Genomic DNA, 287,576 nt, shown 5'->3' on the forward strand with positions numbered 1-287,576 from the left:
GGCATGACACAAAATATATAGATTATATATATTACTGGTATATAGATGATAGTAGGTATTTTTTTTCCTGAACAGAATCAAATAAATTTCAAAATTAAATTGCTAGGCTGAACTAAAGCACTACAATTAACACAGAATTGTATTTACTCCAAGCATTAAGCAGAACATAGTGTGCAACACTTAAGTTTTGTGACACATCATGGGCCAATCCGACTGGAAGTCTACTGAACCAAAATGTCCATGTTTCATAAGGGTGTTTTTAAAAAGGCTTGCATTGCACACACAGGGACGATAAGCAACCCATGAACTTTGTGTCTTATGAACGTGGCAGAGCACAGATTTGGTGGGGCATGGGGGGTGTTGTGAACCCAACAGCAGGGGTAAAATCCAGGTCATCTTCAGATGTTCCAGGAGGTAGCTGGAATGTGAATCTCTGCAGGAGGCTTGTAAAGAAGAGGAAGAGCTCCATTTTGGCAAGATTCTCACCTAAACATGCTCTCCGACCTGTAAGGAAGCGCAAGCAGGATTGAAACTGGGTTCATGGCTTAATCAATAACATTTTATTGGTTTATCTATAATAGAATGCATCAAACTGCTTACTGTTTGAAATTTCATAATGATACCCTTCTAAAATGCAACAAGAATGAACACTAATCTTGAAGAACTGCATGTTCTCCAAGTGTCCCAATTCTCCAGTCCACCAATGCACGTTCTGCTGCTGAGGTTGGGGAGAAGGGTGAGCCAGCGCTTGCCCCTCCATAGCGGCTGCTGGAGGAGAGGATGTGTCTGTCGAGAACTAGCGTGATGATGCAGTGGCTCTCAGGGGGAGGCAGAGGGCAGAGCAGCCCTGGGTGGGAGGAAGGGGGAGCAGAACGGAGCACACGGAGTCTGGATTTATTAAAAAATGCTTGGGGCAGCCATGTCTAATCTTGCCTCTTTCTGAAATGTGTTTATCGGTGTGTGTTTTTCCTTTTGTAAATCTACCAAAAGAATAAAATCAGATTGGGGCTAAGGGGTTTTCTCAGGACAGTGGAGGGTGCGTGTCCTGAGTCCTGTTGCTTTAGAAATGGCAAGACTCAACCTTCTTCTGAAAGGGGGGACCCACCACAAATGGTCTTTCGCGGAGGGTGAGTTGGATGGGTATGACAAATGTCCTGATTTTCATCTGAAGAATGTTGGCAAGTATGCAAAACAGCCTCCAAACAGCCTGTATCCATTCTCCACCACAGCAAGCAGGTGGCATTATCATGGATCAATGGCACATTCCGGCCAGGCCAAAGCCCACGAGGGGAACACAGAGCAGGTCCACTGAAAGCCAAGGCCTGGGGGACGTTCTGAGGGTGGTTGGAGAGCCTTGAAGAGTCCAATTTGGCCACTGGCCCAGAAGTTGCCCTACTGAAAATGAATAATGTTGCGTATCTTATTGCAGTTCTAAATGACAGTTTGGGGTTGTGTCTTCCATCTAAGTTTTATTTTATGTTAATATACTTAGGATGGCCTGTTCATTTAGCTCACATTGGATATGTATAAATAGACAGAAATTGAGTTACCTGCAGAGAAAGGCATGAATGCATCTCTCTTTATGAACTTTCCTTCAGAGTCAAGAAAGTGCTCAGGATAGAATTGGTATGGTTTTCCCCACTGAGATTCATCATGCAGCACAGAGGTAAGTAGTGGCATGATGTGAGTCCCCTGCAAAGGAAAAGCAAGAGTTATTTAAGAAATGGATATGGCCCATCAAGCAAATCGTTATGGTATAGTCCTCAATGTCTTTTATTTTTAAAGGAAGAAATGATCCGGAATATAAAGCAGAGATTATGTACCATTAGCTCTTTAAACAGACATCATTGGACTGAGAGAATTGTTGACTGAGCCCCTTGCCCAACTTTTCTGGGATGACTCAATAAAGACCTGTATGCAGCGAGGAAGGCAGAAGCAAGTAGGCCCAGATTAGGGAACCGGGGCTCCAACAGGGGCCCCCAGGGGGGCAATGGCCCCCTACTCTACAAGGAGGTCAGTGGGGCCTGCTCCTAGTGGTTCAGAGGGTGGACTCGTAATCTGGTGGACTCGTAATCTTGGCCTAGTGACACTTCTCTGAAGTCTCTCAGCCCCACTCACCTCAGAGTGTTTGTTGTGGGGGAGGAAGGGAAAGGAGAATGTTAGCTGCTTTGAGACTCCTTAGAGTAGTGATAAAGAGGGATATCAAAGCCAAACTCTTCTTCTTCTTAGCCTAAAGTGTAATGTCCTAATTAATGAAGAAATTGATCGCAGTCAACTGAGCAAAGAATGCAGTTTACCAAAGTGATTACCTTTGGAATAAAGTAGCCTTTGAGGGTAACATCCACAGTGGTTGCACGTGGCAGATTTGTTGGAATAATGTCAGCAAATCTCTGGATCTCATGGATCACTGCATCTACATATGGCATTTTCGTTCGGTGCTCAATCCTTGGCTGAGAAGATCCAACAACATTCGCAATTTCTTCTTGCACCTTAACTGGGGGCAATGGAGTAGGAATTTTTTTGTTAAAATAAACTCATTGGTGGCTCAAAAGCATATGTTTGCCATCAACTCATATCTTCAGATTTCCTGGTGTAACTGACAGCTAATTATGCAATGGGACTGCACCATCTCACAACATAAGGCAAAATTGTGGAAGACGCTATTCACCTGGGAATTTTAGTGGAAATACACAATTTGCTTAGAGTTATGTAGGAAGTGAAAGTCAGAAACATGCATGCTTGATTACACCCAACATGGGGGGGGGGCTCACATGTTTGATGTCACACAGTGAAACTAGGCCCAACAAGGCCCACCCAGTTGTGGAATATTGAGGAGGGCCACCCCCCTCATTGTAAATTGTGGGGCTCAGCCTCATTGTAAATTGTGGGGTTACAGACGCTTCAGGTTACAGATGCTTCAGGTTACAGACTCCGCTAACCCAGAAATAGTATCTCAGGTTAAGAACTTTGCTTCAGGATGAGAACAGAAATTGTGCTCCAGCGGCGCGGTGGCAGTGGGAGGCCCCATTAGCTAAAGTGGTGCTTCAGGTTAAGAACAGTTTCAGGCTAAGAACGGACCTCTGAAGGGGGCCGCTAGGGACGCCTTGGAAGATGGCGGATAATACCATCTATCCTGCTTGCACGAGGTAATTTGAGGCTGATTATGGGGAGTAAATCAGTCTCCCTTATCTTCCCAGGGAAGGGGAAGATGCTGTTTTCGCCCGTGGTTGCCATAAATCATCCCCGAGTTCGGAAGAAGGAGAGGGTGCGAGGCACTGGGCGCATAACCCTCGTGCGGGTCTTGGAACTCCTCCGAAGCTGCTTCCAGGAGCGAAACTAGTTGCGTTACTTAAAAGGAAAAAAATTGGAGAAGTAAACGCACATGCTTCAAGAGAGGTCAGGAGTGTTTTTATTTGCTAATAATTTTACCACCGAGATGAAGAAGATTGGGACAGGAGGATTACATCAAAGAATTGCAGACATGCTGGTATGTGGAACGGAACAGAAAGGCGGGGGGAAAGAACTTTTTACTTTTTCAATGTGATTTACTTAACAACCCTCCCCCTTAGAAGAACCGTCGCTACAACCAATTGTAAGTGGGACTAAAAATAAATTGTGTGGGGAAAAATAAATACGAATTGAAGGTTTTATTCTGTAAAAGAATTGGAAAGAAGAGTTGGCTCTTGGTGTGACGCAGTTACAATGTGATCCGACATGGACAGGCAGACCTTTGCTGCATGATATATGGCCTTAGGGAAGGGGAGCCGATTTGTTATCTGGTTGGAATCATAAAGTTGAAAAGGGGTAACCCTCCTGGAGAGGCTAATTTATGATGCAGCGGGTCTGGAAAAGTTTACGAGTGGACATTAAGATTGTATCTCATTGGAATGGAATAAGATGGCGGCGACTGCTCGAATGATTATTGGATCTATGTGATTGTTTTACAAGAGAGCACCACAAAGTCCACACAGAAGAATAAATAAGACTGTTTCTTTCAATCCACTTGTGGAGATAACTCGGAGGGACTGAAAAGGAAAATGAGTAACGACAAGGAGATGAGAAGAGGAGACTGAAAGCATCATTGCAAACAACAAAGCAGCAGAAATATAGATGATTGGCCTCCTGCCGATCTCGGAGCATGGGTACCCCCCACAAAAAAATATAATTTGGAAAATATTTGGATTTTATGATCTGTATTGTTACAATTTGGACTAACTGGTATGATATGTTTGATTTGATAAATGGAAACTTAATAAAAATTATTTTTTATATATAAAAAAGAACGGACCTCCGGAACAAATTAAGTACTTAACCAGAGGTACCACTGTAGATATGTATAACTAGAATCAAGATATGCTAGCTAGAGTAATGGGAGCCGACCCGATGAAAAGCACTCACTCTGAATTTCAGGATATTTCATCATTAGTAACAGTCCCCAGCGCAGTGTGGTTGAAGTGGTCTCCATGCCAGCAGCAAATAAGTTCCCCACAATGGCTTTTAGGTTTTCATTGTGGAAATATCCATCCGGCTTGTCTTTCTCCTGAGGTGTAAAAAGAAAGAACTGGCAATAACCAGGCGAATGAGGAAATTCCATTTGCAGATATAAAAGTAGTTAGCCAAGGGCTGGGAGGGCACTCACTGGAATGGAAAGAGCAGAGAAGCGGTATAGGAAAGTAGAAAAATCATACACAGCAAGCACACTCAAATCTCTTTTCTCCATGAAAGCATGTCACAGGCAGAAGAAAGAAGCGTGGTGCAAGAGAAATACTGGGGGGGGGGGAGCATGACGTGTTGGACTAGTCATGGAATCATGGAATCATATAGTTGGAAGGACCCTGAGGATCATCTGTTCCAAACATCTGCAGTGTAGGACTGCAGCTGTCCCTTGCAGGGATTGAATGTGAAACCTTGGCGTACGCAGCATCGTGTTTCTACCAACTGAGCTACCGTATCCTAAAGGTTGATTTTTTTTCTTTTTCTTTTGAGAAAAAGCCCTGCAAGCAATCAGATCACAGACTCCGGATATTCGCCAAAGCTTTATAGAGCAAAAGTAAAATAAAATGTGCAGAGTACAGTGGTACCTCGGGTTACATACGCTTCAGGTTACAGACTCCGCTAACCCAGAAATAGTGCTTCAGGCTAAGAACTTTGCTTCAGGATGAGAACAGAAATCGTGCGGTGGCGGCGCAGCAGTAGCAGGAGGCCCCATTAGCTTAAGTGGTGCTTCAGGTTAAGAGCAGTTTCAGGTTAAGAACGGACCTCTGGAACGAATTAAGTACTTAACCCAAGGTACCACTGTATATTAGACACCAGCTCACATGGAAATGTATTTCTAAATGTGAAAATTTCAACATTTGAAAGTATAAAAAAAATTGTTGGCAGGCTTAAAAGACTCCATTACCTCTTGCTGTCTCAGAAGAAATGAATCAATTAAGCTCCTTTGGTTGTTTTCATCCAGATCTCTGAGGTGTTGTATGAAGGTGGCATTTATGAAGGCATGCATCTCATCTCTGTTGTGAAGGATAGTCTTACGGGCTCCCAAAAGCGAGCCAAGAGCAGGAAATACATTATACAGCTGTAAGGATAAAATATGACAAAGAGAAAAGCCCAGTGCTTAATTCTCAGGTGGTACGCCAAATATCTCATCTTCCACAGAGGAATAAACAATGACACAGAACAAAAATGTACTTGGGTTGGAGCAACGTTGAGTAAATTTCCCTTAGAGGCCAAGGCTGGAGGCCATTTTCTTATGTGCTGTTGTAGTTATGGAGCCCCCTTGTACTTGTGGATTAGCAGTTTGCTCAGATGTGGACAAGCCCCTAGACAGAGGTGAACCAGAAGTGCCCAGGGGCAGCAAAATGCCCCCCTGGCACTGTCCCCCCACAGGCCCATGGTGTCACTCACAGTGCTGCCACAAAATGGCACTGTAGCAGCAGCCATGGTGGCATGGGCAAAACTGAGACATGGCTGGCAGTGGTGCAACACCAGGGACAGGGAAGCGGTTGAATCTGCCACCTGAGGGAAATTGCTTCACCTCGGCTCATGTCAGCATCAGTCTTGGGCTGGCGGTGGGGCATTTTTAGTTCTACCCTAACATTGCTTGTATTATCCCTGGCCATTAGCCATTCTTGCTGGAGGGCCAAAGGCTTTCAAAGCTTGACTTTCAAAAAAGCTTGCACAACAAAGACTCCTGGGTAAGAAAAGCAGGTGTTGGAATAAGGAGGAGAGGTCCTCTAGTGGGTCAGGAAATGGGGCATAGGAATAGACAGACATTCTCCCAATCAAAGGATGTAGAAGTGGAGTCCCCAAAGGATAGTTATGGGGCCCTGTACATTAAGAAAAACACCTTTATTTTTAAAAAAGGTGAAATTACAAAAGAAATAAAATATTTCAACTATATATAATTTCATAAGATCATGCATACAATATACAGAAATTCAATTATTGTGTGAGTTATCTAACTATTATATTTTAAGAAGAATATCCAATTATATGAATGAAAATAATAAATGGGGTGAATATTGTATTGAATTTTTATATTTGCTTTTTAAAAATAAATTTATTTGGGGCCCTTCTTTCAATATCTCTTTTAGAACTTTTTAGTTGTGTTAACAATGCTGCATCCCATGTGTTTTATGCATATATACATTTATACATAAATTTAGCTTTGACTAGTCTGGCTGTAGTGGTTATAACAGTTGCAAAGTTCAAAATCTCCCTTGCTTGCTATGCCTTTCCAAATCTAATGTATTTGGGTATTAAAATCATATTGGTACCAAGAATTTAATTTATAACTAAAAGCTTTTAATCTTACAACAAGTCCAAAATATATGTGTAAAATAGCTGCTCCTATATTTCTGAATTTCCAACAATTGTCTCTTTGAAAATTATAACCACTTCCATTCATCTTTAGTAACTGAATTAATGTCTCTTTGTCACTTCTGCTCAAAACTGAAGGATGATTGATCTAAACCGAATAATGATTTGTATTATTTGGCCAATATACCTTTACTTTGGAAGGTGAGTATTAATTTCTCTGCTTTCCTTAATACCTGAAGATTGCAATTGCTTTCTACGAATACTTTTCCTTGCAAATATGCAATACCTCTCCCCTCCTAAAAGCTGCACAAAGAAAGCTGAGTGAGGACCTTGGGAAGGAAATGCTGTCCTGGGATCTTACGCAACTCATATTTCTCAAGATGTGTTTTGCAGTGAAGCCCAAACAATATGGAATTGCACCCACGTTGAGTATTCTGTGAATACAACCAACTATTTCTTTTCCATTTGAGAAAGCTTAGATTACCATGACAGAGGGGCTTCCAAAAAGCCGGATATTTTCATTGACCAGCTTCAGAAGTTTTCTAAATGTGGAATCTTCGTATTCAAATCGCTTGTTTAGTAGGATGGACACTATGATATTGGCAACAGCGGCATTCATAATTGTGGAGGTTTCAAATGGTTGTCCTATACATAAATATTAAACAATGCTCAGATAAAATACCAAGTAGAATTGCTCTTCTCTGCCTTAGGTTCCCAGTGTCAGCCTACCGATGTATAGAGCACATTTATCTTAGAGACTGATCCTACGTTCTGGTGTACTTGAAGATATCTGAGTTAAGAAACACTAAAAAGAGTCATGGGCAGTATATACCTAAGCAGAGGTCTTCATCCTTTTTGACACCATGACTCCCTTGACCAGTTACATTCTTTCTGTGGTTTCCTGTGGGGCAAATGCACTCCGAGCCTCAGGAGCCAGTTACCGGTATGTCACCACTTGCCTGCAGAGCCAGTAGCCTCTCACCCTTTTTCAAACACCCTCCCTCATGAAGGGTTCCCTCAGCCACCTCTCCTCTCCACTCTCCTTGGGAGCTTGAAGCCAGGGCTGCTGCAACAAACAGCTGTGCAAGCCTTTGGGAGGCAGAGATGCAAGAGGGGATCATAGGAGGGAGGACAGGAAAGAGGGACAGAGGCCAGCATTATGTCACACTGACCTGAACACTGCAGATTGGTAACTTCTTCACAGGGAATCCTGGTTACTATAGTTCTGAGAGTTAGCAATATGTATATAACACAATATTGTGGGCATCTAATGTAGTGTTGTTTTGCCCTGGAGCAGTAGAGGGAAACACTAACCCACCTTGGTAAGATTCAATTGTCTTAATCAGGACACTGCATTCTTCCACAATTCTGTCCTCTATGGACCTTTTCCCCATGCCATAGTCCCGTAATGTGCTTAGTGCAAACCGCCGCATCACTTTCCAGGTTTCACCATGTGAAAAAAGAACACCTGAAGAACAGAGATCAAGTTTCAAGTTATCATGGCCACAATAATATGTTTGGGCTTATCTCACCCTTCTTCTGTGGAACTGAGGATGCCTCTCAGCTGGTCCCTCTTCCGGTCTCTGATAAGACACTTCAGCAATATCCCTATGGGTTGTACCCTCAGAAGACGATTGCACAGGGGGTTCTCCAGTTTACGGCCCTTCAGATGTAATGGTACATTATCTCAGTGTTTCCCAACCTTGTGCCTCCAGCTGTTTTTGAACTACAACTCCCATCATCCCTGACTAGCAAGACCAGTGGCAAGGGATGATGGGAATTGTAGTCCAAAAACAGCTGGAGGCACAAGGTTGGGAAACACTGCATTATCTTATGACCAGATTCTCCTATTCCCTCAACACTACTCTTTTGCTGGCAGTGACAAAGACATCTGCCATTATCCATGCAATGGCTGCAGCTACACTGGTCGAGTGGTAGGCTGTCCTCCAAGCTATAACTGAAACTAACAATCAGTTCTATGAACCTTTTGGCACAGATTCTATATTGCTATGATAACTAAATTTCACAAACAGCCAAGCTATTTTACAGAAGGAAAGGCCTCACCAAAGCCCCTTGTAAACTCCTCAAAAATTGGGATGGTGGGTCTCTCTGCAAATGCGTCCGCCTGATTCACCAGAGCCTCCTTGACTGTCTCATACCCTGTCAGCACCACCATTTTCTGGAATCCCATTTGGATGCGGAAGATGGGGCCATGTTCTTTTGACAACTGGAGTTCAATGACCAAAAGAGAGAAAGATCAAATAAGAGAAACATCTACTGTCACAGATCTGAAATAAAAACTGATTTCATTTACATGGTTTCATGGTATAATTCATCAACTTTAATTGTCTAAGCATTGTCTATCACATGGGTGCCTTTAGCAAGAGGAGCAACCTCAAATTATTAAGAACAAAGTGCAGTAGGATGGCAAATTCTGCAGCTCTTCTATTTTATTTGGAGCTGTTGTTGTTGTTTAGTCGTTTTGTCATGTCTGACTCTTCGTGACCCCCTGGACCAGAGCACGCCGGGCACTCCTGTCTTCCACTGCCTCCCGCAGTTTGGTCAAACTAATGCTGGTAGCTTCAAGAACACTGTCCAACCATCTCATCCTTTGTCGTCCTTTTCTTTTTGTGCCTTCCATCTTTCCCAACATCAAGGTCTTTTCCAAGGAGTCTTCTCTTCTCATGAGGTGGCCAAAGTATTGGAGCCTCAACTTCATGGATCACTGCCTTGCCATGGTGAAGGGGCTTGAATAACTCAGAGAAGCTACGAGCTATGCCATGCAAGGCCACCCAAGATGGACAGGTCATAGTGGAGAGTTTTGACCAAACATGATCCACCTGGAGCAGGAACTGGCAAGCCACCCCGGTATCCCTGCCAGGAAAACTCCATGGACAAAGACAGCAGGCATATTTGGAGATAATTGTGAGCAAATAAAGTTGAAAACTGATGTGAATTTTCCTTCCTTAAAGTTAGAATCATAGAATTGTAGAACTGGAAGGGACCACAAGAATCATCTGGTCCAACCCCCTGAAATGTAATAATCTTTTTGCCCAACGTGGGATCGAACCCACGACCCTGTGATTAAGAGTCCCCTGCTTGATCAACTGAGCTATCAGTTCTGGCTGCTCAGAATCAGGCTCCTCAGTTTCACCCGAGGAGCGCCAGTGCTTTCCAATATTGCCTTTACCTAAAATTACCCTGGAGACTTAATCTAGATTTAATCTAATAAAATCTTTTACACCTGCCTAAAGAATCCTGGGAACTGGGTGTTGCGAAGAGATGAACATTCTCAATAAGAACATAATTTCAGACATGGGCGCACTTAAAAGCCCACATTCAGCAATATAAATGCTTTGTTTTGTTTCACGTAAGATAATTGTGAAAATTTGAGTGGATTCTAAAATGATGTATTTAGAAGTGCTGGCTTCACACTGAAAAGTTCCATATTTTTGCAGCTAATTTTTGCAGATAAGGCTGGTTAAGGTAAAGGTAAAGGGACCCCTGATTGTTAAGTCTAGTTATCTTGCTTTCAGGCCGAGGGAGCTGGCGTTTGTCTGCAGACAGTTTTCCGGGTCATATGGCCAGCATGACTAAGCCGTTTCTGCTCTTCTAATCAGCAAGCCCTAGGCTCTGTGGTTTAGACCACAGCATCACCTGCGTCCCAGGCTGGTTGTGACATTCCTATTCCCCTCCTCCAGTGACCCAGTCCCTCCACTGCACAGATCAGCCTAAACCATAACAGCAGTCACACACAAAAAGGAAGAAAAACAGGAATAAGCCATACTTGACAGAGTTTTATCATTTTTGCATATCTGCATTTATGAGGTGGAACACTGACATCTACCTGGCCTAAAAACACCCACAGAATCTTTGCCTTGCTGCAGAAAGAACAGAAAAGGTTACCTTTAACATTGTTCTGTAAGGTCTCTTCAGATCCATCATGTGGAGATTCCCAAGAAGTGGTAAAGGTGTCGGACCTGGTGGGAGATTTTTGGAGCTCCTATTCCAGAAACTGCCCCATTTCCAAATGAATATAATTGTAAGGATGAGCAGGAACAATGTTGGAATCTGTTCAGTCCAATCCATTTCTTTTCAGTGAGCAAATTTCTGAAGTGATTACTGTGAAAGTCACAACATCGTTTGATCAAGGACAATGTCCGCTGGCTGAAATGAGCAGCAAATATACTAGGAACTGTCTCTAGTGAATCATTTCATTCAATGAATTGCTTTCCACTCCCCCCCCCCCGACTTTATTGCAATCTAAGCTTGATGATTTAGCTTTCCCTTTATACTTACTTGAGCAGGGGTATTTTCTTCTGGAAATGAAAGCTTCGTTCAGTTGGTTCAACCTCTTTTGAATTCTCGGGAGGTCCAATGTTCAGTTTTAGAACAACATTATAGAATCACAGAAACGGGAGAGTTGGAAGCGACCCAAACAACCGTTAAGAAATCCTCTTGTGTAATTATTGAACTAGTGAGATATTTTTGAAATAGTTTCAGAATCTGCTGAACTTCTTCTTTAAAAATATTCTGCTATTCAGCATTTGTGTGTAACTAGTTTAGTTAATTAATATACTGGTGGCAGCAAAATAGGGAGATGTTCCCTGGGAAATGCTGCACAAATATTTTGTGTGTGTGTGTGTGTGCAATTTTCTGCACTATGCAGCATGGCCCTCTTCTGTCAAGTCATCTCTGGAACTATTTGCTTCATAAACAAACTTGTGTTATATACTTTCTCTTGGCTTATGCAACATTGTGGTTTACCTCATGATGATGTATTTTATTTACAGTTGCTCTTGACTCATAAGGTCCCAGAACAGATTACATCCATTTTAAGCACCTGATGGCAGGAGGCTCAGGTGTTGATAGGTGGATACTACAGTATTAGAGCAGGTACTGGCTTATTTTGTGTCTTAGGACTTATCTGTGTAAGATAACCAGCCTCATACAACCAGCATGCTAATGCATGAATGGGTTAAAGCCATAGAGTATGCTGTCCTGCCAGGTTTAGTTAGGTCACTTCCCCTCACCTTGGAAGATATCCAAGCCTGTTGTTGTACCTCAGTCTGCCTGAGAAGCTCAGTATGTAAAAGAAGTCGGAGCTGGTTGCTCACAAGCCATTCTTGAGTTCCTATACCAATAATTTAAAAACGTTCACCACTTAGATCTTAGCCAGGTTTTACTGCCTGTGTCTTTTCTGACTGATGTATGGAAAAGCACACGAACCTGACCTTTGTAAGTAAACCAGTTTTTAACTTATCAAACTTGTGTTCTTTTCTTATGCAGAGGGAAGAAGAAAGTTTTGGATTTCACAAGGATATATTTTAAAGGTCTAACGGTCTATATTTCCACACTGTACTTTGCTGCATATTTTGTAATTTGAAATGTCTGCTGGAGTTCTCCCATCAAAGAGTACTCGCCCCTAACTCAGATCTTGGTACCCAGGAATTCTAGTGGGTCCAGGGAAGAATATATTTGTTAAGAGTCCAGTGGGGAATACTTTAGTAGACATTTCGGCATTTAAAATGATTTTTTTAAACATGACTTTAAAAACAGAGAAAGATTGTCCTTCCCCATGGTTTCACTCAGCCATGAGACTCCGTTTTGTATTTTTGTTTTTGGTTCTTTTATTATTCTGAGGTTTCCCCCCACACTGTAGAGTTTTGAGAACAATCTCTTATTTTCTGCATTGTTCCTGACATATTTTTAAATTCTTTTGGGTTTTCTCTTTTACGATGGATATCCACAATCTCTCTCTCTTTTTTTTAAAGTGATATTTATTAAGAGTTTAGAGATTACAGAAAAAAGAAAAAGAAAGCAAATAGCAAAAAAATTAACAATGTATACATTACAATATATTAAAAATAGACAGAAAAAAGAAAAACAGTAAAAATAGAAAGAAGAATACAATAATAATAATAAAAAGGAAAAATAAAACATACATCCAGTATTCCATCTCTTTATCTTCCATTTACTTGTTTCATCGACCTCCTCACACCTCCCTTTTTGTATTCTAGTTTAATTATTTGTTTCAGCAAATTCTTTCCATCTTTCTCAATTTTTATTGGATAATTTATCTTAACAGTCTAACCTATCAATTAACTCAGCAATTCCTTTCCCTCTTTCACAATATTCTGTCATTCAATTTACCTTAATTTATTTTAACCTTATCTTACGATAAAATGCCTTAAATCCTGGAACTTAATACTTATTTATACATAACTCCTAATATCATTTCTACTAAAACCAAATGATTTCATTCCACCATTTTCCCTAATTCCCTAAATAAATTTTACCCTAATTCCCAAAATAAATTTTTAAAGCTTTCTTCCAATCTTCATCCAACGTCTCTTCTGCCTGGTCTCGGGTTATGTCAGGCCTTACAGTCCATTCCATCTAGTCCATCAACCTGGTAGTCTTATGTTCGAGGCTCTTAAGTCTTTTCCATGTCCCTTCTGCAGTTCTTCTTGTTTATACCAGCACTTTGCCTTGTCTTTTGTTGGTCTCTTTCTTAATTTCTTTCCTTTCTCATTGAGGAGTAGGTCTCGGGTGAACTCCAACCTAAAAATATCTCCATCTCCCCTCCTCAGATCGGCCCATTCCCCACAGTCCCATTCCCCACAGTCAACCGGGTAGTCCAGAAAATATTTAAATGCATGTTTCAAAGTCCCTCCAAAATTAAGGACCCCCACAACTCCAGACCCCCCCAGGTCCACTCCAGGTTCAATGCTCAAGAACAGCGGCTTATGCTCCTGCAGAGCCTCGGTTCTATCCATTTGTGTTGCTTGAGGTTCAGCAGCAGCCTCCTCCATTGTCTTCTGCATTTGCACTTGCCCTGTCAAAACAGGTTCCTGGGTTGGGTACTGAGTGGTTTCTATATAAGTATTCACTGTTTGTCCAAAATTTTGAACTGCAACAGTCATCAAATTCATCTTCTCATGCATCTGCTCCAACAAAGCGCTTGTCTTGCAAAAAGCAAGCACCAAAACTTCTTCTATATCCATTCTTGTTCAAGGTCAGAGTCTGGTCTCACAATCCTAATCTCCACAGCTGTGAAATCCCCAGATCGACTCCAGCAACAATTTAACAAGCTCCCTCTAGAGGGAACAATTTCCATTTGTATCCATCTTTTAAAGGCAAGTCCAGCAAAAGAAAGTTACTTTCATTTTTCAAATTTTGTTTCTTTTAAATGCAAAAGGTAACTTTGGAATCAATTTGTTTCTCTTCCTTAACTATCTGTCAAAAAACGTTCCATTCACAGTTGATGGGCTTCCCCAAAAGCTTCTGTCTCTGACACCCCGTTCCCAGGTTTGAGACGGTGGAAATTTATCTTTCTTTACTCTCTCTCCGCAGGCTTAAACAATCAAAATTCCCCCTCTTTTCCCCTGCTTCCAAGAGGGGTTTTGATGGTTAAGAATGAAGGAAATGTAGGTCTTTATATACAACTTTCTAGACTTTGGCTTCCACAATTTTTGCTTCAGTCTATATACAAAAAGCGGAAGGCGGACTTCCTTTTTAGACTGTCCCGCTTCAATGCCAAATTAAAGTGTTTCTTAATCCAATTTTCCGTTCTACTCACGGGTACTTGTTTAGAGTCCAATTGTCCACAGGAAGAAGTCAGCGCTCTCCGGCAACAGCTGTGCGGCTTCACTCCGTAAAAATAGCGGTCGATTCAAGACACCGCGCTGCTCACCCCACGTCGCTTCGGATCCCTGAAAAAGGGGTTTCCCTGCGAGTAGGGGAGGCGCTCCTGGTGTCAGCCGAATCCCACGTTCCCAGGCTTCCTCCGCCTGGGATTTTTAAGGGGTCTCCGCCTTCGCCACGGCGGCAAGACCCGATTTTCGCAGAGCGGGTTCCTCTGAGTCAGAGGAATTCCGCCATTGCCGATGGCGCTAACCCGGAAGTCCCTCCCACAATCTCATTGCTTCTCATACTGCTTAGATGCACAGAGAGTAACTTTATCCAATGGAAGTGAAGACTGGATGTCATTCTTAGAATGAGAGGGTCATTTCTTGCATCAAACAAGAGAAACATAGAAATGATGCAGCCTTAATAAACAGATGGGAATAGCAGGATTACTATGGATTACTATGGATTAACAGTGTATTACTATGGATATTCTTTCGGACGCCCAGCTAATTTGCACTAACAATTGTGACACATCCATTCAGATGATTGGCAGTTTACAGAAAGCCATTGGAGTTACAAGCAAGCATGTGCTTTGAGCTTGAATGAGGGAACTATTCAAATTAAAGCTCTTGTTGTGAAGTTGGAATGAGCAAATTTTTAATTACACGATGAACTGAAAGTTTGCTACCCAGCATAATCAATCACATGACATGACACGGCACACACCCACACCATTTGAATGGGAATGCCCATCAGCTGGGGGGGCAGCCCCTTGAAATATTTTATTGGCAGGGCCAAAGGGACCTTGGCCCCTAGGAGTTTGCTTCTATGTTTCCTGGTATCAACATCAAACTGACTGGTCGGTAGTTACCTGGGTAACTACCCACTTTTAAAGATGGAAACAACATTGGCCCTTCTCCAGACTGCAGGGACCTAACCTGTTCTCCAGGAATTCTCAAAGATTATAGACAGAGGCTCTGAGACATCTGTAAGCTCCCTTAGTATCCTTGAGTGCAGCTCAACATGCCCCGGAGATCTGATTTAAAGTAGCTAGGTGTTCCCTTACCACCTCTTTTCCTATCTTGGACTGCAGCTTCCTCTTTGCACTGTTCATTCTGTTATCACCAGGTCTGGCACTGCTTTCATTTCGGGTGAAGACACAGGCATAGTATCGTAGTTGTTGAGCAGTTTCCGCTTCTCTCTGTTACCCTAGCACTTCCCCATTTTCTCCATGCAGAGAACCTATTATTTGCTTGTTCTTCTTACTTCAAACATAGCTGGAAAAACCTCTCTTGAAGTCTGAGTTCATTCTGAGTTTCGGCCCACCTGACCTTCTCCATGCAAATGTTGGCTACTTGTGTATATTCCTCCTTTGTGGTTTTCCCCTTTTTTCATTTCTTATACATGTCCTTCTTAAATCTCAGCTCATCTGTGAACTCCTCATGCAACCACACTAGTTTATTTAGATGCCTCCCACTTTTCTTTCCTGCTGGAATTGCCTGCATTTGGGCCTTCAATATTTCACATTTAAGAAAGGTGGACTCCCTTCTTATTAAGTATTTCTGGCCATGGGATCTCACCCAGTAGTTCCTTAAGCTTTTTGAAACCAGCTTTCTTAAAGTGAATAACTGTGAATGATTGTATGAGTGTACAACTTAGCTACTTGCGTACACAGATTGTAAACTTGCTGAATGTAACGTGAAGATTGCTACTTTCTCAAATAAGAGTGAATGTTTGTGTCTGCCCTTCAAGGCAAAGAACAACATACTACACTTGAGGACACTGCTTCAGGTGTGGGCAGACCTGGATTCCCCACTGACATAAATTGGTAGGGGAGTACAAACCATGGATTTGAGGAGCCTACCCGCTCTGCATGAGGGTGCTTCACAGATAATTTGCTTGTATAAAAAAACTATTTTGGGGTCTCTGCAGCTTGTACAGTTGTATTTCCCAAGCGAAACCATTATTACTAGTTCATATTGTAGCACCCTGCTTGTGGTTAACGCTTAGCTGGAATGAAATATTCAACGCAGCAATAGAGAAATTAAAATAATAATTTATTTGTCAGACAAATAAATGATAGGCACAGTGGTATATGGTTACCAAAAGCTCTGCCCCCTCCAGCCCTGATGGCCAGCACTTATATTTCCTCAGCCCAGCCCCCTTGCTCCTCCTTTGGCTGCCTCTGTCCAATCAGCCTGGTTGAAATTCCTATTGGCTGTTTGCTAGAACCAATAATAAAAGATACACCCATTTCCCATTACCTTTTATGGGAGACAAAGAGCTATATTTCCTTCTATCCATAAATGGCAGACAAGTAGCCATATATCTTACATTTGCCTCAACAGGCACCTTAATTAACATTTCACCTTTTGCCCTATTGCCCTATTACCCTATTGCCCTATTCACTCAAAAACAGATGGCTAAAACAGATGGCGCATGGTTTTAAATTTTATCTTAAACAGAGATCTTGGGTTCACCTTCTCACACACCATCAATGAAATAAGAATCTAACATAAGAATCTAACATTTCTTACTTTCTAAATCCTGTGCATAATTACATTAAGCCAATATATTTCATACATTAACATATATAGCTTTTTAGAAGGAAAGGAACTTAGTAAAAACAGTTTCCAAAAGCAACCCCTTAAATTTACACCCCCCTTTCAAGCCAGCTGCTGTTCCTATTAGCTCTTGCCCTTTAACCTTATGAAAATATGGCTCAAGTCTAATGGGAGTTAGACTTTTAAGAGTTATTTTAACTCTTAATTAGTGTTTTTGCAGCTTGATTGTATTCTGTAATTTGTATGGTCAGTATAACCTTTGCTCCTGTAGCCTGTAATTCCCTTTTACAACTTTGAGAAACGTGTCTCCTGCTACTGCTATAAATCGGGGGGGGGGGGGGGGCTTGAGCAGGAAGATAAACAGCTGCCACCTGGCATGAAACATACAAGCATTTGCAAATATATCTTTTAATCTCATTTTAAATACAGGTCTTGATCAGATGCCTCAATATTTGGACATTTAACTGGGAATATGATGCTTCAAGATATTTGAAGGCATTTGTTAACATGTGACTACAAGAAACCAGTTTCATTGGTTTATCTCTATGCCCAAAGCAGAGGCACCAACTTGCACCCAAGATATGACGTCATGAGTGCATAACATACCATCGTCAGGGGAGACCAAGCATGGAGTCCACAATGGCTTGGATTCAATGGCCGGTGGTTCCTCCCCTCCTGCACTCAGGAGGACCCAATCAGTGGAGCTGCACTGTTCTGCACTGTGCTCAGCTCCCTGGATGGCCTCCCTCGCCCTCTCAACATTGAGGGGGCATGGCCCCTTCAAACAGATATGGGGGGGAGAGAGAGGCTAAGACACCTCAGCCCCATAGAGTTGGTGCCCCGGCCCCAATGTCATAATAATTCAGGTCTAGATGCTTCAACACTAGCTTTATGGGATTCATCAGCATGGCAGGTAAAGGGGAACACTTAAGGTTTGTGACAAAGCACGGACCAATTCCACCCATAGGCTACTCAACCCAAATACCCTTGTTGAACAGGGGTGTTTAAAAAAGGCTCGCATTGCACACACAGGTAGGCTAAGCAATCCAGGAGCTTGTGAGTCTTAGAAACGTGGCAGAGCACAGAGCTGGTGGGGCATGGGAGATGTTGTAAGCCCAACAACAGGAGTAAGGTCCACGTCTTCTTGAGATGTTCCAGGGGGTGGCTGGAAGGTGAATCTCTGCAGGAGACTTGTGAAGAAGAGGAAGAGCTCCATTTTGGCAAGAGACTCACCTACACATGCTCTCCGACCTGTAACAAATCACAGGGGGCAGAGAAACCAGGTTTATCGGTTGCTTAGTATTATGATCAACTATTTGGAGCAATGTGTCATTGCTCCAAATAGTTGATCATAAGAAGAAAATATCCCAAATACTTTAAAGCATACTAAAATGCAGTGATAAAGTAACAGCTAACGGTGCCCATCTTAAAAGAATTACGTACTCCCAATACTATCCCTCCCTGCAGTCCTGAAAACCAGGGGTGGGAAACCTTTTTCAGCCAGAGGGCAACATTCCCGGGTGAGCAACATTCATGGTGGCCAGATCTGGTGGCAGAAATGGCCATAGCAACTGATGTGATCCTTACCTTTGCACAGTATTCTACATTCCAGGCATGTAAAGGTCCCATTGATTAAGCACAAACTATACACAAAAGTAGAAAAAAGTACCTGCAGAGAAAGGCATGAAAGCATCTCTCTTTATGAATTTTCCTTCAGAGTTAAGAAAATGCTCAGGATAGAATTTATGTGGTTTCTCCCACTGAGATTCATCATGCAGCACAGAGGACAGCAATGGTATGATGTGAGTCCCCTGCAAAGGCAAAGCAAGAGTCATTTTAAAATAAAGTGTATGCCTCTGGTACAATAAATATTTAGTGTAGGAGAAATGAGATTTGAGTTCATCTGAGAAATGTCTTTAGTGTGACAAACTTTAACATATAAACCATGATCTCCCACTAGAAATGGTTTCTTTTCCAACCTTGTGCTCCTTTCCACTGAGATCTGTTTAATGGGTTGAAGCTGATGCCTGACAGCTTCTGATGGGTAGATTGCATGCTTACAGTGCAATCCTATACAAGTCTGCTCAGATGTCACCCACCCTGAAGTCCAAGGGGCTTACTCCCAGGAAAGCCTTAAACTATATTGTAACTAGTGGGCAGCAGTTCAATGAAATGGATCACCTTTGGAATGAAGTAGCCATTGAGGGTAACATCTGTAGTCGTGGCATGTGGCAGGTTGGTTGGGACAACATCAGCAAATCTCTGGATCTCATGGACCACGGCATCTGTATAAGGCATTTTTGTTCGGTGTTCAATCCTTGGCTGAGAAGATCCAACAACCTTTGCAATTTCTTCTTGGACCTTTACTGGGGGAAACAAAAAATGGAAAAGCATTCATTTTTCTGCTAAGATTATCTCTTTGACTTTGGCTTTTGTCTCTCAAAATATTAATCTCTCCAGCATAGAACTGGCATAAACTGGTTCTCCAATTCCGTGGGCTCACAAATTTAATCTCTAGAATTATACACAGGTATTTTTAAGCAGGACAAACATTTAAGGCAGTGGTTCTCAGTGAGGGGTTCAGGGACTGCTGTGGGTCTGCAGCACCATCATCTGCTGGGGGACTCACATATTTTGTTAATTGCACAGTGAAAGCCTTTCAGGCATCATCCAGCCTCTGCTCAGGAGCAGCAGGGGAAAAACTTGTGAAAGAGTTCCTGGGTGGGAAGTGACCTGGGATTGAGCAAAAACCTCTGACACAATTTCTTAGGGCTCTTGCGATTTGAGTGGGGAATAGGGAGAGGGAGAGGTAGAGAGAACAACTTGCTCCAAGGGGTGGATTTACATGGGACGTGAGAGGCGCTATGGTGCACAACACTAAGCCTCTTGGGCTTGCTGATCGGAAGGTCGGCAGTTTGAATCCCGGTGACAGGGTTAACTCCCATTGCTTTGTCCCAGTTTCCTCCAACCTAGCAGTTCGAAAGCACACCAGTGAAAGTAGATAAATAGGTACTGCTGCAGTGGGAAGGTAAACAGCATTTCCATGTGCTCTGGTTTCCACCACGGTGTTCTGTTGTGTCAGAAGAGGTTTAGTCATGCTGGCCACATAATCCAGAAAGCTGTCTGTGGACAAACGCTGGCTCCCTCGGCCTGAAAGTGAGATGAGCGCCGCAACCCCATAATCATCTTTGACTGGACTTAACCGTCCAGGGGTCCTTTGCCTTTTACCTTATGTGCTTATCATTTTAAAAAAAGGAAGAGATCCCTTCCCTTAGCTTCATTTTTTAACTGAAAAGAACTTCTAATTGCTTTCAGCACCTCTCAAGTTTATAGGACTCTTCCACTACTTGTAGGTAGGGTTTTCAGTGAATCTTGCCATATGTGTTTGGGATTCATGTGTCATCTTGGAAGTCCAACAGGGGGAATAAGCAAATTGCCACAATGATTAGCACAACAGCTCACCTTCTGATTTAAAATTTTGACAGATTCAAAATTTCCAAGTGATCAGTTAAACAACTTTGCATGGTTCACATACAGTCTCAACATAAGCCTTCAAGGTAGTGATGTGAAATTTTTTTACATTGAAGATAAGATTGAGGTAGTTATTCAAAAATTTGGGCAAGCTGAGTAGAAGGTTGTAGCCTCACTAACATCCCAACAGAGGAGACATTTCTGGAGGCCTCTGAAGAAGAATTGATACCAGAAGTAAAACATTACATCACTGAGCACCTGCATAATTAGCGACTATCTTCTGGGATTACTTTCCACATATCTTTGTGAACAAACATTTTCAACATTTTGTTATATGAAGAAAAAGCATAGAAATTGGCTTGATGTTGGACCAGATTTGAGAATAAAAGTAGGAAATCTTGAACCAGATGTGGAAGGGATTGTTAGACAAAAAGAGGCATGATTTCTCCCATCACATTTAGGTTTAGTGTTTTTTTAACATTTTTTTGGGAGCTGCCCAGAGTGGCTGGGGCAACTCAATCAGATGGGTGGCATGTAAATAAATGAATGAATGAGTAAATTATTATTATTATTATTATTATTATTATTATTATTATTATTATTATTTAGGTTTAGTAGCTGTTGGCATGTCATAATTTGTTCACTTGTACTATATGTTAATAAAATTAAATTTCTCTCTCCCCCAACTAAATCTTTGTCATTTTGTGTGTAAATTTCACAAATGTTATGGTCTATTTAGTATACCTAAAATCCTTTTCTTATTAGAGGCTCCCCCACATTTTTTAAAATGACTTGCACAGGTAACTGCCATAGAGTTATCAAAATTTTCAAAAGTAGGGGTTCTGTGGCTTGGCTTTTGAAAAATAGGGGGTCCTCAGTAATTGGCTAATTGGGAACCACTGATTTAAGCCAATGCCTGATACAGTGGTACCTCGGGTTAAGTACTTAATTCGTTCCGGAGGTCTGTTCTTAACCTGAAACTGTTCTTAACCTGAAGCACCACTTTAGCTAATGGGGCCTCCTGCTGCTGCCGCGCCGCTGGAGCACGATTTCTGTTCTCATCCTGAAGCAAAGTTCTTAACCTGAAGCATTATTTCTGGGTTAGCGGATGTAACCTGAAGCATATGTATGTATGTATGTATGTATGTATGTAGTGTATGTAACCTGAAGCATATGTAACCCGAGGTACCACTGTATACTGATGGAGACAAATGCATCCAGGATGGCTATTTAAATATCACGTGGGAAAATGGCTGTAGCTCTCATAAGGTGGCCACTTCCATGGAGATTCCTGACCAAGCAGGGCTCTACAATATGTGTTTTCAGTGTTTTCATATTCATAATCGCCTCACACAATCCTGCCCCCTGGCTGATTAATTAATTCACGCCAATCTTCACAATAACAGGAAGGGCAATGTTCTCATCCCCTCCTGCTGTTGTTTCAGGTAACATCCAAATCTGCCCCAAGTTTTCTTTCAGCTCTTGCCCTAATAGTTACATAAAATTGGATTTAAGATATCTCAGAATAATGGGAGCCAACCCAATGAAAAGCACTCACTCTGAATTTCAGGATATTTCATCATTAGTAACAGTCCCCAGCGCAGTGTGGTAGAAGTGGTCTCCATGCCAGCAGCAAATAAATTGGCCACAACAGCTTTTAAGTTTTCGTTGTGGAAATGTCCATTCATTTTGTTTTTCTTCTCCTCCTGGGTTGCAAAGAGTTAAAACAAATGGAGTGAGAAAATTTCATGTGCAGAGATAAAAATGAATACCTGACTGGACCCGATGATCCAAAGTATCACTGCACATAACCCCAATCGCTGAGCAGTGAGAGATTCCAGGTTTTCCAGACCATGCCATCATGATGATATAGGATTTATTTACACATATATACAACCCAAGCATAAGACAGAGGGACTCAACACCCCAAAGTGTCTTGCTCATCCATTAGTCACAGCTTTGGAGTCAAGCAAACACCAAGAATGGGTCTGACTCAGCTCTTTCCCTATTGTTCTCTGTTTACCAACTAAGTGAAGAGGTGGTTGTAGCTTGGCAATCCAGTTCCTTCTTCTCTGATGCTAATCGTGGCACTTAACTGCTCAGCCAACAGCCTTGGTTTAGACTAAGGAAATAATGGCATTATGTAGGTGGCAAGTGTGTGGTCCTCATTTTACAAATAAACTTGTCTGACTGGTTCAGCAATAGATTCCTCCATTACAATTTACCAGTGCTTTTCTTCAAGAAAAAAAGAAGATGATTCTAGAACTGCATACCCTATAGAATCCCCAGGGAAAAAAGCACTGGTTAACCCTTACTGGGTGCAAGACCCCATGAGTTAGAACATACTCAGGCATCATGCAGACTTAATATGAATGCATACATGAAAGGCAGCATTTCTGGTGAGCACTTGGTTAGTGGCCATTTTGCATAAAGTGCTATTTTCAGCTGACATCTTTGGTGAATTTACACATAGTCCAAAAGGAAAGCATGACACAGAAAAAGCACATGTGTTATGTACCGAGTTGAATAGGATCCAAACTGCAGCAGTCTGATTGGTCCTAGAACAATAGGATCCAAAATGCAGCAATCTGATTGGTCCTAGAACAATAGGATTCAGAATGCAGCAATCTGATTGGTCCTAGAACAATGCCGCAGTATGATTGGTTGGCAGGAACCACCCAATCATGCTCCAGATAGAAGTGAATCCACAACCTGATTGGCTTACAGTAGAATTCCGGAATTAGCCAATCATGTGCAGCCCATTGTGTAAATAATGTATATAAAGCAGATACTTTGAGGGGACATTCATTCACTCCTCCTCACCACTATGAGCTGAATAAAGAGCATGAAATCACTTTGCGACTCTGAGTATATTTCAACATGTCAGTCTGGAACTATATTTGGTTAACCTTCTTTAAACTGAGGTGAGCAACACGAGGCCCTCTAGACGTTGCAGATCACAGCTCCCACCAGCCCCAGCCAACTTGTGATGGAGGTCACAGTATAGTAGGGACAAGCTTTGTGTCCTTCTTGTTACTGGTTGTAGAAGTGAATGTATGCCTGGCTTTTGCAGTGGAAAAGAGAAATTTAACCCACCATTTGTCCTCAAAAAGGACTCTCAGAGCAGAGTTTCTGTGTAGAGTATGTGTGTGTGAATGTGTTATTGCATCTGACACAATGGCTCATGAAACCTTATACAAAGAGAGATTCCTAATCTCCAGGAGCAGAGTTGAGCACAGTGGTTACTGTTCCAGGCACCCGGTTAGATTTGTATCTGCCCTCATTCAGCTTTAAACAAGCACAAAGCATGAAAATACTTAGGCTGGAATAAATCACAGAACTTAGCTTTGCAAATAAGTGAGTATTTACTCAGAGTTTCCTGCAGTTACATCAAACAAGTCTCCGTCCGCTGGCAGTAAAACAAAGATGAAAGAAGGTTCTAAGCGGATTAAAAAGAAAAGGACTTGGTTTCCTTACAAAATGGATCATGCAATCTTTGGATTAGCAAAAGTGCAGGCTATAAAATCTCCCGTTTGAAGAGATTCAGTTCACTTGTAGGGAGTCAGAAGCTGCCTGGCTCCTTCATTGCGTGTTCCAGGAAGCACGAAGAGCAACAGACTGGGGAACAGAGTCTGCTGAGAGCCACACACACTCAGGTAACTTGAGCAGAGGTTAACCCTTCATATGCACACAGGTGTGAATCAGTAAGTGTATACAGGTGACTCTCAACTTACACAAGAGTTACGTTCCAGGTAAAGCCCGTAAAGCCAAAATTGCTTATAGTCAGAGCACATTGGGTTCAATGGCGAGTAGGATTTCCAAGCCTTTTTGTTGGATGCCCACTGCTTTTTTGATTTTGTAAAAAAAAATGCCAAGTGCATAAGGCAAGTTAAATGTGCCTCTGTTGTGAGTTCCCTGTATTTCAATAGCAGCAGCACGGATAATAGCTGCCTGTCCTGCCAGGAACCAGAGGGGAGTGAGCAGAGGAAGGGAGAAAAGGGAGGAGTCAGAACTGTGGAGGTTAAGTGGAAGGAGGAGAAATGCAAAGAGCAAATCCATTCCTACTCCCCCAAATGGCTATTCCTGCCTGTCCAAATGTGGCTATCCTCAGAACGCAATGAATTTCTAGCAGGACAAACTAGCCACTATTCCCCCTTTGTACTATTAGCAGAAAACCTTGCATAATTGGCAGCCTTGGCAGCTTCAGCCTCTGCTGTGTCTACAAAAAGGAATGTGATAGCAAGAAACAACTGACTAACAATTGCACAACAGATGCCATTTGATTAAGGTAGATTTTCAGAAATGCTGACAAGCATGCAACCTTTGGCCCTGCAGAGACTGCTTCTGTAACACATTAATGATGGTGGAATAGTTAGAAATGGCAGAAAGTGTGCTTCTGAAGTGAGGCTTCCTTATGCAACCACTTGCAAACATACACTTAAAGCATGAATTGAAAATTTCTCCTGGGCCAACTTAAAATGCTCTGTTACCTCTTGCTGTCGAATAAGAAATGAGTCAATAAAGCTCCTCTGGTCATTTTCATCCAGATCTCGGAGGTGTTTTATGAAGGTGGCATTTATGAAGGCAAACAGCTCATCTCTGTTTTGAATGATAGTCTTACGAGCCCCCAGAAGAAAACCAAGAGCAGGAAACATGTTATACAGCTGAAAGGATAAAATGTGAAAAAAGAAAAAGAAAACATTAGGAAAGCCCAGTACTATACGCTCAGATGGGTGTCTCAAAGCGTGGTTGCCCATATGCAATACAAAACAATAATGTATTCAGGTTGATTTAATGTTTAGTAATTACACCTTAAAGACTTCTTAAAGTTACTCTGGCTAAAAGGGTGGTGTAAGTCAAATTGCCCCATAGCAGCCAGCAGTGTCTCCTGGAGGCTCTGAAATGGCGTTTGGAATGGGGGGGTAGGGTACCTCAGGATAGCATAATTTATGTGCAACCCCAGGATAATAGGTTATTGTGATTCTCCTCTGGAGGTTCATCTTCAGGGAAGGAGATCTGCCCTCGGGGGCCCCTTCTGAGCTTTCATGGAAAAAGCTATCACTGGTTCTTCCTTGTCCTTGGAGTCCCAATGGCAATGAGGCCAGAAAGACTTCGTTATAGTTATGGGATAACTGTGCCATCTGTTTGAGTTTTCTAAATATTTCAAATCACCACCAAGTTTCTCAAGATACCAAGATTCTGTGTTTTCTAGTGAATCCTGAACAGTATACAATAAACAGGTTGCCCAGCCCACACTGCATACACTGCTATTACAATCAACTGTTTGTTTGTTTTAATTGGAAAAAATAGATTACCATGACTGAGAAGTTTCCAAGAAGCCGGGCATTTTCATTGACCAACTTCAGAAGTCTTATGTATGCGGGATCTCCATAATCAAATCGCTTGTTTAGTAGTATGGCCACTATAATATTGGCAACAGCTGCATTCATAATTGTGACGGTTTCAAATGGGTTTCCTATACATAAATATGACAGTTAAACAAAAATATTCTGTTGAAATTCCAAGTATGGAAAGGGCATTGTTTTTAAGTCTGCTCTTTGTTGCCTTAAATCCCTACTGGCAGCTTACCTATGTGTAGACCTCATTTATCAAAGAAACTGATCCTAAGTGCTGCTGGATGTGGCCATAGCTGGGCTAAGAAATGCTAAAGAGGGCTTGGAAGTCATAGGAGCTATTGGAATATAATCTACACATTACAGGAACAGACCGATTACGTCTCCACAAGGAACCAACCCTGGAAACTGTAGTTCTGGAGTTAACCATAAGTATGGGCTCATCCACACTTCCACTTCACACACGCTTTCTAAGCATGGTTGAAGCAGTTTTTCCCTTCCCCCACTCCTTTCCAAGGGAAAAACCACTCTTTAGCAGTAGATCAGAACTAATGGCAATCTGGGGAAAACCCAAATTGTTCCAAAGAGTGGCTTTTCCCAAGGGAAAGCAGCGGGAGAAGAGGAAGTGTGGATAAAGCCCATGGAACCCAACACTCCAGGCACTTTTAAACTGCTGTGCTTATGCACTGGTTTGACTTCACCCCTGGAGGCACACTCCATTGTCTCTCAAGGCAGCAGATGCCAACAACAAGATACACCCTGGAGCACCAGAGACAAATACCAACCCACCTTGGTAAGATTCAACTTTCTTAACCAGGACACTGCACTCTTCAACAATTCTGTCCTCTATGGACCTCTTTCCCATGCCGTAATCCCGTAATGTGGTTAGTGCAAACCGTCGCATCACTTTCCAGTATTCACCATGAGAAAAAGCTACACCTGAAGAGAGAACAAAGCGGGGCAGGTTCAAAGTCATTCTGGCCATAGTAATATGTACTTGCTGTTTAACATCTCATCCTTTAACTACAGAATTGAGACAGGCACAGACAAGACCCCCAAATGTCATGGACTGGCTAGATGAGAAGGAGTGGTGGAAACCCCCTGACCAAGGGTCTCCCATGGAAAGTGCAGAGGAAGAAGACTGGGAGTCGGGCTCTTGGTGGTGGACAACCGGACGCACCTCAGAGGAGGGGAAGAGCTGGGGGTTACTGAAGGCTGGGAGCTTAGAGGGTGAGGAAAAGGGGATAACAAGCAGGTGGCTCAGCACAGAGCAAATACAGGAGTCAGACTTAGCAGCTTCACCACAAGCCCCTCACCCCCTTGACAGTGTGTCTGTTGACAGGCTGCCAGCTCTTCCTCCCACTCCCAGAACAAGGCAGTTATTTCACAAAGTAGAACACAGGGCAAAGCAGAGAAGGAGAGGGTCCCTCGGGACTCGCCAGAGACAGAAGGAGGGGCTTGACTCAGAAGGAATAGAATGAAGTGGGAGGTACCAGACAGTCTCAGCAACAGCTCAATATAAGGGAGCATTTCTCACGAGTCTCTGCATGGATCATGCTTCAATTCCTTAATAAAGCTACTAACTTCAAGGTTTTTTTGTGCCACGTGTCAGTGCTCCCATGATAACAACCTTTTAAAGGCTTTTCAGACAATGATTTTCATGATTATGTTATTACTGTGGAATAGAAATTAAACAAATGAGTACATGAGACAGTGCATAGAAATCCTTTATACGCGTATGCAGTATTTTATACAGATATGCAGTCTTTTATTCATTTTTGTTTATTCAAGAGCACCTTACTGAACTCTGGCCTATTTTTTTTAAAAAAACCAAAACTTCATTTGATCCACAGAAATCCGCAGATGACGCTTCGTATGACATTGGGGGCCTGGGGTGTGGAGGGACCCGGGATCAGCCTAATGCCTACAGATCCTGTGCTCCTATCAAAGGAACACAGGTTGGTAGAAAAATTCAAAAGCTATTCTCAAGTTATAGAGCAGTGTTTCCCAAAGTGGGAGATAGCACTCCCTGGGGGATGCTAGTAGCCTTGGGTGCAATTGGGGGGGGGGGCATTGAATAAAAATAAAGGGGCGGTGGAAGCATAAAGGAAGAAGAGAAGAAAAATTTGAAAAATTGTGTTTCATCTTTTGTGTAATGATGTTTATCGCCAGGTTGGGAGCCATTAAGGGATGGCAACAACTCCTGCCCTGGATCGGGCGGTTGTGCTGGAGGTGTGGGGTTTTCCCAGGATGGGGGAACCCTTTTCGGCTTCACCCAGGCCTGGGAAGTGAATTGCAGCTTGCCTGCCTATTTGGCCAATGGCAGGCAGGCTGCAGCGCCGGGCCTGCCTCTGGGGCAGATCAGACTGTTTGTTTGCATAAAGAAGGTAGATTTCCAGGGGGGCATAGAGTATATATTTTTTTCTGGAAAAGGGGTGATATGCCAAATAAGTTTGGGAACTTCTGTTATAGAGTAAGCCACGAGTAAGCCACCAAAATGGTCAAAGGCCTGGAAACGATGCCTTATGAGGAACAGCCAAGGGAGCTGGGCATGTTTAGCCTGGAGAAGAGGAGGTTAAGGGGGATATGATAGCCATGTTCAAATATATAAAAGGATGTCACATAGAGGAGGGAGAAAGGTTGTTTTCTGCTGCTCCAGAGAAGCGGACACGGAGCAATGGATCCCAACTACAAGAAAGAAGATTCCACCTAAACATTAGGAAGAACTTCCTGACAGTAAGAGCTGTTCGACAGTGGAATTTGCTGCCAAGCAGTGTGGTGGAGTCTCCTTCTTTGGAGGTCTTTAAGCAGAGGCTTGACAACCATATGTCAGGAGTGCTCTGATGGTGTTTCCTGCTTGGCAGGGGGTTGGACTCGATGGCCCTTGTGGTCTCTTCCAACTCTATGATTCTATGAATCTACAGAGAGGGGAAAGTATACTTTGCATTTCTCCCACGATAACTTTTGGATTAGACTCTTTTGGCATGGTTACTCTATTTTCAAGCAGTAGCAGATACTACATAAGGAAGGGACTCACCAAAGCCCTTTGTGATCTCTTCCAAAATTGGGACGATGGGCCTCTCGGCAAATGCATTGGCCTGATTCACCAGGGCCTCCTTTACCGTCTCATATCCTGTCAGCACCACAGTTTTCTGGGGTCCCATTTGGATGCTGAAGACAGAGCCATACTCTTTTGACCACTGAAATTCAAGAGAACGAACACATAGTGGCCCTTCTCACTATTCAAGGGTACTCAAATAATATATTAATGTAAAGCAACTCTCATGGATCCAAAACTGCAATGGCTTGTACACTTGCCTCAGAGTAAGGACTATTTTATACATTCTACAGAATCAAGTTTTCACGTAAGATTATTTGCAGTTTTATTCAATAAATGTTACTACAGTCAGTAGAAAGGGTTACGGGTGGTGCTGTGGGTTAAACCACTGAGCCTCTTGTCACCAACGAGAACTTTTATAGACCCTACGCCTAAACCCTTACTGTTGGAGGCAATAACCAAAGAGGGCTCAAAATCTGCTAAACCCGATCCATCAGTGGGTGTTCTACCCCAGGAGAAGAGCTATGTGACCTCCACTCCCCCAGCAAAGAAAAATGACCATCCGGAAAGTGGCCTGACACCACCAGAAGAGATCGAACTCATTGCCTCCTTTGCAGATTTACCAGTGGTGGAACAAAAAGAAATTATTAAAAGACTGGAATCGCTTAAAACCCAACTTATTAGGAAGCTTAGCACCAGAATACCCACGTACAGTGAACATGACTCCCTTGAAGAACCAGACCATATGGATCTCTCAATATCTAATGCTAAATGTATGTCGGTAATGGAGGATAAGATACAACCCCAAGAAGCAACTACCAGTCCTTCCCTCCAAGCAGAACAATCCTCTGTGCTCTTAATAGATTTACATGACCGTCCATTGAAAAACATACCTGAGGAAAGCAGCACACAACAGGAAAAATCCCCTTCTACACATTCATCGATGCCAGACCTGGAACCTTCTTATAGCACTGACCAATCAAGAGAAGAGGTGCCTTTGCCAACCTTCCCAAATAGCCCTCTCGCCCAGTCTGATCCCACTTTGCGGAGTATTATGGATTCAACAGCAAGACCAGTGACGGAACAGGCCCAACAGGCCACATAAATCAAGTAGCCCAAAAGACAAGTAGCAGGCTACAGAGAGACCAAACTTCTGACAAGATAGCTGGTTCTCCCGGGGTGGCCCACCAAACTCTTTTGGAAAAGGGGTCCGCCCCTGTTCAAGGTCCTACTCCTAGTGGATCGAGTGGCCAAGCTCAACAGTCAGATGACCTTGTAAATCCCACTCAGCCTTTACGAGAGGTTTTTCATCAGAGGAAGATAACTGATTTCTTTATTGGCTCCCCTCTTCCCGTATTAAAGTTGAGCCAATTTTCCAAATGACAGTCAATTGGAGGAATGGGAAACCCCAACCTTCAATATTAAGTTGGAACATTGCTGGATGGAAAAGTAAAAAATTAGATCCAGAATTCCAAAAATATATTAATTCCTTTCTTATCATACTATTACAAGAAACTTGGGTGGAGGAGGAAATTGAGTTAAATGGCTTTGAGTTTATATGCCTGCCTGCTAGCCCGTCAACGAATGGTGGCCGCCCTAAAGGTGACCTTACAATTGGTATCTCCCTTAAACTTTGGGCTAAACTTTCACTAGTGCATGCATTTCCGCCTTATGCTATTACCGGACTGATCTCTGGTGGAAACTTCTCTTTATTGGTTACAAATGTCTATTTCCCTCCGGGAGGGTTAGCAGCTGATCTTACTTCTAGATGGGAATCCCTAGAGGATTTTTTTACTTTATTGTTATCTTAAATATCCCAATGTCCCCTCCATTACTGGAGGCGATTTTAACGCTCGGATAGCCTCAAATCAGGAGGCTCTTAAAAAGTCTAAGTGGTGGGTTGACCCCGGCGCTCAATCATACGATCTAGTATACACCCCCACTAGAATATCAAAGGATGTAAAAGTCAATAAGGCAGGAGTGATGCTTTATCAGATGACTCTACGCCTTAATTTAATTATATTAAATGGCAGGTGTCCTCCAGACATACCAGGAGAGTTCACCTACCTGGGGTTAAAATCAAACAGTGTTCTCGACTATGTATTGGTTTCCCGGGATCTATTTTTGAATGTCACCTCTTTTAAAATCGATAATGCCCAATTTAGTGACCATCTTCCCCTGACAACCAAATTATGTGTTGACTGGCAGTTGCTCGACCGCTCCCACCCAATCCTGGTGATTGTGGAGTCGTCCACTAAAACAAAGGGGACTAGATGGTCCCCTGCCCTCGCTCATAGATATACGGATTTTATCCGAGAAAAGTTTTCTGGCGATCAGCTGGATGTAGGAATAGTCCCGCGTGATCCTATTACCTGTATGAATTTTTTTTCTTGCCTGATACAAGTTTTAACTCGCTTTTTTACTTCTCCAACCTATGGAGTTAAAAACGATTATTTTAAATTTGGCGCCCCTTGGTTCAACTCTGCTTGCAAACTAGCCAGACTCCATCTACATACAATATATAATGACTATAAACTTTCAGGCACTCCGGCCTTACCTCCATCTTATTCCCTGGTTAAAAAAGCATACAAACAGGCCCAGAAATCGGCCAAACGGGAATGGCATTTAAATCGTTGGCAGACTATAATTTCTGCCTCAAAATCTCATAACTCCCAGAAATTTTGGTCCTTAATAAAGGGAAGAAACACGAAATATCCCTTAATGGTGATCCCGGCCCCTACATGGGAGCAGTTCCTGAGAAAATATTTCTCAGTGGCAGAAGCTCCGGCCACTCATTGGAGACCTTCTAATCTCCTTCCTGTCTGGCCCAATACCGACCCTGCTGAAATCCTAGAATTGATAGCTGAGCTGAAAACTGGTAAGGCCCCTGGGCCAGATTTGGTCCCTGTTGAGGCTATAAAGCTTCATTCTGCATGGTGGGCAGGGATTTTAGCTAAAATGTTCGACGCAATAAATGCCACGGGCTTAATACCAGGAATGTGGAAGGAGGCCATTATAATTCCTATCTATAAAAAAGGCCCTCCCGGTGACCCAGGGAATTATCGGAATATCAGTCTGCTATCGTCCATTGGGAAAATATACGCCCGTTTTTTGCTGGCAAGGTTGATGAAGTGGTCAGTTGAGGCTGACCTGATTGGACATGAGCAACGTGGATTTAGATTAAACCGATCCACAACAGACCAGGCAATTATTCTTTATCACTTAGCCCGGAAATACTCGACACCTCGACGGGGCCAACTTTGCGCAGCTTTCATAGATTTGAAAGCTGTGTTCGATAGTATTCCAAGGAAATTACTATGGGATAAACTTGCCTGTTGGGGAATAGATAGAAGGCTCCTGTGGCTTATCTCCTAACTTCATGCCGGGTCCATGGCCAGGGTGAGAATATCCCCTGCCGGAGACCTGACTAACCCAGTGCCAGTAAATAAGGGTGTACGCCAGGGTTGTATTTTAGCGCCTCTTCTTTTTAACTTATTTATCAGTGATATGAGGAACCCATTAGTCGTCTCACAAAAATTTATCCACACCCCTCGTATAGCAGATTACCGTTGTCCTTTACTTCTTTACGCAGATGATGCGGTACTACTCTCTTACTCCAGAGTGGGTTTAAGGAGAGCACTAAAGATTTTTGCGACATATTGCCATTCTAATCATCTGTCTATCAACCACACCAAGTCCAAAGTACTGATATTTTCAAGGAGTCAAAAACTTTATTCATGGAAACTGGAGGGCACGAAAATCGAACAAGTACATAAATTTAAATATTTAGGAATTTATTTTCAATATAATTTAGGGTGGAAAGCACACATTGAATATCTTCAAAACAAGACAAAAGCCCTATCACACTCCCTCCTCCATTTTTTCTACTCTGAGGGGGCCTTATTCATCCCTGCGGCCTTGAAAGTGTATAGCATCAAAGTGATGGCCACAATGGCCTATGCTGCACCTTCATGGGCTGCCTTTGCAAACCTCTCACCTTTAGAGTCACTTCAAAGCCAATTCTTACGCCGACTTCTAAAATTACCAACATGCGTAAGTAATGCAGCTATTCGCTTAGAAATGAAGATCCCCTCAGTGGAGTTAGTTATATGGAGGAGAGTTTTGATTTATTGGATATCCCTATGGCATAAACTCCCGAACCACTATCTCATTCAATGCATGTGGCAAGATGACTTCACAAATTTGTGGTCAGGAAAAATCCATGCCAAATTGCTGTCCTATGAGATCTTGCCCACTGAACTGCTCAAACTGGATCTAAATGTGGCAAAAAGGTGTATAAATCAAAGGCTGGATGATGCGGAGCTATACCAAAATCTCGTAGCTGGTGGTGGAGCCTGCTCGCCGTTAAATTTCGGCATAACCCCTATCTACCGTGCTCCATCCTACTTAACATCGCTTATGGCCGCGTCTCACCGATATGCCTTCATTAGAGCTAGGTTCAATGTCTTTCCAACAAACGTGCTGAGACATAGATTCACTAAGGGCCAAGTCTCTTCAATGTGTGCTTGTGAAATGAAAACATCTGAATCTCTACATCATGTTATGTTTATCTGCCCTTTGTACAGTTCAGTCTGTGCTAGTATACTAAACCCCATAATCCAGCCTATGGCCGACAAACCAGTAGACCTCCAGCTCGCCTGGGTTCTTCAAGATGTGGATCCTTATATTACCCTACAGGTTGCCAAATTCCTAACAGCCGTCCTCTCGTACAAGAGACGGAACGGAATGTTAGCTGATTATTGATAGTTATAAGAATTTTCTATAATGACATCAGATATTGATTTTAATGTAATGCCTAAAATTTTTAATCTTAATCTTAAACTTTTCTTATGAATGGCTAATATCTGTCCTTGTGAGTTGTGAATTGTGTTATACTATTTGTGGTTTGTACGAGTCAGCTGTTTTATTTGATTTGTTTTGTTGTGTTGTGTTTCATGATGGGCGTAAAGCTGAATAAACATTTTGATTGATTGATTGATTGAGCCTCTTGGGCTTGCCGATTGGAAGGTCAGCAGTTCAAATCCCTGTGGCAGGGTGAGCTCCTGTTGTTCAGTCCCAGCTTCTGCCAATCTAGCAGTTCGAAAGCATGCCGAAAAGTGCAAGTAGATAAATAGTTACCACTCCAGAGGGAAGGTAAACAGCGTTTCCATGCACTGCTCTGGTTTGGCCAGAAGCGGCTTAGTCATGCTGGCCAGAAAAACTGTCTGCAGAGCGGACAAACGCCGGCTCCCTCGGCCTGTAAAGTGAGATGAGCGCTGCAACCTCAGAGTCATTTGCGACTGGACTTAACTGTCAGGGGTCCCTTTACCTTTACAGTCAGTAGGAATCACTTCCAAGTCATTGTGCCTTGGACTGAGCTGAAAACATGTGATTTAAAAACAGTAATTTTGCAGATGAATTTACTTTTGTATCTTTGCAAATCACTGTGCAAAACAGAATCCAAATGACATACAGTGGAACCTGTACTCATGACCACAATCCGTTCCAGAGGCCTGTCTAGAAGTCGAAATGGGTCACTGGGCGAGGTGCCATTGGGCACAGGCACAGGCAACAGAAGATTGCCCGCTTCTGTGCAGGCGCCAACGGCGATTGCCGCTCCTCCACATGCATGAACGGTGGCAAACTCACTGGTTACTTCCAGGCAAAAAAGGATGTAAGAAGAGGTTTGACTGTAATGATAAAGCTCATTGTCTATCCTCCAGGGTTTGGGGGACGCCGCCTGTCCACGTAAAGACGGTTGCTACTACTAGCTGCAGCAGCAACAACAGTAGACCAGCCCTTTCACCCAGTTTTCCAGGAGCACTCAGAAAACCAGAACAAAAACAGGCAGTTGTAAGGATAAATGTGATTTACCTTTAATAGCACCTCTCTAATCTAGTTTAAAAGTTAGGCTCAAGCAAGAGGGCTGTGCTAGAGGCATTCAAGGAGAGAAGACCTGTTGTTTTACATTTCAAATTAAATTTTACTTTTAAAATGCAGGTTTAGTGGGGCCTGACTGCCCATTAGCCTTAGGCAGCAGGCTGGGAAGACCACTCCCCTTCCCTGGGGGGTGGAATTGCGGAAGGGCATCCAGGACCAGCCTGTGACCCAGCAGTGGGCAGAGGGATGCAGCCCGCGTCATCGGGACTCCCAGCCACGTCACATACCCCGGCGGACCAATCTGGTCAGTCAGGGGGCATGGCCACTGCAGTTTAAATCACAGCGCAGCTGAGGGGGCAGCCTCCTTTTTGCCTCCTTGTTGGATCACCCAGCCCACCTGCCTTCTTTTATGCGTTGCTTGACTTTGGCCTTGCTATAGACTAATGTTGGTTGCCTTATTGTTGGGGCCAGGTAGGCATTTTTCCACTTGGCAAATTGGCACCAGCCATTTGTTTTCGCTTACCTTGTAGCAATCGTCACAACTTTGTAAGGTTAGGCATTGTGTAAGCCTTGTTTATGGGAGGGAAGGTTGTTGCCTCCCCTCCGCCTGCCCCTCCTTGTTAATAATAATAATAATTTATTATTTGTACCCTGCCCATCTGGCTGGGTTTCCCCAGCCACTCTGGGCGGCTTCCAACAAAGATGAAAGATACACTAAAATGCCACATATTAAAAACTTCCCTGAACAGGGCTGCCTTCAGATGTCTTCTGAATGTCAGGTAGATGTTTATCGCTTTGACATCTGATGGGAGGGCGTTCCACAGGGCGGGCGCCACTACCGAGAAGGCCCTCTGCCTGGTTCCCTGTAACTTGGCCTCTCGCAGTGAGGGAACTGCCAGAAGGCCCTCGGAGCTGGACCTCAGTGTCCGGACAGAATGATGGGGGAGGAGACGCTCCTTCAGATATACTGGACCGAGGCCGTTTAGGGCTTTAAAGGTCAGCACCAACACTTTGAATTGTGCTCGGAAACGTACTGGGAGCTAGTACGTTAAAGGGATCCCGTTAAAGGGATCCAGGAGTGTGGATCCTGTCCAAAGCCTGAGCGTGGGCTAGGGCCATGCCAGAACCCCATCAGGGACCCTGGGGGAGCTTTTAATTGATGTATATCATAGGGCTCTCCCTACTGGTGGTTGACCCTTAAGAGACTATCTGTGGACGTGCAGGAATCAGGATATAGTCTGGTTTCACACAATGCCTAAGCCAAACCACTCACATCTGTAAACAATAAAGTTCTGGCCTTATTCATCCCATTAACTAAAAATATTTATGTCCATGTGTTTATTATCTAAGGGGAACTGGGGCCCCCGGGGCCTCGCCACGCAACACAGGAGGGGTGCAGCAGATCCAAGGAGCCTAAACCCACCTACCATGACTCTCCCCCTTTGTGTCTCTGTAGCTTGAAGGCCCCCAAGGGGCATGCTGCTCACGGCCACTTGGGAGTTGGGGCTGCAGCTGCTCTTTTTGCTCCCCCTGCTGCCTTGAGTGCACCAGGGCTTAACCAGGCCACCTCGAGTTGCGTCAGAAGGTGGAGGAGAAGGTGTTGGGAGTCATTTTCAAGCAACATACCAAATAAGAAGGCAGTAATTATGTATGATTTGCAGACTTAAGGCAAACAAAAACACTCTCTGTGAATGAGTGGCTGCATGCCAAGGTGCTGTAAACAGTAAGGCAGAGCCAGAAAAGAAACCTGCCGACATATACCAATCCTTTGCATCACCTCGGCAGCATATTAGAAAATGCTAGAAGTTCACAGGTGGGTCTGGTCTGTGGTATCCTTCCCCTCTCTTTAGTTACCATTTTCCATAAGAAGATAATGGAGAGGGAGAGATTCAATGCAATACCTATTTCAAAACTCAAACTTGGATTTTATTTATTTAGAAGGAGGCCATATCTAAAATAAATATCTTTCTGCAAAGCTTATTTTTCTTTCTCTTTGTTTCATTTGCAGTGCTCTCCTTGGGCTTGAAAGTTTTATTGGTAAAATAAGTACAAGCATCCCAAAATGGCTTTCCATGTTACAAACAGGTGGTGCATGCAAGACTATAACAAGACGGGGATAGACTTAGCCAAGACATTGATCAAATACTTGACACACACCCTTTTATAGGGGGGGGGGCACCTTACTTGCATGGCTTATGTCCTGAGCTTTGTGACTGGGCAAGCAAGGGCTGTCCTCCACAGGTCCTGGCTGCTGGTAAGGTTTGCACTGGCACTTCTGCATTCTTGATAATGGAGGCAGAGTCAGACGTGATTTGACACCAGACACCCCCAGACACCTTGTACAAATTACCAGTTATAAATTGCAGCTTGGTCCTATGACTATTTATTGGGAAAGATAAGAGGAGGTTCTGTAGCACACAAAGGGGAGATGAGATTTATAGGCTCTAAGAGAACAAAATGCAATGTTGTTGTTAGTAGTAGTAGTAGTAGTAGTAGTAGTAATAATAATACTACCCCGCTCATCTGCCTGGGCTGCCCCAATACCCTTCAGCCTTGCCATGGGAAGAACTGGAATCTTTACCTTTAACATGGTTCTGTGAGGCCTCTTGAGATCCATGATGTGGAGATTCCCAATGAGAGGTAAAGGCCTTGGACCTGGTGGAAAGTTTTGGGAGCTCTTTTCCCCAAAAGTGCCCAGTTTCAAAACAAAGTAAACCATAAGGAAAAAGAGGAACAACGCTGGAATCGGCTCCGTCCAATCCATTTTGTTTCAGCAAGCAATTTTTTTGGGGTAGTGGTTATAATGAAAGGGACAGTGCAATTCGGTCAACAACTGTGTCTACCAACTGCAAGGAGCAGGCCATATATAATGTTATGTTATGTCTCTAGCGAATCATTAAACCATCCCTCCGATCTTTTTCTTCTCCACAACTATTCAGAGCTGTACATTGGATGATTTGCCTTTCAGTTTAATGTTTATTCAAGTAAATGGTGCTTACTTGCAGAAACTAATGCTTTCAGAACAGATTCAAGTGCTCTTGAAGGCAGCGAACTCATCACTTAGGATTACCTGTAATCTTAGTTTGTTTGTTACCCTGGGAGTAGAGAGCAGCATTGTGAAATCATTTGCAGATAAAATTATCAACTTGAATTAGGGACAAAAGCATTTAGTTTGAAAGGAAGGATACTAACTAAGCAGTACATCCTCTCATTTTAAAAGGGCTGGAATAAATTTATACAATACAGTAATACCTCTGCAAATTTCTGCCTCGTCTAGCGTCCATTCCAGCGAACATCTGCGGCAAACTCGGAAGTACCGGAATGGTTACTTCCGGGTTTGCACTAAAAAAGAACCACTAAATTGCGCTTCATGCATGCGTAGAAGTGCAGATGTGGGGCTTTGCCCTATGTCCTTTTCGGCTAGCAGCCGGGGCTCTGGAACGGATCCCAGTCACAAAACAAGGTACGACTATATCTGAAAGATTATTGTAAGCAATTATCATCACTAGCACGGGTGTCTGAAGACTTGTAATGAGAAATTTTCTACCTTTCTATATTTCAATTTTGAATTATTTTGTAATGAGTGGAATTAGAATCGGAAAACGTAGAAAATACAATGGTGTAAAGGTTAACTTTGAAAGCCATGAGGCAGGAGGGAAGGAAGTTGATAGGCTATAAAGAGCCAGGGATGTAAAGTGGATTGTAATGATGTGAACGTATATTATTAAATGGGAAATAAATAAAAATTATATATATACAGAAACAAGAGAGAAGAGAGATTCAAAGCGGACATTTTTTTTTCCTATTTCCTGGTGATAACATGGTGATATACATTGACTCCAATGTGAAAGGGATTAGCTCCCTCTTCCCTCCCAGAGCAGTAGCTAGGCAGAGAAGGTTTTGAGTTTTTCATCTTTTGGAGATGTAAATTTTGATTTTGAATTTGACGCATTTCCCCCATTTTTATTTTTGATATAACCAGTCAGAATTCTGTTGATGAGGGAAGCCTTAAGCTACCCAGACTCTCAGAGAAAGTTCATTATAGTGGTATCTTGGTTTAAGAACGGCTTAGTTTATGAACAACTTGGATTAAGAACACTGCAAACCCAGAAGTAGGTGTTTTGGTTTGTGAGCTTTGCCTTGGAAGCAGGACATTTTCCACTTCCTGTTGAATGTAAATTGAGTCCCCCGCTGCTATGGGAAAGCACGCCTTGGTTTAAGAACACTTTGCTTTAAGAATGGACTTCTGGAATGGATTAAGTTCATAAACCAAGGTACCACTGTACTATCTAGGAGTCCAAATACAGAGAAAAGATGGTTGTTTTATTCTAAGCCAGAAGCAGAAAGTCACTGAACTAATTGACAGCATAGAGATGCCAGAAGCAAACCCAGTTGACGCATCTATTATGGCAGAGTTTTTAAAGAACCCAGAGAAAACATAGCCATTGCCTGACATCAACAAATACAGTTCAGAATCCGAATACACTGAAGCCACAGAAGTTAACATACCCAACTTCCTCAACCATTCCTCATAAAGCTTGGTTTCCAGACCCTTTGTCGTCTTGGTCACAATTCCCTGCACATCCACTTGGGAATACCATGCTTCAAGATATTTGAAAGTATATGTTAACATGGGAATACATGCAACCAGCTTTGTTGGTTGATCTCTATGCCCCAAGTGTCATAAGAACTCAGGGCCAGGTTTTAAGTAAGAGATGCTCCAATGCTAGTTTCATGGGATTCGGCAGTATGGCAGGTAAAGGGGAACACTTCATGTTTGTGACAAAGCATGGACCAATTCCATCAGTAGGCTACTCAACCCAAATACCCTTGTTGAACAGGGGTGTTTAAAAAAGGCTTGCATTGCAAAAACAGGTAGGATAAGCATGTTAGAATTCCTGCTCCGTGATTGCAGTCATGGGATTGTTATCTTTCACATGACAGTGTATGTTTTGACTCCACAAAGTGGGAAGTGATGGAGACAGGATGTTTGTGTTACTGTGTTCTGTGAAGTGGGACTATTGTCCTTTGCTCTTTCTCTTTGCTGTCTGATGCTAGAGAGAGAGGGAGCCATGTTGCAGTGCTCCGTGTGTGTTTATATGTAAATAAAGTAGATTAGCCAAAATGCTGAGTTGCTGAGGTCTGTTACGCAAGCTGTGAAGACTGTGGATCCCTAAGTGTGCCAATGTCTGTTGGCATCGATCACTGTAATGTTCAGGCTGAAGAAAGCTTTTGAAGCTCCCGAACGAACAACCAGGAGGGAAAGAATATGCCAGTTAGGCATGTGACTCTACCAGGGTCCTACTCAAGTGTAGGACGAGCTCCTGACAAAGCAATCCAGGAGCTTGTGAGTCTTAGAAACGTGGCAGAGCACAGAGTTGGTAGGGCATGGGAGGTGTTGTAAGCCCAATAGCAGGAGTAAGGTCCAGGTCTTCTTGAGATGTTCCAGGGGGTGGCTGGAAGGTGAATCTCTGCAGCAGAGTTGTGAAGAAGAGGAAGAGCTCCATTTTGGCAAGAGTCTCACCTACACATGCTCTCCGACCTGTAACAAATCAAAAGGGGCAGAGAAACCAGGTTTATCAGTTGCTTTAAAACACCCCAAATACAGTGGTACCTCGGTTTAAGAACAGCCTTGTTTACGAACGATTTGGTTTACGAACTCCACAAAACCAGAAGTAGTGTCCCGGTTTGCAAATGTTACCTCAGTCTAAGAACGGAATCTGAGCGGTGGAAGGGCATCAGCGGCAGGAGGCCTCATTAGTGAAAGCGCACCTCGGTTTAAGAACGGTTTCGGTTTAAGAATGGACTTCTGAAACGGATTAAGTTCATAAACTGAGGTACCACTGTAGTTTAAAGCAGATTAAATTGCAGCAATAAAATAACAGCTAATGGTATCCATCTTAAAAGAATTATGAACTCCCAATACGAGCCATCCTGCAATGCTGAAAACTGGGGGGATGGGGAATCTTTTTCACCCTGAGGGCCACATACCCTGGTGAGCAACATTGCAGGGGCCACACCCCAATGGTGGCCAGATCTGGTGGCAGAAATGGCCATAGCAACTGATGTGATCCTTATCTTTGCACAGTATTCTACATTCCAGGCATGTAAAAATCCCATTGACTAAGCACACACTATGCAGATACACACAAAAGCAAAAAAAAAAAAAAAGTTACCTGCAGAGAAAGGCATGAAAGCATCTCTCTTTATGAATTTTCCATCAGAATTAAGAAAATGCTCAGGATAGAATTTATGTGGTTTCTCCCATTGAGATTCATCGTGCAGCACAGAGGACAGCAATGGCATGATGTATGTCCCCTGCAAAAACAAAGCAAGAGTCATTTTAAAATAAAGCATATGCCTCTGGTACAATAAATACTGACTGCAGGAAAAATGAGATTTTTAGTTCACTTGAGAAATGTCTTTCGTTTGAAAAACTTTAACATATAAACCATGATCTCCCACCAGAAATGGTTTCTTTTCCAACCTTGTGCTCCTTCCCATTGAGATCTGTTTAACGGGTTGAAGATGACACTGAAGAGCTTGCTTACAGTGCAATCCTATACAAGTCTGCACAGATGTCACCCACAATGAAGTCCAAGGGGCTTACTCCCAGGAAAGCCTTAAAATATATTGTAACTAGTGGGCAGCAGATTAGTGAAATGGATCACCTTTGGAATGAAGTAGCCATTGAGGGTAACATCTGTAGTCGTGGCATGTGGCAGGTTGGTTGGGACAATATCAGCAAATCTCTGGATCTCATGGACCACGGCATCCGTATAAGGCATTTTTGTTCGGTGTTCAATCCTTGGCTGAGAAGATCCAACAACCTTTGCAATTTCCTCTTGGACCTTTACTGGGGGAAATTAAAAGAAAAGCATTAATTTTTCTGCCAAAATTATCTCCTTGACCTTGGTCTCTTAAGATATTAATACTTGAAGCATAAAACTGCCATAAACTGGTTCTCCAATTCCCTAGGCTTGCAAATTTAATCTCTAGGCCAAGGTATTTTAAAACAGGACAAACAAACATTTTAGCCAATAACCTGATATACTGATGGAGAGAAATTCATCCAGGATGATTATTGAAATATCACTGCTGGGAATATCTTGAGGTGGTATCTTTTACATATAAAGGCAAGACAATTTTTGGAGAAAATATGGGGAAAAGTTAGTTGGAGAAAGAGCATTTGGACAGAAAGCTGGACAGGAAGAGGACAATTCAACAGAGGTGGAGGTGAAAGAGAAATAAATATGGAACAAGATGGCTTTGAAAATTCTAACTTGGAATGTAAATAGGCTAAATAATAAGACTAAAGGGAATAAAATTGAACATGTTGTTAAGAAGTTGAACTTGGATAAATAAAACTTAAATAAAAGGTTGGGAAAGAACTTTGTACCTTCTGATATAACAAAAAAGAGAGGAGTTGTAATGTGTATAAAACCAGATTTGGACCCAAAACAATTATTCAAAGACGAACAAGGAAGAATATTGATAATGGGAAAATACACCAGATTTTCATTAGGGGCTAGAAGAAATATTATTTGAACATTTGAATGAAAAGGTGATTTTGATGGGTGATATGAATGGTGTAGCCTCCCTAGATTGGGACAGGACTATGAGAAAAAATGAAACAAAAGAAGGCAAGCTACTGAATGCCTTTTTTAGGATGACTGACAATTTAAGTTTAATTGACATTTGGAGAGAAAAACACCCACAGTACATTTTATTCGTCTGCGAATTATTCTGCAAGCTGGAAAAAACCCTGTATGGACTTCTAAAGATTTTTATACTAAGGTAAAGGCAGAAATCAAGAACATTATGAGACTACAACTCTATAACAGTGGAATTAAGAACAGAGACAAGTTTCCCGATGAGATGGAGACTAAATGAAAAATTATTAAATTATAAAATTTATTAAATCAAGAAATATTAGAAAAAGGGGCAAAAAAATTAAAGGATTATTTTGAAATCAATTTAAACCAAGAGATAGATTTAAAGGTGGTATGGGGTGTGAGTAAAGTGGTAATGTAGGGGTGGTTTTTTTTTTACATAGCAAAGCGCATACCAAACAAATATAAGAGAGCAGAAAAAAACAGGAAATTTTACAAGAAATAAAAGGGAAAGGGAAACAATTAATAAATTTCCCTTGAAAAGAGATAGTGAAACAGGATGTCAAGATGTTGCAAATGCAATATTCAATGATAATAAACCAAGAAATAGAGTCGAAAAGTGTTTTAAATATTTAAAACAGAAACACTGAAAACAGAAACCTGTTGGAGGCCAAAACACCACTATGACTTTCACCTTTGGAGAATTTAAAGTAAAATAATTTAAGGTTTTATCAGAGAAGTTAACAACATGGTTACAATATCATCATTTGAATTAAGTATTTAAAAAGCATATGAAGTGGCGGGGTTGGGGAACAAGCATCACAACTGGAAAGAGACCTATTAAACTGTAATGTTAAAGTGATATCTAAAATGTATAAGATGTTATTGGAATGGGAGACAAAGGATGAACAAGTGAAATCTTCAAGGATACACTAGGCAATAGATATTGTTTATAATATAAAAACGGATGTATGGGAAAGTTTATCAAAGGTGGATATAAAATTTGGAGCATTTTATAGTTTAAGAGAAAACTATATGAAAATGTTATATAGATGGTAAAGATAAAGGTAAACCAGAGCTGGCAAACCAGAGCAGCGCACGGAAATGCCGTTTACCTTCCCGCCGGAGCGGTACCTATTTATCTACTTGCAATTTGACGTGCTTTCAAACTGCTAGGTTGGCAGGAGCAGGGACCGAACAACGGGAGTTTACCCCGTTGCGGGGATTCGAACCACCGACTTTCTGATCGGCAATCCCTAGGCTCTGTGGTTTAACCCACAGTACCACCTGCGTCCCATATAGATGGGACCTAACACCTAATAGATTGGCTAAAATGTATAAACCCAAACTGAATATGTGCTGGAAATGTAAAGACAAAGAAGGTAGACTTTTTCATATGTGGTGCTCTACTAATAAAGTTAAAGCTTACTGGGAAATGATATATAATGAACTGAAAAACATGTTTAAGATGTTTAAAAAACCATTAGCTTTTCTTTCGGGAAGTTTGGAATCGGAACTACCTAAAAAGGAATGAAAGGAATGGAAATGGTTTATAGAGTATTTACAAACAAACTGTAAACATACTAAGACATTGGGAGGATTAATGTAAAAACCTTCTGTTTCAATATACATATGGGATATATACGGAAATATATATCTAAATGATGTAGGAAGATGAAATGAAATGTAAAAACCACAGAAAGGGAGAAGGGTGTCCAGATTGAAATGTTAAATTTAGGATTGAATAATTGTTGTGACACACACACACACACACACACACTTTCTAATAGTTACATATAACTGGAATTAAGATATCTCAGATTAATGGGTGCCAAGCCAATGAAAAGCACTCACTCTGAATTTCAGGATATTTCATCATTAGTAACAGTCCCCAGCACAGTGTGGTAGAAGTTGTCTCCGTGCCAGCACCAAATAAGTCGGCCACAACAGTTTTTAAGTTTTCGTTGTGGAAATATGCATTCGTCTTGTTCTTCTCCTCCTCCTGGGTTGCAAAGAGTATGAACTGGTTAAAACGAATGGAGTGAGAAAATTTCAAGTGCAAAGATAAAGATGAAAACCTGACAGGACCCATCATTGCACATCAACACAATCGCTAAGTAGAGAGAGATTCCAGGTCTTCCAGACTATGCCATCATGATAATATAGGGTTTATTTACACATGTATACAACCCGAACCTAAGATGGAGGGGCTCAGCATCAACACCCCAAAACATCTAGTTTCTCCATAGTCACAGCTGTTGTTCTCCATCTACCAGCTAAGAGAGGAGGTTGGGGAAGCTTGGCAATCCAGCTCCTTCTTCTCTGATGCTAATCGTGGTGCTTAACTGCTCAGCCAGTGCTTAACCTGCAAGAGTATAATATGACTGCATACATGGAAGGCAGCATTTCTGGCGAACACTTGTGGAGATCTGAAATCAAAGTTAACATAAAGTGTTGTTTTCTGCTGACATATGGTTCTCAGTTGAACATCTTTAATGTATTTACTCATAGTCTAAAATGGAAAAATAACATTGAAATACCACATATTCATCTGGAAATGTTTCATTAAATTGCGATAGACAATGTGGTGCCCTCCATATTTTGGAGATTGCAACTCACTTCTGCCACACTTTCCAACAGGAAGAGTAACACCAATAGTTCTTAACCCGAGGTACTATTTCTGGGTTGGCAGAGTCTGTAACCTGAGCGTCTGAAACCTGAAGCGTCTGTAACCCAAGGTACCACTGTATAGTTAAAGCTATCACCATTAGTGATGTATGGAAGTGAGAGCTGGACCATAAAAAGGCTGATGGCCGAAGAGTTGATGCTTTTGAATTCTGGTGCTGGAGGAGACTCTTGAGAGTCCCATGGACTTCAAGAAGATCAAACCTATCCATTGTTAAGGAAATCAGCCCTGAGTGCTCACTAGAAGGACAGATAGTGAAGCTGAGTTTCCAATACTTTGGCTGCATCATGAGAAGACTCCCTGGAAAAGACCCTGATTTGGGAAAGAGTGAGGGCACAAGGAGAAGGGGACGACAGAGGACGAGATGGTTGGACAGTGTTCTTGAAACTACGAACATGAGTCTGACCAAACTGCGGGAGGCAGTGGGAGACAGGAGTGCCTGGCGTGCTCTGGTCCAGGGGGTCACAGAGAGTCAGACACGACTAAACGACTAAACACCACCACCACCACCAACAACAAGCGCAGTGCATGGGCCAATGTTTTTTCCTTGCTCCGAGATGCCTCTCCACCCACAAAGTTTCCTATCTCCTCTGGTGTGAAGAATGCCTTCTTCTGAGCACACGAGGCATTTTTCCATCCCCCTTGTATCAAAAGGGAGTCAGGCAACCATTACCTCTCATAAGCCAATGGTCTATCTGCCATAATTCCACCCCTGAAAACTCGTACACCCCAACTGTCATGTTTTCTTGATCAGGGATTTACCCCAGAAATGCTGTTGAGCATGCAACCATTGACCCTGCAGAGGCAACTTCTGTAAGACATTAACAATGGCTGACTATTGGGAAAGGGGAGGAAGTATGCCAGGTTGGTCCCTTCTGAAGTGAGACTTCCTGACTACAACTTATGCATTCACTTGCGAATATGCCCTCAAAAATGAATTTAAAATGTCAATGTTTATTCTGGGCCAACTTAAAAGACTCCATTACCTCTTGCTGTCGGATAAGAAATGAGTCAATAAAGCTCCTCTGGTCATTTTCATCCAGATCTCTGAGGTGTTTTATGAAGGTGGCATTTATGAAGGCAAAAACCTCATCTCTGTTTTGAATGATAGTCTTACGAGCCCCCAAAAGAAAGCCAAGAGCAGGAAACATGTTATACAGCTGAAAGGATAAAAATGTGAAAAAAGAAAAAGAGACATTAGGAAAGCTCAGTACAGTTCTCTCAACTGCGTCTCTCAGAGCATGGTTGCCCAAATACAAACAAAGCTATTGAATGGCATTTGGAATGGGGGGTGGGCTACGTCAGGAAAATGTAATTTATGTGCAACCGCAAAATAGTAGGCTATGGCAGTTTTCCTCTGGAGGTTCGCCTTCAGAGAGGGAGATCTGCCCTTGGAGGCCCCTTCTGAGCCATCATGGAACCAACTATCACTTGTTCTTCCTTGTCCTTGGAGTCCCGATGGCAGTGAGGCCAGAAAGCATGTGTGCAAAGGAGACTTTCTTACAGTTACGGGATGACTGTGCCATGTGAGTTTTCTAAATATTTCGAATCATCACCAGGTTTCTCACAATATCATTCTGTGTTTTGTAGTGAATCCTGAACAATATACAATAAACAGGTTGCCCTGCCCACTTTGCATACAATGTCATTACAATCAACTGTTTGTTTTACTGGAAAAGAATAGATTACCAGGACTGAAGAGCTTCCGAAAAGCCGGACATTTTCATTGACCAACTTCAGAAGTCTTATGTATGTGGGATCTTCATAATCAAATCGCTTGTCTAGTAGTATGGCCACTATAATATTGGCAACAGCTGCATTCATAATTGTGGTAGTCTCAAATGGGTTTCCTAGAAATAATTATGACAGTTAAGAAAAAATATTCTTTTTAAAACACACAGGAGTCGAGTACAACATTCCTAGAATGGACATGCTAGTGGATGCTTTCTACCAGCCAGGAGAAAACTTTGTGTTTCCTCTGCAAACTTCCTCTGCATGTGACTAGATGTGGGTGTGGCCTAGTCTGGGTTGGGGGAGCACACCTCCTTCTTTGCTGCTTCTTCTTCTTCTTCTTCTTCTTCTTCTTCTTCTTCTTCTTCTTCTTCTTCTTCTTCTTCTTCTCCTCCTCCTCCTCCTCCTCCTCCTCCTCCTCCTCCTCCTCCTCCTCCTCCTCCTATCTCCATTTTTCTACATGTTAGTAGAAGTGACTGCCTGTCTGCAGTCACTTGGGACTAACTCCCTTATGGGGTAGTTCCACATGTATATATACTTTTGTAACCTAAGTCTGCCTTGAGGGATCCATCCATCCATGAACTGAATGAATGTGAGTAAACTACTTTTGTATTGACTTTAATAAGATTGTCGTGTCTATTCTTTTTAAGAGGGAAAAGAAGGGATCTTACCAGGAATCTTATATAGAGAGCGAGTCTGCAACAAGCAAACCACTATGTGTTTAAACTCTGATAAGATATAGAACTTGCTAACGCAAGTTAGGGAGGATACAATTAAACAATATATCCCCTCCTGCCTCCCTGAACATCCCCACAGAAATTCAAAGTATGGGAAGAGCATTGTTTTTAAGTCTGTTCATGTTGTCTTAAGTCCCCACTGGCAGCTTACCTATGTGTGGACCTCATTTAACAAATAAACTGATCCTAAGTACTGCTGGATGTGGCCATAGCTGAGCTAAGACCTGCTTGGGAGTCACAGGAGTTATTGCAGTACAATCTGCACATTACAGGAACAGAACAATAGTTAGGAACCCTGGGAGCTGTGCTTCTGGAAGTTAGGAATATGTAACACAATAACCATGGCACCTTTAAACAACGGTTGTGTAACTGTGCACCAGAGGAAAACAGCAACCCACCTTCGTAAGATTCAAATTTCTTTATCAGGACACTGCATTCCTCAAGTATTCTGTCCTCTATGGTCTTCTTTCCCATTCCATAGTCCCGCAATGTGCTTAAAGCAAACCGCCGCATTACTTTCCAGTTTTCACCATTAGACAGAGTTAAACCTGAAGAGACAGGAAGAAAGGTTTCATGTTTGCATGACCATTGAATCAATAAATTATGTTCTGCATTTCTTCCGTGGAACTGACAATGGAGCCCAGATGTTCTCCCATTCAGACTCAGACTTCTGAGCTTTGACAAAGTAGCTGGCAGATGTGTCATCAGACCATGACCTGAGAACACATTGATCAATATTTTCCATTACAAAGTGTAGGATAGAGTAGAGGGTGTTATTTGTATTCCTCCTTCATTTTTCCTCTCTGTATAGGCTGGGCCAGAAAATGGTCAGTTTCCCCTTGCTGTGTGGCATTACTTTTCCATGTGACAATCATTCACAATTCAAATGTGACAACTATTACATTCTCCTGTCCCATTCTCCCCCAGCTCTACAATATGACTGTTGGGAAGAAAGCAGGAATGGGAAAGGTTTGCTTTAACTGGTCTCCATTTTTGTTTCTTCAACAGAGCACCACTTATCCACTGAAAGTCAACACCAAAAAAAGTTGGTCTGGTCTACTCTTTTTAACATTTTAGCTTGATCTGCAAAAATCCACAGGTGACACTTTTTGTGACACATTCTCAGCCTAATGCCTGCAGATACTCTGTCAATATCAAAGGCACTGAGGTGGGTTGAAAAATTGGGAAGGATTTTCCCCACAGGAAACAATGGATGTTGACTTGCTTTGCAAAGCTCATCTTACAAACCATTTATTGGGAACTTATTGTGTTCACCTGGCAGGACCTGTTTGTGTTTGCAAGCATTACCAGTTCCAGTAGAAAGGAAGGTGCCTCACCTAAGCCTTGTCCAAACTCTTGAAACATTGGAATGATGGGCCTGTCTGCAAATGCGTCCGCCTGATTAACCAGAGCCTCCTTTAGTGTCTCATATCCTGTCAACACCACAGTTTTTTGGGGTCCCATTTGGATGCTGAAGATGGGGCCATATTGCTTGGACAACTGGAATTCAACAGAAGAAAAAGTGAGAAAGAGAGTTCTGGCATACCCAAAGAATATATTAATGTAAATCATCTCTGACAGAACCAAGACTGCATTAGCTTGCACATTTACCTAAGAGAAAAGGCCATTCCACAGAATCTAGTAGCAGAGTTTGACCGTTAGACTAGTATCGGTTTTCCCCCAATAACTTCTATTGGGCTAGTCATACTTCTCTGAAGTCTCTCAGCCTTACTCACCTCACAGAGTGTTTGTTGTGGGGAAGGAGGGGAAAGGAGATTGTGAGCATCTTTGAAACTCCTTAGGGTAATGATAAAGCAGGATATCAAATACAAAATCCAAACTACTATAGAAGTTGGTAGAAATTACTTCCATGTCATTGTGCCTTGGGCCGAGCTGAAAACATATGACTTAAGAATAGTAATTTTGTGGAATGAATTCCCTTTTTGTATCTTTGCAAATCACCATGCAAAAACAGAATCCAAATAACATAATGATAAATTAAAAGAGCATTGTCTATGCCTCAATGCTCTTCAAGGCATTTGCTACTAATAGCTGTAGCAGCAACAGTTGCTCGACTCATGATACAGCAGCTCAGCCCTTTCATCCAGTTCAGTAGACTCCACCTTGGGAGCAGGGCCAGGGCGGGAGAGTGCTAGAGTCAAGTTGCATGGGATGTCTAGTCAAGTTGTGTGGGATCAATTCCAAACTGTTACCTCCAAGGATGTGGATAGGCTGCTTGGACAAGTGCAACTGACCACATGTCTCCTTCATCCTTGCCCATTCTGGCTCATAAAAGCTCTGTGGGGTGGTGAATGCTTCCCTCTGTTAAGAAGCCTTCCCAGACCCACTGAAAGTGGTGGTTATAAAACTGCTTATTAAAAAATAAATATTTGAACCCAGCCAATATGGCCAACTATCACTCAGTCTCAAATCTTCCATTCTTGGGCAAGGTGGTTGCTGAACAGCTCCAAGCATGCCTGGAGGATACATACCATTTGGATCCCTTCCAATCGGGATTCTGGCCTTATCATGAGACTGAAAATGCCGTGGTCGTGCTGGTTAATATCTCCGTCAGAGGACAAAGGTGAAAGCTGTTTCCAAGTTGTGGATCTCTCAGCAGCTTTTGATACCATTGACCATAACATCCTTCTGGACGTCTAGAGGGGCTGGGAGCTGTGGGCACTGTTATGCAGTGGTTTTGCTCCTTCCTCCTGGACTGTGTCCTTAAAGTGGTGTTTGGGGATAAGTGTTCAGAACCCTGGGCTCTCACCTCTCACCAAAGGGTTCTGTCCTCTCCCCCATGCTTTTTAACATCTATATGAAGCCTCTGTGAGGGATCTTCAGGGGGTTTGGGCTGGGTGTTCATCAGTATGTGGATGATAACCTGCTCTACCTCTCTTTTAAATCAGGACCAGTGAAAGCGTTGAAGGTCCTGTGTGAATGTTGGGAGGTGGTTGGATGGCAGCTGACAGATTGAGGTTGAGGTTGAATCCTGACAAAACAGAAGTACTGTTTTGGGGAGACAGGGGGCGGGCAGGTGTGGGGGAGTCTCTGGTCCTGAATGGGGCAGCTGTGGCCCTGAAGGACCAGGTGTGCAGCATGGGAGTAATTTTGGACTCACAGCTGTCCATGGGGGCGCAAGTCAATTCTCTGTCCAGGGCAGCTATCTACCAGCTCCATCTGGTACGCAGGCTGAGACCCTACCTGCCGGCAGACTGTCTCACCAGAGTGGTGCATGCTCTGATTATCTTCCGCTTTGACTACTGCAACACGCTGTACGTGGGGCTACTTTTGAAGGTGACCCAGAAACTGCAACTGATCCAGAATGTAGCAGCTATATAACACCAGTTCTGAAAGACCTAGATTGGCTTCCCAGTACGTTTCTGAGCACAATTCAAAGTGTTGGTGCTGACCTGTAAAGCGCTAAACGTCCTCAGCCCAGTATACCTAAAGGAATGTCTCCACCCCCATCATCCAAGGTCCAGGGCCGAGTGACTTCTGGCAGTTCCCTCACTGCGAGAAATGAGGTTACAGGGAAACATACAGAGGGTGTTCTCGGTAGTGGCACCTGCCCTGTGGAACACCCTTCCATCAGATGTCAAGGAAATAAAATACTATCTGACTTTTAGAAGACACACCTGAAGGCAGTCCTTTTTAGGGAAGTTTTCAATGTTTGATGCTTTATCGTGTTTTTAATCTGTTGGGAGCTGCCCACAATGGCCGGGGATACCCAGACAGATGGACGGGGTATAAATAATAAATTATTATTAACTTATTATTGTTATTCATTTGCAGCAGCACAAATATTTCCTAGGAATGCTCAGAAAACCAGAACAGAATAGTCAGTTATAAGGATGAATGTGATTATACCTTTAATGGCACCTCTCAAATCTAGAAAGATAGGCTGAAGGAGGATGTTCGCCTAGGCAAGGTTTGCACCGACACTTTTGCATCCTTGAAAATGGAGGCAGAGTCAAACATGATTCGACACCAAACATCTTGTTCAAATTATAAAATGCAACTTGGTCCTATGACTATTTATTGGGAAAGATAAGATGAGGTTCTGCAACACACAAAGGGGAGATGAGATTTATAGGCTTTAAAAGAACAATTTTTAATATTTTATTATTATTATTATTATTATTATTTTTATTATTATTATTATTATTATTATTACCCTGCTCTGCTGACTGGGCTGCCCCAGTACCCTTCAGCCTTGCCATGGGAAGAACTGGAATCTTTACCTTTAACATGGTTCTGTGAGGCGTCTTCAGATCCATGATGTGGAGATTCCCAATGAGAGGTAAAGGCCTCGGTCCTGGTGGAAAGTTTTGGGAGCTCTTTTTCCAGAAAGCGCCCAGTTTCAAAACAAAGGAAACCATAAGGATAAAGAGGAACAACGCTGGAATCGGCTCCGTCCAATCCATTTCGTTTCAGCAAGAAATTTGTTTTGCAATGGTTTTAATGAAAGCTACAGTGCAGTTTGGTCAAGGATAATGTCTTGCAACTGCAGTGAGCAGCCTATATATTATGCTAGGTACTATCTCAAGCTAATCATTAAACCATCCAGTAAAAAGTGTCCCCCTTTGGCCCTCTGATTTAGTTTTCTTCTCCTCAACTATTCAAAGCTGTACATTGGATTATTTGCCTTTCAGCTTAATGTTTACTCAAGTGAGTGGTGCTTATTTGCAGAAACTAATGCTTTCAGGAGCAAATTCAAACTCTCTTGGACCTGCTTGCAGACCTGTCACCCAGATTATGTGTAAAATTAATCTGTTATAATGGGAGTAAAGGGCAGCATTGTGAAATAATTTGCAGATGAAATTATTCAACTTTAATTAGGAACAACTGCAGTTAGTTTGAAAGTGTCCAGTATTTCCTGAACTTCCTCCCAATGAAACACTCACACATATTTTCTCTTTAGCATAGTTTTTATTCATTTTCATTTTGAAATTGTTTAACATGATGACATTAGGGTATATCTTTGTATACATTAGAGCATATGACATGCAACAATGTGAGCAAGGGAGGACAATAACTAAACCGTACATCCTCTCATAGTGCCTAAATCCATTCCTGCAAAGGTTATGGGGCCCAGTGAAGACAAAATTCAAAGTATTATAGTGGGAGTAGCTGGATTTTCTTAAGATAGAAGAAAGATTCAAAGGGGACATTTTTTTCTATTTCCTGGTGAGACCATGGTGACTTCCACTGACTCCAATGTGAAAGGGATTAGCTCCCTCTTCCCTCTCAGAGCAGAAGCTAGGCAGAGAAGGTTTTGAGTTTTTCCTCTTGTGGAGATTGAAGTTTTGATTTTGAATTTGACACATTTCCACCATTTGCATTTTTCATATGACCAGTCAGAATTCCATTGATTCCAGAATTCCTTAAGCTACCCAGACTCTCAGAGAAAGTTCATTCAGATACAGGGAGAAGATGGAAGATGGTTGTTTAATTCTAAGCCAGAAGCAGAAAGCCACTGAACTAATTCACAGCATGGAGATTCCAGAAGCAAACCCAGTTGCCAGATCTATTATGACAGACTTTTTAAAGAACACGGAGGAAACAAAGCCATTGCCTGACATCAACAAATACAGTTCAGAATCAGAATACACTGCAGCCACAGATGTTAACATACTCAACTTCCTCAACCATTCCTCATAAGGCATGGTTTCCAGACCCTTTTTCGTCTCGGTCACAATACTCTGCATATCTACTTGGGAATATGAAAGGATATGTAAACATGGGAATAAATGAACCAGCTTTGCTGATTGATCTCTATGCCTCAAGTATCATAAGAACTCAGGGCCAGGTTTTAAGTAAGAGATGCTCCAATGCTAGTTTCATGGGATTCGGCAGTATGGCAGGTAAAGGGGAACACTTAAGATTTGTAACAAAGCACGGACCAATTCCACCCATAGGCTACTCAACCCAAATACCCAAGCCAGGAGTTTGTGAGTCTTAGAAACGTGGCAGAGCACAGAGCTGGTGGGGCATGGGCGATGTTGTAAGCCCAACAGCAGGAGTAAGGTCCAGGTCTTCCTGAGATGTTCCAGGGGGTGGCTGGAAGGTGAATTTCTGCAGGAGACTTGTGAAGAAGAGGAAGAGCTCCATTTTGGCAAGAGTCTCACCTATACATGCTCTCCGACCTGTAAGGAAACATAGGCAGCAGAGAAACTGGGTTTAGCAGTTGCTTAATAACATCCCTTTGAAGCAGAAGGAAATGCAGAGATAAAATAACAGCTCATGGTGCCCATCTTAAAAAAATTATGAACTCCCAATACTAGCCATTCTGCAATGCTGAAAACTGGGGGGGGGGGTGTCTTTTCAGCCTGAAGGCCCCATTCCCTGGTGAGCAACATTCCAGGGGCCGCACACCAATGCTGGCCAGATCTAGTGGCAGAAATGGCCACAGCAACAGATGTGATTCTTTCATTTGCACAATAAGCTACATTCCAGACATGTAAAAATCCCATTGACTACGCACACACTGCAGATATACACAAAAGTAGAAAAAAAAATACCTGCAGAGAAAGGCATGAAAGCATCTCTCTTTATGAATTTTCCATCAGAATTAAGAAAATGCTCAGGATAGAATTTACGTGGTTTCTCCCATTGAGATTCATCATGCAGCACAGAGGACAGCAATGGTACGATGTATGTCCCCTGCAAAGGCAAAGCAAGAGTCATTTTAAAATAAAGTGTATTCCTCTACAATAAACATTGAGTGCAAGAGAAATGAGATTTGAGTTCATTTGAGAAATGTCATTAGTCTGACAAACTTAACATATAAACCATGATCCCCCACTAGAAATGGTTTAATTTCCAACCTTGTGCTCCTTTCCACTGAGATCTGTTTAATGGGTTGAAGCTGATGCCTGACAGTTTCCAACGGGTAGATTGCATGCTTACAGTGCAATCCTATACAAGTCTGCTCAGATGTCAGCCACCCTGAAGTCCAAGGGGCTTACTCCCAGGAAAGCCTTAAAATATATTGTAACTAGTGGGCAGCAGATTAGTGAAATGGATCACCTTTGGAATGAAGTAGCCATTGAGGGTAACATCTGTAGCCGTGGCATGTGGCAGGTTGGTTGGGTTAACATTGGCAAATCTCTGGATCTCATGGACCACAGCATCTGTATAAGGCATTTTTGTTCGGTGTTCAATCCTTGGCTGAGAAGATCCAACAACCTTTGCAATTTCTTCTTGGACCTTTACTGGCGGCAACAAAAATAACGTTTATTTTTCTGCTCACCTTATCTCTTTGATTTTGGCTTTTGTCTCTCAAAATATTAATCTCCGCAGCATAGAACTGCCATTAACTAGTTCTCCAATTCCATTGACTCACAAATTTAATCTCTAGAATATGATACAGGTATTTTTTAAAACAGGACAAACATTTTAGCCAATAACCTGATACACTGAGGGAGAGAAATTCATCCAGGATGATTATTAAAATATCACTGCTGGGAATATCCTGAAGTGGTAACTTTTACATATAATGGTCAAAAACAAAGATTTCGTGATCCTACAGAGCCAGACAAATTTCGGAGAAAATGTTGGCAAGAGTTATCTGGAGAAAGAGCAATTGGAAGGGAAGCTGGACAGGAAGAGGACAATTCAACAGAGGTGGAGGTGAAAGAGAAATAAATATGGAACAATATGGTTTTGAAAATTCTAACTTGGAATGTAAATAGGCTAAGTAATAAGACTAAAGGGAATAAAATTGAACATGTTGTAAAGAAGTTAAACTTGGATAAATAAAAGTTAAATAAAAGGGTAGGAAAGGACTTTGTACCTTCTGATACAACAAATAGGAGAGGGGTTGTAATGTGTATAGCTGGGACACGGGTGGCGCTGTGGGTTAAAGCCTCAGTGCCTAGGGCTTGCTGATCAAAAGGTCGGCGGTTCGAATCCCCGCGGCGGGGTGCGCTCCCGTTGCTCGGTCCCAGCGCCTGCCAACCTAGCAGTTCGAAAGCACCCTCGGGTGCAAGTAGATAAATAGGGACCGCTTTCTAGCGGGAAGGTAAACGGCGTTTCCGTGTGCAGCTCTGGCTCGCCAGAGCAGCGATGTCACGCTGGCCACGTGACCCGGAAGTGTCTTCGGACAGCGCTGGCCCCTGGCCTCTTGAGTGAGATGGGCGCACAACCCCAGAGTCTGGCAAGACTGGCCCGTACGGGCAGGGGTACCTTTACCTGTAATGTGTATAAAACCAGGGTTGGACCCAAAGCAATTATTCAAAGATGAACAAGGAAGAATACTGATAACTTAGATACCATCACATAGAGAAAAAGTATTATTAACGCATTAGGTGTGTATGCACCTAATGAGAAAAAAAATACTATTTTTAAAAGAGGCTGGAAAAAATATTATTTGAACATTTGAATGAAAATGTGATTTGGATGGGTGATATGAATGGTGTAGCCTCCCTAGATTGGGACAGGACTATGAGAAAAAATGAAACAAAAGAAGGCAAGCTACTGAATGCCTTTTTTAGGATGACTGACAATTTAAGTTTAATTGACATTTGGAGAGAAAAACACCCAAAGGACAATGTACATTTTATTTGACTGTGAATTATTCTGCAAGCTGAAAAGACTCTGTATGGACTTCTAAAGATTTGTATTCTAAAGTAAAGAGGGCAGAAATTCTATCAAGAACATTATGAGACTACGACTCTATAATAGTGGACTTAAGAACAGGGACAAGTTTCCCGAAGAGATTGAGACTAAATGAAAATTTATTAAATGATCAAGAAATATTAGAAAAAGGGGCAAAAAATTAAAGGGTTATTTTGAAATTAATTTGAACCAAGAGGCAGATTCAAAGGTGGTATGGGATGCCCGTAAAGTGGTAATGTGGGGTGTTTTTTGTTTTATTTTACACAGCAAAGCACATACAGAAGAAATATGAGAGCAGAAAAAAACAAGAAATTTTAGGAGAAATAAAAGGAAAAGGAAAAGAATTAATAAATCCCTCTCAAAAAGAGATAGTGAAACAGGATAACGAGATGTTGCAATTGCAATATTCAATGGTAATAAACAAGGAAATAGAGGGGAAAATTAAATATTTAAAAGAGAAACAATTTGACAAGGTTAACGAGCCAGGGAAACTATTATGTAGGTAAATAAAGAAGAAACAAGAAAAAACCTGCATTTATAGAATAAATGCAGGAGGTACAGTTGTGCAAAAATCCGAAAGAAATAAGAGCATAATTTCTTAATGGACCTGTCACAATGATGGAATTATAGCAAGCTATTTTACACGCAAAATTAGGGAAGGCACCTGGATCTGATGAAGTTTCAGCAATTCATTATAAGAAAAAATACAAGATTACCTAATGCAACCTATAAAAGATATTATGAATATCTCTTTGAATATAGGAGAGTTACCTAAATCCCGGAAGAGTGCATACATAACTTTGATTCATAAGCAAAATAGAGATCCAAAGCTGGTTAAGAGCTATCGACCTATTTCAATGTTGAATAACAATTATAAACTGTTTTCAGACATATTAGCTAATAGGTTGAAAACTATATTAAAAGTGGGAATCCATCAAGATCAGGCTGGATTTTTGCTGGGAAGACAAATGAAAGATAATAATAATAGAAACATAATTGATGTAATAGAATATTTAGTAGTGAGAAATGAAAAACGGGCAGCTTTAATATTTTTAGACTCTGAGAAAGCATTTGACAATGTCTCCTAGGACTTTATATATTTAAAGCTTTGGAATACAGTGGAACCTCTGGTTACGAACTTAATTCATTCTGGAGGTCTGTTCTTAAACTGAAACCGTTCTTAACCTGAGGTTATTTTCAAATTACAGTGGTACTTCAGTTTTCGAACATAATCTATTCAGGAATACTGTTCAAGTTCTGAAACATTCAAAAACTGAGTCACAAATGGCAGTCTGGGAATTTAATAGAGAAAACTGAGAAAAATAACATATACACTAAGTGGAAGCCATTCTAAAACTATAATGTTCCTCAACGAAGAAGTTTGGAAACTGAGGTACCACTGTATTTTAAACCAAGAGACAGATTTAAAGGTGGTATGGGATGCAAGTAAAGTGGTAGTGTGGGGGCGTTTTTTACACTCCAAAGGGCATAGACAAGAAATAAAAGAGAGCAGGAAAAAACAAGATTTTTTTACAAGAAATAAAAGGAAAAGGAAAAGAATTAATAAATTCCCCTTGCAAAGAGATAGTGAAACAGGAAATCAAGATGTTGCAAATGCAATATTCAATGATAATAGATCAAGAAATAGAGTGGAAAATTAAATATTTAAAACAGAAACAATTCCAACAGGCTGACAAGCCAGGGAAACTATTAGCTTGGCAAATAAAGAAGAAACCTGCATTAATAGAATAAATGTAGGAGATAGAATTGTGGAAAATCTGAAAGAAATAAGAAATTGACACTGAGCTTGGTAAAAGCAGAGATTCTGAACAAATCTCTCTCAGACCATAATCCAGTTACTATACACATAAAATTTAAAAAAACATACGAGAGGGAGGTGGAGGATGAATGATGAGGTATGGAGAGATAAGCAAAAGGTGAATAAAATGAGGGAATTGTTGTTGGAATTTTTTGAAATTAATGAAAGGCATGGGACTGACAGGAAAATCATTTGGGATACCAGTAAAGCCTATATGAGAGGAATTGGAATACAACAATACAATACAACAAATGGCAAGAATAAGGAAGGCTAAAGCAAATGATACTATGGAAATCAATAAACAGATAAGGGAGAATGAAAAAGAATTGTTGAAAAATCCAAAACAAGAAAGTATAATCCAAAATATAAAAATTCTACAATCCCAACTAATTAATTTAATAAACAAAGAGGTGGAAAATAAGATCAAATGGACAAAACAAAGGTATTTTGAATCGGCAAATAAACCTGGTAGAATGTTGGATGGTATTAAAGCTGAATGGTATTAAAGCGATTTATGAAAACCAGAAAGCTAAGTTAATAATTAACAATGAAATAACTGAAGAATTCCAAATTGAAAGAGGCACCAGACAAGGATGTCCTCTATCCCCACTTTTGTTCATTGTGTATTTGGGGATCTGGATCACAAATAAAAATACCAGTTTGTACAAGGATAACTAAGTGGAAGGAAATAAAAGGATATTTAAATAAATGGAATATATTCAACTTGTCTTTATGGGGTAGGATATCCTTGATAAAAATGTCAATTCTCCCAAAAATGCTCTTCCTTTTCCAGACGATCCCAATAATTATTGGGATAAAATGTTTTAAAGGCTGGCAAAAATGAATAAAACATATAATAATAAGTGCTGGAGATGTAAGAAACTAAAAGGAACCTTCTACCGTATGTGGTGGACTTGCCCCAAAATTGGGAAATTTTGGAGCATGATCCACGAAGAAATAAAGAAATAAAGAAAATACTAAGAATATCGTATAGTAAAAGGCCAGAGGCATTCCTTTTAGGGATTTTAAATGATGATATTCCAAAAGACAAGTATTGCACTTGGGCAAAAAAAATGAGAGGCACAAATACAAGATGGGTGACACAAAAGAAAGGAATGGAAATGGTTTATTGAATATTTACAAGCAAACTGTAAACATACTAAGACATTGGCAGGATTAATGTAAAAACCTGCAGTTTCAATATATATATTGGATATATATGGGAATATATCTCTAAAAGAATATGTTGAGATAATTTGGAGAACGCAGGAAGATGAAACGAAATGCAAAGAACCACAGAAAGAGGGTGAAGCGAGATCAGATTAAAATGTTAAACTTATGATTGAATATTATAAATATTTTCTCTCTTTGATAGTTACATATAACTGAAATTAAGCTTTCTCTGAATGATGGGAGCCAACCCAATGAAAAACACTCACTCTGAATTTCAGGATATTTCATCATTAGTAACAGTCCCCAGCGCAGTGTGGTAGAAATGGTCTCCATGCCAGCAGCAAATAAGTTAGCCACAATAACTATTAAGTTTCTGTTGTGGAAATAAGCATTCGTCTTGTTTTTCTTCTCCTCCTGGAATGTAAAGATGGTTAAAACAAATGGAGTGAGAAAATTTCATGTGCAAAGATAAGAATGAATAACTGAGTGGACCTGATGATCCAAAGTATCATTTCATATCACCCCAATCACTGAGCAGTGAGAGATTCCAGGTTTTTCAGACTATGCCATCATGGTGGTATAGGGTTTATTTACACACACATATGTTGTTGTTGTTTAGTAGTTTAGTTGTGTCCGACTTTTCGTGACCCCATGGACCAGAGCACGCCACGCATATATATGTGTGTGTAAATACATATACATATATATATAACCCAAGCCTAAGATGGAGGGGCTCAGAATCAATACCCCAAAACGTCTTACTCCTCCATAGTCAGAGCTGATAGTGGAGATCAGGGAAGCTTGCCAATCCAGCTCCTTGATCCAGTTTTCCTGATCAGGGAATTTTTTTCAGAAATGCTGGTGAGCACGCAACCATTGACCCTGCAGAGGCAACTTCTGTAACACATTAACAATGGCTGACTATTGGGAAAGGGGAGGAAGTATGCCAGGTTGGTCCCTTCTGAAGTGAGACTTCCTGACTACAACTTATGCATTCACTTGCAAATATACCCTGAAAACACGAATTGAAAATGTCAACGTTTATTCTGCTCCAACATAAAAGACTCCATTACCTCTTGTTGTCGGATAAGAAATGTGTCAATAAAGCTCCTCTGGTCATTTTCATCCAGATCTCTGAGGTGTTTTATGAAGGTGGCATTGATGAAGGCAAACAGTTCATCTCTGTTTTGCATGACAGTCTTACGAGCCCCCAGAAGAAAACCAAGAGCAGGAAACATGTTATACAGCTGAAAGGATAAACATGTGAAAAAAGAAAAAGAGACATTAGGAAAGCTCAGTACAGTTCTCTCAGCTGGGTCTCTCAAAGCATGATTGCCCAAATACAAACAAAACTATTGAATGGCATTTGGAATGGGGGGTGGGCTACCTCAGGGCAGCGTAATTTATGTGCAACCCCAGAATAATAGGCTGTTTTCCTCTGGAGATTCGCTTTCAGAGAGGGAGATCTGCCCTTGGAGGCCCCTTATGGTACAAACAATCACTTGTTCTTGGAGTCCCGATGGGAGTGAGGTCGGAAAGCGTGTTGTTACGGTTTGGTCTCTCCCAGAAATTCAAGTCGACACTAGCTGTTAATTATTTCAGGCAGAGCTCCTCCTCAGAAGATGGAGTTGCCCAACTGAGCTCCTCCCCCTTCCCCAGTACGGAAGCTCCCACCTTCTCTTCCAGTATCTTTCGCGCAGCTCTGCCACTTTTGAAATCCTACAAGATTTGGCAGAGAGTATTTCCTGCATTCCAATGTCTTGCCCACTATTGGAGTTCTCACACCTCTGTCTGTCCCTTTGGTCAGAGCTCAGATTACAGCTGCTTCCCCCCCTCCTCTCTGCTTTCTTCTGTTAGCTGTCCGCTCCCTGTGCCTGCTTCTTCTCCTCCTGTCAGAATCTGAGCTTCGCTGACACGTGTTTGCAAAAGAGACTTTGTTGTAGTTACGAGATGACTGTGCAGTGTGAGTTTTCTAAATATTTCGAATCACCAGCAGGTTTCTCAAGATATCAATATTCTGTGTTTCGTAGTGAATCCTGAACAATATACAATAAACATGTTGCCCTGCCCACTTTGCACACACTGCCATTACAATGAACTGTTTGTTTGTTTGTTTGTTTTAATTGGAAAAAATAGATTACCGTGACTGAAGGGCTTCCGAAAAGCCGGATATTTTCATTGATCAACTTCAGAAGTCTTATGTATGTGGAATCTTCATAATCAAATCGCTTGTCTAGTAGTATGGACACTATAATATTGGCAACAGCTGCATTCATAATTGAGGTGGTTTCAAATGGGTTACCTAGACATAAACAAGACAGTTACACAAAAATATTCTGTTGAAATTCCAAATATGGAAAGGGCATTGTTTTTAAGTCTGCTCATTGTTGCCTTAAATCCCTACTGGCAGCTTACCTATGTGTAGAAATCCTTTATCAAAGAAACTGAACCTAAGTGCTGCTGGATGTGGCCATAGCTAGGCTAAGAAACGCTTGGAAGTCACAGGAGTGTCCAGAGGAGGGCAACCAAAATGGTCAAAGGCCTGGAAATGATGCCTTATGAGGAACGGCTAAGGGTGCTGGGCATGTTTAGCCTGGAGAAGAGGAGGTTAAGGGGTGATATGATAGCCATGTTCAAATATATAAAAGGATGTCACATAGAGGAGGGAGAAAGGTTGTTTTCTGCTGCTCCAGAGAAGCGGACACGGAGCAATGGATCCAAACTACAAGAAAGAAGATTCCACCTAAACATTAGGAAGAACTTCCTGACAGTAAGAGCTGTTCGACAGTGGAATTTGTTGCCAAGGAGTGTGGTGGAATCTCCTTCTTTGGAGGTCTTTAAGCAGAGGCTTGACAACCATATGTCAGGAGTGCTCTGATGGTGTTTCCTGCTTGGCAAGGGGTTGGACTCGATGGCCATTGTGGTCTCTTCCAACTCTATGATTCTATGATTCTATGCACCCTGGGAGCTGTGCTTCTGGAATTTAGGAATATGTAACACAATAGTCTTGGCACCTTTAAACTATGGTAGTGTAGCTATGCACCAGAGGAAAACAGCAACCCACCTTCGTAAGATTCAAATTTCTTTATCAGGACACTGCATTCCTCAACAATTCTATCTTCTATGGTCCTCTTTCCCATTCCGTAGTCCCGTAATGTGCTTAAAGCAAACCGCCGCATCACTTTCCAGTTCTCACCATTAGACAAAGTTACACCTAAAAATGGGAGGATAGGTTTTATGTCTGCATGGCCATTGCACAAAAATATCAATAAACTGTGTTCTGCGTTTCTTCCATGGAACTGAGAATGGATCCCAGCTATTCTCCCATTCAGACTTCTGAGCTTTGACAAAGTAGCTGGCAGCTGTGCCATCAGGATAGAGTAGAGGGTGGTTTGTACATGTCAGGGATCCCAGCAGAACTTTGTATTCCATGGGCAGATATTATGCCTCCTTCATGTTTCCTCTTTGCATAGGCTGGGCAAGAAAATGGTGTGTGGCATTACTTTTCCATGTAATCTGCAGAAATCCACATTTGACACTTTTTGTGACACATTCTCAGCCTAATGCCTGCAGATACTCTGTCAGTGTCAAAGGCACTGAGGTGGGTTGAAAAATTCACAAGGATTTCCTCCACAGGAAACAATGGATTTCAATGACTTGCTTTGCAAATGCTTATCCTACAAACCATTTCTTGGGAACTGATTGTGTTCACCTGGCAGGACTTGTTTGTGTTTGCAAGCATTACCAGTTCCAGTAGAAAGGGAAGTGCCTCACCTAAGCCTTGTGCAAGCTCTTGAAACATTGGAACGATGGGCCTGTCTGCAAATGCGTCCGCCTGATTAACCAGAGCCTCCTTTACTGTCTCATATCCTGTCAACACCACAGTTTTCCGGGGTCCCATTTGGATGCTGAAGATGGGGCCATATTGCTTGGACAACTGGAATTCAACAGAAGAAAAAGTGAGAAAGAGAGTTCTGGTATACCCAATGAATATATTAATGTAAATCATCTCTGACAGAACCAAGGCTGCATTAGCTTGCACATTTACCTAAGAGTCAAGGTTATTTTGTACATTCGACAGAATCTAGTAGCAAGGTTTGACTGTTAGACTAGTATCAGGTTTTTTTTAATCACTACTATTGAACTTGGTAGAAATTACGTCCATGTCATTGTGCCTTGGACCGAGCTGAAAACATATGACTTAAGAATAGTAATTTTGTGGAATGAATTCCCTTTTTGTATCTTTGCAAATCATCATGCAAAACAGAATCCAAATAACATAATGATAAAGTAAAAGCGCATTGTCTATGCCTCAGTGCTCATCAAGACATTTGCTACTAATAGCTGTAGCAGCAACAGTTGCTGCTACAGCTGCATGATAGCACTCTCCCTCCCTGGCCCTGCTCCCATGGTGGAGTCTCCTAACTGAGCTTAGCCTTTTCACCCAGTTCGGTAGAGTCCACCGTGGGAGGGGGACCAGGGCGGGAGAGTGCCAGATTTCTGGAATTCCAATGTGTTACCTCTGAGGATGTGGACAGGCTGCTTGGACAGTGAAACTGACCACCTGTCTCCTTCATCCTTGCCCATCCTGGCTCATAAAAGTTCTGTGGGCTGGTGAATGCTTCCCTCTGTTAAGGAGCCTTCCCAGCTCCACTGAAAGCGGTGGTTATAAAACCACTTATTAAGAAATAAATCTTTGGACCCAGCTAATATGGTGAACTACCACCCAGTCTCAAATCTTCCATTCTTGGGCAAGGTGATTGAGTGGGTGGTTGCTGAACAACTCCAGGCACGCCTGGGGGATTTATTTTGAAATAAATCTATGTTCATTGTGGTTAACCAAATTCCTAAAGACTTAACTTTTTTGACTACTTCTATACCAATTTCCTCCTGCAATATATCAACCAAGTCTTGTTTCATATTTTTAACTAATATTCTAGTCTTGCTTTTGTTTTATTTAAAACCTGCTACTTGTCCAAATTGTTCTATTTTTTTAATAACTTCTTTGGCATTATTTAATGGTTCTTCTATAGTTAGTACCAAGTCATCTGCAAAGGCTTTCACTTTATGTTCTTTCCAGCCATCTGAAATTCCTTTTATTTTCTCATTTTCTCTTATTGTCCTTAGAAAGACTTACAGTACCGATATGAATAATAGTGGTGAGAGCAGACACCCTTGTCTTGAACCTTTCGTAATTTCAATATTTCCAGTTATTATATTATTTACTATTAATTTTGCTTTTTGACCAGAATATATAGCTTTTATACCTTTTATAAACAATTGTCCAATGTCCATTAAATCAATATTCTTTATCATAAATTCCCAAGATATATTATCAAAGGCCTTTTCTGCATCTACAAACATTAATATCGCTTGTTTATCATTCCTGGCCGTCAGGTATTCAAACGAATTAAGTTCTTAACCCACGGTAAAGGTAAAGAGACCCCTGACCATTAGGTCCAGTCGTGATCAACTCTGGGGTTGCGGCGCTCATCTCGCTTTATTGGCCAAGGAAGCTGGTGTACAACTTCCGGGTCATGTGACCACAGAGCCTAGGACTTGCCGATCAGAAGGTCAGCGGTTCGAATCCCTGCAATGGAGTGAGCTCCCGTTGCTCGGTCCCTGCTCCTGCCAACCTAGGAGTTCAAAAGCACGTCAAAGTGCAAGTAGATAAATAGGTACTGCTCCGGCGGGAAGGGAAATGGCGTTTCCATGAGCTGCTCTGGTTCACCAGAAGTGGCTTAGTCATGCTGGCCACATGACCCGGAAGCTGTATGCCGGCTCCCTTGGCCAATAAAGCGAGATGAGCGTCGCAACCCCAGAGTCGGCCACTACTGGACCTTATGGTCAGGGGTCCCTTTACCTTTAAGGATAAAAGTCCCTTTACCTTTAAGGATAAAAGTGATTATACCTTTAATGGCACCTCTCAAATCTAGTTTAGAAAGATAGGCTCAGGGAGGAGGCTGGGCTAGGCAAGGTTTGTACCAGCACTTTTACATCCTTGAAAATGGAGGCAGAGTCAAACGGGATTCGACACCAGACACCCTCAGACACCTTGTTCAAATTACCCGGTATAAATTACAAGTAGGTCCTATGACTATTTATTGGGAAAGATAAGAGAAGGTTCTGTTGCACACAAAGGAAAGATGAGATTTATAGGCTGTAAAAGAACAAAATGTATTATTATTATTATTATTATTATTATTATTATTATTATTATTACCCCGCTCATCTGACTGGGCTGCCCCAGTACCCTTCAGCCTTGCCTTGCCATGGGAAGAACTGGAATCTTTACCTTTAACATGGTTCTGTGAGGCCTCTTGAGATCCATGATGTGGAGATTCCCAATGAGAGGTAAAGGCCTTGGACCTGGTGGAAGATTTTGGGAGCTCTTGTTCCAGAAAGTGCCCAGTTTCAAAACAAAGGAAACCATAAGGATAAAGAGGAACAACGCTGGAATCGGCTCCGTCCAATCCATTTTGTTTCAGCAAGCAATTTTTTTTTGGGTAGTGGTTGTAATGAAAGCCACAGTGCAATTCGGTCAACAACTGTGTCTACCAACTGCAATGAGCAGCCCATATATAATGCTATGTAATGTCTCTAGCGAATCCTTAAACCATCCCTCCGATTTTTTTTCTTCTCCACAACTATTCAGTGGTTATAATGAAAGCTACAGGGTAGTTTGGTCAAGGACAATGTCTTGCAACTGCAGTGAGCAGCATATATATTATGCTAGGTACTGTCTCGAGCTAATCATTAAACCACCCAGTAAAATGGAAAGTGTCCTGCTTTGTCCCTCTGATTTTTTCTTCTTCTTCTCCACAATTATTCAAAGCTGTATATTGAATGTTTTGCTTTTCAGTTTAATGTTTACTCAGGGGGGAACTGCGCCACTTCCACAAACTAATCCTTTCCAGAACAAATTCAAGCTCTCTTGAATCTGGCTGCAGACCTGTCACTCAGGATTAGCTGTAAAATCAATCTATTATAATGGGAGTAAAGGGCAGCATTGTGAAATTCTTCAGAGTGGTCATTGGACTGCATTCAGGGATGGATGTTACAAAGTGCACCAGTATGGACCGCCAGTGAGGCAAGATAGCAAGCGCCAAAGCAGCACAGAGCTTCTGAGGACCGCAAGCACTAGTGGCGCTGCCTGAATGGTGCCTGCACTGCCAACCCGGCCACTGCTGCCACCATGATTGGGGGGGTAACCAGGGGTGCCCAACATGACAACCGAGGAGGCCGTGAAGAGCCCCAAGCCCCCTCCCAGTGGCCTAGACCCGGCTGGGACTGGGAGCATCCCAACGATAGCTGAGAAGAAGAAGAAGAAGAGTTTGGATTTGATATCCCGCTTTATCAATAGCCGAAGAAGACTCAAAGCGGCTAACAATCTCCTTTCCCTTCCTCCCCCAGAACAAACACTCTGTGAGGTGAGTGGGGCTGAGAGACTTCAAAGAAGTGTGACTGGCCCAAGGTCACCCAGCAACTGCATGTGGAGGAGCGGAGATGCAAACCCGGTTCCCCAGATTGCGAGTCTACTGCTCTTAACCATTACACCAGGCCTGGAGGCCTCTGGAGCCAAACAGAAAAAAAGCAGAAACCTCCAGATAAAAACCTGGCAAGCCAAATGCCGACACGGTCTAAAAGACTTCTACAAAAACAACAAAGCTACAGAGCAGTTTGGTCAACAGCAGTGTCTACCAACTGCAATGGCTATCCATATATTATATTATGTAATGTCTCTAGCGAATCATTAAGCCATCCCTCTGATTTTTTTCTTCTCCACAACTATTCAAAGCTCTACATTGGATGATATGCCTTTCAGTTTAATGTTTACTCAAGTGAGTAGTGCTTACTTCCACAAACGAATGCTTTCAAGAACAGATTACAATGCTCTTGAACATGGTTGTCAGGGGCTCAGGAGCAGAGGCACAGGAGAGGGAGGAAATGGAGAGCGAGGGGGAGGAATCCGAGGGGAGCGTAGGCGATGACAGTGGTCCGAGGAATTCCCTGAGTCTCTCCAGCGAATCGGAAGATTCACAGAAGGGGGCGGCGATGGCCAGGGCAAGGGGGGTGCCAAGGGGGATACCCCAGAAAGAAGGGGCCAGCGGGGACTCCCAGAGCAGCAGTTGGAAATCAGGACCAGCTTCCCCACCAGAGCGCAGTGGGGGGGAGGAGTCCCAGGTATCGGGACCAGTGTGCTCACCACCAGCGAGAGGAGATGAGTCAGGATTGACCACGCCTCCATCGGAGAGCACGGAAACGGTCAAGAGGAAGGTTGCCGGCTGGGCGCACACGCCAAGTTCAAAAGTACAGGCGAGCGGCACAGCAGGTAGCCTGGATAGGGAACCAGGTCCTAAAGCCCGCCTGAAGGAGCGACAAGAGTCAGGGGGGTCAGCGTCAGAAGAGTCCAGAAAGGAGGAAACCCCGGGGGGCAGACGGACCCAGAGGAGGAAAGAACAACGGAAGAGGTGGAGTAAGGCTAGAGTCTTAAACTGGTGTATAGGGGGCGGGGACTCAGACGGAGCTTCGCCGGTCTAGGTTCTAAGACGTAGAGCTGCATGCTGCGGCTTGGAAATGGAAACTGAACTTCAATAAAGACTTTTGTACATTATCACAGACTAGCGTTGGTCCTCTGTGAGCTGGGACCTAGAGGCAGCTCTGACAACGGTGAACTCATAACTCAGGATTATCAGTAGAGAGCAGCATTGTGAAATCATTTGCAGATGAAATTATTCAACTTCAATTAGGGACGACAGCATTAATTTGAAAGTGTCCAGTATTTCCTGAACTTTCACCCATTGAAACACTCACACATATTTTTCTTTTTAGCATAATTTCTATTCATCTTCATCTTGAAACTGTTTAACATGGTGGCATTAGGTTATATCTTTGTATACATTAAAGCATATGACATACAACAATATGAGCAAGGAAGGATAATAACTAAACTGTACATCCTCTCATAGTGCCTAAATCCATTCCTATAAAGGTTATGGGGCCCAGTGAAGACAAAAATCAAAGTATTATAGTGGGTGTGCTGGATTTTCTTAAGAGAGAAGAGAGATTCAAACCAGACATTTTTTCTATTTCCTGGTGAGACCATGGTGACTTCCCTTGTCTCTGTTGTGAAAGGGATTAGCTCCCTCTTCCCTCTCAGAGCAGAAGCTAGGCGGAGAAGGTTTTGAGTCTTTCCTCTTGTGGAGATTGAAGTTTTGATTTTGAATTTGACACATTTCCACTATTTTCATTTTACATATGACCAGTCAGAATTCCATTGATGAGGGAAGCCTTAAGATACCCAGACTCTCAGAGAAAGTTCATTCAGATACAGAGAGAAGATGGAAGATGGTTGTTTAATTCGAAGCCAGAAGCAAAAAGTCACTGAACTAATTGACAGCTTGGAGATGCCAGAAGCAAACCCAGTTACCAGATCTATTATGACAGATTTTTTAAAGAACCCAGAGAAAACATAGCCATTGTCTGACATCAACAAATACATTTCAGAATCAGAATACACTGCAGCCACAGATGTTAACATACCCAACTTCCTCTACCATTCCTCATAAGGCATGGTTTCCAGACACTTTATCGTCTTGGTCACAATTCTCAGCACATCTACCAGGGAATATAATGCTTCAAGATCTTTGAAGGTAAATGCTAACATGGGAATAAATGAACCAGCTTTGTTGGTTGATCTCTATGCCTGAAGTGCCACAAGAACTCAGGGCCAGATTTTAAGTAAGAGATGCTCCAATGCTAGTTTCACGGGATTCGGCATTAAGGCAGGTAAAGGGGAACACTTAAGGTTTGTGACAAAGCACATATCAATTCTACCTGTAGGCTACTCAACCCAAATACCCTTGTTGAACAGGGGTGTTTTAAGAAAGGCTTGCATTGCACACACAGGTAGGCTAAGCAAGCCAGGAGCTTGTGAGCCTTAGAAACGTGGCAGAGCGCAGAGCTGGTGGGGCATGGGAGATGTTGTAAGCCCTATAGCAGGAGTAAGGTCCAGGTCTTCCTGAGATGTTCCAGGAGGTAGCTGGAAGGTGAATTTCTGCAGGAGACTTGTGAAGAAGAGGAAGAGCTCCATTTTGGCAAGAGTCTCACCTAAACATGCTCTCCGACCTGTATGGAAACATAGGCAGCAGAGAAACCGGGTTTAGCAGTTGCTTAATAACATCCCAAGGGATGTGGGTGGCGCTGTGGGTTAAACCACAGAGCCTAGGACTTGCCAATCAGAAGGCTGGCGGTACGAATCCCTGCGACGGGGTGAGCTCCCGTTGCTTGGTCCCTGCTCCTGCCAACCTAGCAGTTTGAAAGCACATCAAAGTGCAAGTAGATAAATAGGTACCACTCCGGCGGGAAGGTAAATGGCATTTCCATGTGCTGCTCTGCTTCACCAGAAGCGGCTTAGTCATGCTGGCCACATGACCCGGAAGCTGTACGCCAGCTCCTGTGGCCAATAAAGCGAGATGAGCGCCGCAACCCCAGAGTCGCTCACGACTGGACCTTTACCTTTAATAACATCCCAAATACTTAAAAGCAGATGGAAATGCAGAGATGAAATAACAGCTCACAGTGCCCATCTTAAAAGAATTAAGAACTCCCAATACGAGCCATCCTGCAATGCTGGAAACTGGGGTGGGGATTTTTCAGCCTGAGGGCCACATTCCCTGGTGAGCAACATTCCAGAGGTGACTCACCAACAGTGGGCAGATCTAGTGGCAGAAATGGCCACTGCAACTGATGTGATTCTTTCCTTTGCACAATAGGTTACATTCGTGGCATGTAAAAATCCCATTGACTAAGCACACACTATGCAGGTGTACACAAAAGTAAAAAAAAAAAGTTACCTGCGGAGAAAGGCATGAAAGCATCTCTCTTTATGAATTCTCCATCAGAATTAAGAAAATGTTCTGGATAGAATTTATGTGGTTTCTCCCATTGAGATTCATCGTGCAGCACAGAGGACAGCAATGGCATGATGTATGTCCCCTGCAAAAACAAAGCAAGAGCTATTTTAAAATAAAGCATATGCCTCTGGTACAATAAATACTGACTGCAGGAGAAATGAGATTTTTAGTTCACTTGAGAAATGTCTTTCATTTGAAAAACTTTAACATATAAACCATGATCTCCCACCAGAAATGGTTTCTTTTCCAACCTTGTGCTCCTTCCCATTGAGATCTGTTTAACGGGTTGAAGATGACGCTGAAGAGCTTGCTTACAGTGCAATCCTATACAAGTCTGCACAGATGTCACCCACAATGAAGTCCAAGGGGCTTACTCCCAGGAAACCTTAAGATATATTGTAAATAGTAGGCAGCAGTTCAATGAAATGGATCACCTTTGGAATGAAGTAGCCATTAAGGGTAACATCTGTAGCCGTGGCATGTGGCAAGTTGGTTGGGACAATATCAGCAAATCTCTGGATCTCATGGACCACAGCATCTGTATAAGGCATTTTTGTTCGGTGTTCAATCCTTGGCTGAGAAGATCCAACAACCCTTGCAATTTCTTCTTGGACCTTTACTGGGAGGAAACAAAAAAAGAAAGCATTCATTTTTCTGCCGAGATAATCTGTTTGACTTTGGCCTCTTAAAATATTAATCTCCGCAGCATAGAACTGCCATAAACTGGTTCTCCAATTTCCCGGACTCACAAATTTAATCTCTAGAATTTGACAAAGGTATTTTTAAATAAGACAAACATTTTAATCAATAACCTGATATACTGAGGGAGAGAAATGCATCCAGGATAATTATTAAAATATCACTGCTGGAAATATCCTGAAGCGGTAGCATTTACAGTGGTATCTCGGGTTAAGAATTTAATTTGTTCTGGAGGTCTGTTCTTAACCTGAAACTGTACTTAACCTGAAGCACCACTTTAGCTAATGGGGCCTCCTGTTGCCGCTGCATCACCACTGCACAATTTCTGTTCTCATCCTGAAGCAAAGTTCTTAACCCGAGGTACTATTTCTGGGTTAGTAGAGTCTGTAACCTGAAGCGTATGAAACTGAAGCATATGCAACCTTGAGGTACCACTGTACATATAAAGGCAGAAAACAAAGATTTCTGGATCCTACAGAGCCAGACAAATTTTGGAGAAAATATGGGCAAGAATTAGCTAGAGAAAGGGCATTTGAACTTGAAGGTGGAAGATTCAACAGAGGTGGAGAAATAAATAAGGAACAAGATGGCTTTGAAAATTCTAACTTGGAATGTTAATAGGCTAAATAATAGGACTAAATGAATAAAATTGAACATGTAAAGAGGTTAAACTTGGATGTTATATGCCTCCAAGAAAATTGAACATGTAAAGAAGTTAAACTGGGATGTTATATGCCTCCAAGAAACACATTGTGAAGAAACAGAAGAATTTTAATAAATAAAAGGCATGGAAAGGAGTTTGTACCTTCTGATATAACAAAGAGGGGAGTTGCAATGTGTATAAAACCTGAGCTGGACCCAAAACAATTACAGTGGTACCTTGGGTTAAGTACTTAATTCGTCTGTAACCTGAAGCGTATGTAACCTGAAGTGTATGTAACCCGAGGTACCACTGTATTAAAAAATGAACAAAAGCAGTTTTAGAAGAAATGGGTAAATATTTAGAAGACAGCATACTACGTAAGATACCAAAATGATGGAATTACAGCAAGCTATTTTACAGGCAAAATTAGGGAAGGCATGTGCACCTGATGGACTTTCAGCAATATGTTATTAAAAAATTACAAGATTACCTGATGCAACCTTTAAAAGATATTATGAATATAACTTTGAATACAGGCCAGTTACCCAAATACTGGAAGAGTACAAACATAACTTTGATTCATAATCAAAATAGGGATCCAAAGCTGGTTAAGAGCTATTAACCAATTTCATTGTTGAATAACAATTATAAACTGTTTGCAGACAGATTAGCTAATAGGTTTAAAACTGTATTATAATAAATCTTCATTGCGGTTCAAAGTCCCATAGAGCAATTTCAGAAAAACATACAGTTAAGACAGTCAACCACACAAGAAAGAGCAACAGAGGGGGTCATTTTGTTTTGTCTCTAGCATGATAATCTTTGTTTCTTATAACTTCCGAAAGAAACTTTGCCACGGCCAGTGTCATATCATTAGACCTGTCATCCAAAAGATATTTAGCATGGGAGGCTTCAGATTTTCCCAGCAGATTTGCCAGTAGGGGTTTGATCAGTTGGTCGTACTGCCACAATGCAGTAAGATATGCGCCATGCAATCGATGTCCTGAGAACATAAACAAAGCCTATTCTGATAAGGGATGCCGCTCAGTCAACCATTTAGCACAGGGGTCAGCAAACATTTTAAGCAGGGGGCCAATCCACTGTCCCTCAGACCTTGTGGGGGGCTGGGCTATGTTTTTATTTGGGGGGGGGGATGAACGAATTCCTATGCCCCACAAATAACCCAGAGGTGCATTTTAAATAAAAAGACACTCATGCAAAAACACGCTGATTGTGGTTCGAGGACCCGACCCCCGCAATGTGGAAAGAATACACAAGGACACGTGATATAAGGTTAATGGGCAAGGAAAGGCCACAACTTTATTGATTACAGCAGTGAAAAGGTATTGGCTTAGGCATTGGATTTCTTGAACAAGGGGGTTTATTCACCAGTAGGTGGAGCCTGTTGATGCCGATCCAACTATAGGCTCACCCCTAATGTCACCGAGGGTCGTGCCATGGCTCCCGCCAAGCAGGCATCGGACAGAATACACGACCGCCAGATTCCTTTAACGGAATACCCCTAAAAATTGAAGGCATAGGCGATGGTCTCACCTAGCTCTTCGACACAGCACAACACATTATTCCAATGCCTAACCTACTCACCAATACCACAAAAAGTTGTGATGATTGCTACGAGGTAGGCGAAAAAACCAAAAAGGCCTAATGCCAAATGGAAAAACTCCTACCAGGCCCCCCAGACAACCAGGGCGACCAACCTAAGGTCCATAGCAAGGCCAGTGACCTAAGCCCTAACTAAAGGGAGTGGAGGGTGGGTGACTCGCGGTGAGAGGACGAAGAATGAGGCCGGGCGAAGGCTGGCGCCGCAGCAAAAGGCTGCTGAACACGCCCCCCCCTCAGGCACCTGGTTGGATGCCTGCTGAGGGGCGTGGGCACCAGCCAGGTGAGGTGAAGGCAGGGGGCTAACGCCCCCTGCTAGGGGCGGAGCTCGGGCTCCCGCCCACAACCACTCCCCTCTCTTGCAGGGAAGAGAGTCTTTCCCGGACTGTCCGTGGGCCGATTTAGAAGGTGATTGGGCCAGATACGGCCCCCGGGCCTTAGTTTGCCTACTCATGATTTAGCACTTCCGATGGAAATACACTTAGTCTGGCTTTTGTAAATAAATGCTGATAGGTTGGTACAGTCAGGTTCCTAAGATATGAGGCTATCTGGATGGTGTACTCATGTTGGATTCCTGCGGCTACTGGGCCACAAATTGCATGAGATCAAGATCACTATGTGAAATGTCCTTTGCCTCAGGGATTCAAGGGCAGTCTCATAGGCCAGATGATACAAGATTACCGAATGCAAGCTTTAAAATATATTTTGAATATAACTTGGAATGTAGGAGAGTTACCCAAATCCTGGAAGAGTGCATACATAACTTTGATTCATAAGCAAAATAGAGATCCAAAGCTGGTTAAGAGCTATCAACCTATTTCGTTGTTGAATAACGATTATAAACTGTTTGCAGACATATTAGCTAATGGGTTGAAAACTGTATTAAGGCTGGATCAGGCTGATTTTTTGCTGGGAAGACAAATGAAAGATAATAATAGAAACATAATTGATGTAATAGAATATTTAGTAGTGAGGAATGAAAAATGGGCAGCTTTAATGTTTTTAGACTGTGAGAAAGCATTTGACAACGTCTCCTGGGAATTTATATCTTTAAGGCTTTGGAATATATAGTTTGTGGAGACACTTTTAAAAAGGAGTTATGGCAATATATACTGATCCATCAGTAAGTAATGTATTGACTGAGAATTGTAAAATAACTAAAGGAAGTAGACATGGTTGCCCACTGTCACCTTCATTGTTTATAACAGTTTTAGAAGTTTTAGCACAAAGAATAAGATGTAACCAAGAAAATAAAGGAATAAAAGTGGGACAGAGACAATATAAATATATTATATATAATATAATAAAAATAAATAATAATATAATATAAATCAAAAGCTTTTGCAGATAACGTGCTGATATTTGTTGAGGAACCTATAGAGTCAACCCTGAAGGCACTGTAGGAGATTTTTTTATTTTATTTTTAGAAATAGCAGGTCTTAAAATTAATAAGATAAAACCAAACTCCTGGTGAAAAATTTGAATGATGAGAGTAAAAATAAATTACAAAGTTTATCCATCTTAAAGAGTGAAAAGAAGATTAAATATTTGGATGTGTGGTTAAGAGCAAAGAATATAAAATTGTATAAGGATAATTATTTAAAAACTTGGGTGGGAGGATATTAAAATAAATTTGCAAATATGGGTGAGAATGAAACTTTCATTACTGGGTAGGGTATCAACCATTAAAATTAATGTATTACTGAGGATATTATTTTAGTTTATGTTTCTTATTATTATTTATTGAATTTATATGCTGCCCTATATCCAGAGGTTCACAGAATAAAATCAAATATAAAACCACAAAATAAAAGCAACAACCCAATAAACGTCCCAAACCACATTTTAAAAGGTCATAGGACATTTAAGTTATTACCAGCAAGAGAGATTGTTTCAATAAATGGCAAAAATATATTTATAAATATATCTGGCAAGAGAAAAAATGAGAATAAAATATAAAATATTGATAGATGTGAAAGAGAGAGGAGGTTTCTTCCCGCCGCATATGAGATTCTATTATGAAGCACCTTGTCTATGCTGTTTGAGGGAATGATTGTTATTGAAGAATCCACATATTTTAGATTTGGAAGGTCATGACAATATTTTTGGTTGGCACGCTTACTTGAGGTATGAAAATGTGAAAGTACATAAAGGTTTTATAAACTATATAATCAGAAAAAAATGTATAGAGTATGGATAAATATAAAAACCTGTTGGAGACCAAAACACCACTATGGCTTTCACTTTGGAGAATTTAAATGAAAATAATTTAAGGATTTATCAGAGATGTTACCAACATGGTTACAATATCATCATTTGAATGAAGTCTTTAAAAGGGATATGAAGCGGGGGGTTGGGGAACAAACATCACAACTGGAAAGAGACCTGTTAAACTGTAATGTTAAAGTGATATCTAAAATGTATAAGATCTTATTGGAATGGGAGAAAAAGGACGAACAAGTGAAATCTTCAAGGATACACTGGACAATAGATATTATTAATAATATAGAAATGGATGCATGGGAACAGATATACAATTTACAGAATGTTATAGTTTAAGAGAAAACTATATGAAAATGTTATATAAATGGTATCTAACACCTAATAGATTGGCTCAAATGTATAAATCCAACTTGAATATGTGCTGGAAACGTAAAGAGAAATAAAGTACCTTTTTGATATGTGGTGGTCTAATAATAAGGTTAAAGCTTACTGGGAAATGATATAAAATGAACTGAAAAAGATGTTTAAGATGTTTAAAAAACCAGAAGTTTTTCTTTTGGAAATTTTGGGATCGGAACTACAATATATAAATTTATTTATGTATGCAACCACAGCTGCAAGAATGTTATTTGCCCATATATTTATACATAATTAAATGGAAGGAAGAAGAGGTCCTGACAAGAGAAAAAAGGATACAGAGGTTAATGGACTACACAGAAATGGCAAAACTTACCATGAGAATAATATATCAAGATAACCTTTTTTTAAAAAAAGAAGAAGAAAGGAATGGAAATGCTTTATTGAATATTAGCAAACAAACTGTAAACATACTAAGACATTGGCAGGATTAATGTAAAAACCTGCAGTTTCAATATATATGGGATATATATGGGACTATATATCTAAAAGAATATGTTGGGATAATTTGGAGTACACAGGAAGATGAAACGAAACGTAAAGAATCACAGAAAGAGGGAGAAGGGAGTTCAGGTTGAAATGCTAAACTTATGATTGAATAATTGTTGTGAGATAGATAGATATGAAAATTATAAATATTTTCTCTCTCTAATAGTTACATATATCTGGAATTAAGCTATCTCAGACTAATCGGAGACAACCCAATGAAAAGCACTCACTCTGAATTTCAGGATGTTTCATCATTAGTAACAGTCCCCAGCGCAGGGTGGTAGCAGTGGTCTCTGTGCCAGCAGCAAATAAGTTGGCCACAATAACTGTTAAGTTTTTGTTGTGGAAATATACATTCGTCTTGTTCTTCTTCTTCTCCTGGGTTGCAAAGAGTATGAACTGGTTAAAACGAATGGAGTGAGAAAATTTCATGTGCAAAGATAAAAATGAATACCTGACTGGACCCGATGATCCAAAGTATCATTGCACATCACCACAGTCGCTGAGCAGTGAGAAATTCCAGGTTTCCAGACTATGCCATCATGATGAAAGAGGGTTTATTTAAACATACAGTGGTACCTCGGGATGTGAACGGGATCTGTTCTGGAGCCCCATTCGCATCCTGAACAGAACATAAGATGCGACTGTGCGTCTTCACATGTGCTGGTCGTGTTTCACTGCTTCTGCGCATGTGTGTGATGTCATTTTGCCCGTCTGCGCATGCTCGAGCGGCAAAACCCGGAAGTAATGCACTCCGTTAGTTCGGGGTTCCCGCGGAGCGCAACCTGAAAATACTTGTCCTGAAGCGTATTTATCCCGAGGTATGACTATATATTCAACCTGAGCATAAGATAGACTATATATTCAACCTCAGCATTAAGACCCCAAAATGTCTTGCTTCTCCATAGTCACAGCTGTTGGTCTCCATCTACCAGCTAAGAGAGGAGGTTGGGGAAGCTTGGCAATCCAGCTCCTTCTTCTCTGATGCGAACCGTGGTGCTTGACTCCTCAGCCAACAGCCTTTGTTTAGACAAAGGAACTAGTGGCAGTATTTAGATGACAAGTATATGGCCCTCATCTCACAAAGAAACTTGTCTGACTGATTCAACAATAGATTCCTCCATTAGAATTAACCCTTACTGGGTACAAGGTCTTCACAAGTTGGAACGTGCTCAGGCATCATGCAGACTGACCCCACAAACCTGCAACAGTATTATGACTGCATACATGGAAGGCAGCATTTCTGGTGAACACTTGTGGAGATCTGAAAGGTTAACATAAAGTGTTGTTTTCTGCTGACATATATGGTTCTCAGTTGAACTTCTTTAATGTACTTACTCATAGTTTTAATGTATTTACTTATAGTCTAAAATGGAAAAAATGACACAGAAAAACCACATATTCATCTAGAACTGTTTCATTAAACTGAGATAGACAATGTGGTGCCCTCCATATTTTCGCCATTGCAACTCCCTTATGCCACACTTTCCAACAGGAAGAGTAACACCGATAGAGTTGCTGGTTGTAATAGCTGTCTGTCCCGCTGGGAGCCAGAGGGGAGTGAAGAGAGGAAGGAGAAAAGGGAAGAATCTTAACTGTGGTGGTTAAGAGGGAGAAGGATAAATGCCTGGCCTATTGCCAAAGAGCAAATGCTTCCCTACTGTGGAGTAACCTGCCTCACATAAGGAGCATACTTAAAATTAATTAAGTCCTAGTCCAACTGCCAACTGAGGACTGCAATACATCATAGACTACCTCTCCCCATATAAATCAACCAAGATCCTGCAGATCCATCTGAGTCTTCTTCCTGTAGCTCCTCTCCAAGAACAACGGAGAGTGGCAACATGAGAATTGGCCTTTTCAGCAGCTCCCCATTATTAACAATTTAATTGTTCATTCAATAGTTGATGCATGGCACCAACAGGCAGTGGGGTGTTTTTCAGTATTTTCACCACACTGAGCACTTTTTTTCATTCTGCTAGATGATATTTTTCAATCTTTACTCCCAGGCCTCTTGGGTTCACCTTAGTCAACTGAGAAAGTCCAAATATAGCTCTTTAATTGTTGTTCTCATCAAGTGTCTAAAACAGCCTTTCTCTGTTTCAATATGATGAGTTGTCAAGGGTTCCAACAAATCTTAACAGTAAAATAGCCCATAAATATTTGCATATTGTATCTTCATTAAATCATACCTAGTGCCACATTCCAATCTCATTTCTAGTTGGTGATGTTTCACTTCGTTGTTTTTTTAAAGGAAAGATTTCTCTCTCTTTTTTGCAATTTCATCCAGTCATTTTACAAACCTATGAGGTGAGGGGTTTTTTCTTCCTTCAATTTGTTAACTAGAATCTCACTTTCTAAATCCAATCTCTGTCACTTCCAGTCATCTTTTAACATAAATCCACCAATCTCTTTGGGCTCCACAACAGCTCTTTTATATACCCCCATTGTCATGTTTTCTTGATCGGGGATTTTTTTCAGAAATGCTGGTGAGCATGCAACCTTTGCTCCTACACAGGCAACATCTGTATCGGTAACACATTAACAATGGCCAAAGATTGGGAAAGGGGAGGAAGTATGCCATGTTGGTCCCTTCTGCAATAAGACTTCCTGACTACAACTTATGCATTCACTTGCGAATATGCCCTTAAAACATGAATTGAAAATGGCAACGCTTATTCTGCGCCAACTTAAAAGACTCCATTACCTCTTGCTGTTGGATAAGAAATGAGTCAATAAAGCTCCTCTGGTCATTTTCATCCAGATCTCTGAGGTGTTGTATGAAGGTGGCATTTATGAAGGCAAACAGCTCATCTCTGTTTTGAATGACAGTCTTATAAGCCCCCAAAAGAAAACCAAGAGCAGGAAACATGTTATATAGCTGAAAGGATAAAATGTGAAAAAAGAAGAAGAAACCATTAGGAAAGCCCAGTGCAGTTCTTTCAGCTGGGTCTCTCAAAGCATGGTTGCCCAAATACAAACAAAACTATTGAATGGCATTTGGAATGGAGGGTGGGCTACCTCAGGGCAGTGTAATTTATGTGCAACCCCAGAATAATAGGCTATGAAGGGTCTCCTCTGGAGGTTCGCCTTCAGAGAGGGAGATCTGCCCTTGGAGGCCCCTTCTGAGCCATCATGGAACCAACTATCACTTGTTCTTCCTTGTCCTTGGAGTCCCGATGGCAGTGAGGCCAGAAAGCGTGTGTGCAAAAGAGACTTTTTAATAGTTACAGGATGACTGTACCGTGTGAGTTTTCTAAATATTTCGAATCACCACCAGGTTTCTCAAGATATCAATATTCTGTGTTTTGTAGTGAATCCTGAACAATATACAATAAAGAGGTTGCCCTGCCCACTTTGCATACACCGTTATTATAATCAACTGTTTGTTTGTTTTAAATGGAAAAAATAGATTACCGTGACTGAAGAGCTTCCGAAAAGCCGGATATTTTCATTGACCAACTTCAGAAGTCTTATGTATTTGGGATCTTCATAATCAAATCGCTTGTCTAGTAGTATGGCCACTATAATATTGGAAACAGCTGCATTCATAATTGTGACGGTCTCAAACGGGTTTCCTATACATAAATATGATAGTTAAACAAAAATATTCTGTTGAAATTCCAAGTATGGAAAGGGCATTGTTTTCAAGTCTGTTCTTTCTTGACATAAATCCCTAGTGGGAGCTTCCCTATGTGTAGACCTCATTTATCAAAGAAACTAAACCTAAGTGGTGCTGGATGTGGCCATAGCTGGGCTAAGAAATGCTTGGAAGTCACAGGAGTTACTGCAGTGCAATCTGCACATTACAGGAATAGACCAATTGCAGGGAACCCTGGGATCTGTGCTTCTGGAAGTTAGGAATATGTAACACAATAGTCTTGGCACCTTTAAACAATGGTAGTGTAGCTATACACCAGAGGAAAACACCAACCCACCTTCGTAAGATTCAAATTTCTTTATCAGGACACTGCATTCCTCAAGAATTCTGTCCTCTATGGTCCTCTTTCCCATTCCGTAGTCCCGTAATGTGCTTAAAGCAAACCGCCGCATCACTTTCCAGTTTTCACCATTAGACAGACTTACACCTGAAAATGGGAGGAAAGGTTTCATGTTTGTATGGCCGTTGAACAAAGAATCAATAAATTATGTTCTGCATTTCTTCCATGGAACTGAGAGTGGATCCCAGCTATTTTCTCAGTCAGACCTCTGAGCTTTGACAAAGTAGCTGGTAGATGTGCCATCACAGCATGACCTGAGAACAAATAGATAGATAGGATATAGTAGAGAGTTGTTTGTACATGACAGTGGTCACAGCAGCACTCAGCTTGTTACTTTGTATTTGATGAGCAGACATTATGCCTTTTTAATTTATCCTCTCTGTGTAGGCTATGCCGGAAAATGGTCAGTCAGTTTCCCCTTGGTGTGTGGCATTACTTTTCCATGTGACTATTATTCACAATTCTCCTGCCCCATTCTCCCCCAGCTCTACAATATGACTGTTGGGAAGAAGGTGGGAATGTGAAAGGTTTCCTTTAACTGGTCTCCATTTTTGTTTCTTCAACAGAGCCCCACTGAGCCACTGAAAGTCAACACCAAAAAAAGTTGGTCTGGTCTACTCTTTTTAACATTTTAGCTTGATCTGCAGAAATTGACAGGCGACACTTTTTGTGACACATTCTCAGCCTAATGCCTACAGATACACTGTCAATTTCAATGGCACTGAGGTGGGTTGAAGAATTCACAAGGATTTCCCCCACAGGAAACAATGGATTTCGTTGACTTGCTTTGCAAACGCTCATGTTACGAACCATTTCTTGGGAACAGATTGTGTTCACCTGGTGAGACCAGTGTGTGTTTGCAGGCATTACCAGTTCCAGTAGAAAGGGAGGTGCCTCACCAAAGCCTTGCGCAAGCTCTTGAAATAATGCAAAGGTAGGCCTGTCTGCAAATGCGTCCGCCTGATTAACCAGAGCCTCCTTTACTGTCTCATATCCTGTCAACACCACAATTTTCCGGGGTCCCATTTGGATGCTGAAGATGGGGCCATATTGCTTGGACAACTGGAATTCAACAGAAGAAAAAGTGAGAAAGAGAGTTTTGGCATACCCAAAGAATATATTAATGTAAATCATCTCTGACAGAACCAAGACTGCATTAGCTTGCACATTTACCTGAGAGTAAAGGCTCTTTTATACAATCCACAGAATCTAGTAGCACAGTTTGACTGTTAGACTGTTATCAGTTTTTTTCAAGAACAGAATCCAAATAACATAATGATAAATTAAAAGAGCATTGTCTATGCCACTATCCTCTTCGATACATTTGCTACTAATAGCTGTAGCAGCAACAGTTGCTCGACTCATGATACAGCAGCTCAGCCTTTTCACCCAGTTCAGTAGACTCCACCTTGGGAGCAGGGCCAGGGCGGGAGAGTGCTAGAGTCAAGTTGCATGGGATGTTTAGTCAAGTTGCATGGGATCAATTCCAAACTGTTACCTCCAAGGATGTGGATAGGCTGCTTGGACAAGTGCAACTGACCACCTGTCTCCTTCATCCTTGCCCATTCTGGCTCATAAAAGCTCTGCGGGGTGGTGCATGCTTCACCCTGTTAAAGAGCCTTCCCAAACCTGCTGAAAGTGAACTATTACCCAGTCTCAAATCTTCCATTCTTTGGCAAGGTGATTGAGCAGGTGGTTGCTGAACAACTCCAGGCACGCCTGGAGGATGCGGACCATTTGGATCCCTTCCAATTTGGATTCAGGCCTCATCATGGGACTGAAACTGTGGGCCAGTGATCTCTGGCCAGCTAAGGACAAAGGTGAAAGCTGTTTCCTATTTCTGCTGGATCTCTCAGTGGCCTGTGATACCATCGACCATTACATCCTTCTGGACCGTCTAGAGGGGCTGGGAGTTGGAAAGACTGCTCTCTCTCTCTATATATATATTTTAATATTTATTAAAGATTTTCTTAGTACAATAAAGAAAAGAAACAAAAGAACAACAAAGAAGAAAAAAAGAAAAAGCACTTACATCTTATACAAAAAGCATACCACAACCAAATCAATTAGACAATAAACATATTTTCTTCGCTTTTTGGACTTCCTCACATCTCTCGTTCCTGCGTTCCTGGTTTATAAAACTTTAACCAGCAAATTATCACCTTATTTCAATTCTTATTTTATAATTTTCCAATATTGTGTCTCTAGCTTTAGATACTTTTATCCAAACCTTAAATACTTACTTTAGACATAATATTTATCCAAAACTTATATTTTCTTAAATTTCACTTATGTTCATAATCTTTTCAACTAGCTTAGTGGTGCCATGTTATTTACAATCTTGCATCTTTCTTAACACTCATACAATTTGCAATGTTTTTGTAAATAGTCCTTAAATTTCTTCCAGTCCTCTTCCACTGCTTCCTCTCCCAGGTCTCGGATTCTGCCAGTCATTTCTGCAAGTTCCATGTAGTCTATCAGTTGCATCTGCCATTCTTCCAGTGTGGGCAAGTCTTGGGTTTTCCAATGTTTGGCTACAAGTATCCTTGCTGCTGTTGTTGCATACATAAAGAATGTTCGGTCCTTCTTTAACACCCTCTGGCCAACAGTCTGGAAAGACTGCTATAGAGTGGTTTTGCTCCTTCCTCCTGGACCGTGTCCAGAAAGTGGTGTTGGGAGATAACTGTTCATGCCCCTGGGCTCTCACTTGTGGGGTGCCTCAGGGTCCCATCCTCTCCTCCATTATTTTCAACATCAACATGAAGCTGCTGGGAGGGATCATCAGGAGGTTTGGGCTACATGTTCATCAGTATGCGGATGATAACCAGCTCTACCTCTCTTAAAACAGAACAGTGAAGGTCCTGTGTGAGTGTCAGGAGGCGGTTGGAGGTAGATGGTGGCTTAATTGAGGCTGAATCCTGACAAGACAGAAGTACTGTTTTGCAGGGACAGGGGGTGGTCAGGTGTGGAGGACTCCCTCATCCTGAATGGGGTAACTGTGCCCTGGAAGGAACAGGTGCGCAGCCTTGGAGTAATTTTGGACTCACAGCTGCCCATGAAGGCACAGGTCAATTATTTGTCCAGGGCCGCTGTCTACCAGAACCATCTGGTACACAGGCTGAGACCCTACCCGCCCGCAGACTGCCCGCAGACTGTCTCGCCAGAGCGGTGCATGCTCTAGTTATCTCCCGCTTGGACTACTGCAATACGCTCTACGTGGGGCTACATTTGAAGGTGACCCAGAAACTGCAACTAATCCAGAATGCAGCAGCTAGACTGGTTACTGGGAGTGGCTGCCGAGACCATATAACACCGGCCCATAAAGACCAATATTGGCTACCAGTACATTTTTAAGCACAGTTCAAAGTGTTGGTGGTGACCTTCAAAGCCCTAAATGGCCTCGGCCCAGTATACCTGAAGGAGCGTCACCACCCCCATCATTGAGCCCGGACACTGAGATCCAGCTCTGAGGGCCTTCTAGCGGTTCCCTCACTGTGAGAAGTGAGGTTACAGGGAACCAGGCAGAGGGCCTTCTTGGTAATGATGCCCGCCCTGTGGAATGCCCTCCCATCAGATGTCAAGGAAATAAACAACTATCTGAATTTTGAAGTAAGTTTTAAAGTTTGGTGTTTGATCATGTTTGATCATGTTCCCAATCTGTTGGGAGCCATCCAGAGTGGCCGGGGAAACCCAGCCAGATGGGTGGGGTATAAATAATAAGTTATTATTAAATTATTATTATTATTATTCAGTTGCGGCAGCACAAATATTTGCTAGGAATAATCAGAAAACCAGAACAAAGTAGGCAGTTGTAAGGATAAATGTGATTATACCTTGAATGGCACCTCTCAAATCTTGTTTAGAAAGATAGGCTGAAGGAGGAGGCTGGGCTGGGCAAGGTTTGCATTGGCACCTTTGCATCCTTGAAAATGGAGGCAGAGTCAAACGGGATTCGATACCAAACACCTTGTTCAAATTACCAATTATAAAATGCAACTAGGTCCTATGATTGGGAAAGATAAGAGGCGGTTCTGTAGCACACAAAGGGGAGATGAGATTTATGTAATGTAATATGTAGTAGTAGTAATAATAATAATTTTCTACCCCGCTCATCTGACTGGGCTGCCCAGTACCCTTTAGCCTTGCCATGAGAAGAACTGGAATCTTTACCTTTAACATGGTTCTGTGAGGCCTCTTGAGATCCATGATGTGGAGATTCCCAATGAGAGGTAAAGGCCTCGGTCCTGGTGGAAGTTTTTGGGAGCTCTTGTTCCAGAAAGTGCCCAGTTTCAAAACAAAGGAAACCATGAGGATAAAGAGGAACAACGCTGGAATCGGCTCTGTCCAATCCATTTCGTTTTTGCAAGCAATTATTTGGGGTAGTGGCTATAATGAAAGCTACAGTGCAATTTGGTCAAGAACAATGTCTTGCAACTGCAGTGAGCAACACATATATTATGCTAGGTACTGTCTCTAGCAAATTATTAAACCATCCAGTAAAATGGAAATGTGTTCTGATTTGCCCCTCTGATTTTTTTATTCTTCTCCACAAAGACTCTCCTCCCTGAAAGAGAGGGGAGTGGTTGTGGGTGGGAGCCTGAACACCGCCCCTAGCAGGGGGCATAGCCCCCTGCCTCCAGCTCACCTGGCTGGCGCTCACGCCCCCCCGGTGGCCGTCCAACCAGGTGCCGTGGGGGGGGCGTGTCCAGCAGCCTTGATGCTGCAGCGTCAGCCTCTCCCCGGCCTCATTTCTCTTCGTCGTCCTGTGCGAGTCACCCACCCTCCACTCCCATTGAGTTAGGGCTTAGGTCATTGGCCTTGCTATGGACCTTAGGTTGGTCGCCCTGTTTGCACGGGGGGCCTGGTAGGAGTTTTTCCATTTGGCATTAGGCTTTTTGGTTTTTCGCCTACCTCGTAGCAATCGTCACAACTTTTGTGGTATTGGTGGGTAGGTTAGGCATTGGAATAATGTGCTGTGGTGTGTCAAAGTGCTAGGTGTGGCCATCGCCTATGCCTTCAATGTTTAGGGGTATTCCGTTAAAGGAATCTGGCGGTCGTGCATTCTGTCCGATGCCTGCTTGGCGGGAGGCCATGGCACGACCCTCGGTGACAGCAGGGGTGAGCCTATAGTTGGATTAGCATCAACAGGTGATGAACCCCTGGTGAATAAACCCACTTGTTTCGCGATCCAATGCCTAAGCCAATACCTTTTCATTGCTGTAATCAATAAAGTTGTGGCCTTTTCTAGCCCATTAACCTTATATCACGTGTCCCTGTGTCTTCTTTTCACGTCGCGGTGGTCGGGTCCTCGAACCACAACTATTAAAATCTGTACATGGGATGATTTACCTTTCAGTTTAATGTTTACTCAAGTGAGTGGTGCTTACTTCCAAAAAACTGTTGCCTCCCAGAACAGATTCAAATTCTCTTGAATCTGGCTGCAGACATGTCACCCAGATTATGTATAAATTAATCTGTTATAAGGGGAGTAAAGGGCAGCATTCTGAAATTCTTTGGAGTAATCATTGAACTGCATTCAGGGATGGATGTTACAAAGTGCACCAGTATGGACTGCCGGTGAGGCAAGATGGCAAGCGCCAAGGTCAGCATGGAGCTTCTGAGGACCACAAGCACCAATGGCATTGTCTGGATGGTACCTGCACCGCCATCAGACCATGATTGGGGGGTAACCAGGGGTGCCCAACGCAACAACTGAGGAGGCCGTGAACAGCCCCAAGACGACTCCCAGTGGCCTCGACCCGCTGGGACTGGGAGCATCCCACCGATAGCTGAGTAGAGCTTCAAGGCCTGGAGGTCTCCGGAGCCAAACAGAAAAAAAGCAAAAACCTCCAGATAAAAACCTGGCAACCCAAAGGTCGACCCGGTCTAAAAGACTTCTACAAAAACAACAAAGCTACAGAGCAGTTTGGTCAACAGCAGTGTCTACCAACTGCAATGAGCTATCCATATATTATGTTATGTAATGTCTCTAGCGAATCATTAAGCCATCCTTCCAATTTTTTTTCTTCTCCACAACTATTCAAAGCTGTACATTGGATGATATGCCTTTCAGTTTAATGTTTACTCAAGTGAGTGGTGCTTACTTCCACAAACGAATGCTTTCAGGAACAGATTACAATGCTCTTGAACATGGCGAACTCATAACTCAGGATTATCAGTAGAGAGCAGCATTGTGAAATCATTTGCAGATGAAATTATTCAACTTAAATCAGGTACGACAGCATTTACTTTGAAATGGTCCTGTATTTCCTGAACATTCTCCCATTGAAACACTCACACATATTTTTCTTTTTAGCATAGTTTTTATTCATTTCCATCTTGAAACTGTTTAACATGGTGGCATTAGGGTATATCTTTGTATACATTAGAGCATATGACATGCAACAATGTGAACAGGGAAGGACAATAACTAAACTTTACATACTCTCTTAGAGCCTAAATCCATTCTTACAAAGTTTATGGGGCCCGCCCATGACTCCCAAGCCTACAGTGAGCCAGGGGAAGGGGGGAACTTTGCCACTTTACCAGTGGCCCCGACAGGCGTAGCCTTGGGAGTCTATTTTTCTTTTTAGAATAGTTTTTTTTTTCATTTCCATCTTGAAACTGTTCAACATGGTGGCATTAGAGCATATGACATGCAACAATATGAGCAAGGAAGGATAATAACTAAGCAGTACATCATCTCATAGTGCCTAAATCTATTCCTACAAAGGTTATGGGGCCCAGTGAAGACAAAAATCAAAGTATTATAGTGGGTGTGGCTGGATTTTCTTAGGAGAGAATTTTTTTCTATTTCCTGGTGATCACGTGGTGACTTCCACTGACTCCAATGTGAATGGGATTGTCTTCCTCTTCCCTCTAAGAGCAGAAGCTAGGCGGAGAAGGTTTTGAGTTTTTCCTCTTGTGGAGATTGAAGTTTTGATTTTGAATTTGACACATTTCCACCATTTTCATTTTTCATATGACCAGTCAGAATTCCATTGATGAGGGAAGCCTTAAGCTAATCCAGACTCTCAGAGAAAGTTCATTCTGATACAGAGAGAAGATGGAAGATGGTTGTTTTATTCCAGGGATAACCAACAGGTTGATCGGGATCGACTGATCGATACTCGGGAGGTTCCGGTCGATCGCTCGCTCCATTTCCTTTCTTTTTGCCTCAGAGCAGCTGGCCCTGCCCCTCTCCCCACCCACCATTTTCAACTGATCGTTGGAACAGAAGATGGAGTTTTTGCTGTAAGGCAAATTGTTTCCATAGTGATCTTTTAATGAATGACTAATTCCCTCTCCCCTTTACTCTAGTCTGACATTTCCCTCTTAATAACAGAGATTTTCTCCATAAAAAAGGCTCAACAAGCTTGGCCTTCACCCCTAAAATGGAACCTCTCTAAAAGAAGCTGAACAACTTTGGCTGCCAGTTTCCCCCCCCCCATGAGTAGATCGTAGTCTCGTTCTAAGCCAGAAGCAGAAAGTCACAGAATTAACTGGCAGCATGGAGATGCCAGAAGCAAACCCAGTTGCCAGATCAATCATTCCTCATAAGGCATGGTTTCCAGACCCTTTTTCGTCTTGATCACAATTCCCTGCACTTCTACATGGGAATATGATGCTTCAAGATCTTTGAAAGTATATGTTAACATGGGAATACATGCAACCAGATTTGTTGATTGATCTCTATGCCACAAGTGCCATAGGAACTCTGGGCCAGGTTTTAAGTAAGAGATGCTCCAATGCTAGTTTCACGGGATTCGGCAGTATGGCAGGTAAAGGGGAACACAAGATTTGTGACAAAGCATGCACCAATTCCACCACTAGGCTACTCAACCCAAACACCCTTGCAGAACAGCGGTGTTTTAAGAAAGGCTCACATTGCACACACAGGTAGGCTAAGCAAGCCAGGAGCTTGTGAGTCTTAGAAACGTGGCAGAGCACAGAGTTGGTGGGGCATGGGTGGTGTTGTAAGCCCAACAGCAGGAGTAAGGTCCAGGTCTTCCTGAGATGTTCCAGCGGGTAGCTGGAAGGTGAATTTCTGCAGGAGACTTGTGAAGAAGAGGAAGAGCTCCGTTTTGGCAAGAGTCTCACCTAAACATGCTCTCCGACCTGTAAGGACACACAGGCAACAGAGAAACTGGGTTTAGCAGTTGCTTAATAACATCCCAAATCCTTTAAAGCAGACTAAAATGCAGAGATAAAATAACAGGTCACAATTCCATCTTAAAAGAATTATTAACTCCCAATACCAGCCATCCTGCAATGCTGAAAACCAGGGGGGGGGGGGATTTTTCAGCCTGAGGGCCACATTCCCTGGTGAGCAACATTCCAGGGGCCGCACACCAATGGTGGCCAGATCTAGTGGCAGAAGTGGCCACAACAAGTGATGTCATTCTTACCTTTTCACAATAGGTTACATTCCTGGCATGTAAAAATCCCATTGACTAAGCACACACCATGCAGATATACACAAAAGTAAAAAAAAAGTACCTGCGGAGAATGGCATGAAAGCATCTCTCTTTACGAATTTTCCTTCAGAGTTAAGAAAATGCTCAGGATAGAATTTATGTGGTTTCTCCCATTGAGATTCATCGTGTAGCACAGAGGACAGCAATGGTATGATGTATGTCCCCTGCAAAGACAAAGCAAGAGTCAGTTTAAAATAAAGCATATGCCTCTGGTACAATAAATATTTAGTGTAGGAGAAATGAGATGTGAGTTCAACTGAGAAATGTCTTTTGTTTGACAAATTTTAATGTATAAACCATGATCTCCCACTAGAAATGGTTTGTTTTCCTACCTTGTGCTCCTTCCCACTGAGATCTGTTTAATAGGTTGAAGCTGATGCCTGACAGCTTCTGATGGGTAGATTGCATGCTTACAGTGCAATCCTATACAAGTCTGCTCAGATGTCAGCCACACTGAAGTCCAAGGGGCTTACTCCTGGGAAAGCCTTAAAATATATTGTAACTAGTGGGCAGCAGTTCAATGATAAGGATCACCTTTGGAATGAAGTAGCCATTGAGGGTAACATCTGTAGCCGTGGCATGTGGCAGGTTGGTTGGGACGATATTGGCAAATCTTTGGATCTCATGGACCACGGCATCTGTATAAGGCATTTTTGTTCTGTGTTCAATCCTTGGCTGAGAAGATCCAACAACCTTTGCAATTTCTTCTTGGACCTTTACTGGGGGAAACAAAAAAAAAATGTTTATTTTTCTGCTCAGATTATCTCTGTGACTTAGGTCTCTTAAAAATTAATCTCTGAAGCATAAAACTGCCACAAACTCGTTCTACGATTCCATAAGCTCACAAATTTAATCTCTAGAATTTAACAAATTTTACAGGCAAAATTAGGGAAGGCACCCGGACCTGATGGAGTTTCAGCAATATATTATTAAAAAATTACAAGATTACCGAATGCAACCTTTAAAAGATATTATGACTATAACTTTGAATATAGGACAGTTACCCAAATCCCGGAAGAGTGTATACATAACTTTGATTCATAAACAAAATAGAGATCCAAAGCTGGTTAAGAGCTATCGACCTATTTCGATATTGGATAAGGATTATAAACTGTTTGTAGACATATTAGCTAATAGGTTGAAAACTGTATTAAAAGAGAAAGCATTTAGACTCTGAGAAAGCATTTGACAATGTCTCCTGGGACTTTATGTGTTTAAGGCTTTGGAATATATGGTATGTGGTGACAGTTTTATAAAAGGAGTTAAGGCAATATATACTGATCCATCAGTAAGTAATGTATTGACTGAGAATTGTAAAATAACTAAAGGAACTAGACAGGGTTGCCCACTGTCACCTTTATTGTTTATAACAGTTTTAGAAGTTTTGGCACAAAGAATAAGATCTAATAAAAAAAAGTGGGAATAAAAGTGGGAGACAATATGAACAATTTAATAATAATAATATAATATAATATAATAATTAATATATAGATCTTGCTGATGATGTGGTGATATTTGTTGAGGATCCAATAGAGTCAACCCCAAAGCCATTGAAATATATATATATATATATATAGAGAGAGAGAGAGAGAGAGAGAGAGAGAGAGAGAGAGAGAGAGAGAATTAGCATGTCTTAAAATTAATAAAGATAGAACCAAACTCCTGGTAAAAAATATGAATGATGAGAGTAAAAATAAATTACAAAGTTTATCCATCTTAAAGAGTGAAAAGAAGATTAAATATTTCTGTGTGTGGTTAGGAGCAAGGATATAAATTTGTATAAGGATAATTATTTAAAAACTAGGGAGGATATTAATATTTTTTTGCAAATATGGATGAGAATGAAACTTTCATTACTTCAACAATTAAAATGAATGTATTACTGACAGTATTCTTTTTGATTTATTATTATTTATATTTATTTATTTATTATTTAGTGAATGTATATACCACCCTATATCCAGATTTTCACAGAATAAAATCAAAATATAAAACCACAAAATACATAATCAAAATAAAAACAACTACCCAATAACCCCCTACAAAAAAAACACATTTTAAAAGGTTATAGAATGTTTTAATCAATACCAGTGATCAGCACGACAAATTATTTCAATAAATGGCAAAAATATATTTCTAAATATATCGGGCAAGGAAAAATAAGAATAAAACATAAAAAATTGACAGATGAAAGAGAAAGGAGTTTTTTCCCCTGCCGTATATGAGATTCTATTACGAAGCACCTTGTCTATGCTGTTTGAGGGAATGGTTGTTATTGAATAATCCACATATTTCAGATTGGGAAGGTCATGATAATATTTTTGGTTGGCATGCTTACTTGAGGTATGAAAATGTGAAAGTACATAAAGGTTTTACAAACCATATAATCAGGGGGGAAATGTATAGAGTATGGGATAAGTATAGAAAACCTTTTGGAGACCAAAACACCACTATGGCTTTCACCTTTGGAGAATTTACCGGTAAATTAAATTTTTTTAAAGATTTATCAGAGATGTTACCAACATGGTTACAATATCATCATTTGAATGAAGTCTTTAAAAGGGATATGAAGCGGGGAGTTAGGGAACGAAAATCACAACTAGAAAGAGACCTGTTAAACTGTAATGTTAAAGTGATATCTAAAATGTATAAGATCTTATTGGAATGGGAGACGAAGGATGAACAAGTGAAATCTTCAATGATACACTGGGCAATAGATATTAGTAATAATATAGAAATGGAGGCATGGGAAAGTTTATCAAATGTGGATATAAAATTTACAGAAAGTTATAGTTTAAGAGACAACTGTATGAAAATGTTAGATAGATGGTACCTGACACCTAGTAAATTGGCTAAAATGTATAAATCTGAACTGACTATGTGCTGGAAACGTAAAAAGAAAGAAGGTACTATTTTTCATATGTGGTGGGCTTGTAATAAGGTTAAAGTTTACTGGGAAATGATATATGATGAGCTGAAAAAGATGTTTAAAAAACCATAAGCTTTTTTTTTTTTGGAAATTATAAGATCAGAACTACCCAGAGATTTATTTAGTATAGAATATTTAGAAATTTATTTATGTATGCAATATATATATAATTAATACAAATTTATTTATTTACGTAACCATAGCTGCAAGATTGTTATTTGCTCAAAAATGAAACGATGAAGAGGTCCCGACAAAAGAAGAATGGATACAGAAATTAATGGACTACGCAGAAATGGCAAAATTTACTTGGAGAACAAGATTATTATTATTTTTAGAAAGCAATGGAAATGGTTTGTTGCGTATTTACAAACAAACTGTAAACATACTAAGACATTGGCAGGGTTAATGAAAAAACCCGCAGTTTCAATATATCTATTGGATATATACAGGGATATAAATCTAAAAGAATACAGTATGTTGAGATAATTTGGAGTATGCAGGAATATGAAATGAAATGTAAAGAACCACAGAAAGAGGGAGTCCAGGTTGAAATGTAAAACTTATGACTGAACAATTGTGTGTGTGTGTGTATGCAAATTATAAATATTTTATCTCTCCAGTAGTTACATATAACTGGAATTAAGATTTCTCAGAATAATGGGAGCCAACCCAATGAAAAGCACTCACTCTGAATTTCAGGATATTTCATCATTAGTAACAGTCCCCAGCACAGTGTGGTAGAAGTGGTCTCCATGCCAGCAGCAAATAAGTTGGCCACAACAGTTTTTAAGTTTTCGTTGTGGAAATATGCATTCGTCTTCTTCTTCTTCTCCTCCTGGGTTGCAAAGAGTATGAACTGATTAAAACGAATGTAGTGAGAAAATTTCATGTGCAAAGATAAAAATGAATACCTGACTGGACCCGATGATCCAAAGTATCATTGCACAGCACCCCAGTCGCTAAGTAGTGAGAGATTCCAGGTTTTCCAGACTATGCCATCATGATGATATAGGGTTCCTGCAGGAGGAGTGCTCGCCTCCAGGCCAGGAGAGGCGAGTCACCAGAGGATCGGGGCCGCCCTATGCCTCGGGGCAGATAAAAGCCGGCTAGTGTGAAGAATTCCTTCTTCTAAGCACATGAGGCATTATCCCATCATCCCTTGTATCAAAAGGGAGTCTGGCAACCAATATTTATGACTTGATTACCTCTCATCACTGCATAATTATCTATAATTACATGTTTTCTAGATCAGGGATTTCCCCCCCCCCCCAGAAATGCTGTTGAGCATGCAGCCTTTGACCTTGCAGAGGCAACTTCCTGTAACACATTAACCACGGCTGACTATTGGGAAAGGGGAGGAAGTATGCCAGGTTGGTCCCTTCTGAAGTGAGACTTCCTGACTACTCCTTATGCATTCGCTTGCGAATATGCCCTTAAAACATGAATTGAAAATGGCAACGCTTATTCTGGGCCAACTTAAAAGACTCCATTACCTCTTGCTGTTGGATAAGAAATGAGTCAATAAAGCTCCTCTGGTCATTTTCATCCAGATCTCTGAGGTGTTGTATGAAGGTGGCATTTATGAAGGCAAACAGTTCATTTCTGTTTTGAATGACAGTCTTACGAGCCCCCAAAAGAAAACCAAGAGCAGGAAACATGTTATACAGCTGAAAGGATAAACATGTGAAAAAGGAAAAAGAGACATTAGAAAAACTCAGTATTGTACTGTCACTTGTTCTTCCTTGTCCTTGGAGTCCCGATGGCAGTGAGGCCAGAAAGGGTGTGTGCAAAAGAGACTTTATTATAGTTACGGGATGACTGTACCGTGTGAGTTTTCTAAATACTTCGAATCACCACCAGGTTTCTCAAGATATCAATATTCTGTGTTTTGTAGCGAATCCTGATCAATATACAATAAACAGGTTGCCCTGCCTACTTTGCATACACTGTTATTATAATCAACTGTTTGTTTGTTTTAAATGGAAAAAATAGATTACCGTGACTGAAGAGCTTCCGAAAAGCCGGACATTTTCATTGACCAACTTCAGAAGTCTTATGTATGTGGGATCTTCATAATCAAATCGCTTGTCTAGTAGTAGGGCCACTATTATATTAGCAACAGCTGCATTCATAATTGTGGTGGTCTCAAATGGTTTTCCTATACATAAATATGACAGTTAAGCAAAAATATTCTGTTTAAAATGTGGGATGTAAAACACATAAGAGACGAGTACAACATTCCTAGAATGGACATGCCATGGGATGGTTTCTACCAGCCAGGAGAAAACTTCCTTTTTCCTCTGCTAAGATATAGAACTTGCTAACGCAAGTTAGGGGGGATATCATTAAACAATATATCCTCTCCTGCCTCCCTGAACATCCCCACAGAAATTCTGTTCATGAAAGTCTGTTCATGTTGCCTTAAATCCCTACTGGCAGCTTCCCTATGTGTAGACCTCATTTAAAAAATAAACTGATCCTAAGTGCTGCTGGATGTGGCCATAGCTGGGCTAATACCTGCTTGGAAGTCACAGGAGTTATTGCAGTACAATCTGCACATTACGGGAACAGACCAATTGCAGGGAACTCTGGGATCTGTGCTTCTGGAAGTTAGGAATATGTAACACAATAGTCTTGGCACCTTTAAACAACTGTAGTGTAGCTATGCACCAGAGGAAAACACCAACCCACCTTCGTAAGATTCAAATTTATTTATCAGGACACTGCATTCCTCAACAATTCTGTCCTCTATGGTCCTCTTTCCCATTCCGTAGTCCCGTAATGTGCTTAAAGCAAACCGCCGCATCACTTTCCAGTTTTCACCATTGGACAGAATTACACCTGACGAGACGGGAGGAAAGGTATCATGTTTGTATGGCCATTGAACAAAGAATCAATAAATTGTGTTCTGCATTTCTTCCATGGAACTGAGAATGGATCCCAGCTATTCTCCCATTCAGACTCTGACTTCTGAGCTTTAACAAAGTAGCTGGCAGCTGTGCCATCAGATCATGACCTGAGAACACACTGATCAATATTTCCCCCTATTAAGTGTAAGATAGAGTAGAGGATGGTTTGTACATGTCAGGCCAAGGATAACTCAGCTTGTTATTTGTATTCTATTATGCCTTCTTAATTTATCCTCTCTGTGTAGGCTGGGGCAGAAAATGGTCAATCAGTTTCCCCTTGGTGTGTGGCATTACTTTGCTGTGCAACTATTATTCACAATCCTCCTGCCTCATTCTCCCCCACCTCTACAATATGACTCCCACCTCTACAATATGGAAGAAGGTGGGAATGGGAAAGGTTTGCTTTAACTGGTCTCCATTTTTGTTTCTTCAACAGAGCACCACTTATCCACTGAAAGTCAAGACCTGGTCCACTCTTTTTAACATTTTAGCTTGATCTGCAGAAATCCACATTTGACATTTTTTTGTGACACATTCTCAGCCTAATGCCTGCAGATATTCTGTCAATGTCAAAGGCACTGAGGTAGGTTGAAAAATTCACAAGGATTTCCCCCACAAGAAACAATGGATTTTGATGACTTGCTTTGCAAACACTCATCTTACAAACCATTTCTTAGGAACAGATTGTGTTCACCTGGTGGGACCAGTGTGTGTCTGCAAGCATTACAAGTTCCAATAGAAAGGGAGGTGCCTCACCAAAGCCTTGTGCAAGCTCTTGAAATAATGGAACGATGGGCCTGTCAGCAAATGCGTCTGCCTGATTAACCAGAGCCTCCTTTACTGTCTCATATCCTGTCAACACCACAGTTTTCTGGGGTCCCATTTGGATGCCCAAGACAGGGCCATACTGCTTTGACAACTGGAATTCAACAGAAGAAAAAGTGAGAACCAGAGTGCTGGCATACCCAAAGAATATATTAATGTACATCATCTCTGACAGAACCAAGACTGCATTAGCTACTACCCAGTCTCAAATCTTCCATTCTTTTGCAAGGTGATTGAGCGGGTGGTTGCTGAACAACTCCAGGAATGTCTAGAGGATGCGGACCATTTGGATCCCTTCCATTTGGGATTCAAGCCTCATCATGAGACTGAAACTGCCTTGGTTGTGCTGCTCGATTATCTCCAGCCGGCTAAGGACAAAGGTGAAAACTGTTTCCTAGTTCTGCTGGATCTCTGTGACCTTTGATACCATCGACCATGACATCCTTCTGGACCGTCTAGAGTGGCTGGGAGCTGGGGGCACTGTTATACAGTGATTTCGCTCCTTCTTCCTGGGCCGTGTCCAGAAAGTGGTGTTGGGGGATGAGTGTTCAGGCCCCTGGGCTCTCACTTGTGGGGTATGCGGATAATAATCAGCTCTACCTCTCTTTTAAATAAAAACCATTGAAGGCGGTGAAGGTCCTGTGTGAGTGTCAGGGGGCTGTTGGAGGATGGATGGTGGCTGACAGATGGAGGTTGAATCCTGACAAGACAGAAATACTGTTTTTGGGGGACAGGAGGCAGGCAGGTGTGGAGGACTCCTGGTCCTGAATGGGGTAACTGTGCCTCTGAAGGACCAGATGTGTAGCTTGGGATTCATTTTGGACTCACAGCTGTTCACGGAGGCGCAGGTCAATTCTGTGTCCAGGGCAGCTGTCTACCAGCTCCATCTGGTACGCAGGCTGAGACCCTATCTGCCAGCAGACTGTCTTGCCAGTTATCTCCTGCTTGTACTACTGCAATGTGCTCTATGTGGGACTACTTTTGAAAGCGACCCGGAAACTGCAACAAATCCAGAATGCAGTAGCTACACTGGTGAGTGGGAGTGGCTGCCGAGACAATATACCGCTGGTTCTGAAAGACCTACGTTGGCTCCCAGTACATTTCCAAGCACGATTCAAATTGTTGATGCTGACCTTTAAAGGTCACCTGTATACCTGAGGGAGCGTCTACACCCCCCACCGTTCAGCCCGGACACTCAGGTCCAGGGCTCAGGGCCTTATGGTGGTTCCCTCACTGCGAGATGTGAGGTTAGAGGGGACCAGACAGAACGCCTTCTCGGTAGTGGCACCTGCCCTGTGGAATGCCATCCCATCAAATGTCAAGGCAATAAACAACTATCTGATTTTTAGAAGACCCCTGAAGACAGTCCTTTTAAGGAAAGTTTATAATGTTTTATGTTTTATCATGTTCTTAGTCTGTTGGGTGGCCGGGGAAACCCAGCCAGATGGGCAGGGTATAAATAATAAATTATTATTATTATTCAGTTGTGGCAGAACAAATATTTGCTAGGAATAATTAGAAAACCAGAACAAAATAGGCAGTTGTAAGGATAAAAGTGATTATACCTTTAATGGCACCTCTCAAACCTAGTTTAGAAAGATAGGCTCAAGAAGGAGGTTGGGCTGGGCAAGGTTTGCACCGGCACTTTTACATCCTTGAAAATGGAGGCAGAGTCAAACGTGATTTGACACCAGACATCTTGTTCAAATTACCAGTTATAAATTGCAACTAGCTCCTATGACTATTTATTGGGAAAGATAAGAGGAGGTTCTATAGCACACAAAGGGGAGATGAGATTTATAGGCTCTAAAAGAACAAAATGTAATGTAATATGTAGTAGTAGTAATAATAATAATTTTCTACCCCGCTCATCTGACTGGGCTGCCCAGTACCCTTTAGCCTTGCCATGGGAAGAACTGGAATCTTTACCTTTAACATGGTTCGGTGAGGCCTCTTGAGATCCATGATGTGGAGATTCCCAATGAGAGGTAAAGGCCTCGGTCCTGGTGGAAGATTTTGGGAGCTCTTGTTCCCAAAAGTGCCCAGTTTCAAAACAAAGTAAACCATAAGGATAAAGAGGAACAACACTGGAATCGGCTCCGTCCAATCCATTTTGTTTCAGCAAGCAATTTTTTTTTGCAGTGGTTATAATGAAAGCTACAGTGCAGTTTGGTCGAGGACAACGGCTTGCAACTGCAGTGAGCAGCCTATATATTATGCTAGGTACTATCTCAAGCTAATCATTAAACCATTATTAAACTCTATTGAACCTGGATGCAGACCTGTCACCCAGATCATGTGTAAAATTAATCTGTTATAAGGGGAGTAAAGGGCAGCATTGTGAAATTCTTTGTAATCGTTGAACTGCATTCAGGGACGGATTTCTGAAAGTGCACCAGTATGGACTTCTGGAGAGACAAGATGGCAAGCACCACAGCAGCATGGAGTTCCTGAGGTCCGCCAGCACCAATGGTGCTGCCTGGCTGGTCCCAGCACTGCCACCACCGCTGCCGCCACAACCATGATTGGGGGGTAACCAAGGTTTCCCAACACGACAACCAAGGAGGCTGCGCAGAGCCCCAGCTCCCCCCAGTGGCCTCGACCCCACTGTGGCTGGGAGCATCTCACTGACATCTCAGCAGAGCCAGAGGAGTAGCAAGCTCTGGTGGTACCTGGTGTGGAATTTTTTTTGTCACCCCCCATGACTCCCAAGCTTACAGCAAGCCAGGGAAAAGGGGGGGGGAGCTTCACCACTTTGCTGGGGCCGCTCGCTGTCAGCTTGGGATTCATGGGTGGGGTGTCATAAGAGAATCAGGGTCAGAGAGGGGAATAAAGGGAAAATGACCCTAATGATATCATCCTACCCCAAAGTCCCACAACAATAAGAAACTGTGCCTTAAGGAATGCATTGTTGGGAATATGCCATCTTACTGTGTCTTTTCACGTATCATTGAATGTAATATAATGTGTGCCTTTTAATACATCATCTTAATGTAACGTGCCTGTTGCCATTCCTGTGTACAGTACCTCTTTCTCCATGAAGCAATCCTTTTAAAATGTATTCGTGGATGTATCTTTAATGAAATGCCTTACTATGCTGTACTTTTCTGAATGTATCCAAAATGTAGCAACAATCTAAATATTTCAAAATGTATATACTGTATTTTTTGCTCTATAAGACTCACTTTCCCCCTCCTAAAAAGTAAGGGGAAATGTGTGTGCGTCTTATGGAGCGAATGCAGGCTGCGCAGCTATCCCAGAAGCCAGAACAGCAAGAGGGATTGCTGCTTTCGCTGCACAGCGATCCCTCTTGCTGTTCTGGCTTCTGAGATACAGAATATTTTTTTCTTGTTTTCCTCCTCCAAAAACTAGGTGCGTCTTGTGGTCTGGTGCGTCTTATAGAGCAAAAAATACGGTACTTGACTCAATATTGTATCCAAAAGGCTGCCAAAACTCAATCCACCACACTGCCTCCTACTGGGTCTGCAAACCATACCATGAATACACACAGATATGAGCTCAAAATAAAGCAGTCCTATTTTCCAAAAAGTATGCAAACATCAGGCTATCACACCCGAATTGATAGCAATGCAGAATAGGATTTCACATTAACATTTAAGTCATTTCCTGAACATCTTCTCAAACATCCAGCCTCACATCTGCATGCTGATTATCAGCAGTTGTGGAGGTTTTCCTGTAGATAAAGGAAAAGCCATTTTAAGCAGATCCAAAATTAAATAACACAAAGATCGACACATACCACCTGAGCCCTTCAGCAAATTGACACCTCTAGAAAGTCTTTCAACATCTTGCTTACCTTATGTTAATCCACTCTTCACACCCCTCATATCGTTTCCCCCCACCTCCTTGCTATTGATCTGAATGAAAATCAAAAGGTATAAGAATCAAGGTAGTCCTTTTTTTTCAGGGTCTCTGACTCCATGTCATTGCGTGAGCGGGGACCCTGTTGCAACAGTTTTTTGTGTTGTTGTTTTTTTTCTGTTCTTTCAATAAAGATCAGGCCTTGCTTTTTCCAAATCCTGGTGTGGTCTCTGTCTTTCCCCGACCGGTACAGAGCCTTCATTTGCGCTCCTTCCAAGGTCCTGGTCCTCCTTCTGAGGCAGGGGCCCCTTGGGGAGGCAATTAAATATTTATTTCAGGGGAGGGTGACAAAAAAAATTTCCACAACCCCCTTGCTCTGCTCCTGGCCCAACGCCCTGCATTGCAAGAGGTTTTAAATCCTTTTTAAAATGTGCATGAAGTAAGAACTTTCTGGTGGTGAGATCTATTCCTCAGTGGAACAGTCTCCCTCGGAAGGGTGCGTACTCTCCTTCCTTGGAGGTTTTTATGGAGAGGTTGGATGGCCATCTGTCCTGGATGTTTTAGCGGAGATTCCTACATTGCAGGGGGTTGGGCTCGCTCAAGTTAGAGGAAAGGTTCCAGCCTTGCATGCTCACTTGGGGTCTTTTTCATTCCCAGAGGCTGGGCTAAGGCAGGGAGCGGCTGGTCATTCATCTGGAATTCCCCTGCAGAAACACCATTGAGCAGCTGAGGAATGGCTTTTAAGGAGCGCCTCTCGCCTGCAGATTATTGTGCAATTATGCAGCGTACTGTTTACATGGATTGGATCGGCAGTAGCCCCCTACCCACTGTACAGGTAGACCGCACATGGCCAGGGGGCTCAGTCAGCTCCGACACTGCACCTAGCCTTGCCTGCCGGCCACAATCCCAAATGGCAGCGCTCGGCCTGAATCACATGCATGTTTGGGGGCAAGGGCACAGCCACGGCTCCTCGCCCCCTCCCTCGGCTCAAGACTTGCAAGGTGCCAACTTCATGTAACTAGCAGCAAAGAGTTCTCTGACAATTATTTTCAAAATAAATGCACATGTGTTGTTGTTGTTGTTTAGTCGTTTAGTCGTGTCCGACTCTTCGTGACCCCATGGACCAGAGAACGCCAGGCACCTCTGTCCTCTACTGCCTCCCGCAGTTTGGTCAAACTCATGCTGGTAGCCTCGAAAACACTATCCAACCATCTCGTCCTCTGTCGCCCCCTTCTCCTTGTGCCCTCCATCTTTCCCAACATCAGGGTCTTCTCCAGGGAGTCTTCTCTTCTCATGAGGTGGCCAAAGTACTGGAGCCTCAGCTTCACAATCTGTCCTTCCAGTGAGCACTCAGGGTTGATTTCCTTCAGTATGGAGAGGTTTGATCTTCTTGCAGTGCATGGGACTCTCAAGAGTCTCCTCCAGCACCATAATTCAAAAGCATCAATTCTTCGGCGATCAGCCTTCTTTATGGTCCAGCTCTCACTTCCATACATCACTACTGGGAAAACCATAGCTTTAACTATACGAACCTTTGTTGGCAAGGTGATGTCTCTACTTCTCAAGATGCTGTCTAGGCCTGTCATTGCCCTTCTCCCAAGAAGCAGGCGTCTTTTAATTTCGTGGCTGCTGTCACCATCTGCAGTGATCATTGAGCCCAAGAAAGTAAAATCTCTCACTACCTCCATTTCTTCCCCTTCTATTTGCCAGGAGGTGATGGGACCAGTGGCCATGATCTTCGTTTTTTTGATGTTGAGCTTCAGACCATATTTTGCGCTCTCCTCTTTCACCCTCATTAAAAGGTTCTTTATTTCCTCCTCACTTTCTGCCATCAAGGTTGTGTCATCTGCATATCTGAGGTTGTTGATATTTCTTCCGGCAATCTTAATTCTGGCTAGGGATTCATCCAGCCCGGCCTTTCGCATGATGAATTCTGCATATAAGTTAAATAAGCAGGGAGACAAAATACAGCCTTGTCGTATTCCTTTCCCAATTTTGAACCAATCAGTTGTTCCATATCCAGTTCTAACTGTAGCTTCTTGTCCCACATAGAGATTTCTCAGGAGACAGATGAGGTGATCTGGCACTCCCATTTCTTTAAGAACTTGCCATAGTTTGCCGTGGTCGACACAGTCAAAGGCTTTTGCATAGTCAATGAAGCAGAAGTAGATGTCTTTCTGGAACTCTCTAGCTTTCTCCATAATCCAGCGCATGTTTGCAATTTGGTCTCTGGTTCCTCTGCCTCTTCTAAATCCAGCTTGCACTTCTGGGAGTTCTCGGTCCACATACTGCTTGAGCCTTCCTTGTAGAATTTTAAGCATAACCTTGCTAGCGTGTGAAATGAGTGCAATTGTGCGGTAGTTGGAGCATTCTTTGGCACTGCCCTTCTTTGGGATTGGGATGTAGACTGATCTTCTCCAATCTTCTGGCCACTGCTGAGTTTTCCAAACTTGCTGGCATATTGAGTGTAGCACCTTAACAGCATCATCTTTTAAAATTTTAAATAGTTCAGCTGGAATACCGTCACTTCCACTGGCCTTGTTATTTGCAGTGCTTTCTAAGGCCCATTTGACTTCACTCTCCAGGATGTCTGGCTCAAGGTCAGCAACCACACTACCTGGGGTATACGGGACATCCATTTCTTTCTGGTATAATTCCTCTGTGTATTCTTGCCACCTCTTCTTGATGTCTTCTGCTTCTGTTAGGTCCTTTCCACTTTTGTCCTTTATTATGGAAATCTTTGTACGAAATGTTCCTTTCATATCTCCAATTTTCTTGAACAGATCTCTGGTTCTTCCCATTCTATTGCTTTCCTCTATTTCTTTGCATTGCTCGTTTAAGAAGGTCTTCTTGTCTCTCCTTGCAATTCTTTGGAAATCTGCATTCAATTTCCTGTATCTTTCACCATCTCCCTCACATTTTGCTTGCCTTCTCTCCCCCGCTATTTGTAAGGCCTCATTGGACAGCCACTTTGCTTTCTTGCATTTCCTTTTCATTGGGATGGTTTTCGTTGCTGCCTCCTGTATAATGTTACGAGCCTCCATCCATAGTTCTTCAGGCACTCTGTCCACCAAATCTAAATCCTTAAACCTGTTCCTCACTTCCACTGTGTATTCATAAGGGATTTGACTTAGATTGTATCTTACCGGCCCAGTGGTTTTTCCTACTTTCTTCAGTTTAAGCTTGAATTTTGCTATAAGAAGCTGATGATCTGAGCCACAGTCAGCTCCAGGTCTTGTTTTTGCTGACTGTATAGAGCTTCTCCATCTTTGGCTGCAGAGAATATAATCAATCTGATTTCGATGCTGCCCATCTGGTGATGTCCATGTGTAGAGTCGTCTCTTGTGTTGTTGGAAAAGCGTGTTTGTGATGACCAGCTTGTTCTCTTGACAGAACTCTATTAGCCTTTGCCCTGCTTCGTTTTGATCTCCAAGGCCAAACTTGCCAGTTGTTCCTTTTATCTCTTGACTCCCTACTTTAGCATTCCAATCCCCTATGATGAGAAGAACATCCTTCTTTGGTGTCACTTCTATAAGGTGTTGTAAGTCTTCATAGAATTGGTCAATTTCAGTTTCTTCAGCACCAGTAGTTGGTGCATAAACTTGGATTACTGTGATGTTAAAAGGTCTGCCTTGGATTCGTATCGAGATCATTCTATCATTTTTGAGATTGCATCCCAGTACAGCCTTCGCCACTCTTTTGTTGACTATGAGGGCCACTCCATTTCTTTTACGGGTTTCTTGCCCACAGTAGTAGATATGATGGTCATCCGAACTGAATTCACCCATTCCCGTCCATTTTAGTTCACTGATGCCCAGGATGTCAATATTTATTCTTGCCATCTCATTTTTGACCACCTCCAACTTACCCAGGTTCATGGTTCTTACATTCCAGGTTCCTATGGAATATTTTTCTTTACAGCATTGGACTTTCCTTTCACTTCCAGGCATATCCGCAACTGAGCGTCCTTTCGGCTTTGGCCCAGCCGCTTCGTCAGCTCTGGATCTACTTGTACTTGCCCTCCGCTCTTCCCCAGTAGCATGTTGGACGCCTTCCGACCTGAGGGGCTCATCTTCCAGCGTCATAACTTTTATATGCCTGTTGTCTTTGTCCATGGAGTTTTCTTGGCAGGGATACTGGAGTGGCTTGCCGGTTCCTCCTCCAGGTGGATCACGTTTGGTCAAAACTCTCCACTATGACCTGTTCATCTTGGGTGCCCTGCTCGGCATAGTTCATAGCTTCTCTGAGTTCTTCAAGCCCCTTCGCCACGGCAAGGCAGTGATCCATGAAGGGGCACATGTGTTATTCATATTTAGATATCTGTTTTGTTGGAGGTTTTTTTTTTTTTCCTTGGGGGTAGAGAATTCTCTGGGGTTTTGTTTTGAAATCGTGGAACACCCAGGCTTAAAAAGTGATAAGTGCATCTGCATTCTTAATCAAAAGATCCAATTCAGATTGATACGGCATTATTTTATTAAAACTGTGAATTATTTTAATGAGAGAGAGAACAATCACAACCCTCTGATAGTTATCCAATTTCCATCTATGTCTGCACAGGATCCCTTCACTGCTCACCAACTATAATAGATATTCACAAAAGGTTCAGTACAAAGCCGGTCCGCTGGCTGCTGCCTTATTCTAAGAAAAGAAGAGAAAAACCGTGGCAGGATCTCCATGAATAAAGTCCCCTACTCTGCAGGAGCAGCAGTGGAAGAGTCATAACGTAGGAACAGAACAAAATTGAGGCCCGCAGATATCAAATCTACCTGGCAATGGGAGAACTACAAAAGAGCAAAGACCTTAGTTGTATTTGCAAAATTGCAGCCAAGCAGCGAATTGCCCTTTGGTTTTATTTCAGAAAACCACTACTATACGTCAACGCAAACGTACCATGGCTGGGAGGGGGGGCATTTCATTAAAGGCGAGGCCACACATCAGAACAAAGCATTGCAAAGGCGTTTTTCTACCCTGCTGGTGCAATCCCCAATGGTTGTAGCCAAAACTATTCGTTGTATCCATAAAAGAGAGGAACTCAAAACAGTGACTTTTCTTTTTGGTTTCTCTGGAATGTTAGAGAGAGCCTGTTTTACAGGCGCGAGGGGCTGGTTCTTGCTCCGTGTGTGCAGAAGAGGCAGGAAAGGGCGAGGGAAGGAGGGAGGCCGGCCACCAGCTTGTGGGTGGATGGGAGAGGGCACTTCTCGTGGCCCACCGACGCCCCTCCCTGGCCCGTCCCTTGCCTCCACTAGCAGCCCGAGTAGGAAGGAAGCGAAGCACCAAGCGGGCAAGCGGGCGATCTGTGGAACAAGGCCTGTCCTGGATGACAGGGCAACCTGCCCATGACTCCCAAGCCTACAGTGAGCCGGGGGAAGGGGGAAGCTTTGCCACTTTGCCAGCGGCCCCGACAGGTGTAGGCTTGGGAGTCGCGGGCAGGGATACGCATGCAGAGTGTCACCCTCCCTCAGGATGTCACCCAGTGTGGCTCGCCCCCAATGCACCCCCTTGCTCCGCCCCTGAGCAGAGCTCCAAGGCCTGGAGGCCTCCAGAGCCAAACAGAGGGAATCCGCTTTACTGCAGACGGGTCTTACCGCGACGGTGAGGCGGGGACCCTTAGAAACCGCAGGCGCAGAAGCCTGCGGACTTGGTGACTCGGTGGGCACCTTAAGCGCCCCCTCCGACCCACGAAGAGCCTTTTTAAAGGCTACAGAGAGGGTACGGAGAGTGGCGCGGTGCTGGGAGTAGACCGCTACTGCAGTGAAGCGAAGCCGCGAGCCATGGCTGGAGAGCTCCAACTTTTTTCCTTGAAATTTGGACTTGAAACAATCCCGTGAGTAGAATGAAATTTGGACTCTAAAAATTCTTTATCCTTGAATTCGGTACGACCGGGGGGATGTGCTAAAGGGAAGTCCGCATCCCCTCTTCTACAGAAAGATTTAACGCAAAGATCGGAGAACTAAGGTGGAGAGATTTCTTTTGTGGTATGAGTTAAAAGATAATAATTCCTCGAATTTGACAGAAGAAGATTTGTGCTGGAGAGTAAGAATTGAGTTTTGGAAGTTTTTGTCTAAACCCCCCCCCCCTGGACCCGGGAGTGCTTTGTGTGTGAGCTGGAGGAAAAGGAACAAGGAGTTTGACAGCTGTCAAAAGAGCTGTCAAACGGGCAGTTAAAGTCAAGAACCTCACTGTTTAACGTCTCTCTGGACTAAATTTGCTAAATTTGAGCTAAACTGTTTGGGAATAAAGAAGTTATATTCAACAAAGTATCAGACTGTTGGGAAAAGGATTACTAAGTAGCTAAAATCCCCCTAGGGGAAACTTTGAAACATTGCAATGGCTGCGGATGGAAAACTACAGGCAGAGATAGAAAGAATGTTCTTTCTTGTGGGAATACTGCAGGAGCAGAGTTTGGCTATGAACAAACAACTGATAACCTTGAACTCTAAACTAAGCAACTCTGCTGAAAGCATAAAGGATTTGACTGAAACAGAAGCCGCAGCTGAACAGGAAGAAACATCTTTGGAACTGGGGGAGAAAGAAGAAGGAGCCATGAAAGTACAGGAGAGTATCAACCCTAAGCCTACACTGTCAGAGCATAAAAAAGATGACTTTGGGAGCACCAACCGGCGAAAGACCCGAAAGAGGAAAGAGGAAGCCCCTGGAACACTTGGAATACTGGAACTGAAAAGAAGCAAGAAATATGATTGGGGCCTACTCTTTGTGTATGGGAAATCAGCGGACATTTTGCAGCAGTTGCTACCAAGTTTTTTGGATGGAAGAAAATTTGATGAGACTGTGTCAGAGCTCCTTCGAGACCTGAGGATCAACAAAGAGGGCTACCAACAAAATCGGCAGAGAGAGACAGACAGAGATTTGAAGGCCTCTGATGTGAGGAATCCAGGCTAAGAACTGTTTTATGGACTTTCAGTTGGGAAGGGACAGAAACCGGGGCAGGGAGGGGAGGGAGAATAGAATAGAACTATAATTTTTTTATGATTTTTTGTTTGTTTATTATGATCTATATTTAGTATATGAAAGGGAATTCGTGGAAGAGAATTTGGGTCGACCTTAGAAAAGAATTTAATAGTTATAAGAAAATTGGTGTGAGATTTGGCCAAGTAATAAGAATTAATTTTTAAAATAACAATAATAGGTGAAAGATGAGAGATAAGAATTTGCGGAGCTAATTGTTGAAATTGGGATGTATGAAGGGAGGGTGGGGGGAAGTCAAGGGGGGGGTTAAGAAAGTTATGAATTTATATGTGTTTTGTTTTTGGATTATCTTGGCGTGTAAAATGTGAAAACCTAATAAAAATTATTTTAAAAAAATAAAAGACTTCTTCAAAAACAACAAAGCTACAGTGCAGTTTTGTCAACAACAGTGTCTACCAACTGCAATGAGCAGCCCATATATTATGTTACATAGCAAATCATTTCTAGCAAATTATTAAACCATCCCTCTGATTTTTCTTCTCCACAACTATTCAAAGCTGTACAATGGATTATTTGCCTTTCAGTTTAATGTTTACTCAAGTGCTTACTTCCACAAACTATTGTCTTCCAGAACAAATTCAAATTCTCTTGAACCTGGCTGCAGACATGTCACCCAGATTATGTATAAATTAATCTGTTATAATGGGAGTAAAGGGCAGCATTCTGAAATTCTTTGGAGTAATCCTTGAACTGCATTCAGGGATGGATATTTCGATGTGCACCAGTATGGACTTCCGGCGAGCGCCAAGGCAGCATGGAGCTTCAGAGGACCACAAGCACAATGGCGCTGCCTGGCTGGTGCCTGCAAGGCCAACCCGGCCACCATCACCACCATGATTTGGGGGTAACCAGGGGTTCCCAATGCGACAACCAATGAGGCCATGAAGAACCCTAAGCTGCCTCCCAGTGGCCTCGACCCCGCTGAGACTGGGAGCATCCCACTGATAGCTGAGTAGAGCTTCGAGGCTTGGAGGCATCCGGAGCCAAACAGAAAAAAAGCAGAAACCTCCAGATAAAAACCTGGCAACCCAAAGGCTGAGACGGTTTAAAAGACTTCTATAAAAACAACAAAGCTACAGAGCAGTTTGGTCAACAACAGTGTCTGCCAACTGCAATGCGCCACCCATATATTATATTATGTAATGTCTCTAGTGAATCATTAAGCCATTCCTCCAATTTTTTTTTCTTCTCCACAACTATTCAAAGCTGTACATTGGATGATATGCCTTTCAGTTTAATGTTTACTCAAGTGAGTGGTGCCCACTTCCACGAACTTATGCTTTCCAGAACAGATTACAATGCTCTTGAACACGGCGAACTCATACCTTAGGATTATCAGTAGAGAGCCGCATTGTGAAATCATTTGCAGATGAAATTATTCAACTTCAATTAGGTACGACAGCATTTAGTTTGAAAGGGTTCAGTATTTCCTGAACTTTCTCCCATTGAAACACTCACACATATTTTTCTTTTTAGAATAGTTTTTTTTCATTTCCATCTTGAAACTGTTCAACATGGTGGCATTAGAGCATATGACATGCAACAATATGAGCAAGGAAGGATAATAACTAAGCAGTACATCCTCTCATAGTGCCTAAATCCATTCCTACAAAGGTTATGGTACCCAGTTAAGACAAAATTCAAAGTATTTTAGTGGGTGTGGCTGGATTTTCTTAAGAGAGGAGAGAAATTCAAACCAGACATTTTTTTTCTATTTCCTGGTGAGACCATGGAGACTTCCACTGACTCCAGTGTGAAAGAGATTAACTCCCTCTTCCCTCTCAGAGCAGTAGCTAGGCAGAGAAGATTTGGAGTTTTTCCTCTTGTGGAGGTGGAAGTTTTGATTTTGAATTTGACACATTTCCACCATTTTCATTTTTCATATGACCAGTCAGAATTCCATTGATGAGGGAAGCCTTAAGCTAATCCAGACTCTCAGAGAAAGTTCATTCAGATACAGAGAGAAGATGGAAGATGGTTGTTTTATTCCAGGGATAACCAACAGGTTGATCGGGATCGACTGATCGATACCCAGGAGGTTCTGGTCGATTCCTGGCTCCTATTCCTTTGTTTTTGCCTCAGAGCACCTGGCCCTTCCCCCTCCCCGCCCACCATATTCAGCTGATCGCTGGAACAGAAGACGGAATTGCCTGACAACAACAAATACAATTCAGAATCAGAATACATTGCAGCCCAACTTCCTCAACCATTCCTCATAAGGCATGGTTTCCAGTCCTTTTTTTTGTCTTCATCACAATTCCCTGCACATCCACCTGGGAATATGATGCTTCAAGATCTTTGAAAGTATATGTTAACATGGGAATACATGCAACCAGATTTGTTGATTGATCTCTATGACTCAAGTGTCATATGAACACAGGGCCAGGTTTTAAGTAAGAGATGCTCCAATGCTCATTTCACGTGATTTGGCAATATGGCAGGTAAAGGGGAACACAAGATTTGTGACAAAGCATGCACCAATTCCACCACTAGGCTACTCAACCCAAATACCCTTGCAGAACAGGGGTGTTTTAAGAAAGCCTCGCATTGCACACACAGGTAGGCTAAGCAAGCCAGGAGCTTGTGAGTCTTAGAAACGTGGCAGAGCACAGAGCTGGTGGGGCATGGGTGGTGTTGTAAGCCCAACAGCAGGAGTAAGGTCCAGGTCTTCTTGAGACGTTCCAGGGGGAGGCTGGAAGGTGAATTTCTGCAGGAGACTTGTGAAGAAGAGGAAGAGCTCCATTTTGGCAAGAGTCTCACCTACACATGCTCTACGACCTGTAAGGACACACAGGCAGCAGAGAAACTGGGTTTAGCAGTTGCTTAATAACATCCCAAATACTTTAAAGCAGACTAAAATGCAGAGATAAAATAACAGGTCACAATTCCATCTTAAAAGAATTATTAACTCCCAATACCAGCCATTCTGCAATGCTGAAAACCAGGGGTGGGAAATCTTTCTCACCCTGAAGGCCCCATTCCGTGGTGAGCAGCATTCCAGGGGCCGCACACCAATGGTGGCCAGATCTAGTGGCACAAATGGCCACAGCAAGTGATGTCATTCTTACCTTTGCACAATAGGGTACATTCCAGGCATGTAAAAAGCCCATTGACTAAGCACACAATATGCAGGTATACACAAAAGTAAAAAAATTACCTGCAGAGAAAGGCATGAAAGCATCTCTCTTTACGAATTTTCCTTCAGAGTTGAGAAAATGCTCAGGATAGAATTTATGTGGTTTCTCCCATTGAGATTCATCGTGCAGCACAGAGGCCAGCAATGGTATGATGTATGTCCCCTGCAAAGGCAAAGCAAGAGTCATTTTAAAATAAAGTGTATGCCTCTGGTACAATAAATATTTAGTGTAGGAGAAATGAGATGTGAGTTCATCTGAGAAATGTCTTTAGTGTGACAAACTTTAATGTATAAACCATGATTTCCCACAAGAAACGGTTTATTTCAAACCTTGTGCTCCTTTCCACTGAGATCTCCTTAATCTCTTTAATGGGTTGAAGCTGATGCCTGACACCTTCCGAAGGGTAGACTGAAAGCTTACAGTGCAATCCTATACAAGTCTGCTCAGATGTCAGCCACACTGAAGTCCAAGGGGCTTACTCCCAGGAAAGCCTTAAAATATATTGTAACTAGTGGGCAGCAGTTCAATGAAAAGGATCACCTTTGGAATGAAGTAGCCATTGAGGGTAACATCTGCAGCCGCGGCATGTGGCATGTTGGTTGGGACGATATTGGAAAACCTCAAGATCTCATGGATCACGGCATCTGTATAAGGCATTTTTGTTCGGTGTTCAATCCTTGGCTGAGAAGATCCAACAACCTTTGCAATTTCTTCTTGGACCTTTACTGGGGAAAACAAAAAGAAAAACATTTATTTTTCTGCTCAGATTATGTCTTTGAAATTAATCTCTGAAGCATAAAACTGCCACAAACTCATTCTACAGTTCCATAGGCTCACAAATTTAATCTCTAGAATTTAACAAATGTATTTTTAAGAAGGACAAACAAACAATTTAGACAATAACCTGATATACTGAGGGAGAGATATGCCTCCAGGATGATTATTAAAATATCACTGCTGGGAATATTCTGAAGTGGTATCTTTTACATATAAAGGTCAAAAACAAAGATCTTGGATCCTCCGGACCCTGACAAATTCTGGACAAAATATGGGAAAGAGTTAGCTGGAGAAAGAGCATTTGAACTGGAAGCTGGACAGGAAGAGGAAGATTCAACAGAGGTGGAGGTGAAAGAGAAATAAATATGGAACAAGATGGCTTTGAGAATTCTATCTGGGAATGTAAATAAGCAAAATAATAAGACTAAATGAATAAAATTGATCATGTTGTAAAGAAGTTAAACTTGGAAGTTATATGCCTCCAAGAAAGGGGGAAACTATTAGCTTGGCAAATAAAGAAGAAAGAATAAAAAACTGCATTGATAGAATAAATGTAGGAGGTAGAGTGTGGAAAATCTGGAAAAAAAAATAGATCAATTCGTGAGTTTTTATGCCGCACCATATTAAGGCAAATGAGTTAAGGTAGAAGAAATGGGTAAATATTTAGAAGACAACAGACTGCTTAAGATACCTGTCAGGGTTTCTGGGAGAGAGGAGGAGATGACAGAGGAGACGGAGAGCGAGTGGGAGGAGGGGCAGAAGGATGAGGAAGAAGATGACGGAATTCTGAGGGAATCCACGAGTCTGAGCAGCGAGTCAGAGGATTCTCAAAAGGGGGTTACCTTAATCAAGCAAAAGGGAGGAGAAGGGAGAAGCGGAGAGGAGCCCAGTGGAAGACAGACGCAGCAAGAGGCGTCTCAGCCGGAACGGAGAAAAGGGGGTGGAGTCGTCAGCCTCTCGGAGGGAGCAGGATTAGGAGAGAACAGAGAAAGGGGGTTGGAGCAAGGTGTTCAGCCGGAAAGGGTGGAGAGCAGAACAAGGGGTGGTGTAGCGGTCGAAAGAAAGGTCAGCAGCAACGTACGCGCGCCAAGTTCAAACGTAGAGGCGCGCGGAAGTGGAGAGAGCTCAGGGGAGGAGCCCGGCCCTAAAGCCAGAAGGAGGGGGGAAGAGGCGGCAGAGGATTCAGCCTCAGGCGAGTCACGGAGAGAGGGAACCCAGGGGGGCAGGAAGACCCTGCGGAAAAGAAAGGAGAGGAAGAGGTGGTCTAGAGCCAGGCTATTAAGTTGGTGTGGAAGAGGGGAGGAGTCAGAGGGGACTTCAGCGGTCTAACGTGACAGACGTACGGCCACGATGCTGAACTGTACGAGAAGCAGAAATCTTCAATAAACTTTTCCTGTAAATAAACTGCAACGGAGTGAGGTCTCTTGTGAGCTGGGACCCGTCCTGGGTGGCCGTGACAGTAAGTCCCCTCTCATAAAGCAAAAATTTTTTTTTGCGAAGCTCACGAACGGGAGCAGCCATGAGCGCTGAGGAGCAGCTGGTTGCACTGCGGGATCAGGTTACCGCTCTCACATCGGCAGTCATTGCTTCGCAGAAGAAGAATGACGACTTGGAGAAGACGTGCCAGGATTTGCAGGCAAGGTGGGAACACGCGGACAGGGCGGGGGCCCCAGGTTCCAGAGCGGAGGGCATTGCGCTTGGACGGAGGGGGGGTGCCCTGGTTCCGCATTTTAATGGCAACTTGCAAGACTATCCCAATTTCAGAGCGGACGTCGTATATGCACTGCATTTACTCCGTCACGATTTTAAAGATGAGGAGGAGAAAGTGGGGTTCATTGTTTCGCACCTGCATGGGGAGGCCAGGGCTTGGCTACGCAATCTGTGGCGCGAAGATGGACCGGCCCGTCGCAATTCAACTGCGTTCATCAAAGCGATGGATTCTTGTTTTCAATCCTCTGTGGATGTGGACATTGCGCGCCGTCAAATGCACGGGCTGAGGCAGGGGAAAGCGACTGTGCGCCAATACCACTCTAAATTTTTTGCATTGCTCACCGCCTTAGATTGGCCAAAGGACAGTAAGCCGGTCAGAGATCTTTTTTGGGAGGGATTGAGCCCCCCCATCAAGGATGAGATCGCTAGGGGGGACAGACCCCAGACCCTAGAAGACGTGGTGCACCGGGCTTTAGCTATTGGAATTCGACATGAGGGACGTCCGTGGCATGAGGAGGACGGGTCCCAAGCGCGTGCGCAAGCGAGGACTCTCCCTTTTGTGCACAGGGATTTCAGCCGTGCGCACCCCTCGCCAATGGGGAAGGACAGCGAGGAGCCAATGGAGATTGGTGGTGCTAGGGCTCAGAAGCCATCCCAGAGCCCTGTCCCTGGTGCAGCCAAAGCGAAGCCTCCTAGAGGAACCAGGAAGTGTTACATCTGTGACAGTGCGCACCATATGGCGAAAGAGTGCCCCCAGAGGCTCCAGAAGCACACTGCAGCACTGGCAACTGTAACAGCAGAGGTGCAACCAGGGGAGCAGCTTCAGGGAAACGACAGTGCCTGGCTGGAAGCAGAGCTACTGGGGCTCAGCCAGGCGGATCTGTAGACAAGCCCCCAGCATCACTGCAGAGCGTGGACCCTTTGCCTCCCAGACCGGCAGTTCTGCTCACAGCAACACTCCAGTTGCCTGATGGGAGACTCCTCGAGGTTCCAATAACGATCGATTCGGGAAGCAACGCCGACTTCGTGGGACTGCAGTTCGTTAAGCAGCACAACATGGCGCTCCTGCCTGCAACGACGCCTCTAAACGTGGTCGCGGTAGACGGCAGGAAGTTGCTGGGGGGGCAAGTGGTGCAGCAAACCCCTCCCATGATGATGCAGATTGGCAACCATCGAGAACTTATTAGTTTCAATGTCACCCACTTATCGGACACACCCATCGTGTTAGGCATGAGTTGGCTGGAGAGGCACAGTCCCGCGGTTGCGTGGTACCAGCGGCAGATCACCTTTTGTTCATCGTATTGTGCTCAGCATTGCTTTCAGACCGATCAGGGAGGAGATGCCGAGCAGCAGTTGCATCTGGATATGGTGCAAACGGTGCCTCACAAGTACCAGGACTTCTTGGAGGTTTTCTGTGAGAAGGAAGCTGACAAGTTGCCGCCTCACAGACCTTACGACTGCGCGATTGATTTAGTGCCAGGGGCGCAACTGCCTGCTGCCAAGCTGTACTCCATGTCGGAAGACGAGATGCAAGAGCTTCGGGAGTTCATAGACCATAACCTCAAGCGAGGTTTCATCCAGGAATCTAAAGCAGCGGGTGGCAGCCCTGTGTTCTTTGTGAAGAAGAAAAACACGCCCCAAAAAAGGCTTATAGTGGATTACAGGTTCATAAACAGCTTGACTAAGCCCAAAGCTTTCCCCATGCCCAAGATTGACGACCTTTTAGCGACCGTCAGGAGGGGCAAGATTTTCACCAAGCTGGACCTACGTGGAGCTTACAATCTCATCCGCATCCGGAAAGGAGATGAGTGGAAGACCGCCATGTTCACCCCTCTGGGCACATACGAATACAGAGTCATGCCTTTCGGTCTCCAAAATGGCAGCCACGTTTTTCAAGCATTTATGCACCACGTGCTAGCAGGTCTCCTCTACAAGAAGTGTGTCTGCTTTCTCGACGATGTCCTGATTTTCTCGGAATCGTCGGAGGATCACGATAAGGACGTGAGGGAGGTCCTGCAGAGGCTGAAGGACCACAGGCTGTACGCCAAGTTGGAAAAATGCCAGTTTGATGTCAGAGAGGTTGATTTCCTTGGCTACAAGTTGTCCGACGAGGGACTGGCCATGGACAGGGCTAAGGTTCAAGCGCTGTTGGACTGGAAAAGCCCTCGAAATCGGAAAGAGGTCCAGAGGTTCATCGGCTTTGCCAATTTTTACCGCAAGTTTATTAAAGGTTTTGCGAACGCGACGGCGGCTATCACTGACACCCTCAGTTCCAAGAAGAAGAAGTTCGTCTGGACCGAACAAGCGGAGCGGTCCTTCCGGACGCTTAAAGGTCTTTTCGCCTCCGAAGAGCAGCTGCTCCACGTGAATCCCGGCAGACCCATGCGGGTAGAGACCGATGCGTCAGACAGAGCGGTTGGGGCCGTTCTTTTGCAAGAGGATTCGCAAGGCAACTGGAGACCGGGTGCGTTCTACTCCCGGAAGCTCAGCAAGACGGAGCGCAATTATACCATATGGGACAGGGAGTTGTTGGCCATTCATGCAGCTTTCAAAGCGTGGCGACACTTCTTAATAGGAGCCAAGCACACGGTGCAAGTCCGCACGGATCACAAGAACTTAGAGTATTGGCGGACGGCTAAGTTACAGACCCAGCGACACATGCGCTGGGCGGAGTTCTTTGCGGATTTCGACTTCAAAATAGAATACATCCCAGGAGACTCCAATGTTATTGCAGACGCGCTGTCCCGAAAGCCGCAATACTTGGAGGAAGCAGCTCCAATCGCAGCAAAGCACATTTTCGCACCGCAGGCGTGGACGTGCACTACCATCGCAGTCGACCTGGACGCGGTGCGACGCGCGTTGCAAAGGGATCAGTTTGCACAGTCCAAGATGGAGGAGCTACGCGGAGGGTCGCGAGACAACGATGAGTTCCAATTGCAAGATGGACTTTTGACTCGTAAGGGTGCCCTTTACGTGCCCACCGACGATCTTCGAGCCAAGGTTCTGCAACAATTGCATGACGCCCCTAGTGCAGGCCATTTCGGCAAAGAGAAGACGATGGAATTGGTGGCTAGAGACTTTTGGTGGCCCCAGATGAGAGGAGAGGTGGCGGACTACGTCGCCAGGTGTGATATCTGCCAGAGGTCCAAACCAGTGCACCAGAAGCAGGCGGGATTGCTAGAACCGCTGGAGACACCGCAGCAACCGTGGGAGAGGGTAGCGTTGGACTTTGTTACGGACCTGCCCAGCTCCAGAGGTAAGACGGCGGTGTTAGTGGTGGTGGACTTGTTCACCAAGATGGCGCATTTCATCCCTTGTGCCAAGGTGGCGACGGCAGAACAGACCGCAAAGCTCTTCATCGATCACGTCTTCAGAGTGCATGGACTTCCGCAGTCCGTCTTGTCCGACAGGGGGCGCCAGTTTGTTTCCACTTTCTGGCGAAAGCTTCTGGGCATATTGCACGTCAAAATCAACCTGACATCGGCGAGACATCCACAAACCAACGGTCAAGCGGAGAGGGTCAACGCGATCATGCAGCAGTACCTGCGGTGCTACGCCAACCAGCGACCTGCGGCGTGGGTGGACTATCTGCCGATGGCTGAATTCGCCTACAACAACACGAAACACGCATCCACCGGGGTGACGCCTTTCTTCGCGAACAATGGCCGTCATCCCAGAACCTTCCCGAGATTTGCGGCACCAGGAGGGGGGGGGGCCTCAAGATGCCGACCAGTTTGCAGCGGAGTTGCAAGAGGTGCACGAGGAGCTGCGGAGACATTTGGAGCTGGCAAAACAGGCGTATAAGGTGCAGGCCGATAAGCACAGGAGGGCGGGAGAGGACATCCAGATTGGGGACTGGGTGTGGTTAGCAGCCCACGCGATGCCGGCCAGGTCATTGGCCAAGAAGAAGTTAGGACACAGGCAGCTAGGGCCATATCAAGTTGAGGCTAAGATCAATCCGGTGGCTTTTCGTCTAGCCCTTCCGGAGGGTTCCAGGGTGCACCCGGTCTTTCATAGGTCGGTGCTCACTCCCTACAAAACCCCACACAGGTTTCAAGAGTCAGGAGCACTCCCAGAGCCACGTAGGAGGGCGCCTGAGGGGGGGGAATCGCCAAGACCAGAACCTCTTAACGAGGTCACAGAGATACTGGACTCGAGATGGGGGGAGGAGGGAGTTGAATATTTTCTAGCCAGGGAAGGCACTCCGGCCTCTGCGAATAGCTGGGTGCCGGGTTACGCGTTGGACGAACCCCTGTTGAAGGAGGAGTTCCATGCACTTTTTCCGCACAAGCCCATGCCCGAGGAGTATTTTGATGATTGGCTTTTCACGCCCACTTTGTCAGACAGCACGTTCGAGGGTTTCTCCTCACCCGAGGGCCATACGCCCGAAACAAGCCCGACCAGGGATCCGAGACTGGGGGGGGAGGAGACAGGCCCTTGTTGGTGGGTGGATCAGCCAAGGGAGGCATGGAGTCAGAGATGGATGGTAGGTCCTTGGCAGGCAGCGCCAGGAGAAGCAGTGATGGAGGAAGAGACTGTGAGGTCTGTGGGTGGGGAACCCGAGTTCGAACACACATATACGGAGATGACAGAGGAGAACGTTGAAGTGGACAACTTGTATCCTGAACCGACCCCGGAAGAACCACGTTTTCCTCAACCTGCACCCGGCGAGCGGGAGGGGGGAAGGGGGGGCTTCGAGGGGGGGATGGATGTCAGGGTTTCTGGGAGAGAGGAGGAGATGACAGAGGAGACGGAGAGCGAGTGGGAGGAGGGGCAGAAGGATGAGGAAGAAGATGACGGAATTCTGAGGGAATCCACGAGTCTGAGCAGCGAGTCAGAGGATTCTCAAAAGGGGGTTACCTTAATCAAGCAAAAGGGAGGAGAAGGGAGAAGCGGAGAGGAGCCCAGTGGAAGACAGACGCAGCAAGAGGCGTCTCAGCCGGAACGGAGAAAAGGGGGTGGAGTCGTCAGCCTCTCGGAGGGAGCAGGATTAGGAGAGAACAGAGAAAGGGGGTTGGAGCAAGGTGTTCAGCCGGAAAGGGTGGAGAGCAGAACAAGGGGTGGTGTAGCGGTCGAAAGAAAGGTCAGCAGCAACGTACGCGCGCCAAGTTCAAACGTAGAGGCGCGCGGAAGTGGAGAGAGCTCAGGGGAGGAGCCCGGCCCTAAAGCCAGAAGGAGGGGGGAAGAGGCGGCAGAGGATTCAGCCTCAGGCGAGTCACGGAGAGAGGGAACCCAGGGGGGCAGGAAGACCCTGCGGAAAAGAAAGGAGAGGAAGAGGTGGTCTAGAGCCAGGCTATTAAGTTGGTGTGGAAGAGGGGAGGAGTCAGAGGGGACTTCAGCGGTCTAACGTGACAGACGTACGGCCACGATGCTGAACTGTACGAGAAGCAGAAATCTTCAATAAACTTTTCCTGTAAATAAACTGCAACGGAGTGAGGTCTCTTGTGAGCTGGGACCCGTCCTGGGTGGCCGTGACAATACCAAAAGTTAAAATGTCATTTCTGAATAGAGCTGTCACAATGATGGTTTTACAGCAAGTAATTTTACAGGCAAAATTAGGGAAGGCACCCAGACCTGATGGAGTTTCAGCAATACATTATTAAAAAATTACAAGATTACCGAATGCAACCTTTAAAAGATATGACTATAACTTTGAATACAGGAGAGTTACCCAAATCCCAGAAGACTGTATACATAACTTTGATTCATAAACAAAATAGAGATCCAAAGCTGGTTAAGAGCTATGGGCCTATTTTGATGTTGGATAAGGATTATAAACTGTTTGCAGACATATTAGCTAATGGGTTGAAAACTGTATTAAAAGAGAAAGCATTTAGACTCCGAGAAAGCATTTGACAATGTCTCCTGGGATTTATATATTTAAGGCTTTGGAATATATGGTTTGTGGACACAGTTTTATAAAGGGAGTCAAGGCAATATATACTAATGCATCAGCAAGTAATGTAGTGCCTGAGAATTGTAAAATAACTAAAGGAAGGTTGCCCACTGTCACCTTCATTGTTTATAATAGTTTTAGAAGTTTTGGCACAAAGAATAAGATGTAATAATAATAAAAAGTGGGGATAAAAGCGGAAAGAGAATATTATAATATAATATAATATAATATAATATAATATAATATAATATAATATAATATAATTATATTATATTATATTATATTATATTATATTATATTATTATAATAATATAATAGCTTTTGCAGATAATGTGGTGATATTTGTTGAGGAACCAATAGAGTCAATCCCAAAGTCATTGGAAAAGATTTTTTATTTTATTTTTAGAAATAGCAGATCTTTAAATTAATAAAGATAAAACTAAACTCCTGGTAAAAAATATGAATGATGAGGGTAAAAATAAATTACAAAGTTTATCTATCTTAAAGAGTGAAAAGAAGATTAAATATTTTGGGTGTGTGGTTAAGAGCAAGAATATAAATTTGTATAAGGATAATTATTTAAAAACTTGGGAGGATATTAAAATAAATTTGCAAATATGGAGGAGAATGAAACTTTCATTACTTCAACAATTAAAATGAATGTATTACTGACAATATTCTTTTTGATTTATTGTTATTTATTTATTGTTATTTATTTTATTATTATTATTATTTAGTGAATGTATATACCACCCTATATCCAGATGTTCACAGAATAAAATCAAAATATAAAACCACAAAATACATAATCAAAATCAAAACAACCACCCAATAGCTCCCCTACAAAAAACCAATACCAGTGATCAATCAATACCAGTGATCAATCAATACCTTTGCGTGGACGCGCGCAGCCCCTGGATCTGGAGTGGCTCCATCAGCACAGGCTTGGCTTCGCCTTCCCCCAGGTGGGATACCTGGAGGGCTCCACCAACCTCAGTCAGTTGTCCAATCCCGCCTGGGGGAAGTGTTGCCAAGGAGACCAGGCCAGGTAGGGGAGGGACTACCTGCCCACATTATTTTAAAAAAGAGAGAGAAAGAGAGCCACATTCTTCACATTCCAGGGGAGCTGATAAAACTGCCGTTCCATGCCAAAGAATTTGTGAGTACTTTTTGAGCTAATTTATGAGCTAGTTAGCTTCAAAGGTAAAGAGAAAAGCAAGCCGGAGTGAAAGCAAGGCTCAGAGGCTGAAAATACCTGTTGGAATTTCAGCGTTTGCTTGCTATCGCACAGACTGTTGGAAGGGACTTTCCAAGCTGAGCTAGCTGCCAGGTGCTAGCAGCTTGTAAACAGCCCAATAGACTTTTGGATTTTTCAGCTCGCTGCTGATAGAATCATAGAGTTGGAAGAGACCACAAGGGCCATCGAGTCCAACCACCTGCCAAGCAGGAAACACCATCAGAGCACTCCTGACATATGGTTGTCAAGCCTCTGCTTAAAGACCTCCAAAGAAGGAGACTCCACCACACTCCTTGGCAGCAAATTCCACTGAAGCTTGGATTCAAGATGGATGCCAAGAAAGGGGCAGGTTTACCTTATCCACCTCCCCTAGCTGCACTGGCTGTTGCTGACAGGGGGAGTGAGGCTCGGAGTTCTAGCGCCCCCCACTGCTATTGCTAGAGAAGAGCAAGCTGTAGTTCTGAACGTTGTCCATTGTTACAATTGTGGCCAGCCTGGGCATATTCAGAGGCACTGTAAAAGGCCACATGAGCAGAAAGGAGCTAAAGGGAGCTCTGCAAAGCCTGGGGCTTCAAGCAAAGGTCGTGCCAAGTCCCAGGTGAAACCTGCTAAGGCTTTGCTGTCGCTAAAAGCCACATCATCGGTGGAAAACGTGTTTGTTTTGGACACGGGAGCGACGCAGCACATGGCATCACGCCAGGAATTGTTTTCTATGTTTGAGAAGCAACAGTTCACTGTGAAACAGGCCAATGGTCAGGAGATCGAAGCGACCGGGTTTGGAACTGTTTACCTGGAAAGCCTGAACTTGACTATAAACAATGTGTATTATGTTCCTGATTTGAAGTTCAATCTGTTGAGTGTTTCTCAGATGACAAAGAAAGGGCTGGTGTTGTCCTATGATAAGGAGAGTTGCAAAATCTTTAAAGATGGAGAGCTGTATCTTTCTGCCAGAGAGAAAGACGGACTGTATCTGTTGACTTTTGATGAAAATGATTACAATAGTTGCACTGCGTGTGAGTCTAAAATGCTGTCTCTTGCAGGTGTGTCGAAAGACGTCAAGGATCAGAAGGCAACGAAAGTTACCAGTGTTTTTCAGTGAGTGTATGCTGATGTGATTGGTCCTCTAGCACCATCTAGAGGCAATGCTAAATACTATCTTGTATGTGTTGATCATCTTTCTCGATATGTCTGGACTTATATATTAGGATCACCCAGAGAAACCTTAGCAAGGTTTAAGGAGTTTTGTGATAAGCGTGACACCAGTCATTCATGATGCTAATATTGATTATCTTTTCACAGATGAAAAGCCAGTTTTTCTTTTACAGGATTTTCAGGATTTCCTGGAGAAACAAGGGATAGAGCATAAGGTTGCTGTTTCTGAAGCTGCATAGAACAACAATGTTTGTGTAAAGGTGAACAAAGAGTTGCAGAATGGCATGAAGGCACAATTGCTGAGTTCACATTTGCCACATGAGTTTTGGCCTGAATCTTTATCTTCTTATTGTTACACTTGGGTGAGAAAGGTTTCAAAAGGTATGGAAAGTTCTCCTTTTGAGAAGCTATTCCGAAGGAAACCTCCTGTAACACATTTTAAGGTTTTTGGATCTCACGTAAATACAGAAACTCCAGATGGAATTAAGAATGCAAAAGGCATTTTTGTGGGTTATGAAAAGGGTCTCTACAGAGTAATTTTGTCTGAATCTGGTAAGGTGATTCTCACAAAGTTCCTAGAGAGCACTCCTGGACAGGAGAGACAGGTTTTTCACACATTTCCCACCGATGACAATTCAGATGATGATTCTGATTTTTCTGGTGACACAGAAAGCTCAGAGAGTTCTGTTGACACAGTCATTGAGAGAGGTTCTCACACAATGTCTAGACCTACACAGGTTAAGGCTGAACCAGAAGTGCCTGAACCATTGTTTACTGTTGGGCGTGGTTCTCCAAAAGGTCCTGAGGATGAACCAGTCAGCAAAGAGGATCAGCACCTCATACGCAGGTCTGAGAAGGTTACAAAGGGCGTACCACCCAAGAGATATTCTTGAGAGTTTGCTAACTCAGCTGTTGCATGTGTTACTATTGTTGACAACTCTAGACAAGGTGTGTCTAAGTCAGAAACAAAGACACAACTGGGAGTTGCAAAGCGTAACACAACCTTCCCTAGCCAAGGTAATGCAGAAGCACTCATTCCTTGGAAAACAGACAACCAGAGAGTTACACTGGTGAAACCAGTGGCGGGTAGTTCCAAAGGTGGAACTGAAACAACAGGGGATTGTTACATGTATAACAACTGTTTGTTTTCTTCTCTGGATCAAGCTTTGTTCGCACCTAACGTTGATTCATATGGGGGAGGATGTTACAATAAGAGAACAACACAGCTGCAAACAGCCAGCTTGTTTACATCATGTGATGTGACTAGCTGTGGGAAAGAATCTTCCCGTAAGTTCACAGGCTACACAAGTCTTTGTTCAGTGTGTAATATGAGACCTTCCTGTTGCGTATGTAAAGGAAGTCTTTGTCTCTCGCTCGGAGAGAAGTCTGAGTGATCGGACATGTTTTCTGTTGAGTTGTACTCTCAGAAATAAACAAGATGTAAAAAGACTTTCTGACTATTCTTCTTTCCCCTGCGAAGGGGGGAGAAGGGGGTGTGCATTTTCCACGCTGGGAAATGTCGCCTATCAAGATCTCCCTGGTCTGTCTGGGATGCCAGCCAGAGGCAGATCACCAGTAAACAAGCTCCGGGAGCAGGGAGAGGGGCCATCCTCTCTCGATGGGGCTAGTTCTCCAACAAGAACAAGATTATTATTATTTTTAGAAAACAATGGAAATGGTTTATTGCGTATGTACAAACAAACTGTAAACATACTAAGACATTGGCAGGATTAATGTAAAAACCCACAGTTTCAATATATCTATTGGATATATACGGGAATATATATCTAAAAGAATATGTTGAGATAATTTGGAGTATGCAGGAATATGAAATGAAATGTAAAGAACCACAGAAAGAGGGAGAAGGGAGTCCAGGTTGAAATGTTAAGCTTATGACTGAACAATTGTGTGTGTGTGTGTCGTGCAAATTATAAATATTTTATCTATCTAACAGTTACATATAACTGGAATTAAGATTTTTCAGAATAATGGAAGCCAACCCAATGAAAAGCACTCACTCTGAATTTCAGGATATTTCATCATTAGTAACAGTCCCCAGCACAGTATGGTAGAAGTGGATTCCATGCCAGCAGCCAATAAGTTGGCCACAACAGTTTTTAAGTTTTCGTTGTGGAAATACGCATTCGTCTTCTTCTTCTTCTCCTCCTGGGTTGCAAAAAGTATGAACTGATTAAAACGAATGTAGTGAGAAAATTTCATGTGCAAAGATAAAAATGAATACCTGACTGGACCCGATGATCCAAAGTATCATTGCACAGCACCCCAGTCGCTAAGTAGTGAGAGATTCCAGGTTTTCCAGACTATGCCATCATGATGATATAGGGTTCCTGCAGGAGGAGTGCTCGCCTCCAGGCCAGGAGAGGCGAGTCACCAGAGGATCGGGGCCGCCCTATGCCTCGGGGCAGATAAAAGCCAGCCAGCCCCAATCCCAACTTGCGGGAGCAACATTGTTGGTTGCTAGCTCCTGCCTAGACCCTGTCCTGCTTTCCTGCCTGAGCTCATGACCTGCCCTGTCTCCCTGCTTGCATGCCTGTTCCTGACTTCACCCAACTCCCTGCCCTGCACCCAGCTTCAGCTACTACGGACTGCCTCCACGTTGCGCCTTTGACCACGGACCGGACTTGGACCTCGCCTCTCAGGTAACCCACGGGACCAGCACATCAGGCCTGTAGATCTGCTTTAACTTTTCAAACTCATCATTAATTAGTTTAAGATTTTAGAAATAATTTCCAGCCTGTTATTGAGAACTTTGTTGCCACCCAACCACCTGTTTCCTTTTCTGGGTGCTAATTAATTGATAAGCGGAAACTCCAATTCATATTCATTTCCAGTCTTAGTAATGGTTAAAAGAACTGAAGCCCTAATTTAAGGCTGATTGGTCAGTGCATGGGCCAATGTTTTCTCCTTGCTCTGAGATGCCTCCCCACCCACAAAGCTTCCTATCTCCTCCAGTGTGAAGAACGCCTTCTTCTGAGCACATGAGGCATTATCCCATCGTCCCTTGTATCAAAAGGGAGTCTGGCAACCAATATTTATGACTTGATTACCTCTCATCACTGCGTAATTATCTATAATTACATGTTTTCTTGATCAGGGATATTTTTTCCAGAAATGCTGTTGAGCATGCAACTATTGACCCTGCAGAGGCAACTTCTGTAACACATTAACAATGGCTGACTATTGGGAAAGGGGAGGAAGTATGCCATGTTGGTCCCTTCTGAAGTGAGACTTCCTGACTACAACTTACGCATTCACTTGCAAATATGCCCTTAAAACATGAATTGAAAATGGCAACGCTTATTCTGGGCCAACTTAAAAGACTCCATTACCTCTTGCTGTTGGATAAGAAATGAGTCAATAAAGCTCCTCTGGTCATTTTCATCCAGATCTCTGAGGTGTTTTATGAAGGTGGCATTTATGAAGGCAAACAGCTCATCTCTGTTTTGAATGATAGTCTTACGAGCCCCCAGAAGAAAACCAAGAGCAGGAAACATGTTATACAGCTGAAAGGATAAAAATGTGAAAAAGGAAAAAGAGGCATTAGAAAAACTCAGTATTGTACTCTCAGCTGGGTCTCTCAGAACATAATTTATGTGCAACCCCAGAATAGTAGGCTATGGCAGTTCTCCTCTGGAGGTTCGCCTTCAGAGAGGGAGATCTGCCCTTGGAGGCCCCTTCTGAGCCATCATGGAACCAACTATCACTTGTTCTTCCTTGTCCTTGGAGTCCCGATGGCAGTGAGGCCAGAAAGGGTGTGTGCAAGAGACTTTATTATAGTTACGGGATGACTGAACCGTGTGAGTTTTCTAAATATTTCGAATCACCACCAGGTTTCTCAAGATACCAATATTCTGTGTTTTGTAGTGAATCCTGAACAATATACAATAAACAGGTCGCCCTGCCCACTTTGCATACACTGTTATCATAATCAACTGTTTGTTTGTTTTAATTGTAAAAGATAGATTACCATGACTGAAAAGCTTCCAACGATCCGGACATTTTCATTGTTCAACTTGAGAAGTCTTATGTATGTGGGATCTTCATAATCAAATCGCTTGTCTAGTAGTATGGCCACTATAATATTAGCAACAGCTGCATTCATAATTGTGGTGGTCTCAAATGGGTTTCCTATACATAAATATGACAGTTAAACAAAAACATTCTTTAAAAATGTGGGATGCACATTCCTAGAATGGACATGCTATGGGATGCTTTCTACCAGCCAGGAGAAAACTTCCTTTTTCCTCGGCTAAGATATAGAACTTGCTAACGCAAGTTAGGGGGGATATCATTAAACAATATATCCTCTCCTGCCTCCCTGAACATTCCCACAGAAATTCAAAGTATGGAAAGGGCATTGTTTTTAAGTCTGTTCATGTTGTCTTAAATCCCTACTGGCAGCTTCCCTATGTGTAGACCTCATTTAACAAATAAACTAAACCTAAGTGTTGCTGGATGTGGCCATAGCTGGGCTAATACCTGCTTGGAAGTCACAGGAGTTATTGCCGCGCAATCTGCACATTACAGGAACAGACCAATTGCAGGGAACCCTGGGATCTGTGCTTCTGGAAGTTAGGAATATGTAACACAATAGTCTTGGCACCTTTAAACAACTGTAGTGTAGCTATGCACCAGAGGAAAACACCAACCCACCTTCGTAAGATTCAAATTTATTTATCAGGACACTGCATTCCTCAACAATTCTGTCCTCTATGGTCCTCTTTCCCATTCCGTAGGCCCGAAATGTGCTTACAACAAACCGCCGCATCACTTTCCAGTTTTCACCATTAGACAGAATTACACCTGAAGAGACGGGAGGAAAGGTTTCATGTCTGCATGGCCATTGTACAAATATATCAATAATTTGTGTTCTGCATTTCTTCCATGGAAGTGAGAATGGATCCCAGCTATTCTCCCATTCAGACTTCAGAGCTGGCAGCTGTGCCATCAGAGCATGACCTGAGAACCCATTGATCAATATTTTCCATTATAAAGTGTAGGCTAGAGTGGAGTGTGGTTTTTACATGTCAGGCGTCCCAGCAGAACTCAGCTTGTTACTTTGTATTCCATTATGCCTCCTTCATTTTTCCTCTATATATAGTCTGGGGCAGAAAATGGTCAGTCAGTTTCCCCTTGGTATGTGGCATTACTTTGCTGTGTGACTATTATTCACAATCCTCCTGTCTCATTCTCCCCCATCTTACAATATGACTGTTGGGAAGAAGGTGGGAATGGGAAAGGTTTGCTTTAAATGGCCTCCATTTTTGTATCTTCAACAGAGCACCACTTATCCACAGAAAGTCAAGACCTGGTCCACTCTTTTTAACATTTTAGCTTGATCTCCAGAAATCCACATTTGACATTTTTTGTGACACATGCTCAGCCTAATGCCTGCAGATATTCTGTCAATGTCAAAGGCACTGAGGTGGGTTGAAAAATTCACAAGGATTTCCCCCACAGGAAACAATGGATTTCGATGACTTGCTTTGCAAACACTCATCTTATAAACCATTTCTTGGGAACAGATTGTGTTCACCTGTTGGGACCAGTGTGTGTCTGCAAGCATTACAAGTTCCAATAGAAAGGGAGGTGCCTCACCAAAGCCTCGTGCAAGCTCTTGAAATAATGGAACGATGGGCCTGTCTGCAAATGCGTCCGCCTGATTAACCAGAGCCTCCTTTACTGTCTCATATCCTGTCAACACCACAGCTTTCTGGGGTCCCAGTTGGATGCTGAAGACAGGCCCATACTGCTTGGACAACTGGAATTCAACAGAAGAAAAATTGAGAAACAGAGTTCTGGCATACCCAAAGAATATATTAATGCAAATCCTCTCTGACAGAACCAAGACTGCATTAGCTACTACCCAGTCTCAAATCTTCCATTCTTTTGCAAGGTGATTGCTGGGGTGGTTGCTGAACAACTCCAGGAATGTCTAGAGGATGTGGACTATTTTGATGCCTTCCAATTGGGATTCAAGCCTCATCATGGGACTGAAACTGCCTTGGTTGTGCTGCTCGATTATCTCCGGCCGGCTAAGGACAAAGGTGAAAACTGTTTCCTAGTTCTGCTGGATCTCTGTGACCTTTGATACCATCGACCATGACATCCTTCTGGACCGTCTAGAGTGGCTGGGAGCTGGGGGCACTGTTATACAGTGATTTCGCTCCTTCTTCCTGGGCCGTGTCCAGAAAGTGGTGTTGGGGGATGAGTGTTCAGGCCCCTGGGCTCTCACTTGTGGGGTATGCGGATAATAATCAGCTCTACCTCTCTTTTAAATAAAAACCATTGAAGGCGGTGAAGGTCCTGTGTGAGTGTCAGGGGGCTGTTGGAGGATGGATGGTGGCTGACAGATGGAGGTTGAATCCTGACAAGACAGAAATACTGTTTTTGGGGGACAGGAGGCAGGCAGGTGTGGAGGACTCCTGGTCCTGAATGGGGTAACTGTGCCTCTGAAGGACCAGATGTGTAGCTTGGGATTCATTTTGGACTCACAGCTGTTCACGGAGGCGCAGGTCAATTCTGTGTCCAGGGCAGCTGTCTACCAGCTCCATCTGGTACGCAGGCTGAGACCCTATCTGCCAGCAGACTGTCTTGCCAGTTATCTCCTGCTTGTACTACTGCAATGTGCTCTATGTGGGACTACTTTTGAAAGCGACCCGGAAACTGCAACAAATCCAGAATGCAGTAGCTACACTGGTGAGTGGGAGTGGCTGCCGAGACAATATACCGCTGGTTCTGAAAGACCTACGTTGGCTCCCAGTACATTTCCAAGCACGATTCAAATTGTTGATGCTGACCTTTAAAGGTCACCTGTATACCTGAGGGAGCGTCTACACCCCCCACCGTTCAGCCCGGACACTCAGGTCCAGGGCTCAGGGCCTTATGGTGGTTCCCTCACTGCGAGATGTGAGGTTAGAGGGGACCAGACAGAACGCCTTCTTGGTAGTGGCACCTGCCCTGTGGAATGCCATCCCATCAAATGTCAAGGCAATAAACAACTATCTGATTTTTAGAAGACCCCTGAAGACAGTCCTTTTAAGGAAAGTTTATAATGTTTTATGTTTTATCATGTTCTTAGTCTGTTGGGTGGCCGGGGAAACCCAGCCAGATGGGCAGGGTATAAATAATAAATTATTATTATTATTCAGTTGTGGCAGAACAAATATTTGCTAGGAATAATTAGAAAACCAGAACAAAATAGGCAGTTGTAAGGATAAAAGTGATTATACCTTTAATGGCACCTCTCAAACCTAGTTTAGAAAGATAGGCTCAAGAAGGAGGTTGGGCTGGGCAAGGTTTGCACCGGCACTTTTACATCCTTGAAAATGGAGGCAGAGTCAAACGTGATTTGACACCAGACATCTTGTTCAAATTACCAGTTATAAATTGCAACTAGCTCCTATGACTATTTATTGGGAAAGATAAGAGGAGGTTCTATAGCACACAAAGGGGAGATGAGATTTATAGGCTCTAAAAGAACAAAATGTAATGTAATATGTAGTAGTAGTAATAATAATAATTTTCTACCCCGCTCATCTGACTGGGCTGCCCAGTACCCTTTAGCCTTGCCATGGGAAGAACTGGAATCTTTACCTTTAACATGGTTCGGTGAGGCCTCTTGAGATCCATGATGTGGAGATTCCCAATGAGAGGTAAAGGCCTCGGTCCTGGTGGAAGATTTTGGGAGCTCTTGTTCCCAAAAGTGCCCAGTTTCAAAACAAAGTAAACCATAAGGATAAAGAGGAACAACACTGGAATCGGCTCCGTCCAATCCATTTTGTTTCAGCAAGCAATTTTTTTTTGCAGTGGTTATAATGAAAGCTACAGTGCAGTTTGGTCGAGGACAACGGCTTGCAACTGCAGTGAGCAGCCTATATATTATGCTAGGTACTATCTCAAGCTAATCATTAAACCATTATTAAACTCTATTGAACCTGGATGCAGACCTGTCACCCAGATCATGTGTAAAATTAATCTGTTATAAGGGGAGTAAAGGGCAGCATTGTGAAATTCTTTGTAATCATTGAACTGCATTCAGGGACGGATTTCTGAAAGTGCACCAGTATGGACTTCTGGAGAGACAAGATGGCAAGCACCACAGCAGCATGGAGTTCCTGAGGTCCGCCAGCACCAATGGTGCTGCCTGGCTGGTCCCAGCACTGCCACCACCGCTGCCGCCACAACCATGATTGGGGGGTAACCAAGGTTTCCCAACACGACAACCAAGGAGGCTGCGCAGAGCCCCAGCTCCCCCCAGTGGCCTCGACCCCACTGTGGCTGGGAGCATCTCACTGACATCTCAGCAGAGCCAGAGGAGTAGCAAGCTCTGGTGGTACCTGGTGTGGAATTTTTTTTGTCACCCCCCATGACTCCCAAGCTTACAGCAAGCCAGGGAAAAGGGGGGGGGGGAGCTTCACCACTTTGCTGGGGCCGCTCGCTGTCAGCTTGGGATTCATGGGTGGGGTGTCATAAGAGAATCAGGGTCAGAGAGGGGAATAAAGGGAAAATGACCCTAATGATATCATCCTACCCCAAAGTCCCACAACAATAAGAAACTGTGCCTTAAGGAATGCATTGTTGGGAATATGCCATCTTACTGTGTCTTTTCACGTATCATTGAATGTAATATAATGTGTGCCTTTTAATACATCATCTTAATGTAACGTGCCTGTTGCCATTCCTGTGTACAGTACCTCTTTCTCCATGAAGCAATCCTTTTAAAATGTATTCGTGGATGTATCTTTAATGAAATGCCTTACTATGCTGTACTTTTCTGAATGTATCCAAAATGTAGCAACAATCTAAATATTTCAAAATGTATATACTGTATTTTTTGCTCTATAAGACTCACTTTCCCCCTCCTAAAAAGTAAGGGGAAATGTGTGTGCGTCTTATGGAGCGAATGCAGGCTGCGCAGCTATCCCAGAAGCCAGAACAGCAAGAGGGATTGCTGCTTTCGCTGCACAGCGATCCCTCTTGCTGTTCTGGCTTCTGAGATACAGAATATTTTTTTCTTGTTTTCCTCCTCCAAAAACTAGGTGCGTCTTGTGGTCTGGTGCGTCTTATAGAGCAAAAAATACGGTACTTGACTCAATATTGTATCCAAAAGGCTGCCAAAACTCAATCCACCACACTGCCTCCTACTGGGTCTGCAAACCATACCATGAATACACACAGATATGAGCTCAAAATAAAGCAGTCCTATTTTCCAAAAAGTATGCAAACATCAGGCTATCACACCCGAATTGATAGCAATGCAGAATAGGATTTCACATTAACATTTAAGTCATTTCCTGAACATCTTCTCAAACATCCAGCCTCACATCTGCATGCTGATTATCAGCAGTTGTGGAGGTTTTCCTGTAGATAAAGGAAAAGCCATTTTAAGCAGATCCAAAATTAAATAACACAAAGATCGACACATACCACCTGAGCCCTTCAGCAAATTGACACCTCTAGAAAGTCTTTCAACATCCTGCTTACCTTATGTTAATCCACTCTTCACACCCCTCATATCGTTTCCCCCCACCTCCTTGCTATTGATCTGAATGAAAATCAAAAGGTATAAGAATCAAGGTAGTCCTTTTTTTTCAGGGTCTCTGACTCCATGTCATTGCGTGAGCGGGGACCCTGTTGCAACAGTTTTTTGTGTTGTTGTTTTTTTTCTGTTCTTTCAATAAAGATCAGGCCTTGCTTTTTCCAAATCCTGGTGTGGTCTCTGTCTTTCCCCGACCGGTACAGAGCCTTCATTTGCGCTCCTTCCAAGGTCCTGGTCCTCCTTCTGAGGCAGGGGCCCCTTGGGGAGGCAATTAAATATTTATTTCAGGGGAGGGTGACAAAAAAAATTTCCACAACCCCCTTGCTCTGCTCCTGGCCCAACGCCCTGCATTGCAAGAGGTTTTAAATCCTTTTTAAAATGTGCATGAAGTAAGAACTTTCTGGTGGTGAGATCTATTCCTCAGTGGAACAGTCTCCCTCGGAAGGGTGCGTACTCTCCTTCCTTGGAGGTTTTTATGGAGAGGTTGGATGGCCATCTGTCCTGGATGTTTTAGCGGAGATTCCTACATTGCAGGGGGTTGGGCTCGCTCAAGTTAGAGGAAAGGTTCCAGCCTTGCATGCTCACTTGGGGTCTTTTTCATTCCCAGAGGCTGGGCTAAGGCAGGGAGCGGCTGGTCATTCATCTGGAATTCCCCTGCAGAAACACCATTGAGCAGCTGAGGAATGGCTTTTAAGGAGCGCCTCTCGCCTGCAGATTATTGTGCAATTATGCAGCGTACTGTTTACATGGATTGGATCGGCAGTAGCCCCCTACCCACTGTACAGGTAGACCGCACATGGCCAGGGGGCTCAGTCAGCTCCGACACTGCACCTAGCCTTGCCTGCCGGCCACAATCCCAAATGGCAGCGCTCGGCCTGAATCACATGCATGTTTGGGGGCAAGGGCACAGCCACGGCTCCTCGCCCCCTCCCTCGGCTCAAGACTTGCAAGGTGCCAACTTCATGTAACTAGCAGCAAAGAGTTCTCTGACAATTATTTTCAAAATAAATGCACATGTGTTGTTGTTGTTGTTTAGTCGTTTAGTCGTGTCCGACTCTTCGTGACCCCATGGACCAGAGAACGCCAGGCACCTCTGTCCTCTACTGCCTCCCGCAGTTTGGTCAAACTCATGCTGGTAGCCTCGAAAACACTATCCAACCATCTCGTCCTCTGTCGCCCCCTTCTCCTTGTGCCCTCCATCTTTCCCAACATCAGGGTCTTCTCCAGGGAGTCTTCTCTTCTCATGAGGTGGCCAAAGTACTGGAGCCTCAGCTTCACAATCTGTCCTTCCAGTGAGCACTCAGGGTTGATTTCCTTCAGTATGGAGAGGTTTGATCTTCTTGCAGTGCATGGGACTCTCAAGAGTCTCCTCCAGCACCATAATTCAAAAGCATCAATTCTTCGGCGATCAGCCTTCTTTATGGTCCAGCTCTCACTTCCATACATCACTACTGGGAAAACCATAGCTTTAACTATACGAACCTTTGTTGGCAAGGTGATGTCTCTACTTCTCAAGATGCTGTCTAGGCCTGTCATTGCCCTTCTCCCAAGAAGCAGGCGTCTTTTAATTTCGTGGCTGCTGTCACCATCTGCAGTGATCATTGAGCCCAAGAAAGTAAAATCTCTCACTACCTCCATTTCTTCCCCTTCTATTTGCCAGGAGGTGATGGGACCAGTGGCCATGATCTTCGTTTTTTTGATGTTGAGCTTCAGACCATATTTTGCGCTCTCCTCTTTCACCCTCATTAAAAGGTTCTTTATTTCCTCCTCACTTTCTGCCATCAAGGTTGTGTCATCTGCATATCTGAGGTTGTTGATATTTCTTCCGGCAATCTTAATTCTGGCTAGGGATTCATCCAGCCCGGCCTTTCGCATGATGAATTCTGCATATAAGTTAAATAAGCAGGGAGACAAAATACAGCCTTGTCGTACTCCTTTCCCAATTTTGAACCAATCAGTTGTTCCATATCCAGTTCTAACTGTAGCTTCTTGTCCCACATAGAGATTTCTCAGGAGACAGATGAGGTGATCTGGCACTCCCATTTCTTTAAGAACTTGCCATAGTTTGCCGTGGTCGACACAGTCAAAGGCTTTTGCATAGTCAATGAAGCAGAAGTAGATGTCTTTCTGGAACTCTCTAGCTTTCTCCATAATCCAGCGCATGTTTGCAATTTGGTCTCTGGTTCCTCTGCCTCTTCTAAATCCAGCTTGCACTTCTGGGAGTTCTCGGTCCACATACTGCTTGAGCCTTCCTTGTAGAATTTTAAGCATAACCTTGCTAGCGTGTGAAATGAGTGCAATTGTGCGGTAGTTGGAGCATTCTTTGGCACTGCCCTTCTTTGGGATTGGGATGTAGACTGATCTTCTCCAATCTTCTGGCCACTGCTGAGTTTTCCAAACTTGCTGGCATATTGAGTGTAGCACCTTAACAGCATCATCTTTTAAAATTTTAAATAGTTCAGCTGGAATACCGTCACTTCCACTGGCCTTGTTATTTGCAGTGCTTTCTAAGGCCCATTTGACTTCACTCTCCAGGATGTCTGGCTCAAGGTCAGCAACCACACTACCTGGGGTATACGGGACATCCATTTCTTTCTGGTATAATTCCTCTGTGTATTCTTGCCACCTCTTCTTGATGTCTTCTGCTTCTGTTAGGTCCTTTCCACTTTTGTCCTTTATTATGGAAATCTTTGTACGAAATGTTCCTTTCATATCTCCAATTTTCTTGAACAGATCTCTGGTTCTTCCCATTCTATTGCTTTCCTCTATTTCTTTGCATTGCTCGTTTAAGAAGGTCTTCTTGTCTCTCCTTGCAATTCTTTGGAAATCTGCATTCAATTTCCTGTATCTTTCACCATCTCCCTCACATTTTGCTTGCCTTCTCTCCCCCGCTATTTGTAAGGCCTCATTGGACAGCCACTTTGCTTTCTTGCATTTCCTTTTCATTGGGATGGTTTTCGTTGCTGCCTCCTGTATAATGTTACGAGCCTCCATCCATAGTTCTTCAGGCACTCTGTCCACCAAATCTAAATCCTTAAACCTGTTCCTCACTTCCACTGTGTATTCATAAGGGATTTGACTTAGATTGTATCTTACCGGCCCAGTGGTTTTTCCTACTTTCTTCAGTTTAAGCTTGAATTTTGCTATAAGAAGCTGATGATCTGAGCCACAGTCAGCTCCAGGTCTTGTTTTTGCTGACTGTATAGAGCTTCTCCATCTTTGGCTGCAGAGAATATAATCAATCTGATTTCGATGCTGCCCATCTGGTGATGTCCATGTGTAGAGTCGTCTCTTGTGTTGTTGGAAAAGCGTGTTTGTGATGACCAGCTTGTTCTCTTGACAGAACTCTATTAGCCTTTGCCCTGCTTCGTTTTGATCTCCAAGGCCAAACTTGCCAGTTGTTCCTTTTATCTCTTGACTCCCTACTTTAGCATTCCAATCCCCTATGATGAGAAGAACATCCTTCTTTGGTGTCACTTCTATAAGGTGTTGTAAGTCTTCATAGAATTGGTCAATTTCAGTTTCTTCAGCACCAGTAGTTGGTGCATAAACTTGGATTACTGTGATGTTAAAAGGTCTGCCTTGGATTCGTATCGAGATCATTCTATCATTTTTGAGATTGCATCCCAGTACAGCCTTCGCCACTCTTTTGTTGACTATGAGGGCCACTCCATTTCTTTTACGGGTTTCTTGCCCACAGTAGTAGATATGATGGTCATCCGAACTGAATTCACCCATTCCCGTCCATTTTAGTTCACTGATGCCCAGGATGTCAATATTTATTCTTGCCATCTCATTTTTGACCACCTCCAACTTACCCAGGTTCATGGTTCTTACATTCCAGGTTCCTATGCAATATTTTTCTTTACAGCATTGGACTTTCCTTTCACTTCCAGGCATATCCGCAACTGAGCGTCCTTTCGGCTTTGGCCCAGCCGCTTCGTCAGCTCTGGATCTACTTGTACTTGCCCTCCGCTCTTCCCCAGTAGCATGTTGGACGCCTTCCGACCTGAGGGGCTCATCTTCCAGCGTCATAACTTTTATATGCCTGTTGTCTTTGTCCATGGAGTTTTCTTGGCAGGGATACTGGAGTGGCTTGCCGGTTCCTCCTCCAGGTGGATCACGTTTGGTCAAAACTCTCCACTATGACCTGTTCATCTTGGGTGCCCTGCTCGGCATAGTTCATAGCTTCTCTGAGTTCTTCAAGCCCCTTCGCCACGGCAAGGCAGTGATCCATGAAGGGGCACATGTGTTATTCATATTTAGATATCTGTTTTGTTGGAGGTTTTTTTTTTTCCTTGGGGGTAGAGAATTCTCTGGGGTTTTGTTTTGAAATCGTGGAACACCCAGGCTTAAAAAGTGATAAGTGCATCTGCATTCTTAATCAAAAGATCCAATTCAGATTGATACGGCATTATTTTATTAAAACTGTGAATTATTTTAATGAGAGAGAGAACAATCACAACCCTCTGATAGTTATCCAATTTCCATCTATGTCTGCACAGGATCCCTTCACTGCTCACCAACTATAATAGATATTCACAAAAGGTTCAGTACAAAGCCGGTCCGCTGGCTGCTGCCTTATTCTAAGAAAAGAAGAGAAAAACCGTGGCAGGATCTCCATGAATAAAGTCCCCTACTCTGCAGGAGCAGCAGTGGAAGAGTCATAACGTAGGAACAGAACAAAATTGAGGCCCGCAGATATCAAATCTACCTGGCAATGGGAGAACTACAAAAGAGCAAAGACCTTAGTTGTATTTGCAAAATTGCAGCCAAGCAGCGAATTGCCCTTTGGTTTTATTTCAGAAAACCACTACTATACGTCAACGCAAATGTACCATGGCTGGGAGGGGGGCATTTCATTAAAGGCGAGGCCACACATCAGAACAAAGCATTGCAAAGGCGTTTTTCTACCCTGCTGGTGCAATCCCCAATGGTTGTAGCCAAAACTATTCGTTGTATCCATAAAAGAGAGGAACTCAAAACAGTGACTTTTCTTTTTGGTTTCTCTGGAATGTTAGAGAGAGCCTGTTTTACAGGCGCGAGGGGCTGGTTCTTGCTCCGTGTGTGCAGAAGAGGCAGGAAAGGGCGAGGGAAGGAGGGAGGCCGTCCACCAGCTTGTGGGTGGATGGGAGAGGGCACTTCTCGTGGCCCACCGACGCCCCTCCCTGGCCCGTCCCTTGCCTCCACTAGCAGCCCGAGAAGGAAGGAAGCGAAGCACCAAGCGGGCAAGCAGGCGATCTGTGGAGCAAGGCCTGTCCTGGATGACAGGGCAACCTGCCCATGACTCCCAAGCCTACAGTGAGCCGGGGGAAGGGGGAAGCTTTGCCACTTTGCCAGCGGCCCCGACAGGTGTAGGCTTGGGAGTCGCGGGCAGGGATACGCATGCAGAGTGTCACCCTCCCTCAAGATGTCACCCAGTGTGGCTCGCCCCCAATGCACCCCCTTGCTCCGCCCCTGAGCAGAGCTCCAAGGCCTGGAGGCCTCCAGAGCCAAACAAAAAAGCAAAAACCTCCATATAAAAACCTGGCAACCCAAAGGCTGTCTAAAAGACTTCTTCAGCTTCCGGGTCGACGCAATCAGCTAATGGCGGATTCCCTCCGGAGCTCCGGAGGGAATCGGCTTTACTGCAGATGGGTCTTACCGCGACGGCGAGGCGGGGACCCTTAGAAACCGCAGGCGCAGAAGCCTGCAGACTTGGTGAGTCGGTGGGCACCTTAAGCGCCCCCTCCGACCCACGAAGAGCCTTTTTAAAGGCTACGGAGAGGGTACGGAGAGTGGCGCGGTGCTGGGAGTAGACCGCTACTGCAGTGAAGCGAAGCCGCGAGCCATGGCTGGAGAGCGCCGACTTTTTTCCTTGAAATTTGGACTTGAAACAATCCCGTGAGTAGAATGAAATTTGGACTCTAAAAATTCTTTATCCTTGAATTCGGTACGACCGGGGGGATGTGCTAAAGGGAAGTCCGCATCCCCTCTTCTACAGAAAGATTTAACGCAAAGATCGGAGAACTAAGGTGGAGAGATTTCTTTTGTGGTATGAGTTAAAAGCTAATAATTCCTCGAATTTGACAGAAGAAGATTTGTGCTGGAGAGTAAGAATTGAGTTTTGGAAGTTTTTGTCTAACCCACCCCCCTTGAACCCGGGAGTGCTTTGTGTGTGAGCTGGAGGAAAAGGAACAAGGAGTTTGACAGCTGTCAAAAGAGCTGTCAAACGGGCAGTTAAAGTCAAGAACCTCACTGTTTAACGTCTCTCTGGACTAAATTTGCTAAATTTGAGCTAAACTGTTTGGGAATAAAGAAGTTATATTCAACAAAGTATCAGACTGTTGGGAAAAGGATTACTAAGTAGCTAAAATCCCCCTAGGGGAAACTTTGAAACATTGCAATGGCTGCGGATGGAAAACTACAGCCAGAGATAGAAAGAATGTTCTTTCTTGTGGGAATACTGCAGGAGCAGAGTTTGGCTATGAACAAACAACTGATAACCTTGAACTCTAAACTAAGCAACTCTGCTGAAAGCATAAAGGATTTGACTGAAACAGAAGCCGCAGCTGAACAGGAAGAAACATCTTTGGAACTGGGGGAGAAAGAAGAAGGAGCCATGAAAGTACAGGAGAGTATCAACCCTAAGCCTACACTGTCAGAGCATAAAAAAGATGACTTTGGGAGCACCAACCGGCGAAAGACCCGAAAGAGGAAAGAGGAAGCCCCTGGAACACTTGGAATACTGGAACCGAAAAGAAGCAAGAAATATGATTGGGGCCTACTCTTTGTGTATGGGAAATCAGCGGACATTTTGCAGCAGTTGCTACCAAGTTTTTTGGATGGAAGAAAATTTGATGAGACTGTGTCAGAGCTCCTTCGAGACCTGAGGATCAACAAAGAGGGCTACCAACAAAATCGGCAGAGAGAGACGGACAGAGATTTGAAGGCCTCTGATGTGAGGAATCCAGGCTAAGAACTGTTTTATGGACTTTCAGTTGGGAAGGGACAGAAACCGGGGCAGGGAGGGGAGGGAGAATAGAATAGAACTATAATTTTTTAATGATTTTTTGTTTGTTTATTATGATCTATATTTAGTATATGAAAGGGAATTCGTGGAAGAGAATTTGGGTCGACCTTAGAAAAGAATTTAATAGTTATAAGAAAATTGGTGTAAGATTTGGCCAAGTAATAAGAATTAATTTTTAAAATAACAATAATAGGTGAAAGATGAGAGATAAGAATTTGCGGAGCTAATTGTTGAAATTGGGATGTATGAAGGGAGGGTGGGGGGAAGTCAAGGAGGGGGGTTAAGAAAGTTATGAATTTATATGTGTTTTGTTTTTGGATTATCTTGGCGTGTAAAATGTGAAAACCTAATAAAAATTATTTTTTAAAAAATAAAAGACTTCTTCAAAAACAACAAAGCTACAGTGCAGTTTTGTCAACAACAGTGTCTACCAACTGCAATGAGCAGCCCATATAATATGTTACATAGCAAATCATTTCTAGCAAATCATTAAACCATCCCTCTGATTTTTCTTCTCCACAACTATTCAAAGCTGTACAATGGATTATTTGCCTTTCAGTTTAATGTTTACTCAAGTGCTTACTTCCACAAACTATTGCCTTCCAGAACAAATTCAAATTCTCTTGAACCTGGCTGCAGACATGTCACCCAGATTATGTATAAATTAATCTGTTATAATGGGAGTAAAGGGCAGCATTCTGAAATTCTTTGGAATAATCCTTGAACTGCATTCAGGGATGGATATTTCGATGTGCACCAGTATGGACTTCCGGCGAGCGCCAAGGCAGCATGGAGCTTCAGAGGACCACAAGCACAATGGCGCTGCCTGGCTGGTGCCTGCAAGGCCAACCCGGCCACCATCACCACCATGATTTGGGGGTAACCAGGGGTTCCCAATGCGACAACCAATGAGGCCATGAAGAACCCTAAGCTGCCTCCCAGTGGCCTCGACCCCGCTGAGACTGGGAGCATCCCACTGATAGCTGAGTAGAGCTTCAAGGCTTGGAGGCATCCGGAGCCAAACAGAAAAAAAGCAGAAACCTCCAGATAAAAACCTTTCAACCCAAAGGCTGAGACGGTTTAAAAGACTTCTATAAAAACAACAAAGCTACAGAGCAGTTTGGTCAACAACAGTGTCTGCCAACTGCAATGCGCCACCCATATATTATATTATGTAATGTCTCTAGTGAATTATTAAGCCATTCCTCCAATTTTTTTTTCTTCTCCACAACTATTCAAAGCTGTACATTAGATGATATGCCTTTCAGTTTAATGTTTACTCAAGTGAGTGGTGCCCACTTCCACGAACTTATGCTTTCCAGAACAGATTACAATGCTCTTGAACACGGCGAACTCATACCTTAGGATTATCAGTAGAGAGCCGCATTGTGAAATCATTTGCAGATGAAATTATTCAACTTCAATTAGGTACGACAGCATTTAGTTTGAAAGGGTTCAGTATTTCCTGAACTTTCTCCCATTGAAACACTCACACATATTTTTCTTTTTAGAATAGTTTTTTTTCATTTCCATCTTGAAACTGTTCAACATGGTGGCATTAGAGCATATGACATGCAACAATATGAGCAAGGAAGGATAATAACTAAGCAGTACATCCTCTCATAGTGCCTAAATCCATTCCTACAAAGGTTATGGGGCCCAGTGAAAACAAAATTCAAAGTATTTTAGTGGATGTGGCTGGATTTTCCTAAGAGAGAAGAGAGATTCAAACCAGACATTTTTTTTCTATTTCCTGGTGAGACCATGGAGACTTCCACTGACTCCAGTGTGAAAGAGATTAACTCCCTCTTCCCTCTCAGAGCAGTAGCTAGGGAGAGAAGATTTGGAGTTTTTCCTCTTGTGGAGGTGGAAGTTTTGATTTTGAATTTGACACATTTCCACCATTTTCATTTTTCATATGACCAGTCAGAATTCCATTGATGAGGGAAGCCTTAAGCTACCCAGACTCTCAGAGAAAGTTCATTCAGATACAGGGAGAAGATGGAAGATGGTGGTTTAATTCCAGAGATAACCAACAGGTTGATCAGGATCGACTGATCGATACCCGGGAGGTTCTGGTCGATTCCTGGCTCCTATTCCTTTGTTTTTGCCTCAGAGCACCAGGCCCTTCCCCCTCCCCGCCCACCATATTCAGCTGATCGCTGGAACAGAAGACGGAATTGCCTGACAACAACAAATACAATTCAGAATCAGAATACATTGCAGCCCAACTTCCTCAACCATTCCTCATAAGGCATGGTTTCCAGTCCTTTTTTTTTGTCTTCATCACAATTCCCTGCACATCCACCTGGGAATATGATGCTTCAAGATCTTTGAAAGTATATGTTAACATGGGAATACATGCAACCAGATTTGTTGATTGATCTCTATGACTCAAGTGTCATAAGAACACAGGGCCAGGTTTTAAGTAAGAGATGCTCCAATGCTCATTGGAAGAGCTCCATTTTGGCAAGAGTCTCACCTATACATGCTCTCCGACCTGTAAGGACACACAGGCAGCAGAGAAACTGGGTTTAGCAGTTGCTTAATAACATCCCAAATACTTTAAAGCAGACTAAAATGCAGAGATAAAATAACAGGTCACAATTCCATCTTAAAAGAATTATTAACTCCCAATACCAGCCATTCTGCAATGCTGAAAACCAGGGGTGGGAAATCTTTCTCACCCTGAAGGCCCCATTCCGTGGTGAGCAGCATTCCAGGGGCCGCACACCAATGGTGGCCAGATCTAGTGGCACAAATGGCCACAGCAAGTGATGTCATTCTTACCTTTGCACAATAGGGTACATTCCAGGCATGTAAAAAGCCCATTGACTAAGCACACACTATGCAGGTATACACAAAAGTAAAAAAATTACCTGCAGAGAAAGGCATGAAAGCATCTCTCTTTACGAATTTTCCTTCAGAGTTGAGAAAATGCTCAGGATAGAATTTATGTGGTTTCTCCCATTGAGATTCATCGTGCAGCACAGAGGCCAGCAATGGTATGATGTATGTCCCCTGCAAAGGCAAAGCAAGAGTCATTTTAAAATAAAGTGTATGCCTCTGGTACAATAAATATTTAGTGTAGGAGAAATGAGATGAGAAATGAGGGTCTTTAGTGTGACAAACTTTAATGTATAAACCATGATTTCCCACAAGAAACGGTTTATTTCAAACCTTGTGTTCCTTTCCACTGAGATCTCTTTAATCTCTTTAATGGGTTGAAGCTGATGCCTGACACCTTCCGAAGGGTAGACTGAAAGCTTACAGTGCAATCCTATACAAGTCTGCTCAGATGTCAGCCACACTGAAGTCCAAGGGGCTTACTCCCAGGAAAGCCTTAAAATATATTGTAACTAGTGGGCAGCAGTTCAATGAAAAGGATCACTTTTGGAATGAAGTAGCCATTGAGGGTAACATCTGCAGCCGCGGCATGTGGCATGTTGGTTGGGACGATATTGGAAAACCTCAAGATCTCATGGATCACGGCATCTGTATAAGGCATTTTTGTTCGGTGTTCAATCCTTGGCTGAGAAGATCCAACAACCTTTGCAATTTCTTCTTGGACCTTTACTGGGGGAAACAAAAAGAAAAACATTTATTTTTCTGCTCAGATTATGTCTTTGAAATTAATCTCTGAAGCATAAAACTGCCACAAACTCATTCTACAGTTCCATAGGCTCACAAATTTAATCTCTAGAATTTAACAAATGTATTTTTAAGGACAAACAAACAATTTAGACAATAACCTGATATACTGAGGGAGAGATATGCCTCCAGGATGATTATTAAAATATCACTGCTGGGAATATTCTGAAGTGGTATCTTTTACATATAAAGGTCAAAAACAAAGATCTTGGATCCTCCGGACCCTGACAAATTCTGGACAAAATATGGGAAAGAGTTAGCTGGAGAAAGAGCATTTGAACTGGAAGCTGGACAGGAAGAGGAAGATTCAACAGAGGTGGAGGTGAAAGAGTAATAAATATGGAACAAGATGGCTTTGAGAATTCTATCTGGGAATGTAAATAAGCAAAATAATAAGACTAAATGAATAAAATTGATCATGTTGTAAAGAAGTTAAACTTGGAAGTTATATGCCTCCAAGAAAGGGGGAAACTATTAGCTTGGCAAATAAAGAAGAAAGAATAAAAAACTGCATTGATAGAATAAATGTAGGAGGTAGAGTGTGGAAAATCTGGAAAAAAAAATAGATCAATTCGTGAGTTTTTATGCCGCACCATATTAAGGCAAATGAGTTAAGGTAGAAGAAATGGGTAAATATTTAGAAGACAACAGACTGCTTAAGATACCAAAAGTTAAAATGTCATTTCTGAATAGAGCTGTCACAATGATGGTTTTACAGCAAGTAATTTTACAGGCAAAATTAGGGAAGGCACCCAGACCTGATGGAGTTTCAGCAATACATTATTAAAAAATTACAAGATTACCGAATGCAACCTTTAAAAGATATGACTATAACTTTGAATACAGGAGAGTTACCCAAATCCCAGAAGACTGTATACATAACTTTGATTCATAAACAAAATAGAGATCCAAAGCTGGTTAAGAGCTATGGGCCTATTTTGATGTTGGATAAGGATTATAAACTGTTTGCAGACATATTAGCTAATGGGTTGAAAACTGTATTAAAAGAGAAAGCATTTAGACTCCGAGAAAGCATTTGACAATGTCTCCTGGGATTTATATATTTAAGGCTTTGGAATATATGGTTTGTGGACACAGTTTTATAAAAGGAGTCAAGGCAATATATACTAATGCATCAGCAAGTAATGTAGTGCCTGAGAATTGTAAAATAACTAAAGGAACTAGACATGGTTGCCCACTGTCACCTTCATTGTTTATAATAGTTTTAGAAGTTTTGGCACAAAGAATAAGATGTAATAATAATAAAAAGTGGGGATAAAAGCGGAAAGAGAATATTATAATATAATATAATTATATTATATTATATTATATTATATTATATTATATTATATTATATTATTATAATAATATAATAGCTTTTGCAGATAATGTGGTGATATTTGTTGAGGAACCAACAAATAGAGTCAATCCCAAAGTCATTGGAAAAGATTTTTTATTTTATTTTTAGAAATAGCAGATCTTTAAATTAATAAAGATAAAACTAAACTCCTGGTAAAAAATATGAATGATGAGGGTAAAAATAAATTACAAAGTTTATCTATCTTAAAGAGTGAAAAGAAGATTAAATATTTTGGGTGTGTGGTTAAGAGCAAGAATATAAATTTGTATAAGGATAATTATTTAAAAACTTGGGAGGATATTAAAATAAATTTGCAAATATGGAGGAGAATGAAACTTTCATTACTTCAACAATTAAAATGAATGTATTACTGACAATATTCTTTTTGATTTATTGTTATTTATTTATTGTTATTTATTTTATTATTATTATTATTATTATTATTATTTAGTGAATGTATATACCACCCTATATCCAGATGTTCACAGAATAAAATCAAAATATAAAACCACAAAATACATAATCAAAATCAAAACAACCACCCAATAGCTCCCCTACAAAAAACCAATACCAGTGATCAATCAATACCAGTGATCGGCACGACAAATTGTTTCAACAAATGGCAAAAATATATTTCTAAATATATCTGGCAAGGAAAAATAAGAGTAAAACAAATAAAACATAAAAAATTGACAGATGAAAGAGAAAGGAGTTTTCCCCCCTGCCGTATATGGGATTCTGTTACGAAGCACCTTGTCTATGCTGTTTGAGGGAATGGTTGTTATTGAATAATTCACATATTTCAGATTGGGAAGGTCATGATAATATTTTTGGTTGGCATGCTTACTTGAGGTATGAAAATGTGAAAGTACATAAAGGTTTTACAAACCATATAATCAGGAAAAGAATGTATAGAGTATGGGATAAGTATAAAATCCTTTTGGAGACCAAAACACCACTATGGCTTTCACCTTTGGAGAATTTACCGGTAAATTAAATTTTTTAAAAGATTTATCAGAGATGTTACCAACATGGTTACAATATGATCAGTTGAATGAAGTATTTAAAAGGAATTTGAAGCAGTTGTGAACAAACATCACAACTGGAAAGAGACCTGTTAAACTGTAATGTTAAAGTGATATCTAAAATGTATAAGATCTTATTGGAATGGGAGACAAAGGACGAACAAGTGAAATCTTCAATGATACACTGGGCAATAGATATTAGTTATAATATAGAAATGGAGGCATGGGAAAGTTTATCAAATGTGGATATAAAATTTACAGAATGTTATAGTTTAAGAGACAACTATATGAAAATGTTAGATAGATGGTACCTGACACCTAGTAAATTGGCTAAAATGTATAAATCCGAACTGACTATGTGCTGGAAACGTAAAGAGAAAGAAGGTACTATTTTTCATATGTGGTGGGCTTGTAATAGGGTTAAAGTTTACTAGGAAATGATATATGATGAACTGAAAATGACCGCTCCCCACATAAAACGGGGGGGGGGCCTTTGCGTGGACGCGCGCAGCCCCTGGATCTGGAGTGGCTCCATCAGCACAGGCTTGGCTTCGCCTTCCCCCAGGTGGGATACCTGGAGGGCTCCACCTACCTCAGTCAGTTGTCCAATCCCGCCTGGGGGAAGTGTTGCCAAGGAGACCAGGCCAGGTAGGGGAGGGACTACCTGCCCACATTATTTTAAAAAAGAGAGAGAAAGAGAGCCACATTCTTCACATTCCAGGGGAGCTGATAAAACTGCCGTTCCATGCCAAAGAATTTGTGAGTACTTTTTGAGCTAATTTATGAGCTAGTTAGCTTCAAAGGTAAAGAGAAAAGCAAGCCGGAGTGAAAGCAAGGCTCAGAGGCTGAAAATACCTGTTGGAATTTCAGCGTTTGCTTGCTATCGCACAGACTGTTGGAAGGGACTTTCCAAGCTGAGCTAGCTGCCAGGTGCTAGCAGCTTGTAAACAGCCCAATAGACTTTTGGATTTTTCAGCTCGCTGCTGATAGAATCATAGAGTTGGAAGAGACCACAAGGGCCATCGAGTCCAACCCCCTGCCAAGCAGGAAACACCATCAGAGCACTCCTGACATATGGTTGTCAAGCCTCTGCTTAAAGACCTCCAAAGAAGGAGACTCCACCACACTCCTTGGCAGCAAATTCCACTGAAGCTTGGATTCAAGATGGATGCCAAGAAAGGGGCAGGTTTACCTTATCCACCTCCCCTAGCTGCACTGGCTGTTGCTGACAGGGGGAGTGAGGCTCGGAGTTCTAGCGCCCCCCACTGCTATTGCTAGAGAAGAGCAAGCTGTAGTTCTGAACGTTGTCCATTGTTACAATTGTGGCCAGCCTGGGCATATTCAGAGGCACTGTAAAAGGCCACATGAGCAGAAAGGAGCTAAAGGGAGCTCTGCAAAGCCTGGGGCTTCAAGCAAAGGTCGTGCCAAGTCCCAGGTGAAACCAGCTAAGGCTTTGCTGTCGCTAAAAGCCACATCATCGGTGGAAAACGCGTTTGTTTTGGACACGGGAGCGACACAGCACATGGCATCACGCCAGGAATTGTTTTCTATGTTTGAGAAGCAACAGTTCACTGTGAAACAGGCCAATGGTCAGGAGATCGAAGCGACCGGGTTTGGAACTGTTTACCTGGAAAGCCTGAACTTGACTATAAACAATGTGTATTATGTTCCTGATTTGAAGTTCAATCTGTTGAGTGTTTCTCAGATGACAAAGAAAGGGCTGGTGTTGTCCTATGATAAGGAGAGTTGCAAAATCTTTAAAGATGGAGAGCTGTATCTTTCTGCCAGAGAGAAAGACGGACTGTATCTGTTGACTTTTGATGAAAATGATTACAATAGTTGCACTGCGTGTGAGTCTAAAATGCTGTCTCTTGCAGGTGTGTCGAAAGACGTCAAGGATCAGAAGGCAACGAAAGTTACCAGTGTTTTTCAGTGAGTGTATGCTGATGTGATTGGTCCTCTAGCACCATCTAGAGGCAATGCTAAATACTATCTTGTATGTGTTGATCATCTTTCTCGATATGTCTGGACTTATATATTAGGATCACCCAGAGAAACCTTAGCAAGGTTTAAGGAGTTTTGTGATAAGCGTGACACCAGTCATTCATGATGCTAATATTGATTATCTTTTCACAGATGAAAAGCCAGTTTTTCTTTTACAGGATTTTCAGGATTTCCTGGAGAAACAAGGGATAGAGCATAAGGTTGCTGTTTCTGAAGCTGCATAGAACAACAATGTTTGTGTAAAGGTGAACAAAGAGTTGCAGAATGGCATGAAGGCACAATTGCTGAGTTCACATTTGCCACATGAGTTTTGGGCTGAAACTTTATCTTCTTATTGTTACACTTGGGTGAGAAAGGTTTCAAAAGGTATGGAAAGTTCTCCTTTTGAGAAGCTATTCCGAAGGAAACCTCCTGTAACACATTTTAAGGTTTTTGGATCTCACGTAAATACAGAAACTCCAGATGGAATTAAGAATGCAAAAGGCATTTTTTTGGGTTATGAAAAGGGTCTCTACAGAGTAATTTTGTCTGAATCTGGTAAGGTGATTCTCACAAAGTTCCTAGAGAGCACTCCTGGACAGGAGAGACAGGTTTTTCACACATTTCCCACCGATGACAATTCAGATGATGATTCTGATTTTTCTGGTGACACAGAAAGCTCAGAGAGTTCTGTTGACACAGTCATTGAGAGAGGTTCTCACACAATGTCTAGACCTACACAGGTTAAGGCTGAACCAGAAGTGCCTGAACCATTGTTTACTGTTGGGCGTGGTTCTCCAAAAGGTCCTGAGGATGAACCAGTCAGCAAAGAGGATCAGCACCTCATACGCAGGTCTGAGAAGGTTACAAAGGGCATACCACCCAAGAGATATTCTTGAGAGTTTGCTAACTCAGCTGTTGCATGTGTTACTATTGTTGACAACTCTAGACAAGGTGTGTCTAAGTCAGAAACAAAGACACAACTGGGAGTTGCAAAGCGTAACACAACCTTCCCTAGCCAAGGTAATGCAGAAGCACTCATTCCTTGGAAAACAGACAACCAGAGAGTTACACTGGTGAAACCAGTGGCGGGTAGTTCCAAAGGTGGAACTGAAACAACAGGGGATTGTTACATGTATAACAACTGTTTGTTTTCTTCTCTGGATCAAGCTTTGTTCGCACCTAACGTTGATTCATATGGGGGAGGATGTTACAATAAGAGAACAACACAGCTGCAAACAGCCAGCTTGTTTACATCATGTGATGTGACTAGCTGTGGGAAAGAATCTTCCCGTAAGTTCACAGGCTACACAAGTCTTTGTTCAGTGTGTAATATGAGACCTTCCTGTTGCGTATGTAAAGGAAGTCTTTGTCTCTCGCTCGGAGAGAAGTCTGAGTGATCGGACATGTTTTCTGTTGAGTTGTACTCTCAGAAATAAACAAGATGTAAAAAGACTTTCTGACTATTCTTCTTTCCCCTGCGAAGGGGGGAGAAGGGGGTGTGCATTTTCCACGCTGGGAAATGTCGCCTATCAAGATCTCCCTGGTCTGTCTGGGATGCCAGCCAGAGGCAGATCACCAGTAAACAAGCTCCGGGAGCAGGGAGAGGGGCCATCCTCTCTCGATGGGGCTAGTTCTCCAACAAGAACAAGATTATTATTATTTTTAGAAAACAATGGAAATGGTTTATTGCGTATGTACAAACAAACTGTAAACATACTAAGACATTGGCAGGATTAATGTAAAAACCCACAGTTTCAATATATCTATTGGATATATACGGGAATATATATCTAAAAGAATATGTTGAGATAATTTGGAGTATGCAGGAATATGAAATGAAATGTAAAGAACCACAGAAAGAGGGAGAAGGGAGTCCAGGTTGAAATGTTAAGCTTATGACTGAACAATTGTGTGTGTGTGTGTCGTGCAAATTATAAATATTTTATCTATCTAACAGTTACATATAACTGGAATTAAGATTTTTCAGAATAATGGAAGCCAACCCAATGAAAAGCACTCACTCTGAATTTCAGGATATTTCATCATTAGTAACAGTCCCCAGCACAGTATGGTAGAAGTGGATTCCATGCCAGCAGCCAATAAGTTGGCCACAACAGTTTTTAAGTTTTCGTTGTGGAAATACGCATTCGTCTTCTTCTTCTTCTCCTCCTGGGTTGCAAAAAGTATGAACTGATTAAAACGAATGTAGTGAGAAAATTTCATGTGCAAAGATAAAAATGAATACCTGACTGGACCCGATGATCCAAAGTATCATTGCACAGCACCCCAGTCGCTAAGTAGTGAGAGATTCCAGGTTTTCCAGACTATGCCATCATGATGATATAGGGTTCCTGCAGGAGGAGTGCTCGCCTCCAGGCCAGGAGAGGCGAGTCACCAGAGGATCGGGGCCGCCCTATGCCTCGGGGCAGATAAAAGCCAGCCAGCCCCAATCCCAACTTGCGGGAGCAACATTGTTGGTTGCTAGCTCCTGCCTAGACCCTGTCCTGCTTTCCTGCCTGAGCTCATGACCTGCCCTGTCTCCCTGCTTGCATGCCTGTTCCTGACTTCACCCGACTCCCTGCCCTGCACCCAGCTTCAGCTACTACGGACTGCCTCCACGTTGCGCCTTTGACCACGGACCGGACTTGGACCTCGCCTCTCAGGTAACCCACGGGACCAGCACATCAGGCCTGTAGATCTGCTTTAACTTTTCAAACTCATCATTAATTAGTTTAAGATTTTAGAAATAATTTCCAGCCTGTTATTGAGAACTTTGTTGCCACCCAACCACCTGTTTCCTTTTCTGGGTGCTAATTAATTGATAAGCGGAAACTCCAATTCATATTCATTTCCAGTCTTAGTAATGGTTAAAAGAACTGAAGCCCTAATTTAAGGCTGATTGGTCAGTGCATGGGCCAATGTTTTCTCCTTGCTCTGAGATGCCTCCCCACCCACAAAGCTTCCTATCTCCTCCAGTGTGAAGAACGCCTTCTTCTGAGCACATGAGGCATTATCCCATCGTCCCTTGTATCAAAAGGGAGTCTGGCAACCAATATTTATGACTTGATTACCTCTCATCACTGCGTAATTATCTATAATTACATGTTTTCTTGATCAGGGATATTTTTTCCAGAAATGCTGTTGAGCATGCAACTATTGACCCTGCAGAGGCAACTTCTGTAACACATTAACAATGGCTGACTATTGGGAAAGGGGAGGAAGTATGCCATGTTGGTCCCTTCTGAAGTGAGACTTCCTGACTACAACTTACGCATTCACTTGCAAATATGCCCTTAAAACATGAATTGAAAATGGCAACGCTTATTCTGGGCCAACTTAAAAGACTCCATTACCTCTTGCTGTTGGATAAGAAATGAGTCAATAAAGCTCCTCTGGTCATTTTCATCCAGATCTCTGAGGTGTTTTATGAAGGTGGCATTTATGAAGGCAAACAGCTCATCTCTGTTTTGAATGATAGTCTTACGAGCCCCCAGAAGAAAACCAAGAGCAGGAAACATGTTATACAGCTGAAAGGATAAAAATGTGAAAAAGGAAAAAGAGGCATTAGAAAAACTCAGTATTGTACTCTCAGCTGGGTCTCTCAGAACATAATTTATGTGCAACCCCAGAATAGTAGGCTATGGCAGTTCTCCTCTGGAGCTTCCCCTTCAGAGAGGGAGATCTGCCCTTGGAGGCCCCTTCTGAGCCATCATGGAACCAACTATCACTTGTTCTTCCTTGTCCTTGGAGTCCCGATGGCAGTGAGGCCAGAAAGGGTGTGTGCAAGAGACTTTATTATAGTTACGGGATGACTGAACCGTGTGAGTTTTCTAAATATTTCGAATCACCACCAGGTTTCTTAAGATACCAATATTCTGTGTTTTGTACTGAATCCTGAACAATATACAATAAACAGGTCGCCCTGCCCACTTTGCATACACTGTTATCATAATCAACTGTTTGTTTGTTTTAATTGTAAAAGATAGATTACCATGACTGAAAAGCTTCCGACGATCCGGACATTTTCATTGTTCAACTTGAGAAGTCTTATGTATGTGGGATCTTCATAATCAAATCGCTTGTCTAGTAGTATGGCCACTATAATATTAGCAACAGCTGCATTCATAATTGTGGTGGTCTCAAATGGGTTTCCTATACATAAATATGACAGTTAAACAAAAACATTCTTTAAAAATGTGGGATGCACATTCCTAGAATGGACATGCTATGGGATGCTTTCTACCAGCCAGGAGAAAACTTCCTTTTTCCTCGGCTAAGATATAGAACTTGCTAACGCAAGTTAGGGGGGATATCATTAAACAATATATCCTCTCCTGCCTCCCTGAACATTCCCACAGAAATTCAAAGTATGGAAAGGGCATTGTTTTTAAGTCTGTTCATGTTGTCTTAAATCCCTACTGGCAGCTTCCCTATGTGTAGACCTCATTTAACAAATAAACTAAACCTAAGTGTTGCTGGATGTGGCCATAGCTGGGCTAATACCTGCTTGGAAGTCACAGGAGTTATTGCCGCGCAATCTGCACATTACAGGAACAGACCAATTGCAGTGAACCCTGGGATCTGTGCTTCTGGAAGTTAGGAATATGTAACACAATAGTCTTGGCACCTTTAAACAACTGTAGTGTAGCTATGCACCAGAGGAAAACACCAACCCACCTTCGTAAGATTCAAATTTATTTATCAGGACACTGCATTCCTCAACAATTCTGTCCTCTATGGTCCTCTTTCCCATTCCGTAGGCCCGAAATGTGCTTACAACAAACCGCCGCATCACTTTCCAGTTTTCACCATTAGACAGAATTACACCTGAAGAGACGGGAGGAAAGGTTTCATGTCTGCATGGCCATTGTACAAATATATCAATAATTTGTGTTCTGCATTTCTTCCATGGAAGTGAGAATGGATCCCAGCTATTCTCCCATTCAGACTTCAGAGCTGGCAGCTGTGCCATCAGAGCATGACCTGAGAACCCATTGATCAATATTTTCCATTATAAAGTGTAGGCTAGAGTGGAGTGTGGTTTTTACATGTCAGGCGTCCCAGCAGAACTCAGCTTGTTACTTTGTATTCCATTATGCCTCCTTCATTTTTCCTCTATATATAGTCTGGGGCAGAAAATGGTCAGTCAGTTTCCCCTTGGTATGTGGCATTACTTTGCTGTGTGACTATTATTCACAATCCTCCTGTCTCATTCTCCCCCATCTTACAATATGACTGTTGGGAAGAAGGTGGGAATGGGAAAGGTTTGCTTTAAATGGCCTCCATTTTTGTATCTTCAACAGAGCACCACTTATCCACAGAAAGTCAAGACCTGGTCCACTCTTTTTAACATTTTAGCTTGATCTCCAGAAATCCACATTTGACATTTTTTGTGACACATGCTCAGCCTAATGCCTGCAGATATTCTGTCAATGTCAAAGGCACTGAGGTGGGTTGAAAAATTCACAAGGATTTCCCCCACAGGAAACAATGGATTTCGATGACTTGCTTTGCAAACACTCATCTTATAAACCATTTCTTGGGAACAGATTGTGTTCACCTGTTGGGACCAGTGTGTGTCTGCAAGCATTACAAGTTCCAATAGAAAGGGAGGTGCCTCACCAAAGCCTCGTGCAAGCTCTTGAAATAATGGAACGATGGGCCTGTCTGCAAATGCGTCCGCCTGATTAACCAGAGCCTCCTTTACTGTCTCATATCCTGTCAACACCACAGCTTTCTGGGGTCCCAGTTGGATGCTGAAGACAGGCCCATACTGCTTGGACAACTGGAATTCAACAGAAGAAAAATTGAGAAACAGAGTTCTGGCATACCCAAAGAATATATTAATGCAAATCCTCTCTGACAGAACCAAGACTGCATTAGCTACTACCCAGTCTCAAATCTTCCATTCTTTTGCAAGGTGATTGCTGGGGTGGTTGCTGAACAACTCCAGGAATGTCTAGAGGATGTGGACTATTTTGATGCCTTCCAATTGGGATTCAAGCCTCATCATGGGACTGAAACTGCCTTGGTTGTGCTGCTCGATTATCTCCGGCCGGCTAAGGACAAAGGTGAAAACTGTTTCCTAGTTCTGCTGGATCTCTGTGACCTTTGATACCATCGACCATGACATCCTTCTGGACCGTCTAGAGTGGCTGGGAGCTGGGGGCACTGTTATACAGTGATTTCGCTCCTTCTTCCTGGGCCGTGTCCAGAAAGTGGTGTTGGGGGATGAGTGTTCAGGCCCCTGGGCTCTCACTTGTGGGGTATGCGGATAATAATCAGCTCTACCTCTCTTTTAAATAAAAACCATTGAAGGCGGTGAAGGTCCTGTGTGAGTGTCAGGGGGCTGTTGGAGGATGGATGGTGGCTGACAGATGGAGGTTGAATCCTGACAAGACAGAAATACTGTTTTTGGGGGACAGGAGGCAGGCAGGTGTGGAGGACTCCTGGTCCTGAATGGGGTAACTGTGCCTCTGAAGGACCAGATGTGTAGCTTGGGATTCATTTTGGACTCACAGCTGTTCACGGAGGCGCAGGTCAATTCTGTGTCCAGGGCAGCTGTCTACCAGCTCCATCTGGTACGCAGGCTGAGACCCTATCTGCCAGCAGACTGTCTTGCCAGTTATCTCCTGCTTGTACTACTGCAATGTGCTCTATGTGGGACTACTTTTGAAAGCGACCCGGAAACTGCAACAAATCCAGAATGCAGTAGCTACACTGGTGAGTGGGAGTGGCTGCCGAGACAATATACCGCTGGTTCTGAAAGACCTACGTTGGCTCCCAGTACATTTCCAAGCACGATTCAAATTGTTGATGCTGACCTTTAAAGGTCACCTGTATACCTGAGGGAGCGTCTACACCCCCCACCGTTCAGCCCGGACACTCAGGTCCAGGGCTCAGGGCCTTATGGTGGTTCCCTCACTGCGAGATGTGAGGTTAGAGGGGACCAGACAGAACGCCTTCTCGGTAGTGGCACCTGCCCTGTGGAATGCCATCCCATCAAATGTCAAGGCAATAAACAACTATCTGATTTTTAGAAGACCCCTGAAGACAGTCCTTTTAAGGAAAGTTTATAATGTTTTATGTTTTATCATGTTCTTAGTCTGTTGGGTGGCCGGGGAAACCCAGCCAGATGGGCAGGGTATAAATAATAAATTATTATTATTATTCAGTTGTGGCAGAACAAATATTTGCTAGGAATAATTAGAAAACCAGAACAAAATAGGCAGTTGTAAGGATAAAAGTGATTATACCTTTAATGGCACCTCTCAAACCTAGTTTAGAAAGATAGGCTCAAGAAGGAGGTTGGGCTGGGCAAGGTTTGCACCGGCACTTTTACATCCTTGAAAATGGAGGCAGAGTCAAACGTGATTTGACACCAGACATCTTGTTCAAATTACCAGTTATAAATTGCAACTAGCTCCTATGACTATTTATTGGGAAAGATAAGAGGAGGTTCTATAGCACACAAAGGGGAGATGAGATTTATAGGCTCTAAAAGAACAAAATGTAATGTAATATGTAGTAGTAGTAATAATAATAATTTTCTACCCCGCTCATCTGACTGGGCTGCCCAGTACCCTTTAGCCTTGCCATGGGAAGAACTGGAATCTTTACCTTTAACATGGTTCGGTGAGGCCTCTTGAGATCCATGATGTGGAGATTCCCAATGAGAGGTAAAGGCCTCGGTCCTGGTGGAAGATTTTGGGAGCTCTTGTTCCCAAAAGTGCCCAGTTTCAAAACAAAGTAAACCATAAGGATAAAGAGGAACAACACTGGAATCGGCTCCGTCCAATCCATTTTGTTTCAGCAAGCAATTTTTTTTTGCAGTGGTTATAATGAAAGCTACAGTGCAGTTTGGTCGAGGACAACGGCTTGCAACTGCAGTGAGCAGCCTATATATTATGCTAGGTACTATCTCAAGCTAATCATTAAACCATTATTAAACTCTATTGAACCTGGATGCAGACCTGTCACCCAGATCATGTGTAAAATTAATCTGTTATAAGGGGAGTAAAGGGCAGCATTGTGAAATTCTTTGTAATCGTTGAACTGCATTCAGGGACGGATTTCTGAAAGTGCACCAGTATGGACTTCTGGAGAGACAAGATGGCAAGCACCACAGCAGCATGGAGTTCCTGAGGTCCGCCAGCACCAATGGTGCTGCCTGGCTGGTCCCAGCACTGCCACCACCGCTGCCGCCACAACCATGATTGGGGGGTAACCAAGGTTTCCCAACACGACAACCAAGGAGGCTGCGCAGAGCCCCAGCTCCCCCCAGTGGCCTCGACCCCACTGTGGCTGGGAGCATCTCACTGACATCTCAGCAGAGCCAGAGGAGTAGCAAGCTCTGGTGGTACCTGGTGTGGAATTTTTTTTGTCACCCCCCATGACTCCCAAGCTTACAGCAAGCCAGGGAAAAGGGGGGGGGGGGAGCTTCACCACTTTGCTGGGGCCGCTCGCTGTCAGCTTGGGATTCATGGGTGGGGTGTCATAAGAGAATCAGGGTCAGAGAGGGGAATAAAGGGAAAATGACCCTAATGATATCATCCTACCCCAAAGTCCCACAACAATAAGAAACTGTGCCTTAAGGAATGCATTGTTGGGAATATGCCATCTTACTGTGTCTTTTCACGTATCATTGAATGTAATATAATGTGTGCCTTTTAATACATCATCTTAATGTAACGTGCCTGTTGCCATTCCTGTGTACAGTACCTCTTTCTCCATGAAGCAATCCTTTTAAAATGTATTCGTGGATGTATCTTTAATGAAATGCCTTACTATGCTGTACTTTTCTGAATGTATCCAAAATGTAGCAACAATCTAAATATTTCAAAATGTATATACTTGACTCAATATTGTATCCAAAAGGCTGCCAAAACTCAATCCACCACACTGCCTCCTACTGGGTCTGCAAACCATACCATGAATACACACAGATATGAGCTCAAAATAAAGCAGTCCTATTTTCCAAAAAGTATGCAAACATCAGGCTATCACACCCGAATTGATAGCAATGCAGAATAGGATTTCACATTAACATTTAAGTCATTTCCTGAACATCTTCTCAAACATCCAGCCTCACATCTGCATGCTGATTATCAGCAGTTGTGGAGGTTTTCCTGTAGATAAAGGAAAAGCCATTTTAAGCAGATCCAAAATTAAATAACACAAAGATCGACACATACCACCTGAGCCCTTCAGCAAATTGACACCTCTAGAAAGTCTTTCAACATCCTGCTTACCTTATGTTAATCCACTCTTCACACCCCTCATATCGTTTCCCCCCACCTCCTTGCTATTGATCTGAATGAAAATCAAAAGGTATAAGAATCAAGGTAGTCCTTTTTTTTCAGGGTCTCTGACTCCATGTCATTGCGTGAGCGGGGACCCTGTTGCAACAGTTTTTTGTGTTGTTGTTTTTTTTCTGTTCTTTCAATAAAGATCAGGCCTTGCTTTTTCCAAATCCTGGTGTGGTCTCTGTCTTTCCCCGACCGGTACAGAGCCTTCATTTGCGCTCCTTCCAAGGTCCTGGTCCTCCTTCTGAGGCAGGGGCCCCTTGGGGAGGCAATTAAATATTTATTTCAGGGGAGGGTGACAAAAAAAATTTCCACAACCCCCTTGCTCTGCTCCTGGCCCAACGCCCTGCATTGCAAGAGGTTTTAAATCCTTTTTAAAATGTGCATGAAGTAAGAACTTTCTGGTGGTGAGATCTATTCCTCAGTGGAACAGTCTCCCTCGGAAGGGTGCGTACTCTCCTTCCTTGGAGGTTTTTATGGAGAGGTTGGATGGCCATCTGTCCTGGATGTTTTAGCGGAGATTCCTACATTGCAGGGGGTTGGGCTCGCTCAAGTTAGAGGAAAGGTTCCAGCCTTGCATGCTCACTTGGGGTCTTTTTCATTCCCAGAGGCTGGGCTAAGGCAGGGAGCGGCTGGTCATTCATCTGGAATTCCCCTGCAGAAACACCATTGAGCAGCTGAGGAATGGCTTTTAAGGAGCGCCTCTCGCCTGCAGATTATTGTGCAATTATGCAGCGTACTGTTTACATGGATTGGATCGGCAGTAGCCCCCTACCCACTGTACAGGTAGACCGCACATGGCCAGGGGGCTCAGTCAGCTCCGACACTGCACCTAGCCTTGCCTGCCGGCCACAATCCCAAATGGCAGCGCTCGGCCTGAATCACATGCATGTTTGGGGGCAAGGGCACAGCCACGGCTCCTCGCCCCCTCCCTCGGCTCAAGACTTGCAAGGTGCCAACTTCATGTAACTAGCAGCAAAGAGTTCTCTGACAATTATTTTCAAAATAAATGCACATGTGTTGTTGTTGTTGTTTAGTCGTTTAGTCGTGTCCGACTCTTCGTGACCCCATGGACCAGAGAACGCCAGGCACCTCTGTCCTCTACTGCCTCCCGCAGTTTGGTCAAACTCATGCTGGTAGCCTCGAAAACACTATCCAACCATCTCGTCCTCTGTCGCCCCCTTCTCCTTGTGCCCTCCATCTTTCCCAACATCAGGGTCTTCTCCAGGGAGTCTTCTCTTCTCATGAGGTGGCCAAAGTACTGGAGCCTCAGCTTCACAATCTGTCCTTCCAGTGAGCACTCAGGGTTGATTTCCTTCAGTATGGAGAGGTTTGATCTTCTTGCAGTGCATGGGACTCTCAAGAGTCTCCTCCAGCACCATAATTCAAAAGCATCAATTCTTCGGCGATCAGCCTTCTTTATGGTCCAGCTCTCACTTCCATACATCACTACTGGGAAAACCATAGCTTTAACTATACGAACCTTTGTTGGCAAGGTGATGTCTCTACTTCTCAAGATGCTGTCTAGGCCTGTCATTGCCCTTCTCCCAAGAAGCAGGCGTCTTTTAATTTCGTGGCTGCTGTCACCATCTGCAGTGATCATTGAGCCCAAGAAAGTAAAATCTCTCACTACCTCCATTTCTTCCCCTTCTATTTGCCAGGAGGTGATGGGACCAGTGGCCATGATCTTCGTTTTTTTGATGTTGAGCTTCAGACCATATTTTGCGCTCTCCTCTTTCACCCTCATTAAAAGGTTCTTTATTTCCTCCTCACTTTCTGCCATCAAGGTTGTGTCATCTGCATATCTGAGGTTGTTGATATTTCTTCCGGCAATCTTAATTCTGGCTAGGGATTCATCCAGCCCGGCCTTTCGCATGATGAATTCTGCATATAAGTTAAATAAGCAGGGAGACAAAATACAGCCTTGTCGTACTCCTTTCCCAATTTTGAACCAATCAGTTGTTCCATATCCAGTTCTAACTGTAGCTTCTTGTCCCACATAGAGATTTCTCAGGAGACAGATGAGGTGATCTGGCACTCCCATTTCTTTAAGAACTTGCCATAGTTTGCCGTGGTCGACACAGTCAAAGGCTTTTGCATAGTCAATGAAGCAGAAGTAGATGTCTTTCTGGAACTCTCTAGCTTTCTCCATAATCCAGCGCATGTTTGCAATTTGGTCTCTGGTTCCTCTGCCTCTTCTAAATCCAGCTTGCACTTCTGGGAGTTCTCGGTCCACATACTGCTTGAGCCTTCCTTGTAGAATTTTAAGCATAACCTTGCTAGCGTGTGAAATGAGTGCAATTGTGCGGTAGTTGGAGCATTCTTTGGCACTGCCCTTCTTTGGGATTGGGATGTAGACTGATCTTCTCCAATCTTCTGGCCACTGCTGAGTTTTCCAAACTTGCTGGCATATTGAGTGTAGCACCTTAACAGCATCATCTTTTAAAATTTTAAATAGTTCAGCTGGAATACCGTCACTTCCACTGGCCTTGTTATTTGCAGTGCTTTCTAAGGCCCATTTGACTTCACTCTCCAGGATGTCTGGCTCAAGGTCAGCAACCACACTACCTGGGGTATACGGGACATCCATTTCTTTCTGGTATAATTCCTCTGTGTATTCTTGCCACCTCTTCTTGATGTCTTCTGCTTCTGTTAGGTCCTTTCCACTTTTGTCCTTTATTATGGAAATCTTTGTACGAAATGTTCCTTTCATATCTCCAATTTTCTTGAACAGATCTCTGGTTCTTCCCATTCTATTGCTTTCCTCTATTTCTTTGCATTGCTCGTTTAAGAAGGTCTTCTTGTCTCTCCTTGCAATTCTTTGGAAATCTGCATTCAATTTCCTGTATCTTTCACCATCTCCCTCACATTTTGCTTGCCTTCTCTCCCCCGCTATTTGTAAGGCCTCATTGGACAGCCACTTTGCTTTCTTGCATTTCCTTTTCATTGGGATGGTTTTCGTTGCTGCCTCCTGTATAATGTTACGAGCCTCCATCCATAGTTCTTCAGGCACTCTGTCCACCAAATCTAAATCCTTAAACCTGTTCCTCACTTCCACTGTGTATTCATAAGGGATTTGACTTAGATTGTATCTTACCGGCCCAGTGGTTTTTCCTACTTTCTTCAGTTTAAGCTTGAATTTTGCTATAAGAAGCTGATGATCTGAGCCACAGTCAGCTCCAGGTCTTGTTTTTGCTGACTGTATAGAGCTTCTCCATCTTTGGCTGCAGAGAATATAATCAATCTGATTTCGATGCTGCCCATCTGGTGATGTCCATGTGTAGAGTCGTCTCTTGTGTTGTTGGAAAAGCGTGTTTGTGATGACCAGCTTGTTCTCTTGACAGAACTCTATTAGCCTTTGCCCTGCTTCGTTTTGATCTCCAAGGCCAAACTTGCCAGTTGTTCCTTTTATCTCTTGACTCCCTACTTTAGCATTCCAATCCCCTATGATGAGAAGAACATCCTTCTTTGGTGTCACTTCTATAAGGTGTTGTAAGTCTTCATAGAATTGGTCAATTTCAGTTTCTTCAGCACCAGTAGTTGGTGCATAAACTTGGATTACTGTGATGTTAAAAGGTCTGCCTTGGATTCGTATCGAGATCATTCTATCATTTTTGAGATTGCATCCCAGTACAGCCTTCGCCACTCTTTTGTTGACTATGAGGGCCACTCCATTTCTTTTACGGGTTTCTTGCCCACAGTAGTAGATATGATGGTCATCCGAACTGAATTCACCCATTCCCGTCCATTTTAGTTCACTGATGCCCAGGATGTCAATATTTATTCTTGCCATCTCATTTTTGACCACCTCCAACTTACCCAGGTTCATGGTTCTTACATTCCAGGTTCCTATGCAATATTTTTCTTTACAGCATTGGACTTTCCTTTCACTTCCAGGCATATCCGCAACTGAGCGTCCTTTCGGCTTTGGCCCAGCCGCTTCATCAGCTCTGGATCTACTTGTACTTGCCCTCCGCTCTTCCCCAGTAGCATGTTGGACGCCTTCCGACCTGAGGGGCTCATCTTCCAGCGTCATAACTTTTATATGCCTGTTGTCTTTGTCCATGGAGTTTTCTTGGCAGGGATACTGGAGTGGCTTGCCGGTTCCTCCTCCAGGTGGATCACGTTTGGTCAAAACTCTCCACTATGACCTGTTCATCTTGGGTGCCCTGCTCGGCATAGTTCATAGCTTCTCTGAGTTCTTCAAGCCCCTTCGCCACGGCAAGGCAGTGATCCATGAAGGGGCACATGTGTTATTCATATTTAGATATCTGTTTTGTTGGAGGTTTTTTTTTTTTCCTTGGGGGTAGAGAATTCTCTGGGGTTTTGTTTTGAAATCGTGGAACACCCAGGCTTAAAAAGTGATAAGTGCATCTGCATTCTTAATCAAAAGATCCAATTCAGATTGATACGGCATTATTTTATTAAAACTGTGAATTATTTTAATGAGAGAGAGAACAATCACAACCCTCTGATAGTTATCCAATTTCCATCTATGTCTGCACAGGATCCCTTCACTGCTCACCAACTATAATAGATATTCACAAAAGGTTCAGTACAAAGCCGGTCCGCTGGCTGCTGCCTTATTCTAAGAAAAGAAGAGAAAAACCGTGGCAGGATCTCCATGAATAAAGTCCCCTACTCTGCAGGAGCAGCAGTGGAAGAGTCATAACGTAGGAACAGAACAAAATTGAGGCCCGCAGATATCAAATCTACCTGGCAATGGGAGAACTACAAAAGAGCAAAGACCTTAGTTGTATTTGCAAAATTGCAGCCAAGCAGTGAATTGCCCTTTGGTTTTATTTCAGAAAACCACTACTATACGTCAACGCAAACGTACCATGGCTGGGAGGGGGGGCATTTCATTAAAGGCGAGGCCACACATCAGAACAAAGCATTGCAAAGGCGTTTTTCTACCCTGCTGGTGCAATCCCCAATGGTTGTAGCCAAAACTATTCGTTGTATCCATAAAAGAGAGGAACTCAAAACAGTGACTTTTCTTTTTGGTTTCTCTGGAATGTTAGAGAGAGCCTGTTTTACAGGCGCGAGGGGCTGGTTCTTGCTCCGTGTGTGCAGAAGAGGCAGGAAAGGGCGAGGGAAGGAGGGAGGCCGGCCACCAGCTTGTGGGTGGATGGGAGAGGGCACTTCTCGTGGCCCACCGACGCCCCTCCCTGGCCCGTCCCTTGCCTCCACTAGCAGCCCGAGTAGGAAGGAAGCGAAGCACCAAGTGGGCAAGCGGGCGATCTGTGGAACAAGGCCTGTCCTGGATGACAGGGCAACCTGCCCATGACTCCCAAGCCTACAGTGAGCCGGGGGAAGGGGGAAGCTTTGCCACTTTGCCAGCGGCCCCGACAGGTGTAGGCTTGGGAGTCGCGGGCAGGGATACGCATGCAGAGTGTCACCCTCCCTCAGGATGTCACCCAGTGTGGCTCGCCCCCAATGCACCCCCTTGCTCCGCCCCTGAGCAGAGCTCCAAGGCCTGGAGGCCTCCAGAGCCAAACAGAAAAAAGCAAAAACCTCCATATAAAAACCTGGCAACCCAAAGGCTGTCTAAAAGACTTCTTCAGCTTCCGGGTCGACGCGATCAGCTAATGGCGGATTCCCTCCGGAGCTCCGGAGGGAATCGGCTTTACTGCAGATGGGTCTTACCGCGACGGTGAGGCGGGGACCCTTAGAAACCGCAGGCGCAGAAGCCTGCGGACTTGGTGACTCGGTGGGCACCTTAAGCGCCCCCTCCGACCCACGAAGAGCCTTTTTAAAGGCTACAGAGAGGGTACGGAGAGTGGCGCGGTGCTGGGAGTAGACCGCTACTGCAGTGAAGCGAAGCCGCGAGCCATGGCTGGAGAGCGCCGACTTTTTTCCTTGAAATTTGGACTTGAAACAATCCCGTGAGTAGAATGAAATTTGGACTCTAAAAATTCTTTATCCTTGAATTCGGTACGACCGGGGGGATGTGCTAAAGGGAAGTCCGCATCCCCTCTTCTACAGAAAGATTTAACGCAAAGATCGGAGAACTAAGGTGGAGAGATTTCTTTTGTGGTATGAGTTAAAAGATAATAATTCCTCGAATTTGACAGAAGAAGATTTGTGCTGGAGAGTAAGAATTGAGTTTTGGAAGTTTTTGTCTAAACCCCCCCCCCCCTGGACCCGGGAGTGCTTTGTGTGTGAGCTGGAGGAAAAGGAACAAGGAGTTTGACAGCTGTCAAAAGAGCTGTCAAACGGGCAGTTAAAGTCAAGAACCTCACTGTTTAACGTCTCTCTGGACTAAATTTGCTAAATTTGAGCTAAACTGTTTGGGAATAAAGAAGTTATATTCAACAAAGTATCAGACTGTTGGGAAAAGGATTACTAAGTAGCTAAAATCCCCCTAGGGGAAACTTTGAAACATTGCAATGGCTGCGGATGGAAAACTACAGGCAGAGATAGAAAGAATGTTCTTTCTTGTGGGAATACTGCAGGAGCAGAGTTTGGCTATGAACAAACAACTGATAACCTTGAACTCTAAACTAAGCAACTCTGCTGAAAGCATAAAGGATTTGACTGAAACAGAAGCCGCAGCTGAACAGGAAGAAACATCTTTGGAACTGGGGGAGAAAGAAGAAGGAGCCATGAAAGTACAGGAGAGTATCAACCCTAAGCCTACACTGTCAGAGCATAAAAAAGATGACTTTGGGAGCACCAACCGGCGAAAGACCCGAAAGAGGAAAGAGGAAGCCCCTGGAACACTTGGAATACTGGAACTGAAAAGAAGCAAGAAATATGATTGGGGCCTACTCTTTGTGTATGGGAAATCAGCGGACATTTTGCAGCAGTTGCTACCAAGTTTTTTGGATGGAAGAAAATTTGATGAGACTGTGTCAGAGCTCCTTCGAGACCTGAGGATCAACAAAGAGGGCTACCAACAAAATCGGCAGAGAGAGACAGACAGAGATTTGAAGGCCTCTGATGTGAGGAATCCAGGCTAAGAACTGTTTTATGGACTTTCAGTTGGGAAGGGACAGAAACCGGGGCAGGGAGGGGAGGGAGAATAGAATAGAACTATAATTTTTTTATGATTTTTTGTTTGTTTATTATGATCTATATTTAGTATATGAAAGGGAATTCGTGGAAGAGAATTTGGGTCGACCTTAGAAAAGAATTTAATAGTTATAAGAAAATTGGTGTAAGATTTGGCCAAGTAATAAGAATTAATTTTTAAAATAACAATAATAGGTGAAAGATGAGAGATAAGAATTTGCGGAGCTAATTGTTGAAATTGGGATGTATGAAGGGAGGGTGGGGGGAAGTCAAGGGGGGGTTAAGAAAGTTATGAATTTATATGTGTTTTGTTTTTGGATTATCTTGGCGTGTAAAATGTGAAAACCTAATAAAAATTATTTTAAAAAAAATAAAAGACTTCTTCAAAAACAACAAAGCTACAGTGCAGTTTTGTCAACAACAGTGTCTACCAACTGCAATGAGCAGCCCATATATTATGTTACATAGCAAATCATTTCTAGCAAATTATTAAACCATCCCTCTGATTTTTCTTCTCCACAACTATTCAAAGCTGTACAATGGATTATTTGCCTTTCAGTTTAATGTTTACTCAAGTGCTTACTTCCACAAACTATTGTCTTCCAGAACAAATTCAAATTCTCTTGAACCTGGCTGCAGACATGTCACCCAGATTATGTATAAATTAATCTGTTATAATGGGAGTAAAGGGCAGCATTCTGAAATTCTTTGGAGTAATCCTTGAACTGCATTCAGGGATGGATATTTCGATGTGCACCAGTATGGACTTCCGGCGAGCGCCAAGGCAGCATGGAGCTTCAGAGGACCACAAGCACAATGGCGCTGCCTGGCTGGTGCCTGCAAGGCCAACCCGGCCACCATCACCACCATGATTTGGGGGTAACCAGGGGTTCCCAATGCGACAACCAATGAGGCCATGAAGAACCCTAAGCTGCCTCCCAGTGGCCTCGACCCCGCTGAGACTGGGAGCATCCCACTGATAGCTGAGTAGAGCTTCGAGGCTTGGAGGCATCCGGAGCCAAACAGAAAAAAAGCAGAAACCTCCAGATAAAAACCTGGCAACCCAAAGGCTGAGACGGTTTAAAAGACTTCTATAAAAACAACAAAGCTACAGAGCAGTTTGGTCAACAACAGTGTCTGCCAACTGCAATGCGCCACCCATATATTATATTATGTAATGTCTCTAGTGAATCATTAAGCCATTCCTCCAATTTTTTTTTCTTCTCCACAACTATTCAAAGCTGTACATTGGATGATATGCCTTTCAGTTTAATGTTTACTCAAGTGAGTGGTGCCCACTTCCACGAACTTATGCTTTCCAGAACAGATTACAATGCTCTTGAACACGGCGAACTCATACCTTAGGATTATCAGTAGAGAGCCGCATTGTGAAATCATTTGCAGATGAAATTATTCAACTTCAATTAGGTACGACAGCATTTGGTTTGAAAGGGTTCAGTATTTCCTGAACTTTCTCCCATTGAAACACTCACACATATTTTTCTTTTTAGAATAGTTTTTTTTCATTTCCATCTTGAAACTGTTCAACATGGTGGCATTAGAGCATATGACATGCAACAATATGAGCAAGGAAGGATAATAACTAAGCAGTACATCCTCTCATAGTGCCTAAATCCATTCCTACAAAGGTTATGGTACCCAGTTAAGACAAAATTCAAAGTATTTTAGTGGGTGTGGCTGGATTTTCTTAAGAGAGGAGAGAAATTCAAACCAGACATTTTTTTTCTATTTCCTGGTGAGACCATGGAGACTTCCACTGACTCCAGTGTGAAAGAGATTAACTCCCTCTTCCCTCTCAGAGCAGTAGCTAGGCAGAGAAGATTTGGAGTTTTTCCTCTTGTGGAGGTGGAAGTTTTGATTTTGAATTTGACACATTTCCACCATTTTCATTTTTCATATGACCAGTCAGAATTCCATTGATGAGGGAAGCCTTAAGCTAATCCAGACTCTCAGAGAAAGTTCATTCAGATACAGAGAGAAGATGGAAGATGGTTGTTTTATTCCAGGGATAACCAACAGGTTGATCGGGATCGACTGATCGATACCCAGGAGGTTCTGGTCGATTCCTGGCTCCTATTCCTTTGTTTTTGCCTCAGAGCACCTGGCCCTTCCCCCTCCCCGCCCACCATATTCAGCTGATCGCTGGAACAGAAGACGGAATTGCCTGACAACAACAAATACAATTCAGAATCAGAATACATTGCAGCCCAACTTCCTCAACCATTCCTCATAAGGCATGGTTTCCAGTCCTTTTTTTTGTCTTCATCACAATTCCCTGCACATCCACCTGGGAATATGATGCTTCAAGATCTTTGAAAGTATATGTTAACATGGGAATACATGCAACCAGATTTGTTGATTGATCTCTATGACTCAAGTGTCATATGAACACAGGGCCAGGTTTTAAGTAAGAGATGCTCCAATGCTCATTTCACGTGATTTGGCAATATGGCAGGTAAAGGGGAACACAAGATTTGTGACAAAGCATGCACCAATTCCACCACTAGGCTACTCAACCCAAATACCCTTGCAGAACAGGGGTGTTTTAAGAAAGCCTCGCATTGCACACACAGGTAGGCTAAGCAAGCCAGGAGCTTGTGAGTCTTAGAAACGTGGCAGAGCACAGAGCTGGTGGGGCATGGGTGGTGTTGTAAGCCCAACAGCAGGAGTAAGGTCCAGGTCTTCTTGAGACGTTCCAGGGGGAGGCTGGAAGGTGAATTTCTGCAGGAGACTTGTGAAGAAGAGGAAGAGATCCATTTTGGCAAGAGTCTCACCTACACATGCTCTACGACCTGTAAGGACACACAGGCAGCAGAGAAACTGGGTTTAGCAGTTGCTTAATAACATCCCAAATACTTTAAAGCAGACTAAAATGCAGAGATAAAATAACAGGTCACAATTCCATCTTAAAAGAATTATTAACTCCCAATACCAGCCATTCTGCAATGCTGAAAACCAGGGGTGGGAAATCTTTCTCACCCTGAAGGCCCCATTCCGTGGTGAGCAGCATTCCAGGGGCCGCACACCAATGGTGGCCAGATCTAGTGGCACAAATGGCCACAGCAAGTGATGTCATTCTTACCTTTGCACAATAGGGTACATTCCAGGCATGTAAAAAGCCCATTGACTAAGCACACACTATGCAGGTATACACAAAAGTAAAAAAATTACCTGCAGAGAAAGGCATGAAAGCATCTCTCTTTACGAATTTTCCTTCAGAGTTGAGAAAATGCTCAGGATAGAATTTATGTGGTTTCTCCCATTGAGATTCATCGTGCAGCACAGAGGCCAGCAATGGTATGATGTATGTCCCCTGCAAAGGCAAAGCAAGAGTCATTTTAAAATAAAGTGTATGCCTCTGGTACAATAAATATTTAGTGTAGGAGAAATGAGATGTGAGTTCATCTGAGAAATGTCTTTAGTGTGACAAACTTTAATGTATAAACCATGATTTCCCACAAGAAACGGTTTATTTCAAACCTTGTGCTCCTTTCCACTGAGATCTCTTTAATCTCTTTAATGGGTTGAAGCTGATGCCTGACACCTTCCGAAGGGTAGACTGAAAGCTTACAGTGCAATCCTATACAAGTCTGCTCAGATGTCAGCCACACTGAAGTCCAAGGGGCTTACTCCCAGGAAAGCCTTAAAATATATTGTAACTAGTGGGCAGCAGTTCAATGAAAAGGATCACCTTTGGAATGAAGTAGCCATTGAGGGTAACATCTGCAGCCGCGGCATGTGGCATGTTGGTTGGGACGATATTGGAAAACCTCAAGATCTCATGGATCACGGCATCTGTATAAGGCATTTTTGTTCGGTGTTCAATCCTTGGCTGAGAAGATCCAACAACCTTTGCAATTTCTTCTTGGACCTTTACTGGGGAAAACAAAAAGAAAAACATTTATTTTTCTGCTCAGATTATGTCTTTGAAATTAATCTCTGAAGCATAAAACTGCCACAAACTCATTCTACAGTTCCATAGGCTCACAAATTTAATCTCTAGAATTTAACAAATGTATTTTTAAGAAGGACAAACAATTTAGACAATAACCTGATATACTGAGGGAGAGATATGCCTCCAGGATGATTATTAAAATATCACTGCTGGGAATATTCTGAAGTGGTATCTTTTACATATAAAGGTCAAAAACAAAGATCTTGGATCCTCCGGACCCTGACAAATTCTGGACAAAATATGGGAAAGAGTTAGCTGGAGAAAGAGCATTTGAACTGGAAGCTGGACAGGAAGAGGAAGATTCAACAGAGGTGGAGGTGAAAGAGAAATAAATATGGAACAAGATGGCTTTGAGAATTCTATCTGGGAATGTAAATAAGCAAAATAATAAGACTAAATGAATAAAATTGATCATGTTGTAAAGAAGTTAAACTTGGACGTTATATGCCTCCAAGAAAGGGGGAAACTATTAGCTTGGCAAATAAAGAAGAAAGAATAAAAAACTGCATTGATAGAATAAATGTAGGAGGTAGAGTGTGGAAAATCTGGAAAAAAAAAATAGATCAATTCGTGAGTTTTTATGCCGCACCATATTAAGGCAAATGAGTTAAGGTAGAAGAAATGGGTAAATATTTAGAAGACAACAGACTGCTTAAGATACCAAAAGTTAAAATGTCATTTCTGAATAGAGCTGTCACAATGATGGTTTTACAGCAAGTAATTTTACAGGCAAAATTAGGGAAGGCACCCAGACCTGATGGAGTTTCAGCAATACATTATTAAAAAATTACAAGATTACCGAATGCAACCTTTAAAAGATATGACTATAACTTTGAATACAGGAGAGTTACCCAAATCCCAGAAGACTGTATACATAACTTTGATTCATAAACAAAATAGAGATCCAAAGCTGGTTAAGAGCTCTGGGCCTATTTTGATGTTGGATAAGGATTATAAACTGTTTGCAGACATATTAGCTAATGGGTTGAAAACTGTATTAAAAGAGAAAGCATTTAGACTCCGAGAAAGCATTTGACAATGTCTCCTGGGATTTATATATTTAAGGCTTTGGAATATATGGTTTGTGGACACAGTTTTATAAAAGGAGTCAAGGCAATATATACTAATGCATCAGCAAGTAATGTAGTGCCTGAGAATTGTAAAATAACTAAAGGAAGGTTGCCCACTGTCACCTTCATTGTTTATAATAGTTTTAGAAGTTTTGGCACAAAGAATAAGATGTAATAATAATAAAAAGTGGGGATAAAAGCGGAAAGAGAATATTATAATATAATATAATATAATATAATATAATATAATATAATATAATATAATATAATATAATATAATTATATTATATTATATTATATTATATTATATTATATTATATTATATTATATTATATTATTATAATAATATAATAGCTTTTGCAGATAATGTGGTGATATTTGTTGAGGAACCAATAGAGTCAATCCCAAAGTCATTGGAAAAGATTTTTTATTTTATTTTTAGAAATAGCAGATCTTTAAATTAATAAAGATAAAACTAAACTCCTGGTAAAAAATATGAATGATGAGGGTAAAAATAAATTACAAAGTTTATCTATCTTAAAGAGTGAAAAGAAGATTAAATATTTTGGGTGTGTGGTTAAGAGCAAGAATATAAATTTGTATAAGGATAATTATTTAAAAACTTGGGAGGATATTAAAATAAATTTGCAAATATGGAGGAGAATGAAACTTTCATTACTTCAACAATTAAAATGAATGTATTACTGACAATATTCTTTTTGATTTATTGTTATTTATTTATTGTTATTTATTTTATTATTATTATTATTTAGTGAATGTATATACCACCCTATATCCAGATGTTCACAGAATAAAATCAAAATATAAAACCACAAAATACATAATCAAAATCAAAACAACCACCCAATAGCTCCCCTACAAAAAACCAATACCAGTGATCAATCAATACCAGTGATCGGCACGACAAATTGTTTCCACAAATGGCAAAAATATATTTCTAAATATATCTGGCAAGGAAAAATAAGAGTAAAACAAATAAAACATAAAAAATTGACAGATGAAAGAGAAAGGAGTTTTTCCCCCTGCCGTATATGGGATTCTATTACGAAGCACCTTGTCTATGCTGTTTGAGGGAATGGTTGTTATTGAATAATTCACATATTTCAGATTGGGAAGGTCATGATAATATTTTTGGTTGGCATGCTTACTTGAGGTATGAAAATGTGAAAGTACATAAAGGTTTTACAAACCATATAATCAGGAAAAGAATGTATAGAGTATGGGATAAGTATAAAATCCTTTTGGAGACCAAAACACCACTATGGCTTTCACCTTTGGAGAATTTACCGGTAAATTAAATTTTTTAAAAGATTTATCAGAGATGTTACCAACATGGTTACAATATGATCATTTGAATGAAGTATTTAAAAGGAATTTGAAGCAGTTGTGAACAAACATCACAACTGGAAAGAGACCTGTTAAACTGTAATGTTAAAGTGATATCTAAAATGTATAAGATCTTATTGGAATGGGAGACGAAGGACGAACAAGTGAAATCTTCAATGATACACTGGGCAATAGATATTAGTTATAATATAGAAATGGAGGCATGGGAAAGTTTATCAAATGTGGATATAAAATTTACAGAATGTTATAGTTTAAGAGACAACTATATGAAAATGTTAGATAGATGGTACCTGACACCTAGTAAATTGGCTAAAATGTATAAATCCGAACTGACTATGTGCTGGAAACGTAAAGAGAAAGAAGGTACTATTTTTCATATGTGGTGGGCTTGTAATAGGGTTAAAGTTTACTAGGAAATGATATATGATGAACTGAAAATGACCGCTCCCCACATAAAACGGGGGGGGGGGCCCTTTGCGTGGACGCGCGCAGCCCCTGGATCTGGAGTGGCTCCATCAGCACAGGCTTGGCTTCGCCTTCCCCCAGGTGGGATACCTGGAGGGCTCCACCTACCTCAGTCAGTTGTCCAATCCCGCCTGGGGGAAGTGTTGCCAAGGAGACCAGGCCAGGTAGGGGAGGGACTACCTGCCCACATTATTTTAAAAAAGAGAGAGAAAGAGAGCCACATTCTTCACATTCCAGGGGAGCTGATAAAACTGCCGTTCCATGCCAAAGAATTTGTGAGTACTTTTTGAGCTAATTTATGAGCTAGTTAGCTTCAAAGGTAAAGAGAAAAGCAAGCCGGAGTGAAAGCAAGGCTCAGAGGCTGAAAATACCTGTTGGAATTTCAGCGTTTGCTTGCTATCGCACAGACTGTTGGAAGGGACTTTCCAAGCTGAGCTAGCTGCCAGGTGCTAGCAGCTTGTAAACAGCCCAATAGACTTTTGGATTTTTCAGCTCGCTGCTGATAGAATCATAGAGTTGGAAGAGACCACAAGGGCCATCGAGTCCAACCACCTGCCAAGCAGGAAACACCATCAGAGCACTCCTGACATATGGTTGTCAAGCCTCTGCTTAAAGACCTCCAAAGAAGGAGACTCCACCACACTCCTTGGCAGCAAATTCCACTGAAGCTTGGATTCAAGATGGATGCCAAGAAAGGGGCAGGTTTACCTTATCCACCTCCCCTAGCTGCACTGGCTGTTGCTGACAGGGGGAGTGAGGCTCGGAGTTCTAGCGCCCCCCACTGCTATTGCTAGAGAAGAGCAAGCTGTAGTTCTGAACGTTGTCCATTGTTACAATTGTGGCCAGCCTGGGCATATTCAGAGGCACTGTAAAAGGCCACATGAGCAGAAAGGAGCTAAAGGGAGCTCTGCAAAGCCTGGGGCTTCAAGCAAAGGTCGTGCCAAGTCCCAGGTGAAACCTGCTAAGGCTTTGCTGTCGCTAAAAGCCACATCATCGGTGGAAAACGTGTTTGTTTTGGACACGGGAGCGACGCAGCACATGGCATCACGCCAGGAATTGTTTTCTATGTTTGAGAAGCAACAGTTCACTGTGAAACAGGCCAATGGTCAGGAGATCGAAGCGACCGGGTTTGGAACTGTTTACCTGGAAAGCCTGAACTTGACTATAAACAATGTGTATTATGTTCCTGATTTGAAGTTCAATCTGTTGAGTGTTTCTCAGATGACAAAGAAAGGGCTGGTGTTGTCCTATGATAAGGAGAGTTGCAAAATCTTTAAAGATGGAGAGCTGTATCTTTCTGCCAGAGAGAAAGACGGACTGTATCTGTTGACTTTTGATGAAAATGATTACAATAGTTGCACTGCGTGTGAGTCTAAAATGCTGTCTCTTGCAGGTGTGTCGAAAGACGTCAAGGATCAGAAGGCAACGAAAGTTACCAGTGTTTTTCAGTGAGTGTATGCTGATGTGATTGGTCCTCTAGCACCATCTAGAGGCAATGCTAAATACTATCTTGTATGTGTTGATCATCTTTCTCGATATGTCTGGACTTATATATTAGGATCACCCAGAGAAACCTTAGCAAGGTTTAAGGAGTTTTGTGATAAGCGTGACACCAGTCATTCATGATGCTAATATTGATTATCTTTTCACAGATGAAAAGCCAGTTTTTCTTTTACAGGATTTTCAGGATTTCCTGGAGAAACAAGGGATAGAGCATAAGGTTGCTGTTTCTGAAGCTGCATAGAACAACAATGTTTGTGTAAAGGTGAACAAAGAGTTGCAGAATGGCATGAAGGCACAATTGCTGAGTTCACATTTGCCACATGAGTTTTGGGCTGAAACTTTATCTTCTTATTGTTACACTTGGGTGAGAAAGGTTTCAAAAGGTATGGAAAGTTCTCCTTTTGAGAAGCTATTCCGAAGGAAACCTCCTGTAACACATTTTAAGGTTTTGGGATCTCACGTAAATACAGAAACTCCAGATGGAATTAAGAATGCAAAAGGCATTTTTTTGGGTTATGAAAAGGGTCTCTACAGAGTAATTTTGTCTGAATCTGGTAAGGTGATTCTCACAAAGTTCCTAGAGAGCACTCCTGGACAGGAGAGACAGGTTTTTCACACATTTCCCACCGATGACAATTCAGATGATGATTCTGATTTTTCTGGTGACACAGAAAGCTCAGAGAGTTCTGTTGACACAGTCATTGAGAGAGGTTCTCACACAATGTCTAGACCTACACAGGTTAAGGCTGAACCAGAAGTGCCTGAACCATTGTTTACTGTTGGGCGTGGTTCTCCAAAAGGTCCTGAGGATGAACCAGTCAGCAAAGAGGATCAGCACCTCATACGCAGGTCTGAGAAGGTTACAAAGGGCATACCACCCAAGAGATATTCTTGAGAGTTTGCTAACTCAGCTGTTGCATGTGTTACTATTGTTGACAACTCTAGACAAGGTGTGTCTAAGTCAGAAACAAAGACACAACTGGGAGTTGCAAAGCGTAACACAACCTTCCCTAGCCAAGGTAATGCAGAAGCACTCATTCCTTGGAAAACAGACAACCAGAGAGTTACACTGGTGAAACCAGTGGCGGGTAGTTCCAAAGGTGGAACTGAAACAACAGGGGATTGTTACATGTATAACAACTGTTTGTTTTCTTCTCTGGATCAAGCTTTGTTCGCACCTAACGTTGATTCATATGGGGGAGGATGTTACAATAAGAGAACAACACAGCTGCAAACAGCCAGCTTGTTTACATCATGTGATGTGACTAGCTGTGGGAAAGAATCTTCCCGTAAGTTCACAGGCTACACAAGTCTTTGTTCAGTGTGTAATATGAGACCTTCCTGTTGCGTATGTAAAGGAAGTCTTTGTCTCTCGCTCGGAGAGAAGTCTGAGTGATCGGACATGTTTTCTGTTGAGTTGTACTCTCAGAAATAAACAAGATGTAAAAAGACTTTCTGACTATTCTTCTTTCCCCTGCGAAGGGGGGAGAAGGGGGTGTGCATTTTCCACGCTGGGAAATGTCGCCTATCAAGATCTCCCTGGTCTGTCTGGGATGCCAGCCAGAGGCAGATCACCAGTAAACAAGCTCCGGGAGCAGGGAGAGGGGCCATCCTCTCTCGATGGGGCTAGTTCTCCAACAAGAACAAGATTATTATTATTTTTAGAAAACAATGGAAATGGTTTATTGCGTATGTACAAACAAACTGTAAACATACTAAGACATTGGCAGGATTAATGTAAAAACCCACAGTTTCAATATATCTATTGGATATATACGGGAATATATATCTAAAAGAATATGTTGAGATAATTTGGAGTATGCAGGAATATGAAATGAAATGTAAAGAACCACAGAAAGAGGGAGAAGGGAGTCCAGGTTGAAATGTTAAGCTTATGACTGAACAATTGTGTGTGTGTGTGTCGTGCAAATTATAAATATTTTATCTATCTAACAGTTACATATAACTGGAATTAAGATTTTTCAGAATAATGGAAGCCAACCCAATGAAAAGCACTCACTCTGAATTTCAGGATATTTCATCATTAGTAACAGTCCCCAGCACAGTATGGTAGAAGTGGATTCCATGCCAGCAGCCAATAAGTTGGCCACAACAGTTTTTAAGTTTTCGTTGTGGAAATACGCATTCGTCTTCTTCTTCTTCTCCTCCTGGGTTGCAAAAAGTATGAACTGATTAAAACGAATGTAGTGAGAAAATTTCATGTGCAAAGATAAAAATGAATACCTGACTGGACCCGATGATCCAAAGTATCATTGCACAGCACCCCAGTCGCTAAGTAGTGAGAGATTCCAGGTTTTCCAGACTATGCCATCATGATGATATAGGGTTCCTGCAGGAGGAGTGCTCGCCTCCAGGCCAGGAGAGGCGAGTCACCAGAGGATCGGGGCCGCCCTATGCCTCGGGGCAGATAAAAGCCAGCCAGCCCCAATCCCAACTTGCGGGAGCAACATTGTTGGTTGCTAGCTCCTGCCTAGACCCTGTCCTGCTTTCCTGCCTGAGCTCATGACCTGCCCTGTCTCCCTGCTTGCATGCCTGTTCCTGACTTCACCCGACTCCCTGCCCTGCACCCAGCTTCAGCTACTACGGACTGCCTCCACGTTGCGCCTTTGACCACGGACCGGACTTGGACCTCGCCTCTCAGGTAACCCACGGGACCAGCACATCAGGCCTGTAGATCTGCTTTAACTTTTCAAACTCATCATTAATTAGTTTAAGATTTTAGAAATAATTTCCAGCCTGTTATTGAGAACTTTGTTGCCACCCAACCACCTGTTTCCTTTTCTGGGTGCTAATTAATTGATAAGCGGAAACTCCAATTCATATTCATTTCCAGTCTTAGTAATGGTTAAAAGAACTGAAGCCCTAATTTAAGGCTGATTGGTCAGTGCATGGGCCAATGTTTTCTCCTTGCTCTGAGATGCCTCCCCACCCACAAAGCTTCCTATCTCCTCCAGTGTGAAGAACGCCTTCTTCTGAGCACATGAGGCATTATCCCATCGTCCCTTGTATCAAAAGGGAGTCTGGCAACCAATATTTATGACTTGATTACCTCTCATCACTGCGTAATTATCTATAATTACATGTTTTCTTGATCAGGGATATTTTTTCCAGAAATGCTGTTGAGCATGCAACTATTGACCCTGCAGAGGCAACTTCTGTAACACATTAACAATGGCTGACTATTGGGAAAGGGGAGGAAGTATGCCATGTTGGTCCCTTCTGAAGTGAGACTTCCTGACTACAACTTACGCATTCACTTGCAAATATGCCCTTAAAACATGAATTGAAAATGGCAACGCTTATTCTGGGCCAACTTAAAAGACTCCATTACCTCTTGCTGTTGGATAAGAAATGAGTCAATAAAGCTCCTCTGGTCATTTTCATCCAGATCTCTGAGGTGTTTTATGAAGGTGGCATTTATGAAGGCAAACAGCTCATCTCTGTTTTGAATGATAGTCTTACGAGCCCCCAGAAGAAAACCAAGAGCAGGAAACATGTTATACAGCTGAAAGGATAAAAATGTGAAAAAGGAAAAAGAGGCATTAGAAAAACTCAGTATTGTACTCTCAGCTGGGTCTCTCAGAACATAATTTATGTGCAACCCCAGAATAGTAGGCTATGGCAGTTCTCCTCTGGAGCTTCCCCTTCAGAGAGGGAGATCTGCCCTTGGAGGCCCCTTCTGAGCCATCATGGAACCAACTATCACTTGTTCTTCCTTGTCCTTGGAGTCCCGATGGCAGTGAGGCCAGAAAGGGTGTGTGCAAGAGACTTTATTATAGTTACGGGATGACTGAACCGTGTGAGTTTTCTAAATATTTCGAATCACCACCAGGTTTCTTAAGATACCAATATTCTGTGTTTTGTAGTGAATCCTGAACAATATACAATAAACAGGTCGCCCTGCCCACTTTGCATACACTGTTATCATAATCAACTGTTTGTTTGTTTTAATTGTAAAAGATAGATTACCATGACTGAAAAGCTTCCGACGATCCGGACATTTTCATTGTTCAACTTGAGAAGTCTTATGTATGTGGGATCTTCATAATCAAATCGCTTGTCTAGTAGTATGGCCACTATAATATTAGCAACAGCTGCATTCATAATTGTGGTGGTCTCAAATGGGTTTCCTATACATAAATATGACAGTTAAACAAAAACATTCTTTAAAAATGTGGGATGCACATTCCTAGAATGGACATGCTATGGGATGCTTTCTACCAGCCAGGAGAAAACTTCCTTTTTCCTCGGCTAAGATATAGAACTTGCTAACGCAAGTTAGGGGGGATATCATTAAACAATATATCCTCTCCTGCCTCCCTGAACATTCCCACAGAAATTCAAAGTATGGAAAGGGCATTGTTTTTAAGTCTGTTCATGTTGTCTTAAATCCCTACTGGCAGCTTCCCTATGTGTAGACCTCATTTAACAAATAAACTAAACCTAAGTGTTGCTGGATGTGGCCATAGCTGGGCTAATACCTGCTTGGAAGTCACAGGAGTTATTGCCGCGCAATCTGCACATTACAGGAACAGACCAATTGCAGTGAACCCTGGGATCTGTGCTTCTGGAAGTTAGGAATATGTAACACAATAGTCTTGGCACCTTTAAACAACTGTAGTGTAGCTATGCACCAGAGGAAAACACCAACCCACCTTCGTAAGATTCAAATTTATTTATCAGGACACTGCATTCCTCAACAATTCTGTCCTCTATGGTCCTCTTTCCCATTCCGTAGGCCCGAAATGTGCTTACAACAAACCGCCGCATCACTTTCCAGTTTTCACCATTAGACAGAATTACACCTGAAGAGACGGGAGGAAAGGTTTCATGTCTGCATGGCCATTGTACAAATATATCAATAATTTGTGTTCTGCATTTCTTCCATGGAAGTGAGAATGGATCCCAGCTATTCTCCCATTCAGACTTCAGAGCTGGCAGCTGTGCCATCAGAGCATGACCTGAGAACCCATTGATCAATATTTTCCATTATAAAGTGTAGGCTAGAGTGGAGTGTGGTTTTTACATGTCAGGCGTCCCAGCAGAACTCAGCTTGTTACTTTGTATTCCATTATGCCTCCTTCATTTTTCCTCTATATATAGTCTGGGGCAGAAAATGGTCAGTCAGTTTCCCCTTGGTATGTGGCATTACTTTGCTGTGTGACTATTATTCACAATCCTCCTGTCTCATTCTCCCCCATCTTACAATATGACTGTTGGGAAGAAGGTGGGAATGGGAAAGGTTTGCTTTAAATGGCCTCCATTTTTGTATCTTCAACAGAGCACCACTTATCCACAGAAAGTCAAGACCTGGTCCACTCTTTTTAACATTTTAGCTTGATCTCCAGAAATCCACATTTGACATTTTTTGTGACACATGCTCAGCCTAATGCCTGCAGATATTCTGTCAATGTCAAAGGCACTGAGGTGGGTTGAAAAATTCACAAGGATTTCCCCCACAGGAAACAATGGATTTCGATGACTTGCTTTGCAAACACTCATCTTATAAACCATTTCTTGGGAACAGATTGTGTTCACCTGTTGGGACCAGTGTGTGTCTGCAAGCATTACAAGTTCCAATAGAAAGGGAGGTGCCTCACCTAAGCCTTGTCCAAACTCTTGAAACATTGGAACGATGGGCCTGTCTGCAAATGCGTCCGCCTGATTAACCAGAGCCTCCTTTACTGTCTCATATCCTGTCAACACAACAGTTTTCTGGGGTCCCAGTTGGATGCTGAAGACAGGCCCATACTGCTTGGACAACTGGAATTCAACAGAAGAAAAATTGAGAAACAGAGTTCTGGCATACCCAAAGAATATATTAATGCAAATCCTCTCTGACAGAACCAAGACTGCATTAGCTACTACCCAGTCTCAAATCTTCCATTCTTTTGCAAGGTGATTGCTGGGGTGGTTGCTGAACAACTCCAGGAATGTCTAGAGGATGTGGACTATTTTGATGCCTTCCAATTGGGATTCAAGCCTCATCATGAGACTGAAACTGCCTTGGTTGTGCTGCTCGATTATCTCTGGCCGGCTAAGGACAAAGGTGAAAGCTGTTTCCTAGTTCTGCTGAATCTCTCAGTGGCCTTTGATACCATCGACCATGACATCCTTCTGGACTGTCTAGCGAGGCTGGGATCTGGGGGCGCTGTTATACAGTGGTTTCGCTCCTTCTTCCTGGGCCAGAAAGTGGTGTTGGGGAATGAGTGTTCAGGCCCCTGGGCTCTCACTTGTGGTGTATACGGATAATAATCAGCTCTACCTCTCTTTTAAATAAAAACCATTGAAGGCAGTGAAGGTCCTGTGTAAGTGTCGGGAGGCGGTTGGATGGTGGCTGACAGATGGAGGTTGAATCCTGACAAGACAGAAGTACTGTTTTGGGGGGACAGGAGGTAGGCAGGTGTGGAGGACTCCTGGTCCTGAATGGGGTAACTGTGCCTCTGAAGGACCAGATGTGCAGCCTGGGCGTAATTTTGGACTCACAGCTATCCATGGAGGCGCAGGTCAATTCTGTGTCCAGGGCAGCTGTCTACCAGCTCCATCTGGTAAGCAGGCTGAGACCCTATCTGCCAGCAGACTGTCTTGCCAGAATGGTGCATGCTCTAGTTATCTCCTGCTTGTACTACTGCAATGTGCTACTGCAATGTGCTCTATGTGGGGCTACTTTTGAAGGCGACCCGGAAAGTGCAACAAATCCAGAATGCGGTAGCTACACTGGTGAGTGGGAGTGGCTGCCGAGACAATATACCACTGGTTCTGAAAGACCTCCGTTGGCTCCCAGTACGTTTCCAAGCACTATTCAAAGTTTTGAAGCTGACATTTAAAGCCCTAAATGGCCTCGGCCCAGTATCCTGAAGGAGCGTCTCCATCCCCACCGTTCAGCCTGGACACTCAGGTCCAGGGCTCAGGGCCTTATGGTGGTTCCCTCACTGTGAGAAGTGAGGTTACACGGGACCAGACAGAGTGCCCTGTGGAACGCCACCCCATCAGATGTCAAGGCAATAAACAACTATCTGATTTTTAGAAGACAGCTGAAGGCAGTCCTTTTAAGGGAAGTTTTTAATGTTTGATGTTTTATCATATTCTTAGTCTGTTGGGTGGCCAGGGAAACCCAGCCAGATGGGCAAAGTATAAATAATAAATTATTATTATTCAGCTGTGGCAGCACAAATATTTGCTATGAATAATCAGAAAACCAGAACAAAATAGGCAGTTGTAAGTGATTATACCTTGAATGGCACCTCTCAAATCTATTTAGAAAGATAGGCTGAAGGAGGAGGCTGGGCTACGCAAGGTTTGCACCAGCACTTTTGAATCCTTGAAAATGGAGGCAGAGTCAAACGGGATTCGACACCAAACACCTTGTTCAAATTACCAGTTATAAATTGCAGCTAGGTCCTATGACTGGGAATGTTAAGAGGCAGTTCTGTAGCACACAAAGGGGAGATGAGATTTATAGGCTCTAAAAGAACAAAGTGTAATGTATTATTGATATTATTATTATTATTAATAATAATAATAATAATAATTTTCTACCCCGCTCATCTGACTGGGCTGCCCCAGTACCCTTCAGCCTTGCCATGGGAAGAACTGGAATCTTTACCTCTAACATGGTTCTGTGAGGCCTCTTGAGATCCATGATGTGGAGATTCCCAATGAGAGGTAAAGGCCTTGGACCTGGCGGAAAGTTTTGGGAGCTCTTTTTCCCGAAAGTGCCCAGTTTCAAAACAAAGGAAACCATAAGGATAAAGAGGAACAACACTGGAATCGGCTCCATCCAATCCATTTTGTTTCAGCAAGCAATTTTTTTTTGCAGTGGTTATAATGAAAGCCACAGTGCAGTTTGGTCGAGGACAATGTCTTGCAACTGCAGTGAGCAGCATATATATTATGCTAGGTACTGTCTCAAGCTAATCATTAAACCATTATTAACCATTATTAAACCAGAGATAGGAGGGATTAAAGTAGGAACTAAAGAATACAAACTGAAAGCGTACGCAGATGATTTGGTGTTATACTTAGAAGATCCGCAAAAAAGTGTCAATAAGGCCTTGGAAATATTAGAGGAGTACGGTAAACTGTCTGGTTTTAAGTTAAATAAACTAAAGCCAAAAATGATGACTAAAAACTTGGAAAAAGATGCAAGAGAAAAATTAGAGATACAGAATGGAATCAAGGTGGTAATAAAATAAAATATTTGGGAATTTGGTTAACCACGAAAAACATAAATTTAATTGGCAATAATTATTTTACAATGTGGAAAGAGATCAAAAAAGACTTAGACATGTGGAACAGAGTAAAACCTTTGTGGTCGGGAAGAATGGCGGCAATAAAAATGAATATACTCCCCGAAAATGTTATTTTTATTCCAGACTATTCCAGTGATTAGAGAATCTTCAATATTTAAAGATTGGCAAAAAAAACTCTCTCAAAATTTATTTGGCAGGGGAAAAGACTGAGAATTAAATTTAAATTACTTACGGATCGGAAAGAAAGAGGGGGATTTTCGGTGCCAAATTTGAAATTATATTTCGAAGCCTCCTGCCTTTGTTGGATTAAAGATTGGATCAATTTGAAAAACACGGATTTGTTAGATTTAGAAGGTTTCAACAACAGATTTGGATGGCACGCTTATTTGTGGCTCAATAAAGAAGAGGTGCATAAAGGTTTCTCAAGTCACATTATCAGAGGATCATTATATGAGGCTTGGGAGAAAAACAAAAAACTTTTGGAATGGAAAACACCCTGGTGGCTATCACCGATTGATAGCCTAACTACTAAAAAAACAAACATGGAAGGAGAAAGATTGACTTATGAAGATTTATTGATAAGAACAGAAAATGGATGGAAACTGAGAGCATATGAAGAGTTAAAAGATAGACTAACAGGCTGGTTGCAATTTCATCAAATAAGTGCTGTATGGAATGAAGATAAAAAGAGAGGGATAAATGAAAAAAAATCTAAATTTCAGATAGAAATAATAGAAGGTAAAACTAAGTTATTATCGAAAATTTATAACCTACTGTTAGAGTGGGATACTAAAGAGGAAGAGATAAAAGAGGTTATGGTAAAATGGGCAATGGATTTGGGATACAACATAGAATATGATAATTGGGTGAAATTATGGACCAAAGGAATGAAATTCACGGCCTGTGTCATGCTTAGAGAAAATTTGGAAAAGATGGTGTACAGGTGGTACATCACACCGGTGAAATTAGGGAAAATGTACAAAACAGGAAATAAAGCCTGCTGGAAGTGTAAAACCAAAGAAGAGAACTTCTACCATATGTGGTGGGCCTGTGAAGAAATGAAGAAGTTCTGGGAACTTATATATAATGAATTAAAAAAAAAATCAGATATAGTTTTCCTAAAAAACCGGAAGCATTCCTATTAGGAATAATTGGGGATGAAATTAAAAAAGAGGACCAGACACTATTCCAATATGCGACAGTGGCTGCTAGAATACTAATAGCACAAAACTGGAAGAATCCAGACATTCCAACTGTTAAAGATTGGCAAATAAAACTATTCGAATATGTGGAACTAGCAAAAATGACTCCAAAAATTAGATACCAAAAGGTACAAAGTTTATTAGTGATTGGAATAAATTTATAACATACATTGAAGGGAATTATAGAAGTTTAAAAACCACAGCAGGTTTGATATAAATCTTATGATGTGTAAACTATTAATAATGAAACTGCAGGGGGGGGGGAAGGAGTTTTATTAAGAAGCCCGAAGTCGGGAGGGAAGGAGGTCAATAGGTACATAGAGGAGAGATATAAACAAGATGATGAAGAATTGTAATGGAAATTTGTGTTACTTTTCTGTTGTTTATTGATATTTTGGTATTATTGATTTGTTTACTTTTCGTTACTTAAATGAAAATTAATAAAAAGAATTGTGGGGGGAAAATTAAACCATTATTAAATTCTCTTGAACCTGGATGCAGACCTGTCACCCAGATTATGTGTAATATTAATTTGTTATAAGGGGAGTAAAGGGCAGCATTGTGAAATTCTTTGGAGTGATCATTGAACTGCATTCAGGGATGGATTTCTGAAAGTGCACCAGTATGGACTTCTGGAGAGACAAGATGGCAAGCGCCACAGCAGCAGGGAGCCTCTGATGACCACAAGCACCAATGGCGCTGCCTGGCTGGTGCCCTCACTGCCACCATGGCTGCCGTCGCCACCACCATGATTGGGGGGTAACCAGGGTTTCCCAACATGACAACCAAGGAGGCTGCACAGAGCCCCACCCCCCCAGTGTCCTCGACCCCACTGGGAATGGGAGCATCCCACTGATAGCTCAGCAGAGCCAGAGGAGTAGCAAGCTCAGGTGGTACCTGGTGTGGAATTTTTTTTTGTCACCCCCCATGACTCCCAAGCCTACAGCAAGCCAGAGGAAGGGGGGGGGAGCCTCACCACTTTGCTGGGGCCGCTCGCTGTCAGCTTGGGATTCATGGGTGGGGAGAGTGACAATTTTTTTTCCACAACCCCCTTGCTCTGCTCCTGGCCCAATGCCCTGCATTGCAAGAGATTCAAAAACCTTTTTTAAATGTGCATGAAGTAAGAACTTTCTGGCGGTGAGATCTATTCCTCAGTGGAACAGTCTCCCTCGGAAGGGTGCGTACTCTCCTTCCTTGGAGGTTTTTATGGAGAGGTTGGATGGGCATCTGTCCTGGATGTTTTAGCGGAGATTCCTACATTGCAGGGGGTTGGGCTTGCTCAAGTTAGAGGAAAGGTTCCAGCCTTGCATGCTCACTTGGGGTCTTTTTCATTCCCAGAGGCTGGGCTAAGGCAGGAAGCGGCTGGTGGGACGGTCATTCATCTGGAATTCCCCTGCAGAAACACCATTGAGCAGCTGAGGAATGGCTTTTAAGGAGCGCCTCTCGCCTGCTGATTATTGTGCAATTATGCAGCGTACTGTTTACATGGGTTGGGTCTGCAGTAGCCCCCTACCCACTGTACAGGTAGACCGCACATGGCCAGGGGGCTCAGTCAGCTCCGACACTGCACCTAGCCTTGCCTGCCGGCCCCGATCCCAAATTGGGTGCAGCGCTCGGCCTGAATTGCGTGCATGTTGGGGGGCAAGGGCACAGCCACGGCTCCTCGCCCCCTCTCTCGGCTCGGGACGTGCAGGCCGCCAACTTCATGTAACTAGCAGCAAAGAGTTCTCTGACAATTATTTTCAAAATAAATGCACATGTGTTATTCATATTTAGATATCTGTTTTGTTGGAGGGTTTTTTTTCTTGGGGGTAGAGAATTCTATGGGGTTTTGTTTCGAAATCATGTCACTGCTCAATAACCCACCCTTGCATTGTGGTGTTCAACTTCTGTTGTTAGATATATTGGTCTTTATGCTTCTGTGCTTTTATGTTCGTACATACGTTATGGGCTAATAGCCGTATAAATAAAGAATGAATGAATGAAATCGTGGAACACCCAGGTTTAAATAGTGATAAGTGCATCTGCACTCTTAATCGAAAGCTCCAATTCAGATTGATACGGCATTATTTTATTAAAACTGTGAATTACTGTAATGAGAGAGAGAACAATCACAACCCTCTGATAGTTATCCAATTTCCATCTATGTCTGCACAGGATCCCTTCACTGTTCACCAACTATAATAGATATTCACAAAAGGTTCAGTACAAAGCCGGTCCGCTGGCTGCTGCCTTATTCTAAGAAAAGAAGAGAAAAACCGTGGCAGGATCTCCATGAATAAAGTCCCCTACTCTGCAGGAGCAGCAGTGGAAGAGTCATAACGTAGGAACAGAACAAAATTGAGGCCCGCAGATATCAAATCTACCTGGCAATGGGAGAACTACCAAAGAGCAAAGACCTTAGTTGTATTTGCAAAATTGCAGCCAAGCAGCGAATTGCCCTTTGGTTTTATTTCAGAAAACCACTACTATACGTCAACGCAAACGTACCATGGCTGGGAGGGGGGGCATTTCATTAAAGGCGAGGCCACACATCAGAACAAAGCATTGCAAAGGCGTTTTTCTACCCTGCTGGTGCAAACCCCAATGGTTGTAGCCAAAACTATTTGTTGTATCCATAAAAGAGACGAGCTCGAAACAGTGACTGTTTTACAGGCGCGAGGGGCTGTTTTACAGTGACTGTTTTACAGGCGCGAGGGGCTGGTTCTTGCTCCTTGTGTGCAGAAGAGGCAGGAAGGGGCGAGGGAAGGAGGCCGCCCACCAGCTGGCAGGGGGATGGGGCGCTTCTCATGGCCCACCGACGCCACTCCCTGGCCCACCCCTCGCAGCCTGAGCAGGAAGGAAGCGAAGCACCAAGCGGGCAAGCAGGTGATCTGTGGAGCAAGGCTTTTTCCTGGATGACGGGGCAACCCACCCATGACTCCCAAGCCTACAGTGAGCCGGGGGAGGGGGGAGCTTTGCCACTCTGCCAGCGGCCCTGACAGGCGTAGGCTTGGCCCACCCCCACTGCACCCCCAAGGGGCTCAGCCCCTGAGCCCCTTGTTCAGCCCCTTCTCGTGGCCCACCGATGCCCCTCCCTGGCCCACCCCTCGCAGCCCAAGTAGGAAGGAAGCGAAGCACCAAGTGGGCAAGTGGGCGATCTGTGGGGCAAGGCCTGTCCTGGATGACAGGGCAACCCGCCCATGACTCCTAAGCCTACAGTGAGCCGGGGGAAGGGGGGAGTTTTGCCACTTTGCCAGCGGCCCTGACAGATGTAGGCTTGGGAGTCGCGGGCAGGGATACGCATGCAGAGTGTCACCCTCTCTCAGGATGTCACCCAGTGTGGCCCGCCCCCAATGCACCCCCTTGCTTTGCCCCTGAGCAGAGCTCCAAGGCCTGGAGGCATCCAGAGCCAAACAGAAAAAAAGCAAAAACCTCCATATAAAAATCTGGCAACCCAATTATAAATAATAATAAATAATAAATTTTATTTATATCCCGCCCTCCCCAGCCGAAGCTGGGCTCAGGGCGGCTAACAACAATCAAAATAGTCCAACATTCTTAAAACATTAATTATAAAATTAATTAAAATCAAATTAAGATCAGATTAATGGCAACCATCAAGCAAAATTCTGTGCAGATTGCCAGAGGAGGGGGTCAGGCTGCGCCCTGATCAAAGGCCTGGTGGAACAGCTCTGTCTTACAGGCCCTGCGGAAAGATGTCAGGTCCCGCAGGGCCCTAGTCTCTTGTGACAGAGCGTTCCACCAGATTGGAGCTGTGGCCGAGAAAGCCCTGGCTCTAGTTCAGGCCAGCCTAACCTCTCTGTGGCCTGGGATTTTTAGGATGTTTTTATTTGCAGACCGTAAATTTCTCTGTGGGGCATACCAGGAGAGGCGGTCCCATAGGTACGAGGGTCCTAGACCGTATAGGGCTTTAAAGGTTAAAACCAGCACCTTAAACCTGATCCTGTACTCCACCGGGAGCCAGTGCAGCTGGTATAGTACCGGATGAATATGATATCGCAGCGAAGATCCCATAAGGAGTCTCGCCGCGGCATTCTGCACCCGCTGGAGTTTCTGGGTCAGTCTCAAGGGCAGCCCCACGTAGAGCGAGTTACAATAATCCAGTCTGGAGGTGACCGCCGCGTGGATCACAGTGGCTAGGTCAGGGCAAGAGAGATAAGGAGCCAACTGCTTAGCTTGGCAGAGATGAAAAAATGCCGCCTTTGTTGTAGCTGTAATCTGTGCCTCCATAGAGAGGGAGGTATCGAAGATTACACCCAAACTCTTAACAGACAATGCTGGCACTAATTGCACCCCCGCAAGAGATGGGAGTTGCCCCCTCAATCCCATATCGCTCCATCCCAGCCAGAGGACCTCTGTCTTTGAAGGATTTAACTTCAACCGGCTCCCACGTAACCATCCAGCCACAGCTTCCAGACATCTGGTCAGTGTATCTGGGGCCGAGTCAGGATGGCCGTCCCTCAACAGATAGAGTTGGGTGTCATCGGCATACTGATGGCAACCCAGCCCAAAACTCCGGACAAGCTGGGCGAGGGGGCGCATAAAGATGTTTAAAAGCATCGGGGAGAGAATCGCACCCTGAGGCACTCCACACACCAAGGAGTGGCGCGGTGACAATTCCCCCCCAAGCGCCACCCTCTGTCCCCGACCAGAGAGAAACGAGCGCAGCCATTGAAGGACTGTGCCCTGGATCCCCACGTCAGCAAGGCGGTGGTCCAGGAGTTCATGATCGACCATGTCGAAGGCTGCTGACAGGTCTAGAAGAATCAGCAGCCCCGACCCGCCTCGATCCAGCTGCCTGCGGAGATCATCTGTTAGGGCGACCAGAGCCGCCTCGGTCCCATGACCAGCGCGGAAGCCGGACTGGAATGGATCGAGAGCTGATGTTTCATCCAGAAACCTACCAAGCTGTTCAGCAACCGCTCTCTCAATCACCTTACCCAGGAATGGAAAATTCGAAACCGGGCGGTAACTGGATAGATCTAAAGGATCTAATGATGTTTTCTTTAAGAGCGGACGCACCACTGCCTCCTTCAGTTCCCCTGGGAATATCCCAGTGCCAAGGGACAAATTGATGATATCACCCAGGGGTGGTGGGCATTCCAGCTTGGAGGAGTCTGTCCACATCAGCTGGGGATATCCGATTCAAAGTGGTCCAATACTGGACCCGAGGACAGTCGAGGGGCCTCCTGTTCCTTTATTGTATCCAAATTGGCAGGGAGGTCATGGCGGAGCAACAGGACCTTCTCCGCAAAAAAGCTCGCAAATGCCTCACAGCTGTGTGTCAAATTGTTATTTAAATTTGGCTGTCCTTCAAGGGACGTTAAAGACCTAATTATACTAAATTAGGGTGAGAGCTAGCTAGTGGAGGCCGAGAAGTAGGACTTCTTAGCGGCCTTCACTGCCATTTCATAGGTTTTCATAAAAGCCCTATAAGATATCCTTGAGGCTCCATCATGGGCACCCTGCCATACTCGCTCTAGCCGTCTGAGGTCCCGCTTCATTTTCCGGAGCTCCTCGGTAAACCAGGGAGCCCTGTTTCTGCGGGGTCGCAGAGAGCGCCTAGGTGCGATCTCATCGATGGCTGCTAGGAGCTGGATATTCCAGCCCTCAACAAGCTCAGTCAATGAGTCGCCAGGGGGAGCAAGGTCCCGCAAGGCCTGACAGAATCTATCAGGGTCCATCAGCCTCTGCGGGCGAGCCCAAATTGGCTCGCCACCTAAGCAGGGTGGGGGTGGAAAATCAATCCTGGCTTTCAGCGCGTAGTGATCAGACCATGGCACCTTCATTGAAGGAGACATGATCACATCTATACCGGCGCCAAATATCAGATCAAGCGTGTGGCCTGCTTGATGTGTGGGGCCTGAAACAAACTGGGAGAGCCCTAGTGTCGCCATGGAAGACACCAGGTCCAGAGCCTGTGAGGAGGGAATGGCATCAGCATGGATGTTGAAGTCCCCCAATACCAATAGGTTAGGGAACTCCAAGGCCCAGCCGGCCACCGCCTCCAGCAGGCCTGACAGGGTGGCTGCTGGTGCGCTATGTGGCCGGTACACCAGCCGAACAGCCAAGCTCACCTCGGAGCCCCACACTAGGCCAACACATTCAATGCCGGGAATCGATGGCGATGGTAGAGCCCTGAAAGAACAGTCTTCTCGGATTAATAATGCCACCCCTCCCCCCCGGCCCACAGTCCGCGACTGGTGGAGGATGGAGAAACCCGGGGGTGCCATCTCTCGTAAGGTAACAGTTTCGCCTTTGCACACCCAGGTCTCCGTCACACAAGCCAGGTCAACCCCCTGTGAGGTGAAGAAGTCTCGCAGGGTGGCGGTTTTGTTGCCTATAGACCTGGCATTGCACAACACCAGTGAAGGAGGTGAGTAATCCTTGCTCACCCTACCTCCGTCCCTCGGGATGGGGCGCAGATTGGAAGGGGTACGAGCATATCTGTATCTCGATCCCCTTCGCCTATGACATCTGCCTCCACCGCCATACCTCCCTCGCCCCACTACGGTAGCAATCCCAAGCCTCAAACCAACTTCCATTTACAAAATAGAAAAACAAAGGCTAACACTGTCTAAAAAACTTCTTCGAAAACAACAAAGCTACAGTGCAGTTTGGTCAACAACAGTGTCTACCAACTGCAATGAACAACACATATATTATGTTACATAATGTTTCTAGCAAATCATTAAACAATCCCTCTGATTTTTCTTCTTCTCCACAACTATTCAGAGCTGTACAATGGATTATTTGCCTTTCAGTTTAATGTTTATTCAAGTGAGTGGTGCTTATTTGCAGAAACTAATGCTTTCCAGAACAGATTCAAATGCTCTAGAAGTCGGTGAACTCATCACCCAGGATTACCTGTAAACTTAGTTTGTATGTTACACTGGGAGTAGAGAGCAGCATTGTGAAATCATTTGCAGCTGAAATTATTCAACTTCAATGAGGTACGACAGCATTTAGTTTGAAAGGGTCCAGCATTTCCTTTACTTTCTCCCATTGAAACACTCACACATATTTTTCTTTTTGGCATAGTTTTTATTAAGAGCCCGGCCTTGGCTGGGGAGGGAGGGGTATAAATAAAAATATATTATTATTATTATTATTATTATTATTATTATTCATTTCCATCTTGAAACTGTTGAACATGGTGGCATTAGGGTATATCTTTGTATACATTAGAGCATATGACATGCAACAATGTGAGCAAGGAAGGATAATAACTAAGCAGCACATCCTCTCATAGTTCCTAAATCCATTCCTACAAAGATTATGGGGCCCAGTGAAAACAAAATTCAAAGTATTATAGTGTGTGTGGCTGGATTTTCTTAAGAGAGAAGAGAGATTCAAACCCGACATTTTTTTCTATTTCCTGGTGAGACCATGGTGACTTCCACTGACTCCAATGTGAAAGGGATTAGCTCCCTCTTCCCTCTCAGAGCAGAAGCTAGGCGGAGAAGGTTTTGAGTCTTTCCTCTTGTGGAGATTGAAGTTTTGATTTTGAATTTGACACATTTCCACCATTTTGATTCATATGACCAGTCAGAATTCCATTGATGAGGGAAGCCTTAAGCTAATCCAGACTCTCAGAGAAAGTTCATTCAGATACAGAGAGAAGATGGAAGATGGTTGTTTTATTCCAGGGATAACCAACAGGTTGATCGGGATCGACTGATCGATACCCGGGAAGTTCTGGTCGATCGCTCGCTCCTTTTCCTTTGTTTTTGCCTCAGAGCAGCTGGCCCTTTCCCTCTCCCCGCCCACCATTTTCAGCTGATCGCTGGAACAGAAGATGGAATTTTCGCTGTGAGGCAAATTGTTTCCATAGCGATCTTTTGGTGAATGACTAATCCCCTCTCCCCTTTACTCTAGTCTGACATTTCCCCCTTAATAACGGAGATTTTCTCCATAAAAAAGGCTCAGCAAGCTTGGCCTTAACGCCCAAAATGGAACTTTCTTCTCTAAAAGAAGCTGAACAATTTTGGCTTCCAGTCCCCCCCCCCTTGAGTAGATCTCAGTCTCGTGGGAGTTGGATGTCCCTGTTCTAAGCCAGAAGCAGAAAGTCACAGAACTAATTGACAGCATGGAGATGCCAGAAGCAAACCCAGTTGCCAGATCTATTATTACAGACTTTTTAAATAACCCAGAGAAAACAAAGCCATTGCCTGACAACAACAAATACAGATCAGAATCAGAATACATTGCAGCCACAGATGTTAACATACCCAACTTCCTCAACCATTCCTCATAAGGCATGGTTTCCAGAACTTTTTCCGTCTTCATCACAATTCCCTGCACATCTACCTGGGAATATGATGCTTCAAGATCTTTGAAAGTATATGTTAACATGGGAATACATGCAACCAGATTTGTTGATTGATCTCTATGCCTCAAGTGTCATAAGAACTCAGGGCCAGGTTTTAAGTAAGAGATGCTCCAATGCTAGTTTCACAGGATTCGGCAGTAAGGCAGGTAAAGGGGAATGCAAGATTTGTGACAAAGCATGGACCAATTCCACCACTAGGCTACTCAACCCAAATACCCTTGCAGAACAGCGGTGTTTTAAGAAAGGCTCGCATTGCACACACAGGTAGGCTAAGCAAGCCAGGAGCTTGTGAGTCTTAGAAACGTGGCAGAGCACAGAGTTGGTGGTGCATGGGTGGTGTTGTAAGCCCAACAGCAGGAGTAAGGTCCAGGTCTTCCTGAGATGTTCCAGGGGGAGGCTGGAAGATGAATCTCTGCAGGAGACATGTGAAGAAGAGGAAGAGCTCCGTTTTGGCAAGAGTCTCACCTAAACATGCTCTCCGACCTGCATGGAAACATAGGCAGCAGAGAAACTGGGTTTAGCAGTTGCTTAATAACATCCCTAATATTTTGAAGTAGAGGGAAATGCAGAAATAAAATAACAGCTCATGGTGCCCATCTTAAAAGAATTATGAACTCCCAATACGAGCCATTCTGCAATGCTGGAAACTGGGGTGGGGGGTGTCTTTTCAGCCTGAGGGCTGCATTCCCAGGTGAGCAACATTCCAAGGTGCCGCACACCAATGCTGGCCAGATCTAGTGGCAGAAATGGCCACAGCAAGTGATGTGATTCTTACCTTTGCACAATAGGCTACATTCCAGGCATGTAAAAATGCCATTGACACACTGTGCAGGTATACACTATGCAGGTATACACAAAAGTAAAAAAATTACCTGCAGAGAAAGGCATGAAAGCATCTCTCTTTATGAATTTTCCTTCAGAGTTAAGAAAATGTTCAGGATAGAATTTATGTGGTTTCTCCCACTGAGATTCATCTTGCAGCACAGAGGACAGCAATGGTATGATGAATGTCCCCTGCAAAGGCAAAGCAGGAGTCATTTTAAAATAAAGTGTATGCCTCTGGTACAATAAATATTTAGTGTAGGAGAAATGAGATTTGAGTTCATCTCAGAAATGTCTTTAGTGTGACAAACTAATGTATAAACCATGATCTCCCACTAGAAATGGTTTCTTTTCCAACCTTGTGCTCCTTTCCACTGAGATCTCTTTAATGGGTTGAAGCTGATGCCTGACACCTTCCGAAGGGTAGACTGAAAGCTTACAGTGCAATCCTATACAAGTCTGCTCAGAAGTCAGCCACCCTGAAGTCCAAGGGGCTTACTCCCAGGAAAGCCTTAAAATGTATTGTAACTAGTGGGCAGCAGTTCAGTGAAATGGATCACCTTTGGAATGAAGTAGCCATTGAGGGTAACATTGAGCCATTTGTAGTCGTGGCATGTGGCAGGTTGGTAGGGACGATATTGGCAAATCTCTGGATCTCATGGACCACGGCATCCGTATAAGGCATTTTTGTTCGGTGTTCAATCCTTGGCTGAGAAGATCCAACAACCTTTGCAATTTCTTCTTGGACCTTTACTGGGGGAAACAAAAAATGGAAAAGCATTCATTTTTCTGCTCAGATTATCTCTGTGACTTAGGTCTCTTAAAAATTAATCTCTGAAGCATAAAACTGCCACAAACTCATTCTACAGTTCCATAGGCTCACAAATTTAATCTCTAGAATTTGGCAAATGTATTTTTAAGAAGAACAAACAAACAATTTAGACAATAGCCTGATATACTGAGGGAGAGATATGCACCCAGAATGATTTTAAAATATCACGGCTGGGAATATTCTGAAGTGGTATCTTTTACATATTAAGGTCAAAAACAAAGATTTTGGGATCCTCCAGACCCTGACAAATTCTGGAGAAAATATGGGAAAGAGTTAGCTGGAGAAAGAGGATTTGGAAGGGAAGCTGGAGGAAGGAAGAGGAAGATTCAACAGAGGCAGAGGCAAAAGACAAATAAATAGGGAATATACTCACATACTTAGTCTCTAGAATGTGACACAGGTATTTTTTAAACAGGAAAAACATTTTCGCCAATAAACTGATATACTGATGTAGGGAATTTCATCCTAACAGAAAATAAAACAAAAAATACAAAATACAGAACAATAGAAACAATTAAAATTAAACAATTCTTCTTCCACCAACTCTTCTCCCTGCTCTCGGATTCTGCCAGTCATTTCTGCCAGTTCCATGTAGTCCATCAACTTCATCTGCCATTCTTCCCGGGTGGGTAGATCTTGTGTCTTCCAATACTTTGCGATAAGTATTCTTGCTGCTGTTGTTGCATACATAAAGAAAGTTCTGTCCTTCTTTGGCACCAATTGGCCGACCATGCCCAGGAGAAAGGCCTCTGGTTTCTTCAGAAGGGTATATTTAAATACCTTTTTCATTTCATTGTAGATCATCTCCCAGAAAGCCTTAATCCTTGGGCACGTCCACCAAAGGTGAAAGAATGTACCTTCATTTTCTTTGCATTTCCAACATTTATTATCGGGCAAATGATAAATTTTTGCAAGCTTGACTGGGGTCATGTACCACCTGTATATCATTTTCATTATATTCTCTCTTAAGGCATTACATGCCGTAAACTTCATACCTGTGGTCTATAACTGTTCCCAGTCAGCAAACATGATGTTATGTCCAACATCTTGTGCCCATTTAATCATAGCAGATTTCACTGTTTTATCCTGAGTGTTCCATTTCAACAACAAGTTATACATCTTTGACAAAATCTTAGTTTTAGGTTCTAACAGTTCTGTTTCTAATTTTGATTTTTCCACCTGGAAGCCAATTTTCTTGTCCAAATTGTATGCCTCCGTTATTTGATAATAATGAAGCCAATCTCGCACTTTGTTTTTTAGTTTTTCAAAGCTCTGCAATTTTAATTTATCTCCCTCTTGTTCCAAAATTTCCCAATATTTCGGCCATTTGGCCTCCATATTGAGCTTTTTCTGAGCCTTCGCTTCCATCGGTGACAACCACCTTGGGGTTTTATTTTCAAGTAGGTCCTTATATCTTGTCCAGACATTAAACAATGCTTTCCTGACAATATGGTTTTTAAATGCTTTATGTGCTTTGACCTTATCATACCACAAATATGCATGCCACCCAAATACATTATTGAAACCTTCTAAGTCCAAAATGTCTGTGTTTTCAAGAAGCAGCCACTCTTTCAGCCAGCAAAATGTGGCTGATTCATAGTAAAGTTTAAGGTCTGGCAGGGCAAATCCACCTCTTTCTTTTGCATCATTTTTTTCTATCTCCTGGTGATCACATGGTCACTTCCACTGACTCCAATGTGAATGGGATTAGCTCCCTCTTCCCTCTCAGAGCAGAAGCTAGGCGGAGAAGGTTTTGAGTTTTTCCTCTTGTGGAGATTGAAGTTTTGATTTTGAATTTGACACATTTCCACCATTTTCATTTTTCATGTGACCAGTCAGAATTCCATTGATGAGGGAAGCCTTAAACTAATCCAGACTCTCAGAGAAAGTTCATTCAGATACAGAGAGAAGATGGAAGATGGTTGTTTTATTCCAGGGATAACCAACAGGTTGATCAGGATCGACTGATCGATACCCGGGAGGTTCTGGTTGATCGCTCGCTCCTTTTCCTTTGTTTTTGCCTCAGAGCAGCTGGCCCTTTCCCTCTCCCTGCCCACCATTTTCAGCTGATCGCTGGAACAGAAGATGGAGTTTTCACTGTGAGGCAAATTGTTTCCATAGCATAACAATCTTGGCCTTAACCCCCAAAATGGAACTTTCTCTCTAAAAGAAGCTGAACAACTTTGGCTTCCAGTCCCCCCCCCCCCCCGTGAGTAGATCGCAGTCTCATGGGAGTTGGACGTCCCTGTTCTAAGCCTGAAGCAGAAAGTCACAGATTTAATTGGCAGCATGGAGATGCCAGAAGTAAACCCAGTTGCCAAATTTATTTTTACAGAATTTTTAAAGAACCCAGAGCAAAAAAAGCCATTGCCTGATATCAACAAATACAGGTCAGAATCAGAATACATTGCAGCCACAGATGTTAACATACCCAACTTCCTCAACCATTCCTCGTAAGGCATGGTTTCCAGAACTTTTTCCGTCTTCATCACAATTCCCTGCACATCTACCTGGGAATATGATGCTTCAAGATCTTTGAAAGTATATGTTAACATGGGAATACATGCAACCAGATTTGTTGATTGATCTCTATGCCCCAAGTGTCATAAGAACTCTGGGCCAGTTTTAAGTAAGAGATGCTCCAATGCTAGTTTCACAGGATTCGGCAGTAAGGCAGGTAAAGGGGAACACAAGATTTGTGACAAAGCATGGACCAATTCCACCACTAGGCTACTCAACCCAAATACCCCTGCAGAACAGGGGTGTTTTAAGAAAGCCTCGCATTGAACACACAGTAAGCTAAGCATGCCAGGAGCTTTGAGTCTTAGAAACGTGGCAGAGCACAGAGCTGGTGGGGCATGGGCGATGTTGTTAGCCCAACAGCAGGAGTAAGGTCCAGGTCTTCTTGAGATGTTCCAGGAGGTAGCTGGAAGGTGAATTTCTGCAGGAGACTTGTGAAGAAGAGGAAGAGCTCCGTTTTGGCAAGAGTCTCACCTAAACATGCTCTCCGACCTGTAAGGACACACAGGCAGCAGAGAAACTGGGTTTAGCATTTGCTTAATAACATCCCAAATACTTTAAAGCAGACTAAAATGCGGAGATCAAATAACAGCTCACAGTGCCCATCTTAAAATAATTATGAACTCCCAATACAAACCATTCTGCAATGCTGAAAACCAGGGGTGGGAAACCTTTCTCAGCCTGAGGGCCACATTCCCTGGTGAGCAACATTCCAGGGGCCGCACACCAATGCTGGCCAGATCTAGTGGCAGAAATGGCCACAGCAACGGATGTGATTCTTACCTTTGCACAACAGGCTACTTTCCATGCATGTAAAAATCCCATTGACTAAGCACACACTATGCAGATATACACAAAAGTTTTAAAAAAAAAGTTACCTGCAGAGAAAGGCATGAAAGCATCTCTCTTTATGAATTTCCCTTCAGAGTTTAGAAAATGTTCAGGATAGAATTTATGTGGTTTCTCCCATTGAGATTCATCGTGCAGCACAGAGGCCAGCAATGGTATGATGAATGTCCCCTGCAAAGGCAAAGCAAGAGACATTTTAATATAAAGGATATGCCTCTGGTACAATAAATATTCAGTGCAGGAGAAATGAGATTTGAGTTCATCTGAGAAATGTCTTTTGTTTGACCATGATCTCCCACTAGAAATGGTTTAATTTCCAACCTTGTGCTCCTTTCCACTGAGATCTGTTTAATGGGTTGAAGCTGATGCCTGACAGCTTCTGATGGGTAGATTGCATGCTTACAGTGCAATCCTATACAAGTCTGCTCAGATGTCAGCCACACTGAAGTCCAAGGGGCTTACTCCCAGGAAAGCCTTAAAATATATTGTAAATAGCAGGCAGCAGTTCAATGAAAAGGATCACCTTTGGAATGAAGTAGCCATTGAGGGTAACATCTGTAGCCGTGGCATGTGGCAGGTTGGTAGGGACGATATTGGCAAATCTCTGGATCTCATGGACCACGGCATCCGTATAAGGCATTTTTGTTCTGTGTTCAATCCTTGGCTGAGAAGATCCAACAACCTTTGCAATTTCTTCTTGGACCTTTACTGGGGGAAACAAAAAGAAATATGTTTATTTTTCTGCTCAGATTATCTCTGTGACTTAGGTCTCTTAAAAATTAATCTCTGAAGCATAAAACTGCCACAACCTCATTCTACAGTTCCATAGGCTCACACTGTATTTTTAAGAAGAACAAACAAACAATTAAGACAATAGCCTGATATACTGAGGGAGAGATATGCATCCAGAATGATTATTAAAATATCACGGCTGGGAATATTCTGAAGTGGTATCTTTTACATATAAAGGTCAAAAACAAAGATTTTGGGATCCTCCAGACCCTGACAAATTCTGGAGAAAATATGGGAAAGAGTTAGCTGGAGAAAGAGTATTATAAATATTTTCTCTTTCTAATAGTTACATATAACTGGAATTAAGATATCTCAGAATAATGGGAGGCAACCCAATGAAAAGCACTCACTCTGAATTTCAGGATATTTCATCATTAGTAACAGTCCCCAGCGCAGTGTGGTAGAAGTGGTCTCCATGCCAGCACCAAATAAGTTGGCCACAACAGCTTTTAAGTTTTCGTTGTGGAAATATGCATTCGTCTTCTTCTTCTTCTCCTCCTGGGTTGCAAAGAGTATGAACTGATTAAAACGAATGTAGTGAGAAAATTTCATGTGCAAAGATAAAAATGAATACCTGACTGGACCCGATGATCCAAAGTATCATTGCACAGCACCCCAGTCGCTAAGTAGCGAGAGATTCCAGGTTTCCCAGACTATGCCATCATGATGATATAGGGTTTATTTATTTATTTTAAAATAATGTTTATTAATTTTCCAATAAAAATCTTCCAATTTTTAACAAATCAAATGAAATAATATACAATATTACCAATTATATATATTTTAAAGGTGGGATTCCTCATGTCCTGGGTTTCAGAGATAATAAATTTATTTGCTTTCTGCTTCCTTCTTAATTTCCAGTTTCCAAATTCTTATTAACTGTCCTTGTCTTCTCTATCAATCATTCGCTGGTATGTGACTCCCAATCTTGTTTTAACAGGAGCTTTTATTTCAATATTTCCCTCTCTTAGATTATTTTAAAAGACAGTTCTCTCTTGGTGGCATCTCCTTCTGCTGAAAGTCCTGGGCTTCCATCCAAAGTTAAGAATAACAGCCCTGTTTTCTCTTTGTTCTCTTTTGATGAACTGATGTTTTGAATGTGTCCAGTAAATGCAATTCGGTGAGGGTGTGCTGCATAAACAGTAAGTTATATAGAAATTGTTCCAGCTCTTCTATGCACTCCATGTACCCCCACCAGTTTTCCCTGGCCCTAGGAAAACCAGCGGGCACCCAAATTTTGCTGTCACTCTCTCTTCAACCCATGTGTAAAAATATATCCATGCAAGCAAATGCATTTTTATGTAAAATACACCCCTTTTTATAATCAATAAAATATTTCCAGCCTCTCTGGGGAAGGAGGATTCTTCTTTTTGTAAGTGTGCAGCAACCGCTGCCATCTTATCTCCTCTTCAGCCCAAGCGACTGTATAATTTAGCAGATTTTTCTTTCATTTCCTCCATCCAGGAAACGCCCATTTTTGGTCTGAATCTTAGTAATTTTTAAAAACAGGTGTCCCTGCTCGAGACATTGAATCCAGAGAGTTCTTCTGTGCCAGGGTCCAGCACCCAGTGTCCTCTGCCCCCACATCTTCTTGTGGGCGACAGATATCAGACGATCTGTGGGTGAGACAGCCCCCTCATCCCCTGGAGGGGTCAGCAGGACAAATTACCCTCATATTAGTCTTGAATTTCTGGCACAACTGGGTGTCCTCTCTCATGGGAAGCAGCCATATCCCTTGGCAAGAAACAGGAAGTCCGATATAGGGTTTATTTACACATATATACAACCCGAGCATAAGATAGAGGGGCTCAGCATCAAGACCCCAAAATGTCTTGCTTCTCCATAGTCACAGCTGTTGTTCACCATCTACCAGCTAAGAGAGGAGGTTGGGGAAGCTTGGCAATCCAGCTCCTTCTTCTCTGATGCGAATCGTAGTGTTTAACTCCTTAGCCAACAGCCTTTGTTTAGACAAAGGAACTAGCGGCAGTATTTAGATGACAAGTATATGGCCCTCATCTCACAAAGAAACTTGTCTGACTGATTCAACAATAGATTCCTCCATTAGAATTAACCCTTACTGGGTACAAGGTCTTCACAAGTTGGAATGTGCTCAGGCATCATGCAGACTGACCCCACAAACCTGCAACAGTATTATGATTGCATACATGGAAGGCAGAATTTCTGGCAAACACTTGTGGAGATCTGAAATCAGGGTTACCATAAAGTGTTGTTTTCTGCTGCCATATATGGTTCTCTGTTGAACTTCTTTAATGCATTTACTCATAGTCTAAACTGGAAAAATGACACAGAAATACCACATATTAATCTGGAACTGTTTCATTAAACTGAGATAGACAATGTGGTGCCCTCCATATTTTTGAGATTGCAACTCCCTTCAGCCACACTTTCTAACAGGAAGAGTAACACCGATAGAGTTGCTGGTTGTAATAGCTGCCTGTCCCGCTGGGAGTCAGAGGGGAGTGAAGAGACGGAGGAGTTCTTCCAATTGTTCATTCAATAGTTGCCGTATGACACCAACCAGCAGTGGGGAGTTTTTCAGGATATTCACCATACTGAGCACTTTTTCTAAGATCCACACAGTCCTTGCTTATTAGGGATACATTCCTAGCATTTCTCTCTCACAAAGGTGTAGCCATGCAGTTTCACATTACAACCAGCAGATTCACAAGTGAGGCAGAGGATCAAAAGAAGAGTGAAATAACATTAAAACCTCTTAGCTGTTTGGAACCTTTATTTCGTACATATGCTAAAAGATGCTTTTCAGCAACTTATATTTCCACTATTACTTTGCTGCATATTTTGTCCTTTTTAAATCTATGCTGTAGTTCTCTCACGAAACAGTACTTGCCCAAAACTTGGATCTTAGCACCCAATAATTCTCCTTTCTACCATTCCCCCCCCCCCATCGTACAACTGCTCTCCCAAATGGCCATCTAAAAGTGGCTCAGTCTCAGACTGCTGTGAATTTGCAGCAGGACAAACTAGAAACCAAAAAAGAAGAGAAAAAAAGGATAATAATTCTAAGATCTTTATTATTTATACCTTAACCCTTATTCCAGACCCAGAAGAGTGAACCCTCCCAGTTCCCACCTCTTTCCTCAGCTTCCCACCCTGAGGGATCCTTTCTGCATCTCACACAGATCCTTTCATCTTTGGTCCATCTCCTTCCTGAGGGTATCTTCATTTCTCCAAAATATATCACTTCAAAAAACAAAACATACATACAAATAGAACATACAGAGAATTAACAATGATTTAAAGTCACAGAAAAAGCAAGCTAAAAAATAAAATAAAGCAAAGGAAGAAAAGTAGTCTTCCGCATCTCTGTATGTGAATTATGTATATAACTATTATTCAAAATATTCGGATTTTCACAACAGCTTCTTTTATTTGTTTCATCCCTTCATACAGCTGTAAAGCTGTTGTTTTCCATTTAGGCAGGGAAAAGTCCAAGTCTTTTCCCACAGGTTCTATAGATTATTTTATCTGCAATTGCATCTCTGATCAAATCTCTCCAAACTTTCTGCACATCTCATCTCTTAACTGTGCTAACTGTTCATTATGGCATTTTCATATATTTTCAAGAAGCAATGAAGAAGTCAGTTATTTTTGCCTGATTTGTGAGACCCCCCCCCACTTGAGCGTCTCCGTTATGCTGCCCTTGTGATGCAGATAGAATTCACTTTTATTTCCCAGTCAGGATAGCACGGGAAAGACAGGAAGAAAACAGTTTTACAGGCAATGTAGATTGAAAGTTAAAAGCAAATTCAAGTGTGATGGCCTGGGATTTGGACTCGGATGCTGAACCTGAGGGATCCCAGCCTGCACAGGATTCACCGCCTCCAGAACCAGCTGAGCCGGGGCTGGGGCTTGAGCCTGAAGGTTCCTCACCTGTGCTGGATCCTCAGGTGCAGGCATCAGCTGAGTCTGCTCTGGCTCCTGAGGTGATGGAGGACCCATTGCCTGCAGGTACTCCACTCTCAGCCCCGTCAGAGGAAGCTGAGGTTGCCTCTGGGTCCGGTAACCCTCCAGCCTCTCCTGAGCTGCAGAGGCTCAGGGCAGAGAGGAGGAAGAAACTAAGTTCCTGCAGGAGGAGTGCTCACCTCCAGGCCAGGAGAGGTGAGTCACCAGAGGATCAGGGCCGCCCTGTGCCTCGGGGCAGATAAAAGCCGGCCAGCCCCAGTCCCAACTTGCGGGAGCAACATTGTTGGTTGCTAGTTCCTGCCTAGACCCTGTCCTGCTTTCCTGCCTGAGCTCGTGACCCGCCCTGTCTCCCTGCTTGCATGCCTGTTCCTGACTTCACCCGACTCCCTGCCCTGCACCCAGCTTCAGCTACTATGGACTGCCTCCACGTTGCGCCTTTGACCATGGACCGGACTTGGACCTCGCCTCTCAGGTAACCCACGGGACCAGCACACCAGGCCCGTAGATCTGCTTTAACTTTTGAAACTCATCATTAATTAGTTTAAGGTTTTAGAAATAATTTCCAGCCTGTTATTCAGAACTTTGTTGTCACCCAACCACCTGTTTCCTTTTCTGGGTGCTAATTAAATGATAAGCAGAAACTCCCATTCATATTCATTTCCAATCTTAGTAATGGTTAAAAGAACTGAAGCCCTAATTTAAGGCTGATTGGTCAGTGCATGGGCCAATGTTTTTTCCTTGCTCTGAGATGCCTCCCCACCCACAAAGCTTCCTATCTCCTCCAGTGTGAAGAATGCCTTCTTCTGAGCACATGAGGCATTATCCCATTGTCCCTTGTATCAAAAGGGAGTCTGGCAACCAATATTTATGACTTGATTACCTCTCATCACTGTTTTCTTGATAAGGGATTTTTCCCCCAGAAATGCTGTCAAGCATGCAACCATTGACCCTGCAGAGGCAACTTCTGTAACACATTAACAATGGCTGACTATTGGGAAAGGGGAGGAAGTATGCCAGGTTGGTCCCTTCTGAAGTGAGACTTCCTGACTACAACTGACGCATTCACTTGCGAATATGCCCTTAAAACATGAATTGAAAATGGCAACGCTTATTCTGGGCCAACTTATAAGACTCCATTACCTCTTGCTGTTGGATAAGAAATGAGTCAATAAAGCTCCTCTGGTCATTTTCATCCAGATCTCTGAGGTGTTTTATGAAGGTGGCATTTATGAAGGCAAACAGTTCATCTCTGTTTTGCTTGATAGTCTTACGAGCCCCCAAAAGAAAACCAAGAGCAGGAAACATGTTATACAGCTGAAAGGATAAAAATGTGAAAAAGGAAAAAGAGACATTAGAAAAACAGTATTGTACTCTCAGCTGGGTCTCTCAGAACATAATTTATGTGCAACCCCAGAATAGTAGGCTATGGCAGTTCTCCTCTGGAGGTTCGCCTTCAGAGAGGGAGATCTGCCCTTGGAGGCCCCTTCTGAGCCATCATGGAACCAACTATCACTTGTTCTTCCTTGTCCTTGGAGTCCCGATGGCAGTGAGGCCAGAAAGCCTGTGTGCAAAGGAGACTTTATTATAATTACGGGATGGCTGTACCGTGTGAGTTTTCTAAATATTTTGAATTAGCACCAGGTTTCTCAAGATATCAATATTCTATGTTTTGTAGTGAACTCTGAACAATATACAATAAACAGGTAGCCCTGTCCACTTTGCATACACTGTTATAGTAATAATAATTAATAATAATTTATTATTTGTACCCTGCCCATCTGGCTGGGTTTCCCCAGCCACTCTGGGCGGCTTCCATAGAAACCAAATATAAACTAAAATATCACAGATTAAAAACTTCCCTGAACAGGGCTGCCTTAAGATGTCTTCTGAATGTCAGGTAGTTATTTATCGCTTTGACATCTGATGGGAGAGCGTTCCACAGGGCGGCCGCCACTACCGAGAAGGCCCTCTGCCTGGTTCCCTGTATCTTTGCTTCTCGCAATGAGGGAACCGCCAGAAGGCCCTCGGCGCTGGACCTCAGCGTCCGGGCAGAACGATGGGGGTGGATACGCTCCTTCAGGTATACAGGGCCGAAGCCGTTTAGGGCTTTAAAGGTCAACATGGGATAAAACATCCCCTACCACTCTCTGGAAACCATTTGGATCCATTAAGTGGTGGGGGCAGACCATCCAAATAGGTCCCACCTCCCTGCAGAGGGGAAGGGTCGCAGAGAAGTCCAGTTGCACCAGGAAGTGATCTGACCGTGGCACTTCTTATGTTTCACTTTTACTTGGTGTCAGATCACCCACGTCACTAGAGGTGAACACCAGGTCTAAGGCATGTCCATGACTATGAGTTGGGCCAAAGTTATTCAGGGACAGCCCCATGGAGGCCATGCTTTCCACGAAGTCCCGAGTAGCCCCTTGTAAGGTCGTGTCGGCATGGATGTTAAAATCCCCTAGGACAACCAAACTAGGTGTCTCCAGGAGAAAATCTGCCACGACCTGAAGCAGCTCGGACAGGGAATCCTTGGTGCAGCGGGGAGGTCGGTACACCAAAAGGAATCCTGTACTGCTCCTATTGCCCAACTTCCAGAACATGCACTCAGAAAACTGGATCTTCCCAGTAGGACGCTTGGTGCAAGCTAGTGACTTCCTAAAAATCACTGCAACCCCCCTTCCCTGCCCACATGACCTGGGTTGCTGTGCGTAAGAGAAACCTGGTGGGCAAGCAGTGGCAAGGACAGGCCCATTTGCTTCCTCGAACCAGGTCTCTGTCACACATGCCAGGTCAAATCCTCCATCCACAATCAGGTTGTGGATGGCAGTGTTTTTGTTCATCATTGACCTGGCATTACACAGCAACCCCTTCAGGTCATGTGGGTTTCCCCTGTTGATTCCAGTATCCATCCGGTCAAGGCCAGACCCGGAGGCAGGGATAGTCTTCAAACAACGACTAAACCTGCCTCCTCGGTAATGACATGGTCTGGTCTTAGCGTAACTCCGCCTCCTGCCCATGATCACCGAGATCGGATGTCCCAGTGCTTCCCCCCCTGTGGAACTTGTCCCAGCCATCGTGTTGGCTGGGGCCCCACTCCCAGGCAGCCCTGATCCCGCCCCTTAAAAACAAAACACAAACTATACAGAACCAATAAAACAACAACAACAACAAAAGGAACACAACAATTTTACTAAATTGCCATTGACTGCTTGATGACATCTTAAAGAACAATAACCACCTGGAACAGGGAAGCAATGGCAGAACACTTCCCACACTTCCCCAAAAGTTTGTTCCAAATAAGGGCCTGGGCCACGCCCCCTGGGCCAGTTGGAAAAGGCCCTGGAAGGGAGCAGGCCCTGCAGTACTCACCCAGCCGAGTGACTGGGTTTGTTTGTTATAATCAACTGGGTTTGTTATAATCAACTGTTCATTTGTTTTAATTGTAAAAAATAGATTACCGTGACTGAAAAGCTTCCGGCGAGCCGGATATTTTCATTGACCAACTTCAGAAGTCTTATGTATGTGGGATCTTCATAATCAAATCGCTTGTCTAGTAGTATGGCCACTATTATATTGGCAACAGCTGCATTCATAATTGTGGTGGTCTCAAATGGTTTTCCTATACATAAATATGACAGTTAAGCAAAAATATTCTGTTTAAAATGTGGGATGTAAAACACATAATAGACGAGTACAACATTCCTAGAATGGACATGCTAAGTCTGTTCTTTGTTGCCTTAAATCCCTACTGGCAGCTTCCCTATGTGTAGACAGGAGTTATTGCAGTGCAATCTGGAAGTCACAGGAGTTATTGCAGTGCAATCTGCACATTACAGGAACAGACCAATTGCAGGGAACCCTGGGATCTGTGCTTCTGGAAGTTAGGAATATGTAACACAATAGTCTTGGCACCTTTAAAAAACGGTAGTGTAGCTATACATCAGAGGAAAACACCAACTCACCTTCGTAAGATTCAAATTTATTTATCAGGACACTGCATTCCTCAACAATTCTGTCCTCTATGGTCCTCTTTCCCATTCCGTAGTCCCGCAATGTGCTTAAAGCAAACCGCCGCATCACTTTCCAGTTCTCACCATTAGAAAAAATTACACCTGATGAGACGGGAGGAAAGGTTTCATGTCTGCATGGCCATTGTACAAAAATATCAATAAATTATGTTCTGCATTTCTTTCATGGAACTGAGAATGGATCCCAGCTATTCTCCCATTCAGACTTCTGAGCTTTGACAAAGTACCTGGCCGCTGTGTCATCAGAGCATGACCTGAGAACCCATTGATCAATATTTTCCATTATAAAGTGTAGGCTAGAGTGGAGTGTGATTTTTACATGTCAGGCGTCCCAGCAAAACTCAGCTTGTTACTTTGTATTCCATTATGCCTCCTTCATTTTTCGTCTCTATATAGTCTGGGGCAGAAAATGGTCAGTCAGTTTCCCCTTGGTGTGTGGCATTACTGTGCTGTGTGACTATTATTCACAATCCTCCTGTCTCTTCTCCCCCACCTCTGCAATATGACTGTTGGGATGAAGGTGGGAATGGGAAAGGTTTGCTTTAACTGGTCTCCATTTTTGTTTCTTCAACAAAGCACCACTTATCCACTGAAAGTCAAGACCAAAAAAAGGCTGACCTGGTCCACTCTTTTTAACACTTGATCTGCAGAAATCCACAGGTTACACTTTTTGTGGCACATTCTCAGCCTAATGCCTGCAGATACTCTGTCAATGTCAAAGGCAATGAGGTGGGTTGAAAATTGGCAAGGATTTTCCCCACAGGAAACAATGGATTTCGATGAGTTGCTTTGCAAACACTCATCTTACAAACCATTTATTGGGAACAGATTGTGTTCACCTCGTGGGAGCAGTGTGTGTTTGCAAGCATTACCAGTTCCAGTAGAAAGGGAAGTGCCTCACCAAAGCCTTGTGCAAGCTCTTGAAATAATGGAACGATCGGCCTGTCTGCAAATGCGTCCGGCTGATTAACAAGAGCCTCCTTTACTGTCTCATATCCTGTCAACACCACAGTTTTCTGGGGTCCCATTTGGATGCCCAAGACAGGCCCATACTGCTTTGACAACTGGAATTCAACAGAAGAAAAATTTGAGAAACAGAGTTCTGGCATACCCAAAGAATATATTAATGCAAATCCTCTCTGACAGAACCAAGACTGCATTAACTACCACCCAGTCTCAAATCTTCCATTCTTGGGCAAGGTGATTGAGCGGGTGGTTGCTGAACAACTCCAGGCACGCCTGGAGGATGCGGACCATTTGGATCCCTTCCATTTGGGATTCAAGCCTCATCATGGGACTGAAACTGCCTTGCTTATGCTGCTCGATTATCTCTGGCCTGCTAAGGACAAAGGTGAAAGCTGTTTCCTAGTTCTGCTGGATCTCTTTGACCTTTGATATCATCGACCATGACATCCTTCTAGACCGTCTAGAGGGGCTGGGATCTGGGAGCACTGTTATACAGTGGTTTCGCTCCTTCTTCCTGGGCCGTGTCCAGAATGTGGTGTTGGGGGATGAGTGTTCAGGCCCCTGGGCTCTCACTTGTGGGGTATGCGGATAAAAACAGCTCTACCTTTCTTTTAAATAAAAAACATTGAAGGTGGTGAAGGTCCTGTGTGAGTGTCGGGGGGCGGTTGGAGGATGAATGGTGGCTGACAGATGGAGGTTGAATCCTGACAAGACAGAAGTACTGTTTTGGGGGGACAGGAGGCAGGCAGGTGTGGAGGACTCCTGGTCCTGAATGGGGTAACTGTGCCTCTGAAGGACCAGGTGTGCAGCCTGGGAGTCATTTTGGACTCACAGCTGTCCATGGATGCGCAGGTCAATTCTGTGTCAACGCAGCTGTCTGGTACGGAGGCTGAGACCCTATCTGCCAGCAGACTGCCTTGCCAGAGTGGTGCATGCTCTAGTTATCTCCTGCTTGTACTACTGCAATGTGCTCTATGTGGGAGTACTTTTGAAGGTGACCCGGAAACTGAAACAAATCCAGAATGCAGCAGCTACACTGGTGACTGGGAGTGGCTGCCAAGACAATATACCACTGGTTCTGAAAGACCTACGTTGGCTCCCAGTACATTTCCGAGTACTATTCAAATTGTTGATGCTGACCTTTAAAGGTCACCTGTATACCTGAAGGAGCGTTTCCACCCCCACCGTTCAGCCTGGACACTCAGGTCCAGGGCTCAGGGCCTTATGGTGGTTCCCTCACTGTGAGAAGTGAGGTTACAGGGGACCAGACATAACGCCTTCTCGGTAGTGGCACCATGTTTGATGTTTTATCATATTCTTCGTCTGTTGGGTGGCCGGGGAAACCCTGCCAGATGGGCAGGGTATAAATAATAATAATAATAATAATAATAATAATAATAATAATAATAATAATAATAAATTTTATTTATATCCCGTCCTCCCCAGCCAGGCTCAGGGCGGCTAACAACAATCAAATAATAATAATAATAATAATAATTTATTATTTGTACCCCACCCATCTGGCTGGGTTTCCCCAGCCACTCTGGGCGGCTTCCAACAGAAATGAAAAATACACTAAAATGTCACATATTAAAAACTTCCCTGAACAGGGCTGCCTTAAGATGTCTTCTGAATGTCAGGTAGTTGTCCATCGCCTTGACATCCGGTGGGAGGGCATTCCACAGGGCGGGCGCCACCACTGAGAAGGCCCTCTGCCTGGTTCCCTGCAACTTGGCCTCTCGCAGGGAGGGAACCGCCAGAAGGCCCTCGGAGCTGGACCTCAGTGTCCGGGCAGAACGATGGGGGAGGAGACGCTCCTTCAGATATACTGGACCGAGGCCATTTAGGGCTTTAAAGGTCAGCACCAACACTTTGAATTGTGCTCGGAAACGTACTGGGAGCCAATGTAGGTCTTTCAAGACCGGTGTTATATGGTCTCGGCGGCCACTCCCAGTCACCAGTCTAGCTGCCGCATTCTGGATTAGTTGTAGTTTCCGGGTCACCTTCAAAGGTAGCCCCACGTAGAGCGCATTGCAGTAGTCCAAGCGGGAGATAACCAGAGCATGTACCACTCTGGCAAGACAGTCCGCAGGCAGATAGGGTCTCAGCCTACGTACCAGATGGAGCTGGTAAACAGCTGCCCTGGATACAGATTTGACCTGCGCCTCCATGGACAGCTGTGAGTCCAAAATGACTCCCAGGCTGCGCACCTGGTCCTTCAGGGGCACAGTTACCCCATTCAGGACCAGGGAATCCTCCACACCTGCCCGCCTCCTGTCCCCCAAAAACAGTACTTCTGTCTTGTCAGGATTCAACCTCAATCTGTTAGCCGCCATCCATCCTCCAACCGCTTCCAGACACTCACACAGGACCTTTACCGCCTTCACTGGTTCTGATTTAAAAGAGAGGTAGAGCTGGGTATCATCTGCATACTGATGAACACCCAGCCCAAACCTCCTGATGATCCCTCCCAGCGGCTGCATGTAGATGTTGAAAAGCATGGGGGAGAGGACAGAACCCTGAGGCACCCCACAAGTGAGCGGCCAGGGGTCTGAACACTCATCCCCCACCACCACTTTCTGAACACGGCCCAGGAGGAAGGAGCGGAACCACTGTATGACAGTGCCCCCAGCTCCCAGCCCCTCAAGACGGTCCAGAAGGATGTCATGGTCGATGGTATCAAACGCCGCTGAGAGATCCAGCAGAACTAGGAAACAGCTCTCACCTTTGTCCCTAGCCCGCCGGAGATCATCAACCAGTGCGACCAAGGCAGTTTCAGTCCCATGATGAGGCCTGAATCCCGACTGGAAGGGATCCAAATGGTCCGCTTCTTCCAGGCGTGCCTGGAGTTGTTCAGCAACCACTCGCTCAATCACCTTGCCCAAGAATGGAAGGTTTGAGACTGGGCGATAATTGGCCATCGTGGCCGCATCTAAAGATGGTTTTTTAAGAAGCGGTTTGATAACCGCCTCTTTCAGCGGGTCTGGGAAGGCTCCCTCACGGAGGGAAGCATTCACCACCCCACGAAGCCCATCGCCCAGTCCTTCCCGGCTAGCTTTCATAAGCCAGGATGGGCAAGGATCCAGGAGACAGGTGGTTGGCTTCACTCGTCCAAGCAGCCTGTCCACATCCTCGGAGGTAACAGATTGAAATTGATCCCACACAACTTGACCAGACAGGACTCTAGCACTCTCCCGCCCCGGCCCTGCTCCCACGGTGGAGTCTACTTCTTCCCGAATCTGAGCGATTTTATCTGCAAAAAAAATTGCAAAATCATTGCAGGAGAACATGTGGCCCGTACTGGGCCCCGATGTTACAGGTGGTTCCGCTAAATTGTGAACCACCTGAAAGAGTCTCCTGCTGCTGTTTTCTGCAGCTGCAATAGAGGCGGTGAAGAAAGTCTTCTTCGCCGTCGCTATCGCCACTTGGTAGGCTCGACGTTGAGCTCTAACCCGTGTCCGGTCAGATTCAGAATGAGTTATCCGCCACCGGCGCTCTAGCCGTCTCAACGATTGTTTCAAACAATCAAATAATCCAACATTCTAAAAGCATTTCATTATAAAAATTAATTAAAATCAAATTAATGGCAACCGTTAAGCAAAATTCTGTGCAGGTTGCCAGAGGAGGGACTCAGGCTGCGCCCTGACCAAAGGCCTGGTGGAACAACTCTGTCTTGCAGGCCCTGCGGAAAGATGTCAGGTCCCACAGGGCCCTAGTTTCTTGTGGCAGAGCGTTCCACCAGATTGTAGCCGCAGCCGAGAAAGCCCTGGCTCTAGTTATTATTATTATTCAGTTGTGGCAGAACAAATATTTTCTAGGCATAATCAGAAAACCAGAACAAAGTAGGCAGTTGTTAGGATAAAAGTGATTATACCTTTAATGGCACCTCTTAAATCTAGTTTAGAAAGATAGGCTGAAGGAGGAGGCTGGGCTGGGCAAGGTTTGCATTGGCACTTTTGAATCCTTGAAAATGGAGGCAGAGTCAAACGGAATTCGACACCAAACACCTTGTTCAAATTACCAGTTATAAATTGCAACTAGGTCCTATGATTGTGAAAAATAAGAGGCGGTTCTGTAGTACACAAAGGGGAGATGAGATTTATAGACTCTAAAAGAACAAAATGTAATGCATTATTGATATTAATAAATTGGAAGTTCAAGTACATTATGGTGGTATGGGAAACTGTCGTGTGACGGGCCAATGGCCGTAATAAAGATCAATCAATAAAGATAATAATAATAATAATAATAATAATAATAATAATAATAATAATTTTCTACTCTACTCATCTGATTGGGCTGCCCCAGTACCCTTCAGCCTTGCCATGGGAAGAACTGGAATCTTTACCTTTAACATGGTTCTGTAAGGCCTCTTGCGATCCATGATGTGGAGATTCCCAATGAGAGGTAAAGGCCTCGGTCCTGGTGGAAGATTTTGGGAGCTCTTGTTCCCGAAAGTGCCCAGTTTCAAAACAAAGTAAACCATAAGGATAAAGAGGAACAACACTGGAATCGGCTCCATCCAATCCATTTTGTTTCAGCAAGCAATTTTTTTGCAGTGGTTATAATGAAAGCCACAGTGCAGTTTGGTCGAGGACAATGTCTTGCAACTGCAGTGAGCACCCTATATATTATGCTAGGTACTGTCTCAAGCTAATCATTAAACCATTATTAAACTCTCTTGAACCTGGCTGCAGACCTGTCACCCAGATTATGTGTAAAATTAATCTGTTATAAGGGGAGTAAAGGGCAGCATTGTGAAATTCTTTGTAATCGTTGAACTGCATTCAGGGACGGATTTCTGAAAGTGCACCAGTATGGACTTCTGGAGAGGCAAGATGGCAAGCACCACAGCAGCATGGAGCTCTTGAGGACCACAAGCACCAATGGCGCTGCCTGGCTGGTCCCAGCACCGCCACCATGGCTGGGAGGGAAGCGCATTATTTAATTAATGGTGAGGCCACGCATCAGAACAAAGCATTGCAAATGCATTTTTCTACCCTGCTGGTGCAATCCCCAATGGTTGTATCCAAAACTAATCGTTGCATCCATAAAAGAGACGAGCTCAAAACAGTGACTTTTCTTTTTGGTTTCTCTGGAATGTTAGAGAGAGCCTGTTTTACAGGTGGGAGGGGGAATTTTCGCTGTGAGGCAAAAATTTTTCATAGCGATCTTTTGCTATGAAAAAGATCCAGAGCCAGTGTGGTGTAGTGGTTAAGAGCGGTAGTCACGTAATCTGGGGAACCGGGTTCGCGTCTCCGCTCCTCCACCTGCAGCTGCTGGGTGACCTTGGGCCAGTCACTCTTCTCTGAAGTCTCTCAGCCTCACTCACCTCACAGAGTGTTTGTTGTGGGGGAGGAAGGGAAAGGAGAATGTTAGCCGCTTTGAGACTCCTTAAAAGGAGTGAAAGGCGGGATATCAAATCCAAACTCTTCTTTTGGTTAATGACTAATCCTATCTGCCCTTTACTCTAGTAAACATTTGGGGCCCAGCTAAAGTATTTTAGTGGATATGGCTGGATTTTCTTAAGAGAGAAGAGAGATTCAAACCAAATATTTTTTCTATCTCCTGGTGATCACATGGTGACAACCACTGACTCCAATGTGAATGGGATTGTCTTCCTCTTCCCTCTCAGAGCAGAAGCTAGGCGGAGAAGGTTTTGAGTTTTTCCTCTTGTGGAGATTGAAGTTTTGATTTTGAATTTGACACATTTCCACCATTTTCATTTTACATATGACCAGTCAGAATTCCAGTGGGACGCAGGTGGCGCTGTGGGTTAAAGCCTCAGCGCCTAGGACTTGCCAATCGAAAGGTCGGCGGTTCGAATCCCTGCGGCGGGGTGCGCTCCCGCTGCTCGGTCCCAGCGCCTGCCAACCTAGCAGTTCGAAAGCACCTCCGGGTGCAAGTAGATAAATAGGGACCGCTTACCAGCGGGAAGGTAAACGGCGTTTCCGTGTGCAGCTCTGGCTCGCCAGAGCAGCAATGTCACGCTGGCCACGTGACCCGGAAGTGTCTCCGGACAGCGCTGGCCCCTGGCCTCTTAAGTGAGATGGGCGCACAACCCCAGAGTCTGTCAAGACTGGCCCATACGGGCAGGGGTACCTTTACCTTTACCTTTAGTCAGAATTCCATTGATGAGGGAAGCCTTAAGCTAATCCAGACTCTCAGAGAAAGTTCATTCAGATACAGAGAGAAGATGGAAGATGGTTGTTTTATTCCAGGGATAACCAACAGGTTGATCGGGATCGACTGATCGATACCCGGGAAGTTCTGGTCGATCGCTCGCTCCTTTTCCTTTGTTTTTGCCTCAGAGCAGCTGGCCCTTTCCCTCTCCCCGCCCACCATTTTCAGCTGATCGCTGGAACAGAAGATGGAATTTTCGCTGTGAGGCAAATTGTTTCCATAGCGATCTTTTGGTTAATGACTAATCCTATCTGCCCTTTACTCTAGTAAACATTTTCCCCTTAATAACGGAGATTTTCTCCAAAAAAAGGCTCAACAATCTTGGCCTTAACCCCCAAAATGGAACTTTCCTCTCTAAAAGAAGCTGAACAACTTTGGCTTCCAGTCACTCCCCCCCCCCCCCCGTGAGTAGATCTCAGTCTCGTGGGAGTTGGACGTCCCTGTTCTAAGCCAGAAGCAGAAAGTCACAGAACTAATTGGCAGCATGGAGATGCCAGAAGCAAACCCAGTTGCCAGATCTATTATTACAGACTTTTTAAATAACCCAGAGAAAACAAAGCCATTGCCTGACAATAACAAATACAGTTCAGAATCAGAATACATTGCAGCCACAGATGTTAACATACCCAACTTCCTCAACCATTCCTTGTAAGGCATGGTTCCAGACCCTTTATCATCTTGGTCACAATTATCTGCACATCTACTTGGGAATATGATGCTTCAAGATCTTTGAAAGTATATGTTAACATGGGAATACATGCAACCAGATTTGTTGATTGATCTCTATGCCTCAAGTGTCATAAGAACTCAGGGCCAGTTTTAAGTAAGAGATGCTCCAATGCTAGTTTCACGGGATTTGGCAGTAAGGCAGGTAAAGGGGAACGCAAGATTTGTGACAAAGCACGCACCAATTCCACCACTAGGCTACTCAACCCAAATACCCTTGCAGAACAGGGGTGTTTTAAGAAAGCCTCGCAGGTAAGCTAAGCAAGCCAGGACCTTTGAGTCTTAGAAACGTGGCAGAGCACAGAGCTGGTGGGGCATGGGCGATGTTGTTAGCCCAACAGCAGGAGTAAGGTCCAGGTCTTCTTGAGACATTCCAGGAGGTAGCTGGAAGGTGAATTTCTGCAGGAGACTTGTGAAGAAGAGGAAGAGCTCCATTTTGGCAAGAGTCTCACCTAAACATGCTCTCCGACCTGTAAGGACACACAGGCAGCAGAGAATACTGCGTTTAGCAGTTCCTTAATAACATCCCAAATCACAGACTAAAATGCAGAAATAAAATAACAGCTCACGGTGCCCATCTTAAAAGAATTATGAACTCCCAATACCAGCCATCCTGCAATGCTGAAAACCAGGGGTGGGAAACCTTTCTCAGCCTGAGGGCCACATTCCCTGGTGAGCAACATTCCAGGGGCCGCACACCAATGCTGGCCAGATCTAGTGGCAGAAATGGCCACAGCAACGGATGTGATTCTTACCTTTGCACAATAGGCTACTTTCCATGCATGTAAAAATCCCATTGACTAAGCACACACTATGCAGATATACACAAAAGTAAAAAAAAAAAAAAGTTACCTGCAGAGAAAGGCATGAAAGCATCTCTCTTTATGAATTTTCCTTCAGAGTTAAGAAAATGCTCGGGATAGAATTTATGTGGTTTCTCCCATTGAGATTCATCGTGCAGCACAGAGGACAGCAATGGTATGATGTGAGTCCCCTGCAAAGGCAAAGCAAGAGTCATTTTAAAATAAAGTGTATGCCTCTGGTACAATAAATATTTAGTGTAGGAGAAATGAGATTTGAGTTCATCTGAAAAATGTCTTTAGTGTGACAAACTAATGTATAAACCATGATCTCCCACTAGAAATGGTTTCTTTTCCAACCTTGTGCTCCTTCCCACTGAGATCTGTTTAATGGGTTGAAGCTGATGCCTGACACCTTCCGAAGGGTAGACTGAAAACTTACAGTGCAATCCTATACAAGTCTGCTCAGATGTCAGCCACCCTGAAGTCCAAGGGGCTTACTCCCAGGAAAGCCTTAAAATGTATTGTAACTAGTGGGCAGCAGTTCAGTGAAATGGATCACCTTTGGAATGAAGTAGCCATTGAGGGTAACATCTGTAGTCGTGGCATGTGGCAGGTTGGTTGGGATGATATTGGCAAATCTCTGGATCTCATGGACCATGGCATCTGTATAAGGCATTTTTGTTCGGTGTTCAATCCTTGGCTGAGAAGATCCAACAACCTTTGCAATTTCTTCTTGGACTTTTACTGGGGAAAACAAAAAGAAATATGTTTATTTTTCTGCTCAGATTATGTATTTGACTTAGATCTCTTAAAAATTAATCTCTGAAGTATAAAACTGCCACAAACTCATTCTACAGTTCCATAGGCTCACAAATTTAATCTCTAGAATTTGGCAAATGTATTTTTAAGGAGGACAAACAAACAATTTAGACAATAACCTGATATACTGAGGGAGAGATGCCTCCAGGATGATTATTAAAATATCACTGCTGGGAATATCCTGAAGTGGTATCTTTTACATATAAAGGTCAAAAACAAAGATTTTGGGATCCTCCAGACCCTGATAAATTCTGGAGAAATATGGGAAAGAGTTAGCTGGAGAAAGAGTATTTGGACAGGAAGAGGAAGATTCAACCGAGGTGGCGGCGAAAGAGAAATAACTACGGAACAAGATGGCTTTGAAAATTCTAAGTGGGAATGTAAAAAAGCAAAATAATAGGACTAAATGAATAAAATTGATCATGTTGTAAAGAAGTTAAACTTGGAAGTTATATGCCTCCAAGAAACAGGAAAACTAGTAGCTTGGCAAATAAAGAAGAAAGAAGAAAAAACTGCATTGATAGAATAAATGTAGGAGGTAGAGTTGTGGAAAATCTGAAAAAATAATAGATCAATTTGTGAGTTTTTATACAGCAAATGAGGTAACGTAGAAGAAATGGGTAAATATTTAGAAGACAACAGACTGCTTAAGATACCAAAAGTTGAAATGTCATTTCTGAATAGACCTATCACAATGATGATTTTACAGCAAGTAATTTTACAGGCAAAATTAGGGAAGGCACCCGGACCTGATGGAGTTTCAGCAATATATTATTAAAAAATTACAAGATTACCTAATGCAACCTTTAAAAGATATTATGACTATAACTTTGAATATAGGATAGTTACCCAAATCCCAGAAGAGTGTATACATAACTGTGATTCATGAGCAAAATAGAGATCCAAAGCTGGTTAAGAGCTATCGACCTATTTTGATGTTGGATAATGATTATAAACTGTTTGCAGACATATTAACTAATAGATTGAAAACTGTATTAAAAGAGAAAGCATTTACACTCCGATAAAGCATTTGACAATGTCTCCTGGGACATTATATGTTTAAGGCTTTGGAATATATGGTTTGTGGAGACAGTTTTATAAAAGGAGTTAAGGCAATATATACTGATCCATCCATAAGTAATGTATTGACTGAGAATTGTAAAATAACTAAAGGAACTAGACATGGTTGCCCACTATCACCTTCATTGTTTATAACAATTTTAGAAGTTTTAGCACAAATAATAAGATGTAATAAAAAAAAAGCTGGAATAAAAGTGGGAAAGAGACAATAGGAATATAATATAATATAATATAATATAATATAATAGCTTTTGCAGATAATGTGGTGATATTTGCCGAGGAACCAATAGAGTCAATCCCAAAGACATTGGAAAAGATTTTTTATTTTATTTTTTAGAAATAGCAGGTCTTAAAATTAATAAAGATAAAACCAAACTCCTGGTAAAAAATATGAATGATGAGAGTAAAAATAAATTACAAAGTTTATCCATCTTAAAGAATGAAAAGAAGATTAAATTTTTGGATGTGTGGTTAAGAGCAAGAATATAAATTTGTATAAGGATAATTATTTAAAAACGTGGGAGGATATTAAAATAAATTTGGAAATATGGAGTAGAATGAAACTTTCATTACTTCAACCATTAAAATGAATGTATTACTGACAATATTCTTTTTGTTTATCCTTATTATTCACAGAATAAAATCAAAATAGAAAACCACAAAATACATAATCAAAATAAAAACAACCGCCAATAACCCCCCTACAAAGAAACCACATTTTAAAAGGTCATTGAATGCTTCAATCAATACCAGTGATCAGGACGACAAATTGTTTCAACAAATGGCAAAAATATATTTCTAAATATATCTGACAAGGAAAAATAAGAATAAAACATTAAAATTGACAGATGAAAGAGAAAGGAGGTTTTTTCCTGCCGCATATAAGATTCTATTATGAAGCACCTTGTCTATGCTGTTTGAGGGAATGATTGTTATTGAATAATCCACATATTTCAGATTGGGAAGGTCATGATAATATTTTTGGTTGGCATGCTTACGTGAGGTATGAAAATGTGAAAGTACATAAAGGTTTTACAAACCATATAATCAGGGGGGAAATGTATAGAGTATGGGATAAGTATAGAAAACCTTTTGGAGACCAAAACACCACTATGGCTTTCACCTTTGGAGAATTTACCGATAAATTAATTTTTTTAAAAGATTTATCAGAGATGTTACCAACATGGTTACAATATCATCATTTGAATGAAGTCTTTAAAAGGGATATGAAGCGGGGAGTTAGGGAACGAAAATCACAACTAGAAAGGGACCTGTTAAACTGTAATGTTAAAGTGATATCTAAAATGTATAAGATCTTATTGGAATGGGAGACAAAGGACGAACAAGTGAAATCTTCAACGATACACTGGGCAATAGATATTAGTAATAATATAGAAATGGAGGCAAGGGAAAGTTTATCAAATGTGGATATAAAATTTACAGAATGTTATTGTTTAAGAGACAACTATATGAATATGTTCCATAGATGGTACCTTACACCTAGTAAATTGGCTAAAATGTATAAATCCAAACTGAATATGTGCTGGAAACATAAAGAGAAATAAAGTACTATTTTTCATATGTTTACTGGGAAATGATATATGATGAACTGAAAAAGATGTTTAAGATGTTTAAAAAGCCATAAGCTTTTCTTTTGGAAATTATGACGTCAGAACTACCTAGAAATTTATTTAGTATAGAATATTTAGAAATTTATTTATGTATGCAATTTATATAAATTTATACAAATTTATTTATTTATGCAGCCATTGCTGCAAGATTAATATTTGCTCAAAAATGGAACGATGAAGAGGTCCTGACAAGAGAAAAATGGATACAGAAATTAATGGACTATGCAGAAATGGCAAAACGTACTGGTAGAACAAGATTATTCTTATTTTTAGAAAGCAATGGAAATGGTTTATTACGAATTTACAAACAAACTGTAACCATACTAAGACATTGGCAGGATTAATGAAAAAAACCCGCAATTTCAATATATATCCATGGGATATATACTGGAATATATATCTAAAATTATATGTTGAGATAATCTGGAGTATGAAGGAATATGAAATGAAATTTTAAAGAACCACAGAAAGAGGGAGAAGGGAGTCCAGGTTGAAATGTTAAGCTTATGACTGAACAATTGTTGTGATTATATATATATATATATATATATGCAAATTATAAATATTCTCTCTCTCTAATAGTTATATATAAATGGAATTAAGATATCTCAGAAAAATGGAAGCCAACCCAATTTAAAAGCACTCACTCTGAATTTCAGGATATTTCATCATTAGTAACAGTCCCCAGCGCAGTGTGGTGGAAGTGGTCTCCATGCCAGCACCAAATAAGTTGGCCACAACAGCTTTTAAGTTTTTGTTGTGGAAATATGCATTCGTCTTCTTCTTCTTTTCCTCCTGGGTTGCAAAGAGTATGAACTGATTAAAATGAATGTAGTGAGAAAATTTCATGTGCAAAGATAAAAATGAATACCTGACTGGACCCGATGATCCAAAGTATCATTGCACAGCACCCTAGTCGCTAAGTAGTGAGAGATTCCAGGTTTTCCAGACTATGCCATCATGATCATATAGGGTTCCTGCAGGAGGAGTGCTCGCCTCCAGGCCAGGAGAGGCGAGTCACCAGAGAATCGGGGCCGCCCTATGCCTCAGGGCAGATAAAAGCCGGACAGCCCCAGTCCCAACTTGAGGGAGCAACACTGTTGGTTGCTAGTTCCTGCCTAGACCCTGTCCTGCTTTCCTGCCTGAGCTCGTGACCCGCCCTGTCTCCCTGCTTGCATGCCTGTTCCTGACTTCACCCGACTCCCTGCCCTGCACCCAGCTTCAGCTACTATGGACTGCCTCCACGTTGCGCCTTTGACGACGGACCGGACTTGGACCTCGCCTCTCAGGTAACCCACGGGACCAGCACACCAGGCCTGTAGATCTGCTTGAACTTTTCAAACTCATCAGTAATTAGTTTAAGATTTTAGAAATAATTTCCAGCCTGTTATTGAGAACTCTGTCATCACCCAACCACCTGTTTCCTTTTCTGGGTGCTAATTAATTGATAAGCGGAAACTCCAATTCATATTTATTTCCAGTCTTAGTAATGGTTAAAAGAACTGAAGGCATAATTTAAGGCTGATTGGTCAGTGCATGGGCCAATGTTTTTTCCTTGCTCTGAGATGCCTCCCCACCCACAAAGCTTCCTATCTCCTCCAGTGTGAAGAATGCCTTCTTCTGAGGACATGAGGCATTATCCCATTGTCCCTTGTATCAAAAGGGAGTCTGGCAACCAATATTTATGACTTGATTACCTCTCATCACTGCATAATTATCTGTAATTACATGTTTTCTAGATCAGGGATTTCCCCCCCAGAAATGCTGTTGAGCATGCAACCTTTGACCCTGCAGAGGCAACTTCTGTAACACATTAACAATGGCTGACTATTGGGAAAGGGGAGGAAGTATGCCAGGTTGGTCCCTTCTGAAGTGAGACTTCCTGACTACAACTGACGCATTCACTTGCGAATATGCCCTTAAAACATGAATTGAAAATGGCAACGCTTATTCTGGGCCAACTTATAAGACTCCATTACCTCTTGCTGTTGGATAAGAAATGAGTCAATAAAGCTCCTCTGGTCATTTTCATCCAGATCTCTGAGGTGTTTTATGAAGGTGGCATTTATGAAGGCAAACAGCTCATCTCTGTTTTGCTTGATAGTCTTACAAGCCCCCAGAAGAAAACCAAGAGCAGGAAACATGTTATACAGCTGAAAGGATAAAAATGTGAAAAAGGAAAAAGAGGCATTAGAAATACTCAGTATTGTACTCTCAGCTGGGTCTCTCAGAGCATGACTGCCCAAATACAAAACAAAACATTTGGAATGGGGCATTTGGAATGGGGGGGGGGGCTACCTCAACATAGCATAATTTATGTGCAACCCCAGGATAATAGGCTATGGCAGTTCTCTTGCCTTCAGAGAGGGAGATCTGCCCTTGGAGGCCCCCTCTGAGCCATCATGGAACAAACAATCACTTTTTCTTCCTTGTCCTTGGAGCCCCGATGGCAGTGAGGCCAGAAAGCGTGTGTGCAAAAGAGACTTTATTATAGTTACGGGATGACTGTACCGTGTGAGTTCTCTAAATATTTTGAATTAGCACCAGGTTTCTCAAGATATCAATATTCTGTGTTTTGTAGTGAACCCTGCACAATATACAATAAACAGGTAGCCCTGCCCACTTTGCATACACTGTTATTATAATCAACTGTTTGTTTGTTTTAATTGTAAAAAAATAGATTACCGTGACTGAGAAGCTTACGGCGAGCCGGATATTTTCATTGACCAACTTCAGAAGTCTTATGTATGTGGGATCTTCATAATCAAATCGCTTGTCTAGTAGTAGGGCCACTATTATATTGGCAACAGCTGCATTCATAATTGTGGTGGTCTCAAATGGTTTTCCTATACATAAATATGACAGTTAAGCAAAAATATTCTGTTTAAAATGTGGGATGTAAAACACATAAGAGACGAGTACAACATTCCTAGAATGGACATGCCATGGGATGCTTTCTACCAGCCAGGAGAAAACTTCCTGTTTCCTGTTTCCCCTGGATGTGGCCATAGCTGGGCTAATACCTGCTTGGAAGTCACAGGAGTTATTGCAGTGCAATCTGCACATTACAGGAACAGACCAATTGCAGGGAACCCTGGGATCTGTGCTTCTGGAATTTAGGAATATGTAACACAATAGTCTTGGCACATTTAAACAATGGTAGTGTAGCTATACACCAGAGGAAAACACCAACTCACCTTCATAAGATTCAAATTTATTTATCAGGACACTGCATTCCTCAACAATTCTGTCCTCTATGGTCCTCTTTCCCATTCCGTAGTCCCGTAATGTGCTTAAAGCAAACCGCCGCATCACTTTCCAGTTTTCACCATTAGACTGAATTACACCTGAAGAGACAGGAGGAAAGCTTTCATGTCTGCATGGCCATTGTACAAAAATATCAATAAATTGTGTTCTGCATTTCTTCCATGGAACTGAGAATGGATCCCAGCTATTCTCCCATTCAGACTTCTGAGCTTTGACAAAGCAGCTGGCAGCTGTGCTATCAGAGCATGACCTGAGAACCCATTGATCAATATTTTCCATTACAAAGTGTAGGATAGAGTTGAGGTTGGGTTTTACATGTCACGCGTCCCAGCAGAACTCAGCTTGTTACTTTGTATTCCATTATGCCTCCTTCATTTTTCTTCTCAATATAGGCTGGGGCAGAAAATGGTCAGTCAGTTTCCCCTTGGTGTGTGGCATTACTTTGCTGTGCGACTATTATTCACAATCCTCCTGCCTCATTCTCCCCCACCTCTACAATATGACTGTTGGGATGAAGGTGGAATGGGAAAGGTTTGCTTTAAGTGGTCTCCATTTTTGTTTCTTCAACAGAGCCCCACTGAGCCACTGAAAGTCAAGACCAAAAAAAAGTTGGCCTGGCCTACTCTTTTTAACATTTTAGCTTGATCTCCAGAAATCCACATTTGACATTTTTTGTGACACATGCTCAGCCTAATGCCTGCAGATACTCTGTCAATGTCAAAGCCACTGAGGTTGGTTGAAAAATTCACAAGGATTTTCCCCCACAGGAAACAATGGATTTCGATGACTTGCTTTGCAAACACTCATTTTACAAACCATTTCTTGGGAACAGATTGTGTTCACCTGGTGGGACCAGTGTGTGTCTGCAAGCATTACCAGTTCCAGTAGAAAGGGAGGTGCCTCACCAAAGCCTTGTGCAAGCTCTTGAAATAATGGAACGATGGGCCTGTCAGCAAATGCGTCCGCCTGATTAACCAGAGCCTCCTTTACTGTCTCATATCCTGTCAACACCACAGTTTTCTGGGGTCCCATTTGGATTCTGAAGACAGGGCCATACTGCTTTGACAACTGGAATTCAACAGAAAAAAAAGTGAGAAACAGAGTTCTGGCATACCTAAAGAATTTATTAATGCAAATCATCTCTGACAGAACCAAGACTGCATTAACTACCACCCAGTCTCAAATCTTCTATTCTTGGGCAAGGTGATTGAGCGGGTGGTTGCTGAACAACTCCAGGAACGTCTAGAGGATGCGGTCCATTTGGATCCCTTCCATTTGGGATTCAAGCCTCATCATGGGACTGAAACTGCGGGTCAGTGATTTCCGGCCGGCTAAGGACAAGGTGAAAGCTGTTTTCAAGTTCTGCTGGATTTCTCAGTGGCCTTTGATATCATTGACCATGACATCCTTCTGGACTGTCTAGAGGAGCTGGGATCTGGGGGCACTGTTATACAGTGGTTCCGCACCTTTCTCCTGGACCGTGTCCAGAAAGTGGTGTTGGGGGATGAGTGTTCAGGCCCCTGGGCTCTCACTTGTGGGGTTTGCAGATAATAACCAGCTCTACCTCTCTTTTAATTAAAAACCATTGAAGGCAGTGAAGGTCTTGTGTGAGTGTCGGGGGGCGGTTGGAGGATGGATGGTGGCTGACAGATGGAGGTTGAATCCTGACAAGACAGAAGTATTGCTTTGGGGGGGAGGGAACAAGAGGCAGGCAGGTGTGGAGGACTTCCTGGTCCTGAATGGGGTAACTGTGCCCCTGAAGGACCAGGTGTGCAGCCTGGGAGTCATCACAGCTGTCCATGGAGGTGCAGGTCAATTCTGTGTCAATGCAGCTATCTACCAGCTCCATCTGGTACACAGGCTGAGACCCTATCTGCCAGCAGACTGTCTTGCCAGTTATCTCCTGCTTGTACTGTTGCAATGTGCTCTATGTGGGACTACTTTTGAAAGTGACTCGGAAACTGCAACAAATCCAGAATGTGGTAGCTACACTGGTGACTGGGAGTGGCTGCCGAGACAATATACTACTGGTCCTGAAAGACCTATGTTGGCTCCCAGTACATTTCCAAGCACTATTCAAAGTGTTGGTGCTGACCTTTAAAGCCCTAAACGGCCTCGGTCCAATATACCTGAAGGAACGTCTCCACCCCCACTGTTCAGCCTGGACACTCAGGTCCAGGGCTCAGGGCCTTATGGTGGTTCCCTCACTGTGAGAAGTGAGGTTAGAGGGGACCAGACAGAATGCCTTCTTGGTAGTGGCACCCGCCCTGTGGAACGCCATCCCATCAGATGTCAAGGGAATAAACAACTATCTGATTTTTAGAAGAGAACTGAAGGCAGTCCTTTTAAGGGATGTTTTTAATGTTTGATGTTTTATCATGTTCTTAGTCTGTTGGGTGGCCATGGAAACCCAGCCAGATGGGCAGGGTATAAATAATAAATTATTATTATTATTATTCAGTTGTGGCAGAACAAATATTTGCTAGGAATAATCAGAAAACCAGAACAAAATAGGCAGTTGTAAGGATAAAAGTGATTATACCTTTATGACACCTCTCAACTCTAGTTTAGAAAGATAGGCTGAAGGAGGAGGCTGGGCTAGGCAAGGTTCGTATTGGCACTTTTGCATACTTGAAAATGGAGGCAGAGTCAAGCGGGATTCGACACCAGACACATTGTTCAAATTACCAGTTATAAATTGCAACTAGGTCCCATGATTGGGAAATTAAGAGGCGGTTCTGTAGCATACAAAGGGGAGATGAGATTTATAGGCTCTAAAAAAACAAAATGTATTCTATTATTGATATTAATAATAATAATAATAATGATATTCTACCCTGCTCATCTGCCTGGGCTGCCCCAGTACCCTTCAGCCTTGCCATGGGAAGAACTGGAATCTTTACCTTTAACATGGTTCTGTAAGGCCTCTTGCGATCCATGATGTGGAGATTCCCAATGAGGGGTAAAGGCCTCGGTCCTGGTGGAAGATTTTGGGAGCTCTTGTTCCCGAAAGTGCCCAGTTTCAAAACAAAGTAAACCATAAGGATAAGGAGGAACAACACTGGAATAGGCTCCATCCAAACCATTTTGTTTCAGCAAGCGATTTTTTTTGCAGTGGTTATAATGAAAGCCACAGTGCAGTTTGGTCGAGGGCAATGTCTTGCAACTGCATTGAGCAGCATATATATTATGCTAGGTACTGTCTCGAGCTAATCATTAAACCATTATTAAACTCTATTGAACCTGGCTGCAGACCTGTCACCCAGATTATGTGTAAAATTAATCTGTTATAATGGGAGTAAAGGGTAGCAATGTGAAATTATTTGTAATCGTTGAACTGCATTCAGGGATGGATTTCTGAAAGTGCACCAGTATGGACTTCTGGAGAGGCAAGATGGCAAGCACCACAGCAGCATGGAGCTCCTGAGGACCACAAGCACCAATGGCGCTGCCTGGCTGGTCCCAGCACCGCCACCATGGCTGGGAGGGAAGCGCATTATTTCATTAACGGCGAGGCCACGCATCAGAACAAAGCATTGCAAAGGCGTTTTTCTACCCTGCTGGCGCAATCCCCAATGGTTGTAGCTAAAACTATTCGTTGTATCCATAAAAGAGACTAGCTCAAAACAGTGACTTTTCTTTTTGGTTTCTCTGGAATGTTAGAGAGAGCCTGTTTTGCAGGTGCGAGGGGCTGGTTCTTGCTCCGTGGAAGGGGAAGGGGCGAGGGAAGGAGGGAGGCCAGCCACCAGCTGGTGGGTGGATGGGGGGAGCGCTTCTCATGGCCCACCGATGCCCCTCCCTGGCCCGCCCTTCGCACCCCAAGCAGGAAGGAAGCGAAGCACCAAGCGGGCAAGCAGGCGATCTGTGGAGCAAGGCTTTTTCCTTGATGACGGGGCAACCTGCCCATGACTCCCAAGCCTACAGTGAGCCAGGGGAGGGAGGAGTTTTTCCACTTTGCCAGTGGCCCCGACAGGCGTAGGCTTAGGAGTCGCGGGCAGGGATACACATGCAGAGTGTCACCCTCCCTCAGGATGTCACCCGGTGTGACCCACCCCCACTGCACCCCCTTGCTCAGCCCCTGAACAGAGCTCCAAGGCCTGGGGGCCTCCAGAGCCAAACAGAAAAATACCAAAGACCTCCATATAAAAACCTGGCAACCAAAAGGCTAACATTGTCTAAAAGACTTCTTCAAAAACAACAAAACTGCAGTGCAGTTTGGTCAACAACAGTGTCTACCAACTGCAATGAGCAGCCATACATAATGTTTCTAGGGAATCATTAACCATCCCTCTGATTTTTTTTTCTTCACAACTATTCAGTGCTGTCCATTGGATGATTTGCATTTCAGTTTAATGTATACTCAAGTGGGTGGTGCTTACTTGCAGAAACTAATGCTTTCCAGAACATAGCTGTCAACCATCCCTTATTTGGTGGGAAAGTCCCTTATTCCAGCGCTGTGTCCAGCAGTTGTCCCTTATTGATGATGTCCCTTAAATTTCCCGGGTTTCAAAGGGAGTAGCTCCTCTCCCTCCCTCCATGCCGGCCAGGGAGGAGGGAGGCTCCAACTGTGTTGCTTGGCTGCATTGCTCACCCAATAAGGAGTCTAAGAACGACTGGGGGGTGTAGCTTGCATGCTTTGTGCCGATCAAATCGGCCGCGTTGCCTGGGGACTCGCCTTTGCTCAGCGCTTCCCAGCGGAGAGGTGACGTTGGTTTTTCTTGCTGCATCCCCTTGGCCAGGTTGCTGTGCTGTGGGAACCACCGCTTGAAGCTTCGTTTGGCTGCTGGTTGACTAAAATCCCTTATTTTGGCTGCTGATCCCTTATTTTCAAGGCTGCTTGTCCCTTATTTTCAAATCTGCAAGTTGACAGCTATGTTCCAGAACAGATCCAAATGCTCTTGAAGGCGGAGAACTCATCATTCAGGATTACCTGTAAACTTAGTTTGTTTGTTACACTGGGAGTAGAGAGCAGCATTGTGAAATCATTTGCAGATAAAATTATTCCACTTTAATTAGGTATGACTGCATTGTGTCCAGTATTTCCTGAACTTTCTCCCATTGAAACACTCACACATATTTTTCTTTTTAGCATAGTTTTTATTCATTTTCATCTTGAAACTGTTTAACATGATGGCATTAGGCTATATCTTTGTATACATTAGAGCATATGACATGCAACAATGTGAGCAAGGAAGGACAATAACTAAACCGTACATCCTCTTGTAGTGCCTAAATCCATTCCTACAAAGGTTATGGGGCCCAGTGAAGACAAAATTCAAAGTATTATAGTGGGTGTGGCTAGATTTTCTTAAGAGAGAAGAGAGATTCAAAGCGGGCATTTTTTCTATTTCCTGGTGAGACCATAGTGACTTCCACTGACTCCAATGTGAAAGGGATTAGCTCCCTCTTCCCTCTCAGAGCAGTAGCTAGTCCAGATACAGAGAGAAGATGGCTGTTTTATTCTAAGCCAGAAACAGAAAGTCACTTAACTAACTGACAGCATGGAGATGCCAAAGGTAAACCCATCTATTACTACAGACTTTTTAAAGAACCAGGAGGAAACAAAGTCATTGCCTGACAACAACAAATACAGGTCAGCAATACTTTTATACCTGACCATGACATGCAGGTTGGTTATATCAAATGCAGTGATTATTCTGAGCAGAAAAGTGAAAGTTCCTACTGAACATGACTGGACAGCTATCAAGAGATTTGTCAGACATCTAAATGGTATAATGAACTGTAAATTAAAGTTGCCAACTTACAGTGATCCTGAACTGGTAGGTTACATGGACACTGAATGGGCTGGGGGTGCAAAAAACTATAAATCTGTGGGTGGGTATGTCTTTATGCCTGCCAATGGTCCAGTCTCCTGGGGCAGTTATATACAGAATTGTATATTGTCTTCTACAGGATCCAAATACATTGGAGCCATCCGTCTGAACTAGTTAAAGCCAAGCCAGACTAGTGGGCTCCGATACTAGCGGAACTATTCACTGTGGTGGATAAAACTGGAATTCTGCCTAATTCATGGCAGAATTCCATAATTATTCCAATCTTTAAAAAGTGGGGCAAAAAGTTACCTTCGAACTATCGACCAATAAGCCTATTGTCAAATATTGGGAAATTGTATGCAAAACATCTATTATCCAAATTAACTACATGGCTTGACCTGAACATCATCACAGGCCCAGAGAAGGCAGTTTTTAGGCCAGGAAATCCACTTTACGTAACTGTATAGTGTTATCCCATTTAGCCACTAAGTACATGTGGCACCATAAGGAAGGACTATTTGTGGCCTTTTTAGAGCTTAAGGCTGCTTTTGACTCAGTCGACAGGGGGCTGTTATGGTCCAAACTGGAGACACTGGGCTTAGACCCCAGGTTACTTTACCTGATTAAAAAGCTTTACTCAAATAATACCTGTCGTATAAGAATAACTCCAGGGGACGATATGTCAGACCCTGTTGCTATAAATCAAGGTGTGAAACAGGGCTGTGTTCTTGCTCCCTCTCTTTTTAATCTATTCTTAAATGACCTTGCCCCATTACTAAAACTGGTGGATGCTCACAGCCCAAAACTCAATGCATCAAAAATTCCCATTTTTCTATATGCAGATGATATGTTTCTGCTCTCACGGACTAGAATTGGCTTAAAGCATTTGTTAAATGCCTGTATTGACTATCTGTCTATGGGGCTATCTGTTTAGCCCATTTTAGTGTTGGCTAAGTTCTAAAATCTTCCTGGATGTTTTAACTGTGTATTTTTTTTTCTGACTGACGGTCGAATAAAAGGTTGATGATGATTATGACTATCTGTCTAGTATGAAAATGAGTATGAATTTTGACAAAAGCAAAATAATGGTTTTCAGGAATTCTCATAAGAGATATATTTGGGGGTTTTGGTGGCAAACACATCCAGCAGGTATTTGAATTCAACTACTTGGGGATCGGGACACAGGTGGCGCTGTGGGTTAAAGCCTCAGCGCCTAGGACTTGCTGATCGAAAGGTCGACGGTTCGAATCCCTGCGGCGGGGTGCGCTCCCGCTGCTCGGTCCCAGCGCCTGCCAACCTAGCAGTTCGAAAGCACCTCCGGGTGCAAGTAGATAAATAGGGACCGCTTACCTGCGGGAAGGTAAACGGCGTTTCCGTGTGCAGCTCTGGCTCGCCAGAGCAGCGATGTCACACTGGCCATGTGACCCGGAAGTGTCTCCGGACAGCGCTGGCCCCTGGCCTCTTAAGTGAGATGGGCGCACAACCCCAGAGTCTGTCAAGACTGGCCCGTACGGGCAGGGGTACCTTTACCTTTACCTACTTGGGGATCACTTTCCATCACAGGCTCCAGTGGTCTTCACACTGCGCAGGGGCAGTAAACGCCAGCAAGCTGTCCATGAGGGCCATATTGCGCTTCTTTGCAACAAGAGGTAACCAACATTTCCCTTCAGCCCTCAAGGCTTTTAATGCTAAAGCCAGAGCTCTATGGAATTCCAATCTGGATGTCAGGGTTTTCCCAGTCAGCAGAAAGAGTGCAGGCAGCCTTTCTATTTAAGATCTTCGCTGTCCCACGATGCGTACCTTACGCAGCCATGTGTTTAGAGTGAGGCCGACATAAGCTAGAGACAGTTGCCTGGATGAGTTTTCTTTTATGCTGGCTAAGCATCTGTTTTTCAGACAAAGATACATTACTCAGTGAAGTTCCGTCTGACTCCTTCCCTTCCGCAGGGCTACAACTGTTTTGCACAAAGATACGGCAACTCGGGCTTTCAGAGGATCTCCTGGACGCTGTGGCCTTCCCAGTTGCCAAAACCATGTTAAAAACTAGGCTGTGGGACATAGATCGCCAGGAACTAATCTCAGTTGGGGGAAAAACATGCTCCCCTCTTTATTTTCAACTCTCTTGGGTGCGGGAATTTAATCTTAATTGCTGTATTTTTCACTCTATAACACGCACCTGACCATAACACGCACATCGTTTTTAGAGGAGGAAAACAAGGGAAAAAACATTCTGAATGAAACAGTGGATGTATCATTTTTGTGCTTCATGCTGTGGCCACAGACATGTGATCTGATGGTGAATTTGGGGTGACCCAATGCAAAATTCCTGAGAATCCCTGTGGATCCATGCTTTGTAACCACATTTTTGCACCATTGCAGCCCCAGGCAACAGTGGGTGCGTGTTTTTTGGGGGGCAGGCTGTAGCCATGGACATGCTATGTGCTCTGATGGTGAATTTGGGGTGACCCAATGCAAAAATCCTGAGAATCCCTGTGGATCCATGTTTTGTAACCACATTTTTGCACCATTGCAGCCCCAGGCAACAGTGGGTACGTGATTTTGGGGGGGCAGGCTGTAGCCATGGACATGCTATGTGATCTGATGGTGAATTTGGGGTGACCCAATGCAAAGATCCTGAGGATCCATGTGGATCCATGCTTTTTAACCACATTTTAAGTGGGGAGGGAAGGAAAAACACAGAACGGACAAGGAGCACGAGAGGGGTGTGCAGAGAAGCAGCTGGCTAAGAATGCAGGAGAGGGGTATAACGGGAGGGAGGAAAGGAAGGCAAAAGTTTTCCCTCACCTACCCACCCAAGCCAGCCAGCTCGCGCTCCCTCCCTCCCTCCCTCCCTCCCTCCCTCCCTCCTGCATGTTTTCAGCAGCACCGGAGCACAGAGACGACACTCTGCTTTCCCCTCTGCTTGCCTGGAGGGGAGGGGCTTTCCCTGCTCTTTGTTCCGTTTGAGCAAACACAGCAAGGAAACAGAGTTGGGTGGGCAGTAAGACCCTGAGGCAGAATGCAAGAAAGCAGCCGCTTCCTCTTTTCAGGTTTCCCTTCTCCGAGACGCGCGATTTGATTTTTGCCTGCTTTTTTTTGCCTCCACTCGCGCCATTTGGCTCCAGGGACCACACATTCGCTCAATAACATGCACGGACATTTCCCCTTCCTTTTTAGGAGAAAAAATCTGCGTGTTATAGAGGGGAAAATACGGTATTTACAATTTTCGTTTAATGCGCAAGAAAGAAGGGCTTTTTCGCTGGCTAGGTTCAATTCTAATCCTTCTAACCTCCCTTGGGGTAGGTTTGCAGGTTTGGCAGAAGGAGATAGGATCTGCCCATGCGATGCCCACCTGGTGGAAACGCTAGCTCACATGGCCCTTAAATGTAAAATGTATGATGATCTCCGCCAACAGTTTCTAGACCATCTATGTATTCCAACATGGAAACCAGAAACGGAGGTTATGCGCTTCTTATTACAGGGGAGAGACCAGGAGCTCACCAAGACAGTAGCTAACTTCCTCTATTTGATTTTTTGTCACTGAAGTATGCTACAGGATCCTGCCCTTGCTGGAAACCCACAGAGATGAGGCAGATTGCTCACCTCTTCTGCCCTTTGGCGGGTGACTGTGCCATTGGAGTGGCGACGAGATCGCACTGAAATATTCTGAATGTATTCTGAATGTTCTTATGTAATGCCAATAAAGGTTACTTGACTTGACTACATTGGAGCCACAGAAGCTAATACAGTGGTACCTCGGGTTACATACGCTTCAGGTTACAGACTCCGCTAACCCAGAAATAGTGCTTCAGGTTGAGAACAGAAATTGTGTTTCAGCGGCACAGCGGCAGCTGGAGGCCCCATTAGCTAAAGTGGTGCTTCAGGTTAAGAACAGTTTCAGGGTAAGTACAGACCTCCGGAACAAATTAATTACTTAACTTGAGATACCACTGTATACCCAACTTCCTCAATTTCAGCATAAGGCATGGTTTCCAGACCCTTTATCGTCTTGGTCACAATTCTCTGCATTCTACCTGGGAATATGATGCTTCAAGATATTTGAAGGTACACCTTAACATGGGAATACATGAAACTAGCTTTGTTGGTTGATCTCTATGCCTCAAGTGTCATAAGAACTCAGGGCCAGGTTTTAAGTAAGAGATGCTCCAATACTAGTTTCACGGGATTCGGCAGTATGGTAGGTAAAGGGGAACACTTCAGGTTTGTGACAAAGCATGGACCAATTCCACCAGTAGGCTACTCAACCCAAATACCCTTGTTGAACAGGGGTGTTTTAAGAAAGGCTCACATTGCACACACAGGTAGGATAAGCAAGCCAGGAATTGTGAACCTTAGAAACGTGGTAGAGCGCAGAGCTGGTGGGGCATGGGAGGTGTTATAACCCCAGCAGCAGGAGTAAGATCCAGGTCTTCTTCAGACATTGCAGGAGGTAGCTGGAAGGTGAATCTCTGCAGCAGACTTGTGAAGAAGAGGAAGAGCTCCATTTTGGCAAGAGTCTCACCTAAACATGCTCTCCGACCTGTAAGGACACACAGGCAGCAGAGAATACTGGGTTTAGCAGTTCCTTAATAACATCCCAAATCCCAGACTAAAATGCAGAAATAAAATAACAGCTCACGGTGCCCATCTTAAAAGAATTAAGAACTCCCAATACCAGCCATCCTGCAATGCTGAAAACCAGGGGTGGGAAACCTTTCTCAGCCTGAGGGCCACATTCCCTGGTGAGCAACATTCCAGGGGCCGCACACCAATGCTGGCCAGATCTAGTGGCAGAAATGGCCACAGCAACTAATGTGATTTTTACCTTTGCACAATAGGCTACTTTCCATGCATGTAAAAATCCCATTGACTAAGCACACACTATGCAGCTATACACAAAAGTAAAAAAAAAAGTTACCTGCAGAGAAAGGCATGAAAGCATCTCTCTTTATGAATTTTCCTTCAGAGTTGAGAAAATGCTCAGGATAGAATTTATGTGGTTTCTCCCATTGAGATTCATCGTGCAGCACAGAGGACAGCAATGTTATGATGTATGTCCCCTGCAAAGGCAAAGCAAGAGTTATTTAAAAATAAACATATGTCTCTGGTACAATAAATATTCAGTGCAGGAGAAATGAGATTTGAGTTCATCTGAGAAATGTCTTTAGTTTGACAAACTTTAAAGCATAAACCATGATCTCCCACCAGAAAAGGTTTGTTTTCCAACCTTGTTCTCCTTCCCACTGAGATCTGTTTGATGGGTTGAAGCTGATGCCTGACAGCTTCTGATGGGTAGATTGCATGCTTACAGTGCAATCCTATGCAAGTCTGCTCAGATGTCAGCCACACTGAAGTCCAAGGAGCTTACTCCCAGGAAAGCCTTAAAATATATTGTAACTAGTGGGCAGCAGTTCAGTGAAATGGATCACCTTTGGAATGAAGTAGCCATTAAGGGTAACATCTGTAGCTGTGGCATGTGGCAGGTTGGTTGGGTTAATATCAGCAAATCTCTGGATCTCATGGACCACGGCATCTGTATAAGGCATTTTTCTTCGGTGTTCAATCCTTGGCTGAGAAGATCCAACAACCTTTGCAATTTCTTCTTGGACCTTTACTGGCGGAAGCAAAAAAGAAAAGCATTAATTTTTCTGCTAAGATTATCTCTTTGATTTGGCTTTTGTCTCTCAAAATACTAATCTCTCCAGCATAGAACTGGAATAAACTGGTTCTCCAATTCCCTGGGCTCACATACTTAATCTCTAGAATGTGACACGGGTATTTTTTAAACAGGACAAACATTTTAGCCAATAACTTGATATACTGATGGAGAGAAATTCATCCAGGATGATTATTAAAATATCACTGCTGGGAATATCCTGAAGTGGTATCTTTTACATATAATGGTAAAAACCAAATATTTCGTGATCCTACCGAGCCATACAGATTTTGGAGAAAATATGGTGGAAACTTAGCTAGAGAAAGAGCATTTGGACAGGAAGAAGAAGATTCAACTGAGGTGGAGGCGAAAGAGAAATAAATATGGAACAAGATGGCTTTGAAAATTCTAACTTGGAATGTAAATAGGCTAAATAATAAGACTAAAGGGAACAAAAATTGAACATGTAAAGAAGTTAAACTTGGATAAATAAAACTTAAATAAAAGGTTGGGAAAGGACTTTGTAACTTCTGATGTAACAAAAAGGAGAGGAGTTGTAATGTGTATAAAACCAGGGTTGGACCCAAAACAATTATTCAAAGACCAACAAGGAAGAATATTGATAACCCAGATACCATCACATGGAGAAAAGGTATTATTAATTGGTGTGTATGCACCTAATGAGGAAAAAAACAGATTTTTAAAAGAGGCTAGAAGAAATATTATTTGAAAATTTGAATGAAAAGATTATTTTGATGGGCGATATGAATGGTGTAGCCTCCCTAGATTGGGACAGGAGGCTTCTAAAGATTTGTATACTAAGGTAAAGAGGGCAGAAATTCTATCAAGAACATTATGACACTACAACTCTATAATAGTGGAATTAAGAACAGGGACAAGTTTCCCGATGAGATGGGGACTAAATGAAAATTTATTAAATGATCAAGTAATATTAGAAAAAGGGGGCAAAAAAATTAAAGGATTATTTTGAAATTAATTTGAACCAAGAGACAGATTAAAAGGTGGTATGGGATGCCAGTAAAGTAGTAATGTGGTGGTGGGGGGGTTACATAGCAACGCGCATAGCAAAGAAATATTAGAGAGCAGAAAAAACAAGAAATTTTACAAGAAATAAAAGGGAAAGGGAAAGAATTAATAAATTCCCCTTGAAAAGAGATAGTGAAACAGGATATCAATATGTTGCAAATGCAATTTTCAATTATAATAAACCAAGAAATAGAGTGGAAAATTAAATATTTAAACAGAAACAATTTCAACAGGCGAACAAGCCATGAAAACTATTAACTTGGCAGATAAAGAAGAAAAAAGAAAAAACCTCCATTAATAGAATAAATGTAGGAGGTAGAGTTGTGCAAAATCTGAAAGAAATAAGAAATCAATTTGTGAGGTTTTTATACAGAACCATATTGAGCTAATACGAGGTAATTTAGAAGAAGTGGGTAGATATTTAGAAGACAGCAGACTACCTAAGATACCAAAAGATAAAATGTCATTTGTTAATGGACCTGTCACAATGATGGAATTACAGCAAGCAATTTTAAACGGTAAATTAGGGAAGTCACCCTGACCTTATGGACTTTCATCAATATAATATAAAAAATTAAAGGATTACTTAATACAACGTTTAAAAGATATTATGAATACATCTTTGAATACAGGAAAGTTACCCAAATCCTGGAAGAGTGCATGCATAACTTTGATTCATAAGCAAAATAGAGATCCAAAGCTGGTTAAGAGCTATCAACCTATTTTGTTGTTGAATAAAGATTCTAAACTGTTTGCAGACAAATTAGCTAATGGGTTGAAAACTGTATTAAAAGAGGTAATATTATGAAGCACCTTGTCTGTACTGGTTGAAGGAATGGTTGTTATTGAAGAATCCACATATTTTAGATTTGGAAGGTCATGATATCATTTTTGGTTGGCACATTTATTTGTGGTATGAAAAGGTGAAAGTGCATAAAGGTTTTACAAACCATACAATCATAATATTAAATATTATAACACAGAAATTCAATTAAAATTAATTTTAAAAATACAAACCATATAACGGGGGGGGGGGGGATTATAGAGTATGGGATCAGTATAAAAACCTGTTGGAGACCAAAACACCACTATGGCTTTCACCTTTAGAACCCATAGTGGTGAAAAAGAAACATGATGGAAAATTGGGCAACATACAAATTTAAGTGGAGGTGGAGAATTGAAATTAAAATAATGATTTATCAGAGATGTTAACAACATGGTTACAATATCATCATTTGAATGAAGTATCTTAAAAGGATATATAGCAGGGGGTTGGGGATGAAACATCACACTTAGAAAGAGACCTGTTAAACTGTAATGTTAAAGCGATATCTAAAATGTATAGGATATTATTGGAATGGGAGACAAATGATGAACAAGTGAAATCTTCAATGATACTCTGAACAATAGTTATTGGTAATAATATAGAAATGCATGGATGGGAAAGTTTATCGAACATGGATATAAAATTTACATAATGTTATACTTTAAGAGAAAATTATATGAAAGTGTTATATAGATGGTACTTAACACGTAGTAGATTGGCTAAAAGTATAAACCCAAATTGAACATGTGCTGGAAATGTAAAGAGAAAGAAGGTACCGTTTTTCATATGTGGTGGCCTTGTAATAAGGTTAAAGCTTACTGGGAAATGATATATAATAATATAAAAAAGATGTTTAAGATGTTTAAAAAACCAGAAGATAACTTTTTTTAAAAAGGAGAAGAAGAAAGGAATGGAAATGGTTTATTAAATATTCACAAACAAACTGCAAACAGATTAAGACATTGGCAGGATTAATGTAAAAACCTGCAGTCTCAAAGTATATATGGGATATATACAGGAATATATATCTAAAATAATATGTTGAGATAATCTGGAGTATGCAAGAATATGAAATGAAATGTAAAGTACCACAGAAAGAGGGAGAAGGCAGTCCAGGTTGAAATGTTAAACTTATGACTGAACAATAGTTGTTATACATACACACACACACACATACATATGCAAATTATAAACATTTTCTCTCTCTAATAGTTACATATAACTGGGATTAAGATATCTCAGAATAATGGGAGCCAACCCAATTAAAAGCACTCACTCTGAATTTCAGGATATTTCATCATTAGAAACAGTCCCCAGCGCAGTGTAGTAGAAGTGGTCTCCATGCCAGCAGCTATTAAGTTGGCCACAACAGTTTTTAAGTTTTCGTTGTGGAAGTATCCATTCTTCTTGTTCTTCTTCTCCTCCTGGGTTGCAAAGAGTATGAATGGGTGAAAACGAATTGAGTGAGTAAATTTCATATGCAGAGATAAAAATGAATACCTGACATGACCTGATGATCAAAGTATTGCTGCTTGCTGAGCAGTGAGAGATTCCAGGTTTCCAGACTATGCGATGATGGTGGTATAGGGTTTATTTACACATATATACAACCCGAGCCTAAGATGGAGGGGCTCAGCATCAAGACCCCAAAATGTCTTGCTTCTCCATAGTCACAGCTGTTGCTCTCCATCTACCAGCTAAGAGAGGAGGTTGGGGAAGCTTGGCAATCCAGCTCCTTCTTCTTTGATACTCATAGTGGTGCTTAACTCCTCAGCCAAATGCCTTTGTTTAGACCAGTGGTAGTCAACCTTTTTATAACTACTGCCCACTAATGCATCTTTCCTGATGGTAAAATTTTCTTACCGCCCACCAGTGTTCAATGAAAGGAGGATTCAGCTTGTGCTGTAGAACCCCTACCGTCCACCTAGAATGCTGAAACGCCCACTAGTGGGTGGTAGGGACCAGGTTGATAACCCCTGGTTTAGACCAGGCATAGGCAAAGTCCAGCCCTCCAGATGTTTGGGACTACAATTCCCATCATCCCTGACCACTGGTCCTGTTAGCTAGGGATGATGGAAATTGTAGTCCCAAACATCTGGAGGGCCAGACTTTGCCTATGCCTGGTTTAGACAAAGGAACTAGTGGTAGTATTTACATGACACGTATATGGCCCTCATCTCACAAAGAAACTTGTCTGACTGATTCAACAATAAATTCCATTCCATTAGAATTAACCCTTACTGGATACAAGATCCCCACAATTTGGAACATACTCAGGCATCATGCAGACTGACCCCATAAACCTGCAACAGTATTATATGATTACATACATGGAAGGCAGCATTTCTGGTGAACACTTGTGGAGATCTGAAATCAGGGTTACCATAAAGTGTTGTTTTTTGCTGACATATATCGTTCTCAGCTGAACATCTCATAAGATCTTTAATGTATTTACTCATAGTTTAAACTGGAAAAATGACTCAGAAATACCACATATTCATCTGGAACTGTTTCATTAAACTGAGATAGACAATGTGGTGCCCTCCATATTTTGGAGATAGCAACTACCTTCAGCCACACTTTTCAACACCTGTAACACAAATAGAGTTGCTGGTTGTAATAGCTGCCTGTCCTGCTGGGAGTCAGAGGGGAGTGAAGAGAGGAAGGAGTTCTTCCAATCGTTCATTCAATAGTTGCCGTACGGCACCAACCAACAGTGGTGTGTTTTTCAGGATATTCACCATACTGAGCACTTTTTCTAAGATCCACACAGTCCTTGCTTATCAGGGATACATTCCTAGCATTTTTCTCTCACAAAGGTGCAGCCATGCAGTTTCACATTACAACCAGCAGATTCACAAGTGAGGCAGAGGATCAAAAGAAGAGTGAAATAACATTAAAACTTCTTAGCTGTTTAGAACCTTTATTTGATACATATGTTAAAATATGCTTTTCAACAACTTATATTTCCACTATTACTTTGCTGCATATTTTGTGATTTTTAAATCTCTGCTAGAGTTCTCTCATGAAACAGTATTTGCCCCAAAATTGGATCTTAGCACCCAATAATTCTACTTTCTACCATTTTCCCCCATTGTACAAACACCTACTCTCCCAAATGGCCACCCTGCCTATCTAAGAGAGGCTCAGCCTCAGACTGCCATGTATTTGCAGCAGGACAAGCTAGAAACCAAAAAAGAGGAGAATTTTTTAAAAGAGAAAACAAAAAGAAGGGGGGAGGATTATAATTCTAAGCTCTTTATCACTTATACCTTAACCTTACAGACAGTGTAGATTGAAAATTAAAAGCAAATTCAGACCTATATATCTTATAACTTTTCCAACCCTTTAAAAATAATTTCCAACCTGTTATTTAGAACTCTGTCGTCACCCAACCACCTGTTTCCTTTTCTGGGTGCTAATTAATTGGTAAACAGAAACTCCAATTCATATTCATTTCCATTCTTAAGGTAAAGGTACCCCTGCCCGTACGAGCCAGTCTTGCCAGACTCTAGGGTTGTGCGCTCATCTCACTCTAGAGGCCGGGAGCCAGCGCTGTCCGCAGACACTTCCGGGTCACGTGGCCAGCATGACAAGCTGCATCTGGCGAGCCAGAGCAGCACACGGAACGCCGTTTACCTTCCTGCTGGTAAGCGGTCCCTATTTATCTACTTGCACCCGGGGGTGCTTTCGAACTGCTAGGTTGGCAGGCGCTGGGACCGAATGACAGGAGCGCACCCTGCCATGGGGATTCGAACCGTCGACCATGCGATCGGCAAGTCCTAGGCGCTGAGGTTTTACCCACAGCGCCACCTGCGTCCCTATTTCCAATCTTAGTAATGGTTAAAAGAACTGAAGCCATAATTTAAGGGTGATTGGTCAGTGCATGGGCCAATGTTTTTTTCCTTGCTCCAAGATGCCTCCCCACCCACAAAGCTTCCTATCTTCTCCAGTGTGAAAAACGCCTTCTTCTCAGCACACAAGGCATTTTCCCATCCCCCTTGTATCAAAAGGGAGTCTGGCAACCATTACCTCTTATCACTGCATAATTATCTCTCTTGGCAGAAGCTCCAGCAGCTGATGGTCAGTCTGACATAATTCCACCCCTGGAAATTCATATACGCCCATTGGCCTGTTTTCTTGATCAGGGGATTTTTTTCAGAAATGCTGTTGAGCATGCAACCTTTGCCCCTGCAGAGGCAACTTCTGTAACACATTAACAATGGCTGACTATTGGGAAAGGGGAGGAAGTATGCCATGTTGGTCCCTTCTGCAATAAGACTTCCTGACTACTCCTTATGCATTCACTTGCAAACACGAATTGAAAATGGCAACGCTTATTCTGGGCCAACTTAAAAGACTCCATTACCTCTTGCTGTTGGATAAGAAATGAGTCAACAAAGCTCCTCTGGTCATTTTCATCCAGATCTCTGAGGTGTTTTATGAAGGTGGCATTTATGAAGGCAAACAGCTCAGCTCTGTTTTGATTGAAAGTTTTAGGAGCCCCCAAAAGAAAACCAAGAGCAGGAAACATGTTATACAGCTGAAAGGATAAACATGTGAAAAAAGGAAAAGAGACATTAGGAAAGCTCAGTACAGTTCTCTCAGCTGGGTCTCTCAAAGCATGATTGCCCAAATACAACACAAAGCTCTTGAATGGCATTTGGAATGGGGGGTGGGGTAACTCAGCATAGCATAATTTACGTGCAACCCCAGAATAGTAGGCTATGGCAGTTCTCCTCTGGAGGTTCACCTTCAGAGAGGGAGATCTGCCCTTGGAGGCCCCTTCTGAGCCATCAAGGAACCAACTATCACTTTTCCTTGTGCTTGGAGTCCCGATGTCAGTGAGACAAGAAAGTGTGTGTGCAAAAGAGACTTTATTATAGTTACGGGGTGACTGTGCCATGTGAGTTTTCTAAATATTTTGAATCATCACCAAGTTTCTCAAGAGACCAATATTCTGTGTTTTGTGGTGAAACCTGAACAATATACTATAAACATGTTTCCCTGCCCACTTTGCATATACTGTTATTACAATCAACTGTTTGTTTGTTTTAATTGGAAAAAAATAGATTACCATGACTGAAGAGCTTCCAAAAAGTTGGGCATTTTCATTAGTCAACTTCAGAAGTCTTATGTATGTGGGATGTTCATAATCAAATCGCTTGCCTAGTAGTATGGACACTATTATATTGGCAACAGCTGCATTCATAATTGTGGTGGTCTCAGTTGGGTTTCCTATACATGAATATGACAGTTAAACAAAAATATTCTGTTGAAATTCCAAGTATGGAAAGGGCATTGTTTTTAAGTCTGCTCTTTGTTGCCTTAAATCCCTATTGGCAGCTTACCTATGTGTAGACCTCCTTTATCAAAGAAACTGATCCTAAGTGCTGCTGGATGTGGCCATAGCTGGGCTAAGAAATGCTTAAAGGGGCTTGGAAGTCACAGCAGCTATTGGAGTATAATCTACACACTACAGAAGAAACAGACCGATTACGTCTCCACAGGAAACCCTGGGAACTGTAGTTCTGGAGTTAGCGATAAGTATGGGCTCATCCACTCTTCCACTTCACACACGCTTTCTAGGTATGGTTGAAGCATTTCTCCCCCTTCCCCATTCCTTTCCAAGGGGAAAATCACTCTTTAGCAGTAGATCAGAACCAATGGTAACTGGAGAAAGCCCAAATTGCTCAACAGTGTGGTTTTTCCCAAGGGAAAGCAACAGGAGAAGAGGATATGTGGATGAGCCCTGTGGAACACAACACTCTAAGCACCTTTAAAGTGCTCTGCTTATGCAGTGGTTTGACTTCACCCCTGGAGGCACACTGGGATCTGTGCTTCTGGAAGTTAGGAATATGTAACACGATACTATGTTGTGGTTCGAGGACCCGACCCCGGTGAAGTGAAATGAAGACACAAGGACACGTGATATAAGGTTAATGGGCTAGGAAAAGGCCACAACTTTATTGGTTACAGCATTTAAAAGGTATTGGCTTAGGCATTGGATCGAAAACAAGTGGGTTCTTCACCAGTAGGTGGAGCCTGTCGATGCCAATCCGACTATAGGCTCACCCCTGCTGTCACCGAGGGTCGTGCCAAGGCCTCCCGCCAAGCAGGCATCGGACGGAATACACGACCCCCAGATTCCTTTAACGGAATACCCCTAAAAATTGAAGGCATAGGCGATGGCCACACCTAGCACTTCCACACAGCGCAACACATTATTCCAATGCCTAACCTACCCACCAATACCACAAAAGTTGTGACGATTGCTACGAGGTAGGCGAAAAAACCAAATCAGCCTAGTGCCAAATGGAAAAACTCCTACCAGGCCCCCCAGCCAACCAGGGCGACCAACCTAAGGTCCATAGCAAGGCCGGAAAAAAAAACCCGCGCCCTAACTAAAGGGAGTGGAGGGTGGGTGACTCGCGAGGGGCGAAGGAAGGAAGAATGAGGCCGGGGAAAGGCTGGCGCTGCAGCAAAATGCTGCTGAACACGCCCCCACCGTGGCCCCCGGTTGGATGGCCACCGAGGGGGGGTGAGCGCCAGCCAGGTGAGTGGGCAGCAGGGGGCCCCGCCCCCTGCTAGCCGGAGCTCGAGCCCCGACCACAACCCCTCCCCTCCCCTTCGGGGAGGAGAGTCTTTGTGGTTCGAGGACCCGACCCCGGTGAAGTGAAATGAAGACACAAGGACACGTGATATAAGGTTAATGGGCTAGGAAAAGGCCACAACTTTATTGGTTACAGCATTTAAAAGGTATTGGCTTAGGCATTGGATCGAAAACAAGTGGGTTCTTCACCAGTAGGTGGAGCCTGTCGATGCCAATCCGACTATAGGCTCACCCCTGCTGTCACCGAGGGTCGTGCCAAGGCCTCCCGCCAAGCAGGCATCGGACGGAATACACGACCCCCAGATTCCTTTAACGGAATACCCCTAAAAATTGAAGGCATAGGCGATGGCCACACCTAGCACTTCCACACAGCGCAACACATTATTCCAATGCCTAACCGCCACCCGAGCTAAAGGCTCGCTGCCAATACCCTCAAAGCTGCAACCAATCCCAGATGTTTTTAATGACACTAGCTAACCAGAAGTCATTCCCAAGATCGGATAGGTGGACACCGTCATCCCGGTATAAAGCTTTGTCGCTAATCCGGATACGGTCATGGTAAATCACTCGGCCATCCATAAAGCGCACCCAACGGGCTACCGCCCGATTTACGAGTTTCCTGGTTCTTTCAATGGCCATACAGTCTTGCGCACCGCGCCACACAGTTCTCTTCAAGAAGGAGGACCAGCACACTGTTGTTCCGGGACACAGGGCTGCAAATGCATCCAAGTCTCTTTTTATGCTTGACAGCAAGTCCACACTCCTTTTGTTGCCCAGGTCATTCTCCCCTAAATGAATCACCAGGATGTCGGGAGAGCCGAGCATGGCTATTTTCTCCCTCAGCAAAGGCATCAGTTCCTCCCAACGCATGCCTCTTCTCGAAAACCAGGAAACTCGAACATCACGTGGCAGACCAAGGTTGGGTGCCAGGCCGCAGCTCACCGCCCGCACGCGGGCCCAATGAACAATGCTGTGACCGCAAATCCACACGTTTCTTCCGGGGAAAGGCTGGCGCTGCAGCAAAATGCTGCTGAACACGCCCCCACCGTGGCCCCCGGTTGGATGGCCACCGAGGGGGCGTGAGCGCCAGCCAGGTGAGTGGGCAGCAGGGGGCCCATCCCCCTGCTAGCCGGAGCTCGAGCCCCGACCACAACCCCTCCCCTCCCCTTCGGGGAGGAGAGTCTGTAGTGTAGCTATGCATCAGAGGAAAACAACCCACCTTCGTAAGATTCAAATTTCTTTATCAGGACACTGCATTCCTCAACAATTCTATCCTCAATGGACCTCTTTCCCATTCCGTAGTCCCGTAATGTGCTTGCAGCAAACCGCCGCATCACTTTCCAGTTCTCACCATTAGCCAGAACTATACCTGAAGAGATGGGAAGAAAGGTTTCATGTCTGTATGGTCATTGTATAAAAATATCAATAAATTATGTTCTGCATTTCTTCCACGGAACTGAGAATGTGTCCCAGCTATTCTCCCATTCAGATTCAGACTTCTGAGCTTTGACAAAGTAGCTGGTAGATGTGCCATCAGAGCATGACCTGAGAACATATAGATAGAGAGGATAGAGGATTGTTTGTATATGTCAGGGGTCCCAGAAGCACTCAGCTTGATACTTTGTAATCCATGGGCAGACCTTATGCCTCCTTCATGTTTCCTCTCTGTATAGGCTGGACCAGAAAATGGTTAGTCAGTTTCCACCCGGTGTGTGGCATTACTTTTCCATGGGACAATTACTGGCAGGTATCATGCTGAGGAGAACTACAATGAGGAGGCATGGTGGGAGCTGACTCTTCCCCCTCACCCTGAATCTCCCCAGGAGCAGGAGGACAGTATAGATTTAGATCGGTGGTTTGCAGAGGGGCATAGCTGAGAAGGCAAAAGCTGGGAAATACTGGATGGACTAGGAGAAGAAACACTGGAAGAGAGAGGGTTTACACATTCACAGTCGTTGGATAACATCCTCCTCCCCTCGATCTAGGAGGGCTCAGAAAGTCTCCGAACAGAAAGCACAGCAACTACATGCTCAGGTTATGAGATGTAGGAGTGACGTGGATGGATAGGGATGGCAGGGGGAGGGGAAGCCTTAATTGGGAGCACCACCATTCTAGCGGGAGGCATTTGTTGTCCCTTGCTATGATTATTGAAGAATTCTAACTGGTAAGAAGACTCTGTTTCCTTTGTTCTGCTTATCTACTGCCATGGGGGGAGGAAGCCAATTACCTGAAGCCTGACAATTATTCACAATTCACATTACCAGTTTCAATAAAAAGGGAAGTACCTCACCAAAGTCTTGTGCAAGCCCTTGAAATAATGGAACAATGGGCCTGTCTGCAAATGCGTCTGCCTGATTAACCAGAGCCTCCTTTACTGTCTCATATCCTGCCAACACCACAGTTTTTCGGGGTCCCATTTGGATGCTGAAGATGGGGCCATATTGCTTTGACAACTGGAATTCAATGGAAGAAAAAATGGGAAACAGAGTATTACCAAAGAATATATTAATGTAAATAATCTCTGACAGAACTGACTGCATTAGCTTGCACATTTACCTAAGAGAAAAGACTCTTTTATACATTCCACAGAATCTAGTAGCAAAGTTTTACTATTTTTTTCAGCTTTTTTCAATAACTACTATTGAACTCAGTAGAAATTACTTCCATGTCATTGTGCCTTGGACCGAGCTGAAAACATATGACTTAAGAATAGTAATTTTGTGGAATGAATTCCCTTTTTGTATCTTTGCAAATCACCATGCAAAACGGAATCCAAATAACATAATGATGAAGTAAAAGAGCATTGTCTATGCCTCAATGCTCTTCAAGACATTTGCTACTAATAGCTGTAGCAGCAACAGTTGCTCGACTCATGATACAGCAGCTCAGCCCTTTCACCCAGTTCAGTTGTGATGCGGCAGCACAAATATTTGCTAGGAATGCCCAGGAAACCAGAACAAAATAGGCTGTTGTAAGGATAAAAGTGATTATACCTTTAATGGCACCTCTCAAACCTAGTTTATAAAGATAGGCTCAAGAAGGAGGTTGGGCTGGGCAAGGTTTGCACCGGCACTTTTACATCCTTGAAAATGGAGGCAGAGTCAAACGTGATTCGACACCAGACATCTTGTTCAAATTACCAGTTATAAATTGCAACTAGCTCCTATGACTATTTATTGGGAAAGATAAGAGGAGGTTCTATAGCACACAAAGGGGAGATAAGATTTATAGGCTCTAAAAGAACAAAATGTAATGTAATATGTAGTAGTAGTAATAATTTTCTACCCCGCTCATCTGCCTAGGCTGCCCCAGTACCCTTCAGCCTTGCCATGGGAAGAACTGGAATCTTTACCTTTAACATGGTTCTGTGAGGCCTCTTGCGATCCATGATGTGGAGATTCCCAATGAGAGGTAAAGGCCTCGGTCCTGGTGGAAGATTTTGGGAGCTCTTGTTCCAGAAAGTGCCCAGTTTCAAGACAAAGGAAACCATAAGGATAAAGAGGAACAATGCTGGAATTGGCTCCGTCCAATCCATTTTGTTTCAGCAAGCACTTTTTTTGCAGTGGTTATAATGAAAGCCACAGTGCAGTTTGGTCAAGGACAATGTCTTGCAACTGCAGGGAGCAGCATATATATTATGCTAGGTACTGTCTCTAGCGAGTCATTAAACCACCCAGTAAAACTGAAAGTGTCCTGCTTTGTCCCTCCAATTTTTCCTTCTCCTCCACATCTATTCAAAGCTGTATCTTGGATGATTTGCCTTTCAGTTTAATATTTACTCAAGGGGGTACTGCCCACTTCCACTAATGCTTTCCAGAACAGATTCAAACTCTCTTGAATCTGGCCGCAGATCTGCCACTCTGGATTATCTGTAAAATTAATCTGTTATAATGGGAGTAAAGGGCAGCATTGTGAAATTCTTTGGAGTAATAATTGAACTGCATTTAGGGATGGATGTTTGAAAGTGCACCAGTGTAGACTTTCACCAAGGCAAGATGGGAAGCCCCACAGCAGCACGGAGCCTCTGAGGACCACAAGCACCAATCACACTGCCTGGCTGGTCCCACACTGCCAATTCGGCCACTGCCACGATCAGTAGGTTAGCACGGAGCCCAACACGACAACCAGGGAGGTTTCACCTTCCAGTCTCCTCAGTGGCCTTGACCCCACTGGGACCTGACAGATCCCATCGACAGCCCAGCAGAGCTCCAAGGCCTAGAGGCCTCCAGAGCCAAACAGAAAAGATGAAAAAACCTCCAGATAAAAACCTGGCAAACCAAAGGCCTACACTGTCTAAGAGACTTCTACGAAAACAGCAAACCCATACCAACACATGAAATCCAAGACAAACTAGGGGACACCTAAATACCTTGGCTAACACACCATCAACTACATGCCTTCTTAAACACCCAGCAGTAAAATCAGCAGCCACTAGGCCCTTGACCACCTTCAAAAACTTTCTTTTGACAGCAGAGGGATACATCAAAGGGATGGTATCCACAATATAAAAAATATTGCTCCAAAATCCCACAGCCCCCCTTGACGCAATCAAAGAACAATGGGAGCACAACATAGGCTATGAAATTAACACTACCCAATGCACTAGAATATGGTCTAAACATCCCTTTAAGTCCATATCAGCCAAAAGAATGGAACTCTGGAACTCACCTACAATACAGGTGGTACTTCACACCATGGAAACTGGCACTGATACACCCAGGAACCTCACCAAGATGTTGGAGAGGCTGCACCTCCACAAGCACATACCTCCACATGTGGTGGGAATGCCCTCCAATCCAACCCTTCCAGACAGCAGTCCTACAAGAGATATGCAAAATAACTAAACAGATATTAGAACTCACCCCAGAACTGGCCCTACTGAACATCTTCCAAGATCATAATGACCACTCACATTATACAGAGCTTATAACCCACCTACTCTCAGCAGCCAGAAGCTTCATAGCCAAACACTGGAGAGACCTGTCAGGAGTAAACATGAACCAATAGTATCAAATTGTTTGGGAAATGGCCTTACTAAAAAAGCTTACTAAAAAAATCTCTGCCATGTCTTGATTCCCTACAGAAACATGACACTGGCTAAGCTCCTGAAACCCAACTGAAATCTTGCTAATGATCAGCAGAGATTGGGGGTGGTGTGCAACCTATGTAACAAACAGTGCTTTTTTCTGGCAGAACTCTGTGGTACACAGCAGTGGCACCTTTATATATATATGTAGGAAAAAAGCTGAAGGCTGATCGCTGGAGAATTGATGCTTTTGAATTGTGGTGCTGGGGGAGACTCTTGAGAGCCCCATGGACTGCAAGATCAAACCTATCCATTCTGAAGAAAATCAGCCCTGAGTGCTCACTGGAAGGACAGATCCGGAAGCTGAGGCTCCAATACTTTGGCCACTTCATGAGAAGAGAAGACTCCCTGGAAAAGACTCTGATGCTGGGAAAGATGGAGGGCACAAGGAGAAGGGGATGGCAGAGGACGAGATGGTTGGACAGTGTTCTTGAAGCTACCAGCATGAGTTTGACCAAACTGCAGGAGGCAGTGGAAGACAGGAGTGCCTGGCGTGCTCTGGTCCAGGGGGTCATGAAGAGTTGGACATGACTAAACGACTAAACAACAACAAGGAAAAAAGCACTAGTCACAAGTAATGCTTTCCATGGTTTGAAGTGTCTTAAATAAATTGTACTGCTTGTATTTCAGTTTCTTTGACTACAGTGGTATTATTTCCTTTTACTCAGTACCATCATAATCAATAGCTACTGTTTATTTTATGCAACTGATGCCCAGATTAGGATTTTAAAATTTAACTACCAATATTATGGTGGAAGGGACGCGGGTGGCGCTGTAGGTTAAACCACAGAGCCTAAGGCTTGCTGATCAGAAGGTCGGCAGTTTGAATCCCCACGACAAGGTGAGCTCCCGTTGCTTGGTCCCTGCTCCTGCCAACCTAGCAGTTCAAAAGCACGTCAAAGTGCAAGTAGATAAATAGGTACCACTCCGGTGGGAAGGTAAATGGCGTTTCCGTCCGCTGCTCTGGTTTGCCAGAAGCGGCTTAGTCATGCTGGCCACATGACCCAGAAGCTGTACGCCAGCTCCCTCGTATAATAAAGCAAGTTAAGCGCCGCAACCCCAGTGTCATCCGCAACTGGACCTAATGGTCAGGGATCCCTTTACCCACCTTCCACCTTTGTTATGGTGGAAAGAGTTGTTAAATGCAGTATCTATGAAAAGAGGCACTAAATTATAGCATCTGGTTTCATTTTAGGGTCTGTCTGATCAACTCCAGGAGATTGCAGCTTGGGTGTGAAGTCACTTGTCACTTTGCGTATTTATTTTATCAGTAAGCATTCTCTCAAATTATTTTGCTGCCAGGTTCTGAATACATTAGAAACACAAGCGTTGAGTGGGTAGTGCTGTAATGCGTGAATGTGCATAATATTAATACTAGTCCAGAAAAACATTTTGCTCTGGTTTTATTTTTGCAGTAAATTAAAGCAGATATAAACTGAAAAAAACAATGCATGATCCAGTTATTTCACCAGAAACAGAAAACACCTTTGGGAAAATAGCTAAATATGTATAGTTCCTTCTGTGCTTCAATGCTGAGCTTGCTGTGGCTCTCTGGGTAAATGAAAACTGCTCTCATATGATGGCTCTTCAAGGGGAACCTAGAAGGAAACCAGACAAGATGTTTGAGTAGACAGAATTTACTTGGTAGCGAAAGGAAGTTACACCACACATACCAAAATCTAAAGCGAGTTCAATATCTTTTTTGTAATCCCTTAAACCATTGTGATAAACAAGATCAGACTGTTATGTTTTTATGCAGGTTAGCTAGTGCTGAAGACTGTAAAGTGGATAGTTGCAGCAATGATAGATGGTTGATCTATTCAGAAAGTTCCAGAGCTGGGATTTTAAGCCATTGCCTCCAGACTTCTACTAGTTTCCAACAATGAGTTCACTTCAAAAGACAAACCCAATTCAAAGTCAGCAAACAGCTTGCAAAGGGATTTAGCTGCATTCTTCAAACTCCTTGTACAGGTGTCATCCCATTTTTTAAAAATGTGATTTGCTGTTTCTGTCAATTTCCTGCTGTACAAGATAACATGCAGAAGAGCTCTTCCTTTAAAAGTGGGCCAAAGGCAGTCTTCTGCCTAACTTTTTAAGCCTCCCTTTTAAATTTCTCCCTTGAGAAATTCCAAAGATGTGGTCCTTTTCCACCTGTCTATGGCGACATGTCTTTTTACTGAATCTTCAGCAAGAGATACCAGTTAACTTGCACATTTGTGGAAAGAACATCAGTTGCCTGTCCAAGTCCATTAAAAACAGGAGTGAAACCAATTTTAAAATATTGCTTAAAAAAATCACAGCTTCATAGTGATGAACATTCTGCTGTCCTGAATCTCCCATTTGCTGCTGGAGGGAGCTGTTATAAAAACAAAACAAAAAACCCCCATATGTTAAATGTGACCATGCATTTACTAGTGATGTGCATTTTGGCTCTGAGAGGGAAAGGCTGAAGAGGAAAAGGAAAATGATTGAGAATTAGTTGCAGAATGAACTGTGAGGTCAGAAGGATGAAGAGGTTTAAGGTGATGGCTGGGGTGCAGAGAGAGTGCTATGCTCTCTAAGGTGCCAAGGGAGGAAAGGGAATTCAGAGAGACCTGTGGGGTGGGAAAACAAGGGGAAAGCAGGGGGTGGGTGAGCTATGGGGTTCAGATGGTGTTATGTACTGAGTGAATAGGATCCAAAATGCAGCAGTCTGATTGGTCCTAGAACAATGCAGCAGTCTGATTGGTCCTAGAACAATGCAGCAGTATGATTGGTCTGCAGGAGCCACCCAATCCGGCTCCAGATGGAAGTGAATCCACAACCTGATTGGCCTACAGGAGAATTCCGGAATTAGCCAATCACGTGCAGCCCATTGTGTAAATAATGTATATAAAGCCGATACTTTGTGGGGACTTTCATTCCTCCTCACCACTATGAGCTGAATAAAGAGCATGAAATCACTTTGCAACCGAGTATATTTAAGATGGGCTGGTACCTACACTATGGAGTCCAGAGAAAGGATACAAAGAGATCTTCCCCTTTATCTGTTTTTTTTAAAAAAACTTTAATAAGAACTAATTGAAAAGAAAAAGAAAGCAAATCAAACAATCCCCGCACAATAAAGCCTAACAATAAAGGGGGAGGGGGAACTATCCTGTGAGATTTCTACAAATCTGGGTTGAAGAAATTACAGCACAGCTCACAGCACATCCTTCCCTGCCCTGGGAATCCCAATCAGGCAAATGTGATCTGGAAAAAAGCGCTGCAAAGTGGAGGCATTTATTAAGAAATTGGAAGCAAACTTGATTGTTCTGGATGGATCAGAAAGAGACATTGGCACTGGCTATCTCATCGTGCTGATACCATGAAAGAAAAATACTATTTTTATGCACTCGGTTGTATTATTCTGTCCTACCTCCCAATACACGGAGTCATCATAGCAGTTCTGATCAGGTGGTTGCTCCCAGAAAGGCAAATGTAGAATCAACCCTGCATTGGGGAAGGGTGAGGGGGAAAACACAGCCGTAGTTAAAAGCATCCCATAACAGATTTTATATAACAATAGTAAGACAGAATATTGGAGAAATGCCACAGAAACCTCATTAGTCTATTATCTCATCAATTTGTGCCCCCCAAAGTAAAATTTAGGCTTAACATTAGCTTTGTGTATTTTAATTCAACTTGAAGCAATAGAAAATTGAGGGGTCTTCTGTTTTCTTCCCAGTGCAATGACATTTCACACTAGGTTCTACACAGTAAAACAGACACACTTGTAAGGAGGATTCCAGATTGTGGTTTAATATTGTAAATATGTTTGTTGTTGTTTTTCCAAAAAAAACCTTGGGCTTTCCATTCACTCTTTCAGCACCTGTTTCAAACATCTTTCAAGCCTATCCAGACACATAGAAGCAGACACGTTTTAGCGTTTTTTACTTTTATTCTTCTTTCTCTTTAAATATTTTTAATGGTCTTAAACTGTTTTTCTTAATCGTTTCAACACTTCTTGCAAGCTGCTTAGAGGTTTTATTATAACCGATCGACATATTAATGCTGTTAAATAGATAAATGGGGTGTACCCGTCCCACAACAAACACCCGTCTGAAAGCAGCCTCAGACGGCACCGATAAGGGTCTGTATTTTACTGACCTGTAAAAGCTCCTCCTACCAAAGCAATTGCTATGGAGCATCCCAGAGCAGCAGCCTGCATACCAGTTGATAAACTGTAGGATGAGGAGATAAAATACATATTGCATCACCTTCACCCATGATGAGTGGAATTTGTTAGGTGTGTTCGAACTTCTTTGGGACATAAAACACATGTAGCTTTTTAAAAAATAATGTGGGGGCTCAATATTCAGTGGTCCCCTAGCTGCCAGTGTCGTCCTCTTTGCTGCCTCTTGACTTCTCCAATGCCCCTGCCTTCAGACAGGGAGAAGGAGGCTCAATGTTCACTCCTTTCGTCTCCCCTTTCAGCAGGAAAGGCCCCAAAGGGTGTTCCCACCAGCCAGGGAAGAAGGGGAGAGTGAAGATCTCCAATGGAAACAAGTGGGGGGTGGCGAGGAATCAACCTTACCAGATAGTTGAAATGGGACTCAAAGGCCAGAACGAATTAAGTTCTTAACCCGAGGCACCACTGTACTGCAATGCGCTTTGTGTGGGGCTACCTTTGAAGGTGACCCGGAAACTACAGCTAATCCAGAATGCGGCAGCTAGACTGGTGACTGGGAGAGGCCACCGAGACCACATAACACTGGTCTTGAAAGACCTACACTGGCTCCCAGTACGTTTCCAAGCACAATTGAAAGTGTTGGTGCTGACATTTAAAGCCCTAAATGGCCTCGGTCCAGTATACCTGAAGGAGTGTCTCTACCTCCATCATTCTGCCCGGACACTGAGGTCCAGCTCTGAGGGCCTTCTGGCAGTTCCCTCACTGCGGCAAGCGAGGGAACCAGGCAGAGGGCCTTCTCGGTAGTGGCACCTGCCCTCTGGAATGCCCTCCCACCAGATGTTAAAGAGAAAAGCAACTACCAGAAGACATCTGAAGGCAGCCCTGTTTAGGGAAGCTTTTAATGTTTGATGGACTATTGTATTTTAATATTCTGTTGGAAGCCACCCAGAGTGGCTGGGGAAACCCAGCCAGATGGGCAGGGTATAAATAATAAATTATTATTAGTAGTATTGTTCCTATTGCTGTTATTAAATTTTAATCCTGCCTTTCAATCCACCAGTAACAAAACAATACAAATAACTTTTTTAAAAAAAATTAAAATATTTTCAAACAATAAAGGCATCTAAAAATATGTGGGGTTAGTTCAGGGAGGGAATGAAGTCAGCATGGGGCAGAAGTTTGGTTCAGTTTGCAATTTAGAGCAAACTTAACTACTTTTTCACTTCCTGAAATAATACACAAACTGAAATGCAGTTATTCTTTTGAATTTACATTTCAAAGTTCTCCAGCCAAATAATATATTAGGATAAAGTGCACATAAGAATTCATACCCTGGTGAAAATAACATGAAATGCAGTATGTAAGAGAAAATTGCTTGCAAGAATATATAAAGTGAGAGACACGCATTATAAAGTTCTGGGCAATTTTCATAAGGACTTTAAAATGAGTAAATCGTAAAGTGATGTGGAATGTAGGAAGCAGATCTTAAGATTGGGAGGAAATGAGAAAATGAGAGAAAGTGGAACTGAAACTATGTTGGCCTTGTGGTCTGTTGAGATTCCTGCATTGCAGGGGGTTGGACTAGATGACCCTGGGGTTCCCTTCCGACTCTACAATTCTATTATTCGAATCTGTGCTCTAACACTGCTCCTACTGCATCCCAAGAAGGCAATCTAAAAGCAACATTTCATACATTCTTAGTTTGGCCATTTTTGTCACCTGTCAAAACTTAGTTTGCAACCAATTAAAACATGTTATTTTACTAGCAGATACGACCTGATTCTAGGCAACTCACTTGTTCTCGACTTGTAAAGCAGCTGCGATGATACTTGCAATGCCTCCCAAAAGGCCAGGTAAGCCATGCAGGTTATGGACTCCACAGGTGTCTTGAATCTTCAGCTTTGAGGCAAAGAAAGGCTGCAAGGAAAGAAAAGGTGATTTCCAAGTCACTGTAAAACAGGGTATCTAGAAAGGATGTTGTTCTTCCTTGTTTTCACAGGTTGTCTTACATGATCGAAGAGCAAATTTGCACAACATAAAATGACACCACTGTATCCTGCAATATAATCTACATTTTGGAAAGGTCTCCCTCGGGAGGCTGTGGACTTTCCTTCCTTGGAGGTTTTTAAGCAGAGGTTGGATATGGCCATCTGTCATGGATGCTTTAGCTGAGATTCCTGCATTGCAGGGGGTCAGACTATATGGCTCTTGAGGTCCCCATTCTGTGATTTATTAATCATCTCAAAAATATTTTCCTAGAGAGGATACAACATAGTAACATCTTTGGACAACTGAATTTGAGGCTGTGGCCATGCAAGGGAGGAGTAATGGTGGAATGGGAAGCTGTTTCTGGCTTTAGTAAGACTACTGACTCAGAATCCAACACACTTTTCCTTGCCACCTGACGGGACAAGTCTCCCCATATGGTAAGAAAAAACAGTTGCACACCTCTATGTTGGCAATAGGGCAAATTCCCAGTATGACCCAGTATGTTGTGTACTGAAGTTCTCTCCCTGGGCCAGCAGGGGGATACTGTAGATAGTTCAGGTGGACATATGCAAATAAGGGATCGAAAGTGACGTTCAGTGATAGGATAGTTACAGAAAATGGTTACTGTTGTGTTCTAATGGAGCTTTATATAAGCAGGCTGGCTGAACCCTTCAGTTCAGTTCTGTTCTGGCCTGTGAATAAACAAGAGCTGTTTGAAGAATCGCTGTGTCGTCTGATATGTTCACCCACAACTTAACACTGGCGATGAAGGTGGGATGGATGGACAACAGAGCACAGCCAGATGCAGCCACCCTCTGAGCGGAGCTGAATCACTGAGCTGAAACACCGAGCGAAATCACTGAATGTCATTTTCGATCCCTTATTTGCATATGTCCACCTGAACTATCTACAGTATCCCCCTGCTGGCCCAGGGAGAGAACTTCAGTACATAACACCCCTCCCCACCGAGATAAGGTGTTAGTTACAATTGTAAAAACCGGGGGAACTTTTTTCTTTCCCGCTCCAAATGTGGAAATCAGTCTCCAGCCATTCAAAAGAATGTGAGAGAGCTCAAATTGTGTAAGGGCACCAGACAGAGGCATGAACTTCCATTGCGGCCAGATGCTGAATGGTGTGATGCTCAGCAGAGAAGCCGGTCTGCTCGAGGGCAATGGAATGGGACATTCACTCAATAGCAACCATAAACTTTAATTGCAGCAGGCCCTGATGTACCAAAGCAAATTTATCTAGATACCAGAATAAGTCAGGATTATATTGAAATTTCCCATTACTCCCTTTGATTGGCTTTGAAAATGCACTCAGAAAGGAGCAGAATCCTGTCAACATGAGCCACGGCAATAACTGTTAAGTAAACTAACAAGCACAGCTTGGATTTTGGCCTACTCAGTGCAGTGTGCAAATTCTCTTATCAAATGTAGGTCAAATCTAAAAAGAACAAAGTAGCACTCACAGTCAAGTATTTGAATCCAACAACTGAGATGAATCCAGCTGTGCTGCCAATTAACATTGCACCGAAAGGTAAGATGTTCAGGTCGGCACAGGAACCCACAGCAACTCCTCCTGCCAAGGTAGCATTTTGAATGTGCACCTGTGTGGGGCACAACATATTGACACGTTATCTCACACCAGTAAAACCAAGAGACCGTTTGCCTTTCCTGTAATTGACTAGTACTGCAAGATAGTTGCAAAGGAATTTGCAAAGATGACGTTAGAAAAGCAGTTGCAGAAACAATTGAAGTAAAGCTGGACTTGGCATCCTCACGTGACCAGGGGCACATTTCACTTAAGCACACAGGGGCCCAGAATGCAACCTTCGTGTAAGTGGGGAGTCGCCTGTAATGCAGAAATTAGATGTGACCAGCAGGCTGACCAGAATTTCATTCTGGCTGTAAGTAGTTCACAGAGCTATCCTCTTTCCCTCACCCGTACCACTAGCCCCACAAATTGGTCTTTTCACTGTAGCTGGTGACTTACAACTAGAGGTGGAGGAGAAATTAGATCCAGTTTGCATTTAAAGGTGAACCAATTCACACTTTGTAAGAAAATATGTGACTAGAAACAGTCATCCTTCGGAAAGTTTGCACTTCTCTGAATTTTGAACTGCAGTTCTTTATTCAAGTGATGTGTACAGAAATACACAAAAATGTGCATACAAATGAATGCATTAGTGAGAATGGCATAGGAAATGCATCACATTAGAGGAAATTGCTTTGCGAAATGAGTAATAAGAAAAAATTGCAAACAAAAATGTGTATATTGGGAGAAAATTGCATTAAAATGCTGGTGAATTTTCATGAGGACTAAATGTATGTATGTATATATATATATATATATATATATATATATATATATATATATTACAAAATGATGTGGAAATGTGGAGAACTGAATTTAAGAGTGTAAAAATGAGAAATGGAGAGAAAGCAAAATGGATATATTTTGCAATCCCTACATACAATTAATTACCTTTTCAACAAAGGGTCTTCCTGATGGATGTTTATTGTAGAGTGAGTGCTCCTTGTGGACACAGGTTTTTCAAAGTGTCCACATGATGGCATTGACAGCAAAATCCCATTCTGTATTGTCTCCCTGCCCCATTTAATCTGGATTTGTCCTATCTTGTAAAAATCTGGTATGTTTTTAAAAAGGCGATTGCCAACACGTTCTGCAAAGTGTGTCAGACAGGAACAGCCCCAGAAGACACAAACCTTTATGAAGTCTATAAAAATTCATTCTAGCCAAAGCAAAACAATCCCTGATTTGGGTGGCTCTGAGGCAACAACTGTATACTGACATTCTGAGAAACCCAACTGAATCCATACTAGGGATAAGGAAGAAATTTGGTTCTCCAAATTTTGTGATGCAGTCCTCCAACCAAAGAAATGTGTGCAAAATGCATATATTGGGGGAAAGTGTTAAAAAGCATCATATTAGCTTGTAAAGAATTGTGCACAATAAGCAAAATTGCATACAAAAATGCTGATGAAATTTTGTGATGACTTTCTTGAATTGCAAACAGATGTGGGAATGTGGTGAACTGAATTTAGAGAGTAGAGAAATGAGAAACCCCGACATAAATGTGTGGTCGTTAACTGTGGTGGATATGCATCGTGCTCAAGAAAAAGCTTACCATGTCAAGTTTGCCTCTGCCTTCCACCAGGATAGAGGTGGCAAATGCTGTGAGCGTGCCAGCTGCCAAAGCAAAGTATGTGTTGATGATCGCTCTTTGCTGGGCATCTGCTGTTGCTGCAACTGCTGAGTTAAAACTGGGCCAAAACAGCCAGAGGAAAAGGGTACCTATATAAATAATATAACAAAAAAATGCAGGATGTCATTAATTAATCTCCTCGGGTCTTCTTTGAAGGACATTGGAAGCTGGTCAGACCATTCCCTGTACTCTCAACTCTGATGACTCCCAGTATGGCTCCCCTTTATCACATACACAGCCCAACAAGACAATGACAAAAATCCACCAACAGCATACAAATCAATTTGGCTAACCTGATCCAAAACACCCACCCACCCCACTCACACATGAAAACAAAGACCACCACAGCCAACCACAAATGAACAGCCACACCCTAGGCCAACCACAACTTGTCTCACCACCAAAGGAACACAAGTGAACAGCAGAGAACTTGCACAAGCAGTGCTGACACAAAACCCCACATATATTAAGTAAAATAGAAACATCACCACCCGACCCCACCCCCACTCATCTTTCCCCCCCTCCACCTCTTTCCCCCTATTCTTCCTAATGTCTCAACAAATGAAACCAATTTGTAAAAAAAAAAAAACATTAAAAAGAAAGAAAAGAAAACTCTGATGACTCCCAAAGGTCCCAGGGAGAGATCTTCCCCATCCTCTGTTGTCTGATCCTCTTAACCAGTGATTCTGGGAATGGAACCTTCCTATACTTTTCTTCCCTCCAATTATCATACACTTGGTCCAATTTGACCACCTGAACTATCATTGCACTGGTACACCAATACTGGTGTTCCATCATGCCTGGCAAATTGTGTCAGGGCAGCACTTAGGACTTCATCCAGAACACTTAGTGGCTTAGTACAGCTGTATACCTTCGCTCCCGCTGCTCGGTCCCAGCGCCTGCCAACCTAGCAGTTCGAAAGCACCTCCGGGTGCAAGTAGATAAATAGGGACCGCTTACCAGCGGGAAGGTAAACGGCGTTTCCGTGTGCGGCTCTGTCTCGCCAGAGCAGTGATGTCACGCTGGCCACGTGACCCGGAAGTGTCTCCGGACAGCGCTGGCCCCTGGCCTCTTAAGTGAGATGGGCGCACAACCCCAGAGTCTGTCAAGACTGGCCCGTACGGGCAGGGGTACCTTTACCTTTACCTTTTTATACCTTAGAAACATTCCACAAGTCCACATCCCTTGGAGAAGTGAGACAACTGTTTCTATGAATCCAAAAGCTGGAATTAAAAGTGCCTAATGTCTGTGGCATCAGGCCCTCATGGTTCTTTCATACAGACCTAATTACCTGAGTCTCCTGGCATAACTGGTTCAGAACCCTTGACCATGCAGTAATGCCAGGCAAGGCATCATATGATAAATAGCTTTTGAAAAGAGCTTTTGTTGGCCACCCTCATGGTATGATATGTTTCTTCTCCACAGTATCATGAAAATTGACTCATAAGAGAAAGAAGCCGCCTACTCACCAATCATAGCAAACATGTCGGAATTGTAAACAGAACCTTCATTTTTATGTCCATTTCTCAAAGCAGGGCGGTATATGACCCGAGCTACTGCCAGCCCAAAATAGGCTCCAAAAGCATGAATAGTCATGGATGCACCAGTATCAGTGGCCTGCAAAACAGCATAATTAGTTGCAACAATTAATTGTTAATCCCAAGCATGTAGTATGCTGAACTGCTGTCTTAAAGCCAAGCAACAACTGCCATCATAAGAGGGCGAAAACTTCAGGTAACTATGACTGTGAATATGTGGGAGTCTTCTAAACGAATCCTTTTCATTTCAAGTTTCTGGTGCCAGTGCACAAGTATGCAAGGCTCTCTCCCTACCTCCTTGTCCATAGGCAATGTCTGGTGGCTACATACAAGAGTTGGGGAGGTTGGTTGGCTTGTTGAGATATATCCCTATACTGTACTCCTCCCTCCTAAAGCTGGAGGAGAAACAGCTGTTAGGTTTATTACTATTACTACTACTATATCAGGCTTTTGGAGTTAGAAACTAATGGGCAGATAGAGATGGGTGAGGAAAATGCACCATTTTCTTTCTAAGGAGGAAGTGTATTTTGCCAGCACCAGCAAGCCAGGTCAACATTGGCACATGCAAGGTGCAGGGCTGTGATTTTGCCTGCATGGTGTGATTTCAGCCATGTGAAAGTGGACAGGATCAAAATGTAAAAGTGAGCGTGGCAAGAATGTCAGCTCTCAGGACTGCCTTCCAGAAGGGTTTTCCATGCAACACTATTTCAAATCATTTTAAACATTCATTATTCATTATATTCTCTCTCTCTCTTTAAAGGACAGGTTGCAGGGGATCTTTTGGCATGGCAGCATCAATGCAAGGTTCCTGAAGGAGCGATCATTAAATAACAGTCAAATGTTGCTGTTCTTCTTGAATTCAGGGGCAGCTGATGTGTTGGGGTGGAGCTGCCTTCCTGACCTTGGAGTCACCCCACCCCACTAGACACCACTGCATGAATTAAGCTTCAACGAAGATGAAACAGAACAAGTGTAAGCACAAAGCCTTGAGGCACATCAAACTAAACAGAGATAGGATATGTTTCCACTATAAAGTATGGGCAGAATATACCGTATTTTTCGCTCCATAAGACGCACCCAACCATAAGACGCACCTAGTTTTTAGAGGTGGAATGCAAGAAAAAAAATATTCTGCTCAGAGCATGTAAGTGGCTCTCACTTTTCTTGCTTTAAACCCTTCCGTCCCTCCTCCCGCTTCGCTGAGAAGCCAGGAGAGCAAGAGTGATAGCTGTGCAGCGCATCTTCTGCTGGCTTCCCAGCAAAGCGGGATGAGGGACAAAAGGGAGCCCTTACAAGGGAGTGCTGAGCAGAGCCTGGCAGCAGCTCCTGCTGGCTTTTCCGGGAGGTGTGGGAAGGGACAGAGGGCAGCCCATCATTCCCTTCTCCCTCCTCGGGGAAAAGCCAGCAAGAGCCGCACACATGCTCCGCACGGCTCTTTAAAGGGAGCGCTGAGCAGAGCCTCCCACCTGCATTCGCTCCATAAGACGCACACACATTTTCCCTTACTTTTTAGGAGGGAAAAAGTGTGTCTTATGGAGCGAAAAATATGGTAAGTGAACAAGTTTTCTCGCTTCATATATGTCACAGAAAATTCCTACCTGTAATACTGACACGACGAGGTGTTCGTTGCAGGCAAAGATGGTGATTTCAAAAATGGCCATGATCAGCATCTGGATTGGACTTGTTCTCCCCAGGACAGCTCCAAAGGAAATCAGGACAGCTGCTGTGCTGAAGTCTGCATTGATCATGCTTTCAATTGGAAGGGAATGCGGAGAATAAAAACCAAAGTCAGGTATGATGTCATAGATGTATGAGGGTTCAGAGACCAGGTTAGTACATGACACCAGTCAAGCTTGCAAAAATCTACCATTTGCCCGATAATAAATGTTGGAAATGTAAAGATAATGAAGGCACATTCTTTCACCTTTGATGGACGTGCCCAAGGATTAAGGCTTTATGGGAGATGGTATATAATGAAATGAAAAAGGTATTTAAATATACCTTCCTGAAGAAACCAGAGGCCTTTCTCCTGGGCATGGTCGGCCAATTGGTGTTAAAGAAGGATAGAACTTTTTTTATGTACGCCACAACAGCAGCAAGAATACTCATTGCAAAGTATTGGAAGACATAAGATCTACCCACCCGGGAAGAATGGCAGATGAAAGTGATGGACTATATGGAATTGGCGGAAATGACTGGCAGAATCCGAGACCGGGGGAAGAGTTGATGGAAGAAGATTGGAAGAAATTTAAAGATTATCTACAGAAACATTGTAAAATTAATGAATGCTAAAATGATGTCGGAATTAAATGAAGCAGTTTTAGCAACAATGTTAAAAAGGAGTATGTAAAAATGGATTGTTAATAGATGAAAATATAAAGTTATAATATGTTAAGATAAAGAATTAAGATAAAAACAAAGAGGGAAAGGATTTGCTAAATTAACCATTCGAACTGGAATACAAAAAAGGGAGGTGTGAGGAAGTCAGGGAAACAAGTAAATGAAAGGCAAGACATAGAAAGATGGATTTATTTTTAATTATTTTTATTTCTTCTGTATTTTGTATCTTTTGTTTTCTATTTTTTTCACTACTTTTGTAATCTCTTTTGAAATTTTAATAAATATCATTAAAAAAAAAACAAAAAACAAAGAGACCAGGATGAAGTGGCATGATGATGCTGCCCTATGCCTAAGCAGATGTGGCTTTGAAAGCTGTATGGAGACTGTATGAAAGATCTCAGCTACCAGTTACACCCTTCGTGGTTTGTGGCACTTAAGTTTAAGGCCATTTTTAGTTTGAAGGACAAGCAGTCATGTTCTTCTCTAGTGCAGAATGTACGCCCAGTCTGCATCAGGAGCAGATTCCAGAGCAGGGCCCAACAGCTCCTAGTGCTTCAAAAAAATATTTAAAAAATGGCCTCCAAGTAAACTCTAAAACAACAACAGTAAAGACTGAGATAAACTGTGTTTGCTGAGCCCGTATTTTATACAGTCTGTATATGATGCTTGTTAGTTAATGTGTGGTGTGTTATGCCTAATAAAGGATTTTGAATTGAACAACAACAGTACTAGGAACAATATACGGTGTCAACACCCTGAGGGCCAACCCAGATATTAAAAGTACCACATAAGACTGCCCCCACTCAGTGTTTCTTGTCCATCTTTTTCTTCTTTATAAAACATCAGAACCAGGCATCATTGTTAGGGCATCTCCTTGCACTCGCAGCTCACAATGTTGGCTGCCAATGTCAGGGAGAACCATTGTCCCTTCCTATTCTGTGTAAGAAGGAGAGGAGATGGAGAAAAGACAAGGGTGTGTGTATGTCTTAGAATGTCTAGTTTGGACCCAAACCCTTTGAAGGAATAAATGCAATTAATTTTAAAAAATAGCCTGATGTTTATTGAAATGATCACTGAATTGAGACTCCGAGGCTTTACCCTACAAAAATGTACTTTAACCTCACATTTCCCCTTTGGTTCAATCCTCGTACAAATTCCTTTCTGGGACCATGGCAAGAAAAAGACCAGGAGAATGTCTGGCTGAGTTTGTCTTCTGTTTCCTTTGTCTCAGGTAAAAAGTGGGGAGCGGAAATGCATCCAGCTTTTTGCATTCATGGGGAATGCACATCACACACTGCAGCAGGAAAGTGCAGGAAAGGGTGTGCGCAGGAGAGATGAGGTTTTGCCACTTGCCAGTAGCAATGTCACAGGCAGACCTGTCTCTAATAGGTGCCTATGACATTTATAGCAGTGGAGCTGCTGGCGGCAAATTGTATTTCGTTAACGATAACCCTCTGCATTTTTGACACTGGGAAAATGCACAGAGCAAAGATGCAAAGAACTCATTTGCAAGAGCACCACCTTGAGGGAAGATACATTAATTCATTGCAGCAACTGACTATGAACTGTGTAGTTTTGCATGAAAATTGCAATAACCTGGAAAGGCTCTATGAATTGTGCTAAAATATATGCTCCAAGTGAAACTCATTTTAACTGTATTTGCTTCGTTTTACCCTTTCATGTAAGTGTAAAAGTCTTATGTATTGACTTCATGACTTTTACAATATACAGTACTTGACAATGATATTGGGAGGGTGGTTGTGATGATGATGATGATGATGATGATGATGATAACAATAATAATAATAATAATAATAATGCCCCGCCCATCTGCCTGGGTTTCTCCAGCCACTATGGGGAAATGATAGTAACTAAGCAGTTCTATTGAAATCAATTTTTGCTTGATTTTATTTCTGCATAAAATTCAGTTCTAGTACTAGATGGGTGAAGGTGACTTTGGAAGCCCCATTGAAACTTCAAAAAGAGGATGCGTGGGTGAGCCTGATTTTATTTTATTTTTTGTCCAAACTAAATGTTAAAAATCCAGAGGAAATGAAGGGAAAAGAAAAGAAGGGAATATAAACATTTTTCAACTCATCCACCCCAATATAACACCCAGCATGACTACTTTCTAGAAACCAACATTATATTCAGCCATCAAATCCAAGGTAAGCCTGATTTTAGATCAACGATTCCTGGATGCACATTTGGCTCATTGGCCAGATTGTGCATTCGGCCACCATTCTGGCAGTTCCCAGAAGCATGGAAAAGAGGCTGCATAGCTCAGAATCACCTCCCAGAAGTGCTGGGCTGACCCGTCTCCTCGTTTTCAGAGGGCCATGAAACTGGGCAGAGGGGTTTTCCAGCCTTCTGTCAGGGAGGGGCATTGATAGGAAAGAATCCCAAGAGTCTTGTGGTGCCTTAAAGCCTAACAAATGTACTCCAACACAAAGTTTATTCATGTAGAACCCTCTTCATCAGATGCATAAACTGGTATTTTATTTTGGCACGTTTATTTATTTAGGGTATTGCTGTACTGCCTTTGATAATGCACATAAGTGAAATTTATTCAAAAGAAAATAACTACAAAACAGCAAAGACAACAGCAAGGCAACAAAAATAGTTAAAATACCAGAACGTCCTATACAATATCAGAGGAATTTTAAACAAACAGGAGAAGGAGAGAATGTTTTAGTTTTTGCATTTCTTATTCTTCAGTTTTGCTTCATGCCCAAAAGACAAGAGTAAGCAACAACAGTGTTTTTTGGGGGGGCTGGCCTTCTCCTCCCCCCCCCCCCGCATGCCTTTTCTCTGATGCGACAGGGACAGGCTTCTAATGTTTAATGTTTGGGCAAGTTGATGTGGGAGACAGCATTGGTTTAAGCATGGACACCTGATCGGATGAAGTGAGCTTTAGTTTTCGAGTTTGCAGCACAATCCTATTTTCAGCCTTTAAGGAGCCACGGGACCCTTTTATGAATTCCTGTGGGCTTTCCAGTGACAGTGGTGTCTGTTAAGTGACAGGGGCTTCTCAGGATGCCCCCCTTACCTGCCAATGTTGATGTGGATTTCATTTGAGTGCATATGCCAGAATCCTTGCAGCAGGATGCCCCACTGGAGACCCAAGGCTGCAACGAGGAAGTTTATGCCAACACTGCTGAAGCCATATTTCTTCAGGAAAGTCATCAGGAAACCAAACCCAACAAATATCATCACATGAACATCCTGAAAGACTGGAAGGAAAAGGAAGACAATGTGTTGGGCTCACGATGGGTTGCATAAATTGAAAGCTAATAATGGCAACTTATTCCCAGTTACCCACCATGAAGAACCCTCTCTTTTCCCACAGAGCATATTTTTAAAACAAGTGCAGTCAATCATTTCTGAGAAAGCGTGTTCTCCTTCCTGGAGAGCACGTGTTGCGGTGGGGGCAACCAAGACATCCCTCTGTCGCTAGGCGGGTTAGTATAGATGGCTACAATTCTGATTGGGAACCCCTCAGATGTTGGAGAGAATTTGTGTAGCAATTTTATGATTGACTGATTCCCTGCACTCAGCGTTGAGCTTCCTCTTTTCGCTGCGCGCATTGGATCACCCGCCCACCCTATATTTAGGGCTGTTCACATTGACCTTGCTATGCCTGTCATGGGGTCATCTGCTTTTGGGGCAGGGGCCTGGTAGGAATTTTGCCATTTGGCTGATTGGCTAGGCCATTTGGTTTTTGCCTACTGCATAGCAAATCATCACAACTTGTAAGGTTGCGGTTAGGCATTGGTGGAGGGGGTACGGTTGGCTGTGCTGCCCCCCCCCCCAATGCTGCTGCTGCAAGGGTATTCCATTAAAGGAATCCAGGTGCTCAACATGCTCTTGTCCAAACCCCTGTCAAGGGGCTAGGGCCACGCAAGAGCCCCTGGGAGCATTTGGGGAGAGGTGAGAGCCTGGTGCCCGGCTCTAAGCTCTCACCAAAATGTTTTCCCTTACTGACTTTCGCAGGCTTGCAGATGTCAGTTTTGTTCCTACCTCTAGGCTGGAACAGATAGTCATGAAGCAATGCCTAAGCGACCACTCACATGCTGTAATCAATAAAGTTGTGGCCCAAAATTATGCCCAAAACCTTTAACAAAAATTCTGTGTGAATTGTGTCTTTATCTGAGGGGGGCTATGGGGTCCTTGACAAGCAACAGGTACATGGGTAGAATATTCTCAAATATGGAAAATAAATTCCCAAACTCAGGAGTGCAACAAGGTGCATATTTCTGGGAATATATTGCAATATATTTTATAAAAAGAATTAACAGATATATATTTAAAAATAACAGTTGCGTTGATATGTTTAAAATTCCACCTACTGTATTTTTTGCTCTATAAGACTCACTTTTTCCTTCCTAAAAAGTAAGGGGAAATGTGTGTGCGTCTTATGGAGCGAATGCTGCGCAGCTATCCCAGAAGCCAGAACAGCAAGAGGGATCGCTGCTTTCACTGCGCAGCAATCCCTCTTGCTGTTCTGGCTTCTGAGATTCAGAATATTTTTTTTTCTAGTTTTCCTCCTCCAAGAACCAGTCTTGTGGTCTTGTGCATCTTATAGAGTGAAAAATACGGTATTTTCTTTTTGAGGATGGGAGTGGGGGACCTGATCCTTCCACGGCAGTTTGTGACGTTACGTAAGGGTATGTGGTCTCCAAAACTTTTCAAACAGAGCTGAGGAATTGATTAATTGTAATTAATTAATTAAACAGGTTTACATATTATAACTTGTGAAATGGCTGAGCGCTACATGAGTACTTGGTACCTTTGTAATAAACACTTATTTTATGCCACCTTAAATAAACAGACACTTTAGCAAATTAATCCTGGTTTAATTGTTTATGGGACAGACCATTCTTAAAATTAACTCAATTGAATGCATATCTACTGAATCCTATTTAAAGGTTTCTGCAGAATAGATGATGAACTGCAGTAACATGACAAAAGCTATGTGTGGCTAAGGGACAGTAAGTTTCTTTCAGCATCAGTTAAAGCCCCCAAACCCAGTGACTCCTTAGTTTCAGGAGGAAAAGTGCTCAAGCCAAAGGTTTAGAAGATAGTCATTCCTATATTGCCTGGCTGTTTTAATCGAGCATTCAGCCCTTGGGGTGTGAGAGCGGGCAGGAAAACGAGATAGGAGTTCAAAATGGTAAATGAGAATCCTCTGTGTCGTCTCCAAAGCCAGAAGATTTCAGATGCACAAGGCCTAAGACACTTTGAATCCCCAAATTCTGCAAAGCGGTTAGATGGAGTGAGACCTAAACAGAAACAAAACTTTAAATGACAACTTCGATGGGTGCAGCAGCAACAGAAGCCTCACATTATCACCACAAAAGTCTGCTTTCTAGAAGCAACGTGCGGCAGAAGTGAGATAGAGCTTTCAGCACCTTTACGGCCATTTGATATGCTAGTAGTTTAAGGCATACAACCAGGAGACAAACCAAGAAGCTCTCCAAAGTTAGCAGATGAGTCTGTACTTCTGCACCATGGTGCAGCAATGCAAATAGCACTTCGCTGTACCAGAAAGCAAGTTTATGAACCAACAAAGCAGGCTTCTTCAAGAACTTGGTGAGACAGGCAGTATACAAAGGTAACAAATAGAAAACACTCACGTGGGTATACTTGTCTCCTGTCCACTGTGTCATATTTTACAAATACTCCAAATAAAATTATAATGACCACCTCCAAGAAAATGGCAAGTATGGGGAATTTGATCCTCATGGTTGTGAAGGAAGATGGATCTGTGTTGGCCAGCCTTGCAGCCGTCTGCAGACGAGTGATAATGAGAGAGAGAGAGAGGCTCAATGTTTATATTCCTTTGGGTTACAACAGAATGACATGGCAAAAACCTGCCCTTGCCCATGTCAATCTCACTGAAAGGAGGACTTTACAAAAGTCTCCTGTCTCAGACTTTGCAATTATTGTTATTTTTATATGCTGCTCTTCAAAAAAAAAAAAAAAAAAACCCCAGGGAGGCAATATTCTGTGGGGTATATAGGCTTGTAACCAAAGTAGTACTGAGTCATGGCAAGCATGGAAATGTCATGAAATTATGACTCACGCTTATATGGCTTCAGAACACTTTTTATTATTATTTCTAACTGCTCCCCCCCCTGCATATTGTTTATAAGGTATAAAAACAGCAACTGAGACTATAATCTGTCGGAAATGATTTGTAGTACGAAGTTCAAATAGACTCTGCATGGTATTTCCCAATTTGGTTGCCATAATTGTTTCTGGGTCCACCTCAAGGTGGTTTAAAGCCTCAGGTGGCTTAGGCCCCAAATATCTGCAAGACTCCATCTATCCCTAGTAGCCTTCTCAGGTATTAAGGTAACCACCCTTAAGTTGGTAATGGCACTCCAGGAGAGGGCCTTCTCTGTGGCAGCACCTAAATTGTGGAACTGTAATGGTAATACATGAGATAGATACAGATATATAGATATAGATAATAGGTGCCCAGAACCAGTGCTTTTTTTTCAGACAGTACTCAGCAGTACACAGTACCAGCACTTTTTCATTTCTTTTCTCAAATATCCACATCCAGGAGACTATTATTACTACTGCTGCTGCTACAGAGGAAGAACTGTGCGGGGAGAGAGACTTTCTGTTCCTCATCATGCAATGGTGTTTCCCAGACCATGAGTTTGAGAACAGCAGCTGCAGCAGCAGCTGAGAAGAGAGAAGTTTTAATAGTTTTATAATTTGCCTGTCCTTGTTTCTCAATTTGATCCTTTTTACATGGTTTTGTATGCTTTGTGGTATTTTATGCATTGTGATTTGCTGTTATTTTTATTGATTATAGATTGGTAATTCTTTATTGTGGTTGATAAGTGTAAACTGTTTAATTTTTATTTGCTGGTGTTTAATTTTACTGTTTACTATTAGATTCTGATGGATTGTTTAATGTTGCTTTGTTTGATATAAGTTGTTTATTTCGAAGTTATTGTGATCCTTTATATTGGATCAGATTATTACTATTAATGTTTGATCTTTTTATGTGTTGGAAGCCACCCAGAGTAGCTGGGGCAACCCAAGATGGGCTTGGCATAAAGAATTATCGTTATTATTACTATTAGCACACTTTGGTGTTCTTATGTTTGGGGAGAGAAAGGGCTAGAGCAGGGTTCTCAAACAGGAGGCCAGTTCACTGTCCCTCAGACACTGTTGGGAGCCGGACTATAGTTTTGGGGAAAAATACGAATGATTTCCTATGCACACTGCACATATTTTATTTGTAGTGCACAAAAAACAGAAAAAACAATAAAATACTTACAATGAAGAACAATTTTAATCAACATAAACTTGGAAGTATTTCAATGGGTGTGTGTGTGTGTGTGTGTGTGAGAGAGAGAGAGAGAGAGAGAGAGAGAGAGAGAGAGAGAGAGAGAGAGGAGGGCGACCGAGTAAGAGGGAGGAAAGGAAAGAGGCACCATCTCAGGCTCTGGGCAGCAGTGGCAACATCTGGCTGCTCCTCCCTCATTGCCCTCCAGCGAGAGACCCGGCGCCCTGGGTGCAGCTGCGGCACTGGTGACGGCTGCTGCGCCTTCACGCTATGCCCACATTTCCACAAGCCTTTCTCAGTGATGGTGACGGCTCCTCCAGGCTTGGCTCCAGGCCCAACTGGTCCATGGGGCGGTCCCTCCCCCTTCAGACCCGCTTCGCTCGGCAACTGAGGAGGACGTGCATGTGTGGAGAAGGAGAAGCTGGGTGGGATTGCAGTCACCGCCGAACCAGTGGTCCCTTCCCAGCAGTTTGAGGGAGCTGTCACTAACACCGGCAACATCTCACTCTCTCACACACATGCACACACACCCCTCCCTGGCGCACCTGTGTGCCTGGGATCATGGTGGGATTGATGGGCGGCCAAGTGGGATGGGGCTGGAGAGTGTGGTCTGAGGAGAAGCTGGAAGGGCTTGGACCCAGCCACTTGCAGGAGTAGGGTATGCTGGCCCAGGGGTTAACCCAAGCAGCGCGGTCCAGGTCTGGTCCCGGATCCAAGAATTCTGTGAGGAGTCAGTCCAACAGGGCCAAGGCAAGTCTCAAAGCAGGAAACCAGGCTAGGTCAGGCACCGGGTCTCAGGCAGGTTCCAGCAAGCATCAGTGTTGCTCCCGCAACCTGGGGCGGGCCTGACAGCCTTTTATCTCTGTCGGGGTAACGGCTGGTCCTGATCCCCCGGTGACACATCTCCCTGTCTCCTCCTGCGAGTACTCAGGTCTCTCCTTCTCTCAGACCTGAGTCTCTGCAGCTCGGGAGATGTCAGTGGATAGACCCAGAGGCTGCCTCAGCTTCTCCTGGCCCAACTGGTAGTGGAGCAGCTGTACTTGAATGCCCAGAGGGCAACAAGGTAATCCCTGCATCTGGAGCCAGGGCAGGCTCAGGCCCCTGACTCGGCCCAGCTGATGCTTGTTGCAGGGGAACCTGTGCAGACTGGGGTTCTTCAGAATCAGGCCCCAGACTCAGTTCAGATGCCACCTGAGGCAGAGGAACCGGTGCGGACCGAGACTCCTTCGGTTCCGAGTCCAAGCCCGAGTCCCAGGCCATCACATAGGGGTTCGGAGGGATGGAGGGAAGGAAGCTCGCGTTGGCTGTGGGCAACGGGAAGGAGGGTTCTGCAATTGCCAGGCAGGGCGGGTTCAGGACCCTGGTGGGCTGGATCTGGCCCAAAGGCCGTAGTTTGATGACTGACCCCTGGGCTAGAGGAAGTGGAGAAAGGAAGAACTAGGGAATGGGAAGGAGGGTAAGAACTGGGAGAAAGAAAGAGGGGATTCCCTTTTTAAGCAAACCGAGGGAAAGGGGAGGCGAGGAGGAACAGAAATATTGGCAGTGGTGTAGGGGGGGCAGAAAGAGGAGAGTGGGCAGCAACGCTGCCTCCCTCTCTCCTGGACTGCAGTGTGCGAGGAACCTGCCTAGGCAGCTTCCTTGTGTCCAGCCGCAGCTCTGTTCTTGGGTCAGGCCTGACTCAATGGCGGAGAGGAGGAGGAGAGTTGGAGACAGCGCCCCTCTCCCTGGCTGGACTGTGGCACACAAGTGCGCCCCCACACCAATTTGTGAGGTGAGCCGCAGTGGGCTCCCTCCGTGCCCCATCCCAGAGTGGTGATAGTATATGCTCTGCCACTGAATAGTGGCATTTGAATGAATGTTGAGAAAAGCAAGAGAAGGAGGTCAGCTTTTTGTTGCGAGTGTGCATATGATTGGCAGCCATGGCGATGTGTGCGATTTGTATTGGTGGACAGGCAGTGATCCCCCCCCCAAAGCTAAATAACTTTGGGCAATATTCCCCCCTCCCCCCAAAAGCTCACCCCCCTTTTTTGTTGCAGTCCAAAAAAATAGGGGTCATCTTATACACGGGGGGGGGGGGGTGTTATACACGGAAAAATATGGTATATTGTTCTAACCCATCTTATGACCTTGCGGTGAAGGGTGAATAAGAAATCAAATAAAGAAGGAAATACAACGCACAACTGTATTTTTCCATAGATAAAACAGATTTTTAAAATTAAAAAATTCTATTGACATACCAACAATATTTTGCCATAATAAATGCTCATTTTAATAAATGTGACTGCCTTATTTTGCTTTAAATGCCTTATTTGTGTTCTCCAGAACAATCTTATACATATCTACTCAGAAATAAGCCCCATTTAGTTTAATGTGCTGGGGAAACTCCTGTGAAGTGTGTATGGGATTATAACCCCCAGCAGTATAAGGGTGGGTAAACAATTATCTTTTTATAGGGATTAAAGTTCATCATTCTGTGGTATGTGTCTACTCCACATAATGTTTTATAGAATATAGTCAAAAGAATAAAGCTGGGCAAACAATCCCCTTTTTATAAGGAAGGAAGTTCATCATTCTGTGATATGTGTCTAACGCAAATAATGTTTTATATTAAGTGAAACAACTTTGTTATTATATGGGTTTTTATTTTACATTTCATTATTTATATTAACATTTTTATTCCTTCAAAAATGAAGCAGGTTTTTAAGTTACTAATGGCTGAACTTTTTTTTGGTCTGAAGTTTCAGACCACAGATTCACCAGATCAGGACTATCTCAATATCATTAGTACCCAAGTGGCCTAGCAAATTTGAATCAAAATCCATTAAAATTCAAGTTTTAAGAGTTCAAATAATTTAACCCCCCTTTGCTCCTTCTACCTTCTCCATATTACTGACAATCAGGTGTGTTATTCTTACTGAAAGAACAGAATTGTCTCTGCAGGTACTATTTAGTACCATTTTTCGTTGTTGTTTTTTAAGAGGGAGAAAGAGAGGATTTTGATGTGCGAAGTGATGTATTTGGCAAGTGGGCCTGTCCACCTCCCAGTTCCCCAAGGTGAGGATATTTTCCTTTTTGTAGGGGGTCTGAAGCAACTAGAGAAAAGGTGCAGGTGAGGTACAGGCTACATAAACTACTAATGGGGATGGTTTATTTAAGCACAATTTTATTTTATTTGTTGCATTTGTTTAGTCCAGATCTGATTTCTCACCTCATCTCTGTTCATTACCAATGATGTTTGCAAGTGCGTAAGTGGTGAAATCAAGAGGGTCAGTAATCTAACTTGCCCACAAACCTTGAGCAAAATGACCAGGATGGTTGTTCAACAAGCAGGTCATTTGAAGTGATCAGATAAACTGCTGTACATGCCTCAGTCTCCAAGCAGTGAGGTTTCAGGGATTCCAGAATATATTTTTAACATCTACATGCAGCCGCTGGGAGAGATCATCAAGGGGTTTGGGTTGGGTGTTCATCAATATGTGGATGATACCCAGCTCTACCTCTCTTTCAAATCAGAACCAGTGAAGGCGATGAAGGTCCTGTGTGAGTGTCTGGAGGAGGTTAGAGGATGGATGGCGACTAACAGATTGAGGTTGAATCCTGACAAGACAGAAGTACTGTTTTGGGGGGACAGGAGGCAGGCAGGTGTGGATGACTTCCTGGTCCTGAATGGGGTAACTGTGCCCTTGAAGGACCAGGTGCACAGCCTGGGAGTCATTTTGGACTCACAGCTGTCCATGGAGGCACAGGTCAATTCTGTGTCAACGGCAATTGTTTACCAACTCCACCTGGTACGCAGGCTGAGACCCTACCTGACCACTGACTGTCTCACCAGAGTGGTGCATGCTTTAGTTATCTCCTGCTTGGACTACTGTAATGTGCTCTACATGGGGCTACCTTTGAAGGTGACCCAGAAACTACAACTAATCCAGAATGTGGCAGCTAGACTAGTGACTGGGAGCGGCTGCCGAGACCACATAACACCGGTCTTGAAAGACCTACATTGGCTCCCAGTACGTTTCTGAGCACAATTCAAAGTGTTGGTGCTGACCTTTAAAGCCCTAAATGGCCTCGGTCCAGTATACCTGAAGGAGTGTCTCCACTCCCATCGTTCTGCCCGGATACTGAGGTCTAGCGCCGAGGGCCTTCTGGCGGTTCCCTCACTGCAAGAAGCCAAGTTACAGGGAACCAGGCAGAGGGCCTTCTCGGTAGTGGCGCCTGCCCTGTGGAACGCCCTTCCACCAGATTTCAAAGAGAACAACAACTACCAGACTTTTACAAGACATCTGAAGGCAGCCTTCTTTATGGAAGCGTTTAATGTTTAACAGACTACTGTATTTTAATACTTTGTTGCAAGCCACCCAGAGTGGCTGGGGAAACCCTGCAAGATGGGCGGGGTATAAATAAATAAATTATTATTATTATTATTATTATTATTATTATTATTATTATTGGTTGGTATCCTTTGAGTGAGGTCATTTGTGGTGTTTTCGCCCACAGATGACCCCTCAGTGACATCACCTCCAGCCAGGGGAGGGGAGAGGTGTCCTCTTTTGCCACATCTGCTGTCATCTTCCTAAGGCGTCTCCAACTACTTTGTTTCTGTGACAACGCTTTGTCCCTAGCTTACATAGCAAAGGAGATGCTTGCCAGACCCAGCTACAGTCTGACCATTTCAGTAGCCAGCCTCTTCTGCAGACCCCCAGTCCCTTGACTCCACAGGGCTGGAAGGAATCCTGAGACGACATCTAGATCACCCTAGTCCCCTAACAACACCCTCAGAACAATTTTGCTGCTACCTTGGGCAAAAGTCAAAACAAAAATTTTCTCACCTGGGTGGATGGGCACATAACTGTCTAATCACAGCTAGAATAATATCCTGGAGTTCTCTGTTTAATTTTCTACAGTCAACTCCCCTGGGAGGAAAAATAAGGAGAGGTCCAAAACAAAGAGGTGGGCTGCTCTATAATTTTTTAATCTCTCTATTTAATCTACATTGGGAACAAGGAGGGGGGATAGCTACAGTGAATTCGAATTTGCTGCCCCTGTGGATCCTGCCGCCTTAGGCAGTGGTCTCACCTTGCCTCAGGTGTGGGCTGGCCCTGCCATAAACCACTCCATTAATCAGCTTTTGAGCAGGGGTTCCCCAACTGGATTCCATGGACCACCAGTGACCCATGAGTTTATTCAGGTGGTCTGTGGTGTTGCTGTGAAGAACACATACACTTTGAACCCTATGCAATATGAGAAAGAAAAGAAGCAATAAAAAATGCAATTTAAATCCACACTGCATCTAACACAGTGCATAACAGTTGCTACAACAGATGGTGGGTGGGTGGGTGGGTGGGAATCATTAAATGGTCTACCAAGACCCTCAACAATTTTCAAGTGGTTCATAAGGGGCAGGAATGGGAACATCTTCTTTAGAGTGTTCAGCAGACCAGACAATGTGGAAATGTAATAGTATTAAGCTCTGCTTGTTCACACTCAATTCTCTCCAACATTATAGCATTAGAAAGAATTGTATTTGCCTCTCAGACAAACAGATCAGTTATCTATTGCAAATGGGACTTTTTCAACACTTTCTGAGGTAAATTTTTATTTGATTAGCATGTGTTGGTTGGTTCTTCTGCTGTACATCACCAAAATGTATGTATGCAAGAGCAGAAAGTAAAGTTCCTTTTACGATTAACCAGACAGCCCACAGCAAGCTGTTGAATAGAGATAAAAGCTCTTTTGCATATCACTGTGGAAGAGAACTGGAGTTGCCTTGGCTCTAGATCCTTAAAGGGTGGCGAGCCGTTTTGTTTATGACCCCTCCCAGTCAATCAAAAGGTTGCATCTGGACGTGAGAATGAACTGCATGTGTCACCACGGTTGCCGTCCTTATCATAGTTAATTTTGGTTCTGAAAGGAAAAAATAAAATCCCTGCTAGGAACAATTAATGTGCAAAGTAGTGAACACATTGGTGGGGAGGAGATAATTTTTAGTCAGGGGGACCCAGGGTTTTAGAGGGGCCTAGGCTGCAAGCCTGTTACCACAGTGAAAAATGGAAGCAAAAGTCTAGATCAAACTTGAGGGTGGGTTTTTTTTAATGCAAACTCCCCCCTTCCCCCATTTCTTTGTTTCTGCATTAGCGCTCCAGACCTTGTAAAATTTTGCAGAAATAGTGCTGGCAGGACACCAACACTGCATTGTTCCCCTGGGACATTCATGTGGAGGGCAGAGGTGTCAGAAGGTCAAGTGGTACCTGGTGCGGAAAATTTCTTGTCACCCCCCCCACACACACACACACATTGATTTTTATTTTATTTTTTTGCCTGCAAAAATGGTTTTACGTTATTTCATATTTTCTTACAGAGGAATGTGGATTCTGGGCCCCTGATAACAAGTAGACAACTGTGGACAGATACTTAAATCTACAGGATGGATTGCGTTTTAGCTCCACTGAATTGAAATTTCAGCCTTCACGACAAGGTCTGGAGCGCTAATGCAGAAATAAAGAAATGGCCAAGTAAACAGTTATTTTCGTGGAGGAGGGTCAAGATATTAACTGATATGCATGAAATTTCAGATATAGCTATATAATCGCTAGTGTAGTAAGATAAGACCTTTGGAGCAGGCATTTACAAAACATACAAAAGCTAAAATATTGAGATTAAAATTATTTCAACTTCCTAAGCATCTAGGTATGCTTGCCTAAAGAAGAATGCTTTTAGCAGGTGCCCGAAAAGAGTCTAGCAAAAACACATGCTTTGTTGAAATTTGAGCCTTCACAGCTTAGGAAAACAGTCAAGTAAACAGCTATTTTCGTGGAGGAGGGTCAAGATATTAACTGATATGCATGAAATTTCATGTGTAGCTTATCCCTAGTGTAGTAAGGCATGTTTTTAAAAAAGTTTTTTATGAACCACTCTAAAGGTAAAGGGACCCGTGACCATTAGGTCCAGTTGTGACCGACTCTGGGGTTGCGGTGCTCATCTCGCCTTATTGGCCAAGGGAGACGGTATACAGCTTCCAGGTTATGTGGCCAGCATGACTAAGCCGCTTCTGGCGAACCAGAGCAGCGCATGGAAACGCCGTTTACCTTCCTGCTGGAGCAGTACCTATTTATCTACTTGCACTTTGACGTGCTTTTGAACTGCTAGGTTGGCAGGAGCAGGGACCGAGCAACGGGAGCTCACCCTGTCGTGGGGATTCGAACGCCGACCTTCTGATCGGCAAGTCCTAGGCTCTGTGATTTAACCCACAGCGCCATTGTTCCTTGATAATTTGTCACCCCCCCTCCATGATGGCACCTTGGACACCCCCCGCCCCCTTCCTACACCCCTGGTGGAGGGAAAAGAGAGCTGGTTCCCACAAGAGTGCTAAAGAAAGCCAAACGCATGATATCAGCGAAGAAGAACCTGATCTTAAAATCTGCCAGTAGCAGATACTTGATTGAGAAGCATAGGCGCTGGCTCTAGGTGACCAAGGCTCTGGAGGACCTTCAAAGGGTTTTTTTTAAGGTTGGCATTCCTTTATTTTTGGAGCCGAGTGCAGAGAAATGTCAGGCCCTCGTGGAACATTGTGCGCATGTCAGGACCCCTCGGTGCGCTTCAGAATGGTGCCTCTGTTGGTGAGTGGCAAAGGCAAAGGGTTTCTCACGCCACAGTTCTGGAACTCTGTCCATGATGAGTACTGAAAACATTTTTACTCCAGAAGGCAATCTAGAATTTATTATTGCTATGGGGCACTGGTTTAATGCTGCTGCCTTTCAGTTTTTTGCTGTTATTAATGATAATGACGGCACTTTTGCATAGTACTTTCAGCAGTTAGATGAGTCCCAACAAGCAGCCAGGCAGGCTTAGAGCTCATAGCTGTCAATTTTTTCCTTTTTTAAAGGGAAATTCCCTCATTCCGAATAGGATTCCTCGCAAGAAAAGGGAAAAGTTGACAGCTGTGATAGAGCTGCAAGTCCACTTTTGCATCAGAAACTCTGCCGGCTTACACCAGTCAGCTTGTTGTTCTTTCTTGTTTTCTCCCCTGCTATGTGAGTTCCAGAGGATCCAAAGATGTCAGTACCCCCCTGTACAGCCAAGTGTCCCATTTTGGGGACTCCCAGTGTCTACAGCCAGTGGCACTTTATCACCTGCCTAAGCAAAGTTTGGGGTCCACCACTGGAGGCTGTTCCATCCATCCCACCTCCAACTGAGAAGAGTCGAGATTCAAAGTGGGGCCAGGTCCCTCACTCATAGCTCAGTTTCTTAGCCACTGAGTCACAGCAGATCTTACATTTTAGTTTGCTGTGAGAAGCAGGATATAAATAATTTTAATAATTAAATAAATAAGAACCAATGCATGCTGCAAAACAACATGATCTCTGAAAGGCCTGCAAATGTCTTCTTTTTCTGTCAGGTACCTACCCCTTCAGTGATATTGGATAGATGTTGGCTTTCCAGCTTTGCCAACAGATAGATTTGTTTGATCTTAGTCTATCTTTCCTATTTCTCAATGCATTTCTTCATCACTTTCTCAACCACAAAAATACAGGTTCTTTTTGATGTGGATTGTTGATGATGGTGGTGCTGATGATGATTGTTATATACTGAGTTGAATAGGATCCAAAATGCAACCGTCTGATTGGTCCTAGAACAATAGGATTCAGAATGCAGCAGTATGATTGGTCCACAGGAGCCACCCAATCCAGCTCCAGGTGGAAGTGAACCTGCAACTTGATTGGCCTACAGGAGAATCCTGGAATTAGCCAATCACTTGCAGCCCATTGTGTAAATAATGTATATAAAGCAGATATTTTGGGGAAACTTTCATTCCTCGCTACTATGAGCTGAATAAAGAGCATGAAATCCACACTTGACTCCGAGTATATGTCAATGATTGTGATGTCAGTATTGTTATTATTTGTGGGGTGCTCATTTCTCTGTACATGTTGGTTGGGAGGTTGAGGCAAGCAGATTTGCACCACTTTTGTGCATTTTTCTCAGAGATGCTGGAAAAACACACACTTTACCTGCCTTTTACTCCATGTGATAAACTATGGGGTTGTATAAGGTGCCCTGGGCTCATTTTCTGACAGTCCAGATATATATGTGTAAAATAATAATAATTAAAATAATTCTGACAGCACCTTCTATTGCAGATAGGTAGCTTTTTGAATATTTTCATCCAAATTACATCAAATTCCTTTCCCCTTTGTCCTTCCTTTTTTTGCATGCTGATCTTCAGTCCTATGCATCTAATAAAAAAATAACTCACAGTGCAGCCTCAGCAGCAGCAGATAATGTGGTTTGTTTAAATTTTATTTCTGTTTAGTGTTATTTACTTTAAATTGTGCTATTTGCCTCTCCCAAGCCTCACGTGCGCACGTGATCTGTGGCACATGCATTGCCCTTTTGTAATTCTACCCATTACGTAATTTGACATCATTAAGCAGTTAAAGTCATGTAGTCTTATGTTATAAAGTATAAAGTTAATTTTAATTTGTTTGTGCTCCAAGTTTACAGTGAAGGAGCTTATTCCCAATGAGGAAGCCCTAACCACACAAACAACATCAACCTCCATAGCTGGACTTTGGCCATCACCTCCAAGAGCTGGTCTTCGGGAAATATTCCTGGTGCCAATAATGTAAATTTTTTAACAGTTTTTGAAAGAAAAAGTCAAAGATTATTTACTTTTAATGCTGTAGTTCTATCTTAAATTAAGAATAGTTATCTCAAGAACGTTCTTACAATGTTATTTATGTTGTACATTTACAGGTGCCTTGGCAGTGTTTTTCCAACAGTTGTGAGACACATCTTTGCGTCCTACAGCCCTCAGTGTTATCTGTGTATGCACATCCTTTGGTTGAAAAGAATAAACAAAGTTAGGTGTAAAAAAAGAGAAAGCCTTAGCCTTTTCTTCTCCCGAAGATATCCTGCAAGGCAAGAGAGGTTTCGGATGAGAGTTTTCCTTATCCTAGATGGTCTACCTTCTCAGGTGGACAAGCCAGGCATGTCCCCCACTTCCCTCTACAGCTTGCTCATAAACCACATTCTTGAGAACAAGAAGAAGAGGGCAGAAATATAACTATTGTGAGAGGAGTTCTTCAGAGGTCCAGAATATGGGAAGTCTGTGTGCAATTTAATAATTAATAATTTGGAACAGAAACCCAAAATATTGGGTTGGATTGTTGCGATTGTTCTGAGCTAAACTGGGCGCATGCTGCAACCCACACATGTTATCAGAAATGAGACGGTGTGCAGCCCCTCTCTGAACTCCCCGTTGAGTCCTACAACCACACACCCACACCCCGGCTAACGTCCCTCCCTCTCTATCTGGCTTGCTGTTCCAGTAGCAGCAGCAGCGGCAGAATTCCCAAAGGGAAGGAAGGTTCCCTCCCTCTTCTCAAAGATGTCACGCTGCTATGCTGCAAGCCAAGCCCCAGGAGACCTGCACCTTTATAAACTGAAGGGAATAAGTGCGTTAGTCCTTAGGGTGGGAGCAAAGATAGTGAGCAGCATCCCAGGTGCCCGAAGTGGAAGAGACAACTCAAGCAGAAGAGACAGGGAAGGAATTGCCATATTCAACAGCAGCAAGAGTAGCGAGGAAGGAAAGTGAGTGCAAGGGGGTTGGGGAGAATTTGAAATCTCCTCTGGGTCGGATTTTATTTATCTCAAAGGGTAAATACCCTGTCTCCTGATCAAGGCAGTTTACAACATATTCTAAAAATACGTCTTTTGGTGATGGGGCAACCAAGAGAGTTGCTGGGGGGGGGGCATTATGTTCAGGCTGCCGTTGTCCTTACATGGCATACAACAACCCAGAAAAATTATGCACACCCCACCCGGAAGTGTGTTTCCCGGCAGCTCTGAGGTAGACATAATTGTCCCTAGAGGATGAAGCTTCTCCTCCTACTCAGGACTCTTTGCATGGTTTGTTTCTATGGATCATGGCATCTGTGATGTCGGCATGACTTTAATATAAAATATACCCCTCACAAACTGTCCGTGACCCTGGTACAAGCTCCTATCTCAGACATGGCCTGGAAAGAATAATTAACACCCTGACTCCTGCTACCCACCTGAGATCAAGAGGCCACAGGTGACACCATTAATTTCAATCTAATTAGGCAACAACTTTATTGATTAAAGATGTAAGGGGGTTTGGCCTAGGCATTGGGTATCTCTGATATCAACCAGCCCGTATCTCCTTCTGGAACCCTAGTGGGATATCCAGTTCCCTTAGAGGGACAGCTGGAAGCCTACAAGCTGCCTTCCGACCAAGACTAAGGCTTTATCAAATCCTTAACCCGTCCAAGTTGTAATTATTGCCACGAGGAAGACAAAACCTTCAGCTCCCCACTTAACACACAATTCACTTATGCACGCAAGGGCCCAGAACCTAAACCCGGAATAAGTGGGCAGTCGCCTTTATACAGTAGATTCATATTCAGGCAGAGAAAGCAAAGAAGAAGAAAAGAAAGAATCTTTATTTGCGTCGGCCATAGCAATAAAACAACGATACGATATACAAAGAATAGAAATAAAAATGAAGATTAAATGCTTATATAAAGATACTGTTTATATAATGCTTACATAAAGATACAGACAGAAGTACTGTTCTTGGGGGACAGGGAGCGGGTGGGTGTGGGGGATTCCCTGGTCCTGAATGGGGTAACCGTGCCCCTGAAGGACCAGGTGCGCAGCCTGGGAGTCATTCTGGACTCACAGCTGTCCATGGAGGCGCATTCATCATCATCATCATCATCATCATCATCATCATCAAAGGTTTCAGTAGGAAAAGTCTAGTGAATATTTACTCTTCGATGACATAGAAAACATGGTGTGGAATTTAAAACATTGGGAGGACTTCCTGTGAAAGTTGGGGCGCGTCAGTGGAAGCCACGTGGATGGTGTTTGAATGGTTTTGTCCTGGCCTTTGGGTAGTACAATAAAGCTGACTGCAGTGGAAGCCATGGCCACCAGCCACCCTCTCCAACGCCCCTCTCAGGAGCCATTACATCCATAGAATCAATGTCCAACTATAGCTGTTGCAATGTACCAAAGCCAATGGTAATGCCCCAAAAGCTGTATAAATGAACTTTTGAAATTATACAGCAAGGTAACAATATAAATATATATAAGACCAAGTGGGAAAAATTGCAAATGGGTTTTTTTCCATTAACACACACAAAACAATGTGTTGAAAGAATATCATATTTTTCAGTGTACAAGTGGTACCTCAGGTTAAGTACTTAATTCGTTCCGGAGGTCCATAGTTAATCTGAAACTATTCTTAACCTGAAGCACCACTTTAGCTAATGGGGCCTCCTGCTGCTGCTGCGCCCCCGAAGCACAATTTCTGTTCTTATCCCGAAGCAAAGTTCTTAACCTGAAGCACTATTTCTGGGTTAGCGGAGTCTGTAACCTGAAGCGCATGGAACCTGAAGCGTATGTAACCCGAAGTACCATTGTAGAAGATGCCCCCATGTATAAGACGACCCTTATTTTTTTGAACCCAAAATTAAGAAATCGGGCCAGAGCCCAAACCCGCACCGCCCGCACCCGTGTCAAAGCCCAACCTGAACCCAAGTCCAGGTCAGAGCTTGGGCTGCCCGCGCCAGAGCCGGAACCCCTGAGCATTCACCAACCGTGTATAAAACGACCCCCAAATTTTGACTAAATATACGGAAAAATACGGTATGTTGTTAGCAACTAAATAAGAGTGTGAAGAATGAATATGTAAATGGATGGAAAGACAAGGATTATGGAGCCAACCAAGGGGCTGCAGGAGGAGGTCGCGGAATGGAGTCCAGCCCAGTCTAGCCAGGGATCAGGCTGCAGGCAGCCATCATGGGCTGGCATTCCGCTTGTGTTTAAAACTCCATAGCAACAGAACAGGCCTCTCATGTGACCGTTAACCCCTGCCATTGTCTGTTTGATCCTTTCGCTCTGGATTCTGAGCCTGAGAACGACGGCAGCATGGGCAACGTGAGCAGCCGAGTAGAGAAACAGGATTCCTTGCCGACTTCTCCAGGAGGTCTGCGTGGCATGCATCAGCCAGACGGGCTGCTCCGGAAAGGAACATCACAGCGTGGAGTTTTTGGCTACTTCCATTGGGGCAAGCGGGACACCCGGGCTGAGAAGAAGCACCAGTCATCTGGAGGTGGCTTTCAAAGGGACTATGAGAGTGACCAGGAGAACCAGTCCCCCGAGCGGTATTTCCGGGACCATCAACAGGCAGCTGATTTCTCCAAGAGCTCATTGCCTGAACATGGATGCTTCAACAGGTGTCGGATCAGACCCTCTGCCTTCAAGGCGGTATCATGGAAGAGCCTGTTCTGCATGCCGAGACAGTCATCAGCCAAAGGCCAGAAGCTGTCCAAGAGCAACAGGAGCCTGACCCAGAACAGCACCAGCAGCTCCTTGCAATGCAGCCCTCTCCGCAGTCACCTGCTGCACACCATCAGCCTGGACGAGAGCACAAAGGCTATCCAAAGCTTCCCCACCAACACTCCACATTTCAAACCTGCTCCAACCCAGCTCAGTGCTTCTGTAGGCCACAAGAACCAGACTGGCGACTCAGACAGGGCTTCTCGGGGGCCACACGACGCCTTGGCTGTAGACAAAACACCTCCGTCTTGCAAGAGCCTGAGCCCCGTGCAGAGCTCTGGGGAACCACACCCTCCGAATGAACCCACAAACTCCTTGGAAGATGTGGTGAAGCAGCTCGAGGACCGGCTGACTGAGAAGGGCATGGAGAGAAATCTGAGTGAAAATGATGATCCCTTCACTCAGATATTTGAGGACAAATGGTGTTTGTGGATGGGTGAGCTGGATGAACTGAAGCAGGAAATTCAGCTGAAGCTCTACAAAGCTCAGCAGCTAGAGAAACGGCTGCTAGAAGAGCTGGAGTGCAAGGAGCTGAGGCTGCAGCACCAACAGGAACAGTTGCGGGACTCTTCCCAAACCTTGCCAGAGCGTGGCTCCCCTGTCCCTCCACGGGACTCTGCTGCCGTCCATCCATAGTTGCCCTTGCTCTGTCTAGCTTGTTGCTACTTTGCATAATTTTGTTTATTCCACCACTGTATTAGTGTTTAATTTTCAATTCTTTTAACTTTGTTTGCCACACATTCATACAACAACACTGCTCTATTTATGTAATTATTTGATATATTATTCTTTCCTATGTACAAATATTTGAAATTTATTAATAAAATATTGGACACAATCTGCCTGATTGAAAATAATCGTAGTAGAACAGGTTCTAACACACAAACTCATTAACTGAATTTAGATCAACATATCAGCTGCTGTGCTGTTGTTGTGGTTTTTTTAAAATAATTTTTATTAACAGGCCAATCAAATCACATTAATTCCAAATCACATTAATTTCAAATTAGACAGCCAAATTTTAAAATTTTTGTTGGGGGTACCCATACTTCGAGCTCTGAAAGGCATCCAAACCTCTCTATTGCTGCTGCTTTAGTATACACAGTTCTTCTGTCCAAATAGTATTCACAGTTCTATTCCATCTTCTCTTTGTTGTTTTCCTCATCTTCTTGTTTTCTTTATGATCTCTGATAGTCTCCACAAGCGGGTTGAAAACAAACGTTGTTATATCCTGTGTAGATTTTACACTCATCCAAGAGCCATATCAAAATAGACAGACATCATTTCAACACCTCCGTACAAAACGTTTCCCACAGTCTGTCCTGATTTCCACAGGTCTGCCACTCTCATAAATTTTCTCAGGGGACCCTGCCAGGCCGATCTCACATTCCTATATAGTAACGAGCCATAGTCCTCCTCCCCCTCAGTCCTCCTGTGGGCAGGCCTGCCATAACAATCTCCTTTTATGACTGCGTCACAGAGAACTTTCTTTCCTTTCTCGATGTTCAATGTTAGACTTTTCATCCTTCTGTGGTCTACTTCTAGTTAGGCCTATTAGGACTGATTCGTATAGGCATCTACTATCCACTATCACAACTTTATTTGGTAGACCAGCGTGCTGGGTGCCGTGAAGCACACCAGCATGGCATCATTTCAACCAAGAGGGGCTTAACAAATTCACCTGACGAGACACTGCTTAAGAGAGTTTTGTGGTTAAGCAGTCTCTAAATAAAATAAAATGGAGTACAGCCTAGCAGCCATACTCCTAATTCCCTTTCTTCTCTTAGTCAAGGGGCAACACTGTGCAGTTTTGCCTTAAGGGCCCTGCTGGGAGGCTGTTCATCATAGAATTTTAGAGTTGGAAGGACCATGAGGGTCAACTAGTCTAACGTCCTGCAATGCTGAATATTCTTGCCCAACATGGGGGCGGAATGTACGACCATGAGATTAAGAGTCTCATGTTTTTACCAACTGAGCTATCCCAAACTTTCATAAAAAGAAGAAGAAGAAGAAGAAGAAGAAGAAGAAGAAGAAGAAGAAGAAGAAGAAGAAGAAGAAGTAGTAGTAGTAGTGGTAGTAGTATTGTCCTTCACCAGTGGGTCCCAGGGTGAGTAACAACAATTTAAAGTTCAAAATTTAAAAAGTTAATCAAATGACAGTCACAGGAATAGGGAGGATCCTGAAAATCTCAGGTGTCAAAAGCCAGGCTGAAGTTCATATGGTACATAGCAAATTTGTCAGATGCACCTCTGGGAGAAAGGATTTCCACAATTTAACAGTTGCCACAGAGTTTGCCCTTTTTAAGGCCACCACCATCCTGAACTTCTGAGGATGGTAAAGCTACCAAGAGGGTCCCTTCTGCTGATCTTAACACCCGAGAGAGGGTCTGTACAAAAGGAGGTGGTATCTCAGATTTGGGGCCTAACTGATTTACGGTTTTAAACACCAATGCGATCACCTTGAATTAGGCTCGGAAACCTTCTGGAAATCCATGCTGTTTCAGAACAAGGAATATATGCATTCTAAAGGCAGCCCCAGCCAGTAATCTGGCTACTGCATAAGTGCTGTGGCCAAGTCAACACTGTCCAAAAATAGGGTATCACTGGCACACCAGCTGAAGCTAGATATAGGCAATCCCACACACCAAGGTTACTTGGGCTTCCAGAAATAATCCAGTATTACTCCTAAACTGCACACTTGCTGCTTCCAGGGGAGTGCAACCCCATATACAACGGCCTGCCTTTCCATCTCCTACACTTGAGGACATAAAACACCTAAGACCTAAGTTTCAATTTGTTGAGCGACATCCAGGCCACCACTACCTCTAAACATCTATCTAGCATCTCAGCTGCCTCTTCTGATTCAGACAGAACACAATAAATATAGCTGGGTATCATCTGTAGTTGCCATCGTTGAAGCTAAAATCAGTAATCATACATATGATCCCTCTTCATATGACCCAACGTTAAGTACAATCAACATGGGTGAAAAGTCTAAAGCAGTGGTTACAAGAAAGATTTTTCGCCAGTATGTTTTCCTGATGGGAATTCTGGAAAGTACCTTGATAATAAATCTTTCTTGTCTATACTTTTAATACTTGTGGGGTTCTTGCAATTGTTTAACTATGCTCCCTCTGAAATTGCAGAGCAGTACAATATACCTAGGATGTGGATGGTGCTGTGATCTAAACCATAGAGCCTAGGGCTTGCCGACCAGAAGGTTGGCGGTTCGAATCCCCATGATGGGGTGAGCTCCCGCTGCTTGGTGCCTGCTGCTGCCAACCTAGCAGTTCCAAGTGCAAGTAGATAAATAGGTACCGCTCCGGAGGAAGGTAAATGGCATTTCCATGCGCTGCTCTGGTTCGCCAGAAGCGGCTTAGTCATGCTGGCCACATGTCTGCGGACAAACGCTGGCTCCCTCGGCCAGTAAAGCAAGATGAGTGTCGCAACCCAAGAGTCATCACCGACTGGACCTAATTGTCAGGGGTCCCTTTGTCTTTACCTTATACAACATGCTTTGCATCAAAGGTGCTACGCAAAATTACTTTTGCAGCTTACATTGTGTGGCAGGTCTGATGACGGTTGGTTATTGACTCACTCAAAGATTTATTGTATACAGTGCATGCCATGACAAATTACACACATAAAACAGAAGAACTAAAAATATATTCATAAAATTTCAGACAAACAAATGTTTAAAACAAATCACCCACTACACAATTAATTGCTGGCTCAAACACATAGTATTAGCACAGCTTTCTAGCAGCCTTGGCAAAATATGCCCCCTAATGTATCTTTGCTGTGTCATTTATTGTGATTATGTATTACAGTGGTACCTCAGGTTACAGACGCTTCAGATTACAGACTCTACTAACCCAGAAATAGTACCTCGGGTTAAGAACTTTGCTTCAGGATGATAACAGAAATCATGCGGCATTGGCAGTGGGAGGCCCCATTAACTAAAGTGGTACCTCAAGTTAAGAACACTTTCAGGTTAAGAACTGACCTCCAGAATGTATTAAGTTCTTAACCTGAGGTACCACTGTATATTTATATTCCATGTTTCTTCCAACAAGCTCGAAGCGGTTACATGGTTCTCTCCCTCCCCAATCTTATCCTCACAACAACCCTTTGAGGTAGGGTACGTTGGGGGACCACTAGGGGCGCATCAGAAGATGGCTGACAATAACATCTCTCTGACCCACACGAGGTAAATTGGAGACTGTGATGGGAGTAAATAGCCTCCCTACCCCCCCCCCGGATTGTGGTGGGGGACTGCCCTTGACTGCTGTGCCCTATACCACCCCCGAATTTGTGGGGATGGGGGCACTAGGCACAATGCCCTCCTGTGGGATTTCGGCGCTCCTGGACGCCGTCTGTGATCCGCTCCACTAGCTGCAAGAACTTCAAAAGAAACAATTTGGATGAAGCAAATGCACATGTTTCAAGGAAGAAGGGGGAGTAAAGACTGCTAATAGAAGAGATCTCTGATAAAACAAGACAAGTCGGAGGAACAAGTATAAATCATGAGAAGATACGCCGACTCGGTATGGCAAAGGGACTGATGGGGGAGGGGTAAAAAAACTTTCCTTTCTTTCCCTATGTGATTAAACAAGAATCCCCCCCCCCCTCACAAGTCAGAAATGTCATTTTAAGGACTTAAGCTGTGGATTTAAGGCTGTGTGGAGATAAACTTTCGAACCAAAGCATGTTTTAAGAAGAGCGTGGAATGTATAAGGGCTTTGGAATGATGCAGTTAAAAATTCCGTCGCCATATTGGGAAGTTCTGTCGGAGGACTTAAGTCTGAGAGGAGAAATAGAGAAATAGAGCTGTTTTTATATTGTTGGTGAAACTCCTCAGTGGGACTTAAGAACGACAGTTCTGTAATTAATGATGGAAAGAGCGCTGTTATCTATGAAGGCGATGATATATGGAAACCATCTCGATTTGAGGATTGGAAGAACGGAAAAATTCACACAGGATTATTATTGGTGTTTATCGGCTTAAGGAGACTATCAGAAGAGATCATAAAGAAAAAAGAGAAAATATATGAACAAGATGTGAGGTGGAAACAGCAAGATAAGACTGGATAGAATTATGAACTTTGTTTGGACTGATTTGGACATTAACGCAGTGGCAAGAAGATGATCAGAATCCCCCTTCGGATCTTGAAATATGGGTTCCCTCAACAAAATTTAAAATTCGGCTTTGTAATTTGGAATTTATGTGATGTGATTTGATTTGATTTGATTTGATTGGCCGGTTAATAAAAATTATTTAAAAAAAAAAAGAGGTAGGGTAGGCTGAGAGGCAGTGACTCATCCAAGGTCACCCAGTGAGGTACACGGCTGAGTGGAGATTTGAACCCCGGTCTCCCAGCACTCTAGCCCCTACACCACACTGGCTATCAGCAAGCAGGCTAGAAATGACTTCTTCCTCCAGCCAACCATCTCATGTGTAAAGGAGAAACCCAAAGAATATCAGCCTAGTATTGCCATATAGAGGACACTGCAGGCTATAGGATATAACATCCTCCAATCTGCCTTGAGCTCATGCCCGGCTGGGTAGCTGCCTAGAGCAGAAAGTCAGGAATTTTAGCCCAGTTGTGAGAAGAGAGGAGGTTGAACCAGATTTTCTCTGTGTGTGCAATTCCCTGGAACGATGCAAAGCCATCCCTGAGACACCTCCCTGGGGCCTCTGCAGTCTCTCTTCCAAACATGTTAGGGCTACAGTGCTCAGTCATATTGCAGCACACACGCTCTCCTATTAAATGTTAGGAAACGGGGGCAGATGAGGAACCTCTCTGGTCATCTTGTTCCTTGGACTTTAAATAAGTACCACTTCAAAAGCTTTCCCCCCATCCGGTATTTGCCCCCTCCCACTCAGTGGTCTGCTCCTGTTCCCAGTCTTTGGAGGGCTTTCTCACTCTACTCCAAAGCTCCCAAATGTGGAGTAATTCAGGGGGACAAACATTTGGATCAACCAGTGTGAGTTAAGAAGACGGTGCTCAGAACTGATACTTACGCAGGGCAATAATGGCAGACATGATTGCAAGGCCAAACTAACTATGGGCAGTTGGCAAATCCACATCCAACCTTGAATGAATTATACCAAATGAGCTATGGAGATTGCGGGGGCAGAGGGAGGAGAGAAAGGTTAAAAATCACATTTAAAACAAATATTCAGGTCAGAGAAGTTCATCTGACAGCAGGTAAAGAGCTTCTAATTTGGCTGCCAGAACATGGCTGCCATTATACTTCCGTCCATTTGGATGAATGTTAACAGCTTTGTTTTAAATAAAAGGCACGGGTGAATGTTTCCAAGCATATTGTCTATGTCAGGATTGAAGTGAGGAAAATGCTGGAGGGGAGCAAACACATGGCAGAGACCTCACTGGCTTGAGGATTGCAACTTTAGTTAGTCAGGATGCAAGGTTGCATCTTTCTTTTTTCAAGTTTCAACTCTGATGCTGAATATTGTAGATAACCCCCAGCAGAGTTTCTAAATCAGAAAGTCATCGTTCTAGGATTGGGGTTTGGACAGAATCTGGTTGTGGAACCAGTAGCACTGGCGACGATTACCTTGATTTATTTAAATGCACACACGTGAGTGGTTGCTTAGGCATTGGTTACGACTATCTGTCCTTGCCTCAGGGACAGAACTGACTTCCGGATTGCATACAACCCTGAGATCCTTCAGGTTGAAGGGTGGGTTATAAATTAAATAACTGCCTAAATAATCACAGGTCTTTCTGCTTGGGGCTTATGGGAGCTGGAGTTCCCCATCCCTGGTGTTCAGGATGATCAGCTCCTTTCTTAAGCTCTGGGACCGATTACAAAACAATTCAGTGCCCATACTGGAGATATGATGTTCATGATGCATAAAAGAGGCGACAGGTAAAGAGAAATGGTTAGCTTAGGGAGGCCAGGTGACTTCACCTATTACAGCTTTTCATTGTATAGGTTTGTTAGATTTATGCATTGCTTCCCACTAAGGAAGTCCCAAAGCCATGTACAGCTGTTCTTCTGGTTGGTGCCAGAGCATTCCTACATCCCACTCTTCCTGAATTCTGGGTGAACCGGAATAATTCCTAAACCACAAATTCCAGAACTGCAGCACACATGCACCATAACAAACTTAGTTGGTCTCTAAGGTGCCACTGGACAATGTTCTAGCATCTTGAATTCAGGGTTACTTAAGGTGATTTACACAAGCACTTTACCCGCCAGTAGCCAGTGTGGTGTAGTGGTGAAGAGCGGTAGTCTCGTAATCTGGGGAACCGGGTTCGCGTCTCCGCTCCTCCACATGCAGCTGCTGGGTGACCTTGGGCCAGTCACACTTCTCTGAAGTCTCTCAGCCCCACTCACCTCACAGAGTGTTTGTTGTGGGAGAGGAAGGGAAAGGAGAATGTGAGCCACTTTGAGACTCCTTAAAGGGAGTGAAAGGCGGGATATCAAATCCAAACTCTTCTTCTTCTTCACCATGAATTGATTATTTAAATGCATCTTATAACAGATATCCATATGTATCCCAGTCTTGTGAGTGGTCCAGCCTTCAATACCTATCTTATGTGAAAGATTTAAGAACAGCTGTATTTGAAAGGTTAAACCAAGATCTCTTCTTTTTTTAGTGGGATGCCAGCTTGGACGAATATTTTCTAGCTTGCCTACCAGAGTGGCAACTCAGTTTGGGTGGAAAGTAATATGTTATAAAATGGTTCTAAGCCTCTCACTCCCTCTGGGAACAAGGGGTCTCCCCCCCCTTTTTTTCTTTATTAACAATCTCTTATATCATATGACACATTTCATATAGCATACCTCATATAACATACATATACATATACATCTTCTTGAGTAAACATATATATAATCCGTGTAAGCAAAAACCATATACAAGTAGTATCCTGTTTACTTACATAAATTAAACTGATTCATATTTTTACTATCTTTTGTTGTCTTATCTATTTAGTAACATGAGTTAAAGAAAGAAAAAAACCAGGGGGGGGGGAAGAAAAAGGTGTAGTTGGACTTGCTATCATTTCCCAGTATATAGCCTTATTCTAGTAATGAATAAGTTATTATTGAGTTATTCTTTATATTCCTTTTAATACATTCTTACAACATGAATGTATTCTTGTACAATCATGAAACAATTTCAAGAGTTCTGTTCTACAGTGCCTTACGTTCAAGGTCAGAATGACGGATTGCTGATTGTGCTACCTTTCCATACTCCTGAAAGTGACTTGAGCTAGTTTACAGCTATTTAACACAATGAAAAGATTTGCTGTCAGAACAATTCCCAGGAAATGGAAACACATGCACAGGTGTGTGTGTGCACGCACACACACACAACCCAAAGGCCACTATGAAGTCAGCTTGAACCTTCCACTTACGCACCTCTCTGTGGATCAATGGTACATGTCACCTTCGTAGAACTGGATTTCGGATGCTTGATTACTGTAGAAAGCATATTTAGTTCTGCTTTGCCAGATGCTGTATCGTTTGAATTTTCCCAGGTGTTGATGTCCAGCCTTGGAAGGTTTGGTAAAGCCCAAATTTGATAAGGAAAAGAAACATAGGTGAAAGTTGGACATTTAGTTTTCCATGTTGGTAATTTATTGGACAAACTGGGTACATAAAGTAATAATTAGTGAGTAACACAACACTTGCTAACATTTCCTGACAACATTGTATGCTCTTTATGGTTCATGGTGCTCTTTTTGTCATTCAGGTTGTTCACATTTGTTATGCAGAAATGAAAGAAGTTTATAAAGTGGGTACATGGGGGGAAAGCACTGTGTACCATTTTGGAAAGCGCATAACTTTTAGTAACTTTGTTCAACCAAAGCTCCATCATTTGTTCCTGTTATAGTAGGTTATTAGAAATGCTATCTTAGACATTCCTTACTAGAATTAAGTCGTGATCTTCCTTCTTCCGTAATAAAGCCTCATCCTGCTCATATATATCACCATTTAGATCCCTATCTTTCCCTCTGATAGGAATTTTAGTAGCCCTGTGCACAAAGCCACAGAGCCATGAACCAAGACATGGTAGTTGTTTCCACCCCAGTAATGAAGATGCTAGTTTGCAAATCAAAAGAAAAAGAAACATTAGAATCCATCCGTACAAAAAAAAATTTTTTCTAGGGCCTTGAGTGACTTTGCTGCACAAACATACAAATGTTTTAGTCTGTCCCGAAGTACCTAAAGTTCCTTATGTATATTATTAGGTATCTTAGGGAGCAAGGGACGCAGGTGGCACTGTGGGTTAAAGCCTCAGCGCCTAGGACTTGCCGATCGAAAGGTCGGCGGTTCGAATCCCTGCGGCGGGGTGCGCTCCCGCTGCTCGGTCCCAGTGCCTGCCAACCTAGCAGTTCGAAAGCACCTCTGGGTGCAAGTAGATAAATAGGGACCGCTTACCAGCGGGAAGGTAAACGGCGTTTCCGTGTGCGGCTCTGGCTCGCCAGAGCAGCGATGTCACACTGGCCACGTGACCCGGAAGTGTCTCCGGACAGCGCTGGCCCCTGGCCTCTTGAGTGAGATGGGCGCACAACCCCAGAGTCTGTCAAGACTGGCCCGTACGGGCAGGGGTACCTTTACCTTTTACCTAGGGAGCAATAAGTTAGTCATTACTGGATGTTTACTCTTGCACATCCTGCCCATTAACATTGAGCCAGAGGAACTACTGTGTTTTTCGCTCTATAAGACGCACCAGACCACAAGAAGCACCTAGTTTTTGGAGGAGGAAAACAAGAAAAAAAAAATTCTGAATCTCAGAAGCCAGAACAGCAAGACGGATCGCTGCGCAGTGAAAGCAGCAATCCCTCTTGCTGTTCTGGCTTCTGGGATAGCTGCGCAGCCTGCATTCGCTCCATAAGACGCACACACATTTCCCCTTACTCTTTAGGAGGAAAAAAGTGAGTCTTATAGAGCAAAAAATACTGTAATTCCAGTAACTGATGTTTTGCTGAAACACCAAATGCAGGTCTAACCAATCAGCTTCTGCCTCTCACAGTAAATAACCTGTCTGATAGACTGGATTGCTCTTTCAACCGTTCCATTGGACTGTGGGTATCCTGGGCTAGTGAAACATTTTTCAAACCCCCAGTCATCTGCAAACCACTGGAACTCTTAGAATCCCATAGCAAGCAAATACAGCTTTAAGTTCAACAACCACCATTCTTGCAATCTTGCAAGATAGGCTCCATGCTTCTGGGTGCTTCAAAAAACTATCATCCACAAGAAGAGAAGGGGAAGAATCATATATATATATACACACACACACAGCTTCTGACATGCTAATTCAGGGATCTCGTACAATGTAAGTGGTTCCATTTGATTACCTGGAGCAAGGCTAGCACAAACACAACCATTTCCAACCACATTCTCAATGTCCTTTAGGGCTGCCATATGTCCAGATTTTCCTGGACCTTACTGGGATTTCAAAGGTGGAATTGACATCTGGTGGGGGGTGGATTTCTGAAAGGCTTTGTCAACCGAAAAAATGTTCAACAATATTGGAGTCTTTCTTAAACAACCCTAATATGCCAGGCCAATGCAGCTGTCCTCTTGACATAGCTTTAGTTCCCTGAATACCCTGACGGGAGTCATAAAGCAGAGAAGACACACTGTTAGATCATTTGCTAATAAAAGAGGGATTGCCCCAGCAGGAGTCTCAAAGCAGCTAACATTCTCCTTTCCCTTCCTCCCCCACAACAAACACTCTGTGAGGTGAGTGAGGCTGAGAGATTTCAGAGAAGTGTGACTGGCCCAAGGTCACCCAGCAGCTGCATGTGGAGGAGCGGAGAAGCGAACCTGGTTCACCAGATTACAAGACTACCACTCTTAACCACTACACCACACTGGCTCTCACTGGAGTTTTAGATTCGCACTTTGCCTCCACACACTGAACCTTCCCATGCCTCTTCCCTCCACCTCATGGCTATCGGCAGTGACAACTGCACTGGAAAGCCAGGAGAGCAATGCCCACACTGCTTTACTGGCTTCTGCTGCCTCACCCCTCCATGAATTTGTCTAATCCTCTTTGGAAGCCCTCCAGGTTGGTGGTCATCACGCTATGTCCATTCCATAGCTTATATCCCATAGCTTATCTGTGCTCTGTGTGAAGTTTTATTGGACACTTCTAGTATTATGAGAAAGGGAGGAAAACTTGTTGCTATCTACTTGCTGTAAACCATGTGCAATCTTATAAATCAATCTCGACGTATAAGGCTGACACGCAGAGTACTTTTAATATTTGTGGTTGGGCACCATTGCCCTTGAAAGATAAGCTGAAGCTGTTTTTTAACTACAAACCAACAGCAAATGGTTGCTCAGTTGAGCATTCTGTTCCCAACGTTGGTGGATTTTCTGGATGTACTGGATGCACAAAGGATGTATTAAGAAGCAATAAGAGACTTGCCTGACTGCCTTGAATGCCCTTCATGGCCCTCAGGGCAGCAGCACATGGGCAACATAAGCTGCCTTCTACTGAGTCAGACCACGGGGCACCAAAGTGGGTTTTCTGAGGTAGTTTTATTTTGTCAGTTAAGACATCCACGTCATAGCGAACAATGGTAGTAAGTGCATAATCTGAAGTAGAAAGATAACAAGTGCTTTGTTCAATGCAAACTCCATTTGTTTCAAATAATGGTAACTGAAAATTTCAGATAAATTTTAACTGCAATCTTAGAAACTCATGACTAGCTGGTATCCTCCCCTGTCTAGAAATCAAACTTTATTCTACCCTTGTATGCTCTGTGTAGATTAAAGTTACCAGACGTCCCCATTTCCTGGGGACAGTCCCTGGATTTACAAATAAGTCCCCTGACAAAATCCATCTATTTAGTAAGGTAAAGGTAAAGGTAAAGGTACCCCTGCCCATACAGGCCAGTCATGTCCGACTCTAGGGTTGCGCGCTCATCTCGCTCAAGAGGCCGGGAGCTGGCGCCGTCCGAAGATACTTCCAGGTCACGTGGCCAGCGTGACGAAGCTGCAACTGGCAAGCCAGCGCAGCACACGGAACGCCGTTTACCTTCCCGCTATAAAGCGGTACGTATTTATCTACTTGCTTTCGAACTGCTAGGTGGGCAGGAGCTGGGACCGAACGGCGGGAGCTCACCCCGCCGCGGGGATTCGAACCGCCGACTTTACGATCAGCAAGTTCAAGGCACTGAGGTTTTACCCACAGCGCCACCCGCATCCCTATCTATTTAGTAGGAAATTGAAAAATGTCCCTGGATTCATTGAAAAAA

General features: G+C 43.2%; 11 protein-coding genes, 2 long non-coding RNA genes and 1 pseudogene across 16 annotated transcripts; 3 read left to right on the forward strand and 11 right to left on the reverse strand.

Annotated features, from left to right (window-relative positions):
* Positions 1 to 316: 316 nt before the first annotated feature.
* On the reverse strand, positions 317 to 37,557 carry LOC309366279 (uncharacterized protein; the record flags this gene model as incomplete). Its single annotated transcript, XM_081904729.1, has 18 exons — positions 37,360 to 37,557; positions 28,878 to 29,040; positions 26,630 to 26,779; positions 25,802 to 25,962; positions 24,977 to 25,150; positions 22,045 to 22,192; positions 19,197 to 19,381; positions 18,685 to 18,826; positions 18,087 to 18,266; positions 10,726 to 10,913; positions 8,884 to 9,046; positions 8,138 to 8,287; positions 7,304 to 7,464; positions 5,402 to 5,575; positions 4,399 to 4,561; positions 2,310 to 2,494; positions 1,551 to 1,692; positions 317 to 504 (listed from the first exon to the last, which is right to left on the reverse strand). The coding sequence occupies exons 1-18, from the start codon at positions 37,540 to 37,542 to the stop codon at positions 317 to 319; spliced, it is 3,000 nt and encodes a 999-aa protein (XP_081760855.1). The 5' UTR covers positions 37,543 to 37,557.
* A 1,873-nt stretch (positions 37,558 to 39,430) lies between these two features.
* On the reverse strand, positions 39,431 to 52,029 carry LOC309367072 (cytochrome P450 2K6-like). Its single transcript, XM_081906359.1, has 9 exons — positions 51,790 to 52,029; positions 48,883 to 49,045; positions 47,944 to 48,093; positions 46,767 to 46,927; positions 46,064 to 46,237; positions 44,246 to 44,393; positions 41,450 to 41,634; positions 40,955 to 41,096; positions 39,431 to 40,320 (listed from the first exon to the last, which is right to left on the reverse strand). Exons 1-9 carry the CDS (start codon positions 51,970 to 51,972, stop codon positions 40,133 to 40,135), a joined length of 1,494 nt encoding a protein of 497 aa, XP_081762485.1. The 5' UTR covers positions 51,973 to 52,029; the 3' UTR covers positions 39,431 to 40,132.
* A 1,462-nt stretch (positions 52,030 to 53,491) lies between these two features.
* Positions 53,492 to 65,818, reverse strand: LOC309367073 (cytochrome P450 2K6-like). Its single transcript, XM_081906360.1, has 9 exons — positions 65,455 to 65,818; positions 62,934 to 63,096; positions 62,224 to 62,373; positions 61,301 to 61,461; positions 60,233 to 60,406; positions 59,426 to 59,573; positions 54,578 to 54,762; positions 54,070 to 54,211; positions 53,492 to 53,694 (listed from the first exon to the last, which is right to left on the reverse strand). Exons 1-9 carry the CDS (start codon positions 65,635 to 65,637, stop codon positions 53,507 to 53,509), a joined length of 1,494 nt encoding a protein of 497 aa, XP_081762486.1. The 5' UTR covers positions 65,638 to 65,818; the 3' UTR covers positions 53,492 to 53,506.
* A 2,166-nt stretch (positions 65,819 to 67,984) lies between these two features.
* Positions 67,985 to 187,424, forward strand: LOC309367286. Its single transcript, XR_014166983.1, has 3 exons — positions 67,985 to 68,151; positions 86,901 to 86,987; positions 186,145 to 187,424. It is a non-coding gene; the product is annotated as an uncharacterized lncRNA (long non-coding RNA).
* Positions 68,878 to 84,541, reverse strand: LOC309367066 (cytochrome P450 2K6-like). Of its 2 annotated transcripts, none has more exons than XM_081906346.1 (9): positions 84,338 to 84,541; positions 81,067 to 81,229; positions 80,105 to 80,254; positions 79,584 to 79,744; positions 78,874 to 79,047; positions 76,397 to 76,565; positions 70,510 to 70,694; positions 70,016 to 70,157; positions 68,878 to 69,287 (listed from the first exon to the last, which is right to left on the reverse strand). In XM_081906346.1, exons 1-9 carry the CDS (start codon positions 84,518 to 84,520, stop codon positions 69,100 to 69,102), a joined length of 1,515 nt encoding a protein of 504 aa, XP_081762472.1. In that variant the 5' UTR covers positions 84,521 to 84,541; the 3' UTR covers positions 68,878 to 69,099. The 2 variants fall into 2 exon arrangements, with proteins under 2 accessions (XP_081762472.1, XP_081762473.1); XM_081906347.1 differs by having other exon boundaries at positions 68,879 to 69,287; positions 76,397 to 76,544.
* LOC309367071 (cytochrome P450 2K1-like) lies at positions 87,845 to 97,499 on the reverse strand. Its single transcript, XM_081906358.1, has 9 exons — positions 97,237 to 97,499; positions 95,239 to 95,401; positions 94,265 to 94,414; positions 93,571 to 93,731; positions 93,067 to 93,240; positions 92,261 to 92,408; positions 89,179 to 89,363; positions 88,667 to 88,808; positions 87,845 to 88,285 (listed from the first exon to the last, which is right to left on the reverse strand). The coding sequence occupies exons 1-9, from the start codon at positions 97,417 to 97,419 to the stop codon at positions 88,098 to 88,100; spliced, it is 1,494 nt and encodes a 497-aa protein (XP_081762484.1). The 5' UTR covers positions 97,420 to 97,499; the 3' UTR covers positions 87,845 to 88,097.
* Positions 108,454 to 152,504, reverse strand: LOC309367075 (cytochrome P450 2K6-like). Of its 2 annotated transcripts, XM_081906363.1 has the most exons (10): positions 152,242 to 152,504; positions 150,244 to 150,406; positions 149,299 to 149,448; positions 148,613 to 148,773; positions 147,975 to 148,148; positions 146,643 to 146,790; positions 139,991 to 140,175; positions 139,479 to 139,620; positions 139,082 to 139,099; positions 108,454 to 108,876 (listed from the first exon to the last, which is right to left on the reverse strand). In XM_081906363.1, the coding sequence occupies exons 1-10, from the start codon at positions 152,422 to 152,424 to the stop codon at positions 108,707 to 108,709; spliced, it is 1,494 nt and encodes a 497-aa protein (XP_081762489.1). In that variant the 5' UTR covers positions 152,425 to 152,504; the 3' UTR covers positions 108,454 to 108,706. The 2 variants fall into 2 exon arrangements, with proteins under 2 accessions (XP_081762489.1, XP_081762488.1); XM_081906362.1 differs by lacking the exons at positions 139,082 to 139,099; positions 139,479 to 139,620; positions 139,991 to 140,175; ... (4 more) ...; positions 150,244 to 150,406; positions 152,242 to 152,504 and adding exons at positions 109,274 to 109,415; positions 109,794 to 109,978; positions 122,044 to 122,191; ... (3 more) ...; positions 125,645 to 125,807; positions 127,643 to 127,905 and having other exon boundaries at positions 108,454 to 108,894.
* Positions 163,316 to 177,224, reverse strand: LOC309367076 (cytochrome P450 2K6-like). Its single transcript, XM_081906364.1, has 9 exons — positions 176,953 to 177,224; positions 174,947 to 175,109; positions 174,002 to 174,151; positions 173,316 to 173,476; positions 172,678 to 172,851; positions 171,346 to 171,493; positions 164,656 to 164,840; positions 164,136 to 164,277; positions 163,316 to 163,756 (listed from the first exon to the last, which is right to left on the reverse strand). Exons 1-9 carry the CDS (start codon positions 177,133 to 177,135, stop codon positions 163,569 to 163,571), a joined length of 1,494 nt encoding a protein of 497 aa, XP_081762490.1. The 5' UTR covers positions 177,136 to 177,224; the 3' UTR covers positions 163,316 to 163,568.
* Positions 187,425 to 191,607: 4,183 nt separating the features above from the next.
* On the reverse strand, positions 191,608 to 206,502 carry LOC309367068 (cytochrome P450 2K1-like). Its single transcript, XM_081906349.1, has 9 exons — positions 206,238 to 206,502; positions 201,825 to 201,987; positions 200,858 to 201,007; positions 200,354 to 200,514; positions 198,036 to 198,209; positions 193,301 to 193,448; positions 192,682 to 192,866; positions 192,188 to 192,329; positions 191,608 to 191,801 (listed from the first exon to the last, which is right to left on the reverse strand). The coding sequence occupies exons 1-9, from the start codon at positions 206,418 to 206,420 to the stop codon at positions 191,614 to 191,616; spliced, it is 1,494 nt and encodes a 497-aa protein (XP_081762475.1). The 5' UTR covers positions 206,421 to 206,502; the 3' UTR covers positions 191,608 to 191,613.
* Positions 206,503 to 209,080: 2,578 nt separating this feature from the next.
* LOC309367067 (cytochrome P450 2K1-like) lies at positions 209,081 to 219,564 on the reverse strand (the record flags this gene model as incomplete). Its single annotated transcript, XM_081906348.1, has 9 exons — positions 219,302 to 219,564; positions 217,304 to 217,466; positions 216,329 to 216,478; positions 215,817 to 215,977; positions 215,111 to 215,284; positions 213,779 to 213,926; positions 210,161 to 210,345; positions 209,651 to 209,792; positions 209,081 to 209,268 (listed from the first exon to the last, which is right to left on the reverse strand). The coding sequence occupies exons 1-9, from the start codon at positions 219,482 to 219,484 to the stop codon at positions 209,081 to 209,083; spliced, it is 1,494 nt and encodes a 497-aa protein (XP_081762474.1). The 5' UTR covers positions 219,485 to 219,564.
* Positions 219,565 to 226,299: 6,735 nt separating this feature from the next.
* Positions 226,300 to 239,984, reverse strand: LOC309367074 (cytochrome P450 2K1-like). Its single transcript, XM_081906361.1, has 9 exons — positions 239,667 to 239,984; positions 238,605 to 238,767; positions 237,534 to 237,683; positions 234,779 to 234,939; positions 234,071 to 234,244; positions 230,978 to 231,125; positions 227,602 to 227,786; positions 227,091 to 227,232; positions 226,300 to 226,712 (listed from the first exon to the last, which is right to left on the reverse strand). The coding sequence occupies exons 1-9, from the start codon at positions 239,847 to 239,849 to the stop codon at positions 226,525 to 226,527; spliced, it is 1,494 nt and encodes a 497-aa protein (XP_081762487.1). The 5' UTR covers positions 239,850 to 239,984; the 3' UTR covers positions 226,300 to 226,524.
* Positions 239,985 to 242,786: 2,802 nt separating this feature from the next.
* RHAG (Rh associated glycoprotein) lies at positions 242,787 to 260,461 on the reverse strand. The gene is made up of 10 exons (XM_081906434.1): positions 260,283 to 260,461; positions 257,696 to 257,879; positions 253,905 to 254,055; positions 252,238 to 252,385; positions 250,691 to 250,857; positions 249,011 to 249,148; positions 247,346 to 247,467; positions 245,529 to 245,602; positions 244,798 to 244,871; positions 242,787 to 242,998 (listed from the first exon to the last, which is right to left on the reverse strand). The coding sequence occupies exons 1-10, from the start codon at positions 260,389 to 260,391 to the stop codon at positions 242,927 to 242,929; spliced, it is 1,239 nt and encodes a 412-aa protein (XP_081762560.1). The 5' UTR covers positions 260,392 to 260,461; the 3' UTR covers positions 242,787 to 242,926.
* On the forward strand, positions 243,005 to 253,893 carry LOC309367352. Its single transcript, XR_014167072.1, has 3 exons — positions 243,005 to 243,371; positions 247,810 to 247,976; positions 253,170 to 253,893. It is a non-coding gene; the product is annotated as an uncharacterized lncRNA (long non-coding RNA).
* A 13,748-nt stretch (positions 260,462 to 274,209) lies between the features above and the next one.
* Positions 274,210 to 275,959, forward strand: LOC309366280 (NEDD4-binding protein 3 homolog pseudogene; annotated as a pseudogene). The gene has a single exon. The product of its transcript is annotated as an NEDD4-binding protein 3 homolog pseudogene (transcript).
* Positions 275,960 to 287,576: the final 11,617 nt, after the last annotated feature.

The sequence above is a fragment of the Podarcis melisellensis genome (assembly GCF_964234715.1).
Source record: "Podarcis melisellensis genome assembly, chromosome: 3".
Lineage (NCBI taxonomy): Eukaryota > Metazoa > Chordata > Lepidosauria > Squamata > Lacertidae > Podarcis > Podarcis melisellensis.

Bases quoted from the DNA above. Each gene is read 5' to 3' on its own strand.
- LOC309367075 (XM_081906363.1), bottom strand. From the start codon at position 152,424: ATGGATTGGACGGAGCCGATTCCAGTGTTGTTCCTCTTTATCCTTATG. The intron at 149,449-150,243 runs GTGAGGCACCTC...CCGTCTCTTCAG, and splicing joins AGAGCTTGCACGAGGCTTTG to GTGTAATTCTGTCTAATGGT. The intron at 146,791-147,974 runs GTAATGGAGTCT...TTTGCAACCCAG, and splicing joins TTCTTATCCAACAGCAAGAG to GAGGAGAAGAAGAAGAAGAC.
- LOC309367066 (XM_081906346.1), bottom strand. From the start codon at position 84,520: ATGGATTGGACAGAGCCGATTCCAGCGTTGTTCCTCTTTATCCTCATG. The intron at 80,255-81,066 runs GTGAGGCACCTC...TCCCATTTTCAG, and splicing joins AGAGCTTGCGCAAGGCTTTG to GTGTAAGTCTGTCTAATGGT. The intron at 69,288-70,015 runs GTAACTTTTTTT...GTTTCCATACAG, and splicing joins TTTCATGCCTTTCTCCGCAG to GTCGGAGAGCATGTTTAGGT.
- LOC309367071 (XM_081906358.1), bottom strand. From the start codon at position 97,419: ATGGATTGGACGGAGCCGATTCCAGTGTTGTTCCTCTTTATCCTTATG. The intron at 93,241-93,570 runs GTAATCTATTTT...TTATCCTTTCAG, and splicing joins TCGGAAGCTCTTCAGTCACG to CTGTATAACATGTTTCCTGC. The intron at 92,409-93,066 runs GTAATGGAGTCT...TTTGCAACCCAG, and splicing joins TTCTTATCCAACAGCAAGAG to GAGGAGAAGAAGAAGAAGAC.
- LOC309367068 (XM_081906349.1), bottom strand. From the start codon at position 206,420: ATGGATTGGATGGAGCCGATTCCAGTGTTGTTCCTCTTTATCCTTATG. The intron at 201,008-201,824 runs GTGAGGCACTTC...CCGTCTCATCAG, and splicing joins AGAGCTTGCACAAGGCTTTG to GTGTAATTTTTTCTAATGGT. The intron at 191,802-192,187 runs GTAACTTTTTTT...GTGTCCTTACAG, and splicing joins TTTCATGCCTTTCTCTGCAG to GTCGGAGAGCATGTTTAGGT.
- LOC309367074 (XM_081906361.1), bottom strand. From the start codon at position 239,849: ATGGATTGGACGGAGCCAATTCCAGCATTGTTCCTCTTTATCCTTATG. The intron at 237,684-238,604 runs GTGAGGTACTTC...CCATCTCTTCAG, and splicing joins AGGGCTTGCACAAGACTTTG to GTATAGTTCTGGCTAATGGT. The intron at 234,245-234,778 runs GTAATCTATTTT...TTATCCTTTCAG, and splicing joins TTGGAAGCTCTTCAGTCATG to CTGTATAACATGTTTCCTGC.
- LOC309367076 (XM_081906364.1), bottom strand. From the start codon at position 177,135: ATGGATTGGATGGAGCCGATTCCAGTGTTGTTCCTCTTTATCCTTATG. The intron at 164,841-171,345 runs GTGAGTGCTTTT...TGTTTTCCCCAG, and splicing joins GAAATATCCTGAAATTCAGA to TAAAGGTCCAAGAAGAAATT. The intron at 164,278-164,655 runs GTGATCCTTTTC...TTGCCTTTGCAG, and splicing joins ATGGCTACTTCATTCCAAAG to GGGACATACATCATACCATT.
- LOC309367072 (XM_081906359.1), bottom strand. From the start codon at position 51,972: ATGGATTGGACGGAGCCGATTCCAGCGTTGTTCCTCTTTATCCTTATG. The intron at 48,094-48,882 runs GTGAGGCACCTT...CTGTCTCTTCAG, and splicing joins AGAGTTTGGACAAGGCTTAG to GTTTAACTCTGTCTAATGGT. The intron at 41,635-44,245 runs GTGAGTGCTTTT...AATTTCCCCCAG, and splicing joins GAAATATCCTGAAATTCAGA to TAAAGGTCCAAGAGGAAATT.
- RHAG (XM_081906434.1), bottom strand. From the start codon at position 260,391: ATGAGGATCAAATTCCCCATACTTGCCATTTTCTTGGAGGTGGTCATT. The intron at 257,880-260,282 runs GTGAGTGTTTTC...TTTTCCTTCCAG, and splicing joins CAGGAGACAAGTATACCCAC to TCTTTCAGGATGTTCATGTG. The intron at 242,999-244,797 runs GTAGGACAGAAT...GTTTCCTTCTAG, and splicing joins ATGACTCCGTGTATTGGGAG to GTTCCCCTTGAAGAGCCATC.
- LOC309367073 (XM_081906360.1), bottom strand. From the start codon at position 65,637: ATGGATTGGACGGAGCCGATTCCAGCGTTGTTCCTCTTTATCCTTATG. The intron at 63,097-65,454 runs GTAAAGATTCCA...GTTGAATTCCAG, and splicing joins CTCACAGAACCATGTTAAAG to TTGTCCAAGCAATATGGCCC. The intron at 60,407-61,300 runs GTAATCTATTTT...TTATCCTTTCAG, and splicing joins TCGGAAGCCCTTCAGTCACG to CTGTATAACATGTTTCCTGC.